This window comes from Chiloscyllium plagiosum, unplaced genomic scaffold (genome assembly GCF_037043375.1).
Source record: "Chiloscyllium plagiosum isolate Xiang-an unplaced genomic scaffold, Cpla_swu_hap1 HiC_scaffold_10, whole genome shotgun sequence".
NCBI lineage: Eukaryota > Metazoa > Chordata > Chondrichthyes > Orectolobiformes > Hemiscylliidae > Chiloscyllium > Chiloscyllium plagiosum.
The window spans coordinates 84,581,806-84,827,181 of record NW_028270148.1 but is presented as its reverse complement, the minus strand read 5'-3'; the positions used below and the strand labels follow the sequence as shown (position 1 = coordinate 84,827,181).

At 42.3% G+C, this 245,376-nt stretch overlaps 1 protein-coding gene and 1 long non-coding RNA gene across 2 annotated transcripts; one reads left to right on the top strand and one right to left on the bottom strand.

The window, feature by feature from the left end:
* Positions 1-47,573: 47,573 nt before the first annotated feature.
* LOC148148993 (uncharacterized) lies at positions 47,574-138,169 on the bottom strand. The gene is made up of 4 exons (XR_015758486.1): positions 137,880-138,169; positions 83,215-84,004; positions 48,959-49,018; positions 47,574-47,696 (listed from the first exon to the last, which is right to left on the bottom strand). It is a non-coding gene; the product is annotated as an uncharacterized LOC148148993 (long non-coding RNA).
* Positions 138,170-138,195: 26 nt separating this feature from the next.
* unc93a (unc-93 homolog A) lies at positions 138,196-232,958 on the top strand. Its single transcript, XM_043696276.2, has 8 exons — positions 138,196-138,432; positions 169,772-169,953; positions 178,893-179,122; positions 185,921-186,055; positions 204,962-205,173; positions 212,780-212,915; positions 216,853-216,984; positions 230,134-232,958. Exons 1-8 carry the CDS (start codon positions 138,334-138,336, stop codon positions 230,484-230,486), a joined length of 1,479 nt encoding a protein of 492 aa, XP_043552211.2. The 5' UTR covers positions 138,196-138,333; the 3' UTR covers positions 230,487-232,958.
* Positions 232,959-245,376: the final 12,418 nt, after the last annotated feature.

Below are 245,376 nucleotides of genomic sequence, written 5' to 3'. Positions count from 1 at the left end.
CTCTACAGCTGAAACCTCCATGAACGCTACCTGCCTACACCACTTCCGCCCCCACTGACGTCACTCACCAGAACACCGTGGACAACCATGCTGCTGAAACCACCACTTCCGCTTTTTGCCACTTCTACCCCTGTGATTGCCACCAAACATGTCACTTTCACCCTTGCTTATGTCACTCACGAAAGCACTGTCACCATGTTGCCACCGCAGCCACCACCGCTGAAGACACTGTTTCTGCGCATGCCACCTGGAACATCACTTCCTCCCTGCAGGTTCCACTGAACGCATCACTTCTTTCCCTGGGATCACTGCTGTTTACGTCACTTCTTCCAGTGAGGTCATCAATGATCACATGACTCCAGAGACAGTCTCCACCCCCACTTCCAACTCCAACTCTACACGAGGCCCCTGCCCCCAGCCCTGCTGGGTTTTTACCATCCCCCAGACCTCTCCCTCACTGAGGATAACCAATCAGTCCTCAGTAAAAGTCTCACCTTCATCCCACAACACTTCCAGGTCAATAAATTCCATACATGTTTGAAATCGAACGTCCTTCCATTGCCTCTGCCTCCCCGTTTACTTTTTCAATCGTGATTCCCACCCACTCTCTGAGGACCCTTCTCTCACCTCAAACATACTCCATCCTTTTGGACACTCCGTCCTGGTCCTTTATCCACTTCGACCGGTCCACCCCTCTCACCCACTCCAACCTCTCACCCTCACAAAGCGCAGCCCACCACTTCCTCCACTCCCCCCACTCCAACCCAACCACACCATCAAATCAGCGGACAAGCAGGCGCAGTGGTAGTTTGGCACACCAACCACTACAATGCTGAAGCCAGGTGCCAACTTATGGACACCTCCCCCTCCCAGCCCCTCAATCACAACCTCACCTCCCATCGCCATCCATCATCTCCCAGACCATCCACAACCTCATCACCTCAAGGGATCTCCCATTCACAGTCTCCAACCTGATAGTCTGGGAACCCCACACGTCCGGCTCTACCTTTTACCCAAAATTCATAAACTTGACTGCCTTGGTTGACTTATTGTCTCCACCTACTCCTGCCCCACCGAACTTATGTCCTTATGCCTCAACCTTGTCCTGTCCCCCTTGGTCCAGGAAATCCCCACATACATTCGGGACACCCCGCCCCCCACTTCCTCGATGACTTCCATTTCCCCCAATGCTTCAGCTTCACCATCCGCCATGGTGAAGGACTCCAAGCCCTCTGTTTGTTCCTCTCCTGCTGATGCAAATAATACCCCTCCACTGACACACTCATTCGATTGGCGGAACTGGTCTTCACCTTCAACAATTTCTCCATCGAATCCTCCCACTTCCTGCAGACCAAATGTGTAACCATGGGCACCCACATGGGCCTCAGCTATGCCTGCCTTTTTATCAGATATGTGGAACAGTCCATCTGCCGCAGTTGCACAGGCACCTTCCACCACCTCTTCCTCCACTCCATTGATGACTGTATCGGTGCCATCACATACTCCCATAAGGAGATGGAACAGTTCATAAACTTCACTAAAACTTTCCACCCCGACCTGAAGTTCACCTGGACCATCTTGGACACCTCCCTCTCCTTCCTGGACCTCTCCGTCTCCATCTATGGCACCCAACTCAAAATGGACATCTCTTTCAAAAGCACGACTCCCACAGCTACCTGGACTACACCTCCTCCCACCCCTGTCCTGTAAAAACATGACCCCTTAATGCCAATTCCTCTGCCTCCACTGTATCTGCTCCCAGGAGGACCAATTCCACTCCAGGACATCCCAGATGGCCTCATATTTCCAGGAATGCAATTTCTTCCTCCCACGTGGTCAACAATGCCCTCCAGCACATCGCTTACAATTCCCACAACTCCACCCTTGAACCCCACCCCTCCAAATGCAATAAAGATAGAACGCTCCTGGTCCTCACCTTCCACCCCAGTAATATCAGGATACAGTGCATTATTGTCCGACATTTCCACCACTTATAATCAGACCCCATCACCAGAGTTATATTTCCTTCCTCACCCCAGTTGCATTCTGCAGAGGCCATTCCCTCTGTGATTCCTTCGTTAGCTCCACGGTCCCCTCCACCGACCTACCCTCCATACTTTGCACCTTCCCCTGCCGTCACAGGAGGTGTAATACCTGCACCAGCACTTGCCCCCTCACCTCTATCAAGGCCCCAAAGGATCTTTTCATATCCGGGAAAGATTTTCCTGCACACTCTCCTAGCTCATCTACTGCGTCCGTTGGTCTCGATGTGGTCTCCTCTACATCAGGGAGACAAAATGCCAAACTCACGGAGCATTTCAGGGAACATCTCTGGAACACAGCACCAAACAATCCCACTGCTCTGTGGTCGACCACTTCAATTCCCCCTCTCACTCCACCAAGGACATACAAGTCCTGGGCTCCTCGACTGCCAGATCCAAGCCACCCGACGACTGGATCACCTAGTGCCTTGGGATTCTTCAACCACACGGCATCCACATTAACTCTACTAGTTTCCAAATCTCCCCTCTCCCTGTCTCACCCCAGATCCAGCCCTCCAATTCGGCACCGCCTTCTTGACCTGTCCTATCTGTCCATCTTCCTTCCCACTTACCTGCTCCATCCTCCCCACCAACCCATCACAATCACTCCCCACCTGCATCCACCTATCGCCATCCGAGCTGCCTTCTCTCCAGCCTCCTATTTATCTCTCAGCCCCCTTCCCCCTTTGACATTCCTGATGAAGTATTTCTACCCGAAACATCGAATCTCCTGCTCCTCGGATGCTGCCTGACTGGCTGTGCTTTTCCAGCGCCACATTTTTCGAATCTGTATGCCCTTGTATGTTATCATCTCCCTATACTGCGTGCAAAACAAAATTCTTCACTGCACTTAGGTACGTGACAACAATAAATCGAATCAACTCAAATCAAATCCACCCCAGCACTTACCAATTTAACAGGCTCTAGTGGATAACTTCTAGTCTCTAGATAATACTCCAGGTTAGTACAGTTGATAAGGGGACACTGAGGATTTGGGTTGTTTGGAATTTCATAAGACTTTCAATAAGATCCCACACAAGAGGTTAGCTTGTAAAATTAAATCAGATAGGATTGGAGTTAGTGCAATGACTTGGATTGAGAACTGAGTGGCAGACAAGAAACAAAGAGTAGGAATATATAGGTCTGTTTCTGAATAGAAGGCAGTGAATAGTGGGTATTGCTTGGACGCAGCTACTCATAATTTATCTGAATAAATTAGAAGAGGGAATAAAAAGTAATAGCTCCACGTTTGCAGATGGCACAAAGCTGGGTGGGAAATGGAGGAGCTCGGATGCAGAGTTGCTTCAGTATGATTTGGAAAAGTTGCGATGAAATATAATGTGGATAAATGTGGAGTTATACACTTCGGTCACAAAAATAGGAAGGCAGATTATGATCTGAACGGTAATAGAATGGGGAAGGGAGAGATACAACCATACCTAAGTGCCGTTATACATTATTTGCAGATTATAAGCATGCAAGTGCACCAGGAGGCGAAGAAGGCAAATGGTATGTTGGCCTTAATTGTGAGAGGATTCAAGTACAGGATCTGGAATCTTTTGCTTGTGTTGAGACACATCTGAACTGCTGTGTGCAGTTTGGTTGTCCTTACCTGAAGATGGACGGCTGGTTATGGATGGAAAAAAAGGTTCAGTAGGCTGATTCCTGGGATGGCAGGACTGATGTAAGAAGATAGGCTGTATTCGTCAGGAATAAAGCTGCTATAGTCACACCACACCAGGCTGCATTCTCATTAGAAAGAAATTACTGTTGATAGTTTAACCTGAGGGTCACCATGCCTCAGGCATTGGGAGAGATTGAGAAGAAAAACCCTTCATGGTAGTCTCAGCTGGTGTGGGAATTGAGCCCACACTGTTATCATCACCCTGCGTTGGAAACCAGTCATTCAGCTAACTGGCCAACTCCTGCTCCTAAGTTTGATGTTTCTTAACCACTTTAACACATACCTGCCTCAACATTCCCATACCTCATACAGCCCAATATTCTCCTACTCTAACACTCAACCTCTCCAAAACCCATATACTTCTTCATCCAACAATTGCTATCCTATTGTTCACTCTTCACATACTCATCATTAACCCTGCTTATCATTTACTGAACCCTCCCACCATAGCATTTAACAGCTCAGGTATCATGGCCTGGGGTTTTTTGAGTCTAGTTGAACAGCAATCCTATTTTGGAATTCACACAGCCACTCTTACATCTGACAACTTTAGATCTGTCCAGGAAAGGGATACAGACATTCAGCCAATGTACAGCATTTCAGTTTCTGTTGGTTGCATTGCAGGGCTTGTCAGTTTAAGCCATGGGTCCCATTCACTGAATTTCCTATAGCTCCCTCAGATAAGGCTGAACTGTAAAAGTTCCAAGCAGTAGTGACAAAATACAATTGGGTTCAGGAGAATGATGGGGAATGATGGGCCTGTACGGTGGGGAGAATGGGAAATGTTGGCCTCTGAGTTCTGAAATTGGTGGACCGGGCAGGCCATTGGTTTTGAAATCAAAGAGATTCATAAATTGGGGTTCTGGCAATGGAAACTAGCCACGGAAATTGAGGGTTAAAAATGGGAAGGATGATGTATGAAATCAAGAATTCTAAAATTAAGAAGCCGGGATTGTGAAGCAAATCATAGAATCCCAATAGTGTGGAAGAAGGCCATTTGGCCAATGAGTCTATACTGCCCCCTCTGGAGAGCATCCCATCCAGACCTACTTCCCCTTATTTTATCCCTGTATTTCCCATGGTCAATCCAGCTAACCTGCACATCTTTGGACAGTGGGAGGAGACTAGAGTATCCAGAAGAAACCCATACAGACACAGGGAGAATGTGCAAACTCTACACAGACAGTTGCCCAAGGCTGGAATCAAACCCAGGACCCTGATGCTGCGAGGGAACCTTGCTAACCACTGAGCCACCATGTCACCCCAGCAATAGACTCTGAAACTGAGAGCTCTGAAGAGGGGTAGTCTGGTTACTAAAATAATAATGGAATTCTCTGAAACTGGTGCACCCACCATTGCTGGGGTTCCAAAATCCAGTTGCTGTCTGAGATGGGAAGAGGGTCTCCAAAAACGAAGGAAGAGCTAAAAGACAAAGCTTCTCAACTCCGTGTTGGCCCTCAAATTGGGGTCAGAAGTCAACACTTTGTGTGATCAGGTACCGCTTCCGCCTTTCCTGGAAGCAGAATGCATTGGCAGATAAAGATGTTTCAAATATTTCACTCCAACCTTTCCAAATTTACAATGAGAAAAATGCCTTTGCAGCCAGGCCATCACTGCTTTGAGTAGGGAGTGGGGTTTCTCTTCCCACACAGTGGCCTGCAGGTGCTGCGAGACCCAGTCAGACAGACAGAGTCTGTAGGCTTAAGACCATAAGACACAGGAGCAGAAATTACGCCATTTGGCCCATTGAATCTGCTCAACCATTCAATCATGGTTGATAAGTTTCTCAACCCCATTGTCCCACTTTCTCCCCATAAACCTTGATCCCTTTGATACTCAAGAGCCTATCTATCTCAGTCTTAAATATACTTAATGACCTGGCCTCCATAGCCTTCTGTGGCAGTGAATTCCATAGATTAACCACTCTCTGGCTGAAGACATTTCTCCCTATCTCAGTTCTAAAAGACCTTCCCTTTACTCTAAGGCTGTGCCCTCGGGTCCTAGTCTCTCCTACCAATGAAACATCTTCCCAACATCTACTCTGTCCAGGCCATTCAGTATTCTGTAGATCCCCTCCTCATCCTTCTAAACTTAATCAAGTGTAAACTCAGAGTCATAGAACATAGAACATAGAACATAGAAGAATACAACGCAGTACAGGCCCTTTAGCCCTCGATGTTGCGCCGATCCAAGCCCACCTAACCTACACTAGCCCACTATCCTCCATATGCCTATCCAATGACCACTTAAATGCCCATAAAGAGGGAGAGTCCACCACTGCTACTGGCAGGGCATTCCATGAACTCACAACTCGCTGAGTAAAGAACCTACCCCTAACATCTGTCCTATACCTACCACCCCTTAATTTAAAGCTATGCCCCCTTGGAAGAGCTGACTCCATACATGGAAAAAGGTTCTCACGGTCAACCCTATCTAAACCCCTAATCATCTTGTACACCTCTATCAAGTCACCCCTAAACCTTCTTTTCTCCAATGAAAACAACCCCAAGTGCCTCAGCCTTTCCTCATACGATCTTCCTACCATACCAGGCAACATCCTGGTAAACCTCCTCTGCACCCATTCCAGTGCCTCCACATCCTTCCTATAGTATGGCGACCAAAACTGCACACAATACTCCAGATGCGGCCGCACCAGAGTCTTATACAACTCAAACGTTCCTCATTTGTTAAGCTTTGCATTCTTGGGACGATTCTCGTGAATCTCCTATGAACACGCTCCAGGGCCAGTACATCCTTCCTGAGATATGGGTCCCAAAACTGCATCCAATAATTCAAATGTGGTCCCAAGTCTCCTTGCACTTCAGACTTCTGACATTTTTCCCCATTTAGGAAATAGTCCGTGCCTCTATTCTTCCTATCAAAGAGTTTGACCTCACACTTTCCCACGTAGTACTCCATTTGCCATTTCTTTGCCCATTCTCTTAACCTGTTCAAATCCTTCTGCAACCTCCTGGCCTCCTCAATGCTACCTGTCCCTCTACCTACCTTGGTGTCATCTGCAAACTTAGCCAGAATGCCCTCAGTCCCTTCATCTAGATTGTTAATGTATAAAGTGAAAAGTTGTGGTCCCAACACTGAGCCTTGCGGAACACCACTTGTCACTGGCTGCCATTCTGAGAAGGACCGTTTTATTCCACTCTCTGCTTTGTCCTAGACATCCAAGCTTCGATCCATGCTAGCACCTTGCCTCTAACACCATGGGCTCTCATCTCACTCAGTAGCCTCTGGTGCGGCACCTTGTCAAGGGAGATAACATCCATTGGCTCTCTTTGGTCTAACCTGCTTGTGACTTTCTCAAAGAATTCTAGCAGATTTATCAGGCATGATCTCCCCTTGATGAAACCATGCTGACTTTGCCCTATTTTACCAGACACTTCCAAGTATTCAGATATCTCATCATTCACAGTGGATTCCAGGATCATACACACAACCAAGATTAGGTGAATTGGTCTGTAATTTTCCATCTTTTGCCTTACTCCCTTTTTAAACAGGAGTGTCACGTTAACGATTTTCCAGTCCTCCAGGAACCTCCCTGATTCTAGAGATTCCTGAAGGAACACCACTAATGTCTCCACTATCTCTTTAGCTATCACCCTTAGAACTGTAAGGTGTAGTCCATCTGGTCCAGGCCATTTATCCAACTTCAGGCCATTCAGCTTTTCTAGCACCTTCTCCTTGGTGATGGCCACCATATTCAGCTCTGTCCCCTCACTCACTTGAAGTTTTAGGATATTACTCATGTCTTCCACTGTGAAGACTGAGGCAAAGTAATTATTCAGTTCCTCAGACATTTGTCCCTCACTACTATCTCTCCAGCATCATTTTCCAGCAGCCCAGTGTCTACTTTTGCATCTCTTCTGCCCTTTATATATCTAAAGATACTCTTACAGTTTCTTTACATATATAAACTCTTACCCTTTATATTACTGGCTAGCTTACCCTCATATTTAATCTTCTTCCTCATTTTTTGTGGCTCTGTTTTGGTGTTTGTATGCTTTCCAATCCTATGGTTTCCCATTGCCCTCTGCCACATTATGTGCTTTCTCTTTTGCTTTTACACTATCCCTGACTTTCCTAGTCAGCCATGGTTGCCTCACCCCCCCGTACCATGCTTCTTTTTCGTTGGGATGAATCTCTGCTAAGTCTCCTGAATTACTCCCAGAAACTTCTGCCATTGCTGTTCCACTGTCTTTCCTGCTAGGCTCCTCTCCCAGTCAATTCTATCCAGCTCCTCCCTCATGCCTCTGTAATTGCCTTTATTCAGCTGTAATACCCGTTACTTCTGATTCTATATTCTCCCTCTCAAATTGCAGAGTAAATTCAATCATATTATGATCACTGCCTCCTAAGGGTTCCTTCACCTTAAGCTCCCTTATCAAGTCTTCTCATTGCACAACACTAAATCCAGAATTGCCTGTTCCCTACTGGGCTCCATCACAAGCTGCTCCAAAAAGCCATCTCATAGACATTCCACAAATTCCTTTTCTTGCAATCCATTACCAGCCAATTTTCCCAGTCCACCTGCATATTGAAATCCCCCATGATCACTGTGATTTTCCCCTTCCTACACATCTTTTCTATCTCTTGGTATATCTTGTACCCAGCTCCTGACTAGCATTTGAAGGCAAGTACATAACTCCAACTATGGTTTTTTTTATCTTTGCGGTTCCTCAATTCTACCCACACAGATTCTACACCATCTGACCCTACTTCATTTCTTACTATTGACTTAATTTCATTTCTTACTCATAAGGCAACGCATCTGCTCACTTGCATAACTTTTCAACAGGATGCAAATCCTTGAATATTCAGTTCCCAATCCTGATCCCCTTGGATTTCTGTCTCTGTCTTGCCCACCATGTCACACCTGCTAATTTCAATCTGCACCAGCTCATTTATCTTATTCCTTATACTGCGTGCATTCAGATATAACACCTTCAGTCCTGTATTAACCATCCCTTTTCTCATTGTCATTCGCTTGTCCAGTGCGCTTCAAGTTTATTGCTAACTCTTACCAAACACTCTGTCCTATTTATGTCTGTGCTGGAGATTTTAATAACCTCTCCTGAGTTCTGTGCTCTTACCTCCTCCTTTAATTCAGGTTTTCTAATTTCCCCTATAACTGAACCCATCCCCCTGTCCCATTTAGTTTAAAGTCCTGTCCACAGCTCTACTTATGCCATTTGCTAGGAGTCTGGACCCAGCACAGTTCAGAGTGCTTAGAGTCATAGAATCATACAGCATGGAAACAGACCCTTTGGTCCAATTTGTCCATGCTGACCAGATATCTCAACCCAATCTAGTCCCACCTGCCAGCACCCGGCCCATATCTCTCCAAATCCTTCCTATTCATACATCCATCCAAATACCTTTAAATGTTGCAATTGTACCAGCATCCAACACTTCCTTTGGCAGCTCATTCCATACACATACCACCCTCTGCATGAAAAAGTTGCCTCTCAGGTTCTTTTTATATCTTTCCCCTCTCACCCTAAACCTATGCCTCTAGTTCTAGACTCCTCAACACCAGGGAAAAGACTATGTCTATTTATCCTTTCCATGACCCTCATAATTTTGTAAACCTCTATAAGGTCACCCCTCAGCAACCGACATTCCAGCCTGTTCAGCCTCTCCCTATAGCTCAAATCCGCCAACCCTGGAAACATCCTTGTAAATCTCTTCTGAACCCTTTCAAGTTTCACAGAATTGCATGCAATATTCCAATGTCGTGTACAGCCGCAATATGACCTCCCAACTCCTGTACTCAAAACTCTGACTTCATTTTCAAGGAGCTATGAACCTGCACTCCAAGGTCTCTACTTGATCTGAGTGCTGGCCTCCTTGGTTCACTTGCCACCTCTAGAAATCTGGAGACCATCTGGAAAATCTCAGCCTCCTCCATTTGACCTAAAGTGGGTGCATCTTAGTTTATTTGGTGACCAGATGCTTGTTGGCAGCTAGGACTGCTACCCCTACCATCTCACTTTTGGAAAAACTGCCCAGGGGTTGGATGGAGCCGGGCAATGGGGTAGCAGTGTTATAATCAACACTTACTTGTCTCCATTTCCAGCACCGGCTGAACTAAAACCTAGCCAAGGATTGTGTCCATCAGTAGTGTTAGAACATAAGAACTAGGAGCATGAGTAGATAATTCAGTCACTCGAGCCTGCTCCATCATTAAATGTGATCATGGCTGATTACATCTTGGCCTTAACTTCATTTTCCTGCCTGCTCCCCATAACATCTTAATCTGGTACTAATCAAAATTCTTTTTATCTTCTTTCTTTGACGAGGGGAGACAACAGCCTAGTGGTATTATCATTTGACTATTGCTCCTGAAACACAGGTAATGCTTTGGGGACTTGGGTTCTAATCCTGCCATGGTGGAATTTGAATTCAATAATTAAAACAAATCTAGGATTAGGAGTCTAATGATAATCATAAAACCAGCTGGTTCACTAACTTCCTTGAGGGAAGGAAATCTACCATCCTTGCCTGGTCTGGCCTACAAACAACTCCAGACCTATAGTAAGGTGGTTGACTATCAACTGCCTCTGGGTAATTAGAGATGCACAATAATACCTTCCTGGCCAGTAATGTCCACACCTCATGTGTGAACAAAACAAACTGTGTCTTGCTGGCCATTATACTCTGCGGCAGTGAATGCACAAGAGGCTGGAATCATAGGAACATGGATATTCTGGAGGGTAAAGGCCATTTAAAGATGAGGATTTCAAAAGCAAGAGACTGCTTGACCAGGAAACAATGTAGATCAGCAATACAAGAAAGGAACTTACTGTGAGCTCAGCAGAATTTTGGTAAATATAAGGAGTAGAATGTGGGAGAGTGGGAGTGTCTCGAGATGCTAAAGGCATCAGCGGGTGTTTTAGCAGAGGAGGACCTGAGCTTGGGATCATGTTCTGGAACATTACTCCCTTTCCCCTCCTTTTCCTCCCTTTTCTGTTTTTGCACCATCTCTTTTAGACCCTGCAACCCACGAATCATGTTTTTAATTCAGTTAAATCTCGTTTGAACTGTGATTTTCTTTTGTATCCCAATATCCTTTTAGTGCCCAAACATTGTTTGATTTCAGTCCTGAATATATAAATCAACTTAGCATTCCCAGATTTTGGGGTAGAAACTTCCAAAAGTTTATTGCCTTCAAAGTGAAGAAATTTCTCCTTATTTCAATCTGAAATGGCTAACCCTTCTTTAGAGATTATAATCCGTTGGGATGAATGGTTAAAACCCTCTGGGGATGGAATGGGAGGCAGGAAACCCTTAAGGGAATTTGGGGATGAGATTTAGATTAGTGTGGAAACAGGCCCTTCAGCCCAACAAGTCCACACAGACCCTCAGAAGAGTAACCCACCTGGACCCATTTCCCTCTGACTAATGCACCTAACACAATGGGCAGTTTAGCATGGCCAATTCACCTGACCTGTACATCTTTGGGAGGAAACCGGAGCACCCATGTAGATATGTGGAGAATGTGCAAACTCCACACAGACAGTTGCCCAAGGCTGGAATTGAATCCGGGTCCCTGGCACAGGAGCTTATTACCAGTGGTGGGGAAGTGAAGCATAAGTCTCTCACCCAGAGACTAAGTGGCTAGTTGCAGGCCTCTTTCCAGCCGGCTAGCATTTCATTAATGGGGAGACTACCTGCTGGGTTTCCTGTGGGTACATAGGGTCTCCTTCTAGTCAGAAACCCTGTGACCCATAAAAGGCACATCTTGTAGAAATGATTGCACTTGAAGAGATCTCCCGACTCCAGATTGTGTTTGTGCAGTGTGTCCAGGAAGCTTTTCTAACTCAGTATGTAGATTGTCCAACCAGAGGGGAGGCCATATTGGATTTGGTACTCGGTAACGAACTGGGACAAGTGATGGGCTTGTTAGTGGGTGAGCATTTTGGTGATGGTGACCACAATTCTGTGACTTTCACCTTGGTTATGGAGAGAGATAGGTGTGTGCAACAGAGTAGGTTTTACAATTGGGGGAAGGGTAAATACGATGCTGCAAGACAGGATCTGAGGAGCATAAGTTGGGAGCATAGGCTGTCAGGGAAGGATGTCATTGAAATGTGGAACTTTTTCAAGGAACAGATACGGCCTGTCCTTGATATGCATGTACCAGTCAGGAAGGAAAGAGATGGTCGTGTGAGGGAACCTTGGTTGATGAGGGAGGTTGAATGTCTTGTAAGGAGGAAGAAGGAGGCTTACATAAGGTTGAGGAAACAAGGTTCAGACAGAGCGTTGGAGGGACACAGGATAGCCAGGAGGGAGCTGAAGAAAGGGATTAGGAGAGCTAAGAGAGGGCATGAACAATCTTTGGTAGGTAGGATCAAGGATAACCCCAAGGCCTTTTATGCGTATGTGAGAAACACGAGAATGACGAGAAGGAGGGTAGGTCCGATCAAGGACAGTAGTGGGAGTCTGTGTATTGAGTCGGAAGAGATAGGAGAGGTCTTGAATGAGTACTTTTCTTCAGTATTTACAAATGAGAGGGACCGTATTGTTGAAGAGGAGAGTATGAAACGGACTGGTAAGCTAGAGGAGATACTTGTTAGGAAGGAAGTGTGTTGGGCATTTTGAAAAACTTGAGGATAGACAAGTCCCCCGGGCCTGACGGGATATATCCTAGGATTATGTGGGAAGCAACAGAGGAAATTGCAGAGCCGTTGTCAATGATCTTTTCGTCTTCACTGTCAACGGGGGTGGTACCAGGGAACTGGAGAGTGGCGAATGTTGTGCTCCTGTTCAAAAAAGGGAATAGGGATAACCCTGGGAATTACAGACCAGTTAGTCTTACTTCGGTGGTAGGCAAAGTAATGGAAAGGGTACTGAGGGATAGGATTTATGAGTATCTGGAAAGACACTGCTTGATTAGGGACAGCCAGCCCGGATTTGTGAGGGGTAGGTCTTGCCTTACAAGTCTTATTGAATTCTTTGAGGAGGTGACCAAGCATGTGGATGAGGGTAGAGCAGTGGAAGTAGTGTACATGGACTTTAGTAAGGCATTTGATAAGGTTCCCCATGGTAGGCTGATGCGGAAAGTCAGGAGGCATGGGATAGTGGGAAATCTGGCCAGTTGGATAGAGAACTGGCTAACCGGTCGAAGTCAGAGAGTGGTGGTAGATGGTAAATATTCAGCCTGGAGCCCAGTTACAGGTGGAGTTCCGCAGGGATCAGTTCTGGGTCCTCTGCTGTTTGTAATTTTTATTAATGACTTGGAAGAGGGAGTCGAAGGGTGGGTCAGTAAATTTGCAGACAATACGAAGATTGGTGGAGTTGTGGATAGTGAGGAGGGCTGTTGTTGGCTGCAAAGGGACTTAGATATGATGCAGAGCTGGGCTGAGGAGTGGCAGATGGAGTTCAACCCTGTCAAGTGTGAGGTTGTCCATTTTGGAAGGACAAATAAGAATGTGGAATACAGGGTTAACGGTAGGGTTCTTAGTAAGGTGGAGGAGCAGAGGGATCTTGGGGTCTATGTTCATAGATCTTTGAAAGTTGCCACTCAGGTGGATAGAGCTTGTAAGAAGGCCTATGGTGTATTAGCATTCATTAGCAGAGGGATTGAATTCAAGAGTTGTGAGGTGATGTTGCAGCTGTACAGGACCTTGGTAAGGCCACATTTGGAGTACTGTGTGCAGTTCTGGTCGCCTCACTTTAGGAAAGGTGTGGAAGATTTGGAGAGGGTGCAGAGGAGATTTACCAGGATGTTGCCTGGAATGGAGAATAGGTCGTACGAGGATAGGCTGAGAGTGCTAGGCCTTTTCTCATTGTTGAAACTTTATTGCTGGAACAGCACAGCAGGTCAGGCAACATCCAGGGAACAGGAGATTCGACGTTTCGGGCATAGGCCCTTCTTCAGGAATGAGCAGAGAGTGTTCAGCAGGAGAAGATAAAAGGTAGGGAGGAGGGACTTGGAGGAGGGGCGCTGGAAATGTGATAGGTGGAAAGAGGTCAAGGTGAGGGTGATAGGTCGGAGTAGGGTGGAGGCGGAGAGGTCAAGAAGAAGACTGCAGGTCAGGAAGGCGGTGCCGGGCTGGAAGGATCCGGCTGAGACAAGGTGGGGGGAGGGGGGATGAAGAAACTGGTGAAGTCCAAGTTCATCCCCTGCGGTTGGAGGGTTCCCAGTCGGAAGATAAGACGCTCCTCCTCCGACCGTCGGGTTGTTGTGGTTTGGCGGTGGATGAGTCCAATGACCTGCATATCCTCGGTGGAGTGGGAGGGGGAGTTGAAATGCTGTGCCACAGGTTGGTTGGGTTGGTTCGTCCGGGTGGCCCAGAGGTGCTCCCTGAATCGCTCCGCAAGTAGGCGGCCTGTCTCCCCAATATAGAGGAGGCCACACCGGCTGCAGCGGATGCAGTAGATGATGTGGGTGGAGGTGCAGGTGAATCTGTGGCGGATATGGAAGTTTCCCTTGGGGCCTTGGAGAGAAGTGAGGGGGGAGGTGTGGGCGCAAGTGTTGCACCTCCTGCGGTTGCAAGGGAAGGTGCCGGGAGTGGTGGTTGGGTCGGTGGGGGGTGTGGATCTGACAAGGGAGTCGCGGAGGGAGTGGTCTCTACGGAAAGCTGATAGGGGAGGGGAGGGAAATATATCCTTGGTGCTGGGGTCTGTTTGGAGGTGGCGGAAGTGACGGCGGATGATGCGCTGTACATGGAGATTGGTGGGGTGGTAGGTGAGGACCAGTGGGGTTCTGTCCTGGTGGCGGTTGGAGGGGCGGGGCTCAAGGGCGGAGGAGCGGGAAGTGGAGGAGATGCGGTGGAGGGCACCGTCGACCACGTCGGGGGGGAAATTGCGGTCCTTGAAGAAGGAGGCCATCTGTGTTGTACGTATTTTGAACTGGTCCTCCTGGGAGCAGATGCGGCGGAGACGAAGGAATTGGGAGAATGGGATGGCGTTTTTACCGGGGGCAGGATGGGAGGAGGTGTAGTCCAGGTAGCTGTGGGAGTCGGTAGGTTTGTAGTAGATGTCCGTGTTGATTCGGTCGCCTGAGATAGAAACAGAAAGGTCTAGGAAGGGGAGGGAGGAGTCCGAGACTGTCCAGGTGAATTTGAGGTCGGGGTGGAAGGTGTTGGTGTAGTGGATGAACTGTTCAACCTCCTCGTGGGAGCACGAGGTAGCGCCGATACAGTCATCAATGTAGCGAAGAAAAAGATGGGGGGTGGGGCCAGTGTAGTTGCGGAAGATGGATTGTTCCACATACCCTACGAAGAGGCAGGCATAGCTGGGGCCCATGCGGGTGCCCATGGCTACTCCTTTTGTTTGGAGAAAGTGGGAGGATTGGAAAGAAAAGTTGTTCAGGGTGAGGACCAGTTCGGTCAGTCGAAGGAGGGTGTCGGTGGAAGGGTACTGGGTGGTACGGCGGGAAAGGAAGAAGCGGAGTGCTTTGAGTCCTTCGTGATGGGGGATGGAGGTGTACAGGTGAACAATCCATCTTCCGCAACTACACTGGCCCCACCCCCCCATCTTTTTCTTCGCTACATTGATGACTGTATCGGCGCTACCTCGTGCTCCCACGAGGAGGTTGAACAGTTCATCCACTACACCAACACCTTCCACCCCGACCTCAAATTCACCTGGACAGTCTCGGACTCCTCCCTCCCCTTCCTAGACCTTTCTGTTTCTATCTCAGGCGACCGAATCAACACGGACATCTACTACAAACCTACCGACTCCCACAGCTACCTGGACTACACCTCCTCCCATCCTGCCCCCTGTAAAAACGCCATCCCATTCTCCCAATTCCTTCGTCTCCGCCGCATCTGCTCCCAGGAGGACCAGTTCAAAATACGTACAACACAGATGGCCTCCTTCTTCAAGGACCGCAATTTCCCCCCCGACGTGGTCGACGGTGCCCTCCACCGCATCTCCTCCACTTCCCGCTCCTCCGCCCTTGAGCCCCGCCCCTCCAACCGCCACCAGGACAGAACCCCACTGGTCCTCACCTACCACCCCACCAATCTCCATGTACAGCGCATCATCCGCCGTCACTTCCGCCACCTCCAAACAGACCCCAGCACCAAGGATATATTTCCCTCCCCTCCCCTATCAGCTTTCCGTAGAGACCACTCCCTCCGCGACTCCCTTGTCAGATCCACACCCCCCACCGACCCAACCACCACTCCCGGCACCTTCCCTTGCAACCGCAGGAGGTGCAACACTTGCGCCCACACCTCCCCCCTCACTTCTCTCCAAGGCCCCAAGGGAAACTTCCATATCCGCCACAGATTCACCTGCACCTCCACCCACATCATCTACTGCATCCGCTGCAGCCGGTGTGGCCTCCTCTATATTGGGGAGACAGGCCGCCTACTTGCGGAGCGATTCAGGGAGCACCTCTGGGCCACCCGGACGAACCAACCCAACCAACCTGTGGCACAGCATTTCAACTCCCCCTCCCACTCCACCGAGGATATGCAGGTCATTGGACTCATCCACCGCCAAACCACAACAACCCGACGGTCGGAGGAGGAGCGTCTTATCTTCCGACTGGGAACCCTCCAACCGCAGGGGATGAACTTGGACTTCACCAGTTTCTTCATCCCCCCTCCCCCCACCTTGTCTCAGCCGGATCCTTCCAGCCCGGCACCGCCTTCCTGACCTGCAGTCTTCTTCTTGACCTCTCCGCCTCCACCCTACTCCGACCTATCACCCTCACCTTGACCTCTTTCCACCTATCACATTTCCAGCGCCCCTCCTCCAAGTCCCTCCTCCCTACCTTTTATCTTCTCCTGCTGAACACTCTCTGCTCATTCCTGAAGAAGGGCCTATGCCCGAAACGTCGAATCTCCTGTTCCCTGGATGTTGCCTGACCTGCTGTGCTGTTCCAGCAATAAAGTTTCAACTTTGATCTCCAGCATCTGCAGACTCACTTTCTCCTCCTTTTCTCATTGGAACAGCGAAGGATGAGGGGTGACTTGATAGAGGTTTATAAGATGATCAGGGGAATAGATAGAGCAGACAGTCAGAGACTTTTTCCCCCGGGTCCAACAGAGTGTTACAAGGGGACATACATTTAAGGTGAAGGGTGGAAGGTATAGGGGGGATGTCAGGGGTAGGTTCTTTACCCACAGAGTGGTGGGGGCATGGAATGCGCTGCCTGTGGGAGTGGCAGAGTCAGAATCATTGGTGACCTTTAAGCAGCAATTGGATAGGTACATGGATGGGTGCTTAAGCTCGGACAAATGTTCGGCACAACATCGTGGGCCGAAGGGCCTGTTCTGTGCTGTATTGTTCTATGTTCTATGTTCTATGTTCTAACAAACCTCCACCTCTGCCTTCAACAACAAGTTGTACTGTTTCCGGGGCCTGCTTGCCCCCAGTCCCCAAGGCCTACAAATCTGATTAGAAGGTCAGTTTGTTCCCAACACTGTATGGCAATGCTACTCTAGTGGAATCCTGAGTTTGGGCGGATTGCTCATGCAAGCTACTGGTTTGTTCTATAAAGTTCCTTGTGCTAACATGGCTATCACTGTAGGCCTGCCATGCACATGCATGTGTGTTCCTGACCAGATTAATAAAGCATGTCATATGTGCATAATCTTTGTCACCCAATATCCAGGCTTTGACTTGATGGGGTAGGTCAAGTATAGGTGGTACAGAATATTGGTGCAAAATGAATTAATCATGACTCCTGTCAGGATAATGGGCATTCACCTGTATGTTGTCCTGCTTGAGAGACATTGAGGAAGTGGACTCCCTTGCAGTTCACAAGACGCACATTAAAAGCAATGTGCAGACAGTCAATGGAACCCTGCACCGTGGAAAAACTGCAGCTTTTGCAAATCGTTACATTAATTCCAACTGCTTATCTCTGCAACAAGATGGAACTACCCCTCTGTGTATAGAGGGCCTCAGAGATATTTGCTCATATTTTCTGTAGCTGCCTAGAAGGAGCCAATTGAACAAAATCTAAGAGCCATAATCACCTTGACAGTCAAAGAAAATGGCCCTTATCCTGATTTCAGATTGTGAATGTGGCTGCAGCTTCCATTCACACTGCCTATAATGAAGTGAACTCTTCTCTTGTATTGGTTGCTGCTGATGTCCCTTCTCTATCTCCCTCTTGTAGTTGCTTGTCTTGCTTGGTGTGGCCTCTCTTATTCTCCCAGTCATGTTCAATTCCCAGCAGGAGCCAATTAGAGCACTGGGGTCTTGAAGGAACTTATTGCAGAACAAGATTTTAAGTCATTAAGAATATATTTCAAGACAAGCCAGACCACTGTCTGTAGTCCTTAAACTTCATACAAGTATTAGAAACACCAAATACAGACAGTTGCTGTAACAGTTACAACTAAACTGTAAGTAGTTCATGATTGCTTTAAATAACACTGGTGGGGAGGTCTTTAATAATGTTCAACATTGTGTTTGGCACATTCTTGGCTGTGCAATCGAAAATAGCAGTGTTGGTGTCAAATCAGCATTGCACACTGATCTGAAATATAATCTGCTTGCTTTGCATTCTCTTGGCAATTGTTTTGGCATCCATAATCCACTTTTAAGCTGGTTTCTATTTGAAGAGTGCACATATACATTGCACTCCATTTCCAATTGTTAGGTTGACATAAAATGCCTAAATCAGGCACCGTGGTGCCTAATTTTTAGATACCATTCCAATCTACTGTGCACTGAAGAAGTCAAGTTTATAAGATGATTGTGCATGATTGATTACATCGTCCTTAGTACAAACATATTTACAGGCATTATCCTGCATTGCTTAGGCCTCCTGAGATAAATATCAATCTATCTTACCGGTTCTGTAAACAGCTTTAAAGTTTACCCTCGATCTCTAATTATATGTCTGCTCCAGCTTGTTATCACAACCTTTGATCTGCTCTTTTGGATCTCCTGGAACAAAGCACCATTTCAACACAATTTTAGTATATAAAGTAAATACAAAAGACGGGGGCCTCTCTCCTGTCTTTAGAGATTTGGAATTTTCTGTCTGTATCACTTATTTTTGCCATTCCCTGGTATTGTCCAATGAGGCTAGTCCTGTGGTCCCAATTTTGCTTAATATAGAGTGCCTAATACTAGCCTCTTTTCATTCTTCACCCATTGATTACCTGCTGATGATCTGTCTTTGTCAAAGTTGTGAGTGGGACAGCTTGTAATCACTGGAAACATAGTTTGATTTCTATCTCTTATGGTGCTGTCTTTGTGCTTTGTCCAAACCAGCCTTTGCAGTTTTGAAAATACGCCCAGTTGATTTTCATATCTTCCTGTGATGTAAGTAGATATGGTGGCTTGGGCTTGCCTCATTTCCATCACATAAGAAGAAGAAACAATTAGCAAAGTTGAAAGACAGCTGTCTCAGCATTAATGCCTAAATAGCTCTGCAATAAATACATGGGACAATTTACATTTGCCATAACTCAAACTGTTGAAAAAAAATGTTAATTATCTTCAACTTATTGAAGCATTAAACATTTTTCAAAGATTAGAATATTAAGAAAAAGCCCTTTGCAACTTCAAAAAATACTCAATAACACCACGAACATGCTGGCCTTAAGGGGAGTTACTTGAGCTAGTGACATTAAAGTGGAGGATTTTCTTGATACCATTCTCCTCACCTAGGAGAAAGTGAGGACTGCAGATGCTGGAGTCAGAGTTGAGAGAGTGGTGCTTGAAAAGCACAGCAGGTCAGGCAGCATCCGAGGAGCAGGAGAATTGACGTTTCAGGCATAGGCCCTTCCTGATGATTACTGCAATGTTGTAAAAAGAAATGCCACATATTTCATTGCCATCATTAGCAGCCACTGTTGGCCAGAAGATCCAGGCCACCATTTTATGAATGCTTAAGCATTCCTTGTGCTAGGTCAGAGTAGTACAAATCCCTGAACAATCAACTCTGTTTTTTTGGAATCTAGCTAATGATAAAAAGCTGACAGCAGTTACTCATGTAATGTTGTTATTCTACAATGCCAAATATGATAACCACAATATGCTGCTTAAAGCTGGAATTCCTGCCACAAAACTCCATGCAGACATCAGATCAACACACCAATGGATAAAATGGAATTTAAAAGATAAATGCCAGAAATGTGTGTGAATCAGGATAGAGTCAAATGCTGACTCCCCTGGGACTGGGCGGGATTGCAAACACGATTAATGTTTTTTCTACGTTATGTTCCCTTTTGAAATTCTTGTCCTGAGGGGAAATGTGTACTTATGCGCTGTTATTCATGAAGACTGTAGTTGTATGAGAAATGAAGCACTTATTGATGTTCAATTTCTTAATCAAATCATTCTGACCTACATAGATCACATAGGGCCAAAGAGGTGCCATGTTATGTTTGAGGGTGAATGTTGCCTTGAAGGATTGTAGTTTGTAATTTATCTGAAGGTAGGGTAGAAAGAGTTATGTCATCAATGATAAAGTTTAACTGTGGCAAACGGATCATAGCAAGTCATTGGTAAGTTGAGCTCATAATCTCCTTGTAGGTACCATTGAGGAGTCTGTTGACTCTCCAACTGGAAAGAAACATATTGCCAAAGTCATTATTGTACAGTTCTGGTCCTGTATGTTCAAGGGAGGAAGTCAAACCATACATGACAAGTCTACATCAGAGAAGGCGGCACTTCATAAGTGCTTGAAGCTGTTATGAGCTATGTTTTTGATCCTTCCCCATATCAGGTTTATAAGTACATGCATAAACACCACACCTCATGCTCATGTGTAGCATCAATCTTCTTGGCAAGCCTCTTATGGGAAAGCTAACTGATGCTGCATGTTCGGCAATGTTGTATTGCCCTGAAGATATAAATCACAGTACATGCTCTATTATTCAATAGTAACTGACCCCTAATAGTTCATCACATTGTCAACTTCACAAGTGAGAGATTCCTTGGTCCCCTTTATTCAGCCAAACTTGAAATATAACAGTGCAATTTGTTCACTGAAAGAGAAAAATAAACAAAATATGAAATGATATATATCCATGTGCATGAGTTTACAAAGTCTCAATACCCTATGTGATTTGCCCTCATAAAGTCTTAATACTTCTCTTATGCCTTGGTGCAATGCTGACATAAGCATCAGATGAGGAGGTAGGCTGCTAAGTATGCAATGACCTTAACAGATATCATCTGGAGGTCTGAGAACTCTGGGTTGCAAACTACCAGAGATATCCTGCATGGGTACAGTGATATACTTCTCAGTGCCACCTGTGGGTGGCTTTAGGATCACCAGTAGAGGCAATGACATGTAACTACAAATCCTGGGAGTACCTGAGAAGAGGTCCAGGATAAGGGGCTAACTCCACTCTTCTCTATGACAACTCCTTGCATCCCTAGGGGAAGGAATACCCAGAAGCAGATCCAGATGCTTTGCTCTTCTTTATATTGCTTTACCTAACCCATGCTGAGAGTGATGGATGGCAAGATTTTGACCAAAAGGGTCATATGACAGACCTAGCTCTCCACTGCAGTTGCTTATCTTTCCTGGGTAGAAGCCATGCACATACATGCTGGAACTGTGGCCGAATGCAGACCTTGGATGGACCTCTCCACTGTCTGACACCTCTATCGGAGTTCCATTTAGACTGGCTCGATCAAGGAGAAGTGTCTCCTATTTGTATTGCTAAAGAAGAGCATCTCCTCCTGTTTCCAGATGGCCTGGGCAAGAATGTCTTGGTAGAAGTAGCTGAGCCATGCTATTATACTTTGTATCCAGTCAAAAATAACACTACAGGTACACCGGATTATATAACTTTTAATTTGTGGCTTTGTCCACTCCAGTCCAACACTGGCATCTCCACTTTGTATCCAGCCATGGATGAACGGGGTAAGATGATGGGGGGATCCAAGAAAATGCTTTGGTTGAGGAAAAGCGTTACTTTCTGGAAGCTGTCAACAAGAATGAAGTTAAAAAATCACACAACACCGGGTTATAGTCCAACAGGTTTATTTGGAAGCATTAGCTTTTGGAGTACTGCTCCTTCATCAGGTAGTTTGATTTTTTCTCTTTGTCCACCCCAATCCAACACTGGCTCCTCCACACCAGGAATGAAGGGCTCTGGGCTGAATTATATAAAAATCGGCAATTTCTGGAAGTTTCATAGATAGCATCTCTCCTTGAGCTCAAGTGAATTCTCACACAATTCATTAATTATATAATTCACCATTATATATGAGCTGTGCTTCCCCAGTGCCACGTGCATGCTAATGAGCACTCCACAGCAGCAGAAAGAATTTGTGCTACTAGCACTATATTTAGGCCCAGCTGTGCGCCAGTGCAAACACTGCCCACCAGGACATGCCCTTCACAGTACACATAGTGGGAGGGAAACAAAAATAAAATAAGCTCATAGGGTATATAGGTGGCATGGGCTACACTTTGTTGGAAATTAGATCTCACAATTGTATATGTATGCCCTTGACATCAACACCTGTTTGTCATTGTAATTGCAGATGGAAGAATGAAACTACAGAGATCACTCTTCCTTAATGTTAAAACCCTGTCTGAAGGAGGGTTATTCTTTCCCTAACACCCAGCATAGCATAACATCTTGCTGATGTTCAATGTGAGAGTATAATATGTAGTTAAACCCCCAAGCAGTTGTTAACATTAACTGTTATTAAACAGAAAAAGCAAATAAAAGATGAACAAAAATGTTACATTTGCTCCTCGAAATAAACTTGGGCTGCTTTTCTTTCAAACAAATTTGCAGCCAATGAATGTTGACCTCACCCAACTCACATCTATTGGAAGCAAGTGCCAATGAAACCCTGGAAAAGCGCAGCAGGTCAGGCAGCATCAAAGGAACAGGAGAATCGACGTTACGGTGCTGAGTCTGAGGGTTGGGACTGAGAAAAGGTGAGGGGAGAAGAAATGAGAAAGCTGGAGAAATCTGCAATCATCCCTTGTGGTTGGAGGGTTCCTAGGAGGAAGATGAGGTGCCTGGTGGAAGAGCACCTCACCTTATCTCAGTCCCAACCCTCAGACTCAGCACCGCTTTCTTGACCTGCAATCTTCTTCCCAACCTCTCCGCCCCCACCCCCTCTCTGGCCTATCACCCTCACCTTCACCTCCTTCCACCTATCGTATTCCCAACTCCCCTCCCCCAAGTCCCTCCTCCCTACCTTTTATCTTAGCCTGCTTGGCACACCCTCCTCATTCCTGAAGAAGAGCTTATGCCCGAAACGTCGATTCTCCTGTCCCTTTGATGCTGCCTGACCTGCTGCACTTTTCCAGCAACACATTTTTAAGCTCTGATCTCCAGCATCTGCAGTCCTCACCTTCTCCTAGCCAATGAAATCCTGTCTGGCTTGTTCTGCCTGATAGCATAGCACTCTATCATGCTTAAGATCACATTCTTCCTCCTCAACGTCCTTATCTTCATCCTTGGAAGACTGCTTCAGTCTCTGTGACATCTCCTTTTTGCCTGCTACAGTTATACAGAGCATAGCATGATAGGATTGCCATGCAAACTCTGTCTAAAGTATACTGCAAAGGCACCCCGTCAGAATAATCCAGGCTTGAAATGTCATCTTCAGCAGACCTATCATCTGCTCCAGCATGACTCTTGTGGAATAATGCGTTGCCTCGTATTTCAGCTTCAGTCAGTGGTTTGCATAACAGTCATTAACCAAGGCCTTTGAAATGAAGTAGGAGCCTGAGAATTCTCGAGGGTGAAAGGCGCCCTGGCAGGTTCTAGGTTACCTGGCACAGAACTCTAAGATGCAGTCGCGATCACAGATGATTGTACAGTGAATGGAACCTTTTAGTGTTAATGAAGTAGGCTGCTTTATGATATAGTTCTATCAACACATGTGTACAGTTTGTACTGCCCTGGCCCTTTGGGAAAATCCAACTATGTTTTCCAAGCTGGAAAACAGTATGGGCTGCAGCGTTGACCTTATTATGGGGAAATGAGATGAAGCAGTTTAATACATTTGTGGGTTGGGGATTGAGTGACTCCGTACAGGACTCCAGTGGATCCTTGCAAGTAGCAAGTTGCACAAAACTTTATTGCAGCTGTAACCTCGACAGCCACCAGGGTGACCACCCACTCTTCATGTCGCAGGTCCTGCTCCAACAGATGATCCAGTTCTGAGATGGTGGTCTGTGACATCGTCAGTCTCTGCTGGCATTGCGCCTCACTCATCTGGAAGAAATGCATCGAAGACAATAGGGTCTGTGTCTAAAACCTTCTCATCCTGCAGGGGCCTCCAGCTGTGACCGTTGCATGTGCAGGCTGTTTGGCAGCTGGTGGAGGTTACTGCTGGTCCCGGACTTGCTAACATCGCTGTTCCTCCTCAATTTCTCTGCGCCTTCATTGCAACACAGCAATAACAGTCTTAATCTTTGTTATAGCTACATCCATTAATCATATTTCCAGTGAATCAATGATGGAAATATCAGAAACAGAACAGGTCCTGAGTAATGTGAGCACTCAGCTTTATCATCACATATCATTGACGGTTTAGCAGAGTCCACAATACGGCTGGACATGGATGACTCCAACAAGCATTGTTACTAAGTTTGCAGATGACACAGAGATTGGTGGAAGGAGATAAAGTGTTGAGGAAATGAGAAGGGCTTGGACAGGCTAAAAGAATCGGCAAGCAAGTGGCAGATGGAATACAATATGGCATAGTGTAAGGTTTGGTAGGAAGAATAGAGTGCAAACTAGTTTCTAAATGGGGAAAGGCTTCAGAAATCTGAAGATCAAAGGGATTAGGAGTCAAAGTTCAGGATTCTCTTAAGATTAACATACAGGTTCAGTTGACAGTTATGAGGACAAGTGAAATTTTAGTATTCATTTCAAGATGGTTAGATTACAAGAGGAGAGATATATTGTTCGAGCTGAATAAGGCTATGATCAGACTGAATTTGGAATTTTGTGTGCAGGTTTGGGCCCCATATCAAAGGAAGGATGTGCTGGCATTGGAGCGTGTCTAGAGGAGGTTTACAAGAATGTTGAATGAAGAGCTTGTTATATGAGGTATAGTTGTGGATTCTGGGTCTGTACTTGATGGAGTTTTGACGGATGAAAGTTACAGAATTCTGAGAGGCCTGGATAGAGTTTCCATTAGTAGGAGAGACTACTACCCAAAGGCACAGCCTCAGAGTGAAAGAAAGACTCTTTAGAACTGAGATGAGAGGGAATTTCTTCAGCCAGAGGGTTGTTAATCTGTGGAACTCATAGCCACAGAAGGCTGTGAAGGCAGAGATAGATAGGTTCTTGAGTAGTAAGGCACTGAAGGCAGGAGAATGGGGTTGAGAAACATATCATAGAAAGGGGCTACTCAGTCCATCAAGTCTACATCGATCTTCCAAAGAGCATCCCACCCAGACCAACTATTCCCACTCATCCTGTCCCCAGAACCCTAATGCACCTAGCTTGCATTCTATGGGGCAATTTTTAACAGTGGTCAATCCTCCTAATCAGTACATCTTTGGACCATGGGAGGAAATCAGAGCACCTGGTGAAAGCCCTTGCAGACATGGGAAGACTGAGTAAATTGCACACAGTCACCCCAGGCTGGAATCGAACCTGGCAACAATGTTAACCACTGAGTCACTGTGCTGTCTGTGATCAGTCATGATCAAATGCCAGAGCAGACCTGATGGGCCAAAAGGTCCACTTCTGCTCCTACATCTGTGGTCTAAGACTTCAAATAGACTTGCTGCTAATTCCCAGACTGATTGAATTGAACCTGCAGTCTTACCATTAACGACTCCCTGGACTGTAATGATAGGACCCCTTGGCCCTGACTCCTCCAAGCAATTGATTGCCTTTATCCAACCCCCAGCTGAGATCAGATGCTGCTCTTCACTGACTGTGGTGGGATACCCAGACTGACAACAGTCCCCCTTGACCTGACTAAGGACTACTTCCCTTAGACTTTGACACATGCCATTTTGTTGAGGCATATTTAGCATGTTTGCCACATAAGCTATTGACACAAGCTGCAGGTTGACATTGACATAGCGTGGTGCTATACAGCAACACGTCCACCCCCTTAACTGATGACTGCTGACTATCATGAAAAGCTATCCAGTTTTATGTCTGTACTTAAGGGCAAAGCAATATAGAAGTACTGGGAGGCTGTAAGTTTTGAATGTGGTTTTGATAAAGGGCAAGGCAAGACTGCGATGCAGTAAGTATCCAAGTTAGTGCAAAGCTAAGACAGGAAGCTACACCCTGAGGTACACCCTGTACCGATGAATGAGATGGGTGCCTGTCCCTGAGTGCAAAGTGGCCTGGCAGCAGGATAGAAATGAACTGCTTCATCTCATTTCCCTGTCGGGTGTATTCCAAAGTGCAGTTTTGAAGTAGTGAACTATATTCTAAAGAGAGTTGGAGATGAGTCATGATGATATGGAGATGCTGGTGTTGATGTCAGCCTTTGTGGGTGAAGGATGCACATGGTCACAGCCCATGGAGCATGCCTTGAGATGTTGAAGATGGAGGCTCAGAGGGACAAACAGCAAGCTGAGGCTTCAAGGTACCTGCTCTGGCATTCATTTCAGAAATTGGCACTGTCTGGTTATAAATGAGATGAGATTAGGTAATAATGAAATGTTAATTCATGCAAATAGGCTTCTTGCTGCTCACTAACAAGGTTCTCATCACACTGTTAATATCTTGGTGGAAAATTGGACATTGCTTTCTCACTGTCAATAATCAAATTTTTCCACTCTTTCCATATTTTCCTGCTGACTCATATTTGCCCATGTAGTTCAGAGACTAGGAAGATTTTGCCCTTTGAATCTAAAATAAAGTTTAACACAAGTGAAGGAGCTGGCTGCAGGCTCCCTTTTGGTCCTCCCTGCCTGCAAAGACAGGATCCTTCACGGGCCTGACCTGGAATTGAGTCAGTTCATAGTTGAGGTGGATACTTCCTGCCTACCCTGATCACGTAATTACACATGTAAAGTATGCCTGCCACAGGCAGCAATGATTTGCATCAAAATTGTATGCATTACAGCTCCTGACACATCAGCAGAAGTGACATCCACTTCCAGTCCCAGCATTGAAAGCAATGTTCTTCTGATTAAAATTCACTTGTACATATTAGGAACCTACCCACCAAATTAATTGGTGTAACTATGCAACCTGGCTTCAAGCATCATTATAGCCTTTGTCCAAGCAAGAGGTTTGATGAGAATGACTATCTTTGATTTCAAGACAGCATTTGATTGCATATAGCATCAAGCAGCCCCAATAAATTGTAATCAATGGCAATTCATCCCTAGAAGAAACTGAAGTAGTTGTGGCTGTTGGAGGCTAATCATCTAATCCCAGGAATCCACTTTAGTGGCTTCTTAGAGCAGTGTATTCACCCTAATGAGTTTCTTCATCAATCATATATCATAAGACCATAAGGCAGGATCTTCATTGACGATAACAGAATCTTCAATTTGTGAATCAACTATTTGTAACTCCTCAAATAATGAAGCAGCTCATGTCCGCAAAAAGCAAGATCTGTACATTATCCAACTCGGATTGATAAGTAGGAGAAAGTGAGGACTGCAGATGCTGGAGAAGTCAGAGTCAAAAAGGGTGGTGCTGGAAAAGCACAGCAGGTCAGGCAGCATCTGAGGAGCAGGAGAGTCGACATTTTGGCATAAGGTATCAGTATATTTTCAATGCTCAAACTCTAGACAATGACCATTTCTGAGAAGAGAAAGTCTAACCACCTTTTCTTGCCTTTCAGTAGTATTGACATTATTGAATCACCTACCTTCAGTATCCTCATGTTCGCCATTGTCTAGAAATGTAACCGAACTAACGACAAAATACGAAGGTTATAAGAGCAGCTCAGAGTCTGGGAATTCTGCACCAATTGGTTCATCCCACAAAGACTTTCACTCACTTCAAAACTCAAATGAGGAGTGCCAAGGAACATTCTCAACTTGACTGGATAAATAACACTAGATTAGCTTAACACCATCAAGGTCAAAGCAGCTCACTTGATTGCAACTGGCCATTAACTTAATCATTTATTCCCTACTCCTATAGTGTGCGCAAGACTACCACATCAATTCACTAAGGCTTAATTAACAGCATGCCCCAAACCTATGACTCTCCTCAGTCTCCGCACAGAACGATAACAAGAACAGGTGCACAGGAACAATATCACATTCAGGTTCTCTTCACAGACACATATTATCCTACTTGAAAATATATTGTTACTTTTATATCAGCACTAGAAAACTCCCTTGCAACTTGGGAACAGCTTCGCCACAGATTCTGCAACAATTCAAGCAGGGGGTTGAACACTGCCTTGTCTCTGGCAACTGAAGACAGTTGATTAATGCCAGATTGCCTGTGATGCCCACATCCCATGAATAAACCCTTTAAATTTAAAAACTTTTAAAATCTGGACTTGTCTCATTCAAAGTCCAAGTTTAAATCTTTGCATGAAAATTTGTAGGACTGGCAAATTCTTTGAGTGAGTGGCATGTTTAAAATCCTGGATATTTCATTCTAACATCTTGCGCTGCGAATCCTCCATTAAAATTACAATCAAGCAAAACCATTAGGAATCTTAATGAAGATCTTACTAGTGATCATTAAATTTCAAAAACCACGACTATTAGAAATAAGTCTCATTCTTATTAAGTGCAAACTAAAGAAAATTCTGACAAGGTTTTCTGTAATTCTCTTGCAAGATTTTTTTGTAGGCTGCAAAGTCTGTAGCAAATCACTTTTGCCAGTTTTGGGCCACTGCTGGCTATAGGTATGTTTCATTTATATTATTCTAAGCTACTGCAGAGCTTTCCAAAATAACTTCCATTGGTGTTATAATACTGGGCACATAATTTCCATTCAATTAAAACAGCTCATCTGTCGGTGCGTTAATATTGGGGATTGCCCAGTCCCGATGACAACTTATACTGTTGCCAATATGTAAACAGGCAGGAATGATTCTGCCCCAGAATCCAACACTGATAACAGCATGGAGCTGAAACAGGTGGAGGAAAAGCATTACAAAGCAGCAACTTTAAGGCAATGGTTTGTTGATAAACCCTCAGATGGTGTTGTCAATAAATATTTCTACAAGTACGGTCCTCTTTCTTCTCTCTCTTCTTTGTCTCTCATATATATTTGTTCTGTCCCACCCCATTTCTCTCTCTGTTTGTCTGCCACTCTTTCAGTTTTTACTTTTCTCTGTCTCACAATGATCTTGACTGCAGCTCTATTCTTCCTGCTCCACCTGTTCGTTGTCTCTTTCCCCCTTGATGTGTATTTATCACAGAAGTAAAGAAGGGAAATATACTGAAACAGAGGAAGAGAAGAATCTGAAATGAGAAAAGAGAACTTTAGAGAAGGAGACAATGATTTTCACTTCAAGTGCATTCTATATTTTTTCTCCTGTCCTCTCTCTGCTTAATCATTTTTATTTCATCTTTGTTCTAACTTCTTTCTTACTCTTTTCAGATAGACATTTGCTGCACTACTAAGCACTAACTAATCCTTACTGATTCGTTGTCACATAACACACTAAGTTTAAAATCCTTATCCTTGTATAGACTCTACCACTGCATTATCCCACACTGCTTGCCACAGCCTCAAGCTTTGATCATTCTTGCATTTTCAGAGTATAGCTTTTTCCAACTTCCTGTCTTTATGTTCACTATGACTGCTGCTGGGACCTTTAGTTTACTCTTTGGTGTGCACTGAACTCCCTGAAAAAGGGCTTATGCCTGAAATGTTGATTCTCCTGCTCCTCGGATGCTGCTTGACCTGCTGTGCTTTTCCAGCACCACACTCCCAACACAGAACTCCCATGCCATACCTCTCCACTTTTCCAATTTGTGCTCCATCTTTGAAAGCTTTCTCAAAAACAATCTTATCATTTACATTTTCAACAGCCCCCAGGCCAGAGTCCATTAACTATCAACTTCATCCTGTAAAATACGAGCAATGTTTTCTCTATTAATGCAAACTTTGTATATTGTTAATAAATGCAATTAGTTATGCTCAAAGCAAAGAGAATATTGAGTCAATTTTTGAATACAGCTTCAAACTACAAATTTTCATCAGTAAGCAGATATATTTAAGATACTGGCTTACAGTAGGCAACTATGAATATTAACCCCTCCATTTACACTGTGTCAGGGTCATGAAAATTGTGGAGTCCAATATGGAAAATGCAATCCCAAACTGTCCTGAATTCATCCACCTCTGTTATCACGAAGTGCCCGAATATCCTTGTATAGAGAGCATGGATATTTAATCAACATATTTACATTGGGCTTCCACATTTTATTGATTGAAAATCCATTGATGTTGCATGGTTTCCCAGTGTTGGGAAATTGGTCAGTGAAAACCAGGCAAGAGCTGCCACATCCGCATTGTTTAACATTCCTTTTGAGTTAGCAGGAGTAGCAATGCTCCTTCAGGAATCTCAAGGATGCCTTTGCTATCACCAGTCCTGTTTGCTCACCTCTCTCTAGTCCTCATGAATGCAAGACTTTGTACTGTTCCAATAGCCATGCTCTTACATCCCTGATTATTGGTAAGTATTTGTGGATTTGGCTATCTTGGATAATAGAATTCTCAAGTTATTTTAGGGAGAGACAGCAGTGAAGTGCTAATATCTTTAGTGTAATAATTGTGAGATCTGGACTAATGCTCTAGGCACAAGAGTTCAAATCTAATTTCAATTAGTGAAATCTAAAATAAACTTGAAAATCAATCTCATGGTAACCATGAAGCTACCACTGATTGTCATTAAATCCTACTAGGTTCACCAATGTCCCTTAGGAAAGGAAATCTGCCTTCCTTCCCAGATCTGGCCACCATCTGACTCCAGGTTCACAGCACTGTGATTGATTCTTAACTGTTCTCTGAAATTACATAGTAAAACCATTCAGTTCATGGACACTTAGAGATAACCTTTCCAGCAATCCTGTGAAATAAAGCTTGAAAAATCTTAGAGATCAGGATTTTGCAGATCTTATTAGTTCCTGTATGAATCTATGTGTTTAATGTGAGCATTGTGACAGAGTAAAAAATGCAACATGTATAGTTAATTAAAATTGGATGCATATTTTCTAGGATAATTGAAGTTACTTCGGATACAGGAAGTACAGATAAAATGGTAAGTATTCCCAAAGGAAATCAGGAATTCTGAGTAGTTAGATTTATTTCCTGCACTAATGTATACTCAGAAAATGTCCTTTTTAATTATGAGTGTTTATATGAACATCCCTGTTGTTAGATATAAAACAAATGGGAAATGTGTTAATTTTTCCAGGAACGTGTTTTGCATTAAGTCTGCAAATGCCTCAGTTACGCAGAGGGTCTCATAGCAAGAAAAGTCACAGGGTAATTAAACGTGTTGTTTACTGCATTTACTGTTGGGTAGTGAAAGTCTTCCTGATAACAACCCAGATCTTCATTGGTAAGCACACTAATGTTGTGTATAGTGGCTTGCAATTAAAGATGACACAAAGCAATTGAAGCAAAAATTGCTTCCCTTACATGAACTAACAAACAAAAAGAACACCCGCGTTTGTGAGGTGGTGAGCTGGGAGTGGGTAGACCTCAGAAGCATTAAGAATGCAGAGACACTGCTGAATTTAATTGCAAGATTTAATTGGATATCTTTTCTGGCACTGCAGCTGGCTAAATTGAGGGCTGCCTGCTGGACAGGATTGCCAGTGGTGAAAGGTTTAGTATAAAAATTGGGAGGGAGTGATCATGGGAAAGGGAGTTGATTGTAGCTGGTGGGGGGAGATCGAGTGGAAAGGGACTGGGCCTGAAAGACAGAAGATTTTAACCTGAATATTTGCTTGATAAGCTGACTCAAAGGGGTCTCTAAGGTCCTGGGAAGCCATTCACAACGTCTTAGATGCTAAAGCAGTCTGTATTGAAATACAGCAAGATCTGGAAAGATATCCAGTTTTGGGCTGACAAGCTGTAAGTAACATTCAACAACACAAGTGCTAGATCATGTCTATCTCTAACATGAAATAATCTAATCATTGTCCTTTGACATTCAATGTTATGAGCAGAGCTGAATTCCACACTATCAACATCCAGGGGTGACCATTGCCAGAAACTGAACTGGAACTGTCAGAATTGAGGACAAGTAACTCACCTCCTGACTCCACAATGCCTTTTTGTCATCTGCAAGGCACACATCAGGAGTGTGATGGAATACTGCCCCCACCCCCGTCCCAACGTTACTATGATTTGTGCAGCTTCAACAACACTCAAGAAGCTTGACACCATCCAGGATGAAGCAGTCTACTTGACTGACACCATATCAATGTAAAAATTAATTTCTTCCACCACTGATGCATGGAACCTATGACCAATAGTATCTAGGAGGACAACAACAGCAGATACTTGTGAATACCAGCAACTGCAACCCCCTTTTCAAACCTCTTATCATCCTGATTTGGAAACATGTTGCTTGTCCATCACTGTCTCCAAGTCAAAATCCTGAAACTCCGTCCCGAATTTCAAATGGACTACAATGGTTCAAGAAGGCAGCTTACCACCATCTTCAAGAGCAGTTAAAAAGAAGGAATAAATGCTGCCTAGCTGGCAATACTTACACAACCCCTGACTGAATTAAAAAGTCAGGGCCATGGTGAAGTCCTGAGATGTTTAGAAATTATTTGGAAAAAAGCTCCAGAACAGAAATATATGGAGGTGTCAGAGGGGAAGACATCCTACAAGGCTGTTAAAGACATGCATGTAGGCACCCCATGTTTTGCAATAGTGGGCTGTTAAGTGGCAAATACATTTGCACCATCCAAGCAGCACTTCAGGCCTATCTCCAACAAGGGAGAGTCTAACCATCATCCCTTTGATGTTGAACAGCATCACTATTTTTGAATCTCATATTGTTAATATCCAAAAGGAGTTACCAATGACCAGCCATATGAATAGCTAACATGGGCAGACAGTAAGTTTACACCCAAAGTACAAGTTCATACTACCTTTGGCTCAAAGGAACTATATTTGGTTTTTGAATGTGCTGCTAAATACTGTCAATATTATTAGTCATTACTTTTAGTGAGCTCTTGTTCCTAGTTTTTCTGTACTTATGTTCAGTAAGGATATCTGCACTGAAATCTGGCATCTTCGGAGTCAGGCAAGGATCACTTACCAGTGGCTGTGAAGGAGACCATAACAATTAATACATATGTGTCTAATTCCTTTTTCGGTTGGAGTTGGAGATATTTACAATGTAATACAGTTTGTCATCCATTGTTGCATAGAGGTCACCAAGGCTCGTACTTCAAAGAGAGCCAAATACAAATCATTTTTTCTTGCCAGAGACAAGGCAGTGGAGCTACAGTATTACAGAATGCCTGACCATGCATAGTGCTATCAGCTGTGTGCATATTGCTTCACTGGCATTACATGCTGAGAGGAATTACAACTTTTGTATGAACACATCATACTGGCCATTTCCTGGTATTCTGACAGCAGTCTAGATGCCTTAATTTATTAACATTCACTGCCCCATCTGCATTTTAACAATCATGGCAAGCCGAAGAGTTGCTCCTGGATTAAAGGGCTTTCAGCTGATGACATGGCTGATGGGTCTAGTGCAAGACACATGCATGTATACAGCAAGCACAAACTGAAAGCCACACTGCCTGTTATGATGATGTGTCATAATCCTGGATCACTTATAGATATATTGAACTTTAATTAGAACATGTTCATTTTCACTAAAGGTGACAATGGATATGAATTCAGTTACTCACTGGAGAGATACACCAGAATGTTGTATCTGATGAGGTGATAAGGAAGGTTCAAAGTAATGGATTTAAAAGGGGAAAAATCCACTGTAATCTGAACAGTATTTTCTTGGGACCTATCTCAGATTATGAACATGATAGAAGAGAAGAAAGCAGAACAGAATGCCTTCCCTTTTCAAGAATACACAAGAACATAGCTTAAGATCAGTTCAACCCCAGTCTGTATGTGCTTGGGGAAGAAAGGGAGCTGTGGTGCTTGTGTGTGCCAGTGGACTAATGTGTTCATGTGTATTGGCTTGGGTTCATAGGACTGGTGTGTTGTGAAGGTCACAGTTAAAAAACCATCCAATAGCCAGCCTTGCATCTCAGTCAAAAGGAAACAGGACAAAAGAAGGACTCTCTTGCTTTGTGGGCAGCCAGCCAGCCTCCGTCATAAAGGAAATAAGACAAAACAAAGCCAACCAGGCCAAGAATCCTGAAATCAACGGCTTGACTATCAACTTTCCACTTTCTACCCTTAATGAATGTCTGAAACATTGATCTGTATATCCTTTAACTTGTATCCTTCTTGGACTCACTTCTCATTTTTAATCTGTGAATGTGTGTTGCAATATCATTTATTCTTTAGTAACAAATAAACTCACTCCTTTGTTAACTTTGTAAATTGACTCCTTTTAAAACAAAATGGCATTCACAAAGGAGGGATACGTTTTTGGATTAATCTACTTGCAACCATTAAGGGGCTGGGTGAATAAGGTAGGGGAACCAATTCATCCTTTCTCACCCAGAAGCTTAACAATTTTGGATATCTTATCAATAACTGTATGAATTTGGGGTCTGGTCATTACACTGACTCAAAATCTATTTTACAGCAGATCACTGGCACGCTGAAACAATGCTTCTGTAGCCTAGATCATTCTGGAGAAGTCCTTCAGAAATCAGAAAAATGAATTTCAATATTCATGGTGGTCTGCTGCATGCTGCATAACTTCACAGCATGAGGGCCCAGATCCTGTCACCACTAACACAGTGAACCACAGGAACAGGAGAATGAAGAGGAGGAGGAACAGGAAGAAGTGGATGTAGAAACGAGGAGAAAACTTAGTCCTCTCCTGTCTGCTCAGGCTTTCTGTGCAGAAGTCATTGGAGTGATACCAGTAACCAGAACCCACACTGTCTATTCTCCAACAGTCTCACACCTTCCCTTCTCTCTGCCACTATCACTGCATCTGCTTGGCCACAACGCAAAAATAAATATTAGCATCAAATAAATAAAGCTGAAGTTAAGAATTAAGTATTATGTATAAATGCAATTAATGATCCTGTGCATTCCCTCACTGCCTGTCTTCCATTTGCCTTACCGTGTCTAATTCTCTTTCACAATACCATTCCAGCCTGACTGGTGGAAGGCTGTTGACTTTCAGTGGTGAAAACTGCAAATGAGCTTGGAAGATGATATCACCGCAGCCCTGCACCTAGAAGGCCCTCCTTCAGAATATACCATGGATCGTTGCCCTGGAGCTGTAGTTCGGCAAACACACTGATCTGTTGGAGGATTTACTGGACAGCTGTGACCTCCTGTGAAAACTTTAATTCACAGCCTTGATGGCAGCAGTCGAAGGTTGTGTCACAGAAAAATAACTTTGCATAATAGCAATCTGGGCTTGAGCTATAGTAGAAACTGCAAGTATGAATGGAGTGGCCACCACATCCATACACAAATGGGTGAGATATGTTTGCACAAATCCCTGTGTCAAGTTAATGTTAGACTCAGAGTTGAGAGTGTGGTGCTGCCTGACTGACTGAGCTTTTCCAACACCACACTCTCACCTCTGATCTCCAGCATCTGCAGTCCTCATTTTCTCCTAATGTCAGACTCATCCAAGCTGTCTGACATTACCTTTAGATTTTTTTCTAAGATTCCCAATGAAACATGCAAATTATTGTGCCTGCACTTCAGAATTCTTCTACAGGTGACCACATCAAATTTCTCGTCTGAATTCTCCATGCTGCAGAACCTGTGTGTGATCTGGTCTTCCAGCAATCTGGTACCTGCACCACCCTTGCCCTGACTGTAGCACATGTGCTGGATTTCATACCATGTGCTGATCCTACATCTAAACTTTCTTTAGGATACAGAGAATCAGTATATAAGCTTTTGAAAGTATTAAATCAAGTAACAATGCTTTGAAATCATCATCGTTGTCTTTCTGGTGTTTTCCCATTGCATGACAATGTTGCACTGTTTGGCTACCTAAAAGGAAGAGACACAAAGGCAATGCTGCAGGATCTGGGGGAAGGTGAAGGAACTGGTTCATGATTTGAAGCTTGTAAATTGTATAATAGTGAGATAGAAGGAGAAAGTGGGTTGTGGGAAGGATAATTGGTTATGAGGATACCATCAAAACTTGCCAAAAAATGTCTCAATAATGGCCAGTGCCATCTCCTCCATGACAGTTTTGATAAGTAGACATATACATCCTTTTTTAGTTGGCTCCTGTACCCTTCGGTTGTGCAAAGCCTTGTTCTGCAAGAAAGAAGTAGATATGTCACTCAGAGTTGTGTAACCTGTTTGTGTGGTGTACTTGTCCTGCCTGACAATGTAGGCAACATGTGAGATGTGGATACAAACATAGAAAATGGGGCAGGAGTAAGCAATTTGGCCCTTGGAGCTTGTTCTGCATTTGATCATAGCTGATTATCCAACTCAGTACCCCTGTTTCCATTTTCTCTCCATATCCCTTGATCCCTTCAGCCTTAAGAACAATATCTAACTCCTTCTTGAAAGTATTCAATGTTTTGGCCTCAGTGACCTTCTGTGGTAGAGAATTCACAGGCTCATCAACTGTTTGAGTGAAGAAATTTCTCCAAACCTCATTCCTAAGTGACCTTCCTGTAATTATAGACTGAGATCCCTGGGTCCAGACTCCCTCGTCATCAATTGATCCTACAAAGTTACTTCTGAAATTTATAACCAAATTATGCTCATTAGGAACCGCACACAACAATGAGATAATGGTCAAAATCTTCCGTTTTAAGTCAGAATCTCTATTGTCAGATAAAATAAAAAGTTACATAGCCTTTACCTGCAACTCTTGTGCAGAGAACAATACAGAGAATATTTATGGAAGCCACACCTCCTTTTTACATCACTAGCTGCTGTTTTCATAAGTAGGCACAGTTTAAGTGTCTAAATAAAGCAAAGTACAGAACTGCAGATGTTGGAGACCGCCAGGTAGTACAGAAAATGTTAGTACATCAGGTCTGGCATCATCAGCGGAGAGAGAAGAGGAGTTCACGCTTCAAGTTCATGCTAAACTGCCCATAGTGTTAGGTGCATTAGTCAGAGGGGGATGGGTTACTATTAGATTACATACAGTGTGGAAACAGGCCCTTCAGCCCAACAAGTCCACACCGACCCGCCGAAGCGCAACCCACCCATACCCCCACATTTACCCCTTACCTAACACTACGGGCAATTTAGCATGGCCAATTCACCTAACCTGCATATTTTTGCACTGTGGGAGGAAACCAGAGCACCCGGAGGAAACCCACGCAGACACGGGGAGAATGTGCAAACTCCACACAGACAGTCGCCACCGTGCCGTCCATTTGTATGTGGTCATTTGTACAGTTACCCAGAAGTTTTGCCAGACACCAGTTTTTAGTTGTCCAGTATGTCCTGATAACTATCCGGGTCTGTTGGAACCCTCAAAAACAATAACTTTAAACTAAAGTTTTTAGAAATTTTGTATGGAGGGTAAGGTCCATTTATCTGGAGACCAGAAGATGTGGGTCAATGTGTAAATAATATATTTTACTGATATAGTTTGAGGAGAAAAGCCAGAGCACCAGGAAGAACTCTCATGCTCTTCTCTTCTGTCTGCCTGGGAGAGCAGGCTTGGTTTCCATCTAATGTCTCATGTAAAAGATAGCATTTCTGCCAGAACAAGACTCTGCATTGATGCATCAGCCTACATCATATGCTGAAGTCTCTGGAATAGTAATTCATCTTATAACCTTCTGATCCAGAGTTCCAAGTAGCTGACAAAATTGACAGTACTGATCTGTAACATTATCTTTGTGGATCTATTTTCTTGGCTATCTGAGAGAATGTTGACTGCAATCATGGTGAAGATAAAGTATTTTGCTGTTTTCTTTTTAAGTAAAGTCCTCTTTGTAATGTTGCCATCTGCGACCATATAAAAATGGTCTCCATGTTAAAGAAATAGTATTTGTGAGGTTTCTGGACTCACAAGGGGCCATAAATAACTCATACAACAGAGGTCAAGGGGTCTCTAAGAGGCTTAGAGTGAGTATTTGCAGCATATGCTGACAAGATGAAAAAATATTCACTGCAGTCAATCTGTCACAGAGGGGTCAATTAGAGGACAAGCTATGTAGTACCATACTGTTATTTTAAAGGGTGTGTGTGCCTCTGTGTGTGTACGCATTGCTGCTGGATCAGGCAGACGAGAACAATGTAGCAACAGCAAGTCTTGTTTCACTGTGGAGCTTTGATGCCACAGTGAGGTTTTTCAGTGTTACTGCAATGAGCACCAACCAGCATTCTCTGGAGGTCAAATGGTTTCTAATCTGCTGTTCAACTGTTGCACATTCTTGGGATGCCATTGTGCTGATCCTGACATCGAATTGCAATGCCTGACTGCACCACACTATTGTAATTAATGAGTTTTATCTCTTTCTGGTGACTGGCTTCATGCATCAAGTTTCTCCAAAATCACTAGCGTCAAGTTTCATTAGCTGGGTGTGTACATAATTTCTGTACTGTTTAAAACATTCTTTTTGGACATTTTAGTGTGAAGCAGGAACTTACTAATTATTAAGAATTTGAACAATGGAGGGATTTATTGCTCTATCAAATCCCAATGCTCTTCTTTAATGCTGCATGAAACAAGATTGTTAGGGTGATTTTGACCCTCTGCACTCCTCTCAACAAATTAATAATACACTGTTAGTCTTACATATAGTATAATATTGCATTTGAAGCTCTTGTGTTTGACTCTGCCATTGATTTCATGTAAGAATCATGTTCAGAGCTACTATTTTCACAAGATATGACAGTCCTATTAAAAATACTTTTCCCCAACATTTTGTTAATTATTTTCCATCATTTCCTTTAAGTCACTAAACATGAAAAATAAATCACTACCCACAATGGTGAGCTGTTCCCAATGGTCTGTTCCATAATAATGAAGCATTTGATCTGCACTCTATTCAATGAATTTCGTTGATAAAAAAGACTTCAGGTGAAAATCTATCCAATGTATACATGATATTAAAATAAATTCATTATTGATTAGTGAAGTTATCTGTAAGACACAAGCTGAGGGTCACAGGTCTATCTGGAGAAAGGGAATAAATGTCATATTTGTTGCTTACTCTGGAACAATCCCCAAGTGACTGCAGTCAGGGCAGCCTCTGTTGAGTTACGTGAGGAATTTTCAGAAATACTTTAGACACTAAAGTGTTTGTGAAGTTGCTAAGTTGGGTTTATTAAATTCCAATATGCATTTAACCTGTGTTTAGTATAAGGCGTTAAGACCAACACACAGAAAACCTTCCTGGAGATTTAATAAACAAGTGACTGCACATGCTCATTAAAGGGATTTCACTGCATTTGGTGGCTAGCTTATCCTAACACTCAAATCTAGATGACACTTCCTCAGAGCTGAAGTGTGGGGACAGCATGTATGCTATAGTTTGGATGGGGCAGGTGTGGGTGTAGTGGGTGGAGGATTTCTCCACCAGCACCCTACATCCACTACCCCCATGTCCCTCCCCCAAACTATAGTATAAATGTTGTCCCTCCACACTTCAACTCTGATGAAGAGTTATCTAAATTCAAAACGTTAGTTTGCTCTCTCTCCTTGGATACTGTCTGACCCACTGTTATCTCCAGCATTTGTTGCTTTCAGTACAGATTCCAGCATCTGCAGTAATTTGCTCCTGTCTTATCCTAACATTCTTTCCTAATCGTGATTTTCAGTCTCAGAATAAAAATAATACTAACCATAATACCATTAGAAGTAAGTTTGTTTATTGTCATTTCTGGTGGAGTTGCAAACAGAGCTTTTGTAATTTTCTGAGAAACTTTATAAGACTACACAAACACTCAAGTACCATTCTGGCAAGTTCACAGGATTTCACCTTCTAGAAGTCACAGGGAAAAATATATTATTTTCCTTATTATATATAGGCATTGCTGTCATGGCCAGCATGTGTTACCCATTCCTACTCTGCCACAACTGAGTAGTTTGTTAGACTATTTCACAGGGCAGTTAAGAGTCAATTAGATTGTTTTAGGTCTGGAGTCACGTGTATGCCAGACCAAAGAAGGATAGACAGCAGTGAACCACATGAGTTCTTACAGTCAGTCATTATTATTGAAACAAGCTTTCCATTCCAGATTAAGTAAATAATTTAATTAATTGCACTGCTGTGATGGGATTTGAACCTGTGCACCCAGAATTAGCAAGGACTTCTGATTTACTAGGCCTGTAATTTTACCACTATGCGATCAATTCCAGTAAACAAATACACTTGGTCTTGGACAGTTTTTTAGGGCTCTTCTTGGTCTCAAAGTAGAGAGAGGTGGCTATGAAGAACATTTTAAAGGTGTGTAAGGTAGTATCTTTCATTCATCAGGTTTAAGACATCCTCCTCCTTATAATCGACTTTACATGCAGAGCAGCATCTGAAAATTTATGCTCCATCTTCCTCATCCCTAAGCTATCCTAAATGTTTGTTTGTGGCAGCCAGGATACTGCATCGCTTTAGTGCAGATGGGTATATGGAAACCATGTACACTCCTCCACGAAGATTACATTTAATTATTGTAGAAGGTGCTGGCTCCTATACAGTTAATGCTGAGGAGTGCATTAAGTACAAAACAATATCATGATGCATTACAGGCTTCAGTTGGTGGACATCAGTGGCTCTCAAAGGAGATAGACCTACTATCTAACCTCCCCATTGTCTTAGGAGAAAGCGAGGACTGCAGATGCTGGAGAGCAGAGTCGAGAGTGTGGTGCTGGAAAAGCACAGCAGGTCAGGCAGCATCCAAGGAACAGGAGAATTGAAGTTTAGGGCATAAGCCCTTCATCAGGAATGAAGCAGCTTATTCCTGATGAAGGGCTTATGCCCGAAATTTCGATTCTCCTGCTCCTCGGATGCTGCCTGATCTGCTGTGCTTTTCCAACACCACACTCTTGACTCCCCATTGTCTTAGTATTCATCCCTACCATGCAAATGTCAATTGTACCTGATTGCAGACCTGAGTCGATGTTCCGCCAGCGAGCAGACAGACATTGTGAGTTCCATGACTAAGATTTGAAATGCCTGGTAGACAAGGGAAAACTTTATAAAATAGTTCAGATAATGACTGACAAAGCTAGAAGAAAGGAAGATACTTATAGCTAGGAAGGAGATGGCTGAGCCTTTGGCCTTGATCTTTGAGTCGTCATTGTCTACAGGTTTAGTACCAGAGGACTGGAGGATTGCAAATGTTGTGACCTTGTTCAAGAAGGGCAGTAAAGATAACCCTGATGTCTGTTGTAGGAAAAGGTTTGGAAAGGATTGTAAGAGATAGGATTTATAATCATCTAGCGAGCAACAATTTGATTGGAAATAGTCAACATGGATTCATCAAGGGCAGATCGTGTCTCACAAACCTCACTGAGTTTTTTGAGAAGGTGACCAAACATGTGGATGAGGGTAGGGCAGTTGATGTAGTGTACATGGACTTCAGCAAAGCCTTGTTCCACATGGTAGGCTACTGGAGAAAATGAGAAGGCATGGGATTGAAGGTGATTTATCACTTTGGATTAGAGACTGGCTTTCTGTAAGAAGGCAGTGAGTAGTGACTGATGGAAAATATTCAGCCTGGAGTCCGGTTACTAGCGGTGTGCTGCAAGGATCTGTTGTGGCTCCACTGCAGTTTGTCATTTTTATAAATGACTTGGACGTAGGCATAGGTGATGGATTGGTAAATTTGCAGGTGACACTAAAGTTGGTGGAGTGGTGGACAGTATGGACAAATGTTGCAGGTTGCAGGGAGACTTGATTCAACTGCAGAACTGGGCTGAAAGGTGGCAAATGGAGTCCAATGCAGATAAATGTGAGGAGAATCACTTTGGAAAGAATAACAGGAAGACAGATTACTGGGTCAATGGAAAGATTCTTGGTAGTGTGGATGTGCAGAGGGATCTTGATGTCCATGTACATAGATCCTTGAAGGTTGCCACCCAGGTTGATAGTGCTGTTAAGAAGGCATACTGTGTGTTCATTTATTGGTAGAGGGATAGGGTTCTGGAGCCATGATGTCATGCTGCAACTGTACAAAACGCTAGTGTGGCCTCACTTGGAGTATTGTGTTCAGTTCTGATCGACTCATTACAGGAAGGATGTGGAAGCATTGGAAAAGGTGCAGAGGAGATTTACCAGGATGTTGCCTGGTCTGAAGCAAGCGTCTTATGAGGAAAGGCTGAGGGACTTGGATCTGTTCTAATTGGAGAGAAGAAGGCTAAGAGAGGATTTAATAGAGACATACAAGATGATCAGAAGATTAGATAGGGTAAGCAGTGAGAGTCTTTTTCCTCAGATGATGACATCTGTTTGTACAAGGGGGGATAGCTGCAAATTGAAGTGGGCGGGGGGGGGGGGCGGTGGTGATAGATTTAAGACAGATGTTAGAGGCAGGTTCTTCACTCAGAGAATGGTAAGGGCATGTGCCAATACCGTAACATCTGCTCCCAGGAGGACCAGTTCCAATACCGTACAACCCAGATGGCCTCCTTCTTCAAAGACCGCAATTTCCCCCCAGACGTGATCAACGATGCCCTCCACCGCATCTCCTCCACTTCCCGCTCCTCCGCCCTTGAGCCACGCCCCTACAATCGCAACCAGGACAGAACCCCACTGGTCCTCACCTACCACCCCACCAATCTCCATGTACAGTGCATCATCCGCCGTCATTTCCGCCACCTCCAAACGGACCCCACCACCAAGGATATATTTCCCTCCCCTCCCCTATCAGCGTTCCGAAAAGACCACTCCCTCCGTGACTCCCTTGTCAGGTCCACACCCCCCACCAACCCAACCTCCACTCCCGGCACCTTCCCCTGCAACCGCAAGACATGCAAAACGTGCGCCCAGACCTCCCCCCTTACTTCCCTCCAAGGCCCCAAGGGATAATTCCATATCCGCCACAAATTCACCAGCACCTCCACACCCATCACTTACTGCATCCGCTGCACCCGATGTGGCCTCCTCTATATTGGGGAGACAGGCCGCCTACTTGCGGAACGTTTCAGAGAACACCTCTGGGACACCCGGACCAACCAATCCAACCAACCCGTGGCTCAACACTTCAACTCCCCCTCCGACTCCACCAAGGACATGCAGGTCCTTGGACTCCTCCATCGCCAGACAATAGCAACACGACAGTTGGAGGAAGAGCGCCTCATCTTCCGTCTAGGAACCCTCCAACCACAAGGGATGAACTCGGATTTCTCCAGTTTCCTCATTTCCCCTCCCCCCACCTTGTCTCAGTCCCAACCCTCGAACTCAGCACCGCCTTCTTAACCTGCAATCTTCTTCCTGACCTCTCCGCCCCCACCCCCACTCCGGCCTATCACCCTCACCTTGACTCCTTCCACCTATCGCATTTCCAACGCCCCTCCCCCAAGTCCCTCCTCCCTACCTTTTATCTTAGCCCGCTGGACACACTTTCCTCATTCTTGAAGAAGGGCTCATGCCCGAAACATAGATTCTCCTGCTTCTTGGATGCTGCCTGACCTGCTGCGCTTTTCCAGCAACACATTTTCAGCTCTGATCTCCAGCATCTGCAGTCCTCACTTTCCCCTCAAGGGCATGTGCCTGCCAATGTAGTTAACTCAGCCACATTAAGGGCATTTAAACAGTCCTTTGATAAGCAAATGGATGATGATGGAATAGTGGAGGGTGATGGACATAGCTTAGTTCACAGGTCGGTGCAACAATTTGGCTGAAAGGCCTGTTCTGCACTGCATTGTTCTCTGTTCTATAGCTCAGATCAAGTAATACTACCATAGTGGACAAGTGACATATGTAGCTCACAGTAAAGGAAGTCAAGGACCACAGAAGCAATTTAAAATCAGGTTGCAGACCCCGGAACAGTGCAAAGCCAAATTAAAGAGATAAAAGGGCAAATTAGTAGCCTGAACAGCAAAGTCTAACAAAGAAGAAAGTTAGAAGACTGTTTGTTATGGACTAGGCCAGATCTGTTCAAGCATTTCAAGAAGGTAACCCATACCCTAACTTTACTAGTTGTTTTAAGCAGGTGTAAGGTAAATTTTCCAAGAGTGATGCTGCTAGTCAAGCCATTTAGTTTTAAAGAAAACAGAATTTATGAGCCAGATTACTGAATGAAACACACACAAAAGAGAACAGAGTATAGAATGACTTAACCTATCTAAAGACCCAACAGATTATCCCAACCTAATGATGCTGCTCCAAATACTTGTGACAATCCCCATAAACACCGCTTGGCACAAAAGGTAAAATCAAACCCAGTGCCTTACAGAGAGAAGTCAGAGAGAGAGAGGAGTTTCTGCCTGGACCTGCTTCTTTGGGTCCAGCGACGTTTTCAACACTACTACTAAAACCAAACCAAACCAAACCGGAGGAAAACTGAGTTGGGAGAACTGGCCACTCCCCTTTCATTGTACAAGTGTTTTTTCTAAAACTTGATAGCCTTCTGCCTGAGGCAGTATCTGTTAGTTATAATTAACTTGGCCCTGAACCCCTTCAACCCTGGACTTTTGTGAGTCTGTGTCTTTTATAAACTTTCTGAAAGAAAATTCCAAGGACAGCATAACGTTGTTAAAGGAACAACTTTGTTACACTATTGAGGTAAAAACAATGACTGCAGATGCTGGAAACCAGATTCTGGATTAGAGGTGCTGGAAAAGCACAACAGTTCAGGCAGCATCCGAGAAGCAGTAAAATCGACGTTTCGGGCAAAAGCCCTTCATCAGGAATATAGGCAGAGTGCCTGAAGGGTGGAGAGATAAATGAGAGGAGGGTGGGGGTGGGGAGAAAGTAGTATAGAGTACAATAGGTGAGTGGGGGAGGGGATGAAGGTGATAGGCCAGGGAGGAGGGGGGAGCAGATAGGTGGAAAAGAAGATACGCAGGTAGGAAAAGTCATGGGGTCAGTGCTGAGTTGGAAGTTTGGAGCTAGGGTGAGGTGGGGCAAGGGGAAATGAGGAAACTGTTGAAGTCCACATTGATGCCATGGGATTGAAGTGTTTCGAGGTGGAAGATGAGGCGTTCTTCCTCCAGGCGTCGGGTGGTGAGGGAGCGGCGGTGAAGGAGGCCCAGGACCTCCATGTCCTCAGTAGAGTGGGAGCGGGAGTTGAAATGTTGGGCCACAGGGCGGTGTGGTTGATTGGTGTGGGTGTCCCAGAGATGTTCCCTAAAGCGCTCTGCAGGGAGGTGTCCAGTCTCCCCAATGTAGAGGAGACCACATCGGGAGCAACGGATACAATAAATGATATTGGTGGATGTGCAGGTAAAACTTTGACGGATGTGGAAGGCTCCTTTAGGGCCTTGGATGGAGTTGAGGGAGGTGGTGTGGGCGCAGGTTTTGCAATTCCTGCAGTGGCAGGGGAAGGTGCCAGGACAGGATGTTGTGTTGTAGGGGGGCGTGGACCTGACCAGGTAGTTACGGAGGGAACGGTCTTGAGAGAATGTGAGGAAGAAATATGAATTTAACAGCAACTATTAAGAGAATGATATCCATCACCGTTGATAGTTTGGTGACAAAAATTATCTCCATATCACCCAATACCATTCAGAAAAGATAAGATAGCAGTGAAGGTTGTGAGAACAATGCAATTGTTTTCCTCTTGTTTTGAGTTTCAAAGATTTACATAGGTCCTTTTTCTGTCATTAAGGTTTCATTTAAGGCCATATGATTTTTATGCTCTCCAAAGAACAATTGTCAAGATAAATTGCAGATTTCATGTTTGTCTAATGGGACAAAGATTGATTTTTTCTTTTTAGATTAACAAAGCATTCACTGAAAGACAGTAATGTCAGAGTCACTCAGCTCCTGACTATTTTAACTCATTACAGGTCAAAACAAGGAGAAAAGAGCTGAACTCAGGAAGAGAGGTGACGGTGGCTAACTTTGACACTTGATGGAGTGTTGGGGGTTGGAAAATCTAAAAACAGTGGGAGTCAAGGATAAACTCTCTGTTGGTTGGAGTCGTAAGATGGTGTTATTGTTGGAGGACAATCATATTAGTTACAGGATACCAATGCAGAACTTCTCAATGTAGTGTTCAAGGTGCAAACACTTTTAGCTCCTTCATCAAGGACCTTCTGTTTATCAGATGTTTCATGTTCATTGATGATTGCACGATGTTCAGCACTATTCACAACTCCTTAGATACTGAAGCAATGCATGTCCAAATTCATTAGTACTGGGACAACATTTGGGTTTGAGATGACCAGTACCAGGCAATGAACATCCCCAACAATAAAGAATCTAATTCTTGCTCCTTGACATTCAGTGACATTACCAGAGATGAATTCCTCGCTATCAACATATCAGAGGTTTCCATTAATTAGAAAGTGAATTGAATGAGCCATATAAATATTCTGCCAACAAGACATCTATCAATGGCACGGAATTCTGTGGTGAGTCACTCCCTATATGACACATCAAGGTATGTCTGGATTCTACAATGCACAAGTCAGGAGTGTGATGGAATAGTTTCCACTTGCTGAGATGAGTGCTGCTCTAACAACCCTCAAGAAACATGGCACCCTTCGGGACAATGTAACTTGCTTGATAGCAACCCATTCAACATCTTCAACGTTCACTCCCTCCACCATGTTTTTTGTGTTAATATGCACAGCCATGAGAAATAAGAGGTGAGCCCAAAAAAGATAAATATTTTTTTAAAAATGGATATGTCTCTGAATTCCATAAAGCATAGACAATGGGATATTGACACTGTCATGTTAAGTAATACCAATGTCTCTGATATTAGTAGGCAAGAGATTGGCTTTTCAGGCAAGCTGAAAGACCTTTGTCATGTTTCCTTGGGACTACAATTTTGCTTACTTTCAGGTTTTGAAATAAAAAGACAGAAGGACAGAGAAAATATGAGAAACAGAGAGAAGGAGTGAGAAAGAGATAAAGGGAGAAATACTTATTTTCATTTTAACTACACATGGAACACATCTTTTCCCATTAGCACACACAGACCATAAGTTTTTAACCCCTATACTTGTGTACTTTTCAAAGGGGAGTAAGGTCTGCAATTTGTACACAATTAGCAGAAGTTAGCTTTCTGCTGTGAGCAGGGTGTAATCAGCATAATTTGGAGATTTCAGTGTTGGACTGGGGTGTATAAAGTTAAAAATCACACAACACCAGGTTATAATCCAATAGATTTAATCGGAAGCACTAGCTTTTGCAGCACCGCTCCATCAGGTGGTTGTGAAGGACACAATTGTAAGACACAGAATTTATAGCAAAAGTTTACAGTGTGACAGACAGGCACACACACACACACATAACACACAAACCCAAATGCACACATATACATATATGTTTGTGGAGTGAATTTGTACTTGCAGACTTACATTGTATTTTGCTCAAAAACTGCATGAATCCATGTAAGACTCTGTTAACTCACGTTTTAGATTAGAATCAGTCTAAACATTATGGCATAGACAGGGAACACAGGGGGCTAACACCTTCAACATATTATTTGGCTGACACCAATTGTTACAGTTAACCTGAGAATGTAACTTTTAAAAAAAAGTTTTGTAATTTACATATGAAAGAAGTGAAACTATCATGGTCATTCTAACAGATGAGAGACTTAACAAACAGTCAAGGTATTTTGCAATGTATAATTTCAGTTACATCATACTGTAAACTTTTGCTATAAATTCTGTGCCTTACAATTGTGTTCTCCACAACCACTTGATGAAGGAGCGGTGCTCCAAAAGCTAGTGCTTCCAATTAAACCTGTTGGACTATAACCTGGTGTTGTGTGATTTTTAACTTTGTAATCAGCATGTAGCCACAGGAGATCACAGTCCAGTTTGACTTGCCTCTCTCCTTTTGAAGTTTGCTGTTTGAAATTATCTTGATTCCCTCAGGTGTGACATTCCAGACCTCCTTTCCAATCAGCCACAGAATTTACATCATCAGCCATCGTTTGCCTACATATCTTTGAAATAAACACATTATAAATGAAAGTTCAATACATCCATATGTACTTCAAAGTTTTGGAACATGATCATGACTTTATGGTGCAATATACTCTCACTAGCTACACACTCAGTGTTGCAATCAGAACACAGAAAGATAGAAATCATTGACAGAAAATACAAAAAGAAGGTCTCAGATTTAAAAGCATACTGGACTATTATATGGTGACTATATTGATGACACCAATGGCCTAGAAAGTTTTGAAACTTTTTGATGTAGCTATAATACAAGTTGCATAATTTCTTCAAAAGAAATTGGCAAACAACCAGTTTATGCTTGTATTACACTAAAACAGGACTTCTGTGTATTTCGTTATTTGCATCACTTCTGTCAAAGCATCTCCAAGACGCAGGGGCCCAGTACTTCAGCTTCATCACAGCATCATGACAGGAGCAGCAGAGGACACAATGAGGTTCAGGATTGGGAGTCCAGCAGTTCAGCTTCAAATCAGCAGCAAGACAGTAAACAGCAGTGGATACGCTGGGGGGGCAGCTCTTCAGCATATTACTTCTGTCTTGCCTAGTAGTCTAGTGCTGCCTCTCAACCCTTACCTCTCTCAGCTATCCCTGCATTCTATGTTTCACTTCACCTCTCACCCTCTCTTAATTCCTCTCCGCCTTACCCACCTTGCCCCCTTTTCTCCTCAACACCTTAGACACTCTTCTTACCCCTCAAACCATGCATCTTGTATCATCATAAACTGAACTCACAAACATTATAATAATATTTGGAAATCTTTGAACAGATCATAAATCTGTCAACATTAACAAGCAATACTTGAAAGCTGTTTAAAAGTCCTTCACAGAACTTCATTTCTTTCAAACTGAACAAACATTATCTGAATAGCCACAGCAGTGCATTTAATGCAGTGATGAGAGTTTTGCCCACCAACTACTGGCTCTACATCATTTTGAAATATATATTATCAATAGTGTTGATAAAACAATTTTCAATATTGATCACAATTATTTTAAAGGGTCAGTTAGCTCTGTTGGCTGGACAGCTGGTTTGTGATGCACAATGACACAAACAGCACGAGTTCAAGTCTTGCACGGGCTAAGGTTACCATGAAGGGCTTCTACCTTCGTAACCTCTCCCCTTGCATGAGGTTGGCAATCAGATTAAACCACCAAATGTTGTCTTTCTAATGTAAGACCATGGTAACTTTACCTATTCTCAAATTGTTTGATTTTCTTAATACATTTCACAGCAAGAACTTACCGCCATTATTTTGATGGAGCATGATTCTTCAACTGCATAATTTGAAAATTGTTCATGTGCCTGGAAAAGAAAATGTCAGTGCAGATGTTTTAACAAGTGCGCAGATGTCAAAGACTGTGTGACTTTATCATTTAATTAGAGTTAACATGTTTTAGAATTAGTGATAAGATGAATTTTGATGCATAATGAAAGTACCTCTTTAAGATACATTTTAATTCTTTGGGAGAGGTATGTCCTAAACTGAGAGGTTTATGTATTATTTAATATTATTGATTGCAAGTTTGGTTTTCTGATTTTTGAGTCAGTGGACCAGTGGACTTTCTGTGTGTCAGTTGTGAATAATTAACGTGCAAGTATTGCTGTAGTCACAGATGATTTATTTCAAAATAGTTTTTGAGGTATTGCTTTAGAGAGAATAGATTTTGTGTACCATTAATGAACTTTATTTCAGGTTGTTTTGTGACCCAGCAAGGTAAACAATGGAGCTTCAAGATTTGTCATAGATTTCTGGAACTTGATTTATTTTAAGGTTGAGGGAAACATACTTTGCTTAGTGATAGAAACTTTGGGTTTCAACTTTTACTTTGAGTGGATCAGTTCTATGAGGTCCTTAGAATAGGATGTTCCTGAGATGTGATGGATATATAGTAAACTAGGCTACCTTAGAGTGATAATTACCTTAGTGTTATTCCCAGGCCAGAAGTGTTGGGACAAAACCCTGAAAGTGTTACCTAAAGCTAAGGAGATGGAAGCTCAGGGAATTGCTCCAGGAAGAAGCTATATGCAGTTCCAGTCTAAAGGTTGAAGCTGCAAGTGGTGTTATATAAATGGATCTGGTGTAATTATTGTACAAACTATAGGTTGGATTCTGTACCAGGGTTATATTTTGGGTACTATACAAAAGCTACTTTTTTCATTTATGGAAGAGTGTTTTGGAATTAATGAGGTTATACTATTACCTAGTCCTTAAAATCCTTGAATTCAATGTTATAAGTAGCTGGTTTGGTTTATCCTATTTTGTCTTCATTTATTTTGTTAATAAACTTGTGTTTTATCATTACTATTAAAGTAAAAATTATGGCATTATGTGCCTATGTTTCTGTGAGAGACCACTTTGTTAAAATCAAACAAATCAAAAATTTAACTGTTCTCTCTCCCTATTCCTCGACTCTCTATCACGTGGCACGGGTAACAAACCAGAGACAACAACTCTGTTCGTTCTAACTTTGAGCTTCCAACCTAGCTCCCTGAAAGCCTGCCTAACATCCTCAGCGCTCCTCCTACCTATGTCATTGGTGCCAATGTGGACCACGACTTCGGGCTGCTCCCCCTTCCCCTTAAGGACCCGGAAAACACGATCAGAGACATCACGTACCCTTGCACCTGGGAGGCAACATACCAAACATATCCAAGACCGAGTTAGGGAACTGGAGCTGGAGTTGGATGAACTTAGGATCATTCGGGAGGCAGAGGGGGTCATAGATCGGAGCTTTAGGGAAGTAGTAACTCCAAAGGCGGCAGATAGATGGGTGACAGTGAGGGGGACTGGGAGGAAGCAGCCAGTGCAGGGACCCCCTGCGGCCGTTCCCCTCAAGAACAAATATACCGTTTTGGATACTTGTGGGGGGGACGACTTACCAGGGGTAAGTAACGGGGCTCAGGCCTCTGGCACGGAGCCTGTCCCCGTTACTCAGAAGGGAAGGGTGGAGAAGAGCAGAGCAATAGTAATTGGGGACTCGATAGTTCGGGGCACAGATAGGCGGTTTTGTGGGAACGAGAGAGACTCACATTTGGTATGTTGCCTCTCAGGTGCAAGGGTACGTGATGTCTCTGATCGTGTTTTCCAGGTCCTTAAGGGGGAGGGGGAGCAGCCCGAAGTCGTGGTCCACATTGGCACCAATGACATAGGTAGGAGGAGCGCTGAGGATGTTAGGCAGGCTTTCAGGGAGCTAGGTTGGAAGCTCAGAGTTAGAACAAACAGAGTTGTTGTCTCTGGTTTGTTACCCGTACCACGTGATAGAGAGTCGAGGAATAGGGAGAGAGAACAGTTAAATGCGTGGCTACAGGGATGGTGTAGGAGGGAGGGATTCCGGTATTTGGATAACTGGGGTTCTTTCTGGGGAAGATGGGACCTCTATAAACAGGATGGTCTGCACCTGAACCTGAGGGGCACCAGTATCCTTGGTGGGAGGTTTGCTAGTGCTCTTGGGGGTGGTTTAAATTAACTCTGCAGGGGCATGGGAATCCAGACTGTAGCTTTAGGGTGCAGGACCTGGAGTGTAGGGAGGTTAGGAACATGGCATCAATTTCAAAGGAGGGTGCCTGTAAACAGGAAAGTGGCTTGAAGTGTGTATACTTCAATGCAAGAAGTATACGAAATAAGGTAGGTGAACTTGCAGCGTGGGTTGGTACCTGGGACTTCGATGTTGTGGCCATTACGGAGACATGGGTAGAACAGGGACAGGATTGGCTGTTGCAGGTCCTAGGGTTTAAATGTTTTAGTAGGGTCAGAGGTGGAGGTAAAAGAGGGGGAGGTGTGGCATTGCTTGTCAAAGATAGTATTACAGCTGTGGAAAGGACGATGGATGAAGACTCACCATCTGAGGTAGTTTGGGCTGAGGTTAGGAATAGGAAAGGTGAGCTCACCCTGTTAGGAGTTTTTTACGGGCCTCCTAATAGTCCTAGAAACGTAGAAGAAAGGATTGCGAGGATGATTCAAGAGAAGAGTGAAAGTAATAGGCTGGTTGTTATGGGGGACTTTAACTTTCCTGATATTGATTGAGAAAGCTATAGCTCAAGTTCGTTAGATGGGTCAGTGTTTGTCCAATGTGTGCAGGAGGGTTTCCTAACACAATATGTAGATAGGCCAACAAGAGGTGAGGCCATACTGGATTTGGTTCTGGGTAATGAACCAGGCCAGGTGTTAGAATTAGAGGTAGGTGAGCACTTTGGGACAGTGACCACAATTCGGTGACTTTTACTCTAGTGATGGAGAGGGATAAGTGTGCACTACAGGGCAAGAGTTATAGCTGGGGGCAGGGAAATTATGATGCGGTGAGGCATGACTTAGGATGTGTGGCTTGGAAAAGTAAGCTTCAAGGCAAGGGCGTAATGTGGAGCTTGTTCAAGGAGCAACTATTGAGTGTCCTTGATAAGTATGTACCCGTCAGGCAGGGAGGAAAGGGCCGTGTGAGGGAGCCGTGGTTTAATAAGGAATTGGAATCCCTTGTTAAAGGGAAGAGGGCGGCCTATCTCAAGATGAGACGTGAAGGTTCAATTGGGGTGATTGAGAGTTATAAGGTAGCCAGGAAGGACCTGAAGAGAGAGCTAAGAGCAGCAAGGAGGGGACATGAAAGGTCCTTAGTTGGTAGGATTAGGGAAAACCCTAAGGCTTTCTATAGGTATGTCAGGAATAAAAGAATGACTAGGGTAGGAATATGTCCAGTCAAGGATAGTAGTGGGAAGTTGCGTGTGGAGGCTGAAGAGATTGGGGAGACACTGAATGAATACTTTTCGTCAGTATTCAATCAGGAACAGGACATTGTTGTCAATGTGAGTACTGAGTCACAATTAAGTAGAATGGATGGCTTTGAGGTATGTAGAGAAGAGGTGTTGGAAATTCTGGAAAGGATGAAAATAGATAAGTCCCGTGGGCCTGATGGCATTTATCCTAGGATTCTCTGGGAAGCAAGGGAGGAGATTGCAGAGTCATTGGCCTTGATCTTTATGTCCTCGTTGTCTACAGGAGTAGTGCAAGAAGATTGGAGGCTAGCAAATGTGGTTCCCTTGTTCAAGAAGGGGAGTAGGGATAACCCTAGTAACTATAGGCCGGTGAGTCTCACTTCTGTTGTGGGCAAAATCTTAGAGAGAATTGTAAGGGATAGGATTTATGAACATCTGGATAGGAATAATGTGATCAAGGATAGTCAGCATGGTTTTGTGAAGGGCAGGTCGTGTCTCACAAACCTTATTGAATTCTTTGAGAAGGTGACTAAGGAGGTGGACGAGGGGAAAGCGGTAGATGTGGTGTATATGTATTTTAGTAAGGCGTTTGATAAGGTTCCCCATGGTAGACTACTGCAAAAAATACGGAGGTATGGCGTTGAGGGTGAGTTGGAGGTTTGGATTAGGAGTTGGCTGGCTGGAAGAAGACAGAGGGTAGTAGTTGATGGCAAAGGTTCATCTTGGAGTGCCGTCACTAGCGGTGTTCCGCAAGGATCTGTTTTGGGACCATTGCTGTTTGTCATTTTTATAAATGACCTGGAGGAGGGGTTAGAAGGTTGGGTGAGCAAGTTTGCGGATGATACGAAAGTCGGAGGAGTTGTAGACAGTGAGGAAGGATATGGCAGGTTACAGCAGGATATAGATAAGCTGCAAAACTGGGCAGAAAGGTGGCAAATGGAGTTCAATGTAGCTAAGTGTGAGGTGATTCACTTTGGTAAGAGTAATAAAAAGATGGGGTACTGGGCTAATGGTTGGATACTTGGTAGTGTGAATGAGCAGAGGGATCTTGGTGTCCATGTACACAGATCTTTGAAAGTTGCTACCCAGGTAAATAGTGCGGTGAAGAAGGCATATGGCGTACTGGCTTTTATTGGTAGAGGAATTGAGTTCCGGAGTACTGAGGTCATGTTGCAGTTGTATAAGACTCTGGTGCAGCCGCATCTGGAGTATTGTGTGCAGATTTGGTCGCCATATTATAGGAAGGATGTGGAGGCACTGGAACGGGTGCAGAGGAGGTTTACCAGGATGTTGCCTGGTATGGTAGAAAGATCGTATGAGGAAAGGCTGAGGCACTTGGGGTTGTTTTCACTGGAGAAAAGAAGGTTTAGGGGTGACTTGATAGAGGTGTACAAGATGATTAGGGGTTTAGATAGGGTCGACAGTGAGAATCTTTTTCCACGTATGGAGTCAGCTATTACAAGGGGGCATAGCTTTAAATTAAGGGGGGGTAGGTATAGGACAGATGTTAGGGGTAGGTTCTTTACTCAGCGAGTCGTGAGTTCATGGAATGCCCTGCCAGTAGCAGTGGTGGACTCTCCCTCGTTATGGGCATTTAAGCGGGCATTGGATAGGCATATGGAGGATAGTGGGCTAGTATAGTTTAGGTGGGCTTGGATCGGCGCAACATCGAGGGCCGAAGGGCCTGTACTGCGCTGTATTCTTCTATGTTCTATGACCTATAGGCCAGACTTCTGTCTGGGATACAACTTGTCCAATTATAACATCAGTTGGGATAATAACAATTTGGAAACTACTGTGTACAGATGTAAATAAAGAAGTGTTACTGTACACAAGGAAATTAATAGCCTTACTTTGAGATAAGGAGCAAGCAGCCTCAGGGACAGTGTATGTGCAGACCGTCACAGTGCATATATACTCAAGAGTGGTGTTTGAATGTGCAGACAGCAGCTTTGGCTTAATACAAAATAAAGCATGGTGGCAGCTTGGACTAAACCCCCCAGAGCCATGATCTGTAATTGAAACAGAGTTTGAGAGTCACAGCTGACATGGGAAGACTCCTAAGATAGGTCAAAACTTTGGAACACTTTGAGAAACAAAGCTGGAAAAGGAAAAAAGGGTAGAAAAAGAGTACCCTCAGAAAACTTTGATTACAGGGCTACCAAGCAGAAAGACTCTGAAAGGTGAGATAACAACCTTGGAAGTCTTCAAAGCCATGCCACAAATTGGCAAATTCACAGGATCTAATAGCAAGAAGAGAAAACAAGCACTTGCCCAGGTCAATCAGGTGTGATAGTCTCATGGCAGCTTCACTGATAATGTGGAAAGCCCATGGTGAAGCCAGAAGAGGGAATTCTGGGAGCAGCAGTTTCAGCATGATAGAATGGCTTCAGACCATGTGGGAGAAAGTACCATGTAGTACAGTACATTGATTAAAGCATTTAACATGCACTTTATCCCCCAAAACAATTTGGTGATTGATTATATTTCACCCTTTCTACGATCTTAGCATTTTGAAGAATCAAGAGAGGTCCTTTAGAGCCTGACAGGAAGCCAGCCCTGTTGGCTAATTTTGGTTAAAATAACAGATTAAAATGACAGATCAAGTCCCAATAGTAATTTTGAAGATGGATTGACATATTTAAAGAGGAACTTGTTAACACTGGACAGGTGCTTATGTTGCCTGTAATTCTAAGTGGAGTCAACTAGGTTAGAGTGAGAAAGGAATTGTAAATCCCTAATTTATTTTAAATACACTCCATCTGGATTTCAGTACATGGTTTGAAAGGGTCAATACTGAGGGGTACAATAAGCATCATCTGCTATGATGATGACGTATGAATTGTAGGCAGAACAACCTTGTATCTGACGGACTGAGAACTAATATTTCATGTATGTCATATCAATGTAATCTGTATCTAGTTGTTAATAAATAATAAAGTATATGAACTACAAGAGACTCTAGTTGGACCAGACAGGCACTGTATGAAATAACTCAACAGAGGCTGGTATCCCAGCACCAAGTCACCTTTTATTTACAGATGCATAGTATTTGACATTGGTCCAGCTCCCCTGGAGCCAGCTCCCAGAATTAACAGAACCTCTTTTTCATTTTTTACATTCTTGTTTATATCTGTCAGCCAGGGCTCCCTCATTGGATCAGGTTAACTGCCCCAAACAGGAAACTTATACTATGAGGTCCATCTGGCTGACCTCATTACAATCACTATGTCCCTTCCCCTCTAAGTCCAGGAAGTAGGCCTGTTCTTTTCCTTGTAGGCTGTCCTGGGCTGTTTTCACATGGGGTCTAGTTCCTCTATCTCAGCCTCAGACATAGGTGGGCTGCATCGGATCATAGCCCACCGCTTGCACCAGGAGTGTCTCAGAAGAAATTCATTCTGTTTCTTCTTCAGGCAGTAAAGGTGTCGGGGATATAACTTCTGCCGTGTCATTCTCAGTCTTGGAGGTTTCTTCAACGCTAGAGGAGGGGAAGAAGCTACAGGTTCCGACAGCCTTTCCAGCTATTGTCAGGGGCCGGGTATGTTTTGCTCCTGCCCTATTTGTGAGTTTGCAGGTTTTCTGTCATCTTCATGGTTATCCAGGAATGGGAACTGGCCTCACATCAACCTCGTCTCTAACGCATGATTTCAGCACCAAATTTCATCCCCTGGAGCAAACTGTCTCTCTTGTTTAGAGGAGTTCTGTGTACATCATTGGCATTCCTGATGCCATTTCACCCTCTCCCCAGGTCTGGGAAGATCAGATTTAACTTGATGCAGAGTCTTTTCCCTGATAGCAACTCTGCTGGAGTTATCCCTGTAGTTGCATGAGGGGTGGTCCAATAATCAAATAGGAACTGGGACAGTTTGATGTTAAGTGAAGCTGTAGGCTGTTCCTTTAAGCCTTTCTTCAAGTTTGGACTGCTACTTCCACCAAATCATTGATCAATGGATGGTACGGAGCTGTCCTTATATGCTGAATGCCATTCAACTTGAGGAAATACTTGAATTCCCTGCTGGTAAATGATGGCCTGTTACCTGTGACTAATATTTCTGGGAGTCCATGTATTGCAAAAGATGCTTGCAATTTTATTATCATCATCTCTGTGCTTGACGGATGAACTCTCTACCAACTACTTTGAATGGGCATCAAACATGATTAAGAACGGTGAGCCTGTGAAAGTTGACATGTAACCAAGTCCAGGGTTTACCTGGCCATTCCCACAAACGTGGGGGAGCTGCTGGTGGTAATTTTTATCCTTGTTGGAATTCTGGGCACTGCCCACCAACACGGCATGCAATATTCAATCCTGACCACCAGACATAACTTCTCACCAATATCTTCATTTTGGACACCCCTGGATGACCCTAGTGAAGTTCTGCCAGTATCCGGCAGTGCCCTTTCCTCTGGACAATCACTCTTGCTCCCCAAAATAAAATGCTGTCCTCTACAGTGATCTGGTCTCACCGGGTCCAGAAAGATTTAAATTCTAGTTGTGATGGCCCTTTTATATTCCCCATCACTACTGGCTCTTTTAGTCTCCATGGTCTCATACTGTCAGCGTGACCGGAAGGGAGTCTAGAAAGTTTAAAACCAGAACGGACTCCTCCAGTGGTGTGGGAGGTGGCTCAAGGCATCCATATTTGCTAATTGACATTTGCTTACCAGAGTGTTCTAACTTATAATTGTATGCACTTAGAATGAGGCCTCACCACTGAATTTGACCTGAAGCTATGGGTGGCATGGCCTTGTCCTCTTTGAGTAATCCTAGCAGGGGTTTGTGGTCTGTTACTGTTATAAATTTACATCTGTAAAGGTATTGGTAGAACATTCTTACACCGAAGATGACCGCCAAACCTTCCATCTGTAACTGGGCATACTTGCACTCTGCAAAGTCTGGGAAGCATACATTATTGGGCATTTCCCCTCCATTGAGCCATCTGTGAACCACCATTACCCCTCTTGCTACCTCTTGCTTGGAATCATAGTGTGCCAGCACTACCTCTTGCTTGGAATCATAGTGTGCCAGCACCTTAGACAATCCTAACTGAACCTTCACTTCCCTAAAGACTGTGTCTTAGCTATGAGGCCATTTCCGAGGCTGACCCCTTTTCAGGAGCTGATGTAAGTGTACCAGGATGGAGGCCAGGTCATGTATGATCTTGCTGTAATAATTCACCAATTCAAATCTTCACTTTATCTTCCAAAAGGTGTAATCCAGTCTTGTTGACTCTGTAGCCCAAATAGGTCAGCTGGGATGCCATGAACACACATTTTTCCTTTCTAAGGCATACACTCACCTGGGAGAAACATCTAAAGACTAAGTTCTCTAAGTGCCCTTTATTGGTCTTCCTTGTTATTTACACATCATTCAGATAAATGGCAACCTGGGATCGACCTTGTCAAATATTTTCCATCGTCCACTGAAAAGTGGCACAGACTGATGATACCCTAGATAGCAGCCTCATATATTGGTACAAATCTTTTTGGGTATTAATTGTAGCATATTTCTAGAATCCTCCTCTAACTGCAATTGCATGGCTCATGTCCAGCTTTGTGAAGGACAGCAGCCCCTCGCCCCCGCCAGCTTTAAGTATAAGTCTTCTATGCAAGGGATTGGGCATTTATCCAGCTGCGATAAGCAGTTTACTGTTTGTTTAAGGTCCCCACAAAGGCGAACCAAAGCACTGGGCTTTACAATCAGTATGACCAGTGCTGCCGATTACACAAACTGCATTGATTTGATGATCCCTTCACTTTTTATTCTCCTGATTTCTGCCTCTACTTTTGCTTGTAAGGTAAATGGCATTGGGTAAGCCTTGCAGAATGATGAAATTGAATTTTTCTGGTCAACATGCAAGGTGGCCTTGACTTCTTTGCTAGTCCACAGATCTCTCTGAAAGATTGCTGGGTATTTAATGAGGACTTCACTCAGGCTGCCATTTTCTAATTGAAAAATGTGGAATCAATAAGGAGAATCTTTCTCAACCAATTTTGCTTGGTAACTGAACCCAGCTGCTTCTTGTACGAGACTGGAAGTGAAGTTATACCCTTAATCTGCAAAGGTTCCCCGTATGGGTTCTCAGTCTAGCTGAAGTCTTAAGACAAACTTTAGGGTTGGAGTCCAGAACAAAGTTTGCAGACTGGTTCTGCAATCACTGATATAGCTACACCTGTATCAACCTCTATTAGAACAGGGTGACCATTTAACCAGATGTTTATTTTAATTGGTTCTGATTTGGAGGTTGCGAAGCAATTTAATTATCCCAAAGTGGCACAGTGGCTAGCACTGCTGCCTCACAGCACCAGGGACCCAGGTTCGATCCCAGCCTCGGGCGACTGTCTGTATAGAGTTTGCACATTCTCCCTGTGTCTGTGTGGGTTTCCTCTGGGTGCTTTGGCTTCTTCCCACATTCCAAAGATATGCAGGTTTGGTGAATTAGCCATGCTAAATTGCTGTTAATGTTCAAAGATGTGTAAGGTGGTGCATTAGGCAGGGGAAATGTAAAGTAATAGGATAGGGGAATGGGTCTGGATGGAATATTCGTCAGAGGGTCGGTGTGGACTTGTTGGGTCAAATAGTCTGTTTCCACTCTTTGGGCTTCTGTGATTCAAGAAAGATAGGTGGGCTTTACAGGGTGTGCTCTATCCTTGATACTGGCCAATGAGTTCACTTATTCAGTTCCAGTGGGACTGTTTTGCTGTCTCAAGCCTGCATACTGGCAGCAACTACTGGCCTGGAACCTGAAGAAAATATTAACTGTTTGCCCAAAGCTTAGCTTTGTTTTGGCGTTTGTCTGTAGACTGTTCTAGAGTCCCTCTGTTCAACTCATGTCCTGAGTGAGGCTATACAATTGCCTTCACCCAAGTGGTATTCCCTAAGCTCAGTGAACATGGCAAGGGTATCCCCTTCCATCGGAATATCTTGTAACTCATAAGCTCTACTTGCTGCATTTTCCCATGACAAAGCCAATTGTAGAGCCTGTGTAAAGTCCAACTGGGCTTCAGCTAGTCGGCGCTTTTGCATAGTTACATCATTATGCCCACAAACTAAATGCTGTCTTAGCGTCACATTCAGGGTTAAAACAAAATTACATGCCTGTGCCAGCCTTCTTAACCTTGTCAAAAATCCCAACATAGATTCCCCTGGTTCTTGAACTGTTGAGTAAAACGATAGAATTAGAGAAAGCTTGGGTTCATAATATTCCTTAACCACATCTTCAACTCTTGAAAGATTTTAGTATCTTGTTTCTCAGGAAATATTAGGCTTTTAATAACTGAACAAGCTGTGGATCCACAAGCTATCAGGAGAATTACTTATTGCTTTTCATCTGCCCCAATGTCATTTGTCCAGAAAAAATAACACTTTCTTTCCATGTAATGGGCCCAATGTTTGACGGCAGGATCGAATGGGTCAAGCTTCCCAAGTAATGGCATTATACCAGAAGTGAAAGAATTTCTTCAGCAGGGTATTTTTTTCTTTCATTGCCACTAAAACTAACTCAACAGAAGTCAGTATCCCATCACCCTTTATTTATAGATGCACCGGACTTGATATTGGTCCAGCTTCCTCAGAGCCAACTCTCAGAGTGAACAGAACCTCTGAAACTCCTGTTTATATATATATATATATATATATATATATATATACATATATTTCAATGCTTCCACCACCAGGAAAAACACCCATGTGGCCAGGGAACCAGCAACAAGCAAAGCCCAATAAGAGCAATGCTTATGTGAAAAATGCAAAGGGGGAGTGTAGGGATTAAATCAAAATAGAATTGAAGGGCAAAATAAACCATTCCAACCCCTGTAGTTCCCACCTCTCCCTAAAGGCATTGAGAGCATTGGTGAACATCACATGCTCCCTCTCCAAGGACATCTGGGCTCAAACATGGCTGCGGAAGAGGGGCAGACAGTCAGCAGAAATTACCCCCTCCACCCCTGCTGCCTGGACCTGTTTATTGCCAGCCTGACCAGGCCCAGGAGCAGACCCATGAGGAGATTACACTTCTGTTTACATCTGTCAGTCAGGAACTCTGGTTTGGACCAAGTTAACTGCCCCAGTCAGGGAACTTATATTCTATGAGATCTACCTGGCTGACCTGATTACAATCATCCTATGGTAGTTTCTTATGCAAAAATAGGATGGTAATAACCTTTCTTATAAGCAGCAATCACACAGCATAGTGATCTGGCACGCCTATTTTATATGTTATGATAAATATTAATATTTATTACTCTATATTTGTTTCAGAAGTGGTAACCTTTATCATTAATTAGATTACAATATGCAAACTCTGACAAAATGTAATTTACCATCCAAATTCCAATTGATATCAAGGAGTAATATTGCCCAAACATTACATCATTTTGGAAAATCCAGTACACTACAGATACACATATTATCTATACTACAGATAACCCATATTTTAGAAAGATAATAGTTGCTACGCATACCTTAATCAATATAATGTTACTGTTCCTCTGCAGATAAGAACTTAATAAGCAACCTATTTTTGTAAGTTGAATCTCTGACTCTCCCAACTGGCTGGCAATAAATGCATAGTCAGCATTCCACTATCTTACCACATAGTTGTTTGATTGAATTGCTGTGTAACAGCAAATTTGTCTTAAGTGAAATATCACTTACAAATTAAATCTGCAGTTAATATAATTTATAGAGATTAAATCTATTTTCAAATCTTAAATCAATATGGTATTATTTTTTGACATTGTTTCTAAATAATAAGTTTTTCCTCTGAATAAAGTAATGTTCCTAATCTGAGATTTATTAGTTTTTCAGTTCACATCATCTAATTCTCCTTGTCTAGTCCAACTGAAATGATTTGCTTTCATCTATATCATACTTGTATCTCATCAGTTTGAAGTCATGAAATTCTGTCACCCAACAAATATTCTTCATTTCTTCTTTTGTAATGGGATATGAGCATCATTGAAAGATCATCATTTGTTGCTCGCTTCCCTTGTTGCCTTTGACAACATAACACTGAGCCATCTGCTTGAACTGCCGAAGGCCATCTGATGTTAATACACTTACAATACACGTGCAGATGTCCCCTGCAGTCATCTCCCTCCAAAACAAGTATACCATTTTGGATATTGTTGGGGGAAATGGCTCAACAGAAGAAGGCAGCAGTTGCCAGGATCATGGCACCATGGCGGGCACTGCTGTTCAGAAGGGCAGGAAAAAGACTTGTAGGGCCATAGTCATAGGAGATTCTGTTGTAAGGGGGGTAGATAGGTGGTTCTGTGGCTGAAAACAAGACTCCCGGATGGTATGTTGCCTCCCAGGTGCTTGGATCAGGGATGTCACCAATCGGCTACAGAGCATTCTAAAAGGGGAGGGTGAACAGCCAGTTGTCGTGGTGCATATAGGCATCAATGATATATCTAAAAACAAGATGAGGTCCTGAAAGCAGTATTCAGGGAGCTGGGAGAGAAGTTAAAGAGTAGGACCTCAAAGGTAGTGATCTCAGGATTGCTACCAGTACGATGATATTGCGATCACAGAGACTTGATTGAAGGAAGGGCATGATTGGCAACTAAATGTTCCAGGATATAGATGCTTCAGACAGGACAGGGAGAGAAGTAATGGGGGAGGGGGGGGGGGGGGGGGCGGGGAGAGGAGTTGCATTGCTGGTAAGGGATGATATCATGGCTGTGTTAAAGGAAGACATTTTGGAGGGCTTGAGCAGGGAGGCGTTATGGGTAGAGCTGAGAAATAAGAAGGGTGCAGTTACATTGTTGGGGTTGTGTTACAGGCCTATCAACAGTCAGCGTGAGGTAGATGAACAATAGGAAAACAGATTATGGGAAGATGTAGAGGCAACAGGATGGTGGTGATGGAAGATTTTAATTTTCCCTCAACATTGACTGGGATACACTTAGTGTCAAAAGTCTGCATGGGGCAGAACTTGTAAGGAGCATCCAGGAAAGTTTTCTAGAGCAGTGTGCCAATAGTCCGAAAGGGCCATATTGGACCTGGTATTGGGGAATGAGCCAGGCCAGGTGGTAGAAGTTGCAGTGGGGGATATCTTTAGGAATAGTAACCACAATTCTGTAAGTTTTAGAATACTCGTAGACAAACATGACAATGATCCTAAGGGAAGAGTACTAAACTGGGCAGGAGTTGGGAAATGTGGGTTGGGAGCAGCTATTTGAAGCGAAGTCCACAATTCATAGGTGGGAGGCTTTCAAAGATAGGTTAAAGATAGTGCAGGATAGGCATGTCTCTTTGAAAACAAGGGATAGGAAAGGCAAGATTCATGAACCGTGGATGACAGGAGAAATCGTGCCACTAGCCAATCTAAGTTACTACTACCCTTTCCAAACATCCACTGTGGCTCAGTTTGTTATCATTGAACAATGTGGAAACATTACATACAGAGAAGCCTTCATATGTTTCAAAACATTCATCTTTCCTCATCAATACCAAAAGCAAACAGAAGCTGCATTTGCCTTTCAGGACAGAGAAAAAACTGTTTGCACGTAGGGCAGCTACAATTTTGAAGCAACTCACTGAGATAGGTGGAAACCTTAGCACATAATACAATGAATTAAAATTCTAATCCCCAAATAAAATGCCTCCTCCATATACGGATAGATATAGACAGTGAAAAAAAAGGATGGCGTGAAAACAGTAGGAAAATAGTTCAGTAATCTTTGTTCACAAGATTTGTTGAGTTGGGTCTTGCTGATCAGAAGTTTTCTTCTCAGCCTTCCTTCTGTAAATGCATCCATTGGTTTTCAAAAGGCACAGGGTAGCTGGTTCACTTATAAAAGATTTCTGACTTGTAAATTTTGTAAAATGTCACAGCTTACAATAACTGATGAAGGAATGATAAGCTGCTTTTCATTAAGCTTAATGTGGCTTACTGTAGAGAACAGAGAGAGAGAGCTTCTGGCTAGTGAAGACTTGGTCCCTTCTCTGTATCTTATCCCCAATCTAAAGCTGTTCAGTTACCTGAGCTTTAATTACTCAGTTGTTGGCTGTCAAAAGGCTGTTGTCATTGATAACTGGTCACTAGTCCATAGACCAATTGGCTTATTGTTGCCAACAAAAGCTCCATCTGAATACAATACCTTTTCTCTAGTTTGTCTTTAACTGAAACTTCAAGTACTGCTTATTCAAACAGCTATTTAAACAATACTTGACATGAGTGTCAGGTTACTTCCTTTTCAAAAAATGCAGCCATCTTTAAAAAGATGCTGATTTAAAACAGTTCTTTCTCATTTCAACGCAAAATGTAAAAGAAAAGCACATAAGTAAAAATACAAGGTCTGCACGATGATCACTGTACAAAGTTTTCATCTTCTGTCTGACTTATAGTATCTGACACTGCTGCATTCTAACACACTGAAGGTGATGTTACTTCTGCTTAATGTCCTCAAATTCCTCTTCAGTAGAATATTCCTGCTCTTTCAGTTCAGACTCCATCAAATCCTCTCTTTGCCTGCTCCAGTTCTGTAGACACTCCAGACAGATCTAAGCATTAGAACCTGATCCTCTGTTGGCCTATCGTCTGGTTCACCATTATGCTGTTGAAGAATGGGCTTCAGGATATCTATGTTCCACCTCGGTCAGGAGATTGTATGATGGAGTCATCAGCCACAGTCACAGACTTGTCTCCCAGTAACCATCCATATAAGGCATCTGGCCCCTCAGATGCTGCAGAAGCATAGGAATTCGAAAGCATATAGGCATTGTAACAGCTATCAGGGCATCGAGTGAAAACTTGTAAGAAATGATACTGATGATCACAGATGACGTCATGTGAATGGAATGGAATGGAAGCTTGTTCAGTTGATGAAATCAGCTCTATTTGAAATGGTCCTCTCAGCACAATGTGGGCAAGGTGTATCATACCCTGCACCTGAGGAAAACCAGCTACATTGCCAAATGTTACTACACAGGCTGCAGAACTGACCTGGTCACAGAGAAACATGATGATATGATATGACTTGTCTGACTCATTGGGAGGAAAAGGCACCAAAGACAATAGATTCTACTCTCCTGAATGTACATCCTAAGGGGGCCTTCATCTGTGACCTTTTCATGTAGAGTCTGTGTAGCATTCAATGGAGGTTACTGCTGGTCCTGGCCTTGCTGGTGCATTTGTTCCTTTTCCATTTCTCTGCACTTTGCAGCAACAGCAACGATATGATGTGTCTTGCTCCATTAGTCATGCTTGCAATGAATTAGCATGAGAGCAGTCAGCATTTACATAACATACAAATGACAGTTTTGCATACTCGCCCATAAAGTGGGACACAGAGCACTCTGATAAGGCTGGCTAATGGAATGACTTGACATAGAAATTTGTCTTTGGACCTTATTTCATTGAAAACACCACTAGTCATGTTGCAGAGACAGGAGATTGTAAATGCTGCAGGAGTACTGAATGCTTTTCTTCCCAGCCCCCCCATCACACAAGAAGGGCAAATTTATCGATAAGAACATGTTGCACTATTCTTACAGTTCAAGTTGAGAGGTTATTAGTTCTGTGCCCATGTGCAGCTTATAAGCTCTTGCATTAGCTTGGTTCTCAGTGGCCCAATTATGGCTAACATAAGGTCACTATGATTACAACTACTTCGTAGAGATGTTTATCTTCAATCTGCAAGGTCCAATAACATGGTCAAGATTGCTTGTGACAAGCATTTGCACCTCACAGAGTTGTACACTGCACATATTTTATGTGAATGATGCCGTGATTATAAATGACTTCAACCTGTACTTTGCAAATGATGCAATTGCTCTTTGAAGGGCGTCCTGTCATTCAGAAATGGAGCCCACATTTGATCTAGAAAGGAAATCAATGGCTCTGTCCACTTTTGGTGTGGTTGCAGCTATTTTCTAGTCATAGCTTACATTTAGGAAGATCATTTAAGGCAATGCAGGTTATGCTGGGCACTGAGAGACTCATACTCAGGCTGGTTATTGAGTGTTCAAGCCAATATGTGCCTGATGGAGTAAAGGTTAAGGCTGGCAATGGGGAAATCTGGATGATAGAGTTATTGAGATCCTGGTCAAGGAAAAAAAGAGGTATATGACATGTAAAAGCAGATGGGATCAAATAAATTCTTTGTGGAGTATAGTGTCGGAGTGCACTTAAGAGAGAAATCAGGAGGGCTAAAAGGGAACATGAGATGGCTTTGACAAATAAGGTAAAGGAGAATCCAAAGAGATTCTACAAGTACACGAAGTACAAAAGACTAACTAGGGAGAGAATGAGGCTTCTTAAAGATCAACAAGGTCATTTATGTGCAAAGCCACAAGAGATGAGTCAGACACTAATTAAATATTTCTCGCCAGTATTTACCATGGAGAAAGGCATGGGTGCTAGGAAACTTGTGGAAATAAATAATGATGTTTTGAAGATAGTCTACATTACAGAAGAGGAGGTACTGGAAATCTTAAAATGCATTACAATAGATAAATCACCAGGACTGATGAATTTCATCTCAGGAATTTGTGGGAGACTAGGGAGGAAATTGCAGGCCCCTTAGTGGAGATATTTGTATCATTGACAGCCATGGGTGAAGTGCCTAAATGTTAGAGGGTAGCTAATGTTGTGTCATTATTAAGAAAGTCTGCAGAGAACTTCCTGGAAAGTACAGACTGGTGAGCCCAACTGCTATATTGGATAAGTGGTTTGAGGGGATCTGAGAGACAGGATCTATAGGTATTTGCAGAGACAAGAATTAATTTGGGATAGCCAGCATAGCTTTGTCCGTGGGAAATCATGTCTCATGATTTTAATTGAGTTTTTTGAAGGCGTGACTAAGAAAATAGATGAGGGCAGTGCAGCAGACTTTGTCTACACAGACTTTAGTAAGGCCTTTGACAGGGTACAGCATGGCAAGTTGTTGGATAATGTTAAATCTCATGGAATCTTGGAAGATCTTGCCATCAGACATGAAATTGGCTTGATTGTAGAAGACAGAAGATGGTGGTGGAGGGTTGTTTTCAGACTGGAGGCCTGTGACCAGCGGTATGCCACAGGGATCGGTGCTGGGTCCACTGTTACTCATCATTTATATCAATGATTTAGATGAGAATTTAGGAAGTATGGTTAGTAAGTTTGCAGATGACACCAAGTGTGGTTGTATAGTGGGCAGTGAAGAAGGTTATCTGGGAATGGAGCGAGATCTTGATCAACTGAGCCAATGGGCTAAGGAATGGCAGAAGGAGGTTAATTTAGTTAAATGCAAGGTATTGCATTTTGGTAAACCAAAACTTGCACAAGACTTACACAATAGTGGTAGGGCCCTGTTATAGAACAGAGAGATCTAAGGGTACAGGTTCATAGCTCTTTAAAGTGAAGTCAGGTAGACAGCTTTTGGCATGCTTGCTTTCACCAGTCACAGCATTGAGTATAGGATTTGTGATGTCTTCTTGCAGTGTACTAGATGTTGGTGAGGCTACATTTGGAGTACTGCATGCAGTTCTGGTCACCCTATTATAGGAAGGATATTATTAAACTAGAAAGAGTGCAGAGAAGATTTAGGAGGATGCTACCTGGACTGGAAGGTTTGAGTTATGAGCAGAGGTCGGATAGGCTGGGATATTTTCCCTGAAGCAGAGGAAAATGAGGGGTTACCTTATAGCGGTCAATAAAATCATGAGAGCCATAGGTAAAGTAGAAAGTCAACAGCTTTTCCCTATGGCAGGGGAGTCTGAAACTAGATGGTACTGATTTGAGAGGAGAGAGATAGAAAAAGGTCTACAGGGACAATTGTTTTACATAGAGGGTAGTGAATGTCTAGAACAGGCTGCCAGAGGTAGTGGTGGAAGTGAGTACAATTTAAAAAACATTTAGACGGGTACATGGATGGAATAGGTTTGGAGGGCTATGGATGAAAGACATGCAAACAAGACTAGTTTAATTGTGAAACCTGGGTGGCATGGGCAGGTTGGGCCTAAGGGTCTGTTTCCATGCTGTAGACTTTTTGAGAGCCTCCCCATGAAACTCTTTGTCCCTTTCTACCTGATCACCCTGGACAGCCCATCTGTACTACCTTCCACATGATCCCACCCAGTATCTATAATTACAACTGTAATTCCTGCATCTTTACCCATCACCATAGTTCAGTCCTGCCCACCATTAAGATACACAGTACCCCTATTGAGGCTGTGGTGGTGACCACCGGGAACCACTTCCTGTAGCATCTCATGTTCTTCCTTGCTGTAATGGCTTCCCTTTTATATGTTTAATTTTCCCTCTTACCCTCTGCATCTTAGGATGCCGCCTCTGATTCTCAGGGTTCAATCCCCACACTTCCCTACCACAATCGCTTCCTCTGATACTCTATTCTTGACATTCAATCTACTGTTTGCCAGGACTGACCCTGAACTATACTTTGATTTATACCCCCCATCAATGACTGACTGGTCCCCCTGAAGACCCCCTGACCGATTGATCCACAAAATCCCCAGAAGGTTTGCACTGGGCCTACAGAACTGATTATGCCCACTTCCCAGACGATAATGAGATAGATGATCTGACCCTGAATCTGACCCCACAATCAGACACCAGACTGTGCCGAAACCCCCAGATTCGTATCTGAGGCTGCTCTTGACTCATGTGCCAGAATCCCTAGATGTCAGTTTCATGCTTGAAGGGACAAATAACATTCCGGAAATATAAAATAATCAAGGGGTTGGGGCAGAATAAATGGGAGTGCAAATGACTACAATAGTTATCACTCGAGAAAAGAATTCTCGGAAACTAATGGGATGGATGCACTGGCAGTAGTCTTCCAAGAGTCCTTAGATTCTGGAAAAATCTCAAAGAATTAGAAAACTGCCAATATTCAAAAAAAGGGAGACAAACAAGTAACTTTATGCCAATTATCTTAGTGTCCATTGTTGGTACAGTGTTAGTGAATATTAATAAAAGTGTTTAGAAATACATAATGTAATCAAACAGAGTCAGCCTGGCTTCATGAAGAGGAAATCATGCCTAACAATTTAATAGAGGAGCTAACAAGCCAGTTAGATAAAGTGAACCAATCAATGTAATATATGTTTGGATTTCTGAAAGTCATTCAATAAGGTACTACACATGATGTTGGAGATAATGTATTTGCATAGATAGAGGATTGGTTAACTAAAAGAAAACAGAAACTAATGGGAGAACCACAGGGAGGAATGCTAGTGCCATAATTATTAGCAATATTTATTAATGACTTGGAAGTGGAAAGTGAATGTTCTATATCTGAATTTGCAAATGACGCAAAAAAAAGGGAAGGCAAGTAGCAAGAATGGCACAGAGTCTATAGAGTGATATAGATAAGTAAAATGAGTCAGCAAAATCTTGGCACATGGAATACAGTATAGGAAATGAGGTTATGCAATTTGGCAGAAGGAATAGAGGACTTGAATATTATTTAAATAGAGATAGACTGTGGAAAGCTGCTTTGTAGAGGGAATTGGGGGTCCTTATGCATGAATCACAAAAAGCTAGCACGTAAACTCAGGAAATAATGAGGAAGGCAAATGGAATGCTGGCATTTATTTCAAGTAGCTAAAACCATACAAGGTATTAGTCAGACCACACATAGTTTTCCACCTTTTTTTTAAGGAAAGGTACACTGGCATTAGAGACCGTCCAGAGAAGATTCACTAGGCAGGCTACTCTGTATGCAGGGACTGTCTTATGAGGAGAGATTGAATAAGTTAGGCCTGTACTTACTGAAGTTTTGAAGGGAGAGGCCACCATACTGAAACATGTAAGATTCTTAGGAAGCTTGACAGGTACAGGTTGCAAAGAGGTTGTTTCCACTTGTAGAAGAGTCTCGGATCAGGGGGCATAATCTCAGAGTAAGCAGTGGTCTATTTAACACAGAGATAAGGAGGAAATTCATTTCTCAGAGGGTAGTAAAATTGTGGGATTCTTTACTGCAGACATCTCTGGAGGCTGTGTCATAAGTTGTGATAGACAGATTTTTTGCAGTCCTCACTTTTGCCTAGATTTTTATTTATGGACAGTGGGTTTATCAAGTGGGCTACTTTTTCCAGGATGATCTAAAGCTTCCACATCCCTTGTCACCCAAGGTTCTTTCAACCTACCATTCCTTTCTTGCCTCAGTGGGACAAACCTGTCCAGCACAATCAGCAAGTGCTCCCAAACAACCTCCACACTTCTGCCATGCATTTCCCAGAGAACATCTGTTCCCAATTAAGGCACCCCAGTTCCTGCTTAATAACATTGTAATTCCACCTTTCCCAATTAAATATTTTCCCATACCGTCTGCTCCTATCCCTCTCCATGAGTATAGTAAAGGTCACTATCACTGAAGTACTCTTCCACTGAGAGATCTGACATTTGGCATGGTTTGTTGACAAGCACCAAATCCAATATGGCCTCCCCTCTAGTCAGCATATCTACATATTGAGTTGCACACACCAGACATATCAAAATGATTCCATCTCATTCCTGTCTTGCACCTTGTGAATGGTGGACAGGCTTTCGAAATTGAGTTAAGCTTCAGCTCAATGATACTTCCCAGGATACTGATAGGTGATGGATTCAGCAATTGTAATGCCATTGAATGGTGAGGAGAGATTACTTGCTTCCCTCCTGTTGAAGATGGCCATTGTTTGGCACTTATATAGTGTGCATATTGCTCACCACATTTCTGCCCAAGTCATGGTGTATGTAGGAACGGATTGCTGCAGTTCCTATATGTTACACACATACTTGGCATTTCCAAATTTATATCCATCATCTTACAAGTATCCAAACATGCCAATTTACAGCTAATGTACTGCCACACTGGCTGATCCCAATGAAGAGCAGATTAATGTGATAATGTGGATAAGAACAGCTAGGTCTGAGGAAGTGGAGCTAATAGCAGAAACAGATGAGAGATATGCAGGGCATTCTTCATTATTGAAATTGGACCTTCTTGTGAAGAGATCCTACTGACAGTCCTATTAAGGTGCATTTGTAAGTTAGTGCATCCTCCAGCTATTGAGGATTCATTAGAATGAAGGATGGTACAAAGGTGTGACATAATTTAGAAAGGTGACTTCCACTTTCCTAATATTGAGTAGGAGCTCCTTAGTTCAAACAGTTTGGTTGGAGCAGTTGTTGTCAAGTGTGTCCAGGAAGGGTTCCTGACTCAATATATAGATAGGCTGACTAGAGGGGAGGCCATATTGGATTTGGAGCTTGTCAACAAACCATGCCAAATGTCAGATCTCTCAGTGGGAGAGTATTTCGGTGATAGTGATCACAACTCCCTGACCTTGGAGTAGATGGTATGGGAAAGTATTTAATTGGGAAAGGTGGAATTACAATGTTATTACACAGGAACTGGGGTGCCTTAATTGGGAACAGATGTTCTCTGGGAAATGCGTGGCAGAAATGTGAGTTTGTTTGGGGAGCACTTGCTGATTGTGCTGGACAGGTTTGTCCCACTGAGGCAAGGAAGGAATGGTAGGTTGAAAGAACCTTGGGTGACAAGGGATGTGGAACATCTCTCTAGTCAAGAGGAAGAAGGAAGCTTACTTAAGGTTAAGGAGGCAAGGATCTGACAGCGTTCTAGATGGTTACAAAGTAGTCAGGAAGGAACTGAAGAATGGAATTAGGTGAGCTAGAAGGGAGCTTGGAAAAGCTTTAGCGGGTAGAATTAAGGAAAACCCTAAAGCATTCTACACTTATGTGAGGAACAAGAGGGTGGCCAGAGTGAGGGTAGGGCCGATCAGGTATAGGGGAGGGAACTTGCACCTGGAGTCAGAGGAGGTAGGGGAGGTCCTTAATGAATACCTTGCTTCAGTATTCACTGAAGAGAGGGACCTTGATGTTTCTGAGGATAGCGTGAAACTGACTGATATGCTCGAACAGGTAAATGTTAAGAAGTAGGATGTACTAAAAATTTTGAAAAACCGTAAGGATAGATAAATCCCCTGGGCAAGACAGGATATAGTATAGTTTACAACAGGAAGCAAGGGAAGAGATTGCTGTGCCTTTGGTGATGATCTTTGTGTCCTCACTGTCCACTGGAGTAGTGCCAGATGATTGGAGGGTGGCAAATGTTATTGCCTTGTTCAAGAAAGGGAATAGGGATAATCCTGGGAATTAGACATTCAGTCTCATATACTTTATTGAATTCTTTGAGGGCATGACAAAACATATCGATGAAGGTAGAGCAGTGGTTGTGGTGTACATGGATTTTAGCAAGGTGTTTGATAAGGTTCCCCATAGTAGGCTCATTCAAAAAGTAAAGAGGCATGGGATACAGTGAATTTTGGCTGTCTGGATACAGAATTGGCTTGCCCACAGAAGATAGAGGATGATGGTAAATGGAAAGTATTCAGTCTGGAGATCGGTGACTAGTGGTGTCCCGCAGGGATTGGTTCTGGGACCTCTGCTCTATGTGATGTTTATAAATGACTTGGGTGAGGAAGTGGAAGGGTGGGTTAGTAAGTTTGCTGTTGACACGAAGGTTTGTGGAGTGGTAGATAGTACGGAGGGCTGTTCTAGGATACAATGGAACTTTGAAAGGATGCAGAACTGTGCTGATGAGGGGCAGGTGGAGTTCAACCTGGAAAAGTGTAAAGTGATTCACTTTGGAAGGTAAAATTTGAATGCAGAATACAGAGTTAAAGGCAGGATTCTTGGCAGTATGGAGGAACAGAGCGATCTTGGGATTCACGTCCATAGATCCCTTAAAGTTGTCATCCACGTTGATAGAATTGTTAAGCAGGCAGATGGCATGTTGGCTTTCATTAGCAGGGGGATTGAGTTAAAGAGCTCTGTAAAGCCCTGGTTACACCTCACTTGGTATATTGTGTTCAGTTCTGGTTGCCTCATTATAGGAAGGGTGTGGAAGCTTTAATCTGGGTGCAGGGGAGATCTACGAGAATGCTGCCTCAACTGGAGGGCATGTCTTATGAAGAAAGGGAGAGGGAGCTAGGGCTTTTCTCATTGGAGTGAAGAAGAATGAGAGGTGACTTTATGGAGGTGTACAAGATAATGTGAGGCATAGTTAAAGTGGACAGCCAGAGACTTTTTCCCAGAGCAGAAATTGCTATCATGAGGGACCATAATTTTGAGATGATTGGAGAAGGTTTGGGGAGATATGAGAGGCAGGTTCTTTACACACAGAGTGGTGGGTGCATGGAATGCACTGCCAGCAGTGGTAGTAAAGTCAAGTAAATTAGGGACATTTAAGCAACTCTTGGATAGGCACATGGAAGATAGTACATTGAAAGGTACGTAGGTTAGTCTGAACTTAGAGTAGGATAAAAGATCAGCACAACATCGAGGGCCAAAGGGTGTGTACTGTGCTGTACTGTTCTATGTTCAATAACTCTGGGGCCATTGGAATTGAGCACTTGGGTGTGAAACCATCAAGGGTTTCACTTATGTGCTTGTCTGATACATTTAAATAACCTGGAACTGTAGAGTGTAGAAGCACTGACAGTGGGAGGATCATGGACCAGATGCTTCCTTCAAACAGGATACTGATGACGGTTTCAAAAAGTATTCAGATCAACCGACTGCACCATCTGAACAGTAACAGGAGTTAGATACCAGGGAAAAACAGGTGTCTTCAATCTTGAGGAACTTTTCATTAGCTGAATGACATCTCCCATTTGCTCCACCAGAGATCTGCATTTTGGCACACTTAAAACCACACCTGATCAGTAGTTGCTCAGAAAACTAAGACCATCAGTGTTTAAGGCCTTGGCAATGGTGAGTCTGATGACTGAGAAAACTATAAACGTTCATGCAGCCATTGGCCTGCCAAGTGACACAGAAGTAAACGACCATGATACCCATCATTGAGATGCTTCATAACTAACATTTAATAATCACACCTCATCAATTTGCACAATTTAAAAAAACTTTCAGCTGTGTACTAAGTGCACCAAGTACACTTTTCTGAGTACTGCCTACGACACCGTCAGCTGTGACATCGTGGCAGGTTGCTGACCTTGCAATACCTTAGCCTTGGAGAATTGTGGAGGGCATCCTCGTGTTGGGTGAGTTTGACAGACCCAACAATGTGATGCCCCCTGACAGATCCTCCTCTGTCACAACTGCAACACAAAGTGCAGCTGTCACTGGCAGAGCTGCTGAAAAATCTCAGTCCATGGCAGACATGCCCTAAATACAAACAGCTTCTGTTCATCTGCCATCATGAGGCATAGTTGTACCTCTCTGATGAATTGAGAGTGACCTGAACCTGGTGGAGACTTCAGGCACCTTGTCCCCCTCTCATCTTGTCACTGCTGAATCAAATTCAGGGATAATCCACTGATTGGTCTGGATCTGGCTCTCCCTGAGAGTCACCTATCTCATAATAGAACAGGCTATTCATGCATACAAGAGAACAATTGAGATATACTGGCCTGAATAGACTCTCCACAGTTATTTCACCCAGATCATCAAGCACTTCATGCTGAACCTCCAGTCTTTATTGCTTTATGGATGACTCCATAAAGCTTTAGTGGTTTGGGGCTCAGCATTGGCCTGACCTTCTACAGTGTTATCACAACTGCCAATAACTCTTCTTGTGCTTGTGTGGTATTCAAACAAAATAATGATCCTGAATAGGTAGTTACATGCATACACACTGGGGTGTGATTATCTGAGTTGGTGGATGGTGCAGGGCAAAGATGGGGTACTACACCCTCTGATGTCCTCTCAATACCTTGTGACACAATGCAGTATCTCACATACATGCCTGAGCCCTGACACACATGACAGAGAATGGTGCAGGCTCTGACCCACACCATACACACAGTCCAACGGGTGGCATCTCGTGTCTGTGCCAAGAGTTTTGGTCTTATCATGGATAGTCAATTTCAGTTTTGAGGAAGGTTCATCGGATAGAAATGTTAATTCTGATCTCTGTCCACAGATTGTGCCAGACCCGCTGAGCTTTTCCAGCAATATCTATTTTTGTAGCCAATTCCAGGATATCTTTCTCCTTTACCCCCAAAATTGTCAGATTCATGATGTCCCATCAATCCTTGCACTTCTAATCCCAGCCAATTGTGCTATTCCTAATCTAAACCACATACTGAACTCTCCCCACTGTTAGCCTGACTGCTTCCAGACAAGATACTTCGTTGCCAGGACCTAACAATGCCAACACTACACTTCCAACACTACCAGCCACCAGCCTGACAATGCTCCCCAATTTGGATATCCTGTCATTCCCTCCACTTGAACCTCTGGACTTAATATTACTACCCCCCAATCAATCTAATCATACCTTTGAAACTTTTTAACTCCTGAAATATGGCAGTAGCTGTCATGAAAAAAATAGAGCATGTCTCAGCCTGCAATGCTGCACTGAGTGGATTTCTCCCAGGTTGTCTCCGATGGATGCATCTGGGAAAAACCTGCCTCAACCTTATTCTGGATTAATGGTGCTGGAAGAGCACAGCAGTTCAGGCAGCTTCCGTGGAGCGGTAAAATCAACGTTTCGGGCAAAAGCCCTTCATCAGGAATACCTGCCTCAATCTTAGTCAGGAATAGCTACAAAAGGCAGGACAATTTTTAAAAAAATACTATCATTGCCATCCACAGAAATTTCAGGTATCATCCAAATATCCAGAATATCCTCTGAAAGCCTAACTACCAATTTTAAACTCCTGTATTTTAGAATCTTAGAAATTTACAGTGCAGAAAGACACCATTCAACTTATCATGTCCGTACTGGCTCTTGATAGAACTATTCAGCTAATCCCATTCTCCAGCCCTATTTCCATTGTCCTTCAAATTCATAATTTCCAAATCTATGTCCAGATCTTTTTTAAAATGTCAAATATAATTTGTCTTCACCACTCTCCCAGGCAGTGTATTCCAAATCCTAACAACTCTCTGAGTAAAGAATTTTCTCCTCATTTCACTTCTAGCTCTCTTGCTGACAATCTTGAAATTGTGACCCTTAGTTAGTGAGATACTTATGAGTGGAAAAAGGGTATTCTTGTTTACTTCAAAATTGTTTGTAATTTCGAACACCTTAATAAGGTCACCTCTTACTGTTCTCTGCTCCAAGGAGAATATGCCCAATTTCTCTAATTTTTTTAATGTAAAATACCACATTCCAGGTATCATTCTAATAAATCTCCTTTGCACTCTCTCCAGGGCTTTAATATTCTTCCTTTAATAAGGTGCCCAGAACCTCTCTGACATACAATTCTCAAATACTGCAGAATCTCCACACAGAAAAATCATGAAAGTGCATCATAAAGATGCCTGCTAGTTTCTCTTTGTGATACCAATAAAACACTGCTGAGTTTATTTTTAACTGAAAACCAATTCCCTTGTTCCCCTTCTATGTCACCAAATTAAAAAAGGTTTCTCTTTGGAAATTTTTCTCTTGCAGCTTTTACATCATGTGATTTACTTTCCAAGAATTTGATTCTAAAGGAGCTAAGATTCAAGTTCATTTTTCTTGCTGTAAAGGAATTGATTCTAACATTTTTATCATCGAGTCTCGCTTCAAAACTAAACTTAATAAATGTAAAAGAAGAGTCATATCACTTTCTATTACTTGTTGAGATCCTGTAAATGTATAACCAATACTAATCAACCTCAAGGAATGTTACCATAATAATTTGATTGCCATTGTAAAAGTTTTGTTTTTCCATCACTCCCAAGAAGCTTACCCAGACTTTCCACTCTTTCTTTCCTTCTCTTTTGTAATATATAAAGTACCTTGGTTAAAATGTATATCTAATCACCTTAAATTGTGCCATAAGCCTCATCGACTTTTTTCTGAACTTCAGCATTAATGATTGTCCTTTACCCTACAAGCAGAGCATTCAAGACCTCAGAAAAAGTTAAGCTAATTGTAATCTCTTCCCAAGCATAAGGATGATTGGTCATGATGAAAGGACTTTTTGTATTTCTCCTGAAACTAAATGATTTTGATTGCTGTTCTAACCATGTGCTGTGAGTTCTTCATATGGATTGCCCACACCACAGTAGATGTTAACTTAAAACGTAGGAGCAAATTAATGCAGATACAGGAAACAAAAAGTGCTGGAAATCACAGTGGTTGAGTCAGTATCCATGGAGAGAGAGAGCAAGTGAATGTTTTGAGTCTAGATGACTCTTCATCAGACTTGATGTGAGGGATCAGTTTCCATGCTGTATAGCAATAGTGGGGAAGAAAGGGTGTTGATGGTGTAGATTAAGTGACCGAAATGTGTTCCCTTTCTATGTCATTAAATTCAAAAAGAGTTCTAGACATATAACATAGAACAGTACAGCACAGAACAGGCCCTTCAGCCCACGATGTTGTGCCGACCACTGATCCTCATGCATGCACCCTCAAATGTTTGTGACCATATGCATGTCCAGTAGTCTCTTAAATGTCCCCAATGACCCTGCCTACACAACTGCTGCTGGCAACGTATTCCATGTTCTCACAACTCTCTGTGTAAAGAACCAGCCTCTGACATCCCCTCTATACTTTCCTCCAATCAGCTTAAAACTATGACCCCTCATGTTATGCCTCTCATTATCTTGTATACCTCAATTAGGTCCCCTCTCTTTCTCCTTTTCTCCAATGAAAAAAGTCCGAGCTCAGTCAACCTCTCCTCATAAGATAAGCCCTCCAGTCCAGGCAGCATCCTGGTAAACCTCCCATGAACCCTCTCCAAAGCATCCACATCTTTCCTATAATAGGGCAGCCAAAACTGGACGCAGTATTCCAAGTGCGGTCTAACCAAAGTTTTATAGAGCTGCAACAAGATCTCACGACTCTTAAACTCAATCCCCCTGTTAATGAAAGCCAAAACACCATATGCTTTCTTAACAACCCTGTCCACTTGGGTGGCCATTTTAAGGGATCTATGTGCCTGCACGTCAAGATCCCTCTGTTCCTCCACACTGCCAAGAATCCTATCCTTAATCCTGTACTTAGCTTTCAAATTCGGCCTTCCAAAATGCATCACCTCGCATTTATCCAGGTTGAACTCCATCTGCCACCTCTCAGCCCATCTCTGCATCCTGTCAATGTCCTGCTGCAGCCCTCTATACTGTCAATGACACCTCCAATCTTTGTGTCTTCTACAAACTTGCTGACCCATCTTCAATCCCCTCATCCAAGTCATTAATAAAAATTACAAACAGTAGAGGCCCAAGGACACCACTCACCACAGACTAGCAGGCAGAATATTGTTCCTCTACTTCCACTCGCTGTCTTCTGTTGGCCAGCCAATTCTGTATCCAGACAGCTAAGTTCCCCTGAATTCCATTCCTTCTGACCTTCTGAATGAGCCTACCATGGGGAACCTTATCAAATGCCTTGCTGAAGTCCGTATACACCACATCCACAGCTTGACCCTCTTCAACTTTTCTAGTCACACCCTCAAAGAACTCGATAAGGTTTGTGAGGCATGACCTGCCCCTCACAAAGCCGTGTTGAATGCATTTAATCAAGCCATCCTCTTCCAGATGGTCATAAATCCTATCCCTCAGAATCCTTTCTAACACCTTGCAGACGACAGACGTGAGACTTACTGGTCTGTAATTGAAGTTCTCTTTGAAAATCTTTCTCTTTCAGCTTTTGTATCTATGTTTTACTTTCCAAGAATGCGATGCTAAAGGAGCTAAGAATCAAGTTCATTTCCTTAAGTTTACATGGAATCACCAATCTTAATTGGCTTAGTGTGTTGTCATCTCCAAATCTGTAGCAAATAGAACTTCCAAATTCCTTAACCTTACTTCAACCTTACGTGGAGAATCTAGATAAGATTTTATCTAATACACTCCTCACACTAGACATGCATCCACTGTCAAATGTAGCAAATTTAATGAATTTGCAACTAGAACATTCATTATTAGGTTGAATCTTCTTGTGACCACTACAATTATTTCTACCTGATCAGTATTGCCATCATCTTCTTTGAACTTTCCATGTTGTATATTATTTTTAAAAAACCTTGCTATTCCATTTAACACATACTTTGCATACTAATATTTCATGTCACATTTGAAATATGTGGCACGGTGGCACAGTGGTTAGCACTGCTGCCTCACAGCGCCAGAGACCCGGGTTCAATTCCCGCCTCAGGCGACTGACTGTGTGGAGTTTGCACATTCTCCCCGTGTCTGTGTGGGTTTCCTCCGGGTGCTGCGGTTGCCTCCCACAGTCCAAAAGATGTGCAGGTCAGGTGAATTGGTCATGCTAAATTGCCCGTAGAGTTAGGTAAAGGGGTAAATATAGGGGAATGGGTGGGTTGCGCTTCGGCGGGTCGGTGTGGACTTGTTGGGCTGAAGGGCCTGTTTCCACACTGTAAGTAATCTAATCTAATCTGTTGACCATTCCCAGTGTTCATTCTCTTGTTGTAGTTCCAAAGCCTCTGTTGTCTCCTAGCTGCCAAAGGTATCTCAAATAGGCATTCTTTTACTATTTTATTATTTTTTCATGTTGATCTTTGGTCCCTAGATCTGAATGGTCTTGAAATGGCATTACAATTGAATATTCAATTTTTTCTGTAATTGCTGGATGTCATAGTTATACCATTAAAACTGTTGGAAATGTTTGTTTTCCCAGGAATTTAAGGTTTCTGATATCTGTTCTAGAAGCATACTTATTTCTGGATAACTAGCACCAGCTATATTGGAATCTACCCATGTTTGACAGCCACAATTGTGCTATAATCCAACTATTTAAAAGAAAGCACTGAATTAGGAATCTCCAAATAAAATTTTTACAATGTCTCATTTTATCGGTTTTATTCTTCTATGGAATAACCATTCAGCTTTCCAAAGTCAGACCAGTTCTCATATGTATTTAATGGATCAATCTTCTTATTGGATTTGTCTAATAATTTTGGCAGAATTTCAAAACCTTCCTCAGTGTCTGATTATTGTACCTGTAGCTCCAAAAACACTTTAGAACTGATTTTACCATGAGAAGGAATTGACGATACTAAGTCCCTAAGTTGTTTTTCTTTTTGAAGACATATTCATGCTCCCATATCCAATTTATTATTCTATTGATAATAAGTTCACCTTCACAGACATTGACGGAAGTCATCTCCCAAACTTTAAACTTGGTTACAGCCAGAGTAGATAGAGTGTTTGAGCTCCGGAGAGGGGCTGAATAGGCTGGGGCTGTTTTCTATAGAAAGTTGGAGGCTTGAGGGATAACCTTATACAAATTTATAAAATCATAATGGGCATAGATAGGGTGAACAGCCAAGGTCTTTTCCTCAGAGTAGCAAAGGATACAGGTTTAATGTGGGAGGGGAAAGATTTAAAAGAAATCTAAGGGGCAACTTTTTCATGCAGCAGGTGGTGTGTATATGGAAAGAGCTGCCAGAGGAAGTGGTGGAGGCTGATACAATTACAACATTTAAAAAGCATCTGGATGGGTATATGAATTGGAAAGGTTTAGAGAGAGACATGTGCCAAAAACTTGCAAATGGGACTAGATTTATTTATGATATCTCGTTGGCTTGGATGAGTTGGACTAAAGGGTCTGTTTCCATGCTGTACACTCTATGATTCTATAACTCCAATTACAATCTTCCATATAAAAAAAAGTCTTAGCTTCTAATAATATCCTTGTAAGATCGAAGCATTTGTGTACACAGATCAGTGTTCTGCACCATTCCTGGTCTTGACATCTAATTTCAGAATTCACTGCCTCGCACAGACCAAGGAGCTTCACACAGATGAAAAAAAAGAGGGAATGTAGGTTTCCACGTAATGGCAACCATGCCCTGCTACCAATGTTAATAGAATCCAAGGCAGTTGGTGGGATAGAAACCCAGACACCGTTTATTGATAGAGAAAATATATAGATTCAGATCCACAGCTCTGATCCCACACCCTAATGTCACATTTGCCCTTATTTATATACATTCAAAGACAATTAATATCTACCACATTTCTCTTAATCTCAACACACATTAACAATGTGATTAACCAGCCAATAAACAGCAGAGAAGAAATTGACCCCCACAATGTTTTTGAATTGTTGTATTCAGTTTCTGAGCAAGAAACACTGAAATTGGATAATGTAATGAATTCCTTTTTAAAGAGACGAATAATGCCACTGAATGTCTGTTGAATCAAAATGATCTTTTCATCAACGAGTTTACTATTAATAGGAATTGGCATCAATGTTCTGTTACTATCTACCCTGAACTGATTTGAGGTTGAGATATTTTACTAAATAGCTATCTATCATGTCAAAGTCCACAAAAACTGCATGTATTCAGCCGAAAAATAATATTGTTTATGACTTTCAGTCACACTATTTTTCCGTACTTAAGTATAATTTTAATACTACATTTTTTTAAACAATAATTTGCAATGCTACTTTTCTCAAAATCCTTTCAATGTAAACTACTTTGTAATTTGTGGGATGAAAAGGTCAATTAAGAGGATATTAGGTGAGTTAATTATTGATTACTAAAGTCTAATATGCCTTGGATTTGTATGTATTATAGCTGAAAAATGTGTTGCTGGAAAAGCGCAGCAGGTCAGGCAGCATCCAAGGAGCAGAAGAATCGACGTTTTATGCCCGAAACGTCGATTCTCCTGCTCCTTGGATGCTGCCTGACCTGCTGCGCTTTTGCAGCAACACATTTTTCACCTCTGATCTCCAGCATCTGCAATCCTCACTTTCTCCTTTGTACATATTATACCCTATCAAATTGAAATAACTAAAGTTGCAAAACAAGTACAATAAATTAATATCCACAATAAATTCAGAAAAGTGAAAGATAAAGAATAACTGCATGGAAACTGTTTTATAGCAAACTGTACAGAGGTTTATCTTAACAACAAACACTGATATCTATTTTAAGTCATTTATGATTCCACACACTAACATCAATAACATCTTTTGACATTTGATAAAAGCCATGCATGATCAACAAAACAAATAAAGCTATTGGTCAAATATTGCTCTTTTGCCCTCTGTCTTTACTTCTTCTCTCTTCTTTCTTAAAATATATTCAAGCACAACCTTTTAGTTACGTGGCAAGCCCATAAAACAAGTGACATTTCCGGACTTCGTTTTAGAAACAACGATGGACAGATGGCAAGGGAGAGTATTCTGATGGTCAATCAAAATTCAATTAAATTTAACAATGTTCTGGAAAAGAACAGACCACGAATAAAAGTTTCAAGTTTTAAAAGGGCACTTTTACTTAGATGATATGCGATTTGACAAAAACTATTTGAACATAAATCAACATCAGAGTAAACAAAAGCATTCAAGAATGTGCTGGTAGGGTTCACAACGAATATATCCCAATAAGCAAAAAGACAGGACTCATACACCAAGGCTCACCTGCAAGTGAAAGGGGATAGAGTGCACAATGAAGCAAAAAAAGGAATCTTATGTCAGGTCCACGACGGATGCCATTCCCCTAGTCCTACACTCAGCCCTGGAACATCTGGATAAAAAGGACAACAATGTCAGGCTCCTACTCATCGACACCTTCAGCTTCCACACCATAATCCCCTCCAATCTCAAGACTCTGTGACCTAGGTCTCAGCTCTGTCCTCTGCAACTGGATCCTCAGCTTTCTGACCCACAGACCACAATCAGTGATGATAGACAACAGCACCTCCTCAACGATAAGCATCAACACTGGCGCTCCACAAGGATGCATTCTCAGCACCCTAATGTGCTCTCTGTACCCCCATGACTCTGTAGCTAAATTCCGTTTGAACTGCCAACTGCAAGTTTGCTGACAATAACACCGTGGTAGGCTGGATATCAAACAATGATGAGTCAGAAGGAAGAAAGGAGGAGGACATGCCCTACTTACAAAAACAGAGTTGAAGTGGAGAGGGTCAAGAGTAACAAGTTCCCAGGAGTGATGAAAACCAACAATTTATCCTGGACCTCTGATATGGATGCAATGGTCAGGAAAGCATAACAATGCCTCTTCTTCCTTAAGCAGCTTAAGAAAGTCGGCACCATAAGGGTCTCCACCAACATTTATAGAAGCACCATAGAAAGCATTCTATCTGGGCGCATAGCGGCCTGGTACGGCAAATGCTTTGCCTAGAACTGTGAGGAACTATTGAAAGTTGAGCGCACAGCCCAAACCATCGCAGAAGCCAACCTCCCACCCATTGACTCCGTCTACACTTCTCATTGTTGTGGAAAGGCTGCCAACATCATCAAAGATCCTTCCCACCCTGGTAATGCTCTCTTCCAACCTCTTTGTTCAGGAAGGATACAGAAGCTTGAACATACGCACTAACAAGTTCATGAACAGCTTCTTCCCTGCTGTTATTCGACTGATGAATGGACGTCTTTAACTTCAAATAATGTTGGTCTTGTTTTGCCCACCTCTTGTGCAGCTGTAACCTTGTATGCTTCACACTGTTTAAGCACCCTATGATCTATATGTCCTTGTTGTTGTGATCTGCAATGTACTGCTTTGGGCGGCATGGTGGCTCAGTGGTTAGCACTGCTGCCTTACAGCACCAGGGACCCAGGTTCAATTCTCCGCCTTGGGTAACTGTCTATGTGGAGTTTGCACGTTCTCCCCATGTCTGCGTGGGTTTGCTCTGGTTTCCTCCCAGTCTAAAGGTGTACAGGTTAGGTGAATTGGCCATGCTAAATTGCCTGTAGTGTTAGTTGGATTAGTCAGGTGTAAATATAGGGGGGGTGGGTTTCTTTTCAGAGGGTCGGTGTGGACTTGTTGGGCCGAAGGGCCTGTTTCCACACTTTAGGTAATCTAATCTAAAAACAAAACTTTTCACTGTACTTAGGTACATGTGACTGCAATAAATCAAATCAGATGTACAAACCTGTATCTGAAGACAAAAGACATGGGATTTGTTCTTAAAATTGTAGTGATGAATAACTCTACTGTTTATTAGCATGTATGCTGCAGCTCAAAACAGCAAGCAGATGGATGTCCGTCAGCAGTTCTCACTGATGCTGGTGATGTCCAAGTTGATCTGCTCAGTGACTTCAACTGAATAATTAATGTGGTTGCACAATACAGAGGGACCACCGCAGACTGGACACAATATCCAAACTCCTATTGGAGATGACAATGGATGTCAAGTTGTAACACATTCTCAGCAGCCCTGCAGATCAAGTGCAGCATAGATACAGCTAGTCCAGGCCAGAAAGGTCCACCAGCATTCTTCCCTGACTACCGCCACCTACTGCAGACTATCATCTAAAGGGACATCACAGGTGTAGTTAGAGTACATAAAAACTGAAAATTAGACTTTTGATCTCATGGAACACCAATTAATTCAAGTTGGCGGACTATGAAGGACCTCTTTGAATCTCTAGGACTTTAATGGGAAGCAACAAAATTGAACACAAATAGATTCTAGAAAGTGAGAGAGGAACAAAGGAAACGTTGTCATATCCATAAAGGCCTGGAGAATTTGCTCCAATTCAGTTGATGGGGGTTGACGTCACAGAGGACCTCCAGGAGGCAAACAGCCAGCAAGCCTTGCTCTTTGCTTAGCAGACTCGAAGATCATTTGCTGGTCCAGAGTCTGCTCTGTGGTGCAGGATGTCATATGCTCATGTTTTTTCTTCCACAAAGTACACAGAGAGATCTCTGTGATCAGTAGCCTGAAAGAGAAAGATGGCTTGGTAAAGTCACTTTAGTCTGACATTTTGAGGAGCAATAAAATATTTTATGCTGAATTGTACATCCTGTATCCCAGCATAGTCTCCTAAAACTACTGCAATCCAATATTGAGTCCTGAAGACTGCAGAGTCCCTGTAGGAATGAAACCCCCGCCTGGGGATAAAGACTCAGGAGACAGGCAGAATTCTGGCATGTGGAAGTCTTTATTAAAGCAATTACCAGATCATGCAGGGAGAAGGCCACAGATTCCCCTTGAATCCAGCCTCGATGTGAGGATGCAGTTATCCCCTTAATCTTTAGCTCAAATCGGAAGAGAGGTCAATGACACTCTGATTTTCACAGTAGGATACAATATTTTTGTACATTTTGTGTAACAATAATCACATACAGCATGAACACTGCGCTCTTCCCCTTATTCTATACATCCAATCCTTTGAAAATCTAGTACATGATGGACATTCCTATGGATAGCCCGAGGATCCCCATGATCTCATGATGTTTAACCGATATTGTAATCACCAGGTCTTAGGATTTTCAATGCATCCTATTAATTCACCTTCCAAAGTTACTGGCAGCAAGCCTTTTGACAGGTCCCAGTCTTGCTTATCTCTAAGGACTGCTTGAATTCTGTTATTCATTGTATTTATTTGCTTTGTCTGTCAGATTTTGTTACTTCTGTTATATTTTCTGACTGTCCTAATTATATACATAACAATACAAAAGACAGTTGATTCTTACTAACTAGTATAAGAGTCATAATATCAATTCTATTGTAAAGCTAATTTTCTGTAAAGTTTTATATGTACCCCTGCTGTTAGCATTCTTTAGCTAATGTGATGATGCTGCTCCTTTGGCAAGGTTACTCTGTCCTTGTTTTATTTTGAGAGGGGTTATAAACAGAGCTTCTGGTGTGTCTGGTTCGTATGGGTTTTGGGGCCAATTTGATTATAGCTAACAGATACTGTCTCAAGCAATAGGCTTTCAAGTTTTAAAAAAGACACTTGTAAAATGAAAGGGGAATGGACAGTTCTCCCAGCTCAACTTTTCTGTGGTTTGTTTTGGTTTTAGTAGTTTGGCTATTCAGAACTGCTGATCAAATCTTAGCTGGGAACCCAGAGAAGCTGCTAGACCCATAGAAACAACTCCATGCTGATCCTTTCTCCCTCTGACATATCACCTGTAAGAAGCTGTTTTTATGGGCATGTTACAACTATTTGAAACAGCATCACTAAGTTGCAGTAGAGTCTAATGGGTTTTCAAATAGTTATGTTATTCTAAATTCGGTTTTCTTTTGTTCGTATATAAATAGTTTTGTTTAAAACTGAATGGTTGGGCCAGCTGCATCACTCCTGGAATATCCACTTTATATCTACTTAGAACAACGAGATAACTTAGAGTCTGGGCTACCTTCTTGAACTGTTTTGAGGTGGCTCCCATTCCTTGACGTGATGGTACAGAGAACACCGAATGGAGAATTCACTACAAGGGTATACAGGAAAGCCACACACAGACCAAGTCCTAAACTATGAAAGTAACCACCCCAACACACACAAATGAAGCTGCATAAGGACACTATTCAAAAGGGCCACAACACACTGCAGTACACCAGAACTGCAAAAAGAAGAAGAGGAACACCTATATAAGGTATTTGCCAAAAACGGATACCCGCGCAACTTCATCAACAGATGCCTAAGAGAAAGACCACGGAACGAGGACATACCACAACCAAAAGGACTAGCCACACTACCATACATCAGGAGCATCTCAGAACTGACAGCCAGACTACTGCGACCCCTAGGACTCATAACGGCACACAAACCAACAGCCACGCTCAGACAACAACTCACCAGAACGAAGGACCCGATACCCAACATGAGCAAAACTAATGTAGTGTACAAAATACCATGCAAGGACTGCACAAAACACTGTATAGGACAAACAGGAAGACAGCTAACAATCCGCATACATGAACATCAACTAGCCATGAAACGACATGACCAGCTATCCTTAGTAGCCACACACGCAGACAACAAGCAACATGAATTCGACTGGGACAACACTACTATCATAGGGCAAGCCAGACAGAGACCAGCCAGGGATTTCCTAGAGGCATGGCATTCATCCACAAACTCCATCAACAAACACATCGACCTGGACCCAATATACCAACCACTACAGCGGACAGCTGAAACTGACAACCGGAAGCGGCAGGGACAGACCACTATAAACACCGGAGGAAACATCAAAGAAGCGCTTCGCAGGAGGCTCCCAAGCACTGATGATGTCGCCTAGCCAGGGGACGAAACGTTTGCAACAAAAACTTCCAGCTCGACGAACAGAACCACAACAACGAGCACCCGAACTACAAATCTTCGCACAAACTTCGAATGCTTATCAAACTATCTCTAACAAATCTTTTTGCAGCTGTTATGTGTGCAAGGCTCCCTTTTGCCTCTGAATAACCTCCTTATCAAATGTACCACAGTGTCTTATTTAAATGCTAGAGCAGGCATTTAGTTCTGTTTAACCACTTGATAGGCATTTTCGGCAAGGCTAAAGGGTGTGCTTAGCTGCCAGCCATCATGTTGCTCAAATATGGGCCCCCCCAACAGTTCCCTTCTTTGGCCCAAGGCCAGCTTATGGCCCTAGGACACTACAAATGCTTAGTCTAAAGCATCATAAGTAGGGTTAAGAGCCCAGTTTCCATTTGAAAGTTTGTTCGAATCAGATGGTCACCCGTGGCAATGTCCGTTGTGCCTTAGGCCCAACAACAGTTCATAAGTGGTCTTCTTTTGGTTGTGTCACATCTATGATCCCCTTCCCATCATGTGATGAGCTTGTTATTTCTTTTGTCATTCCACTAGACGCCCGTTATCTTGGTAGTGTTCAGCAGAGCCACTTTCTTGTTCTGTGGCCCTTCCGCAGTCATCTTCATTATTGTAGTAATGTAACATTTAAAAAGGCCATAAATAACATAACATGGGCAAACAACAATGACAAAAATTACTATTCCCTGGGCAACAGATGTCCCTAGGGATCGCAGCCATCCTGTTGTCCAACTCCACAGGGTGAAGGCTGTGGTTTGTTTGAGTTTGTCCAATGTTTTGCTGATATGGTCAGCCAAATCAGTAGCTTCTTCCAAGTGTTTGGGGATATATATGCAGAACACCTTTCCAATCATTGCACATGGAGCCCCTTTCTCAGCTAATATTCAGTCTAAGGCCACTCAGTTCTGCAGAGCCACGGTTCATACAGTGACCATTTCTGCACGTACCTTGCCTCAGGTTTGTGAAGTGTCATTGGCTACTTGCTCTAGGACTACAGCTATGTTGATAAATTCTCTGGCTAGGTTACCTCTGCTGTAGGGGAGAAAAAGAAAAGCAAAGAGCTGTTCCATTTCCATGATGGCATGTTTGCAGTGTCCCGATGATCACTTCAAGAGGAATGAGAATGTGATGCACAAATGGCACCATGTGGCCTAGGTAACATGACCACATGGTAGCCAGGCATATGCTTTGTGCCCACAGACAAAGTAGATACCATTGTATGGAATAAACATAGTCAGAAGATCAGACATTATTAGAAGTTCTGGCTGACATGAAGTTAGTAAAATTAAGTTTTGATATAGGCAAGGTGATTTTAAAAAATTGAGTGCAACTACTCTGACTTGCAGACCAACCCCCCTGGCTCAGATGTAATAAGACAAATAGAGGTAACTCCTCTTGCTACCCTTGGTGTATTGGTAATGGTAACAAATGGTGGTGTGCGGGAGGTATTAAATTGGGGTTGGTACCAACCTTCAAAAGCAGAAAAGATGTACCCTGCTGATTTCTGCTTATCCCAGATGCTGCTAATGACACCCAATATAACCAAATCTTTGCAGAAAATGTGTCAGCCATGCAAACCCCGGCTGTTAGAAATTCATTCTGGCAAGTGATTCACTCTGCCACTTCAGGTGTATTAATAGGGATAGGTCACAGTGGGACACCACCCTATGGATGTATGGGAATGTGCGAACTAACACAACAGTGGGAGGCATTAATTGTTATGAAGTTGAAGGCATTTACTGTAGCTTTAAGAGAGAATGAATTCTCGTTTGCACTGACAGCTTGCTGGCACCTGACATGTGGCTGACTAGCAGTCTCAGAATGTACTAGAAAATAGAAAATTTGAAATAGATACCTGAGTTGTTTTGACAACAATTCAAATCTAACCAATCAATTTAAATTATGCCTCACAATACTAAAACTCAATCAAGTTTGAATTTATTGTTTTTGCCAACCTCGAACCATTGAGACAATCCAATGTTAGGGGTATAAAGAAGCAGACATTTTGAAAGTTAGATCCAGAGAATAACTGCCATAAAGAGAGAATGCCATTCAAAACACTATCAAAGGTACATTTTTCATATGAAACATCTTTGCAGCAAAAGACAGAAGATAACCCAGGGAGACCTTCAGCCAAAAGGAAGACACCAGAGATGACAGCTGCGGTCTGGTTTTGAACTTAATTTGGTGTGATTTTAATACAGGCTTTTATAAGAACAGTATATTGTTATAGAGTGGGAGGCAAATACCAAGCATTTAAGAGAAAGGAGGCTTAGAGTTATAAGTAGTTAGTTTAATGTTCACTTTTCGAGCTAAAGAATAAATTGATATTTTTTCTTTGAATAGTAGAATTTGGGAGTTCTCTGTCACTCATACTTTAACACATTACGAGGTGAAGTGAACTTTTCTGGGTGCTTGGCTTAATTAACGGAAGGGTTCACCGCCATGCTGTAACAGTTTGGGGGCTCGGGTCCGTGATTTGAACAGATTTAGATAGATCCAGTCTGAGATTTAGACAGATTTGAACAGATTTGGAGTACAAAAGATCTCAGCAAATTTAAAGACTTGTCAATTAGTATTCTAGATCTTTAAATAAAATGTAGGTCAGACAATCTGTTTAATTTTGGTTACTTGTGGTTGGTTAAATTAAAAGTGAGAAAAATGGCTCTTAAGATTGCTAAAGAGTTTCTGGGGTTTGAAGATGATTTCCAAATTTGTCAAGAAAGTTTAGCAAGACAGAAAAAGGCCATACTTTTAGAATAAGCAAAGAGGTTAGATTTGGGTTTAACCAAGGACAGAAGTAAAGCTGAAATTGTAAGGGAATTAGTCAAGCAGTTAGGTGTGTCAGAGAAACAGACAAGTGCAGTAGAGGTAGAAAAACTTAAATTACAATTGAGGAAAATGGAGCTAGAAGATAAAGAAAGGGATAGAAAAAGAGAGAGAGAGAAGGAAGAGAAAGGGAGAGAGGAAAAAGAAAGAGAGAGAAGGTTCTGAGCTGTGCACAGAGAGAAGAATGAGAAAGAGAAAGGGAGAGAGAATTTGAACTTTAGAAGTTGTGATTTAGTCAGGAAAGTCAAGTAAGCAGGATGGCGATGAAGAGAGAAGGTAGTGATAAATACAAAATGTTAAAACACTGCTAGATTTTGATGAGAAAGATGTCAAAGCCTTCTTAATTTCATTTGAAAAATTGTCTGGGCTGATGGAGTAGCCAGAGAATGTGTGGGTAATGCGAGTTCAGACTAAGCTGGTAGGCAGAGCTAGTGAGGTATTTGCAGCACTCTCTGATGAGGGGTCAAGAGATTATGAAGATGTCAGACAGGCTATTTTGAGTGCTTATGAATTGGCACCAGATCTGTATAGACAGCAGTTCAAGAAACATAAACAAGGAACCAGGTCAGGCTTATGTCGAGTTTGAAAGAATTAAACAAAATAATTTTGATAGATGGGTCGGGCCTTTAAAATAGATAAGACCTATGAGACTCTAAGAGAGATTGTTCTGCTGGAGGAATTTAAAAATTCACTTCCAGGGATGATAAGAGCTCATGTGATTGAACAGAAAGTTCAACAAGTGAGAAGAACAAAAGAGATGGCAGATGAATATACATTGACGCATAAGGCACGAATTTCACCCTGTGAGGAATAGAAATTGGGAGAACACGAGAACCTACACTACAAAACAAAGAGTAGAGCACACTGGTAATAGTTTATCATATGTTAAAAAGAAGCCCAAGAGGGTGAAAAGGAGATGAAATGCCTCAGGTGTTTTCACTGTAATGGAGTGGGGCACAGAAAATTATAGTGCCAGTGGTTTAAGAAGGGCACTGGGAAAAGATTTTTCGCTGCCAGAAAATGGGACACGTAAAGTCACAGTGCTCATTGTTAAAGAAAGGCACTGTGGGAAAATATATGGTAAAAGAGGCTAAGCTGGTGGCGTTAGTGAAAGTAGTAAAGGAGACCCTAGGGAAAGTTGAGGAGCTGCAGGAGAGTATACAGCGGAGGCAGGGGCTGGGGTTTGGAGTTAGTGCCTGATCTTTATAAAGAATTTGCCACTGTACAAATCACTACATAGGACAAACAGGAAGACAGCTAATGATCCATATCCATGAACACCAACTAGCCACGAAACGACACGACCAGCTATCCTTAGTAGTCACACACGCAGATGACAGGCAACATGAGTTCGACTGGGACAACACTACTATTATAGGACAAGCCAAACAGAGAACAGCCAGGGAATTCCTAGAGGCATGGCACTCATCCACAGATTCTATCAACAAACACATCGACCTGGTCCCAATATACCGGCCACTGCAGCGGACAGCTGGAACTGACAACCGGAAGCGGCAGAGACAAACCATTATATATGCCGGAGGAAACATCACAGAAGCGCTTCACAGGAGGCTCCCAAGCACTGAGGATGCCACCTAGACAGGGGGCGAAACGTCTGCAACACAAATTCTCAGCTCGGCGAACAGAACCACAACAACGAGCACCCGAGCTACAAATCTTCTCACAAACTTTGAACACCTACGGGCAAGCAATGCTAAGACAAGCCAGGAAATGGGAATCCTGTGCCAATCACCTAAGTGCCACATACGAACAATTCCGGTTCCTGCAGGATTGCTGAAAGAATCGAATCCTTCCACCATGTGTCAGATACAGACACCAGATACAGACCCACAAGCCAGGGACACAGCCAGACAGAACGGATTTAGGATGATCCAGGTAATGATTACAGACGCTTGCAACACACTTCACAAATACTGAAAAGAAATTGCTTGCCAAAAAATGTTAATTTCAAAAACCACCAATCAGGAATGGATCCGGACCATAGAACAGGCCATCACCATAGGACAGAACAGGACCACAAACTGCAAAAAAACGGCACTAAAAGAAAAATGGCCAAACTAACACACAACAGAGAGGACACCACAACACAAAGCTGGGTTAGAAACCTCTCCCACAGACAGCTCACAGACACGGAAAGAACAATACTGGCCAAGGGACTCAACTATAACCACAGGGATGCCAAGACAGCAGACTTCCTAGCAGCACTAGAATGCACACTCAGAAACAATGGACTGACAGAAGAGACACAACAAACAGTGAGACAAAGTATCGTACCCCTGATAACAAGGAAAAGACAAATGCAACCTCAACACCAAGGAGAGGGAAGCACTAAAATCACTAAGAAATTATAAGAACATAATCATACTACCAGCAGAATGACGGTCATCCTGGACAAAGCAGAGTCCATCCAGAAAGCGCAACAACTACTTGCAGATACCATCACCTACCAAAAGAGGGAGTTTGACCCCACCCCACAGCTCACCAATAGGATAAACAACACACTGAGGAATCTGCAAAAAAAACGGACAGATAACCAGGTTTGACCTACAAAGAATGAAACCTGAAAGCAACACCACGCCCAGATTCTATGGACTACTTAAAGTGCATAAACCAGACATCCCACTCAGATCCATCGTATTGCTACCAGGCATCGTATTGCTACCAGGAACACTATCACACAAACTGGGTAAAGAACTACAACAGAAACTGAAACACCTGATCAGCGGATTCAGACACTCTATATAGTCAACACAGGAATTCTTGGACATCATCAGAAATATACACATAGACAAGGAAGAAACTATGGTCTCATTCGATGTAACGGCACTGTTCACCTCTATCGACAAACCCTAGCCAGAGAAACAATAGCCAACCTGCTGGGCATACAGAACAGACAACAAGACGGGGAATCTATCAACAAAGACTGCATACTCAAACTACTGGACCTGTGCCTCACAACACACTTCACATTCAACAACCAAATATATAAACAAATCAACGGCACACCCATGGGCTCACCCATCTCTGGACTCACAGCAGAAGCTGTAATGCAAAGATTAGAACAAACTGTCTTACCGCAAATTCAACCCAAACTCTGGGTCAGATATGTGGATGACACCTTTGTAATCATTAAAAACACAGAAATAGAAAACACACACCGGACCATCAACACCACACTCACAGGAATCAGATTCACTAGAGAAGAAGAAAAGGACAACCAACCATTCCTAGACGTGAGGGTACAGAGAACACCGAACGGAGAATTCACCACAAAGGTATTCAGGAAAGCCACACACACAGACCAAGTCCTGAACTATGAAAGCAACCACCCCAACAGACATATGAGAAGTTGCATCAAGACACTGTTCAAAAGGGCCATAACACACTGCAGTACACCAGAACTGCAAAAAGAGGAAGAAGAACACCTCAACAATGTATTCATCAAAAACGGATACCCGCGCAATTTCATCAACAGATGCCTAAGGGAAAGACCACGGAATGAGGACATGCCACAACCTAAAGGACTAGTCACGTTACCATACATCAAGAACATTTCTGAACTGATAGCCAGACTACTGCGACCACTAGGACTCAGAACAGCACACAACCAACAGCCACTCTCAGACAACAATTCACCAGGTCAAAGGACCCGATACCCAACATGAGCAAAACCAACGTAGTGTACAAAATCCCATGCAAGGACTGCACAAAACACTACATAGGACAAACAGGAAGACAGCTAACGATCCGTATCCATGAACACCAACTAGCCACGAAACAACATGACCAGCTATCCTTAGGAGCCACACACGCAGATGACAGGCAACATGAGTTCGACTGGGACAACACTACTATTATAGGACAAGCCAAACAGAGAACAGCCAGGGAATTCCTAGAGGCATGGCACTCATCCACAGATTCTATCAACAAACATATCGACCTGGTCCCAATATACTGGCCACTGTAGCGGACAGCTGGAACTGACAACCGGAAGCGGCAGAAACAGACCACTATAAATGCTGGAGGAAACAACACAGAAGCGCTTCACAGGAGGCTCCCAAGCACTGAAGATGTCACCTAGACAGGGGACAAAACATCTGCAACACAAATTCCCAACTCGGCGAACAGAACCACAACGAAGACCAGGGAACTGAGAAGATAAAAGAAAAATACCCTGGAATTTTACTAGACTGTTAGTAACAAGGTCCCACCATCATAAGTCACAGCACGATGCAAAAACAAAAGAGAAAGATGAAGGAGATGAATTTCAGTTAGCAGACACCTTGTTTGATGCAATGGTGCAGGAAAAACCTGAACAGGCAGTGGGTCAGGTAGAAGTGTTTCATCCTGAAAGGCTAATGGACTTACAACAGAAAGAGGAGACAATAAAAAAAAATGTTGATACGTACTCAGAAAAGGAGTCAGAAAATATTCCTGGGGGTTATTATTTGAAAAATGGAATTCTAAGACAAAAATAGAGACCACGCAAGTTAGTGCAGAGGAGAAATGGGCTGAAGCGCACCAGATTGTGTTGCCAGTAGCATACAAACAGGAATTGTTACGGGTAGCACAGGAACTACCAGTAGGAGGTCACCTAGGTGTACGGAAGACTCAGACTTAGACTAAGGTACAAAAACATTTTTATTGGCCTGGAATGCACACGGATGTGGTTAACCTTTGCTGTACATGTAGCACTTGCAAAATGGTATGTAAGCCACAGGCAGTAATAAAACCAGTACCTTTGTTGCCAATTCCCACATTCGAAGAACTTTTCACGTAGGTTATAATTGATTGCGTAGGTCCCTCCCTAAAACCAGAACTGGCAACCAGTACTTGCCAACCATAATGGATGTGCCTACCAGATTTCCAGAGGCAGTTCCATTACAGAGTATTAAGGCAAAAAAGATGGTAGAGGTGTTAGTAGCTTTCTTCATACTGTATGGGCTACCCAGACAGATTCAATCAGACCAAAGGTCTAATTTTATTGTTAGGCTGCTTAAGGAAGTCAAGGATAGCTTAGGCATACAGAACCTTAGATTAGATTAGATTAGATTAGATTACTTACAGTGTGGAAACAGGCCCTTTGGCCCAACAAGTCCACACCGCCCCGCCGAAGCGCAACCCACCCATACTCCTACATCTACCCCTTACCTAACACTACGGGCAATTTAGCATGGCCAATTCACCTGACCTGCACATCTTTGGACTGTGGGAGGAAACCGGAGCACCCGGAGGAAACCCACTCAGACATGGGGAGAATGTGCAAACTCCACACAGTCAGTCGCGGGAATTGAACCCGGGTCTCTGGTGCTGTGAGGCAGCAGTGCTAACCACTGTGCCACCGTGCCACCCACAATCACGTGCATACCATCCTGAATCCCAGGGAGATTTGGAAAGGTGGCATTAGACCCTGAAGATTATGTTAGGAGCATACTGTCAGGATTACCTGAATGATTGGTTCCCAAACCTGACGGCATTTGTATTGTTTGCCATCAGTGATGCCCCAAAGGAATCTACTCAGTTTACTCCCTTTGTGTCACTATTCGGACATGAAGTGAGAAGGCCTTTGAAATTAATTAAAGAGAAATTGACAGGACCGAAGTTGGAGATCTCACATTTAGATTATGTATCGGAGTTGATGGAGAGATTAAATTGGGTAGGGGAATTAGCTAAACAGCACCTGAAGAGAACACAGCATAGAATGAAGCAGGTAGCAGATAAGAAAAATCTGAAATTCAGACTTTTTCCCATGGGGATGATGTACTAGTATTGTCATCAATGATAGGAGGTACCGGCTAGGAAAAAAAACTGTATCGGGTATGTCATGTGAATATGATGAAACTTTGTCATTGAGAGAAGGAACTGGAGAAACAGGTGCAATTTACTGCTCCACAGAATGTGGAATCAGATCCAGATGTTGTGGAGTTTGATGTGCCTCAAAATAGGTTAAACAATGAGGAAGACCTTGAGGAGTTGGATAGGTTAGTGAACTATCTGCCTCAGGAACAAAGAACACAGTTGAAAGGTTTGTTGCAGCAGTATGAGGACATATGCAGGAATAAGATGGGGAGGACTAATGCTATTGTGCATGAGGTAGAAGTAAGGAATGCTGTTCTGATAAAACAACATCCCTACAGGCTTAATCCTTTCAAAGTCACAGGTCGAGAAGGAAGTGGATGTTAAGTCTATGAAGGTATCAGGGTGAGTTGAGTTTGCCGATTGTAGTTCCCAAACCTGACGGCACTCAACGATTTTGTGTGGACTATCGGAAGGTCAATGCCATAACAAAATCAGGCTCATACCCAATACCAAGATTGAAGGACTGTATAGAGAAAATTGGACAAGCCAGTTACATCACAAAGTTGGACCTACTGCGAGTTTGTCGACAGGTATCTTTATCAGAGAAAGCGAAAGAAGATTCTCCGCTTGTAACCCCAAATAGGTTATATAAATTCAAAGTGATGCCCTTTGAAATGAAGAATGCACCTGCAACATTCCAAAGACTCATGAACAGAGTTGTGGCTGGATTAATAAACTGTGCAGTCTATCTGGATGTTGTAGTGATCTTTAGTGAGTCATGGAAAGATCACATGGCATTGCTGGCAGAGCTCTTTGAACGATTAAGTGAAGCAAAACGGGTAATACACTTAAAGAAAACAGAATTCACTAAGGCAGAGGTGACATTCTTGGGACATAACATCAGTCATGAAAGGTTGACCCCAAGGAACACAAAGGTGAAGGCCATCGAGGAATTTCCACGACAAATCTCGAAGAAAGAGGTGCTTCGATTTTTGGGACTAAGACGAAGCGGATTCTACTGGATGTTTGTTCCAAACTTCTGCAGCATAGTGGCACTGCTAACAGATTTACTGAAGAAGAACACAAACCTTTGGTGGACAAAACAATGCCAGGAGGGATTTGACAATTTAAAAGCTGTAATAACCACCGCACCAATTTTAGCTACATCAAAATTTTTGAAACCCGTTAAAGTTGCCATCTATGCTAGCGATATAGGAGTTGGAGCTATACTGCTACAGGAAGATGTTGATGGAATTGAATAGTTAATTGGCTGCTTTTCAAAGAAACTCAACACCCATCAGAGAAAATACTCTAGAATGGAAAAGGAATTATTGAGTTTGGTACTGGCCTTACAACATTTTAATGTTTATGTGAAGAACAATGTGTTGGAGACAGTTGAGTACACGATTCACAATTTTCTTACGTTCTTAGAACAATTTAAAGATAAGAATATGAGACTATTTCATTGGAGTCTTATGCAACAGACATTTAATTTACAAACTGTACAAGTTGCGGGTTGTAAGAATGCGATAGTGAATGCGTTGTCATGGATTTAACAGATAAAGTATAGAAATATTGAACAGATACCAATGTTTTATATATGTGTGCAGAAATTAATATGAACTTAGATTAATGTTGTATGAATTTCATTGTAATGGGATTAAGAATTAGAAACAAAAATGAAGCCATCTTGTCGTTATGATGTTTCATTTTTTCTTAAGGGGAGGCGCATATTGTATCCTTAAGAGAGAGTAAATACTGTTTTGCACTGAGATGTTGCAGGTACCTGACATGTGATTTACTAGCAGTCTCAAAGTGTACTAGAAAATTGAAAATATGTAACATTTGGCTGTGAAATAGATACCTGAGTTGTTTTGGCAAAAATTTGAATCTAACCAATCAGTTTAAAATATGCCCCAGGATACTAAAAGCCAATTGAGTCTGTATTTATTATTTTTGCCAACTTCGAACCATGAGATGATCCAATGTCAGGGGTATAAAGACATTTTGAAAGTTAGACCCAGAGAGTAAATGTCATCAAGAGAGTCTACCATTCAAAACACTCTCTATCATCGGTACTTTTTTCATATGAAACAACTTTGCAGGAAAAAGACATAAGACGACCCAGGAAGATCTTCAGCCAAAAGAAGGAGGACACCAGAGATGACAGCTGCTGTGTGGTTTTGAACTTAAGTTGATTTAATTTGAATATGGGTTTTTATGGGAACAGTATATTGCTATAGAGTGGGAGGCAGATAATAAGCATTTAAGAGAAAGGAGGTTTAGAGTTGTAAATAGTTTTTGTTTAATGTTCACTTTTAGATTTAAAGAATAATTTGATATTTTTTCTTTAAATAGTGGAATTTGGGTGTTTTCTGTCCCTCATACTTTAACAGATTATGAGGCGAGATGAGTTTTTCTGGATGTTTGGTTTAACTAGCAGAAGGGTTCACTGCTGTGTCATAACATAATACGTTTGGCATAAACATATGACATGTATAAAAATGTCTTAATATTATGCTTCTGTTTCATCAAGTGCCTGTCAGCCTCTGATTGGATCAAATTTGAGAGGAACCCGCAGAGGATTAGTATTTTCATGTTTACTCTAACATTTGTAATATTTTTCATTACAGTTACCACTGCACAACCACATCACATATATTTACATATATTTACGTGCGACCTTAATCTATTCTGGCTCCCATCCTGGTGTCAAGGATCCCACTCCTGTTGCTTGTTGGTGATCATGTAGTGAGGGTCCTTAAAACCTGCAAGAGGGAAACAGAAAAAAAGACAGAGAGAGAGAGAGAGACAAAACACACTAGACAAGTTGGCTGTTAATCCTTATTTACTTTTAAGGATTTACTTTTAACTGCTTGGGGTGTCTCCGTTTACCAATCCTGCTTTTATTAATAGATGTGCTCATGTTACCTGTTAATATTACCTCATGAGGTCTATCCCATTGCGAGGGGACAAGGCTCCCTTGCTTGGACTTATTTTCACCAGGACTTTTGATTCTGGGGCTGGCATTTCTGTCTGTTCTGGGTGTCCCTCAGACTCCCAGTCCTTGAAAGGTTGCTGGTTGCATGCCTGTCTGTGAAGTATGGGTAAATGCTTACAGAGGGATTTCATATAATCCCAGACTTGTCCCTTGCTGTTAATCAGTTCTGCTCCTCCTTTGACTAGGACCTGGAGGAGTGTCCTTGCTTGTCCCGTTTTGAGTTCAAAGGGTTTTAGTCCAGTGGCCCTCAGGGGAGTTGCCCTCTGGGCTATCAGGATGACTGGTAGGGAAAGAGTCCATTTCGTTCCTCCTCCGAGCATTGCCTTGGTCAGAGCATTTTTCAGCATTCCATTCATTCTCTCTACATTACCCGAGCTCCATGGATAGTAAAGGATATGATACTTTTGTGTTATTCCCAAGAGGTTACAAGCTTCCTTTATGCACTTCCCGTGAAGCAAGTTCCTTGGTTTGAGTCTCCACCAATAATTTTGCCACCACAGTTGTGGTACAGTCCGCTGTGGGGAAAGCTTCTACCCATCTGGTAAACTGGTTGACTATGATCAGGTAGAATTTCTGATTCTGACTTTGTGGGAGTTGTCCAATAAAGTCCATTCAGAGGTGTTCCCATGGTCCCTATGGGCAGGCTGGTGGCTCATTTTGATTTGAATTCCCTACTCTGGATCTGTTTGTGCAACTCTGGCTATGTTTTGCTGTGTCTCTTCCCATCCCTTTCCACTACTCGCAATTAGAAATTAGTTGTATCATTTTATCCCTCCCTACATGTGCTAGTCAATGGTAAACATTGCATAGGCTCTGCTGGCAGAATATGGGAGCTACCACCTTATCTTTCTTACTCCAAATATCATCTGCTCCTAACGCTGCCCCAGCCTTATCCCATTCTGCTTTATCTTCTAAACCAGCTGCTGCTTGTAAACCTAGAATGTTCCATTCATCATCTTTGACTTCTTGCTCTCTCACAGCTGCTACAGTTATCAGTTCCTGTTCTAACATCTGAGTAGTCATTCCCTCCCAGCTCTGGTGTCTGAATCATTCTGTACGCTTTAATTTTAATTACCGCTGCCTCTTTTGGCTCAATTGCTGTGGCTACTAAGTCCTTCACTAGGGTTTTGTGCTGAAATATGCTACTACGCGAGACAACTTGTCTTGCCCATGCCATCATGTGGTTGTGGACTACATCAAAAGCTGTCTGTGTAGGTATTAACTCTCCTTCCTTTCCCGAACTGCAAGGCGGCAGTCAGTGTTTTTGGTTCAGCTACCTGGGTAGAGTGGCATCCACCAATCCTCTCTCCTGCCAAATGTTCCCCTTACAAATTAACTACAGCCCACTTCGGCCAAGCCTCACCATCATAGTACTTCTGTGCCCCATCTACAAACATGAATTCCACATCTGACCTCTCTAATGGTTCCTCCTTAACTTGATCCTGTCTCTCCTCTTCCTGCTCCATGAGGGGTATGCAATCATATGTCTCTCCTTCCTGGTTCACATAGGTTGCTTGGTTCTCTCTGCTGTCTTTAACCACTTCCAAGAGCTTGTCTCCTGGCAACAGTGCAGCTTCCCATTTGGCTTGCTGACTGTCTATAACAACTCTCAGTTTTCCAACTTTCAACAGCTGGAGTATACTATGTGGGGAGTGTACCCTCCCCGGTTGTGTCAAGGGAGAGGATGTCGTTAGTGCCCAGGTAGCAGATTGGGTGTTTGAACACACGAGTGTTGTCTCATCATGACCGGATCCATTTTGCCTGAGTAGTATCCCACAGCCCAGAGCTTGTCTCACATCTCTGTAGCACTATTGCAGACTGAATACCCTTACTTTCAATGCAAAAGAGGTGAAAGGGCTTTATCAGGTCAGACAGTCCTACAGCTGGTGTGGAGGCCAGTGTCTGTTTGATTTGGAAAAATGCCTCTTGCTCGTGCCTCATGTCAATTATCTCTGAGCTAGCTTGTCCTCCTTTTGTAAGGTCTTGCAGGGATCTGGCTAGTTCACTATAATTTTTTACAAAATTCCCACAATAGTTAAGCAGTCCTAGGACTTGTCTTATCCCTTTAACAGTAACTGTTTTTTTCATTTTCAATATTGTGGTTTTCCTTTCCAATGGAATTCTATGGCTGCCTTGTGTCACTATCTGTCCTAGATAAGACACTTCTGGATTGCCTGGTTGTGCCTTTTTTGGGTTTATTTTTAACCTGGCAGCTTTGATTGTTTTTAACACCTTCAGTAAGGCCAGTAAAATAACATCACACATGGACCCAAAATTTCTCCAGCTCTCTTCATCTGTATCCCTTCTTCAATATATTTCCTTAATTTGCTAATTTTGTGAATGATTGCATCATTGAGTGGTACTCCTTCTGCATGCAAGTACCCCTCTTAGCTGCAGTTTCATGATATGAAGCAGTATAGCTCTGACAAATCACAACACATTTATTAGGCTTTACCTTCTATTTATGCTTTCATGCTCCCTTTCACTAATACTATTTTGATTATTTTAAAGTCAGTTTTTCAATGAATGATGCGTCAGTGTCTTTCCATTTAAACCATGTTTTTGTGCTCTTCCACACCACTAATCCTTTTGTCAAGTAGATATACATGTCTAAGACCCGTTCTCTAATTTGTTTTTCTTCTGCAAACGCTTTCCTAATTACTTTTTCTCATCCAATTTTGCAATTTAACTGTTATCACCTATCTAATTCCAGAGATCTGGAGAGATTTGTAGTCCATGGAGCATAATCTTATAATATTTTAATATAGATGTCAAACATTTCTGTTTAATTCAGACACCCCTTTTTTCTGAGATGCCCCGTTTTTTAATAAAAGTTATTTGATAACTCATTTTGGATACATGATATCTCTATATAAACTTGTCCAAATTGAAAGTTCTGTTTATTCTCTCAAAGTCACTAACAATTTTTATACACTAGAATTCCCAATACCGAATTCTTTTAAGGTTTGCACAGTTCTTCCCCAACACTGAAATGTGTAACGTATGAATGGTTTGATGGGTTGAGGGAGGGGTGACATTGAAAATCTGCAAACAGGTTCAGCCTTAGTTGTCTCCATTTTTCTAAAATACAAACAACTTTCATCCATTCCAAGCCAAGCAGAATGGGTAAATTAGTATTAATCTAATAGGGATTCAAAATGGGGGTGGGGTACTCCTGCATGTAATTACATCAACTGTTTCTACTCCTCCTGTAAGGAAATAAGTGTATTATAATTAACAAAGGGGATGCCTACATCATTTGTTAGATTGTGCTCTTTTTTTAATTCCTCTATCAGTTTTCTCAGATTTTAGAACATTTCATCAAATAATTTTGTTCAAAGAGAATTGCATTTCCAAAATTCCAATCTCCGTTTGTTGGATGCTTCAACACCAAAGTACATTTACAATGAGCAAATCTTATCTTCACGCATGTTAAAACAGTATATGGAAGTCACCGTGGCCAGAAAATGAAATTCCAAGCATGATTATCTAAACGTAAAGATCCTCAGATTGAAATTTACCCAGACCTCCTTCCTCCTTCCAAATACAAGACAGATAGTATATTATCTTGAGGAAGAAGAAGATAAGTTCCGTTTTTTGGACTTTTTTCAATTAATTTTAATCACCAGTGATCTGTGTTCTCCCCCTAACTGTTCAAAATGTCCAGTTTTATACCCTAAAATATTGGATCATTTAATTTGTTTGATATCATCCCACTCAGTAAAATTCAAATTCAGCTTTCAGTCAGTCCTTGCCACGTTCCTCTCCCTCTTAAAGGTACAGTGCATACCTACACTTTCATAACACTCCCTTTAAGAAAAAAATGAACCATCATAATGAAAAGATGGCTTCACTTTTTTTCTCTATTCCTTAACCATATTAAACATGGCATACATATGACTTTAAACTAAGTTCATATTAACTTCTTCCCACATATATATAACATTGAACAGGTATCAACCTCATGCATACTTTATCAGTTAAATCCGTGATAACGTATCTATGATAACATTCTTACGATCTGCAAAATGTACGATTTGTAAATTAAAAGTCTATAACATAAGACTCCAATGAAATAGTCTCGTACTCTTGTCTTTAAAGCATTCCAAGAATGTAAGAGGATTGTGATCCGTGCACACAACCATCTCCAATACATTGTTTGTGACATACATATTAAAATGTTATAAGGCCAGTACCAAACTCAATAGTTCTTTTTCGATCATGAGTATTCCCTCTAGTGGATATTGAATTTCTTCAAAAGGTAACCAACTGGCAGTTCAATCCCATCATCACTTTCCTGTAGCAGTACATCTCTAACTCCTATGTCACAAGCATCGATGGCAACTTTGAAGGGTTTCAAAAGTTTGGTGTAGCAAAAACTGGTGTAGTGGTTAATATTTGCTTTTAAATGGTCGAATGCCTCCTGCATTGTTCTGTTCACATAAACTTTGTGTTCTTCTTCAGCAAATCGGTTAATGGTGCCACTACGCTGGTGAGGTTTGGAACAAACTTAAAATAGTATCCGCTTAGCCTCAAGAATCAAAGCACCTCTTTCTTCGAGGTTGGTTGTGGAAATTCCTCGATGGCCTTCGTCTTTGGGTTCCGTGGGATCAGCCTTCCATGCTATGTCCCAAGAACGTCACCTCTGCTTTCGCGAATTCAGTTTTGCTTCACGTAGTTGTTCAAAGAGCTCTGCCAACTGTACCATGTGATCTTTCCAGGACTTATTAAGGATCACTACATTGTCCAAATAGACCACACAGTTTGTTAACCTGGCCACAACTCTGTTCATGAGTCTTTGGAATGTGGCGGGTACATTCTTCACCCCAAAGGGCATCATTTTGAATTGATATAGCCCATTTGGGGTTACATATGCAGAAATTTCTTTTGCTGCCTCTGATAAAGGTCCTTGCCAGTAACCACGCAGAAAATCCAACTTGGTGATATAACTGGCTTGTCCAACTTTCTTGATACAGTCCTCCAATCTTGGTATTGGATACGAGTCCAATTTTGTAATGGTACCTTCCAATAATGCACGCAAAATTGTTGAGTCTCATCCAGTTTGTGACCTAAAACGATCTGCAAACACCACTCACTCTGGCTTGGTTTGATGATATCCTTATTAAGCATGGCCTCCACCTGGACCTGTCTGGCTTTGAAAGGATTAAGCTGTTAGGAGTTTTGTTTTATTGGAGCAGAATTCCCTACATCTACTTCATGTACGATAGCATTAGTCCTCCCCATCTGATTCCTACGTATGTCCTCATACTGCAGTAACAAACCTTTCAACTGTGTTCTTTGCTCCTGAGACAGATAGTTTACTAACCTATCCCACTCCTCAAGGACTTCATTTTTTAACATAAGACCAAAAGACATAGGAGTGACAGTAAGGCCATTTGCTTCGTTGAGTCCACTCTGCCATTTAATCATGAGTCATGGGCATTTCAATTCTACTTATCCGCACTCTACCCGTAGCCCTTAATTCCTTGCAAGATCAAGAATTTATCAATCTCTGCCTTGAAGACATTTAACGTCACGGCCTCCACTGCGTTCCTTGGCAGTGAATTCCACAGGCTCACCACTCTCTGGCTGAAGAAATGTCCCCTCATTTCCATTCTAAATTGACCCCCTCTATTTTTAAGGTTGTGCCCATGGGTCCAAGTCTCCACGCCTAAGGAAAAAACTTCCCAGAGTCCACCCTTAAGAAGCCATGCATTACCTTGTAAGTTTCTATTAGATCTCCCCTCAACCTTCTAAACTCCAATGAATACAATCCCAGGATCTTCAGCCGCTCATGGTATGTTAGGCCTACCATTCCAGGGATCATCTGTGTGAATCTCTGTTTGTCACGCTCCAGTGCCAATATGTCCTTCCTGAGGTGTGGGGCCCTAAATTGGACACAGTATTCTAAATGGGGCCTAACCAGAGCTTTATAAAATCTCAGAAGCACCTCACTGCTTTTATATTCCAACCCTCTTGACATAAATGACAACATTACATTTGCTTTCTTAATCACGGACTCAACCTGCAAGTCAACCTTTAGAGAATCCTTGACTAGCACTCCCAGATACTTTTGTACTTTGGCTTAATAATTTTCTGTTTAAAAAATAGTCCATGCTTGTATTCTTTTTTCCAAAGTGCAAACCTTGCATTTGTTCACATTGAATTTCATTAGCGATTTCCTGGACCACTCTCTTCAACTGCCTAAATCTTTCTGCAGCCTCCCCACCTCCTCAGTACTACCTGCCGGTCCACCTAACTTCATATCATTGGCAAACTTTGCCAGAATGCCCCGAGTCCCTTCATTCAGATCATTAATATATAAAGTGAACAGCTGACCCCAACACTGAACCCTGCAGGACACCACTTGTCACCAGCTGCCATTCCAAAAAACAACCTTTTATCCCAACTCTCTGCCTTCTGTCAGACAGTTAATCCTCAATCCATGCGAGTAGCTCACCTCCAACACCATGGGTGGAAATGTGTTGCTGGAAAAGCGCAGCAGGTCAGGCAGCATCCAGGGAACAGGAGAATCGACGTTTCGGGCATAAGCCCTTCTTCAGGCCTCCCCCCACCCTGTCTCAGTCAAATCCATCGAATTCAGCACCGCCTTCCTAACCTGCAATCTTCTTCCCGACCTCTCCGCCCCCACCCCAGTCTGACCTATCACCCTCACCTTGACCTCTTTCCACCTATCACATTTACGACGTCCCTCCCCCAAGTCCCTCCTCCCTACCTTTTATCTTAGCCTGCTGGACAAACTTTCCTCATTCCTGAAGAAGGGCTTATGCCCGAAACGTCGATTCTCCTGTTCCCTGGATGCTGCCTGACCTGCTGCGCTTTTCCAGCAACACATTTCCAGCTCTGATCTCCAGCATCTGCAGACCTCACTTTCTCCTCCAACACCATGGGCCCTCATTTACGCAGCAGCCTCCCATGAGACATCTTATCAAAGGACTTTTGGAGCAACATCCACTGAGTTTCCCTGGTCTAATGTACTTGTTACCTCTTCAAAGAATTCTAACAGGTTCGTCAGGCACAGCCTCCCCCTACTAAATCCATGCTGACTTGTTCTAATTCGACCCTGCACTTCCAAGAATTTAGAAATCTCATCTTTAATGATAGTAAGGCAAATCGGCCTATAATCTTCCATCTTTTGACTTGATCCTTTCTTGAACAAGAGGGTTACTACAGCAATTTTCCAATTATTTGGGACTTTCCCTGACTCCAGTGTCTTTTGAAAGATCACAACCAATGCCTTCATTATTTCCTCAGCCACCTCCCTCAGAACTCTAGGACATAACCCATCGGGGCCAGGAGATTTATCAATGTTTAGACTTTTTAGCTTTTCTAGCACTTTCTCTTTTGTAATGACTACCATACTCAACTCTGCCCCCTGACTCTCCTTAATTGTTGGGATATTACTCGTGTCTTCCACTGTGAAGACTGACGCAAAGTACTTATTAAGTTCTTCAGATATTTCCTTATCTCCCAGCACTAGCCTTCCGGCATCAGTTTGGAGCGGCCCAATTTCTACTTTTGCCTCTCGTTTGTTTCTTATGTATTGAAAGAAACTTTTACTATCATTTCTAATATTACTGGCTCACCTACTTTCAAATTTGATCCGATCCTTCCTTATTTCTCTCTTTGTTATCCTCTTCTCGTTTTTGTAATCTTCCCAATCTTCTGATTTCCCAGTGCTCTTGGCCATTTTATAGGCTCTCGCTTTTTCTTTGGTACACTTCCTGACTTCCTTTGTCAGCCATGGCTGACTATCCCCCTGGATAATATTTCTTTTCTTTGGGATGAACCTCTGTAATGTGTCCTCAGGTAAACCCAGAAGCCCCTGCTCTACTGTCTTCTTCGCTAGGCTCTGCTTCTAGTCAATTTTTGTCAGTTTCCATCTCATGCCCTTGTAATTACCTTTATTTAGCTGCAACACCATTACATCCAATTTTGTGCTCTCTCTTTCAAACTGCAGATTGAACTCTACCGTATTATGATCACTGCCTCCTAAATGTTTCCTTACTTTAAGATCTGGTTCTAAAATCTAAGATCTAAAATCTGGTTCATTATATAACCTTAAGTCCAACATAGCCTGCTCCCTTGTGGGCTTTATCACAAGCTGTTCCTAAAAACCATCCCATCAGCATTCCATAAATTCCCTTTCTTTGGATCCACCGGCAACATTATTCACCCAGTCAATTTGCATATTGAAGTCCCCATGATCACCATGACCTTGCCTTTTGACATGCCCTATCTATTTTCTGGTAGATCTTGCGTCCCTGGTCCTGACACTGCTGGGAGGTCTGTACATAACTTCCATTATGATTTTTTTGCCTTTGTGGTTCCTCAACTCCATCCACATAGAGGATGAGCCCTTCTTCAGGAATGAGGAAAGTGTGTCCAGCAGGCTGGACACACTTTCCTCATTCCTGAAGAAGGGCTCATGCCCGAAACATAGATTCTCCTGCTCCTTGGATGCTGCCTGACCTGCTGCACTTTTCCAGCAACACATTTTCAGCTCTGATCTCCAGCATCTGCAGTCCTCACTTTCTCCTCCATCCACATAGACTCCACATCATCTGATCCTATGCCATTCCGTGCCATAGATTTAATTTCATTCCTAACTAACAAGGCAACCTTGCCCTCTCTGCCCAACTCCCTGTCTTTTCGATAAGTTGTAAATCCTTGGTTGTTTAACTGCCTGTCATGAACCCCTGCAACCATGTCTCTGTGATGCTTACCACATCATAATCACTCACAATAATTTGTGCTGTTAATTCATCTACCTTGTTATGAATACTACGAGCATTCAGGTAAAGTTCCTTCAAGCTAATTTTCTTACCTCATGATTTCCAACATTTCTAGTAATATGTCCTAAGTTATCCTTCCTTCTTGCTTCATTCCTTGTCTGCCTTGAACTTAAACCCTGCAAACATGCTAACCTGCTGCTTATCTTTCTACTTGACTCCATGCTCCCTGTCACTTTCCCTTTCCTTCCTACCCCCGACTCACAAGTTTAAAGCCTTAGAGACCACCCTTTTTATCCTATTCGCTAGAACACTAGTTCCATCCCATTGGTACAGATCTCCCCATTCCAAAACTGTTGCCAATGTCCCATGGAATGGAATCCCTCTTTCCCACAGCAATCTCTTAGCCATGTGTTTACTTCCCTAATTTTCTTATCCCTATGCCAATTAGCATGTGGCTTGGGCAGAAATCCAGAGATTACGACCCTAGAGGACCTGTTCTTCAATTGTTTGATAATCCCCAAACAAGTCCTAGCTTTGCCTATGTTGTTATTGCCAACGTGGACCACAACAACTGGGTCTTCTCCCTCCCACTCCAATATCCTTTCAAGCCGGTTGGAGATGTCCTGCACCCTGGCACCGCGCAGGCAACACACCATACAGGACTCCCAATCCAACTTGCAAAAGATACTATCCGTTCCCCTAATTATAGAATTCCCTATAACAACTAGTCTTTTTGCATGCCTGTCTTGAATGGCCTTCTGCACCATGGTGCAGTGGTCAGCTGGCTCATCCTGTCTACAGCCCTTTTCCTCATCTGTACAGGGAACAAAAATCTCATACCTGTTGGGCAAGGTCAAGGGTTGAGGCTCCTCCACTCCTGAACTCAGAATCCCGTGACCTCCCTCACTTATAGTTACACCCTGTTGTCCCTGATCACTAACTGAATTTGAATTTTTTAATCTACCAGGTGTGACTGCCTCCTGAAACAGTGTCCAGGTAACTCTCCCCCTCCCGGATGTGCCACAGAGTTTGAAGCTCAGATTCCAGATCATCAATTCTGATCCAGAGTTCTTCCAGCAACCAACGCGTGCTACAGATGTGGTCACTGCCACTCACAATGGGATCAGCCATCTCCCACATCATACAGCTACAGCACATCACCTGTCCAGCCATCTCTACTTATTTAATTAATTTATATAAATTTATGAGTTCAATAATTTCTAGTACTTCTCTATGGTCTTATTCAACTAACCAACTAACAGTAAACTTTTAATCAATCACACGATACACAAGAAATATCAACTTTACCTTAGCAACACACAACAGTCCTTTTTTTTGGTTACAGGAGGAGGGCGGGTAGGAGACACTACACATGTAATGTCTTGGGATTCAGCCACTGCCCAAATATATACCTGGCAGCCCTCTGCTTTCTCGCTGTGGCCTCGCCCTCTGCTGCTCCTTTAAAAAATGGTTCTTGTGCTCTCCCTTCCCGGCAGCCTTCGCTTCTCTCCACGCCACTCTGTAAAAATGGAGGCCCGATTCCCGAGGTAAGTCCCTTTTAAAGTGGGAAAACTTACCCTTCCCGACAGCCCTCGCTTCTCTCCGTCCTCTCTCCTCGCCGCTCTGGAGGCACATCAAAATCCACAACATCTGGATTTGATTCCTCACTCTGCAGGGCAGTAAGTAACACCTGTTTCTCCAGTTCTTTCCTTCTAGTATAATACGGTTTCAGTACGTTCACATGACATACCCAATACAGTTTTTTTCTACCTGGCATCTTTAGCAGATGGTTCACCTGATCCAACTTTTTCTCAATTTGATATGGACCACTAAACCTGGCTTTGAAGGGATCTCCTAACACTGGTAACAGTATTAACACGCTATCCCCTCAGGAAAACGTCTGAGTCTCAGAGTTTTTATCTGCCACCTGCTTCATTCTATGCTGTGCCCTCTTTCGGTGCTGTTATCTAACTCACCTACTTTATTTAATCTCTCCCTCACTTCCGATACATAATCCAAGTGTGAGATCTCCGACTTTGGTCCTGTCAATTTCTCTTTAATTAATTTCAAAGGGGTTCATGCCCGAATATTAACTCAAAGGGAGTAAACTGAGTAGACTCATTTGAGGCATCTGTAATGCAAACAATGCAAATGGGATACCTTTATCTCAATCATTCGGGTAATTCTGACAGTATGCTCTCAACATGGTCTTCAGGGTCTGATGCCATTTTCGAAAGCTTGCTGGGATTCAGGATGATATGCGCTTGATTTAAAGTGCTGTATCCTTGACCTCCTTAACCAAACTAGCAGTAAAATTATACCCTTGGTCTGACTAAGCCTGTTAGGGTAGCCTATACCAGTGACGAAAGCTACTAAACTCCTCTACTAATCTTTTTGCCTTGATACTCTGTAATGGAATTGCCTCCAGAAATCTGGTAAACCCATCCATTATGGTTAACAAGTATTGGGGCTCACTTTTAGTTCTCGGAAGGGGACCTACACAATCAATTATAACCCACGTAAAAGGTTCTTCAAATGTGGGAATTGGCAACAAAGGTGTTGGTTTTATTACTGCCTGTGGCTTACCTACCATTTGGCATGTATAACACATATGACAACATTAACCACATTCTTGCGCATTCCAGGCCAATAAAAATGTTTTTGTACCTTAGCCTGAATTTTCATATACCTAGTGACCTCCTACAGGGTAGTTCATAACACCTCCTGTCTGTATGCTACCAGCAACATAATCTGGTGCACTTCAGCCCATTTCTCCTCTGCACTAACCTGCCGTGGTCTCCGTCTTGGTCTTCGGATTCTATCTTTCAGATAATAACCCTCAGGAATATTCTCTGCCTCCTTTTCGGAATACATATCCACATATATATCTTTTATCATCTTGTCTTGCTGTTGCAAGTCCCTAAGCCTTTCAGGACTAAACACTTCTGTCTGACAGTCAGGCTTTTCCTGCATCATTATGTCAAACAGAGTGTCCACTAACTAAACCTCAACTTTCTCTTTAGTTTATGTTTCATGCTGTGATTTATGATAGTGGGATCTTGTTACTACATGGTCTGGGAGAATACTCCTCAGTTTCTTGGTCTTCTTTGGGTTTTTCCACAACAAAGGGTGTCACTCCCACCTTGGAGCCTGCTAAATCATTCCCAAGAACAAACTATATTCTTGGAACTGATACTCTGTCAATCAGTCCCACTGTTATTTCCCCAATTTTAATTTGGGGCACTCCAATCTGATCTTACATAGGGGAACACTAAATTTCTGTCCATCTATCCCACAAATTACCACACACTCGGGTATCAGAGCAGATAAAGTGCAAATTCACTCATCTCTTACTATTAGAGACTGGTTAGATCCTGTATCTCTCAAAATTCTAATGTCTTGCCCTTCTTCCCCTGTTCTTTCTGAGTAGTAGTTACCCACAGAGGTGAATTCTTTATAGAGATCAGGCACTAACTCCACACCCAGCCCTTACCTAGGCTGTGCACTCTCCTGCAGCTCCTTGGCTTTTCTTGGGGTTTCCTTGACTACTTTCACTAATGCCATTGGCTTAGCTTCTTTTGGCACATCTTTTTCCACAGTGCCTTTCTTTAACGACCAGCACTGTGACTTTGTATCCCACTTTCTGGCAATGAAAACACCTTCTCCCAGTGCTGTAATTTTCTGTGTCCCACTTCATTATAGTGAAAACATCTGAGGCCTTTCACCTCCTTTCCACCCTCTTGTGCTTCTTTAACCTGTGGTAAACGCCTACCAGTGTTCTCTGCTCTTTGTTTCGCAGTGTAGGATTGCTCTTTCTCCCAAATTCTATCCCTCACAGGATAAAATTCTGGCCGAAAGCTTGTCTTATGTACCAACGTGTATTTATCTGTTAACTCTGAGGCCCTTCTCACTTCCAGAACTGTCTGTTCCTCCACATGAATTCTTATCCCTGGAAGTGAGTTTTTAATCTCCTTTAGCAGAATAATCTTTCTTAGAGCCTCATAGGGCTTATCTATCCTTAAGACCCACACCTATCTATCTAAATGACAAAATAACTTCAAACTCAACATAGGTCTAACCTGGTTCCTTCTTTATGTTTCTAAACCACCGTCTATATGCTTCTGGTACCAATTCATAAGCACTTTAAAATAGCCTGTTTGACCTCTTCATAATCTCTTGACCCCTCATCTGGCAAATACCTCACTAGCTCTGCCTACCAGTTTAGCCTGAAATAGCATTACCCGTAAATACTCTGACCACCCATCTGCCTAGCCAATTTTTCAAATAAAATAAAGAAGGTTTCAACATCTTTCTCATCAAAATATGGCAGAGTTTTGATATATTTGTATATATTACTACCTTCTCTTTTAATCTGCATCCTGTTAACTTGATTTTGCTGACTAAGTTGCAACTTCTGAAGCTCAACTTCTCTCTCTTTTAGCTCAGCTAAGAACTTTATCTTTCTTTTTCCTCTCTCTTTCGTCTCTTCTCTCTCTATTTGCTCAGCTAAGAACCTTTCCTCTCTTTTTCCTCTTTCTCCCCCTTTCTTTATCTTCTAACTCCATTTTCCTCACTTGTAATTTAAATTTTTCTAACTCTACTGCACTTGTCTGTTTCGCTGACATACCTGTTTGAGTAATTCCCTTACAATTTCAGCTTTACTTTTGTCCTTGGTTAAAACCAATTCTAATCTCTTTGCTAATTCTAAGTCTTTTCTTTCTAAATTTTCTTGACAAATTTGTGAATCATCTTCAAACCCCAGAATCTCTTTAGCAATTTTAAGAGCCATTTCTCTCACTTTTAATTTAACCAACCACAAGTAATTGAATTTAAACAAATTGTTTCACCTACATTTTATTTAAAAATCTGGGACACTAACTGGCAAGTTCTTAAATCTACTGGGCTTTTATCGTACCCCAAATCTATTCAAATCTGTCCAAATCTTGGATTGGATCTGTCTAAACCTGTTCAAATCACAGACAAATGCCCAAACTGTTATGAGATGGGATAAACCCCTCTGCTAATTTAAACCTGAGACACAGAGAAGCTCCCCTTGCACCGTAACCTGTTAAATTTCAAGAGGCAAAGGACTATCCCAGATCTCACTATTTGAAGTAAAAATTAACAATTTTATTCTTTAGGTCCAACAGAGAACATTAAAACAACAATTGTTTACAATTTCTTTATCTTAAACCTATCTGTTACCTCCCATTCTACAATACAGAACTGGCTCAAAGGTAGAAAACAGAGGGTGGTGGTGGAGGGTTGTTTTTCAGACTGGAGGCCTGTGACCAGTGGAGTACAACAAGGATCGGTGCTGGGCCCTCTACTTTTCGTCATTTACATAAATGATTTTGATACGAGCATAAGAGGTACAGTTAGTAAGTTCGCAGATGACACCAAAATTGGAGGTGTAGTGGACAGCGAAAAGGGTTACCTCAGATTACAACAGGATCTGGACCAGATGGGCCAATGGGCTGAGAAGTGGCAGATGGAGTTTAATTCAGATAAATGCGAGGTGCTGCACTTTGGGAAAGCAAATCTTAGCAGGACTTATACACTTAATGGTAAGGTCCTAGGGAGTGTTGCTGAACAAAGAGACCTTGGAGTGCAGGTTCATAGCTCCTTGAAAGTGGAGTCGCAGGTAGATAGGATAGTGAAGAAGGTGTTTGGTATGCTTTCCTTTATTGGTCAGAGTATTGAGTATCGGAGTTGGGAGGTCATGTTGCGGCTGTGCAGGACATTGGTTAGGCCACTGTTGGAATATTGCGTGCAATTCTGGTCTCTTTCCTATCGGAAAGATGTTGTGAAACTTGAAAGGGTTCAGAAAAGATTTACAAGGATGTTGCCAGGGTTGGAGGATTTGAGATATAGGGAGAGGTTGAACAGGCTGGGGCTGTTTTCCCTGGAGCGTCGGAGGCTGAGGGGTGACCTTATAGAGGTTTACAAAATCATGAGGGGCGTGGATAGGATAAATAGACAAAGTCTTTTCCCTGGGTTGGGGAGTCCAGAACTAGAGGGCATAGGTTTAGGGTGAGAGGGGAAAGTTATAAAAGAGACCTAAGGGGCAACATTTTCACACAGAGGGTGGTACGTGTATGGAATGAGCTGCCAGAGGAAGTGGTGGAGGCTGGTACAATTGCAACATTTAAGAGGCATTTGGATGGGTATATGAATAAGAAAGGTTTGGAGGGATATGGGCCGGGTGCTGGCAAGTGGGACTAGATTGGGTTGTGATATCTGGTCGGCATGGACAGGTTGGACCGAAGGATCTGTTTCCATGCTGCACATCTCTATGATTCTATGACTCTACTGATCTGATAAAAATAAAAATTTCGATTAAGATTTACAAAACAAAAATCGCGTTTCAAAATCAGTCAGCTTTGTGGATTCTCCTTTTAGATTTTCCTCTGTATTTTCCTGGGTCGTCTTTTCTTTGGTTTTCTGCTGCACAAGTTTTCTTATGGACAGGTACCTTCCAGAGAGCTATTTGGCTGGCAGTCTGTACTTGTTGGTGCCCTTTGCTGTTCTCCTCCTAACTGTTCAAAATGTCCAGTTTTATACCCCAAAATATTGGATCATTTCATTAGTTTGAGGTCATCACAAACAGTAAAATTCAAATTCAATTGGATTTTGGTATCTTGGGCATAACTTAAACTGATTGGTCAAATTTGAATTTGTTTTGTACCATGGCAACGCAACTCCAGCTATTTGTTTCAACCAAATATTACATTTTTAAATTGTTCAGCACACTCTGTGCTTTCAATCAATCCTTGCCAGCTTCCTCTCTCTCTCTTAAAGGTACAGTACGCACCTAAACCTTTATAACAAAGCAAAGGTGCATTCAAACCAGACCACAAAGAGTTAACACCTCGACATGGTTCAGTGAAGTAGCACAGGGCAGAAAGCCGGTCTTTTCCCTCTCTCTGTCTCACTCACTGCAGCTATGTTAGTTGTTTCTGTGCTTTTTTGGCGTTCTGCTTAAACAGAGCCGTAAGGGTAATCAGCCGTTTCTGTATCTTTTCTTTCTTCTGACCTAGCCATCTGGCTTTCTGTTCCTTTCTGATGCAGTCCCTTCAATATTCCATCCATTTCTTTCCACATCTTTAATTAAGGCTTTATTTTTCTTGAACATTTTTCTTGCAGAATGGACCAGTCTGGACACTAACGGGTCTTTTTGCAGTCCAGTTCTGCCATTTCCCGGATTATTTTTTCCTGCTTATTTTTCTTTGTCTCTCCTGTGCTTGTCTCTAAGTGTGGGCCGATGGGTGAGACACTGTGTTGTCTCTGCTAATACGTATCCATCAGATCTGGCCAGTCATTTTACCTTGTATGCTGATTGTTAGTGCTGGATGCCCTTATTCTCCTGCGGGTATTTGCTGAGGCAATCCTTTGTCTCTCCTGTGCTCATCTATTAGCACAGACCTTTGTTACCACACCCGTATGCTGCCTCCCCTGTATTTGCTCCAACTAAAATGTTCTTTGTGTGCTCTGACCTACAGACACACTCACACACTGACTGTTATGCTACCTAAAAGGGAGGTAAATAAATGTACTCACTCAAATCATGGCCCAAGGTATGCCAGCTTCAAGCCAGGTCTCCTGGCTGGTTCACCAATCCGGAGGACTGAAACCTTCGACCCTGGATAAAGACTCAGGAGGCAAGCAGAAATCAGACACATGGAAGTCTTTATTCAAGCAGCCACCAAATCATGCAGGGAGAAGGCCACAGAACTCTCTGAATCTGGCGTCAGAGTGAGGATGCAGTTATCCCCTTTTTAGGTCAGATCGGAAGTGAGGTCAATGATGTTCTGACTTTCACAGTGGGATACAGTATTTTTATACATTTTGTGTTACAGCAATCACATACAACGTGATCACTGTGCCCTCCCCCTTGTTCTTTACATCCATTCCTGTGAAAACCAAGTCAATGATGGACATTCCTATGGACAACCTTAGGTTCTCGCTGATCTCATGATGTTTAACATACATTGTAGGCACCAGATAAAGGAAAGCTTCATGAGACTAATTAATTTTCATATCTACATTTGAATCTTTCCCCTAATGCTTTTAAATGCTCTTTGTATTTCGTTATATATGTCTATTTATCTCTGTGACTATATGAAGGATCTTTAATGAGAATCTATTTCTTAATATTGTGAATAACTTCAAGTAGACAACTAATTGCTGAAAAATGCCATTTTTGTAGCTTTTGTGTGTGCAAAGTTCCCTTTCACTTCAGAATAACCCCCTTATCAAATGTGCCATTGTGTCTCACTTAAATGCTGGAGTGAGCTTTTAATTCTGTTTAACCACTTGGCATTTTCTGCAGGGCTCGAGGGAGTGCTTAGCTGCCAGTCATCTTGTATCACTCAAACATGGGTACCCCTAACAGTCCCCAAATGGAAAATGAGATGCTATTGTCCCAGCTTGCACTGAGCTTCACTAGACCACTGCAATGAGCCCTAGTCAAGGATACTGGCTCGGGAACATAGTGGTGTGTTGAAGTGGCAGGCAACTGGAAGCTCAGGGTAAATTTTGAAGACACAATGTAGATTTTCTGCAAAATCGTCACCTAGTCTGTATTTGCCATCATGACTCAATATTAAGTTCAATAATTTTAAGGCCTGAGCAGCTTCCCCCATAACCTTTTCCCCACCTCCACACACCAGGCCTTGTCATCAAATGGGCTGCTACCACAAACAACACATTGTCAGCCACTAATGTTCCCTATTAGCTGCTATTGATTCTGTCCAGCTGACTTTTAGCTATTCTTTTGTTTGTCCAACTACAGTTCTCTCTATCATTTACTCCTACCCCCACATCTTCAGCATATATTCCATTTTCCTAGCTACAATCATTTCTGAAGAGGAGTCACTGAATCCAAAATATTAACTCTGTTTTCTCTTCACAGTTGCTGCCATACCTGCTGAGATTTTGAAGCAATTTTTCTTTCTGATTTCTAGCTTCCGCAGTTCTTTAGTTTGGTTTGTTTTGTTCAGTTTTGGGAGATTTACTAGAAGGGTATGAGAGCATGTTTCTGACCAACAAAAATGTCCAAATCCATGAGGAAAGACACTAAGACTTTCCCCCACCCCCTGCTCCCCTCCTCCCCCACCAGGCAGAAGGGAAGATTGGAAATTAGTGACCAATCTCCCTGCCACAAAAAAAATCCGTGCTCTCCAAAATTGGGTTTGGAAAGGAAACCTGCAATTGGATCCAATTCCTTGACATAAACATCAGTAGGAGAAACTGATGGTTGAAAATTGTGGCACTGGAAAAACACAGCAGATCAGGCGGGCAGCAGGAGAGTCGATGTTTCAGGCACAAGCCCTCCATCAGGAATGTGTGTGGGGAGGGGGGTGGGTGGGAAGGGAATGAGAGATAAATAGGAGGATTGGGGTGGGGCTGGGGCGAAGGTAGCTGGGAAGACTGGGAAGACGATAGGTAGAGGCATGAAGGGGGTGATTGTGGTAGGTTGGTGGGGAGGGTGAAGTGAATAGGTGAGGTGGGACAGGTCAGGAGGGTGGTGCTGAGTTGGAGGGTTGTAGCACATCAGTAGCACAGTTTAAGCCAATGGGTAAGAAATTGAAAGCTTTCTGATCAAATCTGGAAATACGCAGGGTTGTATTCTCTCCCCATTCCTTTCACATGTTGTGTAACGGGTTCTTTGAGTATGGGTTGTCCAGTTCTTTGTCTCCCTTCACTGTCAGGTCAGAATACCTGAAGTCACGACGGGAGACGATTTAAAAGGGCTTGGGCATATGCGAAAATCTGGAAGGAGTGAAAAGCCATAGTCTGACAAAACACTGAGCATGTGGAAAAAGCCTCAGTTCAGTCCAGTTGTTCTCCAAGTTGCCTACTCCCTGTGTTCCCTCCCTGCTAATTCATGCACCTGCATGTAACCTACAGTCTCTTGTCACTTCCTACCCCATTCATACCACCTCAATGCCAATTCCTGTGCCCCCATGTCACCTCATACCTTGATGCATCTCTTATCATCACGTCACCTTCATGGCTACTCACTCAGCATCCATTATAGACAGATCTCATGAGGAACATGGAGCTACAAAAATACACTTCTAACAATCTAATTAGGCTCTCATTCATACATTTGATACTAATATTAAACTCACATTCATGAAATCCATTCAAATATTTTAAATCCCCTCAAGTGGTCAAGCTGTAATAAAAATTTTATTCAGTAACCACATAAGAAAAAAACGAATCCTTTAGAGTTCTTTAAACTGTCAATAAAATTATGACACAGCCCTCTCCAGCGAAGAAAAATGTTTTGTAACTTGAAGGTTAGCCAAGTATACAATGATCTCAGCAGTAATAATAGAGCTTGGGAAATGTTAAAAGTATCTACTTTGAAACTGCAGGAACAGATGATTAATGTTTTTATTAGAACCTATATCAGAAGGCCTGTAAATCAAAGCAGTCCAGCAGAGGATATTTATTAACATGAAGCGATAGATCAGCTTGTTTTTCTTTCATACATGAAGAACTAGGAATTTATAATCTTCAGAGGCACTCACGCTTCAGGTTAAGGCTCTTCGAATATGGGGTCCATTGTGACAACAAAATTAATTTGAAATGACACTGCTAAGTTCATGTTTCTTACTTGTGTCATTCAAGCCCTGCCCTCAGCCTGTTCCCAGCAATAACTGGAACAGTCAGAAATAAGCCCATAAAATATATGAGCAGAAGTAAGGCCTTTAGCCCATTGAGTCAGCTCTACCACTTAAGAAGATCATGGCAGATCTGATAACCCTCACCTCCATACTATCTCAGTCTTAAATATACTTAATAGGCCAGCCTTTGCAGTCCTCTGTGAGAAAGAATTCCACAGTCTCACTATCCTCTGAGAGAAGAAATTCTTCTTAAATATGCAGTCCCTTATACTGAGATTATGCCCTCTGGTCCTGGAGTCTCCCACAAGGGAAACAACCTTTATATATCCACCCTGTCAAATCCCCTAAGAACCTTGTATGTTTCAATAAGGTCACCTCTCATTCTTTGAAATTCCAAAGAGTACAAGCCCAAACTATTCAACCTCTCCTCATAAAACAGCCATTCCATATTTTGGATCGGCCTAGTAAACCTTCTCTGGACTCCCTCCAATGCCAATACATCTTTCCTTAGGTACATGGTCCAAACCTGTTCACAGTATTAGAGCTGTGGTCTGACTATTACTTTGTCCTGTTTTAATAAAACCTCCTGACTTTTATACTCCATTGCCTTTCAAATAAAGGTCAACATTCCATTACTTTGAGAATTGCCTGAATTTAGATGCTAGCCTTTTGTAATTCATGAATTCCAAATCCCTCCATTTTGTAGCTTTCTACATTCTTTCTTCTTTTAAATAATATTTAGCTTTGTTTACCCCTCCTGCCAATGTGAATAACCTCACAATTTCCTGCATTATAGTTCATCTGCCAAGTTTTTGTCTTAAAAGTTTCTTTGTGTCATTCTTAGCACTTGCTATCCCACCTATTCCAGTGTCATCCACAAATCTAGCTTTAGTATGTTTACTTTCTTCATCCAATTCATTAATAGTGTAAATAATTATGGCCCAGCACGGATTCCTGTGACACTTGACTAGTTACAAGTTGTCAACCTAAGAAAGTTCCCCAGTATCCCTACTTTTTAGCTGCTATTAGTTAACCAATTCCTCTATTCATATTAACATATTGCTTCTAACATGACCGTCTCTTATCTTATTGAGTAGCCTAATATGCGTTGCCTCAATAAATGCCTTCTGAAATTCCAAATACATTATTTCTACTGTTTCACCTTTAAAAGCCAAGCTTCTTAGCTCTTGAAAGAATTGTAGTAAATTTTTCAGGCATCATTTCCTCTTCATGAAACCATACTGACTCTGCTGGGTAATATTATGTATTTCTAAATGCTCTGTTATATAGACTCTTAACATTTCCTCAATAAGACACATGAAACTAACTGACCTGTTGTTACTTATGCTCTTCTCCTTCCCTTCTTAACCAACCACGTTCCATTGGGAATTTTCTAATCCCCTGGGACTTTTGCAGAATCTAAGATTTCCTAAAAGATGCCCCTACCAGTACATTTCCTATCACTGTCATGACTTTCTTTAATATATAGGGTGCAAACCAACAGGTCCAGAAGACTTAATCTTTAATCCCATTAACTTCCCTTGCACTTTTTCTTTAGTCATAGTTATTGTATCTATTTCTTCTCAATCTATCTCTTGATTATTTAATAATTTTGAAACGCTATTAGTGTCTTCTACTGCAAAGACTGATGCCTTTCCGTTACCATTCAATTTGCATTATTATTCAACTAGAATTCATGAGCCCTATAATAACACTGGAAAAAGTTTGAAATGCTCAAACTCTCAATCATTTGCTCCACTTTTAAGTTCATAAAACTGGCAATCAAACACAACCACTGAAATTCCTTTTGAAATAAACATTCTCCTTTCAAGAACTCAATAATTTGTCAAAATTATGAGTCCTTCAAAAATGGCTTTAAAACATTTAACTTTATTAGCTGCTCATAAAATGATCAAGCAAACAAACACATAGTCACCAGCCTCTGCTAAACTAAACCATGACTGGGATTCAGGCATCGCACATGAATTTACAATGAAATCCCATTGAGTTATTTGAATAAACATTGCTCACAGTTCTGAATATGTCCACAATGTGGTACTTGAAGTTACCTAACAGGATTTTCATCTATTGCCTTTTTTTGCCAAACGTTCTAAATGTCTAACTTCAATCAAGAAGTCAAACATCTGTTCATTATTTTCAAACGCTCACAAGAGGTCGGAGCTTTATTTTGATGTAAAACTCAAATGCAGAGCTCTGGTATTCCATTAATATTCTCAATAGTGTTGAATACATAAGAGACTTTATTTACTAGAGAAAGTAAGCACCACATGTAATGATTTATAATGGTAGACACTGAAATGTTCTTAATCTTTTAAGAATAGAGCCTATGATTTACTGCATTTAAAACACACTTACCTTGCCATATAGCATCTAAACATAACATTTCAATTCAGCAAACTCTTTTAAACGTTTTTGTTAAAAGATTCGTTAAACTGCTTTTCGTCATTTATATAAATGATTTGGATATGAACATAGGAGATATGATTAGTAAGTTCACAGATGACACCAAAATTGGACGTGTAGTGAACAGAAAAGAAAGTTACCTTAGAGTACAATGGGATCTTGATAAGATTGGCCAATGGACCAAGGAATGGCAGATAGATTTTAATTTAGATAAATGTGAGGTGCTACATTTTGGAAAGCAAATCAGGGCAGGACTTTTACATTTAATGGTAAGGTCCTGGGGAGGGTTGCTGAACAAATAGAACTTGGAGTGCAAGTTCATAGTTCCTTGAAAGTGGCGTTGCAGGTAGATAGGATAGTGAAGTTTTTAAAATTCATTCACAGGATGAGGGCGTCACTGGTTAGGCCAAAATTTATTGCCCAACCCTAACTGCCCAGAGGACAGTTAAGGGTCAACTATGAATCAGTGTTCTGTACTGCATAAGAATTATTATTTCTTATAAGCAATTATATTGTAGCTATAGGTGAACCAATACAACCTTTGGCATTTAACACAAATTATTAAAACTGTAATCCCCTTAAAAACTTCCCATTATGCAGACACACAAATAGGGAAATTATTGGTAGAGATGCCTGGTAAGTCTGGTCAATGGACCTTACTTCCTACTTCGGATGTTGATATGATCCTTCATGTTCAATTATCTTTCTCTGCATGCTTCCACTGTTTTTTAAGAGGCACAAAGTGGTTGGTTCACTTGTAAAATATCTCGGTTTTTCATTTCAACAGTCACAGCTCACTACAATTGCTGCAGGGCAATTAACTGGTTTTATTCAAATGTAAGCTGAGTTTTTTTACTACAGAAAACAGGCAACTTCTGCTGGGCAGAGCATCAAACAAAGAACAGGGATAGACCACTCACCCTATCGAGCCTGCTATATCATTCAATAAAATCATGACTGACCTGATTTTTAACCTCAACTGTACATTCCTACATAACCCTAGAAAAGTACTCATTAAGCATCTCACCCATTTCCACTGGGTACAACATAACCTCTCTCCTTTATCCTTGAGTGGGCCTACTCTTTCCCTACCTACCTTCTTGCTCCTAATACTTGTATAAAATGCCTTGGGATTCTCCTTAACCCTGCAGGCCAAAGACATTGCATGGCCCCTTTTAGCCCTCCTTATACCCCTTTGAGCTCCTCCCTAATTTCTCTATATTCTTCAAGCCCATTGCCGAAAACTTAGGAATGCTTTTTTTTTGACTATGCTAAAACATTCCCATAATCCAAGGCTCCCAAATCTTGCTACTCCTGTCTTTCATTTTCCTGACTTGCATGCCTGTCCTGTACTCTAATCAACTTGACTTTTAAAAAGACTCCCAAGTCAGATGTGAATTTACCGTCAAACATCAGCTCCCAATCCACATTGTCCAATTCTTGCCTAATTTGGTTCTTGTTGGCCTTCCCCGAATTTCAATGTTTATCTAAAGTGCACTCGTCCTTACCTATCAGTATCCAAAAATTTATGGAGTTATGGTCACTATTCCCAAAATGCTCCCCCACTGAAGCTTTGATCACCTAGCCTGGTTCATTTCTCAATACCAGGTCCAGTATGGCCCCATCCTCTTGTTGGACTATCCACAAACTGTTTCAATAAACTCTTCTGGACACACCTAACAAATTGCTTCCCATCCAATCCCTAGCACTAAGGGACACCCAGTCAATATGGCGGAAGTTAAAGTCACCTATGACAACAACCATGCTATTTTCACATCTTTTCAGAATCTGACTATATCTCTTCTTCAATCTCCCACTGGCAGCTGGGAGGTCTGTAGTATAATCCCAACATTGTGACTGCACCCTTCCTATTCCTGAACTGTACCTATTATGTCTCACTACAAGATCCCTCCAGGGTGTCCTCTCTCAACACAGCTATGATATACTCACTAATCTAAATCCCCCACCTTTTTTGCTTTCTCCTCTGTCTCATCACAAACATTGATATCCAGGAATGTTAAGTTGCCAATCCTGTTGCTCTTTCAACAATGTCTCTGTAATAGCAACAACATCATAATTGTATGCATTACTCCAGGCTCTAAGTTCATCCATCTTACCTGCTATAATTCTTGCATTGAAGCAAATGGAGTCTAAACCTCCAGTTATAGAGTCATAGAGTCAAGCAGCATGGAAACAGACCCTTCTGCCCAACCAGTCCATGCCGAACATAATCGCAAACTAAACTAGTACCATCTGCCTCTTCCTGGCCCATATCCCTCCAAACCTTTCCTATTAATGTATTTACCTAAATGATTTTTAAACATTGCAACTGTATCCACATCCACCACTTCCTCAGGAAGTTCATTCCACATACAAACTACTGTGTGAAAGAAATTGCGCCAGTGTTTTTTTTAAAATCTCTCTCCTCTCACCTGAAAAATATGTCATAGTCTTGAAATATCCATCCTAGAAAAAAGTCCTCTACCATTCATCATATCTATACCTCATGATTTTATAAACCTCTATAAGGAAACCTCTCAACTTCCTATGTTCCAGTGAAAAATTCCCAGCCTATCCACCCTTTCTTTATAACTCAAATCCCCCATACCTGGCAACACCCTGGTATATGTTTTCTGAACAGTCTCCAGCTTAATAATATCCTGTATATCACAGTGAAACTAGAACTGGACACAGTACTCCTGAGAGGCCTCGCCATTGTCCTGTATAACCACAGTATGACTTCCCAACTCCTATACTCAAAGAACTGAGCAATGAAGGCAAGTGTGTGAAATGTCTTTTTAACTACCCTTTCCAAATGTGATGCAAACTGTAAAGAATCATGTACCTGAATCCAAGGGGAAATTGAGGACTGCAGATTCTTGAGATCAGAGTTGAACAGTGTGGCACTGGGAAAGCACAGCAGGTCAGCCAGCATCCGAGGAGCAGGAGATTTGACATTTTGGGCATAAGCCCTTCATCAGGAATATGGTGGGGGGAATGTGGGCTGAGAGATAAATAGGAGGGATGGGGGTGGGATAAGGTAGCTGGGAAGGCATCCACATATCGCCTTGCCTGCTACCCTCTCACCTTCCCTCACCCCCCATTCTCCTATTTACCTCACAGCCCCCTTCCTCACATGCCACATTCCTGATGAAGGGCTTATGCCCAAGACATTGATTCTTCTGCTCCTCAGATGCTGCCTGACCTGCTGTGCTTTTCCAGTGCCACACTTTTCAACACTACCCAAGGCCTTACCATCAATTGTATAAGTCCCGCCCCCATCTGCTGTTAAAACTGTGATATCTCATATTCATCCAAAGTGAACTCCATCTGCATTTTTCAGCCCATTATCCCATTTGATCCCTTTGTAGTCCACTGAGCTCAGCAACCTCTCCTTGGCTGCTCTTCCTCTTAGCTATACTTGCCTTAGCCTCAAGCTTTTCTCCAGTCCCTATACTTACTGATCTGCCGCTCCAGTTTCTATCCCTCTGCCACACTGGTTTAAATCCTCCTAAGTGATACCTTGAAACCTTCCTGCCAGGTTGTTGGTGCCTCTTCAGTTTAGGTGCAAACCGTCCTTCTTGTACAGGTCCCTCCCTCCCTGTAAGACATCCCAATGATCCACATATGTGAAGCATCCCCCCCAACCCTCTCCCATCCCCAATACCACACACACCTTCTCTTCAGCCATGTGTTTATAGAGTACAGCATGGAAGACAGACCCTTCAGTCCAACTCGTCTATGCCAACCAGATATCCGAAATTAAGCTAGTCCCATATCCCTCTATACCTTTTCAATTCATATACATATCCAAATGCTTTTTAAATGTTGGAATTGTACCAACCTCCATCACATCCTCTGGCACTAAGTCTGTGTTCCTAGCCTCAGTAGCATGTGGCACAGTATTAATCCTTGGATTACACTATGTGCACTGATTTTTTCATTTACTACCTAACTCCCCATATTATCATTGAAGGATCTTCCTACCTTTGTCATTTGTGCAAATGTGAACAATGATTTCTGTCTGTGTACTGTCCTGTTTCAGGGTGCCCTGTAGCTGCTCAGAGACATCCATCACCCTGGCACCGGGGGGGGGGGGGGCAACATACCATCCTGGATTCTCTCATGTGGACACAGAACCATCTCCCTATGCCCTGACTATTGAATCTCCGATTACTATTGCTCAACTACACTTTGTCCATCTCTTCTGAACAGCAGGGCCAGCCGTGGTGCCACAGCTCTGGCTGCTGCTGCTGTCACCTGGTGAGCCATCCCCTCATCAGTATCCATAATGGAATGCTTGTTTGAAAGACGGATAGCAACAGGGGACACCTGCACTGACTGCCTAACTTATCTTACAGACATCCAGCTATCTTCCTGTACCTTGGTATGACCACATTTCTAATAATTTCTATCTATGACACACTCCACCATTTGTGTGTTCCTTAATGTCTCCAACTGCCAGTCAAGTTGATCCATTTGTTCAGTGAATAGCTGAAGCTGAGTACACTTCTTGCAGATGCCATAGTTCACCATATCTCGCAAGCAGAACACAAAACCCTACAAACTGACATGACTAACGATCTCCTGCTTTGTTTTTCTTTTTTATTGTTTTTTTTTCTAAAGCCCCACACTACCGCCTAACTGCGATAGTGATTATTTTCTCCCCAGCACCCATGGTGTGCGTGTGCAGGTGTGAGACACAGTGAAAGACACAAGGTGCACGAATCTTTATTCAAATTTCCACCACCAGGAAGAAAGTAAACACCCGAGTGGCCAGTGACAAGGAGTGCCCTTCACATCAAAGGGCAATGCTGTGTGATCAAACAGTGAAGGGGAGGGCAGGGATTAAATCAAAATAGAATTGGAGGGGTCCCTAGAGTTTTTTTTTCTTTCTGGCTGTGGGCCAGCCAGTCCCAGAATCAGTTCCCCCTTCTCCTGAAGCAATCAAGAGGAGAGTCCTTCCCACACTGGTCCAGCTCCCTCAGAGCCAGCTCACAGAGTGTACTGGATAACTGACACTCGTGTTCTTATTTTCAACAATTTTAGCCCTTCAGCCCATCCAATACATGGGAAGATCTCAACAGGATTGTAAGGTACAGGGTTAAAATTGTGCAGAATAAGGGAACAGGTGTTGTTTCTGCAAAAGCTTGCATGATAAAATTAGGCTGCAGTGAGAAACAAAAACATGTAGAATTATCTATGACTAATAGGGCATAGCAACTATGGAGCAGGATTTACCAGTAACAGGAGAATAGTGTACTAGTCGCAGGAGGGATAAGGCCAACGGACAGAATTTAGTTTGGCAGGATGATCGCACAAAGATAGCAAACTATGCCAGGATAGTCAAATATAAGGAATGAGATAAATAAGAGTAAGGGGCGACAGGCTGAGAGTAGTGGGAGAAGTAAACAGAGGCAGAGTAAAGCTAGACAAAGGCAGAGTGAAGCTAGAGCTTGTGATAGGCTACGTGCTACACAAAAGTAACCTATGGGGTAAAAGGGGAGGACCGAGAGACGCAGCTGAACTGCATAAATCAGAATATAACCCTCAGATCGGGGTGCCTACTTGTTAGACACCCGTCTTGCAAGTACATTTCAATGAAATTCGCTGCTTCAGAATTTGACTCGGATTGAAATTCATTGCTACGTGAGCCTTGTTTCTCACAATTTTGGGGCTCGTCTGGGATGTCCATCATCACCAGTGGGGTAGGCACCGTTGACAGCTGGGAAGACGCATCCTGTTCCTTTTAGAACAGTCCCGTGTTCCTCGGTAGTGGGTTCCCCCTTCTGGTTGACTGATCGAGATCCGATGAGAGTCTATCTGAACCAGGCGAAAAGGTTGTGAAATAGGGAATTTAAGTAGGCACAGGGAGACATTGAGCCAGGCAACTCCATGCACGGACCAAGGATGGAATATTGACTTTTAAGTACTGCCTTGGTGGTAAGGGACGAACGAAGGAACTCAATATGGGCTATGCAGAGGGTAAAGAAAAAGCCCCCGTGAAAAAAAGGAAATGGAAATGGAGGCGGGTCCCTGACAACATACCTCCAGAAAGTCCGTTGGGCAGGATGTTGTGGAATTGGAAAAATAATACTTGTACAAGGGAAAAAGATAGGAAAAAGATGATTAAATATTGTTGCTTTGTATGGACGAAGGAATCCATTCTTTGTCCCACCCTCTACTGGCCAAAGTACGAATCGGACGAAGACTATGTTTGTAAATATTTGAATTTATGTGTCAACGGAAAACAGCCTCAGTCAGGAGGTATCAGATTATGCTTTGTGTTGGAACGGCTCGTAGCTGAAGGGCTACTGAGGGTACACTTTGTAACTAAACCATGGCCAGACATCCAGAAAAAGATTCAAAAGATAGAGGGGTGGAGCGAGAAGCCTCTCGAGGAGTTGTTGCGGGAAGCTCAGAAAGTGTCTGTGAGATATGGTGTGTGTGCATGTGAGAGAGAGAGAGAGAGAGGGAAAAGAGCTGTACATCTAATAGCAAGTTTAAACCTTTGTGATTCGGTTTGAATGCACATTTGTTTGTTGGTGATTGAATGTTTGTGCTTTGTTCCCTGGAGCTTGAGATCCAGGACTGTTTTGAATCTGATTTCTGTTATGGAAATTTAACATGATTTCTTTTAAGGTAAAGGATTTTACAGTGATTATCAAATAAAATGTTTAACTCCTTTCTACAGGTCATGACTGCCTTACTATCAGTTTCTAACTAATCTCTTTTATCCTTATATAAAAGCGATTTATGGAGGACAGTTGAAATTTCAGTTCAACATTAGATTGCAATAAATCCTCAAATAAAATCCTACGGTTAATGTCTGTGACTTTGGATTTGGCAATTATTCATGCATTAGAAGTTTTTTTTAACTTGAATAGACAAATCCTTTGAAGGCAGCTCCAGTTATTTCACGACCTATAGCATTGTAATTGAGCAATGACTGGTCAGGACTACTTAAGAAAACTAATTTTGGATTTAAATTAAGGGACTAAAACCAGGTAATTATAGTGGATTTCAAAGTTGGGAACTGTATGCATTTTACATTTTAAATATTGAATAAATGAATTTATAATATATAATATATAAATATATATTTACAAGTAAGATTCCAAAATGTATAGTTAGGAATAGGCTTTAAAGTTAGACAAGCATAAATTGATAAATTGGTACTTGAGGTTACAGGGAGGAAGAGGCTCCTGGTATTTGAGGTTACACGGAGCAAGAAATAGCTATTAATTTAACCTGCGGCAGTGCTTGTAGAGGAATAAGACGGTGTTATTTTCTGGGTCTGTAGATTGTGAAGGAGCAAAAATGGCCTTTGCAATGATATGTACTTCTTGTCAGATGTGGGAGTTTAAAGAGACTTTAAGGGTTACTGCGGATTATATCTGCCATAAACACTGTTGGATGCGAATCTTATCAGATCGAGTGGATCGATTAGAGAGACAGATGGAAACGATGAGGAATTTGCAACAGCAACAGTATGTGATGGATGGCAGTTATAGGAAGGGGGAAAAGTCTCAGATACAGTCACATAGATAGGTTAACTCCAGGAAGGGTAAGAGAGGGAGGCAGCTAGTGCAGGAGTCTTTTGTGGTTATATCCATTTCAAACAGGTATGCAGTTTTGGAAAACGTAGGGGGTGATGAATTCTCAGGGGAACGTAGCACGAACAACCAGGTTTCTGGTATTGAGACTGGCTCTAATGCAACGAGGGGTACGTCGGCTTCCAAGAGATCAATTGTGTTAGGGGATTCTGTAGTCAGAGGTACAGACAGACGTTTCTGAGGCCAGCAGAGAAAAAGCAGAATGGTGTGTTGTTTTCCTGGTGCCAGGATCAAAGATGTCTCAGAGAGGGTACAGAATGTTCTCACAGGGGAGAGGGGCCAGCAGGAGGGCATTGTCCACAATGGAACCAACGACATGGGAAGGGAAACGGTTGAGATTCTGAAGGGAGATTACAGAGTTAGGCAAAAATTTAAAAAGGAGGTCCTCAAGGGTAGTAATATCTGGATTACTCCCAGTGCTACGAGCTAGTGAAGGCAGGAATAGGAGGATAGAGCAGATGAATTCATGGCTGAGGAGCTGGTGTATGGGAGAAGGATTCACATTTTTGTATCATTGGAATCTCTTTTGAGGTAGAAGTGACCTGTACAAGAAGGACAGATTGCACCTAAATTGTAAGGAGACTAATATACTGGCAGGGAAATTTGCTAGAAGTGTTTGGGAGGATTTAAACTAGTAAGGTGGGGAGGTGGGACCCAGGGAGATCGTGAGGAAAGAGATCGATCTGATAAGGGTACAGCTAAAAAACAGAAGTGGGACAAACAGTCAGGGCAGGCAGGGACAAGGTAGGACTAATAAATTAAACTGCATTTATTTCAATGCAAGGGGCCTAACAGGGAAGGCAGATGAACTCAGGCATGGTTAGGAACATGGGTCTGGGATATCATAGCAATTATGGAAACATGGCTCAGGGATGGGCAGGACTGGCAGCTTAATGTTACAGGATACAAATGCTACAGGAAGGATAGAAAGGGAGGCAAGAGAGGAGGGGGAGTGGCATTTTTGATAAGGGATAGCATTACAGCTGTGCTGAGGGAGGATATTCCCGGAAATACATCCAGGAAGTTATTTGGGTAAAACTGAGAAATAAGAAAAGGATGATCACCTTATTGTGTTATAGACCCCCCAATAGTCAGAGGGAAATTGGGAAACAAACTTGTAAGGAGATCTCAGCTATCTGTAAGAATAATAGGGTGGTTATGGTAGAGGATTTTAACTTTCCAAACATCGACTGGAACTGCCATAATGTTAAAGGTGTTAGATGGAGAGGAATTTCTTAAGTGTGTACAAGACAATTTTCTGATTCAGTATGTGGATGTACCTACTAGAGGAGGTGCAAAACTTGACCTACTCTTGGGAAATAAGGCAGGGCAGGTGACTGAGGTGTCAGTGGGTGGGCACTTTGGGGTCAGCAACCATAATTCTATTTGTTTTAAAATCGTGATGGAAAAGGATAAACCAGATCTAAAAGTTAAAGTTATAAATTGGAGAAAGCCCAATTTTGACAATATTAGGCAAGAACATTTCGAAAGCAGATTGGAGGCAGACGTTCGCAGGTAAAGGGACAGCTGGAAAATGGGAAGCCTTCAGAAATGAGATAACAAGAATCCAGAGAAAGTATATTCCTGTCAGGGTGAAAGGGAAGGCTGGTAGGTATAGGGAATGCTGGATGACTAAAGAAATTGAGGGTTTGGTTAAGAAAAAGAAGGAAGCATATGTCAGGTATAGACAGGATAGATCGAGTGAATCCTTAGAAGAGTATAAAGAAAGTAGGAGTATACTTAAGAGGGAAATCAGGAGGGCAAAATGGGGACATGAGATAGCTTTGGCAAATAGAATTAAGGGTTTTTACAAATATATTAAGGACAAAAGGGTAACTAGGGAGAGAATAGGGACCCTCAAAGATCAGCAAGGCGGCCTTTGTGTGGTGTCACAGAAAATGGGGGAGATACTAAATGAATATTTTGTATCAGTATATACTGTGGAAAAGGATATGGAAGATATAGACTGTAGGGCAATAGATGGTGCTATCTTGCAAAATGTTCAGATTACAGAGGAGGAAGTGCTGGATGTCTTGAAACGGTTAAAGGTGGATAAATCCCCAGGACCTGATCAGGTGTACCTGAGAACTCTATGGGAAGCTAGAGATGTCATTGCTGGGCCACTTGCTGAGATATTTGTATCATCGATAGTCACAGGTGAGGTGCCGGAAGACTGGAGGTTGGCAAACAAGGTGCCACTGTTTAGGAAGGGCAATAAAGACAAGTCAGGGAACTATAGACCAGTGAGCCTGACTTCAGTGGTGGGCAAGTTGTTGGAGGGAATTCTGAGGGACAGGATATACATGTATTTGGAAAGGCAAGGACTGATTTGGGATAGTCAACATGGCTTTGTGCGTGGGAAATCATGTCTCACAAATCTGATTGAGTTTTTTGAAGAAGTAACAAAGAAGATTGATGAGGGCAGAGCAGTAGACATGATCTATATGGACTTCAGAAAGGCATTCGACAAGGTTCCCCATGGGAGACTGATTAGCAAGCTTAGATCTCATAGAATTTGGGAGAATAGCCATCTGGATACAGAACTGGCTCAAAGGTAGAAGACAGAGGGTTGTTTTTCAGACTGGAGGACTGGAGTGCCACAAGGATCGGTGCTGTGCCCTCTACTTTTTGTCATTTACATAAATGATTTGGATGCGAGCATAAGAGGTACAGTTGGTAAGTTTGCAGATGACACCAAAATTGGAGGTGTAGTGGACAGCGAAGAGGGTTACCTTAGATTACAACAGGATCTGGGCCAGATGGGCCATGGGCTGAAAAGTGACAGATGGAGTTTAATTCAGATAAATGCAAGGTGCTGCATTTTGGGAAAGCAAATCTTAGCAGGACTTATACACTTAATGGTAAGGTCCTAGGGAGTGATGCTGAACAAAGAGACCTTGGAGTGTAGGTTCATTTCTCCTTGAAAGTGGAGTCGCAGGTAGATAGGATAGTGAAGAAGGTGTTTGGTATGCTTTCCTTTATTGGTCAGAGTATTGAGTACAGGAGTTGGGAGGTCATGTTGTGGTTGTACAGGACATTGGTTAGGCGACTGTTGGAATATTGCGTGCAATTCTGGTCTCCTTCCTATCGGAAGGATGTTGTGAAACTTGAAAGGGTTCAGAAAAGATTTACAAGGATGTTGCCAGGGTTGGAGGATCTGAGCTACAGGGAGAGGCTGAACAGGCTGGGGCTGTTTTCCCTGGAGCTTCAGAGGTTGAGGGGTGACCTTATAGAGGTTTACAAAATTATGAGGGGCATGGATAGGATAAATAGACAAAGTCTTTTCCCTGGGGTCAGGGAGTTCAGAACTAGAGGGCAAAGGTTTAGGGTGAGAGGGGAAAGATATAAAAGAGACCTAAGGGGCAACATTTTCACGCGGAGGGTGGTACGTGTATGGAATGAACTGCCAGAGGAAGTGGTGGAGGCTGATACAATTGCAACATTTAAGAGGCATTTGGATGGACATATGAATAGGAAGGGTTTGGAGGGATATGGGCCGGGTATTGGCAGGTGGGACTAGATTGGGTTGGGATATCTGGTCGGCATGGATGGGTTGGACTGAAGGGTCTGTTTCCGTGCTGTACATCTCTATGACTCTAAATATTGCAATATTTCTTTTTTAAAAATCAGGGTCTAAACAAAACATTGAGTGAAGAAGAATGGCCATTAAGTGGCCCAAAAGCTTTTCAACTGGTTAAATTAGCTCAGCAATTGATCTGGCAATGTAACATGGGAGTGGAATGAAAGAGTTAATTGGACTATGGTGAAAGTTTTGTGATGAGTCATAGAGTCATAGAGTCATTTTCTGAACCCTTTCAAGTTTCACAACATCTTTCTGATAGGAAGGAGACCAGAATTGCACGCAATATTCCAACAGTGGCCTAACCAATGTTCTGTACAGCCGCAACATGACCTCCCAACTCCTGTACTCAATACTCTGACCAATAAAGGAAAGCATACCAAACGCCTTCTTCACTATCCTATCAATCTGCAACTCCACTTTCAAGGAGCTATGAACCTCCACTCCATAGTCTCTTTGTTCAGCAACACTCCCTAGGACCTTACCATTAAGTGTATAAGTCCTGCTAAGTTTTGCTTTCCCAAAATGCAGCACCTTGCATTTATCTGAATTAAACTCCATCTGCCACTTCTCAGCCCATTGGCCCATCTGGTCCAGATCCTGTTGTAATCTGAGGTAACCATCTTCGCTGTCCACTACACCTCCAATTTTGGTGTCATCTGCAAACTTACTAACTGTACCTCTTATGCTCGCATCCAAATCATTGATGTAAATGACAAAAAATAGAGTGCCCAGCACCAATCCTTGTGGCACTCCACTGGTCACAGGCCTCCAGTCTGAAAAACAACCTTCTTCCTCCACCCTCTGTCTTCTACCTTTGAGCCAGTTCTGTATCCAAATGGCTAGTTCTTCCTGTATTCCATGAGATCTAACCTTGCTAATCAGTCTCCTATGGGGAACCTTGTCGAATGCCTTACTGAAGTCCATATAGATCACATCTACTGCTCTGCCCTCATCAATCTTCTTTGTTACTTCTTCAAAAAACTCAATCAGATTTGTGAGACATGATTTCCCACGCACAAAGCCATGTTGACTATCCCAAATCAGTCCTTGCCTTTCCAAATACATGTAAATCCTGTCCCTCAGGATTCCCTCCAACAACTTGCTCACCACCGAGGTCAGGCTCACTGGTCTATAGCACAAAGATTCAGTTTTGCGCTCATGGCGAGATACTGCCACCAAATTGGGGATTGAATTAACTGCAAATGAAATCTGTTGAGATTTTTAAAAATTAATGTGCTGTAGCAAAAGAATTACAGAAGCAGAATGAGAAGTCACAAGTGACTGGCAAACAAACAGAACTGCGCAATTAGTTTTTAAAATGTTGTAGTCACTTGTTGCATTTCCACCCTGAATTACAGATAATGATTATTTTATTTATATAATATATCTAATTAATAATTAATATTTATAATAAATCAATTGTGTTAGCCCAAATCAATATTAATTGGCAGGATTCCTTCACACATTCTCAGTGACCTGTCATATTGATTCATGGTTAATTTAAAACATGACTGCATTAATTCATTGTTAATTAAAGAATGGGAAGCTACATTACTGGCCAGAGTGTGTGCAGGCAGTGGCAGCAACAGCCTTATTGGTAGAGGAGAGTCAGAAACTTACTTTTGGGGAAGCCTTAATAGTCAACATCCCACATCAGGTACGGACCATATTAAATCAGAAAACAGGACGATGGCTCACAATTTCTAGGATCTTGAAATGAGAGGCAATCTAAATAGAGCAGAATGACCTTGTGTTAGTCACAGACAGTTGCTTAAATCCCGCTGCATTTCTGTGGCGGGAAGAAGGATAGTTTCTCGCCAATCCAGAACACGACTGCCTTGATATTATTGAATATCAAACTAAATTGTGGATGGACTTAAGGGATGTCCCGTTGCATGCGGGAGCTCGGTTGTTTATCAACGAGTCCTCCCGGATGATTGAGGGTAAAAGACACAATGGATATGCTGTATTGGATGGGATAGAGGGAAGTGTTATCAAGGCTGAAAGACTGCCTAACGGCTGGTCAGCCCAAACTTGTGAACTCTATGCCCTAGAAAGAGCTCTCAGAGCCTTAGAAGACAAGGAAGGAACGGTACACAGACTCCAAATATGCATTTGGAGTGGCACACACCTTCAGAAAAATTTGGCAAGAAAAAGGACTAATAAATAGCAGAGGAAAAGAACTAGCACATGAGGAATTGATAAAACAAGTGCTGGAATCCCTGTTACTCCCGAGAGAAATAGCGATAGTTCATATAAACGGACGTCAGAAGGAGAATGAACCAGAAGTAAGAGGAAATAAACTGGCCGATGAGGTAGCTAAAGAAGCAGCCCTGAATCCACAAGGAGCAGTGATATACTCCCTAATACCTACAATTCCAGATCTTCAGGGTGCCCTGTTGTTTACTGCAAAGGAGGAAAAAGAACTAAAAGCTTTAGGGGCTGCAAAGACAGTGGGTGGGGCTGGATGTTACCCGATGGGAGGGAAATGTTGGAGAAAATGATGATGCGAGAATTTATGGCTGTCTTACATCAGGGGAGTCACTGGGGAGTGCAAGCAATGTGTGATTTAGTCCTAAGGAAATATGGATGCAAAGGGATATATACGATAGCCAAACAGATATGTGAGGGATGTATAACATGCAAAAAAGTAAACAAGAAAGTGTTAAGGAACCAAGTCCCAGGCGAGAGAGAACCTGGGCTAAGACCATTTCAGAGCATTCAGGTAGATTATACCGAATGACCCAGAGTGGGAAGACTGAGGTATATGCTGGTAATAGTTGACCACCTATCTGGATGGGTTGAAGTGTACCCTTTAGCCACTGCCACCGCAAGTGGGGTGTCCAAGATAATACTTGAACACATAATCCCCAGATACGGGATAGTGGAGTATATAGATTTGGATCAGGGAACTCATTTTACTTCCAGGGTACTCTAGGGAACGATGAAGGGGTTGGGAATCCCCTGGGAGTTCCACACCCCTTGGCACCCACCTTCATCAGGAAAGGTTGAGAGAATGAACCAGACACTCAAGAAGCAGTTATCTAAACTAGTTTAGAAACCAGACTCCCTTGGACTAAGTGTTTACCTATAGCCCTTTTACGAGTGCAAACGGCCCCAAGGAAAGATATGGGGCTGTCCCCTTATGAGATATTGTTTGGCCTGCCCTATCTGGGAGCGAAAGGAGAACTGCCAACCCTGGAGACTAAAGATCTGTTCTTAAAGAAGTATATACTGGGCTTGTCCTCCTCTTTGTCTTTCCTCAGGAAACAGAGTTTGTTGGCACAGACCCCACCCCTTGAATTCGCCGTCCATCCGATCTGACCTGGAGATTGGGTCCTAGTCATATCATGGGCTGGGACCAAATTGCAACCAGACTGGGAGGGGCCATACCAGGCACTCTGAACTACTGAAACAGCGATAAGAACAGCAGAGAAAGGCTGGACTCACTACACTCGGATTAAAGGGCCAGTGGAATCTCCAGTTGAGAGAGAAGTCTGGACAACTGAATCGACAAAAGAACCACTTGAACTTAAGCTAAAAAGACTTAAAATAACTGATTATACAGTGGCAGCGCGAGCGTGGGATAGTTTCTACAGTATTGTATGCTAAGTCTCTCGGTGCTTCAGTACCACTGTAAAATGGGAAGAATGTTTAGGTACAATATGTTATCTTTTCTAGTCTTAGGATTCTGTCAGGCCACGGTGAGGTCGTCTTACTTAGTGATAACGGTTCCAGAAAGTATAAATCCACAAGTCATAGAAACAGATGCCTGCAGCCTAGTGGATTGTGGAGATGTGAGAAATCAGAGGCAATACAGTAACTCAGAGATACATCTTAGGTTCTATGAAAAAGGACCCGAAAGGGGGGCATGGGGTAGGACTAACGGGAGGAAAATGTCCCGGAGAGCGAAGAGTGAGGAATATCTTTGGGATAAAAAAATGTAAAGAATGGCGGAGGCAGGAAGACCTCAAAGGTGATCTCTTGATCAATCCACTTGTTCACAAACCTTGCACTTGTTACAGTACACAGAGGCCCCTTCCGGCCAGCTCTTGACTGTCCCGATAAAGAGTCTAACCCGATATATTTAACAATAAAGAAAACCTCATGGTATGAAGCGGTTTTAGGGGGAGAAACCTCTCAGTTCCAATTAAACCAAACATTCGGAATAGAGATGAAAACAGATGGGAAAGGATTTCCTTGGATGTCGTTTTAAAATATAGGTGAAAGACAGAACCTGAGTAGGGGAAAGGAATAGTAGAGCCCCTTACTCTGACTCTAAGGTGATAAAAATTGTAGAGGTAAAGGACTTAAAACAGGCCATTGAAGTAGAGACAGGATATGGGGATACAAATGCCTGGGTTCAATGGGTAAAGTACACTGTGAAAAGTCTGAATAAAAGCAATTGTTATGCAAGTGCCTCTGGGAGACCAATGGCCCAAGTAGTCCCCTTTCTGCTCAGGTGGAAGCGAGACAGGAGAGGCATGACATGCATGATAGCCCTGTATCAGGATGAGACTGCATGGAGTAATAAAGATTGTATGCCCCTTCTATTAATGTTCCCTCCTTTAAAGAAGGAAGGTTTAAAGATGTCCCCCATGTTTTCTGCCGTGGTCGAAAATCATACATGTGTAAACAGTCAAGGAACAAATCGGTCCAGGTATTTGGGGGAGCTGAAATCATGTACTGAAATTGGGTACGTGACGGAAAAGGGAGGGAACTACTCAGCATTAAGGATTCCCCGAGCGGATCTGTGGTGGTACTGCGGAGGGAAAATATTGAGACCCACCCTACCTCCAGATTGGAGGGGCATGTGTGCGATTGTGCAATTGGCAATTCTGTTCATCCTGGCATTTGAAAAGAAAGAGATAGTAAAGAGAGGGGGACAAAGTAAGAGATCACTATTGGGTACTTCGTTTGATGATCAGGTATATCTAGACTCTATAGGAGTCCCAAGAGGGGTACCCAATGAGTACAAGGCTCGCAACCAGATTGCAGCAAGTTTTGAATTGGCTCTATTCTGATGGGTAACGGTCAACAAGAATGTGGACTGGATAAACTATATTTTCTATAATCAGCAAAGATTCATTAATTACACTAGTAATGCAGTTAAAGACATAGCAGAACAGCTTGTTGCAACCAGTTGAATGGCCTGGGAAAACAGAATGGCCTTAAATTTGATCTTAGCTGAACAAGGGGGTGTATATGTGATGTTAGGAGGTAGCTGTTGTACCTTTGTTCCAAATAATACAGCACCTGATGGATCAATCTCTCGTGCCTTGTGAGGATTGACCACCTTGGCGGAAGAATTGGCTGAGAATTCAGGACAGCAAACTATGCCAGGATAGTCACATATAAGGAATGAGATAAATAAGAGTAAGGGGCAACAGGCTTAGAGCAGTGGGAGAAGTAAACAGAGGCGGAGTGAAGCTAGAGCTTGTGATAGGCTACGCGCTACAGCAAAAGTAACCAATGGGGTAAAAGGGGAGGACCGAGAGACGCAGCTGAACTGCATAAATCAGAATGTAACCCTCAGAGCGGGGTGCCTACTCATTAGACACCTGTCTTGCAAGTATGTTTCAATAAAATTTGCTGTTTCAGAATTTGACTCAGACTGAAATTTATTGATACGTGAGCTTTGTTTCTCACAGGATGTTTCCCCAGAATGGGAGGATGATGGCTCCTCCTTAAAGGTATAGACCCGAACTGAAAGTATACTCAGGAATCTTTGTGCTCGATTTTAATTCTTCCCCAGTATTAGCTCCTCCTTCTGGCTACTGCTGTTGACTCCTCCTGAAAAAATCTGGATCAGTGGTGCTGGAAGAGCACAGCAATTCAGGCAGCATCCGACGAGCAGCAAAATCGACGTTTCGGGCAAAAGCCCTTCATCAGGAATAAAGGCAGAGATCCTGAAGCGTGGAGAGATAAGCTAGAGGAGGGTGGGGGTGGGGAGAAAGTAGCATAGAGTAGGAAATGACCTGGGAGTTGCAGTGGGAGAGGGACTCCCTGAGATTCTTGTAGAGAGAGGAGGAAAACTTCTTCAAGGCAGGCATCCTTGCAAGAGGATTTGCAGTAGGGTTAAAATCAACGAGGTAAAAACAATGACTGCAGATGCTGGAAACCAGATTCTGGATCAGTGGTGCTGGAAGAGCACAGCAATTCAGGCAGCTGCCTGAATTGCTGTGCTCTTCCAGCACCACTGATCCAGAATCTGGTTTCCTCCTGAAAGAAGCTTGCTCTAACCAAAACTAGGCCTGAGAACCCCAAGCTCAATTTTAAATCTTTCTCTGATTTCTGTTGCTAGCTCCTCCTGAAAGGAATGTACAGAGTAAACAGTAAAGCTACCTCAGCTCGTTTAAACTGAAAGTAAAGCTTTCTCGATACTGGCAACGTTGGCAAACGGGACTAGATTAATTTATGATATCTGGTCAGCAGGTCTCTTTTCGTGCTGTACAACTCTGACTCTAATAGGGTTCGGGTTACTGAGTGGATTATTGATGGGAGTTGAATTCATTAATTATTCTTCAGAGAGAGAGATAGAAGCGGTTCCACTCAGTATGTTGACGAATGAGGTTGAATAAGCTAAAATGAAACACTGAGAAACAACATATAATTTCGCGCACATGGTGTTCAGCAACGTTTGCAGGGTCATTCGGCAATTTGGAAAGCATGGATCTCAGAAAGTGTAACTTGGTTACTATCACTTACCCTGGCGGAGAATACTTCATTGAGGGACACTCCAAAGTATACTGCACTCCCCTCCCCCCAACTGTTCTGAATAACAGTGGTGCCCCACAGCATGATCATGCCTTCTCACCTTTGTTTGACTCAATGTACAGCTTCGCTCCTTTAAACAAACTTACCCTTGACAGACATACTCAAGATAAGACTTGCTTGACTCCAACATTAAGGGTCCCTCTCCCATTGCTGTCTTGTCTGCCTCACACTGCCTTCTGGGACGTCATCAATCCAGTACCAAGCCCTGATCGCACCATGCTCTCCCACCCGGGAACTTCCAACGGCTCTGGGTGGGGAACGTCATCACATCACTAACCCCGTGTTTAAATAAAAACGCGGCCACACTCCGGCCCGAGTGTCTCCACGTTAGCAGTGAGTTCTTTCAACTTAGTAGCACTTTGTCCCGCCCTATCATGTCAAGCGCGTGAACTTTAGTCACCCAACTGACATAAACACAGAAAGCAACACAGTGGGACGAGAGAAAAGGTTAACTGTGGGGAAGTCTCCTGAATCCTTCACTGCCTTTGACACACTGGAGTGGTCACTGTCGTCGTCAGTTGCTGAGTGGTTTTAGCCAACATGAACTGGAAAATCGAAAGAACCACAAAGAATGTTTTAGTCGTCAGCTTCGGATTTTTGTTGCTGTTTACTGCTTTTGGAGGACTTCAGAGTATCCAGGTAACTTCCCAGTATAGTAAACAAAACGTTTCACTGTAATTTACAACCTGAAATTTTAAAATAGATTAATATTCCATATTCACTTCATTGTAACGTACTATTTTGATACGATGTTTTGATCGAGGTACATTTATATTGCCAAACCACACGCTAACCCCAAATTCAGTTCCTGTCACAGACATCAGACTTTTTTTTAGCATCCCTAAAGTTATATCTTCTCACTGCAAATTAATCTGATTATTTTTGGGGATATGCAACTGAATTGCTAATAATGGTTTCAGTTATTGATACGGATAAAAGATGGTAGAACTTGAATCGTTCTTTTCAAAAATGCTTGATGTGTCGCTGCGATAATTTATTTGGAATTGTGGAACCAGGTTGTTTCAGATTAATCTGTAAAATTTGCATGGACATGCTTATTGCTACTAGAAGTTTGATTCGGATAATTCAAGTTTTGAGTGACACCACAGGTTTTTATTTCATTTGAGAGAACTCTCTGCTACAAAAAATACAATTTAAAGTTCGCATTGTCCTTTGAGAATTCCCATTCTACCTTACATGATTTTGTTTGACCCTCTTGTTGCTCCATCGAGGGAGAGAGTAAGAAATATTGCTACTGCAATCAGCATTCCAAAATAGACAAACTAAACTGCGGATGCTGGAAACCTGAAACAAAAACGGAAATTAATGGAGAAACACAACAGGTCGATATTTCGGTTCCAGTGACCCTTCTTCAGAATTTCTGTTTTTGTTAGAAATGGGAGTTCACAGCGTTATTTCATAACCTAGGGTAAGCTAGGATAGCTCCAGAAATATTCTCTGTAATAAAAGGACAAGAAGCTGTGTTGGTTTATACTACAATATACAAATAGGAGGGCTAAATTTTATCAAGTGGTTTAAACATGCAAGGTACAATAAATTCCATTATTGCTACTATTAAGGATATGAAGAATTTATATAAGAACATTTGTCAAAATAACATGTGAACGTAAACACAGGTAGTTAAGGATGAGGTCATATTGATTTGCATGTATTTTGTCAATGACTGGAATTGTGTTCCTGACAGTCCACCCAGCCATAGACTAAAGGGAAGACCTTTTAGAATGGAGTGAAGGAGAAACTTTTTCAGCCAGGGAATGGTGAATCTATGGAATTTATTGCCACAGAAGGCTGTGGAGGCCAGGTTATTGAATGTATTTAAGATTGAGATAGCTTCTTGAGTATTAAGGAGATCAAGGGTTATGGGAAGAAAGCAGAATAATGGGATTGAGAAACTCATCAGCCATGATTGAATGGCAGAGTGAACTTGACGGGCTGAATGGCCTAATTTCTGCTCCTATGTCTTATGGTCTTAGATCTTATCATATAATGTGCTTCATCATATTTTAAGGATTGGTTTTCTCTTGGTTTGATTGATAACAATGAAGTTTTCTGTGTGTACTGGATAAAAGTATTCATCACCTTCTCACCATTTTCTTGATCTTCATACACTGAAATCTGCTTTGTGTAAATTTGTCCTTTTGACGTTAGCATGCCATGTACAATTTTCTTGTATAGATTTACTGCAAAGAACACAATATCAGTGATGCCATGGACGAGTGGGAGAATGAAATTTGTGCATACTGTTCAATGTGCAACAAAAAAGTAAATTTTTGCAGCAGAGAATTCTCTCAAATGAAATAAAAGCCTGTGGTGTCACTCAAACTATTGGAATCAAACTTTAAACAGCAATGAGCATGTACATGCAAGCTTTACAGATTAACCTGAAACAACCTGGTTCCGCATTGTCAGAAGTATTACCACAGTGACACATAAGGGAGCCTTATAGGTGAATCCTCAATTACACATTTCTTTGAAAAGAATGATTTGAGTCCTGCCAGCTATTGTCCGTATCGTGAGCTGAAACTGTAATTGACATTGCATTTGTCATTATGTTTGTCCTAAAACTAAACGATGAGAAAGATGCGTACAAAATGTTTGGAAGTTTTTTTTGCAATCCAGATGTGTTCTAATGCATTGATTCATCATAGGGACCATGATATTAATTAGCATTTTATAATTGTTCCCATGAATTACAGTACTTTTTCAATTATCAGAAATGCTATTACTCATGATGATAAACTTTTCTGTTGTTCTCTGCTGTAATATTTTGTGCTATGATTTAAATAGACTGATGGAACCAGCTTTTTTTTAAAATTGTTGTTCTTGAAAATTGATTTTGAGAAGTTACTGCATCTGTTACCCTTCTGTTGATTATCAGGCACCCAGGTTTTTCATTTCTATTTCTATTTCCATTCTGTTCAGCCATTTTCAAGCAATATTGCTGGAAGTTTTTGTACAATAGTGTTGCCATAATGAACGCCTTTCTGAGTTTCAGAATCTGTTAAGAACTTCATCTCAACAGGTAGAGTAGAGTAATTTTTTTTGTCATTTCTACCATTTACAACTGATACAGTAAAAGATGAGACAGTGTTCCTCCAGTACCAAAGTGCTACATGGACAGCACAAACTACATGATCATACAAACAACAGCATGAAATGTCTAAGAAGTGCAAAGCATGCAAATTACAGTGTAATAAAAGAATGATGCAATTCAGCAATTCAAAGTCATGCAAAGAATTTCAGATGGAGAAGACTCCGATCATACAGTTAAGGAGCCTGACGGCTTGGGGGAAGAAATTGTTGCACAACCTGCCATAAGAGACCGAATGTTCCATATCTTCTACCAAATGGCAGAAGGGAGAAGAGTTTGGGTGGGGAGTGTGTGAGGTCTTCCACAATGCTCTTAGCCGTTCGGATGCAGCATGTGGTGTAAATGTCTGTAATGGAGGGGAGAGAGACCCTGATGATCTTCTCAGCTGTCCTCACTATCCATTGTAGGGTCTTATGATCCAAGATGGTACAATTCCCAAATCAAGCAGTGATGCAGCAGCTCAGGGTACTCTTAATGAACCCTCTATAGAATGTGGTGAGGATGGGGGTTGGGAGGAGGCCTTTCCTCAGCTGGCACAGAAAGTAGAGACGCTGCTGCGCTTTCTTCACTATGGAGCTGGTGTTAAGGGACCAGGTGAGATTCTCCGCCAGGTGGATGCCAAGAATTTTGGTGCTCTTTACGATCTCTACAGGGGAGATGTCGATGTCCAGCGGAGAGTGGTTACTCCACACCCTCCTGAAGTCAAAAACCATCTTTCATTTTGTACACATTCAGAAACAAGTTGTTGGCTCTGCACCAGTCCGTTAGCTGTTGTATTTCCTCTCTGTATGCAGACTCATCATTCCTGCTTATGAGACTCAATACAGTCGTGTCATCAGCGAATTTGATGATGTAATTCGACCTGATGTAATTATTGCAGGGTAACCAGCAGTAGACTGAACACACAGTCCTGGGGGCCCCCTGTTCAGTGTGATGGTGTTGGAGATGCTGTTCCCAATATGGATTGACTGAGGTCTCCTAGACAGGAAGTCCAAGATCCAGTTACAAAGGCAGGTATTTAGGCTCAGCAGACTCAGCTTTCCAATCAGGTGCTGAGGATGATAGTGTTAAATGCAGAACTGAAGTATATGAACAGAAATTTGACGTAGATGTCCTTCTTCTGTAGGTGGGTGAGGGCCAGATGGAGGGTGGTGGTAATGGCAACATCTGTTGAACAGTTGGGATGATCCGCAAACTGCAGAGTGCAGAGTGAGAAGGTCTTAATGTGCCTCATCATGAGCCTCTTGAAACATTTCATGATGATGGGTATTAGCGCAATGGGGCGGTAGTTGTTGAGACAGGACGCTGAAAATGTTTTCAGCGTGGGGACAATGGTAGTGGCCTTGAAACATGTTGGAACAATGGCGCAGCTCAGGGAGATGTTGGAAATGTCCGTGAGAACATCCGCCACTACATCAGAGCATCCTCTGAGTACTCTGCCAGGGATATTATCTGGCCTAGTAGCCTTATGTGGGTTAACTCTGCAAAGGGTTTTCCTCACGTTGGCACTGGTAAGACACAGCACCTGGTCATTGGGAGGGTCATGGACTTCCTTGCTGCCATGTCATTTCGTACTTCAAAATGTGCATGAAGTTGTTCAACTCATCTGAGAGGGAGACATCACCAGCACCAGCAGGCGATGCTGTTCTGTGGTTGGTGATGGCCTAGATGATTGATCCAAGAATGATTGAACCTCTTAAAGGGTTTAGTAGTAGAATGACCCTTTGACAGGGACTGGGGGCATTCTAGCGAAGTTTGCCGACGATACAAAGTTAGGTGGACAGGCAGGTAGTACTGAGGAAGTGGGGAGGCTGCAGAAGGATCTAGACAGTTTGGAGGAGTGGTCCAGGAAATGGTTGATGGAATTCAATGTGAGCAAATGCGAGGTCTTGCACTTTGGGAAAAAGAATAGAAGCATGGATTACTTTCTAAACGGTGAGAAAATTCGTAAAGCCAAAGTACAGAGGGATCTGGGAGTGCTAGTTGGGGATTCTCTAAAGGTAAACATGCAGGTTGAGTCCGTGATTAAGAAAGCAATGTTGTCAATTATCTCAAGGGGGTTGGAATATAAAAGCACTGTTGTGCTACTGAGACTTTATAAAGCTCTGGTTAGGCCCCATTTGGAGTACTGTGTCCAGTTTTGGTCCCCACACTTCAGGAAGGACATACTGGCACTGGAGCGTGTCCAGCGGAGATTCACACAGATGATCCCTGGAATGGTAGGTCTAACATACGAGGAACGGCTGAGGATCCTGGGATTGTATTAATTGGAATTTAGAAGATTGAAGGGAGCTCTAATAGAAACTTACAAGATAATACATGGCTTGGAAAGGGTGGACGCTAGGAAATTGTTTCCGTTAGGCGAGGAGACTAGGACCTGTGGACACAGCCCTAGAATTAGAGGGGCTAAATTCAGAACAGAAATGCGGAGACATTTCTTCAGCCAGAGAGTGGTGGGCCTGTGGAATTCATTGCCACAGAGTGCAGTGGAGGCTGGGCGCTAAATGTCTTCAAGGCAGAAATTGATAAATTCTTGATGTCACAAGGAATTAAGGGCTACGGGGAGAATGCGGGTAAGTGGAGTTGAAATGCCCATCAGCCATGATTGAATGGCAGAGTGGACTCGATGGGCCGAATGGCCTTACTTCCGCTCCTATGTCTTATGGTCTTATGGTTTAATGGACATGATTTCATGTTTGATTACAAACCTAATAACACTTAAGGTATTGCAATTTTTAATTGGCATTGGGATAGGTTTTTTTATCCCCTGCATCAATAATAAGTTTGAATTCAGGGTTGCTGTAGTTTGTTAACATTCTTTCCCAGTGGTTTTAAAATAATTCCCATTGCTATTGCATGCCTTCTAAGATATAAAAGATGTGTGGGAGGGATGGATATTGGCAGCATGAGGGTGACATGGTGATAGGAGTTGTCTGTTCTACCACATCTATGACTTATGGAAGGACAGGGCAACAGATGAATAAGAACCTAAGTTTTCCTCTCCAATCTACACACTTTCTTGACTTGGAACTATCTCATTGCTCTTTCACTGATGCTGAGTCAAAACTGTAGTTGCAGCTACACCAGATGGACTGTGACCATTCACGAAAGCAGTTCATTACTTCCTTCTCAGCTCATTACCATTTTCCCAAGTTCAATTTGGAAGAAGCAACAAATACTACCTTTGTCAGCTGCACTTAGATTCCATGTGGTAATAAAAAAAAGTAGCTGTTTGTCATGCTGAAGTCCACAGCATTAAAAATAATCTGATAGTTAACTTCCAAGCATAGCATTTTGATAGCCCTAAATGTAACATTGTCAGCATTGTTTAAATAAGGTAACATTTATGGTAATACTTTCCATAAACAATTCCATCACGTAAAGAAATTTGCAATTCAGAGGAAACCAAGAAAACGTAAATTTTCTTCTGTCGAATTAATTACCAATTAACAAAGTCCATTGCTCATTTAGTACAACCATAAATAGTATGCTGTCAATCTCAAATAACTTAAGCTGTAAACAACTGCAATAAAATAGTAATTAGAATAAGATACTGAATCAAAACTGAAAAATAAATAAAAAAACAAATTTATTAGAGGAATTGCAATTGCAAACAATACAGATAACTTCTACAAAGAAACACTGAACTCTTTTAAACAACCTGTTACTTGTAGGATTTTTCTTTTATTCATTCACAGGATGAGGGTGTCGGTGGCTAGGCAGCATTTATTGCCCACCCCTAATTGCCAAGAGGGCAGTTAAGACTCAACCACATTGCTGTGTGTCTGGAGTCTGGGCCAGACCAGGTAAGGATGGCAGCTTCCTTCCTTGAAGGATATTAGTGATCCAGATGGGTTTTTCCAACAATCAATAATTGATTTATGGTCATCATTAGACTATTAATTCCAGATTTTTATTGAATTCAAATTCCACTATCTACTGTGGCAGGATTCAAACAAGGGTCCCTAGAACACTATCTGAGTCTCATGATTATCAGTCCAGCAATAATACCACTAGGCCATCACCTCCCCTAAGTGTGTAACATCACTGAACCAATTTGGATCTGTTTAAAGTAATGCAGAGCCAGCAATATGCACTCAAGCCTTTCAGTTTCTGCTCTCTTCAGTCTGTGCTCTAGCTCTCAACTACCTCCTGCTTTGAGACCAATGGCATCTCCATTTTATCAATATTTGGTGTTTGTTCCTGTTAGGGTTCTGCATTTATTAGTGATTCACCTTCACTACTGTATCTTTTTTAGTATGGTGGACTCTGTACTTAGCATTCTGTGTTGATCCAACTAGGTTGGCAAAATTTACAAATATAAATGAAGAAATATACAGCCTATCTCATGTATTAATGATGCTTTGTGCAATGAAGTCATTTAATCTTCAAACTGAGGCACAAAGCATATTAAAAATCCAGGCCAGAAAATAGAATAAAGAGTTCCTGTCTAACTGCCGTTTACATGATCAAAAGTATTCTAGGAGACCATGCTACTAACTAAAGCTATATGGTATTTTGTACAAGGTTCTCTTGTTCAAAGGAATTCAGCAAATTTAGCATTCATAGACCTGAATGAGGTTCCCCAAATCTACTATGGTTCTAGATGGATGCCCCAAATTCAGGTCCAGTGACCCTTCAAAAATGATTGTAATTAGTAAATGTTTGGAATATATGCTGAAGATGGGGTAGAGGGAGGGAGGAGGAAGAGGAGTGAACAATAGGTAGAGATGAAGTCAGAGAGAGAGAGAGTAAAACAGATGGATGGACAAAGGAATGGGCAAAGGTTAGCCTGGGGAAATCAATAACAGCTAATTTGGACCATTTATGACATATACACCAACCTTTTCGTAGCTATAATCTGTTCTGAAGAAAGGTCACTGGACCTGAAAATTTAATTCCACATTCCATAGATGCTGCCAGATGTTTTGAGTTTTGTCAGGAATTTATGTTTTTGTTTTTGACTTCCAGCATCTGCAATTTGTTTTGTTACACACACATAGAGATTAAGTGTAAGAAGTTAAAAAGTTAAAATATATATGGATCCGTTTTTATTGGAGGTTCATGAATGGTAAATAGTGGCATGTTCATAGCTGAAGAGTGGAGTTTGGGATTTTTGGCTTTGCTACTTAGTTACAACCCTTTTGTTCTGTTTCCTTTTTGCAGTGGTTGGCTGTAGCCCTCAGAGCAAGTCAGTCTTTATGTTGTTTTATTTTGTTTTGACTAGCCTGTTGGCTATTTGGCTTCCAGCATTCGGAGCCATCGAGACATTGTACCTGCTATTCAGAGATTACTCGTGGGTGGTTCTTTGACTTTAATCCCCACAATATAGTAGCACTGCAACCCAGGTAACAACAGACAAATGCCACCTTCTACTAGCATACCTCCTTCCACTATTACACCTTCTTCCAAAAACATGCACAGACTAGGATTGTATTTAATTTTTAACCACCTTCTTAAAATATATTCCTAGAGGGACAAAACACAAATAAATGTTTGCTGAGGTGGATCTCTGCTAAGAGAGGTAACATAGTTGGCCCCATCATTATCACTTCTGGTTATCTCTCTTTTTCTTTCTGTCTTTCTCTGCCTCTGTCTCTCTCTGTCTCCATCTCTATATTTGAAGTTTCCCTAGCACTCAATAGGTACAACATTCCATGAGTTGCACCCAGGACTAACAGTTGCAGTTTTTTTTCTGTGGTAGCCCAATTTAAAAAATACACATTTTAGAATTAAAAGCACTTTGGGCCTCTGATCCATTGTCATGATAACAGGCAGGAAGGAATAGGCATATCCCATGAAGTTTCATGGCATTAGATCAGGCAATGAAATCTCCCTCTTTCAGATGATAAGTTAGTGCTTGTATTGTGAGGAAAGTGATAAAGGCATATGTTTATTCTGGATGGTGTCTTCAATGCCTGATTACCTAAAAATGGCTTCGTATGCACTTCTGACCAAGTTAGTTGAGTCTTGAAGGACAAAATCTGCCTTAGTGAGTCTGTAGTTGGTGGTGAATAAACCAAAAAGAGAGGAAATCGTACTTGATCTTGTCCTTTTCAATCTGTCACAGATGCATCTGCCCCTGATAGGAATAACCACAGTATAGCCCTTGTGATAGAAAGCTGCTTCAACCCATGCCTTACATTGTGTTGTGTGACACTGCCACTGTACTAAATAGAATCAATTCAGAACATATTTAATTCCTCAAATTTGTTGAGGACAGGAATGGAAGCAAGAAAATGAGGAGCAGGTGAAGAAGTTCCCAGTATGACAGGGACACCAGAGTATTTTAAAGGTAAGAATGCAGAGTGGGAGCAAGGGGCTTTTATCACTGATGGTAAGCAATGAAGAGAAGAACAAATTAAGAAGGCTCAAAAGATGGCACCGCACACCCAGAGAGTAAGGATTACGGTTGGGAATAGATTCTGGGAAAGAGACATTAGCTCTAAAGAAAGGAGTGGAAGCAGGAAATGTAGAAGTGAAAGGGATAGAGAATTTCCAGTAGTGATCAAAGATACTGGGGACTTGGGTAAAAAGAATGGGGAATGAAGAGGAACAACAAAAGACGTTTCTAATGATGATAGGAGTGTGGGGTGGGGTGGGGGGGGGGGGGGGGGGGGATCCAGTCATTGTATTGCATGTACCTACCAACAATATAGGAAGAACTAGGAAAGTTTTCAGATGATTGGCCAAAATATAAAGAATGGCAAAGAATTATGAAAAGCTTAATCAGGAGGAAGAATTAGAATTAAGGAGGAAGCTAACTAGGATTGTGAAAATGGATGATAAAAGTTTCTACCAGTATTTAGAAAGGAAAAACGTACACATAGTGTTGGCCCTCTTGAGAGCTGGATTGGGGAGTTAATTGTGGACAATAAGCAAATGGCAGATGAAGTGAACAAATATTTCACTCTTCTCTTCACTATAGAAGATACAAAAACAAATCCAGTAAAAGATAGAAATCAGGAGTTAGAGAGAGAGGAATTTAGCTAAATTACAATCACAAGGAAAGTGGTACTAAACTAATTAATACAACTGTGGGCTGAACAATCTCCAGGTTCAGATGGCCTTCATCCTAGAGTCTTAAAAGATTATTAAGGTGGTAGTAGATTCATTGGTATTAATTTTCCAAAATTCCCTACACTGGGGAAGGGTTCTGTTAGATTGGAAAGTAGCAAATTCCTTAAGAAGTGGGGGAGAGTCAAAAAAAACAGGAAGCTACCAGCCAGTTACCTTGACATCTGTGGTTGGGAAGATGTTAGACTCAATGATTAAAAATATACACTTAGAAAAACTAGAGGTAATTGGTAAGAGTCTGCGTAGTCTTATCAAAGGAAAATTGCGTTTTATCAATTTAGTGGAGCTCTTTGAGGGAGTGGCATGTGCTATGGCTAAAGCAGAGCTTGTACATGTCTTTTACTTGGATTATTATTTGATAAGGTTCCACATCAAAAGATATTGTGGTAAGTAAAAGTTCATAGTTGTAGGGATAACATATGAGCATGGATAGCTAAGAGTCTGAAAATTTCTTTTTACTATTGGCAGGATGTAATGAGTGGAGTCCTGCAGAAGTCTGTGCTGAGATCTCTATGTAAAATTTAAATCAACGAATGCAAAGTAGCTAAATTCACAGATGACATCAAGTTAGATGGGAAATAAGTTGTGAAGAAGACATAAGGAAGTTAGATATAGGTAGATTGAAGAGGTGGGGGAAAAAATCTGCCAAATGGGGTGTATTGTGGGAAAATGTGAAGTTGTTCACTTTGATAGGAAGGATAAAAAGCAAAGAATTCCTTAAATGGAGAATGGTTGTAGAATTTCATGTGCAGAGAGCTTCAGATGTTCTGGTGCATGTCACAAAAAGTTAATATGCAGGTACCACATATAGGCGAAAGCGAGGACTGCAGATACTGGAGATTAGAGTCGAGAGTGTGGTGCTGGAAAAGCACAGCAGGTCAGGCAGCATCTGAGGAGCAGAAGATTCGATGTTTTGGGCAAAAGGATTTCATCAGGAATGAGGCTTGTGAGCTGAGGGGGTGTGGAGATAAATGGGGCGGGGGGAAGGTAGCTGAGAGTGCGATAGGTAGATGGAGGTGGGGGAAATGGTGATAGGTCAGAGAGGATGGTGGAGCGGATAGGTCGGAAGAAGATGGACAGGTCATGAGGGCAGTGCCGAGTTGGAAGTTTGGAACTGGGATAAGTTTGGGGGGGGGGGGGGGAGGAAATGAGGAAACTGGTGAAATCCACATCGATGCTGTGGGGTTGGACGATCCCGAGGCGGAAGATGAGGCGTTCTTTCTCCAGGCGTCAGGTGAATAGGGAGTGGCGAGGGAGGAGGCCCAGGACCTGCATGTTCTTGGTCAAGTGGGAGGGGGAGTTGAAGTGGTCAGCCACAGGGTGATGGGGCTGGTTGGTGTGGGTGTCCCGGAGATGTTCTGTGAAGTAGGTGTCCTGTCTCCCCAGTGTAGAGGAGACCACATCGGGAGCAACAAATACAGTAAATGACATGTGTGGAAGTGCAGGTAAAACTCTGATGGATGTAGAAGGCTCCTTTTAAGGCTTTGGACGGAGGTGAGGGGGGTGGTGTGGGTGCAGGTTTTGCACTTGGTGTGGTGGCAGGGGAAGGTGCGGGGTGTAGAGGGTGGGTTGGTGGGTGCATGGACCTAACGAGGGAGTCATAGAGTTAGAGTGATACAGATGTACAGCATGGAAACAGATCCCTCGGTCCAACCCCTCCATACCAACCAGATATCCCAACCCAATCTAGTCCCATCTGCCAGCACCCAGCCCATATCCCTCCAAACCCTACCTATTCATATACCCATCCAAATGCCTCTTAAATGTTGCAATTGTACCAGCCTCCTCTGGCAGCTCATTCCATACATGTACCTCCCTCTGTGTGAAAACATTGCCCCTTGCATCCCTTTTATATCTTTCCCCTCTCATCCTAAACCTATATCCTTTAGTTCTGGACTCCTCAACTCCAGGGAAAAGACTTTGTCTCTTTACCCTATCCATGCCCTTCATAAGTTTGTAAACCTCTATAAGGTCGCCCCTTAGCCTCCAACGCTCAAGGGAAAACAGCCCTAGTCTGTTCAGCCTCTCCCTATAGCTCAAATCCTCCAACCCTGACAACATTCTTGTAAATCTTTTCTGAATCCTTTCAAGTTTCACAACATCTTTCCGATAGGAAGGAGATCAGAATTGCATGCAATGGTCTTCATAGAAAGCGCATAGGGGTGGGGAGGGAAATATATCTCTGGTGCTGGGGTCCGTTTGTAGGTGGCAGAAATGGCAGAGGATGATGCGATGTATACAGAGATTGGTGGGGTGGAAGGTGAGGACCCAGGGAGTTCTGTCCTTGTTGCAGTTGGAGGAGTGGGGTTCGAGGAAAGTGGATGAAATGCGCTGGAGGGCAACATCAACCATGTGGTGGGGAAATTGCGGTTTTTGAAGAAGGAGGCTATCTGGTTTGCTTTGTGGTGGAACTGGTCCTCCAGGGAGCAGATGCAATGGAGGCAGAGGAATTGGGAATAAGGGATAGCATTTTTACAGGAAGCAGGGTGGGCGGAGGTGTAATCCTGGTAGTTGTGGGATTTGGTGGGTTTGTAGAAGATGTCAGTGTTGAGTTCGTCATTGTTAATGGAGATGGAGAGGTCCAGGAAAGGGAGGGAGGTGCTTGAGATGGTCCAGGTGAACTTAAGTTTGGGATGGAATGTGTTGGTGAACTGTTCAACCTTCTCGTGGGAGCTCAAGGTGGCGCTGATACAGTCATCAATATAACGTAACAAAAGATGGGGAATAGTGCTGTTGTAACTGCGGATAATGGATTGTTTCACATAATTGACAAAGAGACAAGCATAGCTGGGGCCCATGCGGGTACCCATGGCTACCCCTTTGGTCGAGAGGAAATAGGAGGATTCAAAGAAGAAATTATTGAGGGTGAGGACCAGTTCAGCCAAACAAATGAGAGTGTCAGTGCAAGGGTACTGGTGGGGACATCAGGAGAGGTAGAAACGGAGAGCTTGGTAGCCCTCATCATGGTGCAAGGAGATGTATCAGGACTGGATGTCCATGGTAAAGATGAGGCATTCGGGGGCCAAGGAAATGGAAGTTTTGGAGGAGGTGGAGGGTATGGGTGGTGTCCCAAATGTATGTGGGGAATTCCTGGACCGAGGGGATAGGACAATATCAAGGTATGTGGAGATGAGTTTAGTGGGGCAGGAGCAGGCCAAGACGATGGGTCAGCCAGGATTGTCAGGTCTGTGGATCTTGGGTCGGAGGTAGAATTGGGCAGTGCCGGATTCCCGAACTATGAGGTTGGAAGCTGTGGGTGGGAGATTCCCTGAGGTGATGAGGTTGTGTACGGTCTGGGAGATGATGGTTTGGAGATGGGGAGTGAAGTCATGGTCGAGGGGACAGTATGAGGAGGTGTTTTCAAGTTGGCGCCTAGCTTCAGTGGTGTAGAGGTCAGTGCGCCAAACTACTACTGCACTCTACCTTGTCCACTGGTTTGATGGTGAGGTTAGGGTTGGAGCAGAGGGAGTGGAGGGCTCCACATTGCGAGGGTGAGAGGTTGGAGTGAGTGAGGGGGTGAACAGTTTGAGGTGGTCAATGTCCCAGTGGCAGTTGGAAATATAGAGATCGAGGGTGTGTAACAGACCGGCATGGTGTGTCCAGGTGGATGGAGTGTGTTGGAGGCGGGAGAAGGTGTCCTCGGAAGGTGGGCGGGAGTCTTGGTGACATTTGCTAGATTTATAGGAATGAGGTGGATTGACTGACAGATTGTTTTACTCAGATAAGCTGAGATAGTCTAGGCTTGTCTCCATTGGAGTGTAGGAGAAAGCGAGGACTGCAGATGCTGGAGAACAAGAGTTGAAAAATGTGGTGCTGGAAAAACACAGCAGGCCAGGCAGCATCCGAGGAGCAGGAGAATCGACGTTTCGGGCATAAGCCATTACAAAATTGGAGAGTGAGTGGTGACCTCATTGAAGTATATAAGATCCTAAATGGTCTTAACAAGGGAAAAGACAGAAATGAGGAGCACTGCTTTAAAGTTAGGGGTCATCCTTTCAGAACAGATGAGAAGATTTTCTTTTCCTCTGAGGCTGAAGTTCTCGGGAGGTACTAGAAGCAGGGTCATCAAATATTTTAAAGATAGAGGTGGATTGATTCTTGTTAGGCAGGAGTGTAAAGACTTATTATGTTGATGGGAAATAAGAATTTGAAATGGTCTTATTTTTTAAATCAATTCGAATGCCACCATCTGTCATGGTGGATTTGAACCCATGTCCCCAGACTTTCACCTGGGTTTAAAACCAGATTACTCGTCTAATGACATTTCCTCTGTGACTCAACCATGATCATATTGGATAGTGAAGAAGGCTGGATTGGCCAAATGGTCTACTTCTGCTCCTACTTTGTATGTCTGTTTGTAACTTTGTGGTCAGTGGTCTTCCCTTGAAGGGATATAGTATTTTTTTTAATCACAGTGATAGGCATTCTAATGAAATTTCTCCATTGTAAAGTTTTTGGTTTCAAGTAGACAAAGTTTGTAGAATGGTATGCCCTGTAAGAAGTTATTTCTTGTTTTCTGTGACACTGTGGGGTAGTGTGATCCACTACAGAAATATATTGCCCATCTTTGGTCAAGTCTTTCTTAATATAATGTATTTAATGACTTCAGAACACTCTAAAGTGCTTCATAATCAATTAAAAGCTTGTTGAAATGCATTCACTGTTGTCTCAGAAAAGCAATACTGTCATGTTTTAGTGACATTGATTGATGGAAGGACTCTTTTTGAAATTGAGCCATGTGTTGTTTTGTGTCTGCCTGAGAAAGCAGGCAGGGGATTGGTTTGACATTTCATCTAAAAGTACCTTTGATTATGTAGCACTCCTTCAGTTCTGCACTGAAATATCAGCCTGAAGTATATGCTCAAGTTTTTGGCGTGAGAAATGGAAACTATCACTTCTGATACCTATGTGAGTTCAACCACTAAGCTGAGGATAACTCCAGAACCTGGCGTTAAGGAGAGAGATACTATTATGGGAGGAGTGGAAAGGCAAGGACTGATTAGGGATAGTCAACATGGCTTTGTGCGTGGGAAATCATGTCTCACAAACTTGATTGAGTTTTTGGAAGAAGTAACAATGAGGATTGATGAGGGCAGAGCAGTAGATGTGATCTAAGTGGACTTTAGTAAGGCATTCGACAAGGTTCCCCACGGGAGACTAGTTAGCAAGGATAGATCTCACGGAATACAGGGAGAACTAGCCATTTGGATACGGAACTGGCTCAAAGGTAGAAGACAGAGGGTGGTGGTGGAGGGTTGTTTTTCAGACTGGAGGTCTGTGACCAGTGGAGTGCCCCAAGGATCGGTGCTGGGTCCTCTACTTTTTGTCATTTATATAAATGATTTGGATGCGAGCATAAGAGGTAAAGTTAGTAAGTTTGCAGATGACACCAAAATTGGAGGTGTAGTGGACAGCGAAGAAGGTTACCTCAGATTGCAATGGGATCTTGACCAGATGGGCCAATGGGCTGAGAAGTGGCAGGTGGATAATTCAGATAAATGCGAGGCACTGCATTTTGGGAAAGTAAATCTTAGCAGGACTTATACACTTAATGGTAAGGTCCTAGGGAGTGTTGCTGAACAAAGAGACCTTGGAGTGCTGGTTCACAGCTCCTTGAAAGTGAAGTCGCAGGTAGATAGGATAGTGAAGAAGGCGTTTAGTATGCTTTCTTTTATTGGTCAAAATATTGAGTACAGGAGTTGGGAGGTCATGTTGCGGCTGTACAGGCCATTGGTTAGGCCACTGTTGGAATATTGCATACAATTCTGGTCTCTTTTCTATCAGAAGAATGTTGTGGAACTTGAAAGGGTTCAGAAACAATTTGAATTAGATTACTTACAGTGTGGAAACAGGCCCTTCGACCCAACAAGTCCACACCGACCCGCCGAAGCACAACCCACCCATACCCCTACATTTACCCCTTACCTAACACTACGGGCAATTTTGCATGGCCAATTCACCTGATCTGCACATCTTTGGACTGTGGGAGGAAACCGGAGCACCCGGAGGAAACCCACGCAGACACGGGGAGAACATGCAAACTCCACACAGTCAGTCGCCTGAGGCGGGAATTGAACCCGGGTCTCTGGAGCTGTGAGGCAGCAGTGCTAACCACTGTGCCACCGTGCCGCCCACAAGGATGTTGCCGGGGTTGGAGGATTTGAACTATAGGGAGAGGCTGAACATGCTGGGGCTTTTTTCCCTGGAGCATTGGAGGCTGAGGTGTGACCTTATCAAGGTTTACAAAATTATGAGAGCATAGATGGGGTAAATAGGCAAAGTCTTTTCCCTGGGGTCGGGGTGTCCAGAAGTAGAGGGCATAGATTTAGGGTGAGAGGGGAAAGATATAAAAGAGACCTAAGGAGCAACTATTTCAAGCAGAAGGTGGTACATGTATGGAATGAGCTGTCAGAGGGTGTGGTGGAGGCTGGTACAATTGCAACATTTAAGAGGCATTTGGATGGGTATATGAATAAGAAAGGTTTGGAGGGATATGTGCCGGGTGCTGGCAGGTGGGACTAGATTGGGTTGGGATATCTGGTCGGCATGGACAGGTTGGACCGAAGGGTCTGTTTCCATGCTATACATCTCTATGACTCTAAATATATTGCATTTACTGGTTCCCCTTTATCTATCCTTCTTATTTGTCCTCAAACAATTTAATAAATATGTCAGATATGATTTCTCATTCATGAAGCCATGCTGACTCTCCTTGATTATATCCCATATTTCTAAATATTCTGTGTAATAACTCAGGCTGGTATCCCATCACCAGGTTGTCCTTTATTTACATGTACATAGTACTGATCCAGCTACTCCTAGAGTGAACAGAACACCTGATACTCCTGTTTATATTTGTCAGCCAAGACTCCCTGATCAGGGCTGTTAATCTGGTCCAATCAGGGAACTCATAATCTATGAGATCCACCTGGCTGACCTAGTTCCAATCACTACATCTCTCCCCTGCTCAAGTCCTGGAATGCAGGCACATTTTTTCTTTCCCGTAGCTTTTCTGGGGTTGTTTTCACACCAGGTCCAGTTCCTACTACTCTTGCTCAGATACTAGCAGCATTCACTGGACCATAGTCTGCCTCTCATGCCCAGAGTATCTCAGCCAAAATTTATCTTCAGGCAGTAACAGCATCAAGGATATAACATCCGTTGTGTCCATCTTGTCCTCAGAGGTTTTTTCGCTGTGCAGAGGGAGAGAACTCACAGGTTCTGATAGCCTTGCTGGATATTCTGAGGGGGCTGGGTATGTTTTGCTCCTGCCCTGATTGAGAGATTGCAGCTTTGATATGGTCCACATGCTTGTTCAGGACCACCTCTCCTAGACAAAATTTGCATGCCATGAGACCTGACCTTGTGTTGACCCTGCGTCTGACCCATGCAGGGCCATTCCTGTGGTTTTGACACCAAACTCCCTTCCCTGAAGTAAGATGCCTCTCTTTCTTCAAGGAACGTTGTGTCTGGTATTGGCGTTCCTGTTACCATTTTCACAGACATGCACACACGAGCTAACCTAGTGCCATGTAGTCTCCCCGTTAGCAACTCTGTTGGAGCTGTACTTGTACGTGAAGGGTGTTCCTAAAATCGAACAAGACTCAGGACAGTGTGGTATCGAGTGAAGCTGTAGGCTGTTTCGTTAGCCATGCCTTCAAAGTTTGCAGTACTCATTCTGTCGGACCACTGGACAGTGGATGGTATGGAGCTATCCTTACATGCCGAATGCCATTTGATTTTAGGAAAATCTTAAATTTCCTGCTGGTAAATGATGGCTCATTGTCTGTGACCAACACCTCTGGGGGTCCAGGTGTTGCAAAAGATGCTTGCAACTTTTCAATTACTATCCCCACTATGATGAATGGACTCTATGCATGTTCAACCACTTTGAACGGGCGTCCACTATTACTAAAAACACTGAGTCCATGAAAGGATCAACATTTTTGATATGTAACTGAGTCCAGGGTTTACCCGGCCATTCCCATGAATGTGGGGTTGCTGCCGGTGGTAATCTTTGTCCTTGGATTAGATTCCCTACAGTGTGGAAACAAGCCCTTCAGCCCAACAAGTCCACACCGACCCTCCGAAGAGTAACCAACTCAGACCCACTTCCCTCTGACTTAATGCACCTAACACTATGGGCAATTAGCATGGCCAATTCACATGACCTGTACATCTTTGGACTGTGGGAGGAAACTAGACTATCCAGAAGAAATCCACGCAGGCACGGGAGAATGTGCAAATTCCACGCAGACAGTCGCCCGAGGCTGGAATCGAACCTTGATCCCGGGTGCTGTGAGACAGCAGTGCTAGTCTCACTGAGCCACCGAGCTAGTCAGTTGGCACTCTGGGCACTGTCACACCAACATAGCTGTGTCAGCATCCAATCCTGGCCACCAGATACTAACATCGTAATTTTCAAATTCCCTGGAAGACCCTGGTGCAGTTCAGCCAGTATCTGTCAGTGACTTTTGCTCAGGCCAATTGCTTTTGCTTCCCATAATAATATGCCTCCTGTATGGTGATCTGGTCATGCCAGGCACAGAAACATTTCAGTTCTGGTTGTGATGGCCCTTTTGTTCCCCCCGTCACAAACATCTGTTTTAGTTTTGCCGGGCCAGGATCTTTTTGTGTCCACAGTCGGATATTATCAGCGGTGACTGGAAGGGTGTCCAGAAAGTTTAAAACTAGAACAATCTCTTCTAATGGCAGCACCACTGGTGATGTATCTACCAATGGAATGCAGCTCAAGGTAGCTGTATTTGCCACTTAACCTCCTGGATGGTGTTCCAACTTGTAATTATACACACACAGAATAAGAGCCCACTGCAGAATTTGACCTGAAGCTATGGGTGGCAGGGCCCTGTCCTCTTTAAGTAGTCCTAGCTGGGGTTTTTGGTCCATTACTATTACAAATTCACATCCATAAAGGTATTGGTGGAACTTACACTAAAGATGACGGCAAAACGTTCCTTCTCTATCTGGTGTATCTTCATTCAGCATCAGTCAAAGTTGGGGAAGCATATACTATCGGGCATTCTGCTCCGTTGGGCCACTGTTGAGCCAAAACTACCCTTATACCATACGCGGAGGCATTGCATGTCAGCGCCGCATCTCACTTGGGATCATAGTGTTAGAAGATGATAGCTGCTTCTACACCTCCCTAAACGCTACATCTTAGCTTCAAGACCATTTCCAAGAATGACCCTTTTTCATTACCGGATGTGAGGGTGAAGGATGGAGGCCAGCTTACATATGGGTTTTCTATAATAATTCACCAACTCCAGGAAAGACCGAAGTTCTGATACAGACATGGGAGCCAAGGCACCTTTGATCGCCCTCGTTTTATCTTCCAACAGGTGTAGCCCAGTCTTGTTGACTCTGCAGCCCAAGTAGACCACTTGGAGAAACAGTTAAGGACTATCACCAAGTTCTCTAAATGCCCTTATTGATCTTCCCAGTTATTCCCAGGTAAATGGCGACTTGGGGTAGACTTTGTAAAAATGTTCTCCATCATCCACCAGAAAATGGCACAGGCTGATGATACCTCAAACTGCAGTTTCATATATTGGTACAAACCCTTTAAGGGTATTAATTGAGGCATACATTTGGGAATGCTCATCCAATCACAACTGCAGGTTTGCATGGCCCATGTCCAGCTTTGTGACGGACAGACACCCTGCCAGTTTTACGCGAGGGTTTGAGTATTTATCCAGATGCGAAAAGTAATTTACCATTTGTTTGAAATCCCCCCCAAAGGTGATCCGACCCATTGGGCTTCACAGCCGGCATGACTGGCAATGCCCATTCCGTAAGCTGTACTGGTTTGATGATTCCTTCACTTCCATCTCCTGATTTCTGCCTCTACTTTTGCACATAAGGCAAATGGCACTGGGTGGACCTTGCAGAATCATAGAATTACTTCCTGGTCAACATGCAAGGTGACCTTTGCCTCTTTGATAGTCCCTAAACCTTTCTAAAAAACTTCTGGATATTTTAAATAGGACTTCACTCAGGCAGCCATTTTCTAATAGAAAAATATTGAATCGATCACATTGAATCTTTCTCAAGCAATGTCCCCATTAAGCTTGGGCCTGAGCCTTTTACTACATCAAGTGGTAACTGCACTAGTTGCTTCTCATAAGAGACTGGAACTGAACTTGTACACTTTTTTTTATAGATATTTTTATTAGAAATTTAACATTTTTACAAGTTTACAAAAATAAACAAAACTCTCAAATATAAACATTGATATACAATTAAATCAAATATACAATAGCCAAAATTTAACAAAAGAAAAAAATACCGAAAAAGAAAAAAAAAACAAAACTCAACTGTCTACTAATCTAACCTACAACTAACCAGAGTGTATATAGTTAAGTCTCTTACATGCTCGAAATGTGTTAACATCAAATGTAATAAAACCCGTACTCGTGCGGGATTCCTCTCCTAAGGGGCCCCGGACCAGCCAGGTTTGTAATCTCAATTAAATAAAAGCTCTTGTTAGGATAGCCGAAATATCTGTATTCATATAATTCAAGAAGGGCTGCCATATTTTATAAAATAATTCGGTCTTTCGGTGCACCATATTTGTAAGGAAGTCAAGGGGAATACATTCCATAATTAATCTGTGCCAATTTGAAAGTCCAGGGGGGCCCTCAGCCACCCAGTTCATCAAAATATTTTTCCTTGCACAGAAAGAGAGAATAGAAAATAGTCTCTTCCCGTACATGTCCAGGGAGGGAAAGTTCGAAAAGCCCAAAAGGAGAGATACAGGGTCCACTTTAATTTCCGTTCCTAAAATTTCTGTCAGGGTACTTGCTACTTTAGTCCAATATCTACGGATCTTATGACAGGTCCATAGACAATGTACAAGAGTACCCACCTCTATTTTGCATTTGGGACACATTGGAGATGCTCCTGCCTTAAATTTTGCCAATCGAACCGGTGCTATATGGGCCCTATGAAGTATCTTCAGCTGGATAGCCTGAGTTCTGTTACAGATAGTAATTCTTCTAGCGTTTTTCCAAATATCATTCCACGTTTCTATAGAGATTTCTAGTCCCAAATCCTGATCCCATGTTTTAAGCAGATTATCCGTATTTCCCGATGCTTCATCATGTAGTAAATGATAAATAGTACTGACGGAAGATACCCCCACTGGTCGTAGGACACTACATTCTCTATCTGATTTATAAAGACTATCTAATAATGTAGTCTTCTTCTGTATATAGTCTCGAATTTGGAAGTATCGAAAGAGGTCACCATTAGGTAATCCGAATTTCTGATGCAGCTGTTCAAAAGACATCAGGACCCCACCCTTAAATAGGTCCCCTAGACATGAGATACCCCTGGATCTCCAGAGTTTAAAAGTGGCATCTGTAAACCGCGGTTGGAATCCCCATGCTCCCACTATCAGTGCATAGGGGGATGTTTTATGTGAATTACCCTCATTTTGCCGCATTATATTCCAAGCCTTAATTGTGTTTAGTATTATAGGGTTTTTACAGTGATCTGTAATGATTTTCCTCTTGTCTGAAAATAAAAGGTTAATAAGTGGGTATTTTACTTGAGAGGCCTCGATGTCCAACCAGATTAATTGTGGATCAGACAAGACCCAATCAGCTATGTAACTTAATTGGGAACTTAACTGATATTTCCTAAAATCTGGGAAGTCCAATCCTCCCCTTGTCTGTGGCAGCTGTAGCTTCTTCAGCTTAATGAGGGGCCATCTATGATTCCAGATAAAGGAACCCAGCCAGCCATATAATTTACGTAGAGCCGTCCTCGGCAGCATCACCGGAAGCATTCTCATAGGATATAAGAGACGGGGCAGGGCATTCATTTTGATTAGTGCTATTCTACCCAACCAGGAAATTGGAAGGTCTCCCCATCGCTGGAGGTCCTGCCTTATCCTTTCCAGTAAATGCACAAAATTAGCCTTATACAACTGACCAAATACTGGGGTAATAAAAATGCCTAAATATAAGAAGCCCTCCAGGGACCAACGAAAGGGAAAAAGGGATTCGTCCACTAAGTGGGGTGTCATAGCAAGGCCACCCATTGGCATAGCCTCCGATTTTGAAAAATTAATTTTATAGCCTGAGAATGCACTAAATGTATTAATAACTTGGATTAGGCGAGGTATGGACATCAGAGGATTACTGAGGAATAGAAGAACATCATCTGAATAAAGGGTAATTTTAATGTTTACCTGTACCAATCCTCGGGACCGTTATATTAGGATCAGCTCGTATAGCTTCTGCTAGTGGTTCAATTATTAACGTAAATAACAATGGCAAGAGGGGACATCCCTGACGGCAGCCCCTACCCACACTGAAGCTATCCGAACCTAATCCATTGGTAACCACAACTGCTTTGGAATCATTATACAATGTTGAGACCCATTTGGTAAACACCTGTCCAACGCCAAACCTTTCCAATGTGTAAAACAAATATGACCATTCAACCCTATCAAATGCCTTTTCCGCATCTAATGAAACTACTACTCCTGGTATCTTTCCCCTGATGACATGCTTGAATCATATTCAAAACCCTTCTAATATTATTGGATGATCTACGGCCCTTAATAAACCCCGTCTGATCCTCCTTTATAATATGTGGCAGTACCCCTTCTAGTCTCAGTGCTAACGTTTTAGAAAGGATTTTAAAATCTACATTTAGCAAGGATATTGGTCTGTATGACGTACAATCTTCTGGATCCTTTCCTTTTTTAAGGATAAGAGAGATATTTGCCTCTTTCAGCGAAGGCAGGAGACAGCCCTGACTATATGCATAGTTATACATGTCCATAAGTGGACCAGCCAATATTTCTGTAAATTCTTTATAGAATTCAGCTTGAAAACCATCTGGGCCCGGCGCCTTACCGCTCTGAAGTTGCCTAATTGCATCAAGTATTTCTTGGACTGTTAGAGGAGCATTTAGGACCGATACCTGTTCCGGAGTTAGGCCTGCAAAGGTCAAATTTTTTAAAAATGACTGCATCCTCCTAGTCCTATCTTCACAATCCTGCGATTTATATAACTCAGAATAAAATTCTCTAAAGATCGCATTAATCTTTTGCTGATCATGAGTCAAAATACCCGTACTTTCCTTGATAGACGTAATAGTCTGAGGGGCCTTTTTTTTCTTTGCAAGAAATGCTAAGTACCCGGTTTGTCGCCATATTCATATAACCTTTGTTTTGCAAATAATATTTCCCTCTTAGCCGTTTGAGTAAGTGTAGTGTTTAGAGCTGTCCTAAGAGCCGTAATCCTTTGCAATTTAATAATAGAAGGTCTATCAGTGTATGCTGTTTCAGCTGCTTTTAAGCGAGCTTCAAGCAGACGCTGTTGTTCTCCCCTCAATTTCTTCTGGGTCGCTGAGTAGGAGATGACCAAACCTCGCATGTAAGCTTTGATGGTCTCCCACATCATTGATGGGTTGCTAGCCGTACCTGAATTAATTTCTAAAAATGTTTTAAATTCTTGAGAGAAGTACTTTACAAATTTACTATCTTTCATTAGGAAGGGGTCCATACGCCAATGCCGAGGGGATGCCCCATTGTTCCTCGCCTTAGTTTCCATATATACAGCAGCGTGGTTGGAAATTGCTATACTACCTATTTTACAGGATGATAAGGAATTTTAAAAAATCGAGGGGGCAAAAAACATATCAATTCTGGTATGACATTTATGTGGAAAGAAAAATCTCTGCCCTGTGGATGAAGACATCTCCATACTGCTGTGGTTCTGTTCGCCGAGCTGGAAGTTTTTGTTGCAACCATTTCGTCCCCTGTCTAGGTGACATCCTCAGTGCTTGGGAGCCTCCTGTGAAGCGCTTCTGTGGTGTTTCCTCCGGCATTTATAGTGACCTGTCCCTGCCGCTTCCGGTTGTCAGTTTCAGCTGTCCGCTGTAGTGGCCGGTATATTGGGTCCAGGTCAATGTGTTTGTTGATGGAGTTTGTGGATGAGTGCCATGCTTCTAGGAATTCCCTGGCTGTTCTTTGTTTGGCTTGCCCTATAATGGTAGTGTTGTCCCAGTCGAATTCATGTTGCTTGTCGTCTGTGTGTGTGGCTACTAGGGATAGCTGGTCATGTCGTTTCGTGGCTAGTTGGTGTTCATGGATGCGGATCGTTAGCTGTCTTCCTGTTTGTCCTATATAGTGTTTTGTGCAGTCCTTGCATGGGATTTTGTACACTACATTAGTTTTGCTCATGCTGGGTATCGGGTCCTTCGTTCTGGTGAGTTGTTGTCTGAGTGTGGCTGTTGGTTTGTGTGCTGTTATGAGTCCTAGTGGTCGCAGTAGTCTGGCTGTCAGTTCAGAGATGTTCTTGATGTATGGTAGTGTGGCTAGTCCTTTGGGTTGCGGCATGTCCTCGTACCGTTGTCTTTCCCTTAGGCATCTGTTGATGAAATTGCGAGGATATCCGTTTTTGGCGAATACCTTGTCTTCCTCTTCCTCTTCCTCTTCCTCTTTTTGCAGTTCTGGTGTGCTGCAGTGTGTTGTGGCCCTTTTGAATAGTGTCTTGATGCAACTTCGTTTGTGTGTATTGGGGTGGTTGCTTTCACTGAGGATGTCACCTAGACAGGGGACGAAACGTTTGCAACAAAAACTTCCAGCTCGGCGAACAGAACCACAGCAACGAGCACCCGAGCTACAAATCTTCTCACAAACTTTGAACATCTCCATACATCTACTAATCCTAATTCTTTGTTCAGATCCATCAATTGTCTGGATCTGGGAGATACTCCTGCAGTACTCTTGGGAATCCTATCTATTTCCGGATCCATAATACAATTAAAGTCTCCCCCTATAATTATATGACGGGGACACAAAGCCATCAATTTTGAAAAGGCTTCCTTTATAAATTTAAAGGGGTGTGCCAGGGGGCAGTACAAATTTAAAATCCCATATTCCTCTCCATTTATGAGGGCTTTAATCAAAATATATCGTCCAGATTCGTCTTTTATCTGCTTTAGGATTTTGAAAGGGAAATTCTTCCGAACAAGAATAACAACTCCTCTGCTTTTTGAGCTAAAAGAAGAAAAAAAAGGCCTGATCAAATCCACCCTGTCGTAATTTCAAGTGTTCTTTATCCGACAGGTGTGTCTCCTGTAGGAGAGTTATATCAACTCTTTCCTTCTTAAGATTTGATAATATTTTCTTCCTTTTGACTGGCGAATTACTCCCATTGACATTCAAGGTGCACCACTTAACCGACTGATCAACCATAATGATCTGGGCAAATCCGAGACCCCTCGGGAGGGGAAACCCAATGCAGAACATCCCGAGCATAGGGCATGTAAAATTTACAAAAATAAAGCCTCTCTAATACACTCACACTAATACAATAAAAAACTATTTCTAAATAAAAAAAATATAAAACGTATCTAAGTGGAGACTTTCCCCCTTGTTCCCAGGGGGTGTCACTTCCTTTCCAAAAGTCTCCCAACCAATATTCCAATATTCTCTCCCAACCAATGCCCCACCCTTGACCCGGGTGCTCCTCAATAAAATGAGGAGAATTCAGATATAATACAAAGCTAGAGTTAACAGTGAGCACCCTACCCCCACCCATACCAACACCTGGATATATTTGGTAATGTTAATACCATATATAAACATATAACTATAAAATTACAACCTTAACAAATAAGAATTAAATATACTAATACAAACTAACAAGGGAGAAACAACCCCGCTCCTAAAGACAGAGGTAAAATAAAATAAGGTAACCACCTCCCCCCACCAACATTAACCAAACCCCCCCAGCTTATATATACATATATACATACACACACATATACATACATCCCACATATATACATAAAATAATAAAAGAAAACAACTCCGGGGGGGGAGAAAATCAAATCCCTCTCCCCACCCCCCATGATAATATTAAACAGTAATGTAAGAAAAAAGCAAAAAAAGGGGGGGATATAAACCAAAGCAGGGGCAAACCAACATCCATTATCTCTTACAGTTTATCTAAGAGAGTCCAAGAATTCCTTAGCCTTTTCTGGTGATCCGAAGTTATACATGGGTCCTTCATGGTTAAAGCGTAGCGTCGCTGAGTAGCATAAGGAGTACTGAATATTTAAATCCCTTAAACGCTTCTTCGCCTCGTCGAATGCCTTCCTCTTTCGGACCAGAGCTGGAATAACATGATCTTGGATCCTTTATAGATCATAGCTTGGGGGTCTTTTCCAAGATTTCTAGAGGCTTCTAGGAGTATCCGCCTCTCCTTGTAGCTCTGCAGCAGGAACAGGACCGGGCGTGGATGCTGGTTCGAGCCAGGCCCGCGTATTGCGACCCGGTAGGCCCATTCTATCCTTACCTGGCCTGATCCAGCCTCCAGATTTAAAAGCTGTGGCAGCCACTGCTCGAGGAATGCTGTAAGCTGGCCTTCCTCTTCCCGTTCGGGAAGGCCCAGCAAACGAATATTTTTTCGACGACCTCAATTATTAAAGTCGTCAATGTATTTCTATAAGGTCCGGACTCGCTGTTGGAGAGTCCGGACCTGATCCACGGCCGATTGCGCTGTAGTTTCGGAGGTCGTGGCCTTTAGCTCCGTCCCTCCGACTCAGCGCTCGATTTCTTTAATGTCTCGGTCGTGCTTCTGCAGTGCGGCCGAGAGTGAGTCCCATCGACTTCGGGATTCTTTGATGAAAGCGTCGATCTTTGCATCCAGTTTGGAGATCATTTCTACAAGGCTTGTCACCGTAGGTAAGTCCCCCGGGGCGGCTGTGGATGCCTCAGCTGCAGCTGGAGAGGGTGGGGGAGGGGGTCCTGCTTGCTGCGGGCTCCCTTCCCTTTAGTCATTTTTACTAAAGATTAGATTGTTTAAATTTAATATTAAACAACTAATTAAATTAAACAGCTATTATAAATGATTTGGTGTGTGTGGTGGGGGTGGGTGAGCCACTTTACTCAAGTCTTGGGAGGAGCACTGTAGACTCAGACTTGCTGGGTCACCGCCATCTTGGATCCCCCGAAGTTGTACACTTAATCTGTAAGAATTCCCTGGTATAGGTTCTCAGCCTGGCCAAGGTCATATGCAAACTGAAGGATTGGAGTCCAGAGAGAATTTTGATAAAGACCAGTTCTGCAATCACTGATATAGCCATGTCAGTATCAACCTCCATTAGAACTGGGTGACCATTTAATCAGACATTTTATTTTGAGTGGTTCTGATTTGGATGTTGCTAAGCAATTTAACTGTTCCAAACCAGTTGTAGGTGGACTTTCCAGGATGTGCTCTCTCCTGGATATCAGCCTGTGAGTTCTCTTACACAATTCCAGCCTAATGCTATCTCGAGTCCGCGCTCTGGCAACAACTACAATGGCCTGCTGGCCCAGATCCTCTCAAGTTTTAACTATTTGGCTGAGACTTAGTTTTACTTAGGGGCTTTGCTGTGGGTTGACCTAGAATCCTTCTGTTCAGGCTATGACCTGAGTAAGACTATGCAATTTCCTTCACCCAAGTGGTGTTCCCCAAGCTCAGTCAGCCTGCTGAGAGCTTTCACTTCCATCGGTATACCCTGTAAGTCATGTGCTCCACTTGCCCACGTTCTCTAATGACAAAGCCAGCAGTACTGCCTTTTCGAAGTCCAGTTGGGCTTCAGGTAGTGGGCACGTTTGCTTGATCATATCATTAATCTCACATATAAAATGATCTCCCAGCATCTCACTTAGGATTAAACTAAAATCTCATGCCTCTGCCAGTCATCTGAACCTCATCAAAAATCCCCATATGGTTCTCAAACAGCCAAGTAAAACTGATAGCGTTTCATAATTAGAGGAGGCTTGGGGTTGTAATATTCCTTAACCAAATCCATCAACTCTTAAAATGTTTTAGTAACTTGTGCTTCAGAGAAAGCTGGGCTTCTACTAACCGAGAAACTCTGGGTCCACAAGCTGTCAGGAGAATTATTTATTGCTTTTCATCTGCATCAATGGCATTTTCCTGGAAAACATAATGAATTCTTTCCACATACCGGGGCCATTCTTTGGCAGGATTGAATGGGTGAAGCCTCCCAAAGAGTAACATAATGCCAGAAATGCCTACCCAAACTCAAAATCGACTGTTGCAAGTAAATCTCTTCAGGGGCTGGTATCCTATCACCAAGCCACCCTTTATACACATATGCAGAGTACATAACACTGACCTAACTAGCTCAGAGCTGGCTCCTAGAATGAACAGAACCCCTTACATGCCTGTTTATATCTGTCAGCCAGGACTCTCTTTTTGGGGCTGTTAACATGGTCCGATCAGGGAACTCGTATTCTGTGTGATCCACCTGGCTGATCTTGTTTCAATCCCAACAGTCTGCTTTTCCATCATTTATAGTAGACACTAACATATTCCCAATGCCAGACGCTAACTGCATTTTTCTTTTACTTCCTCCCTTTTTGAGTAAGGATGCTATATTCAGAGTATAATGGGACCTGGAGCAGATGGGCCAATGGGCCGAGGAGTGGCAAATGGAGTTTAATTTAGATAAATGTGAGATGCTGCATTTTGCAAAGGTAAAACAGGGTGGGATTTATACACTTAATGTAAGGACCTGGGGAGTGTTGCTGAACAAAGAGACCTTGGAGTGCAGGTTCATAGTCCTTGAAAGTGGAGTTACAGGTAGATAGGGTAGTGAAGAAAGGGTTTGTATGCTTGCCTTTATTGGTCAGTGCATTGAGTACAGGAGTTGGGAGGTACAGGATATTGGTTTGGCCACTTTGGGAATATTGTATGCAATTCTGGTCTCCCTCCTATGGGAAGGATGTTGTCCAACTTGAAAGGGTTCATGAAAGATTTACAAGGATGTTACCAGGGTTAGAGGGTTGGAGCTATCGAGAGAGACTGAGAAGGGTGGGGCAATTTTCCCTGGAACATCAGAGGCTGAGGGGTGACCTTACATAGGTTTATAAAATCACGCATAGGGTGAATAGCCAAGGTCTTTTTCCCATGACCAGGATGGGGGGGGAACATTTAAAACTAGAATGCATAGATTTTCGATGTGGCTTTTTCTTTTAAATGACTCCTTCCTATAACTTTAGCCCCACATCTGTGAGAGAATTGCTGTTTGAAAATTCTATAACTTGATGTGATCTTTTTAGTAGAAACCAAAATATTGACATTTTTTTGTTAGTGTAGGTGCCAGCCTGGTTGATGTACCCATCGCATTTTCAAAATTATTATGTGACGTTCTGCCAGCTGGGGTTCACATTTTAAAAAGTGACATGAAATAAAACTTCTCCTGATTAAATCTCCAGCTTTAAACTTTTATAGAACATAATTGGCCCAGATCTCCAGATTATCACATGCTGGATAAGTGACACAAACTTCGTATGAGAACCGAAGCCCCAATGTGCTGATCTCTGTTGAAATTGTCAGGAAAGTTTGAACTTTGCCTGGGCAGTTCCCCTTTTTCCTGAGACCCTCGGCAAGAGTTTCAAACTTTGAATCCAGTTTGGAGACTTTGGGACAATTCTGTAGTACTTTTTAAAATTAATTAAAGACATCACTGGCTAATTCAGTATTTATTGTCCATTTGTAATTGTGTAGAAGCCAGTTTAGAGTGAACCACATTGCTGTGGGTCTGGAGTCAGATTTAAGCCAGCTCAGGAAAGCATGGGAGACAGATTTTCCTCTCTAAAGGATGTTAGTGATCCAAGTGATTTTTTAATGACAATCAACAGCAGTCCAATGGTTGCCTTTAGGCCAGATTTTTATTCCAGATTTTAAATCAAGTTCAAATTTTATTACTTGTTATGGGGGACTATAAGTCCGTGCCCCAGAACATCACCTTGTGGTTGAGCATTACTAGTCCAGTGAGATTATTATGATGTACGGTTTCCCCAAAATGGAGTCATAGAGATGTGCAGCACAGAAACAGACCCTTCAGTCCAACTCATCCATGCCGAGCAAATATCCCAACCAATCTAGTCCCACCTGCCAGCACCCGGCCCATATCCCTCCAAACCCTTGCTATTCATATACCCATCAGATGCCTTTTAAATGTTGCAATTATACTAGCCTCCTCCACTTCCCCTGGCAGCTCATTCCATACACATTCCACCCTCTGTGTGAAAAGGTTGCACTTGGGTCCCTTTTACATCTTTCCCTTCTCACCCTAAACCTATGCTCTTTAGGACTCCCCCACCCCAGCGAAGAGACTTTGTCTATTTACCTTATCTATGCACCTCATGATTTTATAAACCTCTATAACATCACCCCTTAGCCTCTGACACTTCAGGGAAAACAGCCCCAGCCTATTCAACTTCTCCCTATAGCTCAAGTCCTCCAACCCTGGCAACATCTTTGTAAATCTTTTCTGAGCCTTTTCAAGTTTCACAACATCCTTTCGATAGGAAGGAGACCAGAATTGCATGCAATATTCCAGAAGTGGCCTAACCAATGTCCTGTACAACTGCAACATGACCTCCCAACTCCTGTACTCAGTACTCTGACCAGTAAAGGAAAGCAAACCAAACACCTTCACTATTCTATCTAACTGCGACTCTTCTTTCAAGGAGCTATGAACCTGCACTCCAAGGTCTCTTTGTTCAGCAACACTCCCTGAACCTTACCATTAAGTGTATAAGTCCTGCTAAGATTTGCTTTCCCAAAATGCAGCACCTTGCATTTACCTGAATTAAACTCCGTCTGCCACTTCTCAGCACATTGGCCCATCTGATCCAGATCCTGTTGTAATCTGAGGTAACCCTCTTCGCTATCCACTATACCTCCAATTTTGGTGTCATCTGTAATCCTAACTGATTAGTCACCCAGGAAATGTTAGACAGATTAAAACCCACACTAACTACTGGGTAACTACAGAATTGACCTCCCAGCCACTCACTGAGTCCAAATCCTTACCTGACAGTTCCTCACTGATACCCCTGACATCCTGATTACTAACTACCCCCTGCAAATCCCGCATCCTCCCTTCCCAAATCGTGATCCAACTGCTCTTCCTGACCATTTGTCTAATCCCCGACCAGACCTCAATAAACACTTGATATTCCCCAGCTGCACATGATCTGACTAATCCCAGATACACATACCCACTTACCAGCTCACCTAACTATCCAGCTCACATGTGGTATCACCTACCATCCTATCCACCATGTTACCTCATCCACCTACCAGTCATGCAGCTGCCATGCTGCCCAATTTGCAATCATACTCAACTGTCCTTTGCAACACCACTGGCACTTCACTAACTTTCCAACCCTTCCCATTTACCATTTTGTCAATCTACTATCTGATCTGTTACCCCACCCACCTACTTCCTGCACAGTGATCCAATTACATCAACCTCCTACCACCCTACCAATTCACCTAATGTTCACTAACATTCAGACTGGACATTTAAACTTACCATATGGCAGATGGTGCTGTGAAAGTGTACAGAGACATGGCCTGACACCTCTAGACTCTACTTCATTCTGATGAAGCACTCTGAGAGATAGTGTCAACACTTCTGGAGAAGCTGGTTTGAAAGATCCGGTAAGAAATGTTGAGTTGTATTGATTCAGAGAAATGTTCTAGCAAATTCTAACAATGAATGCTGCTCCTCAGAAGAGGAACCAACATATTTCGTAGGTCTGTTCCAAATTGTTTTGGTAAAGGAGGACAGACAGACTCATTGTTGTTTTTGTGGAACTGTTTTTTTTTAAAAAGTGATCAAATCGACTGCTTTATTTATTTTGCATAGTGCCTGAATCTTTGTAATTTACATCATGTGACTTCTCTCCCCTCTTGTTTTATTACTGTTTTACAGAGCAGTTTGAACAGTGATCAAGGCCTTGGCTTGGCCTCATTAAGTGTCATCTATGCAGCTCTTATCCTGTCTTCAATGTTCCTTCCACCGCTGATGATAAAATATCTTGGTTGTAAATGGACCATTGTTATCTCCATGTGCTGCTACGTTGCATTTTCAATTGGAAATTTTTATCCTAGCTGGTAATGATATGTAATCTAAGCTTTTACTAATATTTTCATTGATGTGCTGGAATTATTCTACCTGGGCCCCTGATCTCTTGCCATCAGGCTAATTCTTTCCAAAAAAAAAAGCACCCAGAGTTTAAAACTGGACTCCTGTGCGGTTCAAAAATGGAAAATCCTTGCTCCAAGATCAGATTCTTATCCAGAATCCAGATTTGGATCCTGTCCCCTTCCCGTGGAGCCTTGTGTCAGATCGACTTGGTCCTATAGCTTGCTGTAGGTGGACCCTACCCAAATTGGATTCAGTCCAGTAAGTTAAGCAGAACAGCCAGGATCAAAATATCAATGTTTAAATTCATGTATTCAGATATCAAGCAGAAAAAGTTTAATGACACATTGTTTGGATTGTTTGGAAACATGTGATGGTAAATGTACCAAGGATCCCTTGAGCCTGATCCTAGTACAATTTTAGGATTTTACAAATGAACCTGTTCCAAGATGTTATTAGATATTCTAGAATAGGTGGGACTTGAACCCGTGCTCCTTGGCTCAGAGGTAGGGATGTTGCCACTGAACTGCAAAAGTCCCTATTCATTCAATTTTATACTTCTTCCATTTTATTGTGATATTAAGCTTCTGAATTAAAATGGGGAGATGTGTTGGGATGTCCATAAAGTGGTGAGATCATATATTTCAGTTTCCAACTGTATCATGTTCAATCATCATCTTAATTGTACGAAATACTGACCAAGATTAATATGTGCTTTAGAAAAATGTACATATCTAAAGCCGTTAGGTACTTTGCAAATATTTACAGAAAAACCCGTCTCTCAGATAATTTTGTTTTATTTTAACTAATGATCACTGTGCATTTTTCCTTTGCACCTTCTGCTGTCTTCTCTTCCCAATGCACTAAGAGGCCAAAGGAGCTGAATTTTCATCATGAAGGTGGGAAAAAAAGAGTTGGGTCAGCTTCCCTGACGTCTATAAATGCCCTCACCCTTGTCTCTACTCTTCGATCTTTTTTTTCCTTTGTATCACTCGTTCCCCTCCTTAAGATGCCTAAATGTTCAGTGCTGTGCCCTTCCTATCTAGGCTGCCGTTCTTCATCTCCAATGGTCTCACTTCCTGAGGGTGCAATATTTATTTCAAGATATACCTTTCCTGGTGCTCATGCGGGCTCCAAACAACCTTGCTCACAATTCTATGCTCAAGTGATATCAAGAGGTGATGACCCCCTGATGTGCCAAACTTCATAATGCTGTCTCTTTTCATTACTTGTGATGACTGATGTACCTTTCAGTTCAAAGGGATAAGCCCTTTTACTTGTGATAAACACTATAGTTACTTTTTGAAACTTTTCTTGTCTCTTCCACTTGTCATTGATGTGGTTCATGTGCCTCTGCCTTAAACTGGCCTACGGCATACTGCTGCTGAATGCCCCCAGAACACTTCAAATCTCTATCAGAGATATGCGTTTAACAAACTTCTCATGATATTGATTGGGCCTGATTAGTATTCCACTCCTGCCTTCCTGTTATGAGACAGGTGTGAAGGAGATAGGACATCAATAAGCACAACATCATTTTCATTCATTTATTCTTGATGAAGGGCTTTTGCCCGAAACGTCGATTTTGCTGCTCCTTGGATGCTGCCTGAACTGCTGTGCTCTTCCAGCACCACTAATCCAGAATCTGGTTTCCAGCATCTGCAGTCATTGTTTTTACCTATCTTTTTCATTCATATTAACTATCTGTCTCCCTTCTAGTCTGATTCGAGCCCTAAGACTCCAGCTATTGATACCCCATTAGGGATTCAATGATTCTGTTCTGTGATTGTGTGATTCATTAGGAGGTCCCTTGCATCACTGTTTTCAAAGGAACTGTTAGAAGAATTATGACCAACTGGCTAGGTAGGAGCGGAAATGCGTGGCAGACATCTGTCACTACTCCCAGACATACAGGTCAAAAATACATTGTTTGTTGGAACAATTTGTTTATCTGTCTTCCTTTGGACAAATGATAGTTGTAGGATGGGTAACTATGGTTTTATGAAGTGGAAGGAATACCCAAGGTTCATGGAATAATGGATTGCACTCATGTGGCTATTGCATCCCTTAATCATTGCCACCATTTGCATCAACAAGAAGAGATTAAACTCTAAGGGAAAGAATTTCAATATGCATGAATGTGTGGATTTGGGGGCAAAAAATGTAAGCCCATTAGGAATCCAACTGCAACCCAACCATTTCCAGAATTAATTTCAGTGCATTAGTCTGTGTACAAATAATGGCTTCATGCGAAGTAGGTTATCAATTTTAATATGTTAATACAGCAATATTAATCTGGGCTTTGGTGTTTAACTTTGGTTGTACAGGTTTCCCCAGACTTTCTGGAACTCACCAGTGAAAGCAAAGTGAAAAGAAAATGGCAGTTGAGATGCTGAAGCAATGACTGGGACTTATACCAATTAAACATTCACCACTCATGGCAAATTTCTTACTTGCTTGTGTGAAAGGGTTTGTTCACAGTGCTTATGTTCAGGGATTACTTTTACACACTTTGGTAAATTAAAACTGAATTCTAGTTTTCTCCACCCAACCCTTCCAAAGGATATTTTCCCCAGTAAGACAACAAAACCTTAAATCTTCCATCCTTCAGAAAGGCCTGAATTCCTGGGGAATAAGGAATGGGGAAGGCACAAAGAAATCTATTCACCACCCTCTAATCAAAAAGGAGCTCCAGTGTGATCATTTGGAATCAAACGGGTCATTCAGTGATCATTCTAACAAATCATAAGCTTCTGTGAACTGGTAAACAGCCAAATTAAAGCCAGTGATTGGAATATGCATATTGGATTACTTTTTAATTATAGTTCAGTTATTTCTGATATGAATTTTTGGGTTTCCTCTTACAAAGACTGATCCAAAGTACTACTTCATTAATTATTTCTGTATCCCCATTATAATTTATCATGTCAGCCTTTTAGGGACAGGTTAATTTTCACAATTTTCCTTCCTGGAAATGGATGATGACGTCACTCAGAAACTTGTGGATTGAGGCACATGAGCTATATCATAAATGTTATAAGACTACAGAAGGGTGATGGAGTAGGTTTTCAAAATATTGAAGATCACTTAAGGTGTTTGGTCAATCCTGTCAAATGCATGAGTTAGACAAATCACGGTTTGCTACATTCTACACCACATCGCATGGCAGGATGGAAAAGGCATGTAGCTACAGAGTCTTCTTGGAATATACCAAGGTGAACAGGGTATGTAGAAAATCATAAGGCAGACAGTATTAGTCTATCTGTCCAATAATCACATGTACGTTTCAAAGCTTGGCGAAAACAATGCTCTGATATAATTAGATTCATAGAATATATATTCTGAAACTGAAGAAACTGTGAGCAGAGAACTGTGGGGCTGAGAATAAATCTCAGTGCATCAAATCAAGCCACAGAACAAAACAATTGCAACAGATCTCACTGAAGAGTTGAAGAGAGTAAACAGATAAATAATGTTGTTGTATAATCAAAATAAATAGACCGGTATGGTGACACAGGAGACAGACCATAACACAAATTGTAGGTAAGAAGAGATCATGTTAGAGATAGTTAATAGAACCGAATGAAAAGAGATGGGGTTTAATGGTAATTGATGGAGATTGCATTTTTTTTAAAAAAGCATTACATGGATGGAGAGATGTGAGCAATTGTGGCGTGTAATCATTGTTCATACGTTGATAAGACATTGAAGCAGATTTAGGCCATTTGGCCCATCGAGTCTGCTCTGCCACTCAATCATGGTTGATATGCTCCTCAGCATCATTTTCCTGCCTTCTCTCCATATCCCTTCAACCCATCACCAATTAAAACCCTCTGTCTAACTCCTCAAATTTACTCACTGTCCCAGCATCCACCACACTTTGCGGGAGAGAATTCCATAGATTCACAACCATTTGGGAGAAGTAGCTTTTTCTCAACTCTTTTATTTTAAATTTGCTACCCCTTATCCTAAGACTATGGCCTCTTGTCCTAGAATATAAAAGTGTAGCACTGGAAAAACACAGCCGGTCAGGCAGGATCCGAGGAGCAGGAGAGTTTCAAGCATAAGCTCTTCATCAGGAATGTGAACGTGGCCCAAGGTGGGTGACAGATGAATGGGAGGGGCATGGGGCTGGGGGGAAGATATCTAGGAATAGGTGGATGAAGGTGGGGGAGTGGTGGTGATAAGTTGGAGTGGAGGGTGGAGCAGATAGGTGGGAAGGAAGATGGACAGGTAGGACAGTTCAGGAGGGTGGTGCTGAGTTGGTAGATTAGGGTAAGGTGGGGGGGAGGGTAGATGAGGAAACTGGAAACTCACCTTTTCACCCAGAGAATGGTGAGCTTCAGAATTCTGTACCACAGAAACTGGTTGAGACCAAAGTATTCAATGTTTACAAGAAGGAGTTAGATGTAGCTCTTAGGACAAAAGAGATCAAAGTGTATGGGAAAAAGCAGGAAGAAGATAGTGAATTGAATGACCAGTCATGATCAAAATGAATGGCACAGCAGGCTTGAAGGGCCAAAAGGCCTACTCCTATTTTCTGTATTTCTAGTGTTACCTTCCACCAAGATAGAAATTTGGTTTTTTAAGACATTTTTTACTTGCTCCTGACAGTGAAAGTAGTGTCCAGGATAAATGCATGCACATCCAATGGGAAGTGCATGTCATGCCATAGTGGTAAAAGGGCTTGTGCACAGGTACTAATGAGCTTTAGCAGGATACAGAGACAGATATAAACAGGAGTGTCAGAGGTTCTGTTCACTCTGAGAGCCGTGCTGGTGTCAAGCACTATATACATGGAAGTAAAGGGTGACTTGTTGATGGCTCTGTGGACTTATTTCAGATGGTAGCAGCAACTTTGATTATGAGCAGCAGCTCATTCAAAAGTGAGCATGCATGCCCCTGCCACCTGGTGAACCTTTTGGAATTGAACATGACTTGTTCTCTAGTCCATTTTAATTCACCAAGTCATTCACCCCCACCTATCCTGAAGTGGTTAAAGGATACTGGTAGGCACCATGTGCTCCATCTAAAGACAAGTGATAAGGATGTGACTATAACAAAAATAATTTTATTTTTAAAAGTAATGGTAAAGGAGGTGTAATTGTCCACAGCCTACATACACATGGTTCACGGACTCCACAGCACCATGCATAAACTGTTGGTCTAAGAGCCTGTGAATCATTAATCTATGTTGTAAGGAATTGTTGCTTACAACACCCTTCATGGGTCCCGATGGAAAGAGGGACAACTCCTGCGTAAAACAAAAGCAGCTCTTTTAGATTAAATAACCAACCATCATTTATCAAAACACCTAATCAAGTAATTATAAAAATTCCAAACCCTTGTCAAATTTGTCAAATTATCCAATTCACAAAGAACAAACAACTAATTTTGCCTACCATGAGCAGTGTAACAATAACAAAATTCAAAAAGGTGGGTAAACAAGGGCAGGAAATAAATAAAAATACTGCACTTTTTACATTTATATGTAAGGATAGCTTTGATTCATTGACGTATGTGCTGTTGATCCACTACTCTGATACACTAAGAAGACAACTCTTAATGTTTTATTTGAAAAAATCCACTATAAAATCATTGATTAATTAATTATCTAAATAACAAGTTACAAGCACTACCCACTAGGGCAGTATAACAATAACAAAAAAAACCAAAAACTTGGGAGGAACTAAATCAAAAGTGTTGAGGAGGGAGATAAGGCACTCCAGTCCCTGTACTGTCCTTATAGTCTAAACGATTTTGCTCACTTAAGGAGAGGCAATAAAACTGGAGTTTCTTTTTATTTCCAGCATGTGTGCTGACTGGCTGGGCCAGTATTTACAGCCCATCCCTAGTTGCCTGTGGGAAGGTGGTGATGACCTTACTTCTTGAACTGCTGCAGCCCGTTTTGTGTAGGTATGTCTACTGTGCTGTTTGGGAGTTGCAGAGTTTTGACCAAGTGACAGTGAAGGATATTTGAACGATGTTGTGTAAGCAGTCTTGGTGAATTTTTGCTATTGCCACATCATAGCATGGTTAAAAATCTCTGTTATGATGTGCCAGTTGTGGAGGGAGTGAAAGTTATGGATGCAATGCCAGTCAGGTAGGCTGCCTTATTCTGTTTTGAGCTTCTTGAGTATTATTGCAGCTGCAGTCATCCAGGCAAGTGGAAAATATGTCATCAAAGTCCTGACTTGTTCCATGTTGGATAGTAGACATTTTGAAGGAATCAAGCTTTACTTGCTGCTGAGTTCCTAGCCTCTGACCTGTTCATACAGCCACAGTATTTAGATGTCTATTCCAGTCACTTTCTTGGTCAATTGTAACATGAGTGTTCTAAGTGAAGAGGCAGTAGATAGACGTTTGGAGACTGACTTTGAGTGGCTCCAGGTCTAGAAGGCCTGACTTTAAAGGGCACCACTAAGGCCTGGACTGCAGTGGTCAGGGCTGACTGCTTTACAGGAAATGACAACTACTTTGGGGTGGGCACAGTGGCTCAGTAGTTAGCACTGCTGCCTCATAGCACCAAGAGCCTGATTCACAGGCTCTTAGACCAACAGTTTATGCATGGTGCTGTGGAGTCCATGAACCATGCATATGTAGGCTGTGGAAAATTACACCTCCTTTACCTTTACTTTTAAAAATAAAATTATTTTTGTTAGGTGACTGCCTGCGTGGAGTTTGTACATTGTCCCCTTGTTTGTGTGGATTTCCTCTGCGTGCTCTAGTTTCCTCCTACAGACTCAAGATGTGCAGATTAGGTGGATTGGCCATGCTAAATTTCCCATTATGTCTACAGATGTGCATGTTCAGTGGGTTAGCCTTGGAAATGCAGGGTTATGGGGATAGAGTTGGGCGGTGGGGCCTCGGCATGATGCTCTTTGGTGAATTGGTATGGACTCAATGGGGCAAATGGTCTGCTTTAACATTCTACAATCTATACAAGGGTAACTTTTGAAATACCAGGTTTCCTCCTGAAAGAGGTCTGTGAATTCCATTTGCAAAAGAAACAACTGCCAGGAATGGGTGCCTCAGCAATACTCCTGATCTGCTGGAGTAGCTATTGATGAACTGTTCTGATATTTAGTGTGCCTGTTTCAACCAGAGTATCCAAAGCCATTATGACAACAGTCTGAGCTTTCACAGCAGCAACAAACCTTCAATGGAAACAATGGGAGCTATTTATGCTGCAATGAAATCTGTAATATTTACAATTAAACTCTGCATTACATGTGAGTTCAGCATGTGTACTGATGGAAGTGATTACTTGTTCCATGGTGGAAAGGATAGGTTCTAAACTCTGCACAAAGCTCTGTGTAAGTTGGACCTTCCCTTCTGTATGTTGTGACATTGTCAGCATTTTGGGAGGAATTTTACCATATCAGGCATCAGTATGTTCGCCCATTCATCTTCTACTGTAGTCTTATCCATGAAAATCTGACTCCTTTAGGAGAACCAATTGTAAATTGTCCCTTGAGTGAGTTGACACTAGTGGGTCCCTTTTCCCTGTCCTGGCTTCTGTACACTCGTGCCTGATGTCTCTGTAGATCTTCTCCTTTGCCAACAGCTAAAATGTGAGCAGCGTTGCTGAGCTTGTGTCTGTGAGAGTAAGATCAATTACACATATCTCTTCAACTTCTTTAATAGAGAGAGCATTACAATGAGCCTTATATTTCTCTTAATCTGGTTATTAAGAGGACCATCAGTTTGTCAAATGTACACCTTCACTACCAGCACATTGTTGGATGATTTTCCTGTATGCTGCAGATCATGTGTCGACTTTTTCATTAAAGACATGACTTATTTGGACTTTCAGTGAGGCCGAGACTTCACTGGAGTTAGAACTAAATGAAGGAGAGGAGCATATGACCTATATTTATTCAGTAATTGTTATGTGGATATAAGATAATATTTTACCATTTAAGTCTTTATCTTCCAAGTGACATAGCTTATCTTCAGCACCAGTCTTACCTTCATCATGCCACATTTCAAATAAAGTGTACTCTCTGAATCCATTATCCACATTATAAGATGAAACACTCACTTGCCTCTTATCATTACTTCAGTAAATCTTTCAGCACTAAATAAATGCAAAGTTTCTAACCTCCATAAATTATACAGTCCACTGTCAATTGGTATTTTAATTTGTTATAGGTACAAAATTAATTTTAAAAATCTACTTTAGCCTAAGATTGTGCTTTGCTAAGGTGTCTGAACTTGATTCCTAAAATCAATTCTTCTTTGCATAGGTGAAATTTGAGAGCTAAAATGGTGATAAATAGTTGCTCATATTCTCTAAAAGGATAATGTAAGTGGGCATCTCATTAACGATAGATAGATGAGGGCCACCTTCCATGGTGATGCATCAACCTTCTTGAGTAGAAGGTTTAAGTTTCGGGATATAACATAAATCACAACTTTAGGAAATAATTTGTATTCCCAAAATTAAGGAGGGTTGGCTAGACTTGCTAAGTAAATCAACACTGTTGCACTCCATTAATATAACTGTAATGTACAACTTTATCGCATACAGCATTTGTCTGAAAATTGCTGCTGTATCAGCCCAATCACAGTGGAATAGAACTTGTATCTACAATAAGCGAATGATATCTAAATGGGTCATCCAAAATTGTGTTGCATGCAGTATCAATGATTCTGATCAACACTATTAAATAGATTTAATCTATTGCAATGTTTCCTACTGTAAAATAATGGACATGACATAGCAAGTACCCACTACTGTGCATAAATGTAGAATGTGCTATTCCAAGATTATACATCTTGTAAAGCCAAAATTGGATAAATCATATCAATTAATCAGCCCTTGATGTGAATTATGAAAATTATGCAATAAAATAGACATTAACTGTTAATCCTGCAGTTGTAATGAAGATATTGTTTTTCATAGGTATACACTTATTCCCACTGCAATAATTCTTGGAACAGGAGGAGCTCCACTTTGGTCGGCAAAATGTGCCTATCTTACCATTTGTGGTTACCAATACGCAAAAAAATTTAATAAGATTGGAGAGAATATAGTAAACCACTACTTTGGGATATTCTTCCTTGTATTCCAGTCATCTGCTGTTTGGGGCAATCTATTGTCATCATTAATATTTCAATACAGTTCCGGAAAAGGTAAGAAGACATCTGTTTGGAAATACTACAATAGAAGATGCATTGTTATCTATTTAATACTTTCTACATTTTCTCTTTAGAAAATGTACTTAATTACTGTGTTGCGTTGATGATTATGTAGACTAAAGCCTGGAGTTTTGTTCAAAGGTCAGTTGTGCAGAGTTAGGAGAATTCATGGCTCCACTAACCTGATTTCTTTTTAAAATGTTACCTGCATATCAGATTGATCTTGGCTTACAGACATCAAACGAATTGGCATAGGAGAACCTTGAGGTAGTGAGAGGATGCCAGATATGGATGCAATCTCCAATACTGTTCAAAATTTTAAAATAAAGAATAAAACGTAAAACATCCCTCCAGCTCATAATCCTTCATGCCCATAACATTGCTTGTGTACATCTTTGCCAGCACAGGAACCTCTTACTGTATTATGGGGAATTATTCCCCATAATTCCCCATAATACCTACCTTGCCTTTGTAGCCACTCCCGTAACCCTGATAGTCCTTAATGCTAACTCACGACAATCCATGCTTCCCAACACACCACCTTTTTAATAGACTGGAAAATCAGACTGATGTTGTGGCTGTGTGGGACATTATTTAGGCCACTTTTGGAATAATGTGTGCATTTCTGGTCTCCCTGATATCGGAAGGATGTTGTGAAACTTGAAAAGGTTCAGAAAGGATTTACAAGGCAGTTGTCAGGATTGGAGGGTTTGAGCTATCATGAGAGGCTGAATAGGCTGGGGCTGTTTTCCTTTGGGTGTTGGAGGCTGAGGGGTGACCTTATAAAGTTTTATAAAATTATGAGGGGCATGGATAGGGTAAATAGACAAGGTCTTTTTCCTGGGTTGTGGGAGTAAAAATTAGAGGGCATAGGTTTAGGGTTAGAGACTAAAGGGACCAAAGGGGCAACATTTCATGCAGAGGGTGATGCGTGTATGGAATGAGGTGCCAAAAGAGGAAGTGTTGGAGGCTGGCACAATTACAGCATTTAAGAGGCTTCTGGATAGGTATATGAATAGGAAGGATTTAGAGCGATATGGGCCAAATGCAGACAAATGGGACTAGATTAATTCAGGATTTCTGGTTGGCATGGAAGAGTTGGACCGAAGAGTCTGTTTCCGTGCAGTATATCTCTGTGACTGTGTGGTAATAGTAGCCTCGATGAGAAGTTCAACAAATGCCTTTGAGATAGTTTCTTAGAGCAGCATGTTTTGGAACCAACCAGAGAACAGATTGTACGAGACTTGGTACTGTGTAAACTGACAGGATTAATTAATTACCTCAGAGTAACACACTGTCTGCTGACACAAAAACTGCAGGGTAACTGCATATGCATGCTCACTCAAAAACGTGCATGATTTAAGATTTACATTGTTGTGACATGCGCAAAGTCAGCATTACACATGAAGGACTTATACAGGTAATGGTAGGGCCATGGGGAGTGTTGCCAAACAAAGAGACCTATGGGTTGCAGGTGTATAGTTCCTTGAAAGTGGAGTCGTAGGTAGACAGCTTGGTGAAGAAGATGTTTGACACGCTTGCCTTCATTGGTCACAACATTGAGTTTAGGAGATGCCATTTTGCACCTGTAAAAGATATTGATGAGGCCACTTCCAGAATACTGCATGCAATTCTGATCACCCTTCTATAGGAAAGATGTTGTTAAATTTGACAGGGTGTAGAAAAGATTTACAAGGTTTTTGCTGGGACTGAAGTGTTTGAGTTATAGGGAGAGGCTGAATAGCCTGGGGCTATTTTCCCTGGAGCATCAGAGGCTGAGGAGTGATCTTATAGAGCTTTATAAAATCATGAGGGGCATGGATAGAGTGACTAGCCAAGATCTTTTTCCCAGGGTAGGGGAGTCCAAAGCCAGAAGAGATAGGTTCAAGGTTAAAGGAGAAAAAAATTAATAATAACCTGAGGGGTAACCTTCTCATGCAAAAGGTGGTGCATATGCGGAACGAGCTGCCAGAAGAAATGGTGGAGACGGGTACAATTACAGCATTTAAAAGGCATCTGGATGGGTATATGAACAGGAAGGGTTTAGAGGGATATGGGGCAAATGCTAGCAAATGGGACTAGTTCAGATCGGGATGTCTGGTTAGCATGGTTGACTTGGACTGAAGGGTCTATTTCCATACTCTATGGACGAAATATAAATAACAGCATAGAGCGAACCTCCTGTCTGTGCACAATTCCATGTTGTGTCTTTATGTTTGACATTATCTTCAACATTCCTTGTTAACTACAGATGGTGGGTCAGTCCTTTGGAATTTTTCTTCCTCTTTGGAATGTATTTATTCTCTCTATTCTGAAATATCCCTGCTCTCTGAACATATCCAAAACATGCTTTTCTAAGAACGTACCTTGTAAAATATTCTATGAGCTACTCATCTCGGCAACTTTGCCCACCCGACCTTTTCCATCAGTGCATAGATGTTCCATGATTACTGCCATGCCTTTCTGATAAGCTCCCATTATTCCTTCCTTTATTCTCCATCCTGTCATAGGTTTACTACTAGGGGATCTATACATCACTTCTACAAAAGTGACTTCTTGCCTTTATCAGTTCTCCTTTCTACACATTCTGATTCCATATCTTGGTTTCCTGAACTTCTGCAGGGCTTCTTTGCTGCTGCGACAAGTTGCAGAGTTATGTGAGCTATTATATAATATTTCTTTAACAGTCATTGACTTTCAGGAGTAAACAGCAAAACATTGGTGGTGTGGTAGGGTACTCAAAAGTATAAGCTAGTAGAACAAGGGACAGGGGTGGCATGGTGACTCAATGGTTAGCACAACTGCCTTACAGCGCTAGGGACCCGGTTTTGATTTCAGCCTCAGCTGACTGTCTGTGAGAGGTTTGCACATTATCTCTGTGTCTGCGTGGGTTTCCTCCGGTTTTTCTCCTACAGTTCAAAAATGTTCCAGTTAGGTGAATTTGCCGGGCTAAATTGCCTATAGTGTTCAGGGACGTGTAAGTTAGGTGCATTTGTCGGGGTAAATATAGAATAATAGGGGAGGGGAATGGGTCTGGGTTGTTCTTCCGAGGGTTGGCATGGACATGTTGGGCTGAAGGGCCTGTTTCCACACTGTAGGTATTCTATGATTCCACATCATTAGCAGTCTGTTTTATAAAGAATATGCAGTGCGGCTCAAGTTGAATGTTCACAGTACTTCATGAAAGGAAAGCAGTTCACCTGCAGTGGCCTCTCAGGATTGTCACCAAGCAGATATTTGAGACTCGTGGCCTTATCTGATGTTTTGCTGCACTGGGAATGGGATAATATGCCTGTTCTCCCAACCTCCTCCTGGTTGAATCTGTGTTTGAACCCAGTTAAGACTTGCAACCTACACCTCAAAGACACGCCACCCTCCATGAGTCGATGTGTATTGCACAGCAAGTTTGATGTATGCTTGCATTTCAAATTTACGAACTTTACTGATCATCTCGAATTGGTTATTACACTTGATAAACTAACAACTAATTTCTGATGATGAGCTGAGCTCATAATACGCCTCATTTATCCCTGTTAAAGTAATTTACATTTACATACAGGTGGGGTCGAGATTAGAGTGGTGCTGGAAAAGCACAGCAGGTCAGGCAGCATCTGAGGAGCAGGAAAATCAACGTTTCGGGTAAAAGCCCTTCATCAGGAATGGCCCCTGTTACATACAGGCCCCTGTTCTCCACAAATAAAAGAAAAAGATTCAAGACCTATTGATTATTTGAATGGCTGGAAGCAAGAGGTACCGATAATTTCCTGTTGCTTACTCCATGCCAACACCTTGGCCAATTAGTGTTAACTTGTCATCTACTGTATAAATCATGATTGTTTGAAATCTGATAGATTTTCTTTTGCCTTGATGAGTGCAACATGTTTCACTTTACAGCAATAGTTATGAGTTTATTTCAGTACCCTGCTTGCAATGCATCCAAGTCTAGATATTTCTTTTATCATCTTTGAAGATTTATGACTATTTGACTAATGAGAGATTTTGGATCAATTTTAATTTATTACTACCAACATCTGGTAGCAATAAATGGAGGAGGAAGAGTAGGAGCAGATCTGTTTTTCAGTATTCCAAACACCAAGCTACCAGAGATTTGTGATCCAAAACTGCTTTACCTGAACTATTTTCCTCATTTCCAATATTGCAAAAAGAGGGCATTCAGTAGAGCACACACCTTTGAATTGTGTTAACTCAATTTTAATAATAACTGAGCTTTCCCTGAGGACTTTCCCTGTCTATTTGAATTCTATACCTACAAAGCTGAAGATATAAACCTTTCTCTTAATACCTTAATATTCTCTTAATAACAGCTCCCCAAGAAAGCACCAACAATTGGCTCTGAAAAAGTTACTCACAGTTTGAAACTTGTGATAAAATTCACAACAGCAGCTAAGACAAGTCTTCGATTCTATGATTAGAATGCCTGCCGCATCTAGTGCCTTCAGCCATCTTTTCATATCACTTGGAGTGAAGCAAATTGGCTGAAGATTAGTGTCTGTGATGCTGGGGACTTCCAGTGAAGGCTGAGATGGATCAATCACTTGGTAATTCTAGCCAAGGATTGTTTGTATACTTTTACATTGATGCGCCATCATTGAGGATGGAGGTATTTGTGGAGCTTCTTCCTCCAGTGAGTGGCTTAATAGTCCATTGTCATTCACAATTAGATGTGGCAGAACTGTCGAGCTTAGTTCTGATCTGTTGGTTGTGGAATCACTTAGCCCCCTCTATAAGTTGCTGCTTATCTGTTTAGCACACAAATAGTCCTGTTTTGTAGCTCTCCCCGGTTGACACCTCTTTTTTATTAGGCATGCTTTGTACTACCCTAGCAAAATGGAATGATTGAATCAGGGCCAACTCTCCACTGGTTTTAGTCATACCTGGCATACCAGAAGCTGGTTGTAGTTGTTGGAGGTTAGTTACTTCAGTTCCAGAGTATCTCTGCAGAGTTCCCAAGGGCAGTGTCCGAGGCCCAACCATCTTCAGCTGCTTCATGAATGTCCTTTCCTCCATCATCCTGTCCTTCTCTCCTTCATTGCTCAGAGTTTTGAGTATAGGAGTTAGGATGCTATGTCAAGGTTGTACAGGTTGTTAGTAAGGTCTTCTCTGAAGTACTATGCCCATTCCTCATTGCCCTGTTATAGGAAGGATATTATTAAGCTGGTGTGGGTTCAGAAGAGATTTACCAGGATGTGACTTGGAATAAACGGTTTGAGTCATGAGAAGAGGTTGGACAGGTTGGGACATTTTTGACTGTAGTGCAGGAGTTAAGGGTTGACCTTATAGAGGTTTACAAACTCATGAGGGGTGTAAGTAAGGTGAATGGCAGGTTTCTTTTTCCTAGGATGGGGGATTTCAAGACTAGGGGGGGAATATTTTTAAGGTGAGTAGAGAGAAAGAGATTTTAAAAAGACATGAGGGGCAACTTCTTTTACATCGACAGTGGTTTGCATATGGAATGAACATCCAGAGAATGTGATGGATGCGGATACAGTTACAATGTTTAAAAGACATTTAGGTGAGTACATAATTAAGAAATGTTTGGAGAGATATGGGCCAAGCACAGGCAAGTGTGACTAGTTTAGTTTGGGATTATGGTCGGCATGGACTGGTTGGACTGAGGGGTCTGTTTCCATGCTGTATGATTCTATAAGGTTTGAAGGAAGGATATTCACTGACGATTGTACAATGTTTAGTATCAATCGTGATTCCTTAGATAATGAAGTAGTCCTTGTTCAAATGCAACAAGATCTGGACAATATCCAGACTTGGATTGACAAGTGACAAGTAACATTCCTGCTACAAAAATACCAGACAATGACCATGTCTAATAAGAGATAATCTAACTGCTACCCCTTGATATTCAGTGGCATTACCATCACTGAATCCCCCATTATCAACATTCTGGGGATACTATTGACCAGAAAATCAACTGCACTTGCCATATAATTAGAATGACTATGAGTGCAGGTTAGAAGCTTGGAACACTGCCACAATTAACTCCTGACTCCCCAATGCCTGTCCACCACTGGCCACAGTGATAGAATACTCCAACAACATTCTAGAAGTTTGACACCATCCAGGATAAAGCAGCCTGCTTGATTGGCTTCATGTCCTCGCGGTCCACCACGAATGCTCAGTAGCAACAGTATGTGTTACCTACAAGATACACTGCAGAAATTCACCAAAGATCCTTAGACAGCACCTTCCAAACCAATGACCACTTCCATCTAGAAGGACAAGGGGAACGGATAAAAAGTGAAGTTCATCTCCAAACCATTCGCCTTCCTGACTTGCAAATACATTGTTGTTCCATCATTATCACTGGGTCAAATTCTGGATTTCCCTCCCCAAAGGCATTTTGGATCAACCTTTAGCTCATGGACTGCAGCAGTTCAAGAGGCAATGCACCATCACCTTCTCAAGGACAACTAGGGACAGGCATTAAATGCTGTCCTGTCACCAATGCCACATACTCTGTGGAAATAAAACAAGTAGGTTTAATTATATTCAGGTGGTAACGGTATATTACAAATAATTATGAATGCAATCTCAACACGTAATATTTACATCACAATCTATTTCACTTATATGTATGAATTTCATATTGTGAATGCATTTGTAGCTTATGTGGATTGCATGATGAGCATGGGCAAAAATACTGATAATCATTTATAAATATGTAAATTGATGAAATTATGATAAAGAAAGTTGTAATCCTACTGAAAAATAAATTTGTACCCTATGATCTAGTAACACACATTCTTTGGCTTTCAGCTAACATCACTGATGAGATTTTAGCCTACTGTGGACCTAACAATTGCCCACAATATAATGAAAAAGTCTCTCAGAATGTTACATCTGTCCACCATTCTATGGCTGTGATCCACACTCTCTCAGCTATTTATACTGGTAAGTAACAATTATTTGCAGCATATCAAATAACGTAACCTCAAAAGCAGAAATGCTGGAAATAATTCAGCAAGTTCAGCATTATTTGGAGAGAAAAAAACAATAAATATTTTGATTCCAATTTAACCATTCTTCATGCAAGGTAATGAATTAAAATGCCAAACAACAGGAAAATTAGGATCATGATTCTGGTGCTCTGCAAAGCAGTTATCCAGTTTGTTTTGGTCTCTGCAATATGAAGGTGACCATATTGTGAGAGGTGAATGCACTGAACTAAATTGAAAGATGTATAAGTAAGTCGCTGTTTCATTTAAAAGAAATGTTTATGGGCCTTGTAGAGAAGAAGTAAAAGGTCAAGTATGATGCCTCAGCATGGCAAAGGAAAGCAGCAAAGAAAAGCATGATTACAGGGATAGGGTGGATCTGAGTGTGATGCTCTTCAGAGGGTCACTGTGAACTTGGTGGACTGAATGGCCTGCTTCCACACTGTAGGGATTCAATTGATTTTGTGGAAGGCAATGAAGTATTGAACATGGGCGAGGGTATTTTGGAAGGAATGGGGTCTTCAGAATGCTGAAAGGGGAGGGAAAGGGAATATGTGTTTGCCTAAAGGTTCTGCTTATTTTCATTCATACCATGTGGATTCTTCAGTTATACTTATTTTTGCCCCAATATTCACTGTAAGGGAAAATTAATAGTAATGTGAAATTGATTTCCTTTGCTGCGAGCTGAGACACTGCTCAATACTGGCTGAAATGATATGGTAGAATAAAAGAATAAAGCAGAGATGAATTGCTTCCAGAGGCATGCACACTACTTTGTTTATATTACCACAATGCCTTTGAAAGTGGAGCTGCTTTTGTAGATATCACTGTAGTGTGAACAGGAAACAAAATTTTGTCTGCTGATAATATAACAAAGTTACAAGTTTGTTTGCATCTCTTTGGTGAAGACTACAATAAATAGTCAGCACCGTGGCTTGGGGAAGTACGGTGGCTCACCAGTTAGCACTGCTGCCTCACAGCGCCAGGGACACAGGTTCAATTCCCATCTCTAGCAACTGTCTGTGTGGAGTTTGCACATTCTCCCCATGTCTGCGTGGGTTTCCTAAATGCAAAACTTGCGCCCACACCTCCCCCCTTACTTCCCTCCAAGGCCCCAAGGGATCCTTCCATATCCGCCACAAATTCACCTGCACCTCCACACACATCATTTATTGCATCCGCTGCACCCGATGTGGCCTCCTCTATATTGGGGAGACAGGCTGCCTACTTGCGGAATGTTTCAGAGAACACCTCTGGGACACCCGGACCAACCAACCCAACCACCCCGTGGCTCAACACTTCAACTCCCCCTCCCACTCCACCAAGGACATGCAGGTCCTTGGACTCCTCCATTGCCAGACCATAGCAACACGACGGTTGGAGGAAGAACGCCTCATCTTCCGCCTAGGAACCCTCCAACCACAAGGGATGAACTCAGATTTCTCCAGTTTCCTCATTTCCCCTCCCCCCACCTTGTCTCAGTCAAATCCCTCGAACTCAGCACCGCCTTCCTAACCTGCAATCTTCTTCCTGACCTCTTCGCCCCCACCCCCACTCCGGTCTATCACCCTCACCTTGACCTCCTTCCACCTATCGCATTTCCAGCGCCCCTCCCCCAAGTTCTATCCTCCCTACCTTTTATCTTAGCCTGCTGGACACACTTTCCTCATTCCTGAAGAAGGGCTCATGCCCGAAATGTCGATTCTCCTGCTCCTTGGATGCTGCCTGACCTGCTGCGCTTTTCCAGCAACACATTTTCAGCTCTTTCCTCCCACAGTCCAAAGGTATGCAGGTTAGGTGAATTGGCCATGCTAAATTGCCCATAGTGTTAGGTGGATTAGTCAGGGGTAAATATAGGGGGGTGGGTTTCTCTTCGGAGGGTTGATGTGGACCTGTTGGGTCTAAGGGCCTGTTTCCACACTGTAGGGAATCTAATCTTAAGAAAATCTCTATTGTAATGCCACTTCATTTAATATTCATTGACGTAGGAGTTAGAAGAAATAAAAATAAATTGCTGTTATAATCTTTTAGATTTAATGCATTGATCCATAAAAGAGTTTTTTTTGTACTTGGTTGAAATGGAATTAACAAGGGGAAACTGCATTACTCAAATTCTACACTTATGAAATATATTGGTTCTGTCACCTAATGTAATGAATAAGACATGCATGAACATAACGGAACAATATTGCATCTTTGCCATAGTAGTGAAGGCTGAAAAAGAGGTATCTAGTTCTCACAAATAAAATAAGCTTCCTGTTTGTATATGCAGAGTGCCTAAAGGCTGCCTTAGCTTTCTTTTCTCAACTGGACTGCTTTGAAATCTGGTGCCAAGTTGACTGTGGGTAGTGAAGCGTGGCCTGCACAGAGCCTTGAAGGGAAAGCTGGAGACCATCACCAAAATGTTAAGTTTTTGTGTAAAATATGGCAACATGAATGTTAAGCTAGAAAGTGCAGGAGCATTTCTGCCATCTTCACTACAATATCAAAGAAGGTTGCAGGTTTCTACACAGCTGCTTTTCAATAATTTTCCCCAGATGTTACCTGTTCTTCCAAGAACTGGGCTAATGGAAGAGCCCTGTTGTCCTTCCAAATAATATTCCACGAATCTCCATGGCATTCAGGCTGTTATGCTGAAACCATGTTGGGAAGGTGCCTGAAGCTTGCCACAATCATGTCACTAATATTACCTTGGGCTTATCTGTCCTAGCGCAGGGATTATGCTACATACCAATCTCAAGGTACCAATGATTTAACTATAATGGTCCAAAAGTGTATGCCCAACATCATATTGTGTTAATCTGCAAAGGTACTGTCCTAAACCCATTTCTTCCAGTGACAAGTTCACTGTACCAATTGTTTCTGGCACACTGGTGTGCAGCAGCAAGATGAGAAGCAGCACCACTTCACGGAGATTCCCGATGTCCTACAAGAGTTGAGATTCGGCACCATGCACGCATGGAAGATGTGAAATTTACTTTTGCAGCTTGCTTTCAGATGAAACAAGCTTGATGATTGAGGATCATATCTCTAGGATGAGAAGAAACTGTGCAAGCACAGTAAAGAGGCATGCATTTGATGAAAGATGGTTGAATTGGCCTGCTTGCCTGGACAAATCTTTACATTACTATGGATTTTAAGGTAAATATTTTGAGAATTAATTTTAGTTAAGCCAGTAAAGTTCTCAGAATAGATTCTAAGAAGAAATTGATAAGTTTCTGAACCCAAAGCATAAAAGAGTAAGAACTGTTTGGAGACAATGCAATGAGAGCTATCCAGCCTTTGGATTTTCATGGACAGGAGATACCACTTGCCCTTTAGCTGAATGTCTCATCTGTATAGAGAAGTTAGCAAACAGTTAACTTGTGAAAATATATCTGCTGCCAGTGGAAGATGGTATATTTTTTCTGGTGGATTTGAAACATTAATGCTTTTGATCCTTTTTCATTATGCTGGATGTACTATGTTGCAAACCTCTCTAATAACCTTAGCAAATGCAAGGCCCTTCAGCCCAACAAGTTCACTGCTACCCTCCGAAGAGTAACTCACACTGACCCATTTCCCTACCCTATTATCCTATATTTACTCCTGACTAATACATCTAATCTACACATCCATGAACTCTATGGACAATTTAGCATACCCAATTCACCTAACCTGTACATCCTTGGATTATGGGAGGTAACTGGAGCATCCGGAGGAAACCCACACAAACATGGGGAGAATATGCAAACTCCACACAGACAGTTGCCCAAGGCTGGAATCAAACCCAGGTCCCTGGCACTATGAGGCAGCAGTGTTAACCACTGAGCCATCGTGCCACCCATGAATCTCAAGGATCTCAGTATTTTCAATAAATCAAAATTCGTCGGAGATATGTTTCTACGGGGTGAAAGTAGACTGCAATCCAAATGTATTGACTATTATTTTCCAAACAGCATCAGTAATGTTTAGTCAGTCAATACAATGTATATCTTCAAGTGCAGTATCTAAAAGGATCTGTTTAATTATTTACAAAAATCAGTGGAAAAAGTAGTGGACAAAATTCTAAATGTTATTTATGTTTGATGTATTTGCTTTTAAGAAAAGAGATGCTTTGTATCCATGTGTATTCCAGGGGCAGAAACAGATCAATCGTATATATGATACATTGTGCTACTAACACTCCTTTTTTGTATTTTTAAATTCAAATTGTACACTTTCAATTATTCTTCCAATAGTAAAATCACAATATATCCCTGTATAATATATATTTATATATGTTTAAAACCATTTAATTGCTTATCATTCAGAGTGCTGAATTGGTGCATGTTCAAGTAAGAAAGGAGAGGGAAATAAAGACATTAGAGAAAATGTCTATCTATATTAGATTAGATTAGATTAGATTACATTACAGTGTGGAAACAGGCCCTTCGGCCCAACAAGTCCACACCGACCCGCCGAAGCGCAACCCACCCATACCCCTCCATTTACCCCTTACCTAGAACTACGGGCAATTTAGCATGACCAATTCACCTAACCTGCACATCTTTGGACTGTGGGAGGAAACCGGAGCACCCGGAGGAAACCCACGCAGACACGGGGAGAATGTGCAAACTCCACACAGTCAGTCGCCTGAGGCGGGAATTGAACCCAGGTCTCTGGCGCTGTGAGGCAGCAGTGCTAACCACTGTGCCACCATGCCACCCATTCTTAACCATTTAAAACTGACATTAGAAGTCAGTTTTAAATGGTTAAGAATTTGTGGAAATGGTAGCAGAATGGGAACATGCAAATAATACATTTTTCTAGTATAATTTATTTACAGTTTTATGGATCTATTCGTAGTATTTGATATAACTAGGAAATATATAATAATATTGGAAGTGGAAAATTGCATTTAAGTGACATTTAGCAGTGCAGATTAATTTGGTGTTAGTATACTAGGGGACAACATTTCTAAAAGTCTCAAAGATGGTCTTAGCAGCTTGGCTGCTTTCATCAAGATTGACAGTGCAGATGACTGAAAAGAGGAGCAGCTGTGTACATGTTATAGACCATGTGTCTCTCAAGCTTATTAACAGTTGAATACATCAGAACTTGCGCCAGTCATGTCATCTTGGCAGATGAGGTCATTCAGACTATGCTATTGTTCCTATGATTTTACCCACACCGTGAATGAAACCAATTTCAGTAAGTATCGTCTAGCATCCTGCTAGAAGTTTTCAGAATGTAACTAGTAGAATAGAAAAGGAGGAACTTGTGGATATGGTGCTTTTGGATTTTAAGAAGGCTTTTGATAAGGTCTCACACAGTAGGTTATGTAGCAAGAGTACAGTCATATGGAATGGGGGTAAATATTTTGGTATGGATAGCAAGTTGGTTTATTTTTAAAACATAGTGGGAATAAAGGGGTCATTTTCAGATGGACAGGCTGTGGTGAGCAGTGGAGCAATTATCAGTGCTTGTGCTCCAGCTATTCACAATCCATATGAATGATTGGACCAAATGTAATGTTTTGTGATGGTACACAACCAGGTGGGAATATGAATTGTGAGGAGGATAGGTAAAGGCTTCAAGAGGGTTTAGGCAGATTGGGCAAGGACATGTTAGGTAGAATACAGTGTGTGAAAGTGCAAAATTAGCATCTATGGTATGAAAAACAGAAATCCAATGTATTTCTTAAATAGTGAGAAATTGAGTGGTGTTGATGCTCAAAGATACCTAGCTGTCATTGTTCATAAGTTACTGAAAGCTAACATGCAAGTGCAACAAGCAATTAGGAAAGCAGATAGTAAATTAACCATTATTGCAAGGGTTTTTGAGGAAAGACATTATATATAGAGTTTATATAGATACATTACATGCAATTGTATAGAGCCTTGTGAAACTGTAACTGATGTATACAGTTTTAGTTTCCTTAATTAAGGAAAGATATACTTGCCATACATGGACTGTAATGAGGATTCACCAAACTAATCCTTGGGATGGTAGGATTGTTGTATGAGAAGAAACTAAGGAAATTAGTCATACATTTTCAAGAGTTTAGAAGAATAAGAAGTGATCTCATTGAAGCATGCAAAAGTCGTATAGGGCTCAGGAGGGTAGATTCAACAAGAATAGGGGTTCTAGAATCATTGGACACAATCTCAGAACAAGAGATAGGGCATTTGGGACTAGGATGAGGATGAATTGTTACATTAGAGGATGATGAATCTGTGGCATTGCCATCCAGAAGGTTGTGGAGACTTAGTCCAAGTATGTGTAAGACAGAAATGTATAGATTTGTAACCATTAAAGGTAGAAAAGGATATGTGAATAATGTAGGAAAGTGCCTGGAGGAGAATATCAGGTATGATCTAATTGAATGGCAATGGCAGAGCAGACTCAAGCGATTGACAGTATTGTATATTACTTACTCATTCCCTAATTATAAGCTGTCCACCAATCATCGAAGATGAGGGAGCAGCCCTTCAGTCTTCTGGGACTATGGTGACTTTACCTTTGCTGTACACAATGGTTTTCTTCTTTCAGAAGAAATACACCCATCAGCTAGATAAAGGTAACCTCAGCTCTATCTGCAGATGTAAGTGGTCACAGAAGTCAACCATGCAACTTGGGGCTCTTGGCATCCTTCCATATTTGCTCCTTTTCTTCCACACACTTCATAAATTGTGGTGTGAAGCTGGGAAAAGTCATAAAAATGAACAGAAAAGGATCATGTGAACTCAGTATCAGCAAGATTGTTTTTTTCAAACGGGTGCAGGTGTAGTCTTCTGGCCCTAACCTGCTACAAGAAATTAGGTCACTGACGTAGAGAAGGTGGAAAGGCAGGGTGTTTATTGAGTGTCCTAAGCTGGACCTGCCTGAATTCCTCTGGTCCCTCCTGGTATCTCCTTGAGATGAACGGTCACCAGCAGTGAGACAGAGACCCCTTTTTTGCACTACTGATGCTGTGTACCTATGAATATAGTGATAGCACATGTTTGAGCAAATATTCAGCAGCTGGCTGTCCAAGGTTACTGCCACCACCGGTTTCATGAAGCAGCCAAGTGGTCCCATGCAGGAGTTATGACAGTTGATAGAATTTGGATGCAATCTTTTATATTTCTCTCTCTCTTACTGAGCGCCTTGGGTATCACTACTTGATGTTTCTTTACCTATCACAGCATGTTCACCTTGTCACTGATGGCTGAGTACATGCCCATCATCCTTTTGGGCTCAGCAGGTTTTTCCAGCAGTCATCCAAATATCAGAGACTTTGGGCATTGTCCCCTCTGACATCAGTGGACTCTTGGCTGTAATGTGCCCACCAGAATGTGATTCTGAGATGATACTGGGTAGTGAATCTGTCAAGCTGAATGTTTGTGCTGGTGGTGTATCCAGATGAAAACTATGCCAGTGCCTTCTCTGGGTTTCAGAGACATCAGACTCTGAGGTGGTGGTGCTGCTGTTGCTGCTAGGGGGAGATTATAGCAGCTCGTGCTTTGTCCTCTCCTGGTGGCCACTAGTATTTGTAGTGAAGAAGAAAAGGAATAGTTGGTGAAGGTGCATAGTCTCTTACGTAGACCAATGTATGACACTGCCTGCAAATTGGACATGAGCAGACTGCAATGTTCCTCATGGTTTCCTGCAACATGTTCTTGTCTATCTGTCAATGCAGGAACTGTCTTGATCTTTTACCTCCAGTTGTTCACTGCACAAAAAGTGAGAAGGTCTGAACCTCCAAAATTCCTTCACTGTTCTAGACCCTCTCCCTCAAATTTTCGTTTCATTCACTCATGAGACGTGGGTGTCACTGATTGGCCAGCATTTATTGCATATCCCTGGTTATCCTTGAAAACGTGGAGATGAGCTGTCTTCTTAAATTGCTGCAGTCCCTGTGCTGTAGGTAGACCAACAATACCATGAGGGAGGGAGATCCAGGAATTTGACCTTGGACAGTGATATATTTCCAAGTTAGGATGGTGAGTGACTTGGAGCTTAACTTGCATCTGCTGCCCTTGTCCTTCCAGATAAAAGTGTTTGTAGGGTTGGAATTGGCTGACTAAGGACCTTTGGAAAATTTATGCAGTGCATCTTGTAGCTAGATACACAGGGGTGTGACTGAGCATCATTGGTGGAGGGAGTAGACATTTGTGGATATGGTGTCAATCAAGTATCTTTGTCCTGATTGGTGTCAACCTTCTTGAGTGTTACTGGAGCTGTACTCAACCAGATAAGTGTGGAGCGTTCCACGACTCTCCTGACTTATCCATATGGATGATGGACAGGCGTTGGGAGTGAAGAGGGAATTGCTGACAGCAGTATACCTCTGCTCTTGTAACCATTGTATTTATCTGCCAGTCCAGTTGAGTTTTTAGGATGTTGATAATGGAGGATTTAGTGACACCATTGAATGTTATGGGATATTGGTTCAACTATTGGAGATAATTGTTACTGCGTTTTTGTGTGTGAATGTTACTTGCCATTTGACAGCCCAAGCCTGGATATTATTCAAGTCTTATTGCATATGCACAGTAAAATTAGCTCTTCGTTGAAACTTTATTGCTGGAACAGCACAGCAGGTCAGGCAGCATCCAGGGAACAGGAGATTCGACGTTTCGGGCACAGGCCCTTCTTCAGGAATGAAGAAGGGCCTGTGCCCGAAACGTCGAATCTCCTGTTCCCTGGATGCTGCCTGACCTGCTGTGCTGTTCCAGCAATAAAGTTTCAACTTTGATCTCCAGCATCTGCAGACCTCACTTTCTCCTCGAAAATTAGCTCTTCCCTAATTTAAGACTTATATCGTTATACTTTTCCACAGCTATCCTACATCTAACTGAGTTACAATCACGATGCAAAACACTGCTGCCTTCTATTTGTCTGGGCTTATTTTGAATATTAGGTCAAGAACTACCGTCCCTGGTTGGGCTTTCTACTTTCTGGCTAAAAATGTTTGTCTGGATGCATTTTAAGAATTTTGCTCTCTCCCTACCTTGCACAATAAAACCAATCCTATTAATATTTGGGTAGCTAAAGTTCTGTACTACTGCATTTCAATCTTGGTATTATTTATAGAATTATAGAATCCATAAGGTACCGATAGAAGCCATTCAGCCTTTCCTTAACATCTATCACATTTGATTACACGTTTGATCTTCTATTTCTTCCTGACTGCTTGGCGGTCTATAATACACACCCACCAATGTATTTACCCCTTTTGAGATTCTACTCCTATCCATATGGCCTCATATTATGATTAAGATAGCCTTCTTCACTGCTATATTGCGTCCCTGATCAACGTTGCAAGCCTTTCCTCCATATTATCGCTCTATTTATCTCACCAGAATAGTCTGCAACCAAAATTCTTGAGCTGTCAATCCTGCCCATCTTTCAGTCATGCCACCTGATAGTTATATCTTTCTCCCATGTGCCTGTATGTGCCCTCAACTCATTTGCCTTATCCTCAGACTCCTTGTATTAAAGTCTATTCCATTAAGCCCTGCTAAACTCACTTTTTTCTTATTTAGCCTATGTTTTCTCTACCTTCCAGACTCACTTAATAGTTTATTCTTTGATCTACTGGCAGGATTCTAATTCCCTACCAATCTGTTTTCACCACATCACAACAGCTTTATCAAACCTTCCTATGAGTTGTTGATACTATTCATGTTCATACGTAACCCACTCAACTTGTTTAGGTCCCACCTATCCCAGAAATGGTCCCATGGTCTCAAGAATCTCCAGCCATGCATTCATCTGCTCTATTCTTCTGTTTCTATACTCAGTACAGTGTGGCATCAGATGTAATACAGAGAATACTATTCTTGAAGGCCAGATTTTCAGTTTCCTCACTCACTTGCTAAAGTCTGCTTACACAACCTCATGTTTTTTTTCTTCCTGTCAATAATTCTAACATGGACCATGACTCCTAGCTGTTCACTCTCACCCTTACTAATGGTCTGCAGGTGCTTCATGACGTCCTTGACATTGGCACCTAGGAAGCAATATATCATCCTGGAATCACATCCAAGGCTGCAAAGGTTTCTGCCTTTTCCTTCACTAACAAATCCCCCTATCATTATTCATGTTCCACACTTCTGTCTGAGATTTTCGATTGAGTGCAGAATGTGTAGATCATAGGCTTGAGTGTCACAGAATTTTCTTAATTAAATAGAATATAAATGCTTGCTTTCATTTTACCCTTACTCTTATTTCAATATCGACAAGAAAAATCTTATTCTTCTTTATGTCAGGCACAACCAGATCACTTCAACTCTATCCAGCAAAAAAATTAGTTTTGAACTTCAAACATATGAATTATCTATGTACAGTTTTTAGGCTGTATTTATGGTATTAAATCAATATCCAGTCACAAGAGACAAGAAAGTAACAACTACCAATTTACCTATTTGCTCTTTTGTGATGTCACACTTCTGTTTTGTTAAAGCAGCTCCATTGCTGGTCTATCTGTTGCTGAGACCATTCTCCTTTGGTTGCTCCTTTAACCCCAGCTACCACTGCTCCCAAATCCCACACAAGTCTGCTGCCAGTCTATCTGCCTCTGGAGACTTTTCCACTCTCACTATTCCTTTGAACTTCATTGCTGCTGCTTCTAATTCTTCTGCTTCTGGGACCTCTATGTTCTCTCTGTTCCTTAGTACCACATTGGCTCTGCTCCCAAATTCCCACACATGTCGCCTGCTGGAAATTTTGCTTCTGTCTCACCTCTCACATTCCCCTTGATGATGTTAACTGCTTTTCTTGGGGTTCTCATCTCCCCACTGCTCTCGCTACTAGTCCAGTAACATTACCACTATCCCACTGCCTCCCAGAAGTTACTTTTACTATTTCAAAACCTAAGTGAAATAACTTCATAGAATCCGATATCCCATTACTAAGTCACCATGTATTTACACATGAAGAGTCCTTGACTATAGTACTGCTTCATTCCAGAGTCCGGTTTCAAAGGATCAATATCTCTGACATGCACCCCTTTTACCTGTCAGCCAGGGCTCCCTGACTGGACCAGAGTAACAGCCCCAATCAGGGAATTTATTCTATGAGGTCCAACTGGCTGACCTCATTAAAATCACAAGGTTCCTCCCCTTCTGAGTTTGCGCACATAGGCTGGTCCTTTATTTTGGAAAGACTGCTAGGATGTTTTAGCACCAAGTCAGGTTCCTCCGACTTGGCATCTGCACAGGTGGTGTGTAACACATGGGAGCTCACCACTTGCGTCAGGTAGAATTTCAATCTTCTTCCATCAGCAAAGGCATTGAGGTGGCTACTTCAGTCATGTCAATCCCTGATTCAGTGGACTCAAGAACCTTTGAAGGAAATGGTGAATCCATAGGTTCCAGCAAAATTTTGGAATGTTCCGAGGGGCAGGGCACTTTGTACCTGCATCATCTGTGAATTTGCGGCTTTCATGTGGTTCACACATTCATTCAGGACCGTTGCACAGACCCAAACTTTATATGTCATTGATCCTGACCTCATGTCAACCACGCCACTTACCCATGTGGGGCAATTTTTGTGATTTCGTACACCAAACGTTGTCCCTTGTATCAAACTGTCTCTCTTACTTAGCGGAGTCTTGTGTCTGGCATCGGAGTTTCTCATATTAAATCAACCTCCCCTGCGAAGGTCTGGTACATAGTTTTCTACCTATTAGCAGCTCTGCCGGTGCTATCCCTGTAGTTGCATATGGGGTGGTCCTATAATCAAATAAGAACCATGACAGCTTGGTATCTAGCAAGTCTCTTGGCTGTTCTTTCAATCCAATCTTTAAAGTTTGGGCTGCTCTTTCTGTCAGGTCATTGGATGATAGGTGGTATGGAGCTATCCTTATATGTCAAATCCTATTTGACTTTATGAAATAATCAAATTTCCCGCTGGAGATCTCTGGCCCTTTATCTGTGTCCAGCGTTTCCATTATTATGTGTGTTGCAAAAGATGCATATAATTTTTCTATTGTCGTTTCAGGGTTTGATGAGTGAGCGCCTATGCATGCCCAGCTGTTTTGAGTGGGTAAAAAGTGTGGTGCTGGAAAAACACAGCAGGTCAGGCAGCATCCTAGGAGCAGGACAATCAATGAGATTCTGAGATACTGTCTAGTATACAGGAATAATGATTTAACTGTGCAAAAACACCTGCAAGTTGAAGCCCAACTGAACTTCAAACAGGTGCTACAATTGGCTTTACAATTGGAAAATGTGGCAGGTGGAGCATAGCAGTTGCAGGGTATTCCAGTGGAAGTGGACACCCTCGCCAGTCCAGTTGAGCTTGTGGAACACCGCTTGAGTGCAGCCTTATTGAGGACATATTCTTATCAGAGTGACTCTAAGTTGGCGCACAACAAAACCTCAAAACAAAGCAACCCTCGGTCAAATGGTTAAAATTTTCTTCAGGATTCTGGCCAGCAAGCCATTGTAGTTATTGCTGGTATGCAGATACAAGAAGCCAAATGTGGTCCTAATAGAGGTAAGTTGAGTAAGATAGCTCATAGGCCAGTATCCAGGAGAGCTCATACCGTGGAAAGTCTGCCTATATCTGACTTGGAACAGTTAAATTGCTAAATAACACAAAAATCAGAACTAATCAAGATGAACATCTGGCCATGCGGTTCTAATGGAGATTTCCAGTGGTGCAGTCCTGTCAGTGATTACAGAACGAGTTTTTAATAAAATCCGCCTTGGACTCCAACTTTGACTTTATGCAAGACCTCAGCAAGGCTGAGAACCTATGCTGGGGAACCTTCACAGATTAAGGGTGCAACTTCAATTCTAGTCTCTTATGGTTCAGTTGGTTGAGAGAGATTTACCTCGTTTGGCTCAATATTTTGAATTAGAAAATGGCTGCCTGAGTGAAGTCCTGATTAAATATCCAGAACTCATTCAGGAATATCTAGATACAATCGTAAGAGCCAAGGCCACCTTGCATGTTGACCAGGAAGCAATTCCACAATTCAGGAATGCATGCACAATATCATTTGCCTTATGAACAAAAGTAAAGGCAGAAGTCAAAAAGCCCGATGGATCATTTCACCTTTGTGGAGATTTTAAACAAAAAGTAAATCATATTTTGCAGCTGGATAAATATCCAATCCCTTGGATAGAGAATTTATACACAGAACTGGCAGGGGGTGCTGTCCTTCACAAAGCTGGACGTGAACCATGCTTTCTTGCAATTGTGCTTAGACCAGATTCCCAGAAGTACGCTATAATTCATACGCATAAAAGACTTATACCAATAATATGAGACTGTCATTTGGTGTATCGTCAGCCTGTTCAATTTTTCAGTGGATGATGGAGAACATTTTGTAAGGTTTACCTCAGGTCGCCATTTACCTATTTAATGTCTTGTTAACAGGGAAAACCAATAATGAACACTTAGAGAATTTGGATGTCGTCCTAATGCAGTTTTTAAAGGGTGGAGTTCTTCCCTAGATGGACATACCAAGACAAAACCACTGGGGGAATTCACACCTATTTGTGGACTTGCCCAAAACTCAAAATCTACCGATTCCTAGACTCAGTGACATTGGAACTCAAAAGTTATCAAAAGACCTTTAGGAAAAAACAGTTCAGTCACGAGTGTGAATGACCACCATTCATCCTGCATTGTGTTGCATGTCAACTCACTCTGTGTGGAGAATAATAGATATTGTGTATGTGATCTCAAACTAGACACTGGACCATCCTAAGTTGTCCAAGACTTTCCATTTTAAAATTCACCAGTGGTCGACTCATAATGACTACAAGAAACTAACCGACCTGTGGAAAATCCTTCTCTTCAAGAAAATCCTGTTACAATCCTGATGTACAGCTCCAGAAACTGTAGCCAACTATATTACTCATAAGTGAAAACATCTTTCTTTCCCAAAATAAGCCAAATCATGTGAATTGTGAACTATTCCTTGGTTTATAATTAAGTAAGTGCGCTAGTTTCTTTAACCAGTTTTTCTTTGTCTTAGAAAATGGTAAATGACTGATGTAGCCTTAGATTTTCAGATGAATGTGTGAATAAATAACCCTGTATATTTAAGCCTGAGAACCTGCTGTTGGTTATTCAAATTGACTCTATAATTTGACGTTAAACCCTTACCTTTTCAAAGAAAAAGTGTTTACAGATGATAAAGGAAGGGAACTGGAGATTCAATTCTCTCTCATCTTTGTCTGTAACAGAATATATTAATTAATTACTTTTTTACCCAAAAGCTTTCTTTATCCATACCACTTGTTATTGTAGTGTTCATAGCTTCTATATCTGCATAGTGACCGAAAGGATATCCAAGTGCCAAAGCCTGACATGGGACTTGAGGGACCATGTGGAGTTGCTAGGGGACTTGATGGAGTTGGTGTGGGATGTAGACTGGCATGGAAAGTATGAGGAGCCATGGGGAATGGAGGGGCATAGCCTGACATCATAGGTCATGAGGGACAACAGAGTTGTTTGAGCAGTGTAATATGACATGGATGGGGTATGGGTGTGCACAGAAAGTAAGACATGAGAACTGGAGACATTTCTGTTTTTACTATAACTGAAATAAAGTCACACAGCATTGAGGCAAGCCTTTTAAAAACCCAAATCTACACAGTGGCCCCTCTGCCTCCAAACATTTCCCAAGTTGTGAATTAAGGGGCATTAGACTGTGCTAAATGCTTTACTAATGATTTGGAGATGCCGGTTTTGGACTGGGGTGTACAATGTTAAAAATCACACAACACCAGGTTATAGTCCAACAGGTTTAATTGGAAGCACACTAGCTTTCGGAGCGAGGCTCCTTCATCAGGTGATAGTGGAGGGCTCAATCGTAACACAGAATTTATAGCAAAAATTTACAGTGTGATGTAACTGAAATTATACATTGAAGAATTGATTGTCTGTTAAGCCTTTCATCTGTTAGAATACAGTGATAGTTTCACTTCTTTCATGTATAAATCACAAAACCTTTTTTTTAAGAAGTTGCATTCTTGGGTTAGCTGTTAACAATGGTGATAGCTAGACAATATGCTGAAGGTGTTGGCCCCCTGTGTTCTCTGTCTATGCCATGATGCTTAGATTGATTCGAATCTAAAAAGTGAGATAACGGAATTTTACATAAATTCATGCAGTTTTTGAGCTCAGAGTTCTACATGAATGCATACAGTTTTTGAGCAAAGTACAATGTAACCCTGCAAGTACAAATTCACCCCACAAAATATATGTGTGCATGTGGGTCTTTGTCTGTCTGTGTGTGTGTGTCTATCTGGGTTGGGGGTTGTGAGTGTGAGAAAGAGTATGTGTGTGTGTGTGTGTGTAGTGAGTGCAGAGTGTCTTAAGTCTGTGAGGGGGTGCATGTGTGAGTGTGGGAGTGTGTGTGTCTGTAAGGGTGTATGTGGGTGTCTGTGTGCGCGTCTGTGTGTACGTGTGTCCATTACTTTGTGAGAGTGTGTGTGTGTGTAGGAGTATCTGTGTGTGTGTGTATAGTGCAATGGTGGTCACCTGTAAAGTGACATGATGTCACATTACAGGTGACCACCATTGCACTATACACAGATACTCCTACACACACACACTCTCACATACACACGGACACACGTACACACAGACGCGCACACAGACACCCACAGACACCCTTACAGACACACACTCCCAAACTCACACATGCACCCCGTCACATTGCTTTACTAATGACAGCGCAAAGTGATCCCACAATCAACGGATCAGATCTATTGCTCTGCAGTCCTGCCACATCCAGCCGTGAATGGTGGTGGATGGTTAAACAACTCACTGGGAGAAGAGGCTCCACAACTATCATAGCAATCTTCAGCCAGAAGTGCCGAGCAGATGATTCATCTCGACCTCCTCTGGTGCCCCCAGCGTTACAAATACCAGTCTTCAGACAATTTGATTCACTCCACATGATATCAAGAAATTGTTGGAGGCAGTGCGTACTGCAAATGTTATGGGCCCTGATAACATTCCAGCAATAGGACTGAACTTGCCGCTCATTTAGCCAAGCTTCCAGTACAGTTACAGCACTGACATCTGCCCGACCATGTGGAAATTTGCCCATTTATGACCTCTACATAAAAAGCAGGACAAATCCAACCTGTCCAATTATCGCCACATCAGTCTACTCTCGATCATCACTAAAGTGATGTAAATTGTCATCAACAGTGCTAAAAGCAGCACCTGCTCAGTGATCCCCAGTTAGGGTTCTGGCAGTGTCACTCAGCTCCTGATCTCATTACAGCCTTGGTTCAAACATGGACAAAAGAGCTGAATTCCAGAGGTGAGGTGAAAGTGACAGCCCTTGACATCTAGGCTGCATTCGATGGAGTGTGGCATCAAGGAGTCCTGGCAAAACTGGAATCAATGGGTATTGGGGACAAACTCTTCAGTGGTTAGAATCAGACCTGACACTTAGGAAGATGATCTTGGTTGTTGGAGGGTAGTTGTCTCAGCTCAAGATCATCTCCGTACGAGTTCCTCAGGGTGGTGTCCTAGGCCCAACTATCTTCAGCTGATTCATCAATGATCTTCCCATTTGCGAGTCCTCGGCTACTGTAGCACTCCATGTCCAAATGCAACAAGATTTGGACAATATCTAGGCTTGGGCTGACAAGTGGTAAGTAACATTTGCACCATACAAATGCCGGGCTATGACCATCACCAACAAGAGACAATCTAACCACCACCCCTTGACATTCAAAGGTGTTGCCAGCACTGAATCTCCCACTATCAACATCCTTGGAGTTATCGTTGATCAGAAACTTAACTTGCCTCACCATTTAAATGCAATGGCTACAAGAATAGGTCTGAGGCTAGGAATACAGTGGCAAGTATCTCATTTCCTGACTCCCAAAAGCCTGTACACCATTTACAAGGCGCAAGTCAGGACTTTGATGGAATACTCCCCACTTGCCTAGATGCGTGCAGCCCCAACAACACTCAAGAAGATTGACACCATCCAGGACAAAGTAGCCGGCTTGAATGGCACTCCATCTATAAGTATCCACTCCCTCCAACCCCCCATGCTCAGTAGCAGCAGTGTGTATTATCTACAAGATGCACTGCAGAAATTCATTAAAGATCCTCAGACAGTACCTTCCAAACCCAATACTACTTCCATCTAGGAGAAGAAGGCCAACAAAAATATGGGAACATGACCATTTCAAGTTCCACTCCAAGCCAAGCACCATCCTGAAGTGGAAATATGTCACTGTTCCTTCACTGTTGCTGTATCAAAATCCTGGAATTCCCTCCCTAATGGCATTGTGGGTCAACCCACAGCAGATGGATTACACCAGTTCAAGAAGGAAGCTAACCACCACTTTCTCAAGGGCAGCTAGAGATGGGCAATAAATGCTGGCCCACCAGTGGTGCACATATCCTACAAAAATGAATTTAAAAAACACTCACCTTATTGATATTCAACTTTCTGTAATACCAAATGAAACAAGTAACCTAGATGTCAAAAATTCTCCAAATAAAAGTCAGGTTGGATACCTGGCAACTTCAGCTTGCCACACGCTCTAAAGAGCCTCCATGTTTGAAACAGACCACCAACATCTTATTTCATTGCCACTGGCCACGTGCACTCCAAATACATAGAAATTAGCATCGAACATGTCTCATCCTCTAAGAACTCTCATGGGACATCTATGATCCACTTACAATATGTGCCAGAAGTCCAAGGCTGCATCTCTGCAAGCTGTGTGCTCTGTGATATTTACCAGCTCATGGACAGGACTGGGCTGCAATTCTGGCTGTTTGCTTGCTATCTCAGACCAAGAACCCAGGCTGTCAGTTTTGCTGTGCTGTTCAGCACAGACACAAAACCAGGAAGCTTGTCATGGTTGTCAGCAGTTCTCAGTCAAGTCAATGAAGATAGCTTTCAGTTAGGGGGTTCTGGTTCAGTAAGTCAAGGACAGACTCCAAAACCAGTACAGGGGATTGAACCTGATCAGTCAGCTGTTCGGTGGTCAGTCAGGTTGCTTTCCACATTTGAGATAATAAGCCTAATTTGGATAGCCCAACACCCATTTTGATTCATTCTACTCTGTTGTGGGCCATTTCACCACTGAAATGAGCAAGTATTAGGGAGTTGAAAGTGGAAGATATAACTGTTAATTTTGACATGGGTGGAACGATGTCTTGAGCAAGTAAGTAGGCAATGCAGAAGGCATGCAGGGCTAGGATTTAGGTGGTGCAAATGGATGAGGGAAGATTTTGCAGGCAGTAGTGAGTATGAGCATTGGTGGGCAGAGAAAAAAATTGAGGTACTGAAGAGAAGATGGTGGCACTTACACTGCTGAGTGGAGAAGGTCATTGATCTTCTGCATTGCTGTATATTCCTCCAGATGGTCGAGACTGCGCAGACCTGAGTGGCAACCTTGGACTGGGCTGGCTTGGCTTAGTGTCATGGCCACCTCTGCACCACCCTATCAAAAAGGACCTTCAGGCCCCTGCCCGCAAAGCATGATGTCAAATTTCTCTAGTCTGCCATGACCTGGGAAAATATCCAGGGCAGCTCTTGACTGATAGTGCTTGTCTGGATGCCAGTCAATTTTGAAACATCCTGGAAATACCCATGGGTAAGATGTGAATAGAATCAAATGAGAGGAATGCCATAGGAGTTGGGCAGATAGTTAATGAGATGAATTTGGTCAGATATGTTGAGACCCAATGCCTCATCATATCTTACCAAGTTCACCTCATTAAATAACTGCCTGAGGCCTCATGGCAAAAAAAAACCTCCAAAATAAAACTCTGCACAGTTGTCACTTACCCAAAAAAAACAATGTAAGGTTCAATCCAGTCTGTGCTTGGAAAAATTTGAAGCGCTCTAGAGAGAAGCATCCTTGGTCACCTGACTGCTTGTTCTAATACTGCTTTATCCTTCCCATAGGTGTTGGTGTCGGTGGAGTACTCCTTGTTGCTTTTTTTCTGGATCAACTTGATAAGAAGGAAATAGAGGATTTCAAAGGGAAGGATGTAAATATTTGGGCTGTCTTAGTGGCGACCTTTACACACCTAAAGGACAAGCGTCAATGTCTACTCATTGTCATGACAATGTACAGTGGGTTTGAACAAGGCTTCCTTGCCGGAGATTATACAAAGGTAAGAATACGAAAGGCATTAATGATAATCTTCAATGACCTCATATTTCCCAATTATGTCTAATCAAGAAGGCCATCTCAGATACTATGTAACATGAATAGGTGACCTTCCCTTCCAGAATATCAGATTAAGTACTTACTGCTGTGCTGTTACATCAATGCACCCTCAGTGATTGTTGCCATGAATTGTGTTGAAAACTTTCCAGGTACAGGTGAAGGGGAGGAAAGGAGGCTGTCTGTAGACTATATTAAAGACATAGGAGACATCCAGATGAAGGGCTTATGCTCAAAACGTCAATTTTCCTGCTCCTCAGATACAACCTGACCTGCTGTGCTTTTCCAGCACCACACCCTCGACTATATTAAAGGCATGGTTAAGGGGAGAAAGGCAGTCTGTGGTGAAGAGCATATTAGATGCCAAATGACTAAGGGGAGGCAGGAATATTGTGACTGAAACAGCTAAGGGGAGTGGGGATCAGTGGATCAAAAGTTAGGAACTTGTCTGTCCATGGATGTGGTGCACTGTTTGTCCAGGTTTGGAAGAATTGACTACATAACAGTTTCTTTCTTTTCCTAGAGAGTTTGAAGCCATTGCTATAAATCACAGGAAATCACAGGGTGATAGGTTTGCTACAAAGACTGATATACAATGATATCTGTTGTAGTGTTGGATCACAGAACACATGATTACAATTATGAGGGGAACTTAGAACTAGTTAATGGGAAATCATTATCAGGAATCACATGGACTCATGAGGGGATGCAGGGAGTCGCAAAATGTGATGATGCCGTGGCCTTAATCATGGGAGGGTAAAGTGGACAGGGAGATATTGGGATGTGGATTGTTACAACGGCAAACTTATAATCGCTTAGCAGGAACTGGCTGAAATGGTGGAAGGTTGCAGGTTTTAAGGGTATGACAGGGATTATAGAATATTCAGAAGTGCAAAGTACAGAAGAAACATAGTGAATGACAGGGAGTATTGAACATTATTGTTTGAATTGTACGACTGTGTATTTTATTTATGTAGTTTTAAAACTGAACTTAAATGAGAAAGAACCATTTTGAAAAAAAGCATTTGAAAGAATGGCAGGCATTGTAAACAATTGCTTAAACAAGTAGTGTCTGAAATTCAGATTGCAGACAATCTGAGCTGAGGGTGTGAACTGATGCAGCTCTTGTTCACAACAATACATTGATTGATCTGTGGACGAGTAAAAGTTACTAATAGAGTCATAGAGAGGTACAGCACAGAAACAGAATCTTCAGTCCAACTCATCCATGCCGACCAGATATCCCAACCCATTCTAGTCCCCCGACCCATATCCCTCCAAACCCTTCTTATTCATATACCCATCCAAATGCCTTTTAAATGTTGCAATTGTACTAACCTCCACCACTTTCTCTGGCAGCTCATTCCATGCACGTACCACCCTCTGCATGATATAGAATGTAGGGAAATAGATGGCGACATCTTGAAAAATGTCCATATTACAGAAGCGGAAGTGTTGGATGTCTTGAAATGCACAAAGTGGATAAATCTCCAGAACCTGATCAGGTGTACCCTAGAACTCTGTAGGAAGCTAGGGAAGTGATTGCTGGGCCTATTACTGAAATATTTGTATCATTGATAGTCACTTGTGAGGTGCCGGAATAGTTCTTATCAAGCTTCAAGTTCAGTGAATGATTACTCATTAACAACATGCATGGACTCAAAACTCCCCAATTCTCTTCATCTGTATCCACCTTGAGGATACTTCTTCAAAATTTTTCCTTCTTTTCCAATTTTATGAAAGACTGTGTCATTGAGTGGTAACCATTGTTCATTTTGTGCTTTTCAGTTATGGGCAGCCCTACTACCCCCTCAGTGTTTTATATGTTTCAGGTATTCACCAATGTCCAATTTGGATTTCACCAGGATCACTCAACCTCTGATCTTAGGTCAAGCATGACAAAGCTGAATTCCAGAGATGAGGTGACAGTGACAACCCTTGACATCAATGGCCACATTCAACTGAGTGTGGCATTAAGGAGCCCTAGCAAAACTGGAATGAATAGCTAATGGGGGCAAACCCTTTACTGTTTGGAGTCATATTGGGCGCATAGGAAACTGGTTGTGATTGTTTGGGGTCAATCATCTCAGCTCCAGGACATTTCTTTACGAGTTCCTCAGAGTATCCTCCTAAACCAATCAGCTTCAGTTTCTTCATCAATGACCTTCCGTCCATGTTAAGCTTAGAAGTGGGATGTTTGCCAATGATTGTGCAATGTTCAGCATGTTCGAGACTCCTCAGATACTGAAGCAGTCCATGTTCAAATGCAAAAAGATCAAGACCATATCCAGGGTCAGGCTGATAAGTGGCAAGTAACATTTGTACACGCAGTGGCCATTGTTATGGACCAGACCAGAACCCTCTAAAATTTGACACATAGTTTAAATATGTGACCTCTGAACTCTGACTCACCAATTTCTCTTTAATTAATTTCATGGTCCGCTCATCTCATGCCCCAAAATTAATTCAAATAGACTGAATTTGGTAGATTAATTTGGTACATCCTTAACTCAAATGAACAATGGTTTAACCTGTTGGAGGATCTTGATAAGTCAACCTCTTAAATCTAGATATCACTCTGGTGAGCCCCTTCTGAACAGCCTCCAATGTCAGTACATTTTTTTAAATATGAGGACCAAATCAGTACATAGATTTGGTCTCACCAACACCCTAAACAATTGTATCACAACTGTTTTTAAACTCCAAACTCTGAGCAATTAAGGACAAATGTCCATTTGCCTTCTAAGTTTCTTGTTTCACCTGCATGATAACTTTGTGTTCCATGCACTAGAACATTCAGAACCTCCTGCACTTTTTTTTTGGAACCGATCTATTTAAAAAATGGTCTACCTTTTGACTTGCCCTACTAAACTGCATGACCTACAAAAAGATAAATCTGCCCATTTACTCAAACTATGTTTATCCCCCTGCAGATTCCTTATGTCCTCATAACAACATGCACTCCCATATATTTTTGAATTATCAGCAAATTTGGATACATTGCATTCTTCTCCTCATCCAAGGCATTAATTGAGGCCTGAAGATGGTTCCTTGTTGCACTCAATTATTAATTCAGATACACTGTCACCTGAATGTTAACCATGCTAATACACTTCGTCCAAAAGCATGAGTTCCTATCTTGTGTAATGACCTTTTATATGGTATCTTATCAAATGTCTTTTGGAAAACCAAATACACTGCATCTACCAGTTCCCCTATATCAATTCCACAGTTCTGGTGTACTGTAGTGTGTTGTGGCAGGAGTATCTCCCAACTGACAGCCAGACTACTGCGACCCCTAGGACTCATAATGGCACACAAACCAACAGCCACGCTCAGACAACAACTCACCAGAACGAAGCACCCGATACCCGACATGAGCAAAACTAATGTAGTGTACAAAATACCATTCAAGGACTGCACAAAACACTGTATAGGACAAACAGGAAGACAGCTAACAATCCGCATACATGAACATCAACTAGCCATGAAACGACACGACCAACTATCCTTAGTAGCCACACACGCAGACAACAAGCAACATGAATTCGACTGGGACAACACTACTATCATAGGGCAAGCCAGACAGAGAACAGCTAGGGAATTCCTAGAGGCGTGGCATTCATCCACAAACTCCATCAACAAACACATCGACCTGGACCCAATATACCAACCACTACAGCGGACAGCTGAAACTGACAACCGGAAGCGGCAGGGACAGACTACTATAAACACCGGAGGAAACATCAAAGATGCGCTTCGCAGGAGGCTCCCAAGCACTGATGATGTCGCCTAGCCAGGAGACGAAACGTTTGCAACAAAAACTTCCAGCTCGGCGAACCGAACCACAACAACGAACACCCGAGCTACAAATCTTCGCACAAACTTTGAAAGCCACTCTAAAGGGCTTATGCCCAAAACGTTGATTCTCCTGCTCTTTTGATGCTGCCTGATCTGCTGCACTTTTCCAGCAACACATTTTTCAGCTCTGACCTCCAGCATCTGCAGTTCTCACTTTCTCCATTCTGGCGGAGCATTCTGGCGGAGTTCGCCGATGATACAAAGTTACACGGACAGGCAGGTAGTTCTGAGGAGGTGGGAAGGCTGCAGAAAGATTTTGACAGTTTAGGAGAGTGGTGCAAGAAATAGCTGATGAAATTCAATGTGAGCAAATGCGAGGTCTTGCACTTCGGAGAAAAGAATACAGGGACGGACTATTTTCTAAATGGTGAGAAAAGTCCAAAAGCCAAAGTACAAAGGGATCTGGGAGTGCTAGTCCGGTGTTCTCTAAAGGTTGACTTGCAGGTTGAGTTTGTGGTTAAGAAAACAAAAGTAATGTTGTCATTTATCTCAAGAGGGTTGGAATGTAAAAGCAGCGGTGTGCTACTGAGACTTTATAAACCTCTGGTTAGGCCCCATTTAGAATACTGTGTCCAGTTTTAGGCACCACACCTCAGGAAGGACGTACTGGCACTGGAGCGTGACCAGTGGAGATTCACACGATGATCCCTGGAATGGTAGGCCTAACATACGATGAACGGCTGAGGATCCTGGGATTGTATTCATTAGAGTTTAGAAGGTTGAGGGGAGATCTAATAGAAACTTACAAGATAATGCATGGCTTAGAAAGGATGGACTCTGGGAATTTGTTTCCGTCGGGTGGGGATACTAGGACCTGTGGGTACAGCCTTAGAATTAGAGGGGGTCAAATTAAAATGGAAATGAGGAAGCATTTGTTCAACCAGAGAGTGGTGGGCCTGTGGAATTCCTTGCCACAGAGCGCAGTGGAGGCCGGGCATGAAATGTCTTCAAGGCAGAGATTGATTAATTCTTAATCTCGCAAGAAATTAAGGGATACGGGAAGAGTGTGGGTAAGCGGCGTTGAAATGCCCATCAGCCATGATTGAATGGCGGAGTGCACTCGATGGGCCGAATGGCCTTACTTCCACTCCTATGTCTTATGGTCTTATTCCTCCTATAATATGAATTCCGTAGCTGCTCATATTACTGTAGCTGAGTATGTTCTTCCTGAGGTGTGGCCCAACCAACATCTTATACAGTTCCAGCTCCTTGCTCTTAAACCAAACGTCTCAACCAATAAAGGTAGGTATCCCATGTGCCTTCTTCACCACTTCATATACCTGTCTCAGCACCCTAAGTGACTAGTCAATATGCACAGATTCCCTTTAATCCACAATGCTTACAGGCTCCTAATGTTCATCATTATTTGTTCTTCCTAAGTGCATCACCTCATGCTTACCTGTGATTGAATTCCATCTGCCATTGATCAGCCTATCTGACCAGCCTGTCTTTATTTTCCTATAATCTGAGGCTGTCCTCACTACTTACTACCAATTGCCATATTATCCACAAATGTACTGATCAACCCTCTTACATTCAAGTCTAAATTATTTATCTATGGTACAAACAGCAAGGGCGCCAACACTGATTCCTGTGGAACCCAATTGGACACAGGCCTTCAGACACAAAGACACTCCTTGACTATCACTCTGTGCTTCTTTCCACTTCGTCAGTTTTGGATTCAATTCACCAAATTCCTTGTAATCATGGGCTGACCTTTGCTATCAGTCTCCCATGTAGGACCTTACCAAAAACCTTGCGGAAGTCTATGTATACCACATCAAATGCATTGCCCTCATCTACACATCTGGTCACCTCTTAAAAAAAAATTAATCACATATGACTTCCCCTGAAAGAAATGCCTATGCTGTTTATTCAGGATTAATGTCTGCCTTTCTAAATGCTGATTAATTCTGTTCTGCAGAATTGCTTCCAATGGTTTGTCCACCACTGAGGTTAAGTTGACTCATCTGCAGTTTCCTGGTTTATCCCTCCTCCCTTCTTGAATAACCTTGCATTTGTGGTATCTTTGGGGTGTTTGTAGTGTCCTCAATGGTGAAGACTGATGCAAAATATTGGTTTAAATTATCTGTCATTTCCCTGTTCCCCCTTATCAATTGCCCAGTTACATCGTCCAAAGGTCCCACACTTACTTTACTCCTCTCAAAACATCACCTGCCTCTACTCTATTCAATTCATTGATTTGGATGTTAAATATTTCAAAGGTGAATTTCTTAACTGTACACTTCAACTGTAATGACATCTGCTGATTTAAGCCAATTGTCCAAATGAAAGAAGAAGTTCTGAAGAAGATTCACTGAACCTGAAATGTTAAATAACAAAACGAAAGAACTATAGATGTTGAAACTCAGAACCAAAAACAGAAATTGCTGGAAAAAAGCTTAGCAGGTCTGGCAACATCTGTGGAGAGGAATCACAGTTAACATTGCAGGTCCAGTGACTCATCTTCAGAACTGTGCTTTGTCTTTATAGATGCTGCCAGATCTGCTGAGTTTTTCCTGCAATTTCTGCTTTTGTGTCCAACTGAAAGACACAAATGATGTGATAATGCAGACTCACATTGATGCTAACTTGCTGTACTCGCAGAGTAACCTTGTCCAATAACAGAAATAAAGAGTATCAGTAAGTTTGTTTCAATGCATTTGGATAATTACTTCTCATTGCTGATGACCCAGCAATATTTGGAACCTGCAAGATACCATCATTGTTAAGAGTCTGAGAGTGAACTGTAACATCTAAATGTTAAGCTTATGAATAACTAATGGGGTGTGAAGCATCAAATCATGTGGGGGTTGCTGATGTAGGAGATAGAAGATGGTATTTGAAGATGCATTCCCTGACTTTTAGTCACTGATAAGGTCACTGTAGTTTTTACAGCACCGTAGCCAAATCCTCAGAGCCAGGCTCCTTATATTGACATTTGTGACTACCTTCCACTATTCTATGTGTAGTGTATGCCTTGAAGACCCCATCCTACTGTGAAATATGACTTTTCCCTGATTTGCTACTTCCTCTGCTAAGACCATCAACAATACATCTGCGAACTTGGTAACCATCTGTCTTCTCCTCCATTGGAGTGTTTATTCCTTCTCTGTAATACATCTTCAAATACTTCTACGAGCTGTTAGAACCAGAATGCACCTCACTTTTAAAATTTGCGAGTTGCATTTAAGAAATGCAGGCTAGCTGAAATGCATGCTATTCAAGTACATACTGTGCTCTGAATGTCACAGCGGGCTGCGCACCACAATGACGCTGACAAGCAGGCAGCATGACATTTGTGGTAATATCTACATTACCAAGATCAGATGCACAGTTGCATATAATAAGCCCTTCACCCAAAAACCAATGTGATCAAGTCTTCAGCTCTGGGATGAACATAATTGATTTAATTTTCTTTAGTAGTGAAAGTAATAGGCTATGATATATTCAAACCTCATGGATCTGATGGAGTTTGGTGTAGAATGCTGAAAGAATAAGTGAATAAGTTGAAGGTATGTTAAACCACGATTTTCCAAAAATGAAAGCCATTGAGATAATATTGTGACATAGATTCGTAAAGCTTTGGGAGTTGGAAACAAAGTAGATTTAAAAGGAATATTCTCTGATTGACAGAATACCAAATCATGTAGACTTAACTGATACTCATATTCTTTATTTTCTAACCACAGGCATATGTCACTTGTACAATTGGAATACAATTTGTTGGTTATGTTATGATCTGTTTTGGTGCTTCAAATTCCATCTTCTCTGTGATGTTTGGAAAACTCTCAGAGTATACTGGGCGAATTCCACTGTTTGCCTTTGGTGAGTTGTTAGATTATAAACCTTATAACTAAACTCATTGGAATGTTCAAATCTGTTTTGTAAGCCAAGTCGAATATCACTAAAAAACAAACAGCAAAGATTATCTGGTACTTGCTCTTAGCTACTGAAATTACCTTTGTCTTTGTTGTTTGAAGACAAAGACGTTGAATAAAAGCATCTGGAATGAAAGGGAGGAGGTTCGGCAACATTGCTATCATAGGGAAGTAGCCTTTATAACCACCTAAACAGACAAAAAAATCTAGCAGGAGGAGGAACAGCATGAAGAGAAGGAGCAGGAGTGGTATAAATCACCAATTCCTAACTGACAAAAGACAGTTTACTGAAGATTACATCATCTGGATGATTTATCTCACCTACAAAACAGCAACATTTGAACAATCCTGATTGTTACGATTCATACTGTCACCTAATTATAATCTTTCAGTGTAGTCCAGCCCTCACTTTGCTATAATTTTAACATGCTGCTGCAAACAATGAGAACAGGCTAATTTATGCAATGGGACCTGGCTTCTAGAGCAAAGTATTGTAAGATGAGACGAATGACACAAATGATGCAATCTTCAGTAAACTGTCCTTTAGAAGATAGGAACTTGATGATTGATGCTACACCCGCTTTTGCTTGCCTTCATGCTAAACCTCCTTCTGCAGGACTTATTTTTGCCTAATTGGTTGTGAAGAGCTGGTTCCTCATTACAGCAATGTTATAGATTATGCCTCCACCTCCTTCTTATTATTCCAGATCCTTCTTATCCTGGTCCTTATTGTCAATCCAGAAGACAATCCTACATGACTTTAGCACAAATGTTGTAAAGGCAGCCAACAGTGCTGTAATATCACACACAAGAAAATACGTTTTTACATTTTGAAAACACACAAAAATTGTGGGAACATAAGCAGCAGCCTGAAAGAGCAAATAAGCAACTAATCCAAATGTAATGAATGAGCCCTTCAAAGACGCTAAAGAAGAATTCTTTCTGCCTGTGAGAACTTTATCGCATAAAATCAGGCTTGGGCCAAGTCAAGTTCACAAAAGTGTTCCACAACAATGTTTAGACTCATACCTCTGAGCTAGGAGACTTCCGGTTTAACTCCCGTTGAAACCAAAGGTTGTGTCCCTACCTTTGAGGCAAAGGTCCTGGAATCAAGTCGGATCTGCTCCAGAGCTGGAAATGTGTTGCTGGAAAAGCGCAGCAGGTCAGGCAGCATCCAGGGAACAGGAGAATCGACGTTTCGGGCATAAGCCCTTCTTCAGGAATGAGGAAAGTTTGTCCAGCAGGCTAAGGATCTGCTCCAGAGGTGTGTAATAATAGACAGATTCAAATCTCACTTTTTCTAGACGTGTGTAATGACATCTCTGAGCTGCTGGATTGAAAGTATATGTGACTTCCCAGTGGGGTCTTCTGGTGCCAGTGGTAGTATCCCTACCTTTAAATTACGGGACACAGTTCAAGTCACACCTTCACCAGAGGTGTGTCATAATACATCTGAATAGGTTGGTTAGAAATATCTGGGTTACCAGGAAGCTCCTGTGGTGCAGTGGTGGTGTCCCTATCTCCGATGAAGGAGACCTGGGTTCAAGTCTCACCTGCTCCAAAGGTGTGTAGTAACATCCCTGAACAAGTTGACTAAAATATATCTCAATTCTCAGGCAGGGCTTTTGCGATGCTGTGATAGTGTCTCCAACTCTGAGCAAGGGCATTTAGGTTCAAGCCCCACTTTCTCTAAAGGAGTGTAATAACATCTCTGAGCAGATTGATCAGGGAAATATCTGAGTTCCCTGATATTCGTAGAATTCCTGTGGTGCAATGATAGCGTCCCTACGTCTGAGTTAGAAGACCCTGGTTTAAGTCACATTTTCACCAGAGGTATGTCATAATACGTCTAAATAGGTTCATTTAAAATATCTATGAGTTCTCAGTGGTAGTGTCCCTAATCCTGATCCAGGAGACCTGGGTTTAAGCTGCATCTGCTCCAGAGATGTGTAGTAACATCACTGAACAAGTTGACGGAAAAATATTTCCGTTCACAGGCAAGGCTTTTGTGTGCAGTGGTAGTGTCTCTACCATTAGGAAGCCGGGGTTCAAGTCCTACTTGCTCTGGAGGTGTGCAATAACATTGCTAAACACGTTGATTCGAAAATACCCAAAGTCCGTATCTTCAAAATCAGTGCAGTATCGGATCAGAATGTACTTAGGTTTAGAGGCACAGAGTCAGAGAATTGTTACTGTGTTGAATGAGGCCACTCAGCCCATCATGTCTGCATTAGCTCTCTGAATGGCCATTAGAACGATTCCCTTGTCTTTGCCTGTAAACCTGCAAACTATTTCTATTTAAAAAATCATCTAATGTCTTCTTCAATGTCTTGGTTGAAGCTGTCTCCACTTCTAGACAGTACATTCCAGACCCTAACTGCACATCGTTTAAAAAAAAATTCTTCCATCACACTTGCCACTTTTATAGAAAATGGTCATTTGATCTGTTTTGTCTACAGCAGCTCTCTGAAGAAATTATTGACCTAATGCTACTACCCAGCCTTTTCCACGTAGCCCTGCACATTTTTCCTTTATGAGAGCAATCCAATGTCCAATATGCCTCAGTTGAACCTGCCTCCACCATACTCTATGGCAACATTTTCCAGATCCTAACCTCTTGTCGAGCAATAATTTTTCCTCATATCACTTTGCTTCTATTACCAATGTGGACAGTTCTTCCCAACCTATTTGGCCAGAATCATTTTGGTTTTGACTATCTCCATCAAATTTTGTCTCAATCTTTTCCTCAAGTAAAGCACACCTGATTTCTCTAATCTGTCCACGCAGCTGAAGTTTCTCATAATAAATTAAATCAAATAATTCCCGGAACCATTCTTTTGAATCTTTTCTCCACTCTCTTCAAACTTTTCACATTCTGCCTAATGTGTGGAATCCAGAACTGGATGCAGTACTCCGGTTAAGAGCAAACTAGTGTCTTATACATAACCTCAATGCACTTATATTTTATGTCCCTAATTGTCAAGCCAGAATATTTATATATTGTAGTAGTCATTTTTTCAATCTGTCCTTCCACATTCAACGACACCCTGGTTCCTCTGCTCTTGCAGCCCTTTTAGTGTTACCCTTTTATTTAATGTTGTCTCTGAGTTGTTCCTACTGAAGTGAATCACTCCACACTTCTCTACATTAAGTTTCATTTGTGGTTTCTTGTCCCAAATACATTCCACTGCTCCCTTTTCTTCTGCTTCCTCTGCTATCTTCACTGCTTCCTCGCATTTCCCCTCCCCCTAACTCACATTGCAGCTTCTTTCATCGCAGGATGACTGAGATTAGATTAAATTAGATTAGATTCCCCAATGACTGGAGGTGACAGGAGGCAGGAGAGAACAGTGAAGGCACTAAACAGAGTGATGTCAACTGGAAAATGTAACTAGAATAGAGGAAACTGGCTAAGCGAATCTGAGGGAATAGCTATTAGAGTGAGGTAAATGAAAGGGAGTGGTAAAAAGAGCGGTGCAGGAGGCAGCAGCAATAGGAGGCTGAAATGCAGGGGGCAGACAAACTGGGCAGGAAGAAAAGGTGAAGAGAACAGAAAGAAGCAAGGACAGTGTGTGTGTCATTTTCTATTTTTGGTCTGCACTATTTTTGATGCCGACAGCTATCTATGATGTCATCAGTAAAGCCTCAGATACTGCAATTTCAATGCTTGCAGCATTAGCTTTGATTTTCAAGGGGGTGTGAAATTATGATTATCAGTTGTTTAAGGCTTTTGGCAATGTTGAGGTAGTTCAAAATTAGAGTAAGTTATGGCTTGGTGGACATTATGGTGTATAGTTGCAACCCATTATGATGTGCTAAGAAGATTTAGTGCAAATTTGTATAATAATGTTGAACCATTTTTATTTGTTTGTTTCATGTCACAGCAACCATCACGAATCTTGCATCAATAATTGCATTGTTTTTATGGAATCCACGACCAGAACAAATGCCAGTATTTTTTGTATTCCCTTGTCTTTGGGGAATAGCTGATGCTGTTTGGCAGACACAGACCAATGGTATGTTGACAATAAAAAGTGACAAGATAACATAATTGTTAATTTTAGATCTTTATTTTAATATTGTATCTCAATAACTGTAGCAACAGTATAAGAAAGTTAATGGAATAGATTGTAAGACTGTATTCCTTTGTTTTCGCCCATAGGGAACATAACATAAGCTTTCATCAATTGGAAAAGTTAAAGAGATGGTATAATAATCACTGTTCACATTAGTTTCAGTGTACAATTCCCATCTCACCATCAGCAATACAGGCTGTGCTGCTACCAACTAGTCAGCTTCATCACCTCCTGTCTAACTGGAGTCAGGCCACAGATTGTGGTACATCTATAAGTCTACCTCCTTTCTCTCTTCTGCAAACACAGAAATACACGTTATAGCTGCCAATTATTGTTTAATACTGACCTATTTTGCTGGAAACCTTAATTTTATTGCAATCACACATTCAGTATTTGCAATGCAGTAGTCAGTTATATTTGATGAATGTTCTCCATTGGTACACTACTATGTTTCTGAATCTGAATGTTGGTGCCTGATAAAGGTCAATGATTGAGTGGACACCCTCTTACATTCCTGGACAACTTTTCATGACATTCAAATATGGGAGCTAAATGTTATACTCTCCACTCAACCTTCCTGGTCACATCAGGTCATTAGTTCTCTTTCGACATTGCTACCATGTCTGCAGGATCAACTTCCTTGTTGCCTTTGATCATGCCCCATTGGACTGCCTTGCTGGTCTCGTAAGGATATCCCTCTCCCTTTGAACCTGGGCCTTCACTGAGCCTGGGCACTTCTTTTCCTCTAAATGTTTCCAGTACACTGTTGTTAGGACTTCTTCATCCTCTAATTGTGCTGTCTTCTCTTTAAATGTGGCACCCATTGGCTTTTGCCAGTACCACAGTGATAGTGTCCATACCTCTGAGCCAAAAGGCCTGAGTTCATGTCCCACTTGCTCTCGTGGTGTGTAATAATATCTCTGCACACGTTGGTTAGAAAATATCTAGCCAACCAGCTGTTATTATATAGCAACAATAAAATTGTATTTCCTCTACTGCCACTACTTTGCAGACATGCTACGCACTTCACATCCAAAAACTGCATCTCCCTTTCTGGTAGAATTTCACACATTGATAAGGAAACTAAAACTAAGGTAACAAAACCAAATTTGCACACAAATTAGTGTTACCAATGTCTATATAACGGAAAATGCTGGGAATATTCAACAAATCTGGCAGTATCTATTGAGAGAAAATCAGAGTTACTGGCAAAATTCACTGGTCTTGTGAAATGGCAAAATGTTGGAGGTGGCTGTTTAATCAGATGAGAGGTATGGGTTATAGAGCTTCACTCAGTATTCCTTACTCAGCTAATTAAGTCAGGATCAGGAAAGTGGCCTATCAAAGACCTTATCCTGCCTTGGTATGTTGTGGACTCTGCTGGTACTAAGGACCATTCCTGTCCTGCATGGAGAATCTTCCTGACCTCCACATTGAAACTACCCTCTTTTATGCTGTGGCCTGCTGGACTGGCCTTGATGACAAGCTGGAAGGAGAAAGTGATGCCTCATTCCTGATGAAGGGCTCTTGCCCAAAACTTGGTTCTCCTGCTCCTCGGATGCTGCCTGACCTGCTGTGCTTTTCTAGCTTCCCACTCTCGACGTTGATGACAAGCCGCCCCAGATAGCTTTGCTGTCAGTTTCCAGTGCTGATCTCATCCTGGGCCTACTGCCATGTTCGCCTTTTCTGACTGGCTGACCGCACTCTGCCTCCAAATATTTAGAACCACAAAGTCACACATGCTAGGGTCTGTTTGGGACTTCCCAGCTAATTGCTGAAAATGTGTTGCTGGAAAAGCGCAGCAGGTTAGGCAGCATCGAAGGAGCAGGAGAATCGACGTTTCGGGCATGAGCCCTTCTTCAGGCTCATGCCCGAAGCATCGATTCTCCTGCTCCTTGGATGCTGCCTGACCTGCTGCGCTTTTCCAGCAACACATTTTCAGCTCTGATCTCCAGCATCTGCAGTCCTCACTTACTTCCCAGCTAATGCATAGTTACCACCACAGCTGTTGAATTCAACTACCTTTTCAGGTATGTAAACTCTCTTCAGAATTTTAGAAATGTTGTAGGTCTTAAGCAAGTGAAAGAATAAAGAGAAACTTCTATAATCAGATGAACAGCATGGAATGACACAACGTTTTACAGCGCAAGACCATAGTGACAAGTGAAGAAGCAATGGACCTTTTATCTAGAAAAAGCGAGATGGCAGGATCCCTGAAGATCCTGGTATCTGAATATCAAGGAAAGGTATGAAGGGAGAATCAAGATTTTAAAAAGCAATCAAAGAAAATGGAATAAAATGGCAAGAGTTCATGATCTAACGTCATTGAACTGAATATTGAGTCCAGAAGATTGAAGGGAGATTTGATCAAGGATTATGATAGGTTTAAATTTGGTTGACAAAGAAAACTTGTTCCATTAGCTGTTGGACAGGAATTAGGGGAATCAGGTTTAAGGTTCTAACCAAGAGATGAAGTAGGTATGTGAAAAAGAAATTATTCCACACAGATTAACACTCTGCCCCTGTTTTTGTGAATGGAGAAAGCTTTGCATTTTGCCAGGAGATTATGATCAAGTTTGTCTCAGAAATGTGGAACTGTACTTCCATTCTGACATTTTTTTCATGTTACAGTTTTTTCACAGCAGTATTGCTGTCACATTCTAGAATTAAAAGGTTCAGAATCACTCATAGCTTCTTTGATATCTGTTGTCAAACATTAAGTACATAAAGTAAAGGTATATACATGTAATTGGGGTGCTAGGAGGGGAGGATAGGGTGGCATGTTGCTGGATGCCAAATGGAAAGGAGGGTAAGGTATCAGATAGATAAAATGCCAAGTCAGTAAAGGGTAGGGTGCCAGGAGAATGGAGCAGATGGGTAGCATACCAATTTGATAGCTGAGAGCATGGAGCTGGAGACAGGAAGGTTGGAAGTGGTAATTTCAAAGTGGCGGAAGGATATGTTGGTTCCAGAGTAAGGGGAGTGGATCTGAATTGGGACAGTTCTATTCCATTCTGGGTAGACAAAGTTAAAAATGACACAACACCAAGTTATAGTCCAACAGGTTTATTTGAAAGCACAAGCTTTCAGAGCACTGGTCCTTCATTAGATAGCATGTGGGGTAGGATCATAGGACACAGAATTTATAGTAAAAGATCAAATTGTCATACAACTCATGCAATGTATTGAATAAAGTCCTCAATCACTTAGAATGGGGATGCAGGTTTTGATTGATGAATACGTAAATCCCAGAACTTCTTTCAAGTCACAATTCTGAGATAACTAAAGTTTTTATCAGTTTAGAACAAAGGTGACATCTCAGCTCAGACAATGCATAGAGTATGTCTAAATCCCAATCTTGAGTCAGACTGGTTCTATTTCCAAAATAGGAATTTATAAAATGTCACATTGACTGACCGCCTTTGTGTGCTTTTTGAACAAAATAGAATGTATCTGCAAATACATTCTGGGCGGCATGGTGGCTCAGTGGTTAGCACTGATGCCTCACAGCACCAGGGTCCCAGGTTCGATTCCAGCCTTGGGCGACTGTGTGGAGATTGCCCATTCTCCCCGTGTCAGCGTGGGTTTCCTCCAGTTGCTGAAGATGTGCAGTCTAGGTGAATTGGCCATGCTAAATTGTCCATAGTGCTGGGTGCATTAGTCAGAGGGAAATGGGTCTGGGTGGGTTACTCTTCGGAGGGTCAGTGTGCACTGGTTGGGCCAAAGGCCTGTTTCCTACCATAGGGAACTTAGATTAGATTACCTACAGTGTGGAAACAGGCCCTTCGGCCCAACAGGTCCACACCGACCCTCCGAAGAGAAACCCACCCCCCTATATTTACTCCTGACTAATCCACCTAGCACTACAGGAAATTTAGCATGGCCAATTCACCTAACCTGCGCACCTTTGGACTGTGGGAGGAAACCAGAGCACCCAGAGGAAACCCACGCAGACACAGGGAGAATGTGCAAACTCCACACAGACAGTTGCCCGAGACGGGAATTAAACCCGGGTCCCTGGCGCTGTGAGGTAGCAGTGCTAACTGCTAGAGCCACCGTGCTGCCCCAAATCTAATCACAAATCTGCAAATGCAAATTCACCCCGTAGACTTGTGTGTGTCTGAGGGAGAGTGTGTGTGAGTGAAAGCGATAGAAAATGTATGAAAGTGTGTGGTATAGTGGGGTCACCTATAGTGTGACATGAGCCCAAGATCCCAGTCGAGGTTGTCCTCGTGGGTACCGAACTTGGCTATCAGCCCCTGATGGGCAACTCTCCATTTTTGCATATCGTGAAGTCCACCTTGGAAGATGGTCATCTGAAGAGAGAGAGGGGTGTCAGGGCAGAGTCTGGGGGTTTAAGGATTGGGGAGAGATGAAGTTGGGGCTGTATGAGCTAAGTATGGAGTCAGTTGAATAGTTACTCAGGAGTTAAGACTACATATTTAGTAATTTAACTCTTCCTGAGCAATTATTTACTTTATTTCACTAGAAATGTCTTGAGTTCTCTAATTTAGGAGAGTTCCAGGTGTAGGGGAATTGTCCAGCAGAATCTTCAACGTCCTGGACAATTCCTTCAGAGACTGCTACAACAGGTATTCCATATGGATCCTAAGCACAGCATCCATCTACATGGAATAACGACAGTCTGGTCATTGGAAAATATGGGTCATTAGTTTTAACTGACGATGCAAACACCAATGCCAGCCTGCTTTATTCTTTAAAATATTTCCAATGGTGCTACTGTGCATGCCCAGAGTCTGCAGACGATTTGTAGGCGGGTTGCTGATTCCTGCACCCCATATCCTTTGACCATGATAAGCATCTGTTAAACAGCAGCAGACCTAGAAGACTCAGAGCAACTAGAGGACTCTTGAGTCACTACAAGAATCTGTTCTGAGAACATTGCTGCTGAAGGACTTTGGGTCATTGGCAGAGAGATTTGGAATCTTCTGGGGGGTAATCCTTGGGGTGTCTCGAGAAGAACTTTCAAGTGTGACAGGTTACATTTTCTCACTTCTTTTTCTTCCTGCTTCTTTCAATGGAGGTATTCCTGGAGGGCTGTCCAAGGGTAGTATTCACCTCTCACTAGCCCACTGCTTTAGTGAGTTCATGGTGACAGTGATGATCTACAAATTTGTGCTAATGCCAAACATGCACTGAATAGTGTCTTGGATTAAGATCACCAGACTCTCCATGGAGGAAGTAAAGCATTCATCCACTTGGCACATGCGGTCATGGCTTGAAAGGATTCCTTCATCACCCATATTTAATACTCAGTGCTGCACTAGCTCCACCTACTGATGCCCTGCTTGCTTGTGCATCACCAATAGACTTTGCATGGCTGTGACCAAAGTTCCTTCATCAGCCTGGTACACAGCATGGACCTGACCTCCAACCATCTTCCTACTGTCTATAATCTTCACTGTCATAGCCATCTATATCTATGCCCTGTGAGGTGTCCACAAGCATGTGAACCAGGGCCAATTCATCAGTGAATGCAATAGAGAGAGATGTGATGCAATGCATCCCTGAGAAATAGACGTTTTCAATCTGAGAGAATGTACAAGATACTCTGTTAGTGGATCATCTCAAGTCCCTGTTGCAACCACAAGGGAAACCGCAGACAAATAGCCCTTTCAGTATTGAATGTGCTACTCCAGTCTGCAGGTGGAGTACACTACTTTTGCAATCAGAGCTGACAGTAAAGCACTAATCAGCACTCCTCACGCTAATCTCATTAAGAACATGGATTGAGTGCACAATGGCTGGCTTTCCTCCACCTGTCTTTACCCATGACCACCCATGACCAGGAGTGTCTTTTTTTTTTGTAAATACAAGGGAACAATGTGTTTGCTCCAGGTAGTATTAAGGAGAACCATTTACCACTGGACTGTCTTTCATCCCATTAAGGTAGCTATGTCTATCTGTCTCTCCTTTAAGGCTGCCATAGGAATTGCATGAGGTAGAGAGTGAGATACAGATGTCTTTGACCCACATGCATCCCTTATCCCGAAGCAAGTTGATGAGGGGGAACAGTATACCTATCAATGGCCATCTGATCATTTGTAAACTGATGCTTTTGTAGCCTCCCATCTTATAACCAATGTTTGCACACCACTTACTCAGACTCATTCAGATAGACTCACTGTTTGGGTTTGCAGTAGGTAATTCATCTTCTCTCCATTCTGAACACATGATTGCTTACCTCTGCTGTGACTTCTGTCCAGACATCTGTGGTTAGCCAAAACAGCTAGGATAAATACATCTCTCCATTCACAGACTGACTGGACAGCAAATCATTGCTAAACTGCAGGGGTATCTTTTGATTGATTTTGATCTTCTCTTTCTGCCTGGATTTAGAATTCAGATTCTAGCTCTGGTTTTCCCTTTTCTGTGAATGCTGGAGTCAACATAGAACTTTCAGGGAAACTGTCATGGAAACACTCTAGGAGCTGTGGAAGACTGAAGACAGAGCTAACTTCTGTTTAAAAATCATCGAATCACAGATTTACTACAGTATAGAAAGGGGCCATTACACCCATTGTGATTGCACTAGCTCTCTGAAGGAGCAGGCTCCCCACTGCTACTCTCCAGTCTTCTTAAAGTAACCCTGGATATTCTTCCTTTTCAGATCATAACACAATTCTCTCTTAAATGCCTCAACTGAACTTGCCTGAATCATAATTGCAAGCATGGCATTCCAGATCCCTTGACAAATACATGTTGGCTTTCCTTAATTATTCCCCATTCACCCGAGTGACTATTAATTTCAATCCCAATTTAATTTCTAAAATGGTCTCCACCTCTGCAATGCTCATGAGGGTAAACTGACTAAACTGTTATTCCTGGGCCTATCTTTGCATCCTGTTTTGAACATGCAATTATTCAGTTCTCTGGCAGTACCCCGAGTCTTAAGGAAATTCAAAAATTATGACCAGCACCTACACAATTTCCATTGCCACTCTCTTTGCTGTCCTTGGATGTATCACTCAGTGCGAGTACTTTATCAGTTTTAACTACAGACAGACTGTTCAAAACCTTCTCATCAATACAACTGTCCGAATTGCCTCCTGTTTTACCATGGCAATATTTCTTAGAGTCATAGAGATGTACAGCACGGAAACAGACCCTTCGGTCCAACTCATCCATGCTGACCAGATATCATAAGTTAATCTAGTCCCATTTGCCAGCATTTGGCCCATATCCCTTGAAAACCCTTCCTATTCATATACCCATCCAAACGCCTTTTAAATGGACTTGTACCAGCCTCCACCACTTCCTCTGACAGCTCATTCCATAAATGCACGACTCTGCGTGAAAACATTGCCTCTAAGGTCCCTTTTAAAACTTTTCCCCTCTCACCCTAAATCTATGCCCTCTAGTTCTGGAATTCATCACCCCAGGGAAAAGACTTTGTCTATTAACCCTATCCATGCCCCGCATGATTTTATAAACCTCTATAAGGTCACCCCTCAGCCTCTGACGCTCCAGGGAAAACAGCTCCAAGCCTATTCAGCCTCTCCCTATAGCTCAAAGCCTCCAACACTGGCAACATCCTTGTAAATCTTTTCTGAACTCTTGCAAGTTTCACAACATCTTTCCTATAGAAGGGAGACCAGAATTGCAAACAATATTCCAAAAGTGGCCTAACCAATGTCCTATACAGCCGCAACATGATCTCCCAACTCCTATACTCAATGCTCTGACCAACAAAGGAAAGCATACCAAACACTTTCTTTACTATCCTGTCCACTTGAGATTCCACTTTCAAGGAACTATGAACCTGCACTCCAAGGTCTCTTTGTTCAGTAACACATCCTAGGAACTTACCATTAGGTGTATAAGCCCTGCTCTGATTTGCTTTTCCTAAATGCAGAACCTCGCATTTATCTAAATTAAATTCTACCTGCCACTTGTCAGCCCATTGGCCTATCTGATCAAGATGCCATTGTACTCTGAGCTAACCTTCTTCACTGTCCATGACAACCTCTAATTTTGGTGTCATCTGCAAACTTACAAACTATACCTCCTATGTTCACATCCAAATCATTTATATAAATGATGAAAAGCAGTGGACTCAGTATCAATCCTTGCGGTGCACCACTGGTCACAGGTCTCCAGTCTGAAAAGCAACCATTCACCACCTCCCTCTGTCTTCTAGCTTCAAGCTAGTTTTGTAGCCAAATGGCGAGTTCTCCCTGTATTCCATGTGATCTAACCTTGCTAACCAGTATACCATGAGAAACCTGTAGAATGCCTTACCGAAGTCCATATACATCACGTCCATCACTCTGCCCATTCGTTACTTCTTCAAAAAACTCAGTCAAGTTAGGGAGACATGATTTCCCACGTACAAAGCCATGTTGACTATCCCTAATCAGTCCTTGCCTATCTAAAAACATGTAAATCCTGTCCCCCAGGATTACCTCCAGCAACTTGCCCACCACCGATGTCAGGCTCACTGATCTCTAGTTCCCTGGCTTTTCCTTACCACCTTTCCTAAATAGTGGCACTACGTTAGCCAACCTCCAGTCTTGGTTCCCTCACCTGTGACTATTGATGATCTCAGCAAGGGGCCCAGCAATCACTTCTCTAGCTTCCCACAGAGTTCTAGGATACACCTGATCAGGTCCTGGGGATTTAATCACTTTTATGCATTTTAAAACAGTCAGCACCTCCTCCTCTGTAATGTGGACAATTTTCAAGATGTCACCATCTATTTCCCCACATTGTATATTTTCCATGTCCTTCTCCACAGTAGATACCTGACATATGCTTCCTTCTTTTTCTTGACCAACACCTCAATTTCTCTGGTCATCCATCCCTCCCTATTCTGGATTAGTGGTGCTGGAGGGACACAGCAGTTCAGGCAGCATCCAAGGAGCTTCGAAATCGACGTTTCGGGCAAAAGCCCTTCATCAGGAATAAAGGCAGTGAGCCTGAAGCGTGGAGGAGATAAGCTAGAGGAGGGTGGGGGTGGGGAGAAAGTAGCATAGAGTACAATGGGTGAGTGGGGGAGGGAATGAAGGTGATAGGTCAGGGAGGAGAGGGTGGAGTGGATAGGTGGAAAAGGAGGTAGGCAGGTAGGACAAGTCCGGACAAGTCATGGGGACAGTGCTGAGCTGGAAGTTTGGAACTAGGGTGAGGTGGGGGAAGGGGAAATGAGGAAGCTGTTGAAGTGCACATTGATGCCCTGGGGTTGAAGTGTTCCGAGGCGGAAGATGAGGCGTTCTTCCTCCAGGCATCTGCTGGTGAGGGAGCGGCGGTGGAGGAGGCCCAGGACCTCCATGTCCTCGGCAGAGTGGGAGGGGGAGTTGAAATGTTGGGCCACGGGGCGGTGTGGTTGATTGGTGTGGGTGTCCCGGAGATGTTCCCTAAAGCACTCTGCTAGGAGGCGCCCAGTCTCCCCAATGTAGAGGAGACCGTATCGGGAGCAACGGATACAATAAATGATATTAGTGGATGTGCAAGTAAAACTTTGATGGATGTGGAAGGCTCCTTTAGGGCCTTGGATAGAGGTGAGGGAGGAGGTGTGGGCGCAGGTTTTACAGTTCCTGCGGTGGCAGGGGAAAGTGCCAGGATGGGAGGGTGGGTTGTAGGGGTCGTGGACCTGACCAGGTAGTCACGGAGAGAACGGTCTTTGCGGAAGGCGGAAAGGGGTGGGGAGGGGAATATACTCCTGGTGGTGGGGTCTGTTTGGAGGTGGCGGAAATGTCGGCGGATGATTTGGTTTATGCGAAGGTTGGTAGGGTGGAAGGTGAGCACCAGGGGTGCTCTGTCCTTGTTACGGTTGGAGGAATGTGGTCTGAGGGCGGAGGTGCGGGATGTGGACAAGATGCGTTGGAGGGCATCTTTAACCACGTGGGAAGGGAAATTGCGGTCTCTAAAGAAGGAGGCCATCTGGTGTGTTCTTCCTTGTTACGGTTTGAGAACCTATCCAACCCTCCCTATATCTACCAGCCTTGCCTTTCACTCCAACAGGAACATATTGTCTCTGGTCTCTCATTATCTCATTTTTGAAGGCTTCCCATTTTCTAGCCATTCCTTTACCTGCGAACGTCCGCTCCCCCTCCCCCAACCGCCCCCCACCCCATCAACTTTTGAAAGTTCTTGCCTAATACTGAAAAATTGGCCTTCCTGTAATTTAGAACTTTAATCTTTAGATCCGGTCTATCCTTTTCCATCACTATTTTAAATCTAAGAAAATTATGGTCGCTGGCCCCAAAGTGCACCCCCACTGATACCTCAGTCACTTGCCTACCTTATTTCCCAGGAGTAGGTCAAGTTTTGCACCTTGGGCAGCATGGTGGCTCAGTGGTTAGCACTGCTGCCTCACAGCAGCAGGGTCGATTCCAGACTTGGGCAACTGTGTGGAGTTCGCAAATTCTCCTTGTGTCTGTGTGGGTTTCCTCCGAGTCCAAAGATATGCAGGTCAGGTAAATTGTCCATAGTTGTTAGGTGCAATAATTGGGGGGGGGGGGGGGGGGTGTTACTCTTCGGAGAGTCAGCGTGGACGTATTGGGCTGAAGGGCCTGTTTCCATACTATAGGGAATCTAATCTACTCATAATCCACATATTGAATCAGAAAATTTTCTTGTATACACTTAACAAATTCCTATCCATCTAAACCCTTAACACCATGGCAGTCACAGTCTTTGTTTGCAAAGTTAAAATCCCCTAACATTACCACCCTGTTATTCTTATAAAGAAATTAAATCTCCTTTCAAATTTGTTTCTCAATTTCACGCTGACTATTTGGCGGTCAATAGAACAATCCCAATAAGGTGATTATTCCTTGCTTATTTCTTAGTTCCAACCAAATAACTTCCTCGGACATATTCTCAGAAATATTCTCCCTAAATACAGCTGTAATGTCATACTTAATCAAAAATTCCAGGTCCCCCTCCTTTCTTGCCTCACTTTCTTCCTTGGTAAGGATAGATGCAAAACTCCTGAAAGAAACAGCAAGTTACTGCAAAATAATGTGATAATAATGAAATAAAGATTTCACTTTCTTTGCAGCTATATAAACATTGCTGGATACAATTGAAGGAGAAAGTTACGACTGCAGGTGCTGGAGATCAGAGTCGGGAGTGTAGTGCTGGAAAAGCAAAGCAGGGCAGGCAGCATCCGAGGAGCAGGAGAATCAGGAAGGGCTTATGCCCGAAATGTTGATTCTCCTGCTTCTTGGATGCTGCCTGACCTGCTGTGCCTTTCAAGCACTACACATTGGATACAATTGAAGTCTAATAGATATTCATGGAGCTCAGCCAGGCATTCAGAATAATGTAAACTGCTCAACCCATTTTTGTTCTCAGATAAGCTCATTATGAAGGCTGATTTACGTTCTATGAATAGCTAATCAACTTATACCTTAGCAAACGTTCTTTATACAACTGAATAAAGATGGGAAAGCTTTGTTTGATTCATACCTGCTGTTTCTTGCAAGAATTTTGTTCACTCCTTATGTATTTGCACAGTGGTTAGCACTGCTGCCTCTCAGTGCCAGGGATCAGGGTTTGATTCCTACCTCGGATGACTGTCTGTGTGGTGTATGCACATTTCCCCCTCATTGTGTGGGTTTCTTCTAGGTGTTCTGGTGTCTTCCCACAGTCCAAAGATGTGCAGGTTAGGTGGATTAGCCATGGTGTCCAGGGATGTAAAGGTTCGATGGATTAGCCAGGGGAAAATGCAGTGCTACATGGATAGGGTAGATATCTGGGTGGAATGCTCTTCGGAGGGTCAAATCTCCTACTTCTACAATATTGAGATTCAATGAAGTCAGAAGTGAATTTTTTTCTGACATTAATATCCTAAATGACTATAGTTGATCAAGAATTTTGAAGGTTCTTAATTTGATCCATTTTTTAAAAACAAATGTTTCAAAGTCTCTGCTTATTGTGTCAATTTAAATATTATTTGAGAGTCAGTCTTGCCAATGGCTCATTGATTATGTATCTAATGGACATCTGTGGATTGGATGGGTGAAGCAGGGAAGATGTTGAAGATTTGAGAGTCTAATATTTATCATTAAAACCAGGCCAATATTCCTGTAAACAGGGGCAGGCATTACAGCCATCAGGCTTACTATCTACCTGCCTCCTTTACCACCTTCAGCCTGCAGTACGTTATCATTCACCTGTCTCCTCAGCACAAAAATATTGTGGATGTGAGTAGTTTGACAGGAAATGGGTCTGCCAAGTTGGAACCTTTTTCCAACTCAAGCTTCCTGTTCCTCAGTGAAAATCTGGCATTTTGTATTCAGAACTTGTAGTCCTCAGAACTGCACTTCTTCGAACAAGTTTTCTGTTGTTGCCAAATAAAATGTCCATATGGTTATCTGATCCTGTTGCTCACCCATTTTATTTATTAGACTGTGCACTCACATCCATACATAGTAAGCCTAATTTTTATTACTTTCCCTTACACTATGACACCTGATTCCTTACATTTTTTTTACAAAGGTTCTATCTCAGCCTCCTAGAAATTTACTATTTTCTACTTTAATGTTATTTTTATCTCCCAATTCTCTGTTCACCTTAGTTTTCTTAAGTGATATCACTACTGGCTCCTCCAAACCTGCCAAGTTGGTTCAAACCCTCCCCAATGGCAGTAGCAATTTGTCCTGAATCGTCATTGGTCTTGGTTTTGCTTAGGTGACATTCATCTGGGTTTTACTATCATTGAGGTCTTGTTTGTTGATTTCCTTCCTAGCTTCCTAAACTCTGCCTGCAAGATCATATCTTTTTTTCTGCCTATGTTGTTCGATACGCAACATGACCACTGTCTGTTCACCCTAGAGCCTCAGAGAGCTAATTCATCTAATATATTGTAAATGTCTCATGCATTCAGATACAGTGTCTTTAGTTTTGAAATTTTCTAATATTCCTGATGCCAGCTGGTCAATAATATTTGTTATTCTTATTCTCTCATCCTGGTACATTGCTTATTTTTACCCAAAACAATTGTTCTGGAAATGTAGAACGTTGACATTTTCCTTGCACCTTTTGAATTTTAAAATGAATTTAAAATAATTCCACAGGATGTAGACAGATATTTTTACTTAACAATTGTTTTCTTTTCTCAAGCCCTTTATGGAGTTCTATTTCTGAGCCACAAAGAAGCAGCATTTGCTAACTACCGACTGTGGGAATCTGTGGGATTTGTTACAGCATTTGCTTATGCAAACTTCTTATGTATAAAAGTCAAGCTCATTATCTTGGTGATAGTCCTGTTATTGGGCATGATACTGTATGGAATTGTCGAATATATTGAATTTGTTCAGCATGGCAGTGAAAATCCTCACACAGTTTCACAAATTTTACGTGGTGAGCACCTAAAAACAAAAAAACAGAAGCCAGATGAACTGGAAGAAGATGCGAAAGAAGAAACAGAAACCACTGATGTAAAATCTGTTGATGAAAATGATGCTGAAACCTAAAAGACATCCTCTGGGACAAAGTTATATGAGCAGCATCTACATTCTTCTAAAGATTAACTATACACTTTAAAATATTGCATTACATAATTTACTTCAAAATAATTTTCTAAGTATTGTATTAAATTTATAATGGCCAAGACTGTCTTCTATAATAGTCAAGCTGAATTAGATAATGTAACATTGGTAGATCCATGAATTGGCATAAAATATAGGTTTGAGTTCATAGGATATTTAAGTTGTTTTTGAAACTCTTACCTAGTCCAGTAACACAAGTAAACGTGGTGAGGAAAATGCCAAATCTCCAAGTCAAAAACGATTTTGCAACAACTTGTACTGCAACAGCCCATGCTGGATCTTTAAATAATAACTAGTACTTTTAATCCATAAACACAGCTTGTTGAATATCCTGTGGTATGTTAGTACTTTTACCTTGAAAGTTAGACTAGAAGACCCTATTATCATACTCATGGTGATGGCAATGCTTGTAACCTGAAATAAATTTCTCCAATTCATCTTGTTTAAATGGTAATATTATTTCCTTCCATATCATAAACATGCCCTTATGCTGGAGGCCAAAACAAAAGTTTGTCCTAAGAGTGAGATAGTAAATTTGCTGATTTATTTGATTAAAGGCCAACTTAGAATCTTCAAGTGTATGTTTCATATCTTTTCACTCGTGTTAATTTGTGCATTGCTTAATAGCTGGAGAAAGGAAAAGATTACTAAAAAAATCAAAACTGAAAAGGTAGTTTTTTTTTACAGAAAGCTTTGAGATTGGAAAAATAATAGCAAAACTAAAAGTAGGTTCTACGTATGACAGCAAAATGGCTGAAATTTCTATGATGGAATATAGATTGGAGAGTACACAGCACACAGGTTTGAAGAAGATTGCAGAGGTAGGAAAAGGCAATTCCAAGTACAGATTTGAGAGTAAGGACAAATATTTTAAATTTAAGACCTGAGTTCATTGAGTATTTGGGGAAGTAAGATACACTGTGAGTTGCACAATTCTATCTGGATTGAAATTTATGTAAAAGTGAAACCCTTGCTTAAATAACAGGTGCAGAGGTTATGAAAAAGTGTTGAAACAATAGGTTTGGATCAATTTCAGAGCTACAGGAGGAATGTTTCTATGGTTGAATTCCAGTGTTTTATCATTATGTACGAAGTTTATACCGACAAGGGCATAACCAACTATCACAAGCACCAGTGTTCTTAATAATAAATGAAATGTTCTAAAACATATATTGTGCATTTAGTTGAATAAATTTTACTCTCTGAAGTTTGTCAAATTTAGTTAATTATGCTGTGATACTTTAAGCAGTTATACATGTTGTGTGCATAATCAGTGCAATTTAGATGATTACAGGATACAGAGGAGTTCTATTGCTAAAACATAGAAAGGTCAAATAAAAAGTGAAAATGCCAAAAAGGTGTCATCTTCAACTTCTTAACTGCTTCATAACCTGAGCTGCAAAGGATATATTTGGGAAAGATAAAGAGAGACTTTCTATCTATTTCTGTTCTATCTGGAAGTATTATTTCATACAACCAAACATCTTCTTTCCCCACCACCTAATCGCCCAAATACTACCAACAAATCACCTGTGTTCCAGTTGATTAATTTACCTGCAAAATCTATTAAGAGCAATACAGTAACACCAAAGATGAGGGACAGATAGGGAAAGAGGTGGGGGTTGGGAAATAACTTGCTGTTTATAAAAATACATTATGGTGACTGAACATCTGTCATTCCTAATTGTAGTAATGAGTTATAAATTGATGTTGATGAGCCTAATGATAAAATTCCTTACACTTGGACAAGTTTGGTGATTTCAAATATTCTAGCCCTAATGTGATTACAAATACTCTAGCCCCAATATGACTCATATTGGATAAGTTAATATACAGTGATTTATTTACTTTTGGGAAGGACCAATAGCTCTAAACCCATGGACATCACAATGCTATACTTGTGGCATAGTTCATTGCATATTAACCTTGGAGTAAGAAGTTTGTAGGTTCTAGATCCATGTCAGAGACTTCAGGCATAAATCCATTCTGACTGTGGGAGGCACCCGATTTCAGGTGGGATGTTAAACCACAGTCTCTGTTTAACCTCTCAGGTAATACTAAGCTCACATTGCATTACTTCAGAGAAAGGGCAGAGCAATGATTCTTGAAATTCTGGTCAATATTTATCTCTCAACAACATCATCAAAACATTATCTGGTCATTATTACTTTACAGCAATGCACAAATTGTTTGCTCTACTCGATGATTACATTTCAAAATAGAGCTTCATTGACTGTAAAGTATTTTGGGATGTCCTATGGTTGTGAAAACAGTTGTACTTATCTAAGTTCACCTTTATTTCAGGTTTGTTTCAACTTAATTAAATATTTTGGTGATTTTTTATCTGGTATGTATATTTCTGATGTTTTAAAGTAAATTAAACAAACTTTTGCCTTTCTTACAAAATTGTTTATATTTAAAAATAGTGATGCTTATGATAGGTTTGCTATTGGACAAGTACACGGGGCTGAATTTTCTCATTTTTAGTTAAAGTGCTTCATGAGTGAGATCCTGGTGCGTGGTCAAACATGGGGCATACAATAGGAACAACAGTTGGCCATTCAGCCCATCCAATGTGCCCTACTGTTCAATACCATCACGGCAGATGCTTTTACCTACTCAATTCCAATAACCCTGTAGGTCACTGGTAATCAAAGGATCTATCAATCTCTTTCTTACACATTCTCAAAGACCAGGTTTCCACAGCCCTGTGTGATAGAGAATTCCAAATGATCACAACTATCTTTGAACTCAGTTTCCATTATTTTTAAATTGTTCCCTCTAGTTCTAGACTCCTCAACCTGAGGAATCATCTTCCACTCTTCACCTTATTAGTTATGCAACTGCCAGCTCAGGGATTCAGGACCTTTTGGAGATTACACTACTGCCATCATATTTGAAGCCTAACTACACACTATTTCAGAAGGTGAAACCCAGGAATTACCCTTCACACTATGATGCTTAACCATCATCACAAATGTTACGGCAGTGTGCCGTTATGCAGAACCCCTGGCTAATATTCTTAGGACATAGGTTTGAGTAGTGAAATTTGAATTCAACAAAGTCTGGGATTTAAAAACAAACTAGCCTAATGGCTCCAATGTAATCAATGTTAATTATCTTAAAAATCCATCTAATTCACTAAACCTTTCAAAGAAGCAAATCTGCCAACATTACCTGAGATAGCCATGAGGTTACACATTGTGATCGAATAACATTCCGCAGCTGCTCGTGGCCATAGAACCTAATGCAAAGCCAGACACAAGGAATGTGGTTGCTTCTTGACTGCCTGCAATAATGTCCTCGCAAGTCATTTAGTTTTATCAAACTACAACAAAGCTTAAGAAAAAGGGATTAAACCAAATAGACCATTTGGCATCAACTTAGGACCAGAAGCGACAATGGCAAACTCAGACCTGTCACCTGCAAAGTCTTCCTGACCAACATTTGAGGGCCTGTAGCAAATTTGGGAGAGCTATTTCACAGCAACAGCTGACATTGTCATACTGATAGAATAATACCCTACAGACAATGTTGCAGACACCACTAATCACCATCCCATTGAGGTCCTCCCACTGGAGGTGGCAGAACAGTGGAATACAATTGTGAAGGGGTCACCCTGGGAGTCCTTAATATTGACCTCAGACCCCATGTAATTAGGACTGACATGGACTAGGTAACCTCTTGCAGATTTCTACTTACTACACACACACACACTCCACCGCCACCCCCCCCTCCCCCCACCCCCAACTTCCCCAGCCCAGTCAACCTGATGATAAATACTACTCCATATTAAACAATGCTGCTTGGAGGGACCACTGTGGGTGACCACGGCACAGAATCTACTCCGGGTGGAGGATTTCAATGTCCCTTACCAAGGGTGGCTTGGTGGTACTACTACTAACTGAACAGGCCCAGTCCACAGCAGACAAGTGAGGGAACCAACAAGTGACAAAAACCTATCTGACACCAATCTACCTGTTGTAGACATATAGTCCATGACAGTATCATGAAAGTGACCACTACAAAGTCCTTTTTGAGAAGAAGTGCTGGTTTCACACTGAGGATATCATTCATGGTATTATGTGGTCATAATAAATAGGAGAAACTTCAACACAGATGGAACAACACAACTTGGCATCCATGAAACGATGTGGATAATTAGTAGCAGTAAAATTGTATTTAGCCACAATATTTAATCTTATGGCCTGGCATATCCCCATCACCATCAAGCTAGGGCACCAACTCATTCAATGAAGAGTATGGAGAACAGCACCAAGCGTATCTAAAAAATTGAGGTATCAATTTCTACTGTTCTTTATTTTGTTCTGGTGAAGCTATAACAGTAGACTATTTACTTGCAAAAAACAGAAACAGCGTGCAATAGACAGGGCTATGTGATTTAAAAACCAATAAATCAAACCGACATACATATACAAATTAGAGCAGGAGTAGGACAATGAGCTTCTTGGGCTTGCTCTGCCATTCAATTATTCATTCAGTTGTAAATGATGGTGGACAATTAAACAACTAACAAGAAGTGTACGCTCCATAAATACTTTCATCCTCATCAATGGGCGAATTCAGTGTACAAGACAAGGCTGAAGTAGTTGCATCCAATTTCAGCCAAACGTTTTGAGGGTCCACCTTGGCCTCCTCCTGACATTCCCTGCATCACAGATGTCCAACTTTAACAAGAGAGAGTCTAACCATGGTTCTTTGATATTACAATGATTTTACCTTACAAATCCTCCACTATCAACATTCTGGAAGGTTACAAAATCAGAGGTTGCTGGAAAAGCTCAGCAGGTCTGGTAGCATCAGTGCAGAGAAATCAAAGTTAATGTTTTGAGTTCAGTGACCCTTCCTCAGAACCTTGTGTGTCTGAACGTAGTCCGGAGTCCGTGCGGTGTCTGAACATAGTCCATAGCAACACGATGGCTGGAGGAAGAAGGGCCTGTGCCCGAAACGTCGAATCTCCTGTTCCCTGGATGCTGCCTGACCTGCTGTGCTGTTCCAGCAATAAAGTTTCAACTTTGATCTCCAGCATCTGCAGACCTCACTTTCTCCGCCTCATCTTCCGCCTAGGAACCCTCCAACCACAAGGGAGTAACTCAGATTTCTCCAGTTTCCTCATTTCCCCTCCCCCCACCTTGTCTCAGTCCCAACCCACGAACTCAGCACCATCTTCCTAACCTGCAATCTTCTTCCTGACCTCTCCGCCCCCACCCCCACTCCGGCCTATCACCCTCACCTTAACCTCTTTCCACCTATTGCACTTCCAACGCATCTCCCCCAAGTCCCTCCTCCCTACCTTTTATCTTAGCCTGCTTGGCACACTCTCCTAATTCCTGAAGAAGGGCCCATGCCTGAAACGTCGATTCTCCTGCTCCTTGGATGCTGCCTGACCTGCTGCGCTTTTCCAGCAACACATTTTCGATTCATTATCTTCACCATTGTTGCACAGTAGTGGCATTGTGTACAATCTAAAGAAATGTACTGTAGTAATTTACCAAAATTCATTTGAAAGCTCCAACTTCCAAACAAGTGGCCTCCATCTCAAGATATGGGTAGACTATTTAGGACAGAGATGAGAAAAAAAATTCATCCCGCAGAAATTGCTGAGCTTGCAGAATTCACTCCCACTGAATGCAGTTGAGACCAAAACATTGAATGTTTTCAAAAAGAGATAGGTATAATTCTAAGGGCTAAAGGGATCACTGGTATGGGGCAAAAATGAGAACAGGGTATTGAATTGGATGTTCAGCCATGATCATATTGAATAGTGGAGCATGATTGAAGGACTGAATGGCCTACTCCTGTTCCTATTTTCTATGTTGAGAAGAACAAAGGCAGCAGATAGATGGGAACATCATCATGATGAAGATCCCCTCCAAGGCACATACCATCCTTGCTTGACAGTGTATCACTGTTTCTTAATTGCCATTCATTGATATTACAATGATTTTACCTTACAAATCCTCCACTACCAACATTCTGGAAGGTTATAAAAACTCCTGGAACTCCATAACACTATCATTGCATCCCGACACTCCAAGGACTGCAGCAGTTCACAAAAGCAGCTCAGCACCCTGTTCTGAGGGCAGCTAGGAATTGGAAATCAATGCTGATCTAACCAGCAAAACCTACATCCCATGAACAAATAAAAAGGGAAGCAGGCACCCCACAGCCATCAAAAACTTGCAGGTGCTGGTGAATAAGGTAGTGAAGAGTAAGTTAGTGCTGTTTCTCACCAAATGAGCCATGCTACTACACCAACTCTGCCTGGACCTTTATTGTGGCCCAGGTCAAAGCTCTGTCCCAGGTAAAACAATGCACAACACTGCAAGAAGTGAATGATCTTCTGTGCACCATAAGGTGATTGCCATTACCTTGTCCCAACTACCTCACACTTACAGTGACACTGGTCACTCTAACTTTACCACTGCATGTGCCTCTCTCCAAAGCTCATGGACCACAACTAGGACTATTGCATGCATTATGCCAACTCATCTGGCACTCACCTACTTCATCCTCCAACAGTACCACCCTTCTTCACCTATGTGCTTCCTACTCACCTGCTGGGGATATCCTGCTAATTCTCCTGCTTATGCATCATCACTGTCAGTTCTTCCATCCACACCCATCGTACTCAATCCCTCCTACTTTGCCTCATTGCAGAAAGATTGTCCCAAACCATGGCCAAATGGGCCAACAGCAGACATGATTCCTTGTGACCAATGGAAATTCTTGAGTTGGATGCGTACAGCATGACTCCTTTTGTTGCAATAGGGAGACATCAATGGACAACTGACCCATGAAGCTCCATTGTGTTGTGCTGTACTCTGCTATTACATCAATGCCAACTCATTATTGATTAACTTACACAAATTTTTATCCCTCTTAGAATCTTAGAATTTTACAGTACAGGAGGCCATTCAACACATCGTGTTTGTATCTGCTTTCAAAACAGCTATCCAACTAGTGCCATTCTCCACCCCTATTTTTGTAGCCCTCTAAATTTATCACTTTCAAATATACATCAAGTTCTCTTTTGAAACTTCGTACAGAATCCACCTCCACTACTCTCCCAGGCAGTGCATTCCAAATCTTAACAACTCTCTGAATGAAGGAGTTACTCCTCATCTCACTCTTGCTGACAATCTTGAGATTACGACCCCTAGTTACTGAGGTCAACTTGTGGAAACAGAATATCCTTTAGCCTGTCAAAATTATTCACAATTTTAAGCATCATAGCAAGATCAGCTCTTAATTGTCTTTGTTCCAAGGAGCATAAGCCCAATTTCTCTAATCTTCCCTTCTATCTAAAATCCCTCCTTCTTGGGATCATTCTACTAAATCTCCTTTGAACTCTCTCCAGTGCTTGAGAATCCTTCCTTAAATAAATTGTCCAGAATTGAACACAATACTCTAAATATGTTCTAACCAATGATTTGTAGCAGTGTAGCATCACTTCCTTACTTTTGTACTCAAAGCTTCAATTTATAAGCTGTTACTAACAACTGCTCCAACTTGCCTGGCCATCTTCAGAAAATTACTCATCTGAAACCCAATGTCCCTCTCATCCTGTAACTCGCCACAAAGTTGTACCGTTAAGCACGTATTGTCTGTACATGTCAACAAATTCTCTTGCTTATCTTATGCAGGTACAAGTGGCATTCAGCAAACCTCTGACCAAAGTGTCCAGTGCAGGAGACTCTCAGCTCCACCTGCACTTCTGAGGAGGAAGCCACTGAACTCTCAAAGGATGGACGGGCAAAGGTTTCACCTGCACGCTCCACCAGCTCAGAGATTTTCCCCTTAATGGGTACTCTTTCTAAGTTAGAGTGAGAGCACAATCTGGTGAGCACATCACTAGTATGTCTCAAACTGGCCAAGGTAAAAACTGTCCAAGTCTCTGAAAATCAGAGGATTATCAGAGATCTACCACCTATTCAATCTCAGGCAGGAGACAATCCCACGGTCTTGACCATTAATGACTTTGGCAAAATGCATACTCAAGCACAGGAATAGAAGGCAGGTTTGTCAGAGGTAGTCAGTAAACTCAAATGAAGGATAGTGGAGTCCACTAATTTTTCAGTACTGTGCTGCTCACTTTGGCATGCATGTGCATGGCTATCTTCTTGGAGTAGTTGGCAATCATGGGAACAATCATGGGAAAAGCCATGTCAAGCACACTCAATGCCTGCCAGAGATATATATATATATACATATAGATAGATTTGCATTCTATTGCTGTATCCATAGGTGTATAGCAGCAATATCAAGGTGAGAGAGATATTGAGGGACTTTGATGTTACTCTAGGTGCCCCGCCTCTCAGAAAGAGAGTACCTGCAGGCACCCACAGGGAGGAGCGACTATGTGCATGATCACCAGAAGCTTCTCATCTGATCAGTCCACGTGCTTGGGCACTCCAACAGCCCATGGCTCTGATGCCAAAGCCTACAGAAGCTCCAGGCCAACAAGGGTGAGACTGCATTTGGGCAAGGCTTTCTATGCCCAAATGCACCCAGGGATGATTGTTCAAGTCTTTGAAGCCAACAGAGCCAACTATAGAGAACAATCCGTCTACATCAGCTGCAAATGCTAGGACTGCACTTAGAGAAACTGGAGAGACAGGAAGAAAAAGAGTTTATGAGGTAAGTAAGTGTCATGCAAACTTGCACTTTTTGAAATATGTATGCACTTGCACTCATGAACTGTCCGCTGCAGTATCTATGTCGCTATTGGACATGTTACATCCATATGAGCAGATTCTTTAGAAACTCCAACGATAAAAGAAGTTGTAATGACCAAGCCATTACTTATCTCTCACAAATAACCAACTTCGTGACTGTAGAAACCTTCAGGTATCAGGAATATTTGAAGTGTGACATTGATAATGGCAGTCAAAGCTTTGTACTTTAAAGTGGATCAGGTTGACGATATTTACTATCTGTAGGTGCTGAGATGGGACCTGGCCTGCACATACCTTCAACATTTACACCCATCTTGTGAGTGAGACTCCAAAAGGAGTGATGGTTTCACATATCTCTGAAGGGAAAGGTTCATTCTATTCATCAGCTTACAGGTCAGCACACTATACAATGAACAGTTTACATGTCACTCTCCTCATAGCACGATAACCACGAATCTGTTGTTGAAGAAGGCATATGGGGTACTGGCTTTTATTGGTAGAGGAATTGAGTTCCGGAGCCCTGAGGTCATGTTGCAGTTGTATAAGACTCTGGTGCGGCCGCATCTGGAGTATTGTGTGCAATTTTGGTCACCATACTATAGGAAGGATGTGGAGGCACTGGAACGGGTGCAGAGGAGGTTTACCAGGATGTTGCCTGGTATGGTAGGAAGATCGTATGAGGAAAGGCTGAGGCACTTGGGGTTGTTTTCATTGGAGAAAAGAAGGTTTAGGGGTGACTTGATAGAGGTGTACAAGATGATTAGGGGTTTAGATAGGGTTGACCATGAGAACTTTTTTCCACGTATGGAGTCAGCTATTACGAGGGGGCATAGCTTTAAATTAATGGGTGGTAGGTATAGGACAGATGTTAGGGGCAGGTTCTTTACTCAGCGAGTCGTGAGTTCATGGAATGCCCTGCCAGTAGCAGTGGTGAACTCTCCCTCTTTATGGGCATTTAAATGGGCATTGGATAGGCATATGGAGGATAGTGGACTAGTATAGGTTAGGTGGGCTTGGATCGGTGCAACATCGAGGGCCAAAGGGCCTGTACTGCACTGTATTTTTCTATGTTCTATATTCTATGTTCTATGATTGTCAGAAAAACCCATCTAGTTCCCTAAGTCCTTTACAGAAGGAACCTGCAATCTTTACCCGATCTGGCTGACATGTGACTCCAGATCCACAGCAAATTGGGTAACAATTAACTGCCCTCTGAGCAATTAGGGATGGGCAATAATGCTGCCTAGCCATTGATGTGTTCATTTCATGAATGAATAAATAAAAATTGGCCTGCCAAGAAAATCTAGACAAAGCGCTGACCCTTGCACATTCAATGCTGCCTCACAAATTGCTCAATCATTTCAGGACAGTCTAGCAGTCCATACACACTCTGAAAAGTTGAAGTCTCATTGATAATGGAAGGGTCAAAAGGACATGTCTCAGGATCCTCTCAACTATCAGGTAGACTTCACTGCACAATACTCAGAAATCATGTGCCAAAGCCTAAGTGCTATCTTACATTAATGCACTCAACAATGTTAAGTGCACTGTCTTACTGATTACTGCTTTTTCCCTAATGGTTGCTCAGATCATTAATGTGTAGGTGTTTGAGAGTAGGATGGTCAGAAGCATACAATCAGATGGATAACAAAACATTTATTTCATAACAGAGAAGATATCTTGCAGAGAAACCGCAAAAATAACAAAATCCACATGTCCTTTACACTAAGTAGGGAAGCTTACCAAATAACCAACAGCATGTTAAAAAAAAATTAAAGCTCAAATCCAGCTCATTTATCCAGAAGGTGGGTTTCTATTAAGTTCTATTAAGTTCTATTTGGCTTCTCGTGCTCAACAGTGCATGGCTGTATCATTCTTCCTCAAATGTCCCCATTAGTCAAACTGATCCTCATTCTCACTTCATCTTAGATTTCAATCCTCTATTCATTTACTGGTGCTGAATTAGGTCTTGCCTATAGTAGAGCATCACTGAGGAAAGATAACATTGGGTCAGATAGAACAGCTGCCAGAGATCCAAAACACAGTGGTGTCACCACATATTGAGGCTAGTCAAGATGGAGGCAACCAGGAATCAGTACAGCAATGAAAAAATTCAGTGTAGTCCTGCATCTGCAGATGACAGAGCAACAATGTCAAAGACAGTTCAGTACATCTAAAGAGGCAGTTAATAAATTGAGTCCTCTCCTTCAGGATGATGTGCAGCTTCTTCACAAGTATTGCGTTCAAGGACCCAGAGGGAACATGTGTGACATCTCAAAACAGTGGCACATCAGAGTCATCATCAATGTGTTATTTTAAAATAGCCACAGCCTTCACTGAACTTCAGAATATACCCAGAAGCCAGGAAGCCAAATAAGTATAGGCTCCAGTGCCCATGCAGGTTTCCCACAGGTGTAGGCTTGACTGCGTGTATGAAGCAATTGGAGCTTCTTGGTACCAGCCTGCAACCTTCATAAATGGAAAGGCCTATAACTCAGTTATTGTGCAATTGATTTGCAACCAACAAAAAAAATCTTTTAGTTAGATGTTTTTAAAAATGCATTCTTGAACTTTGCGATTAGAGTTGCCAAAACGACTTGTGGAGTGTACCCAAATCAATTGGAACGTACATTAGATTCTTGCGGGTGTCATTTTCATCCTGGGATACTTCACTGACCAGAACCAGGACAATGGATGTGTCCTGTGAAACAAGAAGTAGTTGGTGGGACACTGAAACATAAAGAGTCATAGAGAGGTGCAGCACAGAAACAGGCCCTTTGGTCCAACTCATCCATGCCGAACAGAAATCTAGTCCCATTTGCTAGTACTTGGCCCATATCCCTCTAAACCCATCCAAATTATATACCCATCCAGATGCTTTTTAAAAGTTGTAATTGTACCAGCTTCCACCACTTCCTCTAGCAGCTTATTCCATACTCGCATCACCCTCTGTATGAAAGATTTGCCCCTTCGATCCCTTTTATATCTTTCCCCTCTCACCTTAAACCTATGCCCTCTAATTCTGGACTCTCCCAACCCAGGTAAAAGACCTTGTCTGTTTACCCTATCTTTCCCCCTCGTGATTTTATAGGCCTCTCTAAGGTCACCCCACAGCCTCTGCACTTCAAGGAAATCAGCCCAGCCTATTCAACCTCCAACCTGGACAACATCTTGCAAATCATTTCTGAATCCTTTCAAGTTTCACAACATCCTTCTTAGAGCAGGGAGACCAGAAGTGTACACAATATTCCAATGTCCTGTACAGCTGCTACATGACCTACCAACTCCTATACTCAATGCTCTGACTAATAAAGGAAAGCACACTAAACACTTTCCTCACTATCCTATCTACCTGAGACTCCACTTTCAAGGAATAATGAACATGTACTCCAAGATCTCTTTGTTCTGCATCACTCCCCAGGATCTTACCATTAAGCATATAAGTCCTGCTCTAATTTGTATTTCCAAAATGCAGCACCTCACAGAATCTAAATTAAACTCCATCTGCCACTTGTCGTCCCATTGGCCCATCTGATCAAGATCCTGTTGTACTCTGAAGTAACCTTTGTCACTGTCTACTTCACCTTCTATTTTAGTGTCATCTCCAAACTGACAAACTAACCCTCCTATGTTCATTCCAAATCATTTTACATGATACAAATATCTCAGCAAGAGGCCATGCAATCATTTTCCTAGCTTTCCACAGAGTTCTAGGGTACAGCTGATCAGGTCCTAGGGATTTATCCATTTTTATGCATTTTAAGATATCCAACACCTTCTCCACAGTAAACACTGATACCAATACCCATTTAGTATCTACCCTATCTCCTGTGGCTGCACACAAAGGTTGCCTTGCTGATCTTTGAGGGGTCCAGTTCTCTTCCTAGTTACCCTTTTGACCTTAATATATTTATAAAATCCTTTTGGATTCCCCTTAACCCTATTTGCCAAAGCTATCTCACGCCCCTTTTGCCCTCCTGATTTCCCTCTTAAGTATACTTCTATTAAATTTTTACTCTTCTGAGGATTCACTCGATCTCTGCTGTCTATACCTGATATATGCTTCCTTCTTTTTCTTAACCAAAACCGCAATTTCTCTAGTCCACCAGCATTCCCCACACCTACGAGACTTGCCTTTCACCCTAACAGGAATATACTGTCTCTGTGGCCCTGGTCATGGCAGATGGAGGTATAGAGGGATTGGATATCCATGGTGAAGATGAGGCGTTGGGGCCGGGGAAACGGAAGTCTTGGAGGAGGTGGAGGGCGTGGGTGTTGTCTCGAACGTATGTGGGGAGTTCCTTCGAATCCTCCCACTTCCTCCAGACCAAAGGGGTAGCCATGAGCACTTGTATGGGTCCCAGCTATGCCTGTCTCTTTGTTGGCTACATTGAACAGTCAATCTTCTGTAATTACACCGGCATCACTCCCCACCTCTTCCTCCGCTACATTGATGACTGCATTGGCACCACCTCATGCTCCCATGAGGAGGTTGAGCAATTCATCAACTTCACCAACACACTCCACCCTGACATTAAATTTACCTGGACCATCTCTGACGCCTCCATCCCCTTCCTGGACCTCTCCATCTCCATGACCGACTTGACACTGACATTATTTACAAACCCAACAACTCCCACAGCTACCTGGATTACAGCTCTTCCCACCCTACCTCCTGCAAAAATGCCATCCCGTATTCCCAATTCCTCCGCCTCCGCCATATCTGCTTCCAGGAGAACCAGTTCCACCACAGAACACACCAGATGGCCTCCTTCTTTAGAGACCGTAATTTCCCTTCCCACATGGTTAAAGATGCCCTCCAACGCAACTTGTCCACATCCCGCACCTCCGCCCTCAGACCCCACCCCTCCAACCATAACAAGGGCAGAAGGCCCCTGGTGCTCACCTTCCACCCTACCAACCTTCGCATAAACCAAATCATCCGCCGACATTTCCGCCACCTCCAAACAGACCCCACCATCAGGGATATATTTCCCTCCCCACCCCTTTCCACCTTCCGCAAAGACCGTTCCCTCTGTTACTACCTGGTCAGCTCCACGCCCCTCTACAACCCACCCTCCTGTCCTGGCACCCTCCCTTGCCACCACAGAAATTGCAAAACCTGCGCCTACATCTCCTCCCTCACCTCCATCCAAGGCCCAAAGGAGCCTTCCACATCCACCAAAGTTTTACCTGCACATCCACTAATATCACTTATTGTATCCGTTGCTCCCGATGTGGTCTCCTCTACATTGGGGAGACTGGACGCCTCCTAGCAGAGCCCTTTAGGGAACATCTCTGGGACACCCGCACCAATCAACCACGCCGCCCTGTGGCCCAACATTTCAACTCCCCCTCCCACTCTGCCGAGGACATGGAGGTCCTGGGCCTCCTTCACCGCTGCTCCCTCACCACTCGATGCCTGGAGGAAGAACGCCTCATCTTCCGCCTTGGAACACTTCAACTCCAGGGCATCAATGTGAACTTCAACAGTTTCCTCATTTCCCCTTCCCCAACCTCACCCCACTTCCAAACTTCCAGCTCAGCACTGTCCCCATGACTTGTCCTACCTGCCTATCTTCTTTTCCAGCTATCCAATCCACCCTCCCCCCCCCGACCTATCATCTTCATTCCCTCCCCCAATCACCTATTGTACTCTATGCTACTTTCTCCACACCCCACCCTCCTCTCGCTTATCTCTCCACCCTTCTCTGCCTGTATTCCTGATGCAGGGCTCTTGCCCGAAACATCGATTTTACTGCTCCTCTGATGCTGCCTGAACTGCTGTGCTTTTCCAGCACCACTCTAATCTATACCTGACATATGCTTCCTTCTTTTCTTGACCAGAACCTCAATTTCTCTAGTCATCAGGCATCCCTTACATCTACTAGCCATGCCCTTCACCCTAAAAAGGACATACTGTCCCTGGACTCTTGTGATCTCATTTTTGAAGGCTTCCCATTTTCCAGCCATCGCCTTACCTGTGAATATTCACTCCCAATCAACTTTTGAAAGTTTTTGCCTAATACTGTCAAAATTGATCTTCCTCCAATTTAGAACTTTAACTTTTAGATCCAGTTTGTCCTTTTCCATCACTATTTAGAAACGAATAGAAT

Coding starts and splice junctions, on each gene's coding strand:
- unc93a (XM_043696276.2), top strand. CDS start 138,334: ATGAACTGGAAAATCGAAAGAACCACAAAGAATGTTTTAGTCGTCAGC. Junction 212,916..216,852: donor AATTCCACTGTTTGCCTTTG/GTGAGTTGTTAG, acceptor TTCATGTCACAG/CAACCATCACGAATCTTGCA. Junction 216,985..230,133: donor TTGGCAGACACAGACCAATG/GTATGTTGACAA, acceptor TCTTTTCTCAAG/CCCTTTATGGAGTTCTATTT.